Here is a 288,358-nt window from a genome sequence, read left to right on the forward strand (position 1 = left end):
TGAAATAACAAACACCTGAGGAACTGGAAGATGTGCAAACACTGCCCCTTTGAGGCCAGCAAGAGTACAGCATCGACCAAGTGACTATTCTGGGAAGGGACAAGATTGCAGTTGGAGTCCAAGCCACAGGCACTGAGAAATGAAATTACTGCAACAATACATGACCAAAGCAGAAACCCAATAGGACACTGTCAAGACCAAGACTCTATTGTTGAAAGGCAGCAAAGATTTGAAACGCAAGGCAGCAGAGTTCTCCAAGGTAAAAACAATGACTGCAGATGCTGAAAATCAAATACTGGATTAGTGGTGCTGGAAGAGCACAGCAGTTCAGGCAGCATCCAAGTAGCTTCGAAATCGACGTTTCGGGCACAAGCCCTTCATCAGGAATAAAGGCAGTGAGCCTGCAGCATGGAGAGATAAGCTAGAGGAGGGTGGGGGTGGGGAGAAAGTAGCATAGAGTACAATGGGTGAGTGGGGGAGGAGATGAAGGTGATAGGTCAAGGAGGAGAGGGTAGAGTGGAAGGTGGAAAAGAAGATAGGCAGGTCGGACAAGTCACGGAGACAGTAACTGAGCTGGAAGTTTGAAACTAGGATGAGGTGGGGGAAGGGGAAATGAGGAAGCTGTTGAAGTCCACATTGATGCCCTGGGGTTGAAGTGTTCTGAGGCGGAAGATGAGGTGTTCTTCCTCCAGGCGTCTGGTGGTGAGGGAGCAGCGGTGAAGGAGGCCCAGGACCTCCATGTCCTCGGCAGAGTGGGAGGGGGAGTTGAAATGTTGGGCCAAGGGGCGGTGTGGTTGATTGGTGCGGGTGTCTCGGAGATGTTCCCTAAAGCGCTCTGCTAGGAGGTGCCCAGTCTCCCCAATGTAGAGGAGACCACATCGGGAGCAACGGATACAATAAATGATATTGGTGGATATGCCGCTCCCTCACCACCAGACGCCTGGAGGAAGAACGCCTCATCTTCCGCCTCGGAACACTTCAACCCCAGGGCATCAATGTGGACTTCAACAGCTTCCTCATTTCCCCTTCCCCCACCTCATCCTAGTTTCAAACTTCCAGCTCAGTTACTGTCTCCTTGACTTGTCCGACCTGCCTATCTTCTTTTCCACCTATCCACTCCACCCTCTCCTCCTTGACCTATCACCTTCATCTCCTCCCCCACTCACCCATTGTACTCTATGCTACTCTCTCCCCACCCCCACCCTCCTCGAGCTTATCTCTCCATGCTTCAGGCTCACTGCCTTTATTCCTGATGAAGGGCTTTTGCCCGAAACGTCGATTTCGCTGCTCGTTGGATGCTGCCTGAACTGCTGTGCTCTTCCAGCACCACTAATCCAGCAGAGTTCTCCAATCTATTAATTACACACCCAGATGTGAAAGAGTTTCACAATCTGACCCTTTGGAAATGCTGGAAGGGATGCTCCAGCCTGAAGGACATAAAATGACTCGGAATTATTTCTCAGTGCTACACTTTTCCAGTTTGTCCATATTGGCTGAGTGGAAAGTTACATTCACTCTGTCAACATGAAGATGCTCAATCCATTCAGACTACATTCCAACAGCGGTCTGGCCTCCCAACCTCCACCCCCATTCCTGCCACCTGCTCACACAAGAGTTTAGATGAGTGTGGTGCTGGAAAAACACAGCAGGTCAGGCAGCATCCGAGGAGCAGGAAAACCAAAGTTTCGGGCAAAAGCCCTGATGAAACCCTGCATTCCTGATGCCTGAAACGTCGATTTTCCTGCTCCTCAGATGCTGCCTGACCTGCTGCGCTTTTCCAGCACCACTCTGATCTAAACTCTGGTTTCCAGCATCTGCAGTCCTCCCTTTTGCCTATCTGCTCACACGATCCAAATGCTCCCATCCAGCATCACACAATCCCCCCCTGACTGTGCTGAGCCTTCATGGTGGTTCTGGTATTTCAATCCTAACATCACTGTTACCGTGAGTGTGACCTGTCCAGCCCTATTAACCCATATCTCTTCCATTGCCCTGCTTCAGGCTGGACAGAAACTGGCAACACGCCCTATTGTATAATCACACAGTCAGTTATATAACTCAGAAACAGACCCTTCAGTCCAACCCGTCCATGCCAACCAGATATCCCAACCCAATCTTGTCCCATTTGCCAGCCCTTTGCCCATATCCCTCCAAACCCTTCCTCTTCATATACCCATCCAGATGCCTTTTAAATGTTGCAATTGTCCCAGCCTCCACCACTTCCTCTGGCAGCTCAATCCATACACACACCACCCTCTGTGTGAAAAAGGCTGGCCTTGAGGTCCCTTTCCAGAAGTGCTAGATATTTATTTTAATTAATTTTGTTTCTTTCATAATCAAAAACTCAAAGCACAACTTTTTTTTTTTAAAAATGGAGTTGTTTCGATGGTGATTTTGGAAAGACTGACATCTGGATGGCTTTGGAATGAGATTTGTTTGAACACCAGGGAATTGAGAGTAGTCTGCTGGATCACGGGAGCAGGAGTCATTTCGAATTCCAGTCTTCAGGCTGATCGTATTTAGCTTTTTGTTAAGGATTTCTCACATGCTTGATATTAATTCTTCAGGTCAGGAAAGGGGAGTTATTTCCACTATTAGGGGCCTTTAAAAGCTGCTTCTTAAAACGCAATGCCATTGAGAGTAAACAGGAGAGACGGAGTGAGATGGTCAGGAAATTTCAAACCGGAATACACTGCAGTATCAGTCAGATAGAGGGGAATGTCAGAAAAAGGGAAGGCAGAAGTTCAGAAGTCTCCATCAGTTGCTCCTTTCTACCACAGTCTCTCTCTCCCTTTTGGGTACTGTTGGAAAGCTGAGTCTGTCAGAGGAAAAACAAAAGACAGAAACATCTTGGGCACAAAGAATGATTCAGAGTCTAAAAGAAAACTGTTCCAGTGGACTGTCCTATCAGGGGCACAGGCAGGAGATTGTGCAGCTGAGAGTGGGTTGCTATCCTGGGGTCAGGATGAAGGAATATTTGAAGCAGATCATCAAAAGGGAGAGTAGAGTGAGAAGCAGAAAATTGTTGCACATGTTGGCAGGAATAACACAGTGAGGGAAAGGGTTAAGGCTTCGCAGAGTGAATGTAAGAGATTCAGTAAAAGGTTTAAAAAAAAACAGAACATCCAAAGTGGTTCACTTCCTGTTGTTGGAAAGGTTTTGGAAAGGATTAGAAGAGATAAGATTTATAATCATCTAGCAAGCAACAATTTGATTTCAGATAGTCAACATGGTTTTGTCAAGGGCAGGACGTGTCTCACAAACCTCATTGAGTTTTTTTGAGGTGACCAAGCATGTAGATGAGGGTACGGCAGTTGGCGTGGTGTACATGGACTTCAGTAAAGCCTTTGATAAGGTTCCACATGGTAGGCTGTTGGAGAAAATGCGGAGGCATAGGATTGAGGGTGATTTAGCAGTTTGGATTAGAAACTGGCTTTCTGAAAGAAGGCAGCGAGTGGTGGTTGATGGAAAATATTCAGCCTGGAGTCCGGTTATTAGTGGTGTGTCACAAGGATCTGTTTAGGGAGCACTGCTGTTGGTCATTTTTATAAATGACTTAGACACAGGCATAGGTAGATGGATTAGTAAATTTGCAGACGACACTAAAGTCAGTGAAGTAGTGGACTGTTTGGAAGAATGTTACAGGTTGCAGGGGGACTTGGATAAACTGCAGAATTGGGCTGAGAGGTAGCAAATGGAGTTCAAGGCAGCTAAATGTGAGGTGATGCACTTTGGGAAGATTAACAGGAAGGCAGAATACTGGGTCAATGGAAAGATTCTTGGTAGTGTGGATGTGCAGAGGGATCTTGGAGTCCATGTACATAAATCCCTGAAAGTTGCCCCCCAGGTGGATAGTGCTGTTAAGGCGGCATACGGTGTGTTAGGTTTCATTGGGAGAGGGATTGAGTTCCGGAGCTGCAATATCATGCTGCATCTATATAAAACGCTGGTGTGGCCACACTTGGAATATTGTGTACAGTTCTGGTCCCCATATTTCAGGAAGGATGTGGAAGCATTGGAAAAGGTGCAGAGGAGATTTACCAATATGTTGCCTGGTCTGGAGGGGAAAGTTTTATGAGGAAAGGCTGAGAGACTTGAGTCTGTTCTCATTGGAAAGAAGGCGGCTAAGAGGGACTTTGATAGAGACATACAAGATGATCAAAGGATTAAATAGGGGAGACAGTGAAAGTCTTTTTCCTAGGATGATGATGTCAGCGTGTACGAGGGGGCATAGCTACTAACTGAGGGATGATAGGTTTAAGACAGATGTCAGAGGCAGGTTCTTTACACAGAGAGTGGTAAGGGCGTGGAATGCCCTACCTGCTAATGTAGTCAACTCAGCCACATGAGGGAGATTTAAACAATCCTTAGATAAGGACATGGATGATTTTGGGATATTGTAGGACGAGCTGGGAAAAGTTCACAGATTGGCGCAACATCGAGGGCCGAAGGGCCTGTTCTGCACTGTACTGTTCTATGCCAACTGAAATCTGGAAAGAATAACGAGAAAAAGGAGATAGATCAATGAATAATGAAGTTGGTATCACGTTCAGGGATTCAGCTGCTCAAATCTCTGAGACGTTTTCCTGGGGCAGAAAAGATCTGTTCAGGCAAGGACTGATTAGGGATAGTCAACATGGCTTTGTGCGTGGGAAATCATGTCTCACAAACTTGATTGAGTTTTTTGAAGAAGTAACAAAGAAGATTGATGAGGGCAGAGCAGTAGATGTGATCTATATGGACTTCAGTAAGGCTTTTGACAAGGTTCCCCATGGGAGACTGGTTAACAAGGTTAGATCTCATGGAATACAGGGAGAACTAGCCATTTGGATACAGAACTGGCTCAAAGGTAGAAGACAGAGGGTGGTGGTGGAAGGTTGTTTTTCAGACTGGAGGCCTGTGACCAGTGGAGTGCCACAGGATTGTTGCTGGGCCCTCTACTTTTTGTCATTTACATAAATGATTTGGATGCGAGCATAAGAGGTACAGTTAGTAAGTTTGCAGATGTAGTGGACAGCGAAGAGGGTTACCTCAGATTATAACAGGATCTGGACCAGATGGGCCAATGGGCTGAGAAGTGGCAGATGGAGTTTAATTCAGATAAATGCGAGGTGCTGCATTTTGGGAAAGCAAATCTTAGCAGGACTTATACACTTAATGGTAATGTCCTCGGGAGTGTTGCTGAACAAAGAGACCTTGGAGTGCAGGTTCATAGCTCCTTGAAGGTGGAGTCACAGGTAGAAAGGATAGTGAAGAAGACGTTTGGTATGCTTTCCTTTATTGGTCAGAGTATTGAGTACAGGAGTTGGGAGGTTATGTTGTGGCTGTACAGGACATTAACCAGTTTAGAGAAGATTTGTAGGTCAGGTGTAGGCTCTAGATGTAAGTTTGCTCGCTGTTTTCAGATGTTTCATCACCCTACTCGGTCACATCAGTGAACCTCTGGTGAAGCACTGGTGGCATAGCCCATTTTTTATTCATGGGTTAAAGTTTCCTTGGGTTGGTGACATCATTTCCAGTTCTGTGTCAGGGGTGATAAATGGGATCCACATTGATGTGGTGAACGGGTACCCAATAAACAGGCTGCCAATGTCTCAGCAACCAATCCAAACAAGCAGATAAAACACGTCCAGAAACCCTAGCCACTCTCCCCTCCAAAGACATCTCAGAAATGACTGCCAGACTACTCAGACCCCTTGGCATCATGGTAGCCCACTAACCCACCAACACACTAAAAGAGCAGCCAATGAACATGAAAGACCTGATACAGACAACAAGCAAAATTAATCTTATTTACAAAATACCTTGCAAGGACTGTAACAAACACTACCTTGGACAAAACTAGCAACCAGGATACATCAACAAGCCACAAAAAGACATGACCCTCTCTCACTAATATCCTCACATACGGATGAGGAAGGACACCACCATGACCGAGACAACACAATCATCCGAGGACAAGCCAAACAGAAACACACGAGAATTCCTAGAAGCATGTCATTCCAACCAGAACTCTATCAACAAACACATGGACTTGGATCCCATTTACCCCCTGAGAAAAAGAACAGGAAATGACATCACCACACGAAACAGGATAACCAACCCAAGGAAAACCGAAACTAATAAGAAGCAGGCCATACCACCAGTGCCTCACTGAGGTGACTGAGTATGGTGATGTAACATCTGAAAACAAACCTTCCAGCTCAGCGAGCTAACTTGCATCCCATACAGCACTTGGTTAGGCCACTTTTAGAACATTGTGTGCAAATCTGGTCTGCCTCCTATAGTGCAACTCAAACTGGTTCAGAAAGCGATGTTGCCAGGGTTTGAGCTATAGCAAAGAGGTTGAATAGGCTGGGGCTGTTTGCCCCGGAGTGTTGGAGGCTGAGGGGTGACTTATCGAGGTTTGTAAAATCATGAGGAGCGTGGATAGGGTAAAGAGACAAGGTCTTTTCCCTGGGGTGGAGTCGTCCAGAACAAGAGGGCATGGGTTGAAGGTGAAAGGGGAAAGATTCAAAGAAAGGACCTAAGAGGCAACGTTTTGACACAGAGGGTGGTGCGTGTATGGAATGAGCTGCCAGAGGAAGTGGTGGAGGCTGGTACAATGACAACATTTAAGAGGCATTTGGATAGATATATGAATAGGAAGGGTTTGGTGGGATATGGGTCAATGGGAATAGCTATCTTCACCCCCCAGCCCCACCCCGTCCCAAAGATCGCTCCACCAGAGGCTCCCAGCCTCATTCCTGATGAAGGGTTCCAGCCTGAAATGTCTATTTTTCTGCTCATCAGCTGCTGCCTGACCTGCTGTGCCTTTCCAGTATCTCACACACCAATGGGAATAGATGTATTTCGGATTTCTGGTCAGCATGGACAAGTTAGACTGAAGGGTCTGTTTCCATCCTGTACATTAGAGTCTATTGATGAGGTCAGAGCAGTAGACACAGCTGATGTAGATTTCAGTAAAGCTTGAGATAAGGTTCTGCAAGGGTAGACTATCATTTGTGAAGTTAGGTCACATGGGATTCACAAAGAGCTTGCCAATTGGAAGACAAGATTGGCTTTATAACAGGAAACAATGATGGTGGAAGCTGGTTTTTTCCCCAGACTGGAGCCATATAACCAGCAGCATGTGACAGGGATCAGTGATGGGTCTACTTCTGTCATTTACACAGGAATATAAGAAGCACTGTTAGGAAGCTTGCAGCTAAGACCCAAATTGATGGGACCGTGGACAGTGAGGGTGGTTATTGAAAATTACTGAGAGATCTTGGTGAATTTGGGTCAGTGAATTGTGGAGTAGCAGATGGAGTTTAATTTATGATAAATAGAAGCATTGTATCTTGCTAATACAAACATAGGATTTACACAATTAACGTTAGGGCCCTGGGTAGCGCTAGGAAACAGAGACTGAGGGGGTCAGGTACACGATTCTTGGGAAGTCACACCACATCTGCCTTCACTGTTCAGACAGTGAGAACGGGAATTCGGATTGTAATGGTGACGTTTTCAGGATGTTGGAGAGAGTTTCTCTGGAGCACTGTGTGCAATGCTGGTCACTCTGATGGGAAGGATATTATTCCACTGATAACAGTACAGAGGAGATTTTGGGGGATGTTGTCAGGAATGGAAGGTTTGAGTGTGAGGAGGCAACTGTGTTATCAGGGACATTTTTATTGCAGTGTTGGAGGTTGAGGGGTAACCTTATGGGGGTTTATAAAACCATGAGGGATCTAGCTAAGGTGAATGGCTGGTGGCCTAGCCCTTGGGTGGGGGATTTCTAGACTGGAGGAAATTTAAGCAGAGAAGGAAGATTTGGCAAAGACATGAGGGGCAACTTGTTAAATTTTCCAGATAGTGTGTGTGTGTGTGTGTGTGTGTAATGAACTTGAAGAGGAAGCAGTGGATTCAGGTACAGTTAAAACATTTGAGTCAGTACATCGAGAGGAAAGGTTTGGAGGGATGTGGGCCAGAAGCAGGTAGGTGGGTCTAGTTTAGTTCAGGATTACAGCTGGGTGAGAATAAAGGCTGTCTAACTGTGACAGTCATTTTAAAAACCTTCCAAGAGGGCCAGTAGAATCGTATACAATATTCCAAAACTGGTTGAACTTCTGCTGTCCAGCCACAACTTGACCTCCCACATCCTGTACGCCATCCTCTGACCAACAACAGAGAGTATACCAAACCCCTTCTTCACTATCCTATCTACCTGTGACTCCACTTTCAAGGAGCTATGAACCTGCACTCCAAGGTCTCTTTGTTCAGCAACACTCCCTAGGACCTTACCATTAAGTGTAAAAGTCCCGCTAAGATTTGCTTTCCCAAAATGCAGCACCTCATTTACCTAAAGTAAATTCCATCTGCCACTTCAGCCCATTGGCCCATCTGGTCCAGATCCTGTTGTAATCAGAGGTGTCCCTCTTCACTGTCCACTACACCTCCAATTTTGGTGTCATCTACAAACTGATGTAACTATACCTCCTGTGTTCACATCTGTGATGGCCCTGTAGCTTTGAGAGGTTATTTGTCAGCAGCTTTGAGCTCTAGGCGGCAGGGTGAAATGGGAGGAGGATGTTAGGAGATTACAGGGTGACCTGGACAGGTTAGGGGAGCAGACAGATGCAGTTTAATGTGGATAAATGTATCGTTATCCACTTTGGTTGCAAGAACAGGAAGGCAGATTACTACCTCAATGGAATCAATTTAGGTAAAGGGGCAGTACAGAGAGATCTGGGTGTTCTTGTACACCAGTCAATGAAGGCAAGCATGCAGGTACAGCAGGTCGTGAAGAAGGCTAATAGCATGCTGGCCTTCATAACAAGAGGGATTGAGTATAGAAGCAAAGAGGTGCTTCTGCAGCTGTACAGGGCCCTGGTGAGACCACACCTGGAGTACTGTGTACAGTTCTGGTCTCCAAATTTGAGGAAAGACATTCTGGCTATTGAGGGAGTGCAGCGTAGGTTCACAAGGTCAATTCCTGGAATGGCGGGACTATCTTATGTTGAAAGATTGGAGTGACTGGGCTTGTATACCCTTGAGTTTAGAAGGCTGAGAGGGGATCTGATTGAGACATAAGATTATTAAAGGATTGGACACTATGGAGGCAGGAAACATGTTTCCGCTGATGGGTGAGTCCCAAACCAGAGGACACAGCTTAAAAATACGGGGTAGACCATTTAGGACAGAGATGAGGAGAAACTTCTTCACCCAGAGAGTGGTGGCTGTGTGGAATGCTCTGCCCCAGAGGGCAGTGGAGGCCCAGTCTCTGGATTCATTTAAGAAAGAGTTGGATAGAGCTCTCAAGGATAGTGGAATCAAGGGTTATGGAGATAAGGCAGGAACAGAATACTGATTAAGGATGATCAGCCATGATCATATTGAATGGTGGTGCAGGCTCAAAGGGCAGAATGGCCTACTCCTGCACTTATTGTCTAGGTGCTGAGCTGTCTCTTTCAAACTGAAGAGGAGAACAGCTTGAGGGGTACGGGGGGGGGGGGGGGTTTGTAACAAGTTAGCAGCAGCTGGAATAGGTTTTAGTGGAGCTTTCATTGTGTGGTAGGAGTTTGGAAGCTGGCTGTGGAAATGGTCTGTGAACCGAAAGCCTAGATTCTGTCTGCTGCAGTAATTGGATAGGAGACAAGGACACAGAACAGCACAGGAACAGGCTCTTGGGCCCACAACATTAAACTAACCCTTTCTGCCTGCCATTGGCCCACATCTCTACACTCCTTACCTATTCATGCACTTGGCTCCAAGTCCCTGAAATGCCCATTTTATCTGCTTTACTGACTTGGTGTTTGCCGAGTGTGTTAATAGTATGTTACGACAGTGGAACAATTGTTTAGACAACTCTTGGATAACAACAAATGAACTAAAGTTCAACCATATCAAGTTGATTTTAACGATTGGAAAAGCATACTGAATGACTTGCTTGAAGCAGAGTCATGTCAATAGTCAGGTGACATCTGGGGCACAGCACCTGCTTGAGATACTAGTTGAGGTGTAGGCCATCTCACTGGGATATTTGAAAAGGGTTTGGTCAGGTCCTAACACACCCCAAATGATAAATTCCACCCACATCCACTTCACCCTCTCCAACTGGTGATATTGTAAACGCAAACCTAATAATGCCATGGAAGTTTCTGTCTCCAACCATAATAAAGGTGCAGGTGCCCACCACAGAATCCTTGACAAATCCACCTCAGCCCCTTCAAAATCTCCACAGCTGAAGGTCAAACTCCAAGGAAATGAAGTGCTTCCCACCCACAGACTGGTCCCTTCCAATACAAGCCTGGGTGATCGATCCCCTAGCCCCATGGATGCTAACACCTTGATCTCAAGCTGTTTGTACACAGAGAGACAACACACCAATGTATTAAAGGGTCAACTTTATTCCAATTCATTGTATCGCAATATTCTACAAAAATAAGTTAAGTCCTTCCTCCGGGCTTTGTGGACTACCTAAAGGGAAAGACAAAAAAAGGTAAACAATTTGAGGGAAGGAAAGAATATGGAACCAAGAGACTAGCAAGTTACAATGGGAACAGCTATACTAGCAGGAGGAAACTTGGTCAAAAATGAGGGATGATGGATCCTTGGAATCTTTTTTGGAAGTTTTGGAATGCAGTTTCAGAACAGCAAAGCAACAACCGAAAGGACCCTCCATTGCTAATAGCTCTTCCAACCTCAGTGTTCAGTGATCTGCATTCCTTCAACTCTGGCCCCCATCAGAATCACTCCAGTCTCCCCCCTCACACCTCAATGTTCCTGCCGTCCAGTCAATCCTCATTGAAGCCTATTCTGGGACTTGGGTTTGATCATCTGACTAACACCTTCCAGGTGTGGTTCGGTCTCGGATCATTCAACACTACTCCTTGGAAGAGCCTTCCTTCAACAGCACTCTAGGATGACCATCCACTGTTTTGCACCTTTCAACCAGCCCACTCCATTTGGAGTTTGATAGAGGGAGGGAGGGAGGGGAAGAGTGGGGGGGGGGGGTGGGGGGGGGGGGGGGGGGTGGGGGGGGGTGGGGGGGGTGGGGGGGGGTGGGGGGGGGGGGGGGGGGGGGGGTGGGGGGGGGGTGGGGGGGGGGGGGGGGGGGGGAGGTGGGGGGGAGGGAAGAGGGAGAGGAGAAGGGAGAAGGAGAGAGAAAGGCAAACCTAACTGACCACCCCCCCACCCTCTGTCAGCTCTGTGGTGGTGAACTCCCTGTTCAATCTCACCACTCAACATAACCTCCACAGATTCAGTGGAACTCCAAAGGTTGGCCAGAGTAGCAGATAACTGCCGATGAGACACAACAAGCCAAAGCCAAGCCCAGTGCATCATTCCTGAGCATACCCAGAGTCACAGGAAATGCTTTGATCCAACCTACTGCACCACTGGGTACCATCAGTAGCTCGACATTTGACCCAGGTTCAGAGCACCCCAATAGCAAACAAACAGAGTGGAGATTTGGAAGTGGTTCCAACACAACACAAGCCTCCCCCCAACAGAAACATTACTGCATTCCCCAGTCAGACTCAGGTCATGACATCCAAACCCAACTGAGCTTCCATGAGATGATTAAATCTTGGGCTCTTACCTTTTAAATTCCTCAGTTCTTTACAAAAGCTATTTCTTGGCTGCTCCCTTTTTGACTTTGCTGGACTCTTTTCCCTAGGGTAGGCAAAGAGGTTTTCAGTTGACAGTGCACACATGTGCTCAGCAACAGTTCAGCTGATTTCCATGCAGACAAGATCAAAGTTGTTCACATTGGGCCAATCTCCTGCCATTGACACTGCTGACTGTAACAGAATGGGGCCAATCAGCAAGGAATCAGGGCTCCTTGATCAACCCTGAGTCAGTGGGGTGGTCTGTGCTCCTTGGGCCCCAGTGAGGAAGGCTGGTCTCAGGGCTGGCACCGGGGTCAGCGTGCACACAGATCAGGACAGTAACAGCTTGCTAATTGGTTGGTGGAGTTGTGATGACATGGATGACAAGTCCTCTACCCCCTGCAGAGTGGGACAGAACCTGGAGTGGGCAAAACCTGGCCAAGAACAAGGATCAGCAGGAGGCTGCCATTCTGCCCCTCTAGGCTAGCCTGCTGGTTAACTCAATCATGGCTGATCTTCACTCTGCCTCAATTCCATAACCCTTCACACAATCTGTCTCCTCCCTCAAACTCCACATCCCAGCATTCAGTCCTCTGGGCTCAGGAACAGATCAGTCATCCTTGGAGAGATGCCATTTGCCCCATTTTTAACCCCCTACCTGTTATTCTGGAAGGGTGATGGTCTTGTTCCAGATAGTCCCATGTGGGGAAGGATCCTTGCCACATCTCCATCAATCGCTTTTAGCAGCTCCAATCTCCAAGAGTGCTGGTCAATGTCAGAGTATAGGCTTTAGGCTCTAATGTTTCACTGAATCTTACTTTACAAGAGAAGTCCCTCATCTCTGGGATCCACCAAGTGAGTCTCCTTCAACTGCCTCCAAAGACAACCACTTCACTCCTCAATTCAGGGGCCAAAACCATACACAACCCTCCAGTTACAGTCTTCGTAATGCCTTCTATAACTATGATATTTCCCAACTTCAATACTCTATTCCTAAACCAGGGCCAAAATTCCACTCGTCTTCCTTATTAACTCTAGCCCCACACACCACTTACCTATCTATCGGCACAATGTTCCGATCCCTCGACCATGAACCAGAGCTTCCTTTACGTTTCAATCCCAAGTCACCTTGCTATTCCTGAGCAAAACAGAAGCTGACACTTAACCTTCAGCTGCCCATTGTGGCCCATTCATCAAATCTAGCCATAGGGCATCATGAAGGTGTTGTTGTGGAAAACATTAAGGTAGCCCAGTGCCCAGGACATTGAAGGGAGGAGCTGAGACCCTGGCAGATCTTGGACACAGGAGAGGTCTCAACACTGGAGATGAGCCAATGACATTACTTAGGTTAAAAGACAACAGGTATGACAGGAAATTAAAGGCCAATGAAGCTTAAATCAGCAGCAGGAAAACAATTAGAGACAATTCTGAGGGACAGCATTTCATGACATTTGAAGATACACAGACTTACTCATGATAGGAAGCATGGCTTTGTTCAAGGGAGGTGTCCATGAGTTTTCTTGGGAGGATGATGATTGATCAGGGTAGAACCATGGATATAGTCACCCATTTAACTCAAACATCTGACATGGTGCCCCACGGTATGTTGGTTCAGATTTAGTTACTTGGGATCCATAGTGAGTTGGTAATTTGGATATAAAATTGGTTTAGTCTGAGGAATTGGAAGGGAGCTGTCGAGGAGTGTCCTTCCAACTGAAGGTTTCTGGTCAATGGTTTTCCATGAGGATCAGTACAGCACTCCTTGGTTTGTTAGCAGTCAGTGATACAGATGAAAATAGAGGTGGTCTAATTCCAAGTTGAGATAAAAATTGGTGTGAATTGGGTATAGTAAGGAAGGCCATTTAAGGCAAAGCAAGTTATTTTTAGTCATTTATGGGACAAGTGTGTTGACTGGGCCAGGATTGATTATCCCATCCCGAGTTGCCCCTTGAGAAGGTGGGGGTGAGCTGCCTTCTTGAACCGCTGCAGGTTTACCCAGAATGCCCTTAGTGTGGGAATTCCAGGATTTGGACCCAGCAGCAGTGAAGGAACAGTGATACATTTCCAGGTCAGGATGTGGCTTAGAGGGGAATGAGTGGGGTTGGTGCTCCCATGTATCTCCTGCCCTTGTCCTTCTAGATGGAAGTGGTCAGGCATTTGGGAGGTGCTGTCTGACCATCTTTGAATTCCTGCAGTGCAACTTGTGTTTGGTACACTGTGGTGGATAGACTGGACACTGGTGGACACGGTGCCAAACAGGCTCTTTCATTCTAGATAGTGTCAAGCTTCCTGTGTTGTTGGAGCTGCACCCATCCAGGCAAGTTCGGAGTATTCCATCACACTCCTGACCTGGGCCTTGTAGATGGTGAACAGGTTGTTGGGAGACAGGTGGTGTGTTACTCACTGCAGGATTCCCAACATTTGACTTATACTAAAAGTAATCTGTTCACTTTCTGGTCAATGCTATCCCCCACGATGTTCGGGCTGGGGGGGGTTCAGTGATGGCAATACCATTAAAGGTCAAGGGGGAGTGGTTAGATTGTCTTTGTGATGATGGTCATTGTCTGGCATTTGTGTGATGCTAATGTTACTTGCCACTTGTCAGCCCAAGCCTGGATATTGTCCAGATCTTGTTGCATTTCCACATGGTTTGTTCATTAACTGAAGACCTGTAAATGGTGCTGAACATAATGCAATCAGTGAACATGCCACTTCTATGCTTATGGAGGGAAGGTCACTGATGAAGCAGGGTTGTGTGGGGGCTATTATCCTGAGGAGCTCCGACAGAGATGACTAACTAATGACTATAGCCATCTCCCCATGGGTTAGGTCTGCCCAATACCCATTGATTCCAGTTTTGTCAGGGCTCCTTGATGCCACACTTTGTTGAATACGGCCTTGATGTCAAGGGCTGTCCCTCTCCCCTCCTCTGGAATTCAACTCTTCTGTTGATGTTTGAACCAAGGCTGGAATGAGATCAGGAGCCCCAATGGAGTGTCACTGAACAGGTTTTGAGAGATAATTCTGTTCCATTAGTGGAAAAGTTAGACAGAGATAGTGGCAGATGGACAAATGAGGTGATGTATTTTTGGAGGTTAAATCCAAGGGAAAAGTAGGCAGGAAATGACAGGACCCTTTCAAGTATCAATAAACAGAGGGATCTTGGGAAGCAAGTCCATAACTCCCTGAAAGTGGCAACTCAAGTGGGGAAAAAGCTGGTGTAGTGAGTATATAACATGCTCCACCAGTCAGGGCAGTGTGTTCCCAAGTTGGCAAGTCATGTTTGAGTTGGAGAAAACTTGCCTGAGGCTAAAAATCACAACACCAGGTTAGAGGCCAACAGGTTTAATTGGAAGCACACCAGCTTCCTCGGCTGTATTTGCAGGTTTGAGTGTAGTCTGAACTACACTAAGGCAGGCTTGGAAATGGTGCCAAGTCAGACAACTCCAGTAGAGAGTCAACAGGTTTATTTGAAATTACAAGCTTCCGAGCGTTGCTCCTTCACCTAACGAAGGATGTATGCTCTGGAACCTTGCATTTTCTAATAAACCTGCTGGACTATAATCTCGGACGCTATGGTTTTTTACCTGGTGTTGGTAAGGCAGTCCTCTGACCCCTCCGATCCAGAAACTCTGACCTTGCCTTTGGGTGAACCTTCTGCTGGGCATCCAAAACACCTTCTGAAAATCCAGATATTCTGCATCTGCAGCTTTCCCATTGGCTTGTTACATCTTCAAAGCACTAAAATTGAATCTAACGGATTTACCCTTCCAAAAACCAAGCTTACCGATGGATTGTGTTGACTTCACAAATGTCCTATTACATGCTTCAAGGATTCTAACCATTTCCTATCGATAGGAAACTAACTGGTCTGTAGCTTCCTATTGACTGCGTCCCTTCCTTGTCAAATACTGAGCCTTCACTTTACTCAGGGACTTGGAAAATATTACCATCAGTGGATCCATTACCACATCTTCAAGGGCCTGAGGTCCTGTCTGCTCAGTAAATGTCCCTCAGCGTAGGGTTGCTGGAATAAAAATCACTACTGTGCTGAAAAAAGCTCATCAATCCATTGGGCCCACCACTAACCCCCTAGGGAGCATCCCATCCTCCTCCCCTATCCCCATAACCCTGCACTTTCCATGGCCAATTGACCTCACCTTCACCCCTTTGGACTGTGGGAGGAAACCCACGTTGACAAAGTATGCGCAAACTCCACACAGACAGTTGCTGGAGGCTGGAATCGAACCTGGGTCCCCAGTGCTGGAGGGAGCAGTGCTAATCACTCAGCCACAAACTCAGACACGTTGCTTCCTTTTACCACTGCATTAGCTGTTATCATTGCGACAGAATCAGACAACATGTAAACACACCCATTGCATTGACCAGGTTTCCTGAACTAGTCCCATTTGCCTGCATTTGGCAAAAATCCTTCGAAATCTCGGCTGCTCATTTACCATGTTCATGTCATGGAAATGTTGGAACATCAAGTACTTCCTTTGACAGCTCACTCCACAGGAACCACAAAGAATTACCCCTTCAGTCCTTTTACGAAGCTTTCCGGTCTCCCCTTAGCCCCACGCCTTGTTGTTTTGGAGTCTCCTACCCTGAGATGGTATCTGCGTCTTCCACAACCAAAATCTGAAGCTGTATGTTTAGTCTCTCCACCAACCAAGAACTCCAGAGTCTCATCTGACACCAGTGTTCACTTCAGTTATTCCAGGCCCTTACATATACTGAGACAACCTTTCACTGTCTGTTTAGATATTTCACATGAGATTTCTGAGAGAATTTCCCATGGTTGGATGCAGTCAGGAACGCTTTCCAAGTTGGCCAGTCTCCTCATCTCTGCACTAACACAAGCCTTGGAATTATGAGCTAGCATCTTGAGCTTGCTTTGTGCCCTCCATGGTCAGTATTGTTCCTGAAAAGTCAGTGAGACCAGTTGGTCACCTGCCATTATCAACACTGTCAGGCCAGAGTCTCTCTGCGAGGAAGTAAATGTTCTGCTGTGCCTTTTTGTCCCTGACAACACAAGGGCGGGAGCAGACAGCTCACGCAGAGATTGATCCAGCAGCCAGAGAACAGGAATACAGAGGCCTAGTGCTGGAGTGGACCAGCAGATTCCCAGAGGTCCATCTGAAAGCTGCACCAGAGGACATACCCAAGCTGAACGTGCTACATCACCACCTTCTGCTCTGTGTCTCAGTGAAACAGCCCTGTTCTGAGAAGATCATCATTTCCATTCACACAGGGGCATCATGGTAGCTCAGTGGTTAGCACTTCACTCAGCACCACTGACCTGGGTTCAATTCCACCCTCGGGCGACTGTGTGGAGTTGGCACATGCTCCCTGCTTCCATGGGGGGTTTCCTCTGGGTGCTCTGGTTTCCACCCCTAGTCCAAAGCTGGGCAGTTTAGGGCAAATTGGCTATGCTAATTGTCTGATGCACTCAAGGATGTCTATTAGGTGGGCTAGCCGTGGGAAATAACAGGATTACAGGTGGGTCTGCACAAGGTCAGTATGGACTTAATGGGCCAAATGGCCTACTTCCATATAGCAGGATGTGGGTGAGCATCGCAGCCTTCAAAACTAAAGCACAAGGACTCAGTGTAGGCCCAGCATGTGTGCTCAGTACAAGACTTACCATCAAATCAAGCTCTTGTAAAGGGAGACAATAAGTGACATTGTCTAACACTGCATCCCCTTTCGCAAGAGAACTCCAAATTGCAACTGGGAGCTCAGTCTTTCAGAGTTAGATCAAAGAGCAGTTTGGGGAACATGGTGGCTCAGTGGTTAGCACTGCTGCCTCAGTGCCAGGAAGCCAGGGTCAATTCCAGCCTCAGGTAGCCGTGAAGTTTGCACATTCTCCCCACGTCTGTGTGGATTTGCTTCAGTTTCCTCCCGGAGTCCAAAGATAAGCAGCTTCGTCAAGTGAACTGGCTGTGCTAAATTGCCCATAGTGTAGGTTATTAGTTAGGGGTAAATATAGGGTAGGAAATGGGTCCAGGTGGGTTTCTCTTTGGAAGGCCAGTGTGGACTTGTTGGGCCAAAGGGCCTGTTTCACACTATAGGGATTCTAATTCCAATTCACACCAAAGGGAGTCACAATCTGGAAATCTCAGCCTGAAAACAGGAGCCAGCTTGGTTCATGTACTGTTACTGTCCAACCAGGGGTACAGTGTGATACACCAACCTCAAGGTGAGGAACAGCCCAAACCAGTAACACTTCCTCAAGCAGACACACTCCGTCAAAGCTTGTTCCTTCAGCTGTGGCCACAGCTAACACTGATCCTCTACTTCAACATCTGGATGAACTTCTGGAAGGTTCCTTGCTCCTTCCTGGGCTGCGCCATATCCAGCTCCTGCAATTCTCTCTCCAGCTGCTCTCTCTCTCTCTCCTGCCTCTCAAATGCGTTCAGCCTTTAGACCAAATCGGCAGGTAAATTCAGGAGGTAGACAGAAACGGTTGTTAAATTAGATTGTTCTTGTTTAATTAAACAAGCTTCCGATTCACCACACTTTCTATCATGATCAACATCCTTGTGTAAACCCAGCTTCCTTTTATTCACTGCATCTGATGTTCAACTCAACATGTCTCAAGGCCAGTGAGAGAGCTCTCCATGTAACTAAGGCCAACAGTCAACAGACTGACTGAAGCAGGCTCAAGCCATACTCCTTTCCCAGTGTTGCCCACTGGACGTGAAAACTCTTGATTGTCCCAGTCAGTACAAAGCATGGGAAGAGGGACAGGCAGGCAGGTACAACCACCACCCCTGTAGCCTGCTGCCTGGACGTGTCAAAGGTCACTTGAGCCAAGCCTAGGAGCAGGGCCACAGGGTGGGTGGAGCTCAGGAGCCCCACCCCTTGCTGCCCTGTGAACCCACAGCTAGCACGCTCCAGGAGATGCACTGGGATCTCAGTGTGTACTCCCTCACCTCAAAGTGAGGCAATGCAGCTCATAACAGAGTTGTCCTTTGATTTTTCCTATCCACCCCCTCTGCAAAGAGGGGTTGTAAAAGACAGAGGTTGCGATTTGTCTGAGCTTACAGACTTTGCTTTGGGGAGTACCGGTCAGTCATTAGCAACAATCAAGAAAAGGCTTCAGTTGTTTTCACAATTGTACGACAGGAGAGTGGCCAGTTCTCCCAGTATGGATCTTTCTGTTTTTATAGTTTTGGGTTAAGCAACCAGTCAAGTGGGAGCTGTTGGGAAAGGTTCCCTGATGTAATAGATGTTTCTGGCTGACTGACAGCACTCCTGTAAGAACGTGGGTTTGATTTTACCTTTCTCATGAAGTGGCTGTTGATGGAGATGTTGCAAATATTTGGATCATCCAAAGTTGTGATAGAGTGCACTGGATTTTTAACAGATGGAGTTACTCTAAACTCCATTCTCTCTGGCTTGTCTTTCATTCAGTACTCTTAAATGTTTTTTTTAAAACAACTGCATCCCTCCTGGAATACGCACTTTACACGTGCCGAAAACAAGTAACAAAGGGAGGGTCTGGGCTACCTTGTTGAAATGTATAAGGGGGGAGTCTGGCCTGGTCCGGTCCACAACAGAAGCCACTGGGTTTCATTGGAGTTCTCTGCTGGTTTAGGCAGCTCCCTTAAGGGTATGTGCTGCAGAGGTTGCAGACAGAAATGGAGATGACCAAGGCTGGGATTTTGAACCCTGTCACTATGGAGTGCCTCACACAACAGAAACATCTCTCAATACTGTGGGGCAGAGCAGACAGGCTAACAGGTCACCTCCACATTAACACACCCCTATCCCACAAAGGCCACAGTCACGACCGGGAAAACCCACCACTTGGGATAACAAGCAAACACTTTCACAAACCACGCTTCCATGGCAACTTTAGACAGAGTTAAACAGAAGCCTACCTTTTTCACAGGCTGTTCCTCACCAGATTCCTCTCTGCAAATAAAGTCACCAATCAACATGGACTGACCGCTGCTCATAGTCAAGTGCCTGAGGATGTTAACTGAATAGGTACTTACTCTGACTTGTCAGTGCCAACCTTCTTCTTCTGAAAGGGACAAGGAGAGGGAAGCAGCTCAGTGACACAAGGACACACTGACCCCACCCAACACCGTGACACACAGGGACACAGCGCACCCCCCACCCCCACACTGCAACACAGCCACCTTGGAAATTCCTCCTTTTTTGGTGGACGCAGGCCTTTTCACTGGTTTTGGGGGTGTTTCCACTTCCTCCTCTTCCTGCTCCTCCTCCTCCTCCTCTTCCTCCTCCTCCTGTTCTTCCTCCTCACCCCATGGATAGTCCTCTACTAGAGAGAAAGAGAGGGAGAACAGACAGTTCAAATAGCCTTGTCCTGATTGAGCCTCTGTTCCTGTCATTGGATCATGTATCAGGGGCCAGTGTGTCAGCTCCGATAACCCACCTGGTAACAAGCTTACTCTGACTCAAAACAAAAGGAACAGGAGCTGTGAAGTGGCGACAACATGGAGGGATTTTCTCAGGTCCTATACTGGCAGCTTCATGCTGAACACTGTCCCCCAGTAGGTGCAGGGTCAGGTATGGCCAGGGCTGGTGATGCTCAGACTCTCCCCACACAGCCCACTGCCAACCTGAACTGACAATACCTGCCACATGACAAGGCTGTTTCCCCTCTCCTGTGGGATGTGGGGGTCACTGGCTGGGCCCAGTATTTATCACCCTGTCCCAAGTTGCCCCGCGAGCCACCTTCTCAAACCACTGCTGTAGGTCGACCCACAATGCCTTCGAGGGAATTCCAGGATTCTGACCCAGTGACAGTGAAGGAATGGCAATATATTGCCAAGTCAGGATGGGGAGTAGCTGGAGGGAAACTAGCATGGGGGGTGATGTTCCCATCTATCTGCTGCCCTTGTCCTTCCAGATAGAAGTGGTCATGGGTTTGCAATGGATTGTCTGAGGCTCTTTGGTGAATATCTGCAGTGCAGCTTGGAGAGAGTCCACATTGCTGCTATTGAGCACCAGTGGTGGAGGGAGTGAATGCCTGTGGATGTGGTACAAGTTCAAACAGGGACGGATTTGTCCTGAATGGTGTCAAGGCTCTTGAGCATTGTTGGAGCTGCAGCCATGCAGGCAAGTGGGGTATACTCTATCACCCTCCTGATGCATTAATCCCATCAACAAAGCAGCATATTGGAAATCTGAATTGGAAACCGGGAATAGTGAAAATATTCAGATCAGACAGCATTTCCTGAGGAAGCAACAGTTAACATGGAGTTCAGGGACCGTTCTTCAGAACAAAGCTCCAAACATGAACTCTGTGTTCTCTCCACAGATGCTGCCAGAGCCACACTTTGTCCAGCCATTTCAGTTTTTGCTTCCTAACCCGATCTTTGATCTTGGTTTTCTGTTAATGCCAACGTGAACTGTTGCTCACTCCACTGTTGCTGTCTGATTTCAGGAGGATTTGGTGCAAATCCAGCCTCATCCCTCCCTTGGTCAGCGACTTGGCTTTTGACTTGTGTAGCCTGTAGCCCTTGGCTGACTAGCTGCCCTTGGCTGCCATGTCTAGCCCAGCCATTTGAAGGTAGAGAAAAGCCACCATCACTGCTATGGGTCACAGATTCCCAGTTACTCCAGACCAGGCAACTAAGATGGCTTCCGCTGCAGCCAAAGGGCATGTGTGAAGATAATGGCTTCTTTGTGATAATTGACAGTCACTACATGGTCAGAATTCAACGAGGTTTCCCTTGCTAACTCCCCCAGACAGATGATGCTGGCTGGATATACTCAGTTGGTTCAACTATTGGATGGTCACCAACTCAGGGAGATGAAGAACTGAAGGAGAGAATGAACAGAGAAAGCAGAGTGCAGAAGAACCAGCTCTGAGACAGAGTGAGAACAGAGTGTCAGAGGCTGACTAGAGTACTTACAGACCATGTTCTGTCCTGTGACATAGACAGGCCCTGATCCATTCCTCAGTCTGAAGGTAACAGGGGGAGTCAGCTCAATACCACAGATGGTGGTCTAGGAAGGAATACAAATGCAACAAATGGCACAGTTACTCTGTGTAAAGAGACACTCGGGAAAACCCAGCCAGACAAACTTCAAGTAAACCGAAGTTAGGGAGCATAATAAGGCCAGACTACAGCATTATTCAAGGGGGGGACTGTGTGCACATGAAGCTCTCCAACACACACAGGCTCCAAGTGAGGATCTCCGTGACTAACCATTGGTAAGATGGACAGCTGCAAGGTCGCAATAGGAATGGGTGCGCTCTCATCCTCTGGTACTATCTCCACAATGTTCACTTCATCCTTTGCACCGACACCCAAACTTATCTACAAGTTAAACAGACACAGCCTTAAACAGGGATGCAGAACAATACTCAAGCTAACGCAGAAGGTAAGCCACATGGACATGGAGTGGGTGAAACTGAAGGCAAGTATATTGAAAGATGTGCCTGTGTGCTTATTTCACACAATAGCAACACCTGCTATAGTCAGTCCCAAATTCCTTCAGTTGTTAAGTTGAAGACTCAAAGGCAACTCCTTCAGTGGTGTTCCAAATGGAAGGTTAGCTCGTGCTAAACCCTGAAGGCTCCGGTCACACTGACTCTGGTTGAGAGAACACTGGACCAGGGCCTCGGATATCCTGACATTCCTGACAGAGCCATTTGACCACAAACATTTGTTCACTTGCGTGATAGTTGTGGTGATGTGGAGCTGTTGACTATTTCATTACCCTGCAGAACATCCCAATCAAGCACTGCCTCAAGCCTCACATACCCCATAACCATTCAGTAAACTGGGCCAGATCATGGCACTAACCCTTCAAATTCCAACACAGCAGACCCTCGATCAATGGGATCTGCCTGGTTTGTACAGCTCAACTCCTATCCAATCACAATGCCAGCAGGAGTCAGGATTCAACATAGCCAAACAAACCCAAACTAAGCTAACCCAACCTGCCTGAACTTGGCCCATATCCCTCCAAATGTTCCTTATCCATGCACTTGTCCAACGGTCTTCCAAACATGAACTGTCCAGACATCCACCACCACCTCTGCAAATGGGTCCCACACACAAAACACTTGACAAAAATTTGTCTCCATGTCTTCACAAACTTGTTCCTCACTTTAGAAAAATGCCACCAAATGTTGACCTTCAACCTCAACCCTCATCATTGGATCACCTTCCAAGGTCACCCCTCAACCTCCTAGACTAGAGAATGAAATCAGCCTCTCCCTACATCACAAACCCTCCACATTCTACAAGACTTGGGTAAAACTTGGCTGAACCCTCTCCCATGTAATAATATCCTTCCTGTAGCAGGACAACTGGAACTGCACAGTCATCCAGAAGAGGCCTCACCAATGTCCTGGACATCAACGTAACATCCCAACGATCCAAGTCTAAAGTCTAAGCAATGAAGGCAAGCATACTAAACACCACCTTCTCAGTGCATGATGCAGACCCAAAATAATGCTGTACTTGAACCTCTTTCCGTTCAAAACCACTACCCAAGGCTCTACTCTTAATTGTAGAAGTCTTTTTCTCTGAAACGCATTCATCCAATTAACTACATCGGACACTCCCCCTTCCAATGATCCCATGTAGCAAGACCTCTTGGTATTCAGAGATCACCTTCTTCATTGTCCACACTATCACCAATCCTGGTGTCATCCACAAACTTCATAACCACACCTGTTACATTCTCATCTAAATCATTTGTAGATGACCAACAAAACAAAACTGAGCACCAATCACTGTGGAACACTGCTGGTCACAGGCCTCCAACTGCCCACCATGACAGGCACCTGGCAAACCAGTTGGAAGCTCATGCACAATCCGATGTGATCTACCTCAATGAATGACTATGTGGAAGCTTATCAAAGGCTAGACCAAAGTCCAAGTGAACAATGCCTACTGCTCTGCCATACATTCAACCCCTAATGGGGAATGTGTTCTGAAACCTCTCCAACTTCATATCCTTCAGATAACAGGGTGACCAGAAATGGACACAGTATTCCAGGAGCTCTCAATGTCCTATATTAGCAGGACTGAATAATGGGGGGGCAAGCATACTAACGGTCTTAACCTCCCAAACTATGTGATGCTAACTTCCAATGATGGACCTGAACCCAGAGGTCTGTTCTAAAACACTCTCCAAGGCCCTACTATCAAATTGGGTCAGTCTGGCTCTTGTCTGTTTTACAGAAATACTGGAGTAGACCCCGCCCTCCGCTAAAAGCCAGGCTTCAATTCTCCAATAATCTTCACTGTTAAAATACAAACAGGAGGGAGAAATGACAGATTGGTGAAGTCTCACTCACTTGGCACTTGACCTGTCAGCCCCAGGGGACCATGGGAAGGCAGTAAGGTGGGCAAGCCAAGCTGTGCTTGGGACAGGGTGCTTGGACTGAAATACCCAGGGATAGAGGAGCTCAGCTCACTGTCCATACAACTCAGCAGCATTTGGAGAGCTGATGACTTCTTAGACCCCAGGCAAACAGCATAGACCGTAACTAGCCCCAAACAGCACAAGATGTGGAAGGGGGAGGAAAACAATCAGCACATTACCGTCTTCAAAACCAGCTGATGTTCACTGAGCTCATCATCTGCAACTTCAAACTTCTGTGTCAGTTGATTAGCATTCAGCTCACAACCTGCAATGATAGTAAAGGCATGATCACACAGACTTCTTTACATTTCTGTCACCTTTTCAGTTCAATCATGGACTATAGGCATTGCAGTGCAAAGACAGCATTTATTTCCCTGTCCCTAACTGTCCCGAGGTAACACTGCTGTGGGGCTGCAGTCACAGGACAGCACGTGACTTGCCAAAAGAAGAGATAAAGCAGGTGGTTTGAATGCAAACCTGAATTGGCAGCTGCTCAGTGGGATTCTTAGCAGGGAGAATTCTCCAAAACCATGCACAAGCTCAGAGCATGTCCCAAACAGTAATAATGTCAGTACAGAGGGCAGCTGGACAAGAGATCAGGGATGGTGTCAGGACAGGGAAGCACACATGGTGCCTGGACTGGTCTACTTCATTGCCAATTACTCCGGGTGAACTGGTCAAACGCCCAAGTCCTGTTGAAGCAAACACTTGGCATGGCCTTCCGTCAGTCCACATCTCAAACAGCGTGTCCCAAGCGACCCTTAGAGGGGGCAGCAGCAAATCCTTCAGCCCCAGTCACAGAAATGAATACTGTGTCCATTTCGGTGTCCAATCTTCCCATGAACTCAATCGCCTGCATTTCCACTCATTACAAAGCACATCTGTGTTAAAATGGGTCCCTGAGACAATGGCATCACTGGCTGGACCAGCACAATACCCATCCCTAGTTTCCCTGGGAAAGCTGGGGGGGGCAGGGGGAACTGCCTTCCTGAACCACTGCCATCCATGTGAGAAGTGACTGACTATAGCCAGGAGACTCAAAAGGAACTGAGTCATAACTACACCAGGATAGCCCACTATTCCCACCACACAGGTACAGGGACCCTTGCTATTCAGAAAGAGCTTCAGAACCATCTTAAGCATGAAAGGATGGCAACGGGAGATGCTGGGAGCACACAGCAACACCCTGAAATAAAGGCATTGGGACTTTAGGATAAGGTTGAGGAGGATATGGGTCCAGTGCAGGGACCTGGAGTTAGAGTAGATGGATATTTAAGTTCGGCATGGATGGTCCTGTCTCTGTCCTTAGGACTCAGACTCAAAACCAACCTCAACCAACTCAATAAGATGATCAATTGCTTCCGAATATCGTCCATGAACGAGGAATCTCAGGCCAATGAGTAGCATGAACCTGGTGTACTTTCAGGGGTTGGTAATAAATCATCCCAAAGACAAGAGAGATACCTGTTAGGAAGCTCCCAGAGGAAGGGCTGCATCTACTGAGAAGGAGGACATCAGTCAACAGTCCACAGAAGGAGAGCACCTAAGGTTTTCACCCTGTCCTCTTCAGCAAGGGAGCATGGGAAACCTAGGGAAAGGAACATGGCTGAAGCCAGGAAGACAGCAACACTGCTGTTGCCATGGAGATGCAGTTTAACATGGAGCTGTGTGTCGTTCTTCCTTGATCAGGCAGGCTGATGGAACACAGACAAGGGTTTGGTCAGGAAACAATGCACCAGAAAAGGGACTGTCTGGTGTTGTCATGGAGACTCTGGTGTGGTCCCATGAAGTCCCCCCTCATTCACAACGAACAGCAGAACATAGGGTTAACCACTGCAGGGAACACAGTCTCCAAGTGGATGTGGTATATAACCCTCAATGAGAGATCCCACAGGAGAGGTTATCCTGATATTGAGCAGCCCTCACCAAGGAAACCAGACTGGGTTTGAAATCACAGTGCAGACAGATTCAGCATGACCAGGTAAATCAGCAGGGCAATACCCTTGCACGCATTGGAGACTAGTTAATGCAGGATTCCATTATATTTCAGTAAAAAGGAATTCCTATTTTCACAACAGTACAGGGAAAGCAGTCACTGAAATGGCCAATTGCTGCAGCATTTTCCACAGGAACACCATCACCAATCAATCAGTCTCCCATTAGGGTACACAGCCCAGAACCACGAGTTGGACCAAAGGGTCTGTTTCTGTGGTGTGTGACTCTACAAAACAAGATGGCAGCCAAACAGGAGGCCCCACCCCTCCACACAACACCCACCCCCCCACATAACCCTGACCACCACCCACCCATACTGAGCAGACAGCATAGCCTCTTGCCCCTTGGGCTCAGAGACAGTTAAGATCAAAAAGCTGAGTGTGTTCCCAGGTCTCCACCGAAGCAGCACTCGAACAGAGAAACAGGAATGTGACAGGACTGGGAAATTAAACATCAGAATAGCCGTGACCAAACCAGGAGGACAAACCGTAAAGCAAACAAGTTTACAAAACAGAGTTGTATGAAGACCTGACCACCCTTACTCCATAAAACAGCAATGGGTCTATCTGACTTGCTGGTTACACTTTTGTTTGAAGTCATTCTTGGGTGCTCTAAAAAGGTAAAAAAAACAGAAAGTAAAACTGTCAGCACATTTGAACTGGAGAATGTAAAGGCCAGCTCAAAACAGAGTAAGTTCAATTACACACAAAACAACCCCCCCGCCCCCCTTTCACAAAGTGGGCAACAGGGACAATTCTACCATCCTCAACTCCCAGCAACAGTAAATGGAAGTCACATGAGAAAGTCTCCCATCGAATCCTGTCTCAGCCAGGGGACTTGGATTACAAACAAGTCAAATTGGGGGAAAAAAAATCAGACAGGGGACAGAGTCAAGGAGAGGGAGAGACTTGGGTGCACACAACATGAAACATTTGAATGGCACAAGTGAGATTAAGCAAATAATAAAAGAACAATGAAAAACCTGCTAGGGAACCTAGAAGTACTTAGCTCTCTATCCCTCACCACCTTCAACAGAAAGCCTTCTCCAAACCAATTAAAACAGTGAGCATCCATCAAGAAAAAAAGGCATAAAAGTCAGACACTTTCACTAACTGAAGAAACCATCCAGAAAAAACATATACTTACCTCCTTTAATCCAAAAATGGAACAAATTAAAAACAGGAACAACCCCCAACTCAGGTTTTTATAAAGGAATTGGCCGTGAGGCCAGCTGAACAGGACTGGGGATTAACATCAATTAAAGACTTCACCCATTAACCCTTTCAAGGCCACACTGTCCACAAAATCAAAAAGAACTTGCATTTACATAGCACCTCTCATAATCTCAACACATCCTTATGCAGTTCCCTGCCGTTGAGAGGTTGTGGAAATGTTGTTAATGTAATGTCAGGATCTTTTGCATACGCAATAATTGATCCTGTAAACAGGATGGACATCAGCGATTCGTTCGTTGTATTTTGCAATGTTAGTGGAGGGGCAAATATTGCAAATTAATATTGGGGAGACATGCCATCCACCGCTTCAGAGACTGGGACTGCCCAAGACCTGAGGGAGCAGTGATAGGGTCTGACTCTCATGTCTGAGGGAATACAGTTCGGATTGCTCTCCTCCTGTCCCTCACTCGTGGACCATTTCCCTCCAGTAGTTCTTATTTCCAACAAAGCAGCCCCAGCGTTTTCCAAAGTTCACTTTTCCAAACTGTCGGAATGACATCTTGCCCAGAATGAAGCATCTATTCCAGGCATGGGTCTGAAGGTTGTGACCAGGCTCCTGACTGGAACCTCCCTGGGGAAACGGCAACCCACCCCAACACCAGACTCTCACCATCTGAATGTGAGATCATCTCCAGCTCTGTCATACAGCTTCATTTCAGCTGGCTTTTGGAAGACCCAAAAATGCTTTTGTTCCCGCTCAGCTCACTTCCCTCAGTGTCTCCTGGCTCATTTCCCATTCCCCATTCTCCAAAAGCAACCTGTTCATGTATCACTCACACAAACTTCTGGAGAATCGTCACTGGCCCTGCTCTGACTCACTCATTTTCATCACTGTTTTCAAATCAGTCCAGGGAATGCTACAGAAATCCTGCATCCCGTACAGAGGTTCTCAACTCTGGAATTCTGGCTTGTCAGCAATCCCCCTTCTCTCCATTCTGCCTCGGGGATTGGCTCAAAGGTTGGGAATTCCCCAACCAAGTCTTAAAGTCACACAGAAATACAGCATGGAAACAGACCCTTTGGTCCAACCCATCCATCCGACCAGATATCCCAACCCAATCTAGTCCCACCTGCCAGCACCCGGCCCATATCCCTCCAAACCCTTCCTATTCATATACCCATCCAGATGCCTTTTAAATGTTGTCATTGTGCCAGCCTCCACCAATCTTCAACAAAATACCGTTTTTCCACAATACTGAAACAACAAACTGTCAAACAAATATAAACATTAAAGACTCAGTTCTTCAAAATACATTTTAAAGTGTTGAAGTAATTATAACTTATTCCATACACGTAACACCCTCTGCGTGAAAATGTTGCCCTTTAGGCAACTTTTATATCTTTCCCCTCTCACCCCAAACCTATGCCCTCCAGTTCTGGACTCCCCAATCCCAGGGAAAAGACTTTGTCTATTTACCTTGTCCATAACCCTCATGACTTTATAAACCTCTATAAGGTCACCCCTCAGCCTCCGACGCTCCTGGGAAAACAGCCCCAGCCTGTTCAGCCTCTCCCAAAAGCTTAAATCCTCCAACCCTGGCAATATCCTTATAAATCTTTTCTGAACCCTTTCAAGTTTCACAACATCTTTCTGATAGAAGGAGACCAGAATTGCATGCAATATTCCAACAGTGGCCTAACCAATGTCCTGTACAGCTGCAACATGACCTCCCAACTCCTGTACTCAATACTCTGACCAATAAAGGAAAGCATACCAAACGCCTTCTTCATTATCCTATCTACCAGTGACTTCACTTTCAAGGAGCTATGAACCTGCACTCCAATGTCTCTTTGTTCAGCAACACTCCCGAGGACCTTCCCATTAAGTGTATAAGTCCTGTCAAGATTTGCTTTCCCAAAATGCAGCACCTCACATTTATCTGAATTAAACTCCACCTGCTACTTCTCAGCCCATTGGCCCATCTGGTCCAGATCCTGTTGTAATCTGAGGTAACCCTCTTCGCTGTCCACTACACCTCCAATTTTGGTGTCATCTGCAAATTTACGAAGTGTACCTCTTATGCTCGCATCCAAATCATTTAGGTAAATGATGAAAAGTCATGGATCCAGAACTCAACCAGGTTTTGAGGAAAGGTCAACGTACCTGAAACATTAACTCTGATTTCTCTCCAAAGATGCTGCTGGACCCGCTGAGCTTTTCCAGTAATTTCTGTTTCTGTCTTTACCAAGAAGAGTGTTTTGTTGAGAGCCCCTCTGACTCAGCTGGTCTCCTCCTCTCAGCATGTCCATGACTCCAGGAACTTTTGTTACATGCCCTGATGTGTCACTCCTGAGGTCCATCCCAGATATGTTCCATCCTGCTTCTTGGAAGAGTGTTGTGTTGGTTTCTCTGTGAAAAGCACTTCCTGCTGGGAAAAGGAAGGAGAGTAAGCTCAGACTGAAGCTGCCTTGATGCAGCGTTGACATAAATTCATTGAGTAAGGGTTTGAGGACAGGCAAGTTCCGTCTCCAAAACCAGCTCTCCCTGTCGCCCTGAGCCCTGTGACAGTCTGCTGTCTGATCCACACACAGGAATCAGGAGGAATACAAGAGACTGTCGGACTCGTTCACACAGATTCGGTCAGAGTGGAGGTGCTGTATAAAGTGGTGACCCTGGCTGCCCATGCTTGTGGAACACGAGCCCCTCTAAATCATAATCGAGACCAGCGATGTGGCCAAATGGTAACTGGGTGAACACAGAGACCTGTCTGGCTCACTCATGTCCTAGAGGGATTACAATCTGCTTGTCCTCACCCAGTCTGCTTGACATGCCATTCCAATGACCGACACGAACTCCTTGGCAATTAGGGATGGGTAATAAATGCAACGCTCACATTCTGGGAACAAATTAGTAAATATTAATGAGCAGCAGATACAGAAGGTGAGATTGAAACAAATTAATCACTGTTTCCCACGGAAGGTAGGACCTGGGAACAGCAAATAGAACCGATAACATCTTCGATGTATGAGAGAGAGAGAGACCAAAAATGTTGCATAGACCCCACACGAGAGAGGGATAACTGGGATAACCCAGGTGGGTCCCCATGACCCCTCCATCTGAGGAAGGATCATGGAATGGCTTGAGGAAATGTATTTTGTTCTGGCTTCTTTTCATAGTCAGAGTGATCGAGAGGTGCTGAGCAGTCTTTGGGAACATAATCAGTCAGTGAGGTATGAGGGCTTGCTTTCAAACGTTGAAACAATAGAAGCAGCCTGGATGGGTGTGGTTCAACTCTCACAGATCCAGGATTTCCACATTTTCTTTAGCTTTAGGGTTGAGCAGAAGGTAGAAGCTGAGATGTGTCTTCCTATTGCAAGCATTGCATGTTAGAAAATCTGTGTTCTGAATTTGCCTTTTCGCCAAAGGTGTGTTTATCAGATGTTACTATATTGGAACATTATTCAGCAATAGTTACTGTGTCTACCGTGGGAACAGCATGGTGGCTCAGTAGATGGCACAACAGCACAAGAGACCCGGGTTCAATTCCACCCTCGGGTGACTGTCTGTGTGGAATTTGCACATTCTCCCTGTGTCTACATGGGTTTACTCCGGGTGCTCCGGTTTCCTCCCATCATCCAAAGATGTGCAGGTCAGGTGGATTGGCCGTGATGAATTGCCCATAGTATTCAGGGATGTGTAGGTTAGGTATATTAGTCAGGGATAAATATAGGATAACTGGGTAGGGGAATGGGTCTAGGTGGGTTCTCTTCGGAGGGTCAGTGTGGACTTGTTGGGCCGAAGGGCCTGTTTCCACACTGTAGGGATTCAAAATAAAACTTTAAAAATTCTAAATCTCTGTGAAGCTTTCCAGTAGAGTTGTTATTCTCAATTGCTCTTTCTTTTGTTTATATTTTAACAATAGTGTTTAAATAAATTGTGTTTTGCTTATTGTCAATTAGTCTGACCAGTTGTACCACATCTGGAAGACACTCTCCACAGCTACATTTAAAATAAGAAAAGGTGAGAGCAGAGACTATCTTCCTAAAATACGCTGAGGGGGCTCGGTGTGGTTCGTAACACACTGGGGGCACTTGGCAGGATTAAAGTCTCTCATTCCAGGTTGTGTTTTGGATTGTTGGACCCGCAGGCAGCGAATGGGAGATATTTGGATCTTTAGTTTCAGGTGTTGGATTTGGTTCGCCTAAACAGGGTGTGCCTTGTGTAGTAATGGCTCTTCTGCTCACTAAGAGTTTCCAGGGAGTGGAGGAAATGACTATGGGAGATTTACAGGAAGTGACCAATATCAAGATGTTGGAATTGGCCAACCAACTGGAGTTGGGCTTGCCTTGGTCCATGGAGAACATGGGAGGTCATTACATCAATAACTCGACATTTAACATTGCTGGAAACTCTATCAGAATCCTTGGAAATTAGAGACAAAAGAAACAAATATCCCGAAATGTATAAAAAGAAAGAGAAAAGGAAGAGAGAAAGTGTGAATGTTACAAGTTGGCACTTAGACAGGAAAGTCAGCTTAAAAGGATGGAGCTGAAAGGTGAAGGTAAACTTGATGAGGAAGAGAGTGAGGCTGAGCAAACCCAGGTTAGCCAAAACCCTGGTGAGAATCTGTGTCAATATATTCATGCATTGCCTAAATTTGATGAGAAAGATGTAGAAGCCTTTTTCATCTCAATTGAGAAGGTGGCTAAACAAATGAAGGGGCCAGTGACCATATCGGTTTTGTTGATCCAAACAAAATTTGTAGTTAGAGCCCAGTATTTTCATTACTTTCAGAGGAGATATTTTGGGCGTTTGAAGAAGTAAAGAAAGCCATCCTAAGTGCATTTTAGCTTGTGCCAGAAGCCTTTCGACAATGTTTCAGGAATCCAAGAGGGACCTTGGTCAAACCTACAGTAAGTTTGAAAGGAACAAACAAAGTAACTTTGATAGGTGGCTAAGGGCGTTAAAATAGAGCAAACCCTTGACACTCTGACAGAAATGATTATTTTGGAGGAGTTCAAAAATTCACTTCCTGAATTAGTGAGAACTCACGTGGAACAGCAGAGAGTTAAAACGGCAAGATGAACAGCTGAAAGGACTGATGACAATAAGTTGGTTCATAAATCAAAGTTTGGGGTCCAAAATCAATTTCAATCCGTGAGGGATAGAAATTGGGTAAAAGAGAAATCCTCACATGATAAGGGAAAGGTAGATCTTGGTGAAGATCACAAGGATAATTTGCCACAGGATAAAATGGAAACCCTTGAAGGGAAAAGAGAAGTTAAAAAGCTCTGGTGTTACCATTGCAGTAAAGTAGCCATATGAATACACAGTGTTGGTGGGTTAGGAAAAGGACTGGGAAGACAGATGTAGGAAAACAGGATAAGCTATTGAATTTTGTTGGAGTGAGAATGGAGAGCACAGTGGATGCTAAAAAGTTGCACCAGAATGTACAACCTGGTCAAAGGTTGGTTAAGGATGAAGTGCCAGATCTCCTTAAACCATACAAAGGTAAAGTTTACTCGCATTGGCCAGGAGGAGCAGGGAAAGAGGTTACAATCTGAAGAGACACAGATCCTCTCAACCTGTGATGCTGTAAGATGAGGAGATATGTAATTCAGAAGGAGTATTGTCAGAAAACGTGGGAATAGTGAGAAGGGCAATGTTCCATGATATAAACTGGGGTTGGAATATCCAGCAAAGAGTGGGGAAGGTGTGGTAGGAGTACTAGAGAAACTCTCAGCTCCGGGAATACAATTTGTCCTTGCTCATGACAAGCTGGTTCACCGGTAGGAGTGCTGCCTACTGTGGTTGAAAAGCCAGTGGAAAATCAGGCAACTGAGGTAGTACAGGAAGTGTATCCTGGGACAAGGTCACAAAGCCACAGATCAAAGAAATAGGAGGAGAAATGAAGGAGTAAAGACAAGGAAGTTGAAGTGTCATTATTCGAGAGCATATTTGATCGAACAGTTGAAGAATAAAACAGCAACAGGTGGAGGACAAAGTGGATAGTTTTAGTTCAGAGGATTGACCTGAACCATGACAGAAACATGAACAACAAAGCAATTATATCAAACACGTACTCAGAAGAAGAATCTGAGTGTATCCCAGAATGTCACTGTTTCAGAAACAAAGACTCCATGAAATGGAGACTGTCACATTTTCACACAGACGAGAAATGGGTAGAAGCTCATCATGTGGGTTATGGAGAGGAGCTGTTGTGGGTGGGGCATGACTTGCCAGGAGGTGTGCTCATTTGGAGGAAGGAAAACTCAAAGCTGAAATACAAAAACATTTTTACCGACCTGGACGGTATCAGGATGTGGTTAATCTTTGCTGGACATGTCGTGAGTGTTAGGGGATTGTAATAAAATCAACATCCTTAACACCCATTGAGGAACCTTTTACAAGTGTCTTCATTCACTGTGTTGGACCCCAATGTAAAACAAAGAGTGGGGCTCAATACTTGTTAACAATAATGGATGTTTCTCCAAGATTTCGGGAGGCCATTCTATTACGCAGTATGTCAGCTAAAAGGATTGTCAAAGAGTGACTCAAACTTTTCACCAGATACAAATACCCACAGACATACAATCAGATTGAGGGTCAAATTCTATATCAAAATTATTCAAGGATGTTCGAGATAGTTTCAGAATAAATCAATTCAAATCCACCAAGTAGTTTCCAGGATCGCAGAGCATTAGAATGATGGCATCAAACTTTAAAGACCATATTGAAGATTTACAGTCCAGACTATCCAGAGGATTGGGGTACAAGGATTCCATTGATTGTTTTTGCAATTAGGGCTGCACCAAGACAATCTGCCAAATTCAGCCCGTTTCAATTAGTTTTGGGGCAGAAGGGGAGAGGCCCACTAAAATTCATTAAGGAGAAATTGGTGAGTCAGAGACAACATATTTGAACAAAGTGTCAAATATTCGAGAAAGATTGATTAGAGCAGGTAAGTGGTTGGACAGCATTTAAAAGTAACTCAGCATGTGATGAAACAGGAAGCTGCCAAGAAATCAAAGTTAAAAACCACACAACACCAGGTTATAGTCCAACAGCTTTATTTGGAAGCACTAGCTTTCGGAGCACTGCTCCTTCATCAGGTGGTTGTGGAGAATAAGATCGTAAGACACAGAATTTAGAGCAAAAGTTTACAGTGTGATGTAACTGAAATCATATATTGAAAAAGACCTGGATTGTTTGTTAATTCTCTCATCTTTTAGAATGATTGTGTTGGTTTCAGTTCTTTCATGAAGACTGTCAGAAGGCATTGAGAGAGCTTGAAAGCTGTGTTAACCATGACCTCAGTGTGAACCACACCTTGTTACACAAAGCCATTCAAGATGGCTATCAGTGTGAGTGATGTGAATGTCAGTGTTGTATTCCTACAAGAAGACAATGAGAAGTTACAAAGACCTATTCTGGATTTTCTTCCAGAAAATATATTCCCCCTTACTTCAGGAAACTTGGTCTGCGACCAAGCACCCAATCCAGTTTGTCAATGTCCATTTGAAGTTCGACACTATCCATGTAACACTTTATAATTCTCCCAAGCTTTGTGTCATTCACAAACTTGGAAATTATCCCCTGATCACCAAGACCTCAGTCATTTCTATCGATCAGCAGCTGGCAGTGTTTCAGGACTGATCCCTGGGGAATCTCACTGCAGACTGAGAAACAGCAATCGAACATTCTCTTTGCTCCCTGTCTTTTAGACGAGTTGGTATCCACATTGCTATTGTCCCCCTTATTCCATGACCTCCAACGTTGCTCCCAACTCTGTTGTGTGGAACTGTTTGTTGGGTGTCTGTGTAAATCACATCAACCAAATTCCTGCCATAGAGCTTTTCTGTTCACTGTTCGATACACACCAACATGTTCCACATTATCTTTTCTGAACAGACTCTGGCTGAATCAACCGCATCTTTCATGTCACAAAAACAATCCCAAAGAACAGCAGATGCTGGAAATCAGAAACAGAAACCGTAATTGCTGGAAAAATGGTTTTAATGAAGGTTCACTGGAATTGAAACATTAACTCTGTTTGTCTCTCTCCCCAGATGCTATCAAACCTGCAGAGTTTGGCCAGCAATTTCTGCTTTTGTTTCACATTACTTTATAATTGTTGAACTCATAGCCCTTCTTGAAGAAGAAGGTAAACTTTACAATTCTCCAGCTGTCCAGCACCTCCCCAAATCCAGGCAGATTGGAAAAGCATTGCTAGTGCCTCGACAATTTCCACTTTCCCTCCCTCCAGTATCCCAGAATGCATTCCTTCCAACATCACTGCTTTATGCAGCCAGACCTCCTCCTTCTCAATAAGAGGTCTTGCTGGTGCTTAAGTTTGGTCACCAGCCGCGTTGAAGATCAGCACAGATGCAACATTTTCACTGAACATCGTAGTGATTGGAATGAAGTCGGCCGGGGGAGGGGGAGCTCATAAAATCCGAGTTCCCTGATTGGGGCTGTTAACCTGGTTCAATCAGGGAGCCCTGGCTGACAGTCAGAAACAGGAGTGTCATAGAGTGGATTCACACTGAGAGTGAGGTCCGAGGGAGCTAGATCAGTGTCAAGGTTTCTCCACGTGGAAATAATGAGAGAATATTGGCTATATTGGAGATGTTTCAAACATGACAGCTACTCCCCCTTGCTTAATTGCCCTTTCTGGTCCCGAGTTGGTGCTGTTTGCCTGGTGATGTACGTATAGGTGACTTGCAGATTTTATTTCACATTCGCTTTACTGATTATATTTCTTTCCCTCTTTGCCCCTGGCCTTGCGTTCTTCTGCCTGGTTCCCACTTGTCCTTCCTGTCTGTCAGAACCAGCCTTTATTTCTCTCCCCTGGGTCATTTAGGCAGTGCTTGCTTTGTTGTTCTGATCTTTGCTGTTTCAAGGAACATCCCTGGACTGGACTGAAATCCTCTCCCCTTTGACAGCACCAATGTTTCTCTCCCGGCCTCAGCAGTTTCTCCTTATTCACGCTGTATATTCAGCAGTGCCACTGGATATCTTCAGACCGTCACCTCACTGAGTTCCTCACCACATTCCCAGGAACCAGCTCTCCCAGTGACTCCTTTCACATTGGACTGATACTGATTGTCACATGACATTCTCCTTAGCACCACTGAGGAACCCTTCCCCTTCCCAACCCTTCCATGACCACGGTCTCCGCTAAGACCTGCTCAAATCTCTCTTGAGAACACCTCTTTCCTATTCTCATCCCTCTGTAATTTCTCTGCTCATTTGTTTGTCTCTCTAACTCTCTCTCTCTCCACCCCCCCCCCACCTGTGGTTGGTCTGCACCCTTCCCCTCCCTCAGCTCCAGCCCAAATATCCTGGCTTTGAGTTGACTAAAACACTTGCTTTTTCCAGGACTGACAATACTCTCACTAACCTCCCCTCCACTTTGCCCTTTGCTGTTTTTTTGAGAGGACAGGACAGCCCAGAGTATTTAATATCCCAGAGCTCCAAGTCAGGTATCTGTTCGCACTGTAACCCCAGTGTGTGTCTGGGTCCCCTCTGCTGTGTGAAGGTTATACTGCACAAACCAGACTCGGAATGCATTGTCTGTTCTGTAACGCCAACCCAACAGCTTCACCTGTTGCTCCCGATTTTCGGAAGGTTGCTTCTCTGAGTATTGGTGAACCTTTGTGCCAATTCCTCATGTTCTCTCCTGGTTGCCACATTCCTATTGGAGTCAAACTTCCCAAAGAACAGGAGGAAAATACAGTGACTGGAGTCCCAGCTCTGTACATGTGGTACCCCAGCTTATCCAGGGGCTTATCTCTTCCTGAGCCATTCCCAGGGATTCAACAATCAGCACCCGCCCCTCTCTCACCCTGATTCCAGACATGCCTCCTCTTCCGATTTTCTACTCACATGGCACTGGCCCTAATCCAGAGATTACTCACTTGCTCGTTGTCTAACCCCTGACCACATGCCCCTGCTTCCAACCTCAGAGAATATTTCTGGTGGACACCATTTGCTCGATAATTGTATACAGTCAATCACTTCCTCTCCTGCCACAGGAGTAAACATGAGAAACCCTTTTGTCTGAACCAAGCAGCTGACACTATCTCTTCAAAAGCATCTTGCAAACACTAGTGGCTGTGCAGGAGGATTTGGAAATCTTCAAAGACAGCCAGAGCGTCATAGCGATGTACAGACCCTTCTGTCCAACTGGTCCATGCCGACCAGATATCCCAACCCAATCTCATCCCACCTGCCAGCACCCAGCCCATATCCCTCCAAACCCTTCCTATTCATATACCCATCCAGATGCCTTTTAAATGTTGTAATTGTACCAGCCTCCACCACTTCCTCTGGCAGCTCATTCCATACATGTACCACCCTCTGCGTGAAAAGGTTGCCCCTTAGGTCTCTTTTATATCTTTCCCCCTCTCACCCTAAACCTATGCCCTCTAGTTCTGGACTCCCTCACTCCAGGGAAAAGACCATGTCTACTTCCCCTATCCATGCCCTTCATGATTTTATAAACCTCTATAAGGTCACCCCTTATCCTCCGACGCTCCAGGGAAAACAGCCCCAGCCTGTTCAGCCTCTCCCTGTAGCTCAAATCCTCCAACCCTGGCAACATCCTTGTAAATCTTTTCTGAACCCTTACAAGTTTCACACCATCTTTCTGACAGGAAGGAGAGCAGAATTGCACACAATATTCCAACAGTGGCCTATCCAATGTCCTGTACAGCTGCAACAAGACCTCCCAACTCCTGTACTCAATACTCTGACCAATAAAGGAAAGCATACCAAACGCCTTCTTCATTATCCTATCTACCAGTGACTCCACTTTCAAGGAGCTATGAACCTGCACTCCAAGGTCTCTTTGTTCAGTAACACTCCCTAGCACCAGAGGCACAGGTTCAATTCCCGCCTCAGGCGACTGACTGTGTGGAGTTTGCACGTTCTCCCTGTGTCTGTGTGGGTTTCCTCCGGGTGCTCTGGTTTCCTCCCACAGTCCAAAGATGGGCAGGTCAGGTGAATTGGCTATGCTAAATTGCCCATAGTGTTAGGTGATGGGGTAAATGTAAGGGAATGGGTCTGGATGGGTTGCTTGTTGGGCCAAAGGGCCTGTTTACACACTGTAGAGAAGCTAATCTAAAAAAAAATGCAGCGCCTCCCATTTATCTGAATTAAATGCCATCAGCCACTCCTCAGCCCATTGGCCCATCTCCTCAAGATCCTGTTGTAATCTGAGGTAACCCTCTTCGCTGTCCACTACACCTCCAATTTTGGTGTCAACTGCAAACTTACTAACTCTACCTCCTATGTTCACACCCAAATCATTTATATAAAGGACAGAAACATGCAGTATCTGGGTCCCCCTTTTCTGCAATTCATGTCGAGAGACACCCAGCTGCCTCTACAGTGACACACTACCAATCTGTTTCCCAATTAAATGGTAAGTTACCCTTATATTTTACTGTCCAAGCTGGACAATCTCCCACTTATCCACATTAAACTTGATCTGCCAGATTCCAGTACAATCCCCATGGTGCTGAGTGGATGACCACTTTCCCAAAGGTAGGAATTTCAGGAGGAAATGCTGGTCTCACCAGCACTACCCACAGCCTGTGAAGGGAAAACACCATGGCTTTCTGAGCCTGCGTTTGGAACATATCCAGTAGATACAAAGGAATAGTCAGTCACATGGAGATGACATCCAGCTATAACACAAGACAAGTCTTTTTCAATTCATTTATTTTCATTCATCATAATCACAGCATCCTGTGCATCTCTCTCGGTTTCACATTCAAGCTCCGGTTCAACTTTAAAAAAAAACCCGATGAAATGTCCTTGCAGTGGAAAGTAAGTGACCTCCAGGGGAAAGAAAGACCTGGTGTGGATTGTGGAGGAATTGAAAATGCCAGTTCCCCAGCGTTGAGGAAAGTGCTGCAGAGTTGGCACAGAGTAAAGGAGGAGGGAGCATGCTCACAGCCAGGAGGGTTGAGAGGGAATTCTGGAATTAGCACACTGGAATTAGGGGGGGGTTTCACTAACTGAGCCAGGCCAGCTGATCTCAGGGCCCACCAACCTGGCTGGCTGCAGGACACAGAGTGGGTCAGAACTTCCAAGGCAAATGGCAGTCTGCTTGAAAGGATGAAGATGCAAGTAGACCCAAGCTGAATTGCTGCTTTCACAGAGGCCAGCTGACACCATGGGAACTGCCGGTCACCCAAAGAAGCCCCAGATTGGGTGAAGGACAGCCAGCAGAACATACGACCCATTGCTCAACGCAATCCTGGGAGGATTTTTTTGGACACTTCCCATCACCCAAAGAAAAAAAAGCTGCCAGATGGCAACGTTTACTGGGATCCAGCAGGAACAGTGTCCAAGTTCGAACCTTTCCTGGGGCCTGCCCCAAGAAGGTAAATGGTTCCAGATGGGGACATCATCCCTCTGTCAGTGTGGGTCTGCTCCCAGTTCATGCACACAGCTCTCAGCCTCAGGCAGACAAGACTCAGGTCTCCCAAAATCAGAATGCTCACCCCCGCACACACACACACACACACACACAGACCATTCAGCAGAAACAAGGATGGGACCTGGTGTCTGTTCTGTGCACTGGCCGTAAACCACAAACTCATTACACATCACAGCAAAGAAATGCCACATGATCAACTTGATTATAGGCCCCAAGGTTGCAATTATCAATGCAACAGATTTTTGGAAGGATACAGAGGGGAGAGAGAGCAAACAAGGAATTCTCTCGGAATGGTTCCCGAGATGGGGGTGATCTGCGCGAGGGAGAGGTTTTGGAAGCCGGGATGATTTGCCTCAAACAGGGACGCTGGAGGGAGATTTTGTTCGAGAGTTCACAAGGATCACCACCTGAATACAGCAACAAAAAGCGAACAGAGAGGGCTTGCCAGTGCAGGGAGTGGATTCCTGGGAAGCACTCACTTCCAGGAGAATTGGCAGAAGAAGCAGAGAAAAGATGCATGGGATTGGATAAAAAGCACGCGTTGCCACGATGGAGAATTCCCTGGCAGAAGCAGCGGAAAAGAAACAGGATAAAAAATCCTTGTTATGGAAAATGTGTCAGCTCAAAGGAACAAGGGTGCAAGGAGAAAGAGACAGATAGACACCACCCCCCCCCACCCCACCCACGCACACACACACACACACAGACAGACAGACAGACAGACAGACAGACAGGATGAACTGACTGGCCCTTTTGTTGAGGTGAGTAATTTGATGTATTACAATGGGCGAAAACATATTTGCACTGATTTGAGATGAGATTGGGAGAAATGGATTTGTTCTCAGTTCCTGACTTGGTGGATGTGAAAGAAGAAAGTTACGATGGTCATGTCTGAAAAACTCTCAGCTCTCCTGCAACCAAAGAGGGACATGTGGCCATTCCAGTCACCCAGTGTCATCTCCAGCACCAAACACCCTCCATCAGTCAGCACCTCCTCTGCTTGACCCTAACACAGGCACTCAATCTCACACGCACACACACACGCACACACACACACACACTCACTCACTCACTCAGAAAACTCTTTCTAGCACCATTTGCAAAGCTATGGTAAAGTTTCCAAGTTGTGACACTCCCATAGACCAAGTGTTCAAGGCCCTGGAGTGAGAGAGGACAGGATAGGGGCAAGTCCCCTCACAGAGACAGAGCTCCCTTTCCCAGGGAAGGTGAGAAATCCCTGTTCCTTGGCTGTGGGACAGTGAAGGCAGAGTGGGCAGGAGTGAGGAGAGGGCCTGTTACTCCCTTGAAGAAAAACACCGGGGGCATGGTGCAAGTCATTGGTGGGGGGCAGTTCTCCAGGAAACAGAAACTTGTCAGGTGATCAAACCTGGCCTTATCGAGGGGTTCAGACAGGAGAAAGGGGGAGACAGCAAGGGGGGGGGGGGGGGTGTGTGAGAGTGAGAGAGAGTGAGAGAGAGTGAGAGTGAGAGAGAGAGAGAGAGAGAGAGAGAGAGAGAGAGAGAGAGTGAGAGAGAGTGAGAGAGAGTGAGAGAGAGTGAGAGAGAGTGAGAGAGAGAGAGAGAGCGCGATGGTATCGACAGCGCTCAGAGAGGCAGGGATAACCCAATGGGGAACTGACCCAGCTGAGGCTCTGCAGCCTGCTCCCCACGGGCTATTGAAGAGAAATCCTCCAGATGTTCTTAAAGGTTGCAAAAAAACACAAAGGGGAAAGACTCAAGAGGAGGGGGAAAAAGGTGAGAGGATGGATCGAACAGCCTGGTGCTCTGCTGAGGATCTGAAAACAACGGGAAAGCCAAGCCAGGACTGTTTGACAATGCAGTGACTGTTAGACACGTTACCTGATCAGCAAGCAGCTTCAAGGAGGGGGAAAACAACTCAACTCTGAAGCTGCCACAAACCTCAGCAAGCAGCAAGGGACCTGTCAGTCCCTCTACATGGAGCGTACTGAGGCACTGAGGCCCAGGGAGCTGGATGGTCACAGCTTCACGGGGTCTCTCAAAAAGGTGAGAGACAAACAAAGAAAATCACAAACCACATCCCTCAATGCATACTTTGCTTGGAGAAAGATGACATACAAAATCCACAGAACAAATCTCAAACAAGAAAATGTAGAAAAATAGCAAAGATTGTGGCCAAAACCCCAGTCAACAGGTCCAAGGAATGTCTGGAGGTTGGGAGGAGGGGGTTTGGGATGTGTTTGAGGTGGGGGTGGGGGGGGGGGGGGGGGGGGAAGCTGTGCTGTGGAGAAATGACATTGATGGGAGAGTTGGCATTGGCCAATCACTTGTGGTCAGGATGCTGTTGAGAAAACGGCTGACAGATTGGAATGAACAAAAAGCCTTCCCTAAAAGGTGCAAGTCCAGGGACCAGACCATAGCTGACCCACACACATCTCCCTGCGAGACCAGGTTAGCTTGGGATATTTGACCATGACAGGCATCACCCCTGAAACTATTTCCCCGAAGCAAAGGGGACCAGAAATAATTGCCTCCATCAGTGAGGTCAGGACAGATCCCTGGGTTGGACACAGACTCCATTTGCAGCTTCCTCTCCCATCAATAGCTGTTCCTGGGAACAGAGCCGCACCCGGAGGGTGAGACAGAGTGGGAGCGGTGGGTACATCTCACCAAAATGCTCCATCCTACAGCCCACACAACTTAACAATTCCCGATTGGCAGGAAGTTCAAAGCTGCACTGACAACAGCAACACGCCCCAATGTGGTGGGTGTTGAAGGCAGTCAGCAGCAGGAATGTGGTATAGTGTTGAACTAGGGGAGGGGAGCTGAGCAAACACACAGGAACACATTGGAATGAGCAGCCACCTCCACCCCTCCCCACCGTGCAGAAACATCTCCACAACACGGACCTGCACTGATGCTTGTTCACTCACAGCCCAACAATTTCATCAATGATTAAAAGCAAGCTTTTATAGAGGAAACCTTTAAAAATAAACTAAACACAAGATACTATACACAAACTGTACAAGAGGAACTTTCCATTGCACATTGGCTTCTCGCAGACACCACACATCACCTTTAGCTCAGTCACAAGGTGAGCACATACAACGATATAACATCAGCAGCGGTGAGGTCAGCCAGGCGAGATCCACATCTGCACTGTTGCCTTTTCTCTGAGCCCATCCTCCTATTGGCCACTTCCCCCCCTCTCTGTTACATGTGGGCCACAAGGAGTCAGTCACTTGCTCCCACTGGGTACAGCTGCCCGAGACTCCAGAGCACATGGCTCTGCTTCCTAAACAGGGGAGCAGTTCTGTGGCTGGATCCCAGCCCAGCCTGACTCTGTCCTGCATTTGGGAAGCAGGGACTGTTTGGGAGCAGGAGAAAGACCAAATCAAACCCCAATTCCCAAATGACCGAACAGGATCAACATGGGGCGATGCCTGACCATGCTGAACCAGGGCAGATGGGCTTCAGACTGGTCCCAATTTCAGGTGTGTGCCTCTCTCTCTCTCTCCCCCTCTCTCTCCCCACCCCCCCCACCGTGCGTGTGCGTGCTCCCTGATTGTGTTTCGGTCCCTACTTGGCCTGGGTTGATGAGATGTGGAGTTGGTGGCACCCAATGTCCTTGTGGCCATGCTGATGTACCCAGTGACTGGTCCCTCTCATGACCCATTCACAGAGCCCAGTATTTCTCTGTGAACACCCAGGAGATGGGAGACCATCAGCCTCTTAGTGACTTAGCACAGTGACTTGAGGAAGCACACGATGGTATTCTGGTGTGGAAGCCCCACTCTGGGGAGGTGCAGATATCCCCCTTATGTCCCAGTGACTGGGGGACCATGGCATCACAGGTCAGCCTGAGTAAAACTGCACTTCCCAACAGCAATGAAGGTGGGGCATGACTTGGAACAAACTTGTTTCAATCTCTCCCAGGGCAGCACTCCCCCCCCCTCTCGGATTCCCCGGGAAAAAAGGGCTCGCCTTCAAACAGCTTCCTCCTGAGACACTGGGAGCCATCCCACCTCAAACCCGGGCTGACGGTCAGGGAACTTTGACCGACTCTGATCGTAAGGAGGAGACAGAAACACAGTGACTGCAACAGTCCAGATTTGGTCACTTCAACACAAGCTCTCACCAACGTCACAATCGTTTCTGACTGTTGGCTTTTCACTTTCTTCTTCATCGTGAACATTCTTCAAGAAATCAGTCCGTACCTAGGTACGGAACTAACTGGGTTAAGATGGCTGTTACTTGGACAGGAGGTGGAGATCCAGTCAAACCTTCTTGGCGTGGATGTGATGATGGCTGGGGTTTGATTCCTTCTCGGTGCTCGGGTAGACGCTGAGTCTCCGATCAGTTAACACTCACCGCTTGCTGGCCCACATCACGAGAAACCAGTCCCCTTCACAATGACTGCTGCTTTTTATGAATATGTGGCTCAGGATCAATTTTGTTTCTTTTTTTTTAAGTGCCTAAAAGCTTTATGTTGGATATCCTGAAGAGAATGAGACAGAGAGAGAGAAAAAGAAAGAGAGAGGTGAAAACTAAAGGAGAATTGCATATTCTGTCTGTCACGGCACAGGGAGCAGCTGAACACATCGTGGTTTGAAAAGGGCAAAGCTTTAGGCTACTTGGCCTCCCCTCGGGACCCAGCTTCTGCCTCCCCCCCAAACCTGGGACCCAGCTTGTCCTTCCAGGGGCCTGACTGAGATTTCCTAATGACCACAGCCTTCAAACAGCGAGTAGGTGGGACATGGACTGTCAGGAGTCAGCAAATGAATAAAACATGAGCATCCTTTGATACTTTGAGGCAAAGTATCACTTTTAAAGTGTGAACGCTTTGAAACATTACCAATTGAAAGGGAAGGGGAATGGGGAGTAAGCAGGATGGAGGTTTAGCCACTTGGACACACACAATGGTGAAGCAGGGCTGAATGCCTGAATGTTGCTTTGTTTGAAGGTTTGTAATGATGACAGATTCTGGGAGCGATCACACACTGACACCGGGATGGAGTGGGATCTCAGATCTCTCAAAGTGGCTCCAGAACATTCTCAAGGGAGAGGATGAGCAGCCAGAGGTTATTGTGCATGTTGGCACAAATGTCAGGGGTAGAATTAGGGATGAGGTCCTGATTACTGACCTAGAGAGCAAGGAAACAAAAAGTTAAAACCAGGACTTTGACGGTGGTAATCTCCAGGTTACTCCGAGTGCCACATGCTCATCAGGAGAAGAACAAGACGATGTGGCAGATGAAGGTGTGGCTAAAGAAAAGGTGCAGGAGGCAGGGATTCAGGTTTTTAGATCATTGGGACCTTTTCTGGGACAGAGGTGACTTGTTCAAGAGGGACGGGTTGTACCTGAACTGGAGGAGGACTAATGCCTTGGTGGCCAGGTTTGCTCATGCTATAGGGGAGGGTTTAAACTCGGTTGGCAGAGGAGTGGGCCCTCAACAGCAGGGAGGCAAGTGTGAGGCTGGAAGGAGATACAGTCATCAAAAATAGTTGGAGAGACAGGTCAGGCTGGAACACGATCGGGAGCAAGGAATGTCTGTTGGATTAAATTGCATCTATTTCAGTGCAAGGTGGCTGATGTACTCAGGGCCATGGATAGGTACATAGGACTGCGATATTATAGCCATTACAGAAACATGGCTAAAGGAAGAACAGGATTGGCAGCTTCATGTACCAGGTTACAGGAGGGACAGAAGTGGTGGAAGGAAGGGAGGGGGAGTTGCACTTTTGATTAAAGCGAGTATTACTGCAGTAATCAGAGTTGAAGTCACTGAACAAACATCCAGTGAGGCTTTGTGGGTGGAGCTAAGAAATAAGAAGGGGATAGTGATGTGACTGGGGTTGTAAATAGGCCCCCAAATAGTCAACGGGAATTAGAGGAACAAATATACAGAGAGATTGGGGGAGACTTGCAGGAACAATAGGGCTGTCATAGTAGGGAATTTAAATTTTCCTAACATGGACTGGGAATGCCAGAGTGTTCAGGGCTTAGATGGGATGGAATTTGTTAGGTGCATTCAGGAAAGTTTCCTCAAGCAGTATATAGAGGGTCCAAGTCAGGAAGGGGCAAAACTTAACCTACTGTTGGGAAATAGGGCAGGACATGTGACAGAGGTGACAGGGAGGGAGCACTTTGGGACCAGTGACCAGAGTTGTATTCATTTAAAAAGAGTTATGGAGAGTGACAAAACTGGTCCAGAGGATCAAATTCTAAATTGGAGTAAGGCGAATTTTAATGGAATTAAAAAGGAGCTAGCAGAGGTCACTTGGAGTAGTTTGTTTACAGACAAAGGGAGCTCCGGCAAGTGGGAGGCCTTTACAAGTGAGATCGCTAGAGTTCAAAGTCTATATGTTCCTGTGAGGGTGATGGGCAAGGTTGGCAGGAATAGGGAACCCTGGATGACACATTTAGGCTTTGACCAGAAACAAAGGAGGCATGGTTCATGTACAGGCAGCTGGGATCAAGGGAATCCCTGGAGGTATACAGGAAATACAGGACTTTACTGAAGTCGGAAATCAGGAGGGTAAAAAGGAGGCATGAGATAGCCTTGGCTGAGAAGATGAGGGTGAATCCAAAGATGGTTTTTTAAGTATATTAAAGGAAAAAAGAAGAACTAGAGAAAGAATAGGACCCCTCAAGGACCCAACTGGTCATGTCTGTGTAGAATTGCAGGAAATGGGTGAGGTCCTCAAATGAATATTTTTCCTCTGTGTTTCCCGTGGAGAAAGACATGATGACTTGGGAACTTGGGGAAGTTAGTGGTGACATCTTGGGGACAATCTATTTTACACGAGAGGAGGAGTTAGACGTATATGAATGTATGAAGGTAGATAAATCTCCTTGTCCTGACCAGATATATCTAAGAACACTGCAAGAGGATAGAGATAAAATTACAGGGGTCCTGGCTGATATTTGTGCATCATTGTTAGCCACGGATGAGGTCCCAGAAGACTGGAGGGTGGCGAATATTGTGCCCTTATTCAAGAAAAACCTGGCAACTATAGACCAATAGGCCGAACATCTGTGGTGGATAAGTTGCTTGAGAAGATTTTCAGAAATAAGATATACATGAATTTGGAAAGACAGGGTTTGATTAGGAGCAGTCAGCATGGCTTTGTGAGTAGGAGATCACACCTCACAAAATTGTTAGAGTTCTTTGATGAAGTGACCAGGAAGGTTGATGAGGGCAGGGTGGTAGACAGAGTCTATATGGATTTCAGTAAGGCCTTTGATAAGGTTCCACATGGTAGGCTGCTCTGGAAGGTAAGATCACATGGAATCCAGAGGGGGCAGCAAATTGGATACAGAGTTGGCTTGGTGATAGGAAGCAGAGGGTAATAGTGGAAGGATGTTTGTCCGACCGGAGGCCTGTGACTAGTGGAGTGCTTCAGGGCTCCATGCTGGGCCCATTGCTGTTTGTTATCTATATCAATGTATTGGATAAGAAGGTACAAGGCATGATTAGTATGTTTGCAGATGACATCAAAATAGGCAGTAACGTGGACAGTGAGGTAAGTTGTCAGTAATTGCAGCAGGACTTGGATCAGCTAGGGAAGTGGGCCGAGAAATGGCAAATGGAGTTTAATACAGATAAGTGTGAGCTGTTGCATTTGGGGAAGTCAAATTAAAGTAGGAGTTTCATGGTGAATGGTGAAGAAGTGCAGTAGAACAGAGGGACCTTGGAGTTCAGGTGCATGGTTCTCTGAAAGTGGAGTCCCAGGTAGACAGGGCAGTGAAGAAGGCTTTTGGCACACTAGCCTTCATCAGTCCGGGCACTGCGTATAGATGTTGGGAAGTCATATTGCAGTTGTACAGGATGTTGGTGAGGCCGCACTTGGAGTATTGTGTTGAGTTTTGGTCACCTTGCTGTAGGAAGGATGTTATTAAACTGGAAAGAGTACAGAAGAAATTTACAAGGAGGTTGCCTGGACTCATGAGTCTGAGTTACAGGGAGGTTGGACAGGCCAGGACATCTTTCTTTAGAGTGTAGGAGACTGGGTGGTGGTGGAGGAGGACACCTTTTCGAGGTGTTCCAGATCATGAGAGGCATGGATGGGGTGAATGCACTCAGTCTTTCTCTCAGGGATGGGGAATCGAGGACCAGAGGGCATCATTTTAAGGTAAGAGGGGAAAGAAAAAAAGATAACCAGAGGGGCAACATTTTTACACAGGGGGCTGCCAGAAGGAGTGGTTGTGGGAGGTGCATTCACAATATTTAAAAAGGATTTGGACAAATACATGGACAGGAAAGGATTAGAGGGTTATGGGTTGAGTGCTGGGAAATGGGGTTAGCATATATGGACAGTTGGGCTGAAGGGCCTGTCTCCATGTTGTAACACTCTGACTTTCAGAGAGTTGGATTCAGTGAGTGCTCCTGTTCAATGACTGACCATTCGGGTCAACTCTTTGTCCCAGAAAGCACAGTTTATCCCCGATTGTCCATCTAACTGCCCAGGTCAGAGGTGACAGGACCGACCTTGTGTGAAAGAAACACTTCATGGCTGGATTCCACTTGATCTGTTGGGATCACTGATTCTGTGTTGGCCCTGGAATGAAGGGACTCGAACATCCCTTCCTGGAAAGGACAGTCAGTCCAGCGGAGTCAGGGCAAGGATTGCTTACCGTGATAGTTCTGACGATGGGTAGGCTGCACCTATCTGGAAACATAGGTGTATGTGCGGGGTGCTGACTGTGTTCCGTCACCTTGTTCCAAGGGCACATTGAGAAAATCCCAGATCAAAATGGTGTCGTCATGTGAACTACTCACAATCTGGAACTCGTCGAACTGCAGTCGGAAAACTCTCCCGGAATGCTCCTGTTGTGAGGGGGTGATACCAAGAGAAAGGTTCATGATTAAACAAGGATCACCTGACCAGACGTCACTGCTCCTGGAGAGGAGAATAGCCCCGAAGGTACACATTGGGAACTGGAGATGGAGGAAAGCCATGTCGAGCGCAGCCAACGTAACAGCCCTCAAACCTGCTTCCTCATTCGAGAAGGTCCGGACAAATATTCCATGGGAATATTCTGAATCCAGACACTTTCCCACACAGGGTGGAACACCCTCAACATGTCAGCACTCATCAACTGCACTTCACAAACACCTCAAAAGGTTCACAATTCTCCAAGTGAAGGAGGTTCTCTCTCCCTGTCAAAGGTCAATCGGTTGGCGACGAGATTGGAACCCACCCTCCAAATGATGGAGTCAGCTCTCGGGATCCATTCTGTCAAACCCTCCCAGAATGAGAGAGATCACGCACCATGATTCCAATCCGGGGTTTGCGCTCTCCCACTGGGGAAAGACTGCACTTGGTGCTTTGTGCTGGGTCCCCTGTATATGCCATCGAAAGGCAGGACAATTTGGAGACAGGAGAGTCTTCTGACGATGCAATTACTCCATTCCAAGCAATGCTCATGTGAACTGGGGTTTGTCAGAGGGACGAGCAAGTGCAGAGACAAAAGGATACACACGAGGATACATACGCAGTGCTCTGTTTCTAACAGAACCTGGGCAATCTCAGCTGACAGGCAATGAGCAAGGTTCTCTCCACATGAGAACAGCTTTCCCTTTCACTGTTATTAAACACATCCTGGAAATAAAGACAAGTTTTGGACAACAGACAGTGCAATTGTTATCTAGCCCAAGGGAGGAAGGGCAGGATATTGTCAACAGGACAAGGCTGTTTCAGGGCTGTCAGAGGCTCACAGACCAGTGGGTGGGTGGGGGTGGTGCGGAGTGTAGGTGTGTGTCTCTCTCTCGGCCTTATCAGGTCTGCTGTAATCCAAGTGAGAGACTCACAGACATGTGCTGTCCTTGAGATGGGAGAGGACTCCTACCCAATGCAGCTCAAACAGCTGAAAACCAACTGGCTGGGAAGTCAGAGATGACTAAACGCTGCTCAGTGTGAAAACAGTGCGCTCCAGTGAGCAGGAGGTAACAGGAGTGTCTGCTTGGAGGTGATGCACAGACTATTCACAGAGCAAAGGATCTGTTTAGCTGAAACCACCTTCAGCTTTTATTCTGAAATATGTTGTAATCTGAGTTTGTGTAAGTCTCTCTGTGGGCTGCTTTCTCAACTCGGTTCCTCTCCAGAGGAAGCGAAACAATTCGTAGGTCAGACCAGTCTTTATTCCTGAAAACATACTGAGGTCCTGGGTCACCGAGGGTTGGTACAACTGCAGCAAGTCTGCCATCCACACGATCATGTTCAACTTCACACTGACAAAGATCAGAGAACATTACAGCACAGTACAGGTCCTTTGGCCCTCGATGTTGTGCTGTCCTGTGGAATCAATCTGAAGCCCATCGAACCTACACTATTCCATTCTCTTCCACATGTTTATCATTCATATGGTTTATCCAATGACCATTTAAATGCCCTTAATGTCAGCGAGTCTACTACTGTTGCAGGCAGTGCCTTGACTACTCTCTGAGTATAGGAACTACCTCTGACATCTGTCCTATGTCTATCACCCCTCAATTTAAAGCTATACCCCCTCGTGCTCACTGTCCCCATACTTGGAAAAAGGCTCTCCATGTCCACCCTACCTAACCCTCTGATTATCTTGTATGTCTCTATTAAATCACCTCTCAACCTTCTTCTCTCCAATGAAAACAGCCTCAAGTCCCTCAGCCTTTCCTCCTAAGACCTTCCCTCCAGACCAGGCAAATCTGGAATAGTGTAGTTTAGTTGGGCTTCAGATTGGTATGATAGGTCGGCGCAACATCGAGGGCCGAAGGGCCTGGAATGCGCTGGAATGTTCTATGTTCTAAATCTCCTGGTAAATCTCTTCTGAACCCTTTCCAAAGCTTCCACATCCTTCCAAGATTGCAGTCACCAGAACTGTACGCAATACTCCAAGTGCAGCCACACCAGAGTTTTGTACAGCTGCAGTATAACCTCATGGCTCCAAAACTCAATCCCTCTCCCAATAAAAGCTAACACACCCCTTAATAACCCTATTAACCTTGGTGGCAACTTTCAAGAATCTGCGCACCTGGACACCGAGATCTCTCTGTTCATCTACACTACCAAGAATCTTACCATTAGCCCACTTTGCATTCTGGTTACTCCTTCCTAAGTGAGTCACCTCACACTTTTCCACATCCACCTCTCAGCCCAGCTCTGCAGCTTATCTATGTCCCTCTGTAACCTACAACATCCTTCATCACTATCCACTACTCTACCGATCTTAGAGATAGCCACGAATTTACTAACCCATCCTTCGACACTCTCATCTCGGTCATTTATAAAAATGACAAACAGCAGTGGACCCAACACAGATCCTTGCCACACACCACTCGTAACTGAACTCCAGAAAGAGCCATCACCTTCCTCTCAGGCAGGAAAGAGCAGATTTTTCAGATTAGATTCTCTTACAGTGTGGAAACAGGCCCTTCGGCCCAACCAGTCCACACCGACCCTCCAAAAAGTAACCCACCCAAACTCATGTCCTGACATATTCTCCTAACTGATGCATGTAACACTATGGACAATTTAGCATGGTCAATCCACCTGACCGGCACACTTTTTCTTAAGGCTGTGGGAGGAAACTGGAGCACGTGGAGGAAACTCACGCAGACACAGGGAGAATGTGCAAACTCCACACAGACAGTCACCCGAGGCTGGGATCGAACCCTGGCACGGTGAGGCAGCAGTGCTAATCATTGAGGTACGTGATGGAGGAAGGTCAGCTGAGAGGTCACAGACACACACTTACCACCAATGTTCGCAGACAGAGTGTGCCAGCTGGCGAGCGAGGGTCTAAAGCAGCAATTAGGTCCCAGACTTTTATCTTCCTGGAAAATCAAACAGACTCCATCAACACAAAGACACACATCATCACGCAGTTTGTCATTTTCACATCACTGAGACAGGAACAGCCTCAAAAATGTGTTGCTGGAAAAGCGCAGCAGGTCAGGCAGCATCCAAGGAGAAGGAGAATGGACGTTTCGGGCATAAGCCCTTCTTCAGTCACTCCCCACATAAACCTGCAGCCTGTTGGACTGTGGAACGTACTGGAGTCATGTTTGTGATCGGACAATTACAGAAGCAACAAAGGGACTGGGTATTGTCCCTCTCAGATGACACGACTGGAAAACACAAGTTGGAAGCTGGAGTATGGGGAGAAAAAGCAGCCAGTGATTTATTTTCCTCTGGATTGGAAGGCCACGTCTTCCTGGAGCAGGGAAATGGATACTTGCTCAGACAGGTCCAACCAGGAGATTGGATGTTAAACTGGGATTGGCTAAGCTGCTGTTTATCACAAATCGGAGATGTTCACACTCCTCCAGACACACAGCAGCTCACTGTTTTAAACGGGGAGTCAAAACTAAACAGGAGACATGAAAGAAAGATAGATTCCTCTCAAAAAAAATAAAGCCCCAACTCCATCCAAACAGCACACAAATCAATAAGCACTTAGCACACAATGTCACGGTCAATACACTTAGAAACCGAAATGAAACTGAAACCAGACCCTGCACCTGCTCTGGACTTGAACTACAGAATGGATTTGGCCCTCTGAGTTCTCCCATCTGTGTTAAATCGGCTTGTAGCCTGTCTTATGTTGGAATGAATATATGCATTTCAACTTTTCAATGGATTGAGCTCATTCCGCACACTAGGAAATTAAAAAGCCATTTGTTGGCAAGTTGTGAAAGAATATGATTGTTTACAACAAATGGAATGATTTGCTCAGAGTGATTAAACTCAGCCTGAATGATTTTTTTTGTTCTGCATAGCAGTCTGTCAGATAAGTGGAGAAATGTGGTGGTTTCACTGGCTATTCACGCATTTCAAACACTGGGTCTTCATTATCAACACTCGCTCCCCAATAATCACTCATCCACTTGGAACACTTCATCACATATTCAATCCACTCTGCTGTTAATGCTGCACTGTGGGAGGCTCAGTGCTGAGGGAGGGCTGCACTGTCGGAGGGTCAGTGCTGAGGGAGTGCTGCACTGCCAGAGGGTCAGTGCTGAGGGAGTGCTGCACTGTCAGAGGGTCCGTACTGAAGGAGTGCCGCACTGTCAGAGGGTCAGGACTGAGGGAGTGCCGCACTGTCAGAGGGTCAGTGCTGAGGGAGTGCCGCACTGTCAGAGGGTCCGTGCTGAAGGAGTGCCGCACTGTCAGAGGGTCAGGACTGAGGGAGTGCTGCACTGTCAGAGGGTCAGGACTGAGGGAGTGCCGCACTGTCAGAGGGTCAGGACTGAGGGAGTGCCGCACTGTCAGAGGGTCAGGACTGAGGGAGTGCCGCACTGTCAGAGGGTCAGGACTGAGGGAGTGCCGCACTGTCAGAGGGTCAGGACTGAGGGAGTGCCGCACTGTCAGAGGGTCAGGACTGAGGGAGTGCCGCACTGTCAGAGGGTCAGGACTGAGGGAGTGCCGCACTGTCAGAGGGTCAGGACTGAGGGAGTGCCGCACTGTCAGAGGGTCAGGACTGAGGGAGTGCCGCACTGTCAGAGGGTCAGGACTGAGGGAGTGCCGCACTGTCAGAGGGTCAGGACTGAGGGAGTGCCGCACTGTCAGAGGGTCAGGACTGAGGGAGTGCCGCACTGTCAGAGGGTCAGGACTGAGGGAGTGCTGCACTGTCAGAGGGTCAGGACTGAGGGAGTGCTGCACTGTCAGAGGGTCAGTACTGAGGGAGTGCTGCACTGTCACAGTGAACATCACTGAAAAGAACAACAGCTCCTCCTTGTCTGTTGGATCCATTTAACAATGTCCCGTTGACTCGAAGTGTGGCCTGAACCCACTTGTCTCTCTATGGGATGGCCTGACAGCACACCCACACCATGGGGGATAGCTGGTCATTCTCAGATAATTGTGACTGTACTTCCAAACCTCTCCCATTGGACTGCGGTCCATCCCTACTCCTCTGGATGTCGGAGAGAGAGAGTGAAGGAATGAAAGGAAAGGAGTCAACCTTGGTGCTTACCCGTCATAGGCTCCACTAACTATTCGCTTGTTGTCAAAACGAATACACCGAACGAGTTCCTCATGACCCTCAAGAACCCGCAGACATGCTCCACACTCAATGTCCCACAACCTGCAGACACCGGGCCAAGATTCCAAATGTTAGCAACTCTCGCAAGGAAGGGCAGCACTCTCTCTCTGTCCCCCCAACCCCTCCCTTCTTTAAACCTGTCCCTTCAAACACAGCTCAAAGTCTGAGCTGTTTCTTTAGACGTCTCAGTCAGTTTTGTTTGGAGCACCTTGAGACCTTTTCTGATGTTGAAGGTGCTATGTAAACACAAACTCTGAGTGTTGCAATGTGCAGCCATTGGTTTGGGGGGGGGTGGCAGAGGTGGTGAGGTGAAGTGCTTTCCCAGTCACACCGCAGTTCAGCAGCCTGCATGAACACCTCTATCTCAGAGGGATCCAAATCCCACCTCAGTACAGGGGAGCCCGGGGAGGGGTGGGATAACAGACATCACAAACAGGCTCAATGCTCAAATCAATTCAAAACCTAAGGAAAGGATACACATCCGATTGGTAGCAATCTGATTGTGAGAATGTGTATCGGGTATGATCAGGTAGGGAAAGAGTTATGGTCTGAGTTTGTTGAAACAAGAGGTTCAGCTGAGCATGACTCAGATCAGATAAGAACTTGCAGTTAACAATGGGATGCTGGAGGCAAGGGTAATGGGTTAACAAGGTGGACAAGCAGTTATTATGTAGAGCCATTTAACAATATTGGAAGCATTCAGTATACAAGGTGAGTTTAACAAGGTGAAAAGTATTCATTCTGCTGAGCTGGTTAAGGTTAAGAACATTCATTGGGTAACACCAGATGGCTTAACCTTTGATGTTGATACTTGCTGATGATAATAGTCACCCAATCAATATATACATTGCCTTATCTGGATGGTCCTCCCTGTAAAATGACTGTATATTTCATTAAGAAACTGCTGTTCCAGAGAAGACCGGGAATCCAGGTCTCTGTGCACACAGGTGATCGTTCTCTTCCCCCCTCCAGGGCCCGGGATAAAGACAGAGGGAAAACCATACTGTGTCTGAGAGTGTTTTGCTTTGACTGAGGGTGAAAGCAGGACGATATAGTGAACACGAGCGTATGAATGGGGAATGGTGCTTGGTCAACTTGTTAGAGCGTTTTTGAAGATGTTACAAACAATATTGATACAGGAGAGCTCTTGTATGTGGTATACGTAGATTTACAGGAAGTTTTTCTATAATCCTCCAGAGGAGGCTAGTTAGAGAATTGAAAGCTCATCAATTAAAGGTAATTACTGGTATAGATGAATAACTGGCTTCCAGGCAGAAAACAGAAAGGAGGAGTAAATGAGTAATTTTCACGTTGGCAGGCTGGGACCAGTCGGGTACCACAAGGATCAGTAGTTGGGGCCCCAGCTATTCACAGTGATTTGAGGAGGGGATCAAATGTCATATTTCTGAATTTGCAGATGATCCAAACCTCAGGAGGGTGGAGTGTTGGGCTAAGTGAAGGGCAAGAACACATCAGTGGGATATCACGGGGTAAACACGTGGATTGGGGACAGTCGTTTGCGATTGGTTCAGACGGCCCGTGGTGAGCTGTGAGAGACATACCGGATTGTGTTATCAGAGGATCCACTGACCACCAGCCTGTCCCTGTACTGCAGGCAGGCAATCCCTCGCTTATGGCCATTCAGTGTTCGGACAAACTCACAGGAGCCAGTGTTCCACACCTAGGGAGGGAGAGGCATGGTGGGAGATCGGCCAAACCAGTTTACAACAAGACAAACAGCAACTGCACACTGCTTCAAACAGCAGGAAGGAACCTACAGTCAGAAGGAATATTCATTCTGAGCTTGGGGCGATTCTGAGAAACGGGAGCATAATCAGATGGCAGCTGATGGGGAACGGGGTTGGGGGGAGGTTTGCCAGGGAGTCGTGTCGGAGGTTTGCTAACATTGCCTGGCGTTCTGAGGGACTGGAGAATGGATACAGAGACAGAGACAGTGAGAGAACATACTAGGCGTTCCTCAGGCAAGTCTCTGCCCAGAAACCTGAGCATCGAATCCAGGTCAACAATCCCAATGCTGCGGGACAGCACAGCTGGGTGCTGGGGTGCATTCGGCCCTGCCTGCAATGCTATCTCACACCAGCTATGGCACAGTAAAAGCCTGCGCAGGAACGGAGAGTTAGCCTGGTCTCCTGAGGCAACATTAGTTTGGGAATTAAAACCACACCAAGTGTCCCTCTGGTTTTGATCTCATGACCAGTTTGGCCAGGCTGGATGGCTGTGGTTTTCACTTGAACAGGACTGACAAATAGGAGAACTCGCTGCATTGTAACGATAGTCGTGTTCACCCATCATTCTCAGGCAATGGGCCATTGACTTCACCTGCTTTGATAGAGACAGAGATCAACACCAGCCTGTGGGCTTGGCAAATGGACCACTCAACAAGACAGAGTACCTTCCAAATTCCAAGGGTATATCCATGGAACTCTCCCCGATGGGGAAAGGCCGGAAAACCCGAGTGATCAGTCAACGCCTGGAGCAGAGGGCTGGACAAAGCAGATTTCTGAAGCTCCTGTACTCAGTGGCTGAGACACAGCCAAGTGTTGGTGAGTGTGCAGCGGTCAGATCATATCATAGTGTCGAGACGGAGTCATGAAACCAGGATGGGGAAATTGTCCAGCACAGACAGAGCACAACAAACAAGCTCTTATTGTTCACAGTAACAAAACGCAACGGGGTGGGGGGGGGGGGGGAACAAAGGAAAAGGACAGATGGACACTGAAAGGAAGGAACGATTGAACGCAACTTACTTTGATTGTGCGATCTCCTGAAGCAGATACAATGTACTTATCATCAAAATCGACAACGTTTACAGCTGCCCTGTGACCAACCAGGACTCGGCGTAAGGTAATGTCCGTGGATGTGCTCATATCCCACACGGCGATGGATCGATCCTTGGAGCAGGTGACCATCATCCCGTTGGTGAAACGGAGATGCAGCACTGCCTCACAGTGATGGATCAGTGTGTTTAACATCTCACCCGTACCAACATCCCACACTCTGCAAACACACAGCACCCATAGTCAACCAGAGACAACCTCAGAGGGCAACATTTCAGGGGGAGGGGGGGGGATGAGGGAGAGAGAGAGAGAGAGAGAGAGAGAGAGAGAGAGAGAGAGAGAAAGACAAAGAGAGAGAGGGAGAGAACATGAGCGTGAGAGGAGGAGGTGGAGAGGGAACAGGAGATGGAGAAATGCAGAGTGTTCCAGCGGTTAAAACACATGCCCTTTCAGCTCAGCAGCCTGGCAATGACAGGATGAGCCAGTGTGCTGAGTGCACCCTCAGTACTGGCAAGCAGCGAGAATTCGAGGAATAGGACCACTGGAAATAACTGCAGCACGCTGGGCCAAGATTTAGATTCCTTACAGCGTGGAAACAGGCCCTTCAGCCCAACAAGTCCACACCAACCCTCCGAAGAGCAACCCACCCAGACCCATTCCCCTACATTTACCCCTTCACCTAACACTACGGGCAATTTAGCTTGGCCAGTTCACCTGACCTGCACATCTTTGGACTGTGGGAGGAAACCGGAGCACCCGGAGGAAACCCACGCAGACACGGGGAGAATGTGCAAACTCCACACAGTCAGTCGCCTGAGTCAGGAATTGAACCCGGGTCTCTGGCGCTGTGAGGCAGCAGTGCTAACCACTGTGTCACCCCAACACCACCATCCACTGAGAACACTGACCCAGATTCAACTCAACTCGCCCAGTGATCAGAAACCTGACTACAAGGAAGTGACGAAGCGAGGGGGGTGGGAAAACAGGAGACGGGGGCTGGAGCGAGGGACTCTCTATCAACACCCAACACAGTCTGTGTGCAGCAGCAATGCGTAATGTGGGACTGTCCACATACCTGACTGTGGAGTCGGAGGAGCCAGTGATAATCACTTTGTCGTCATACTGCAGACACAGTACGGAGCCGGTATGCCCTGTCAGAACATTCTTACATTCCAGTGTGTTCTTCTCCCAAATCTGAGGGGGAAACAGACGAAGATAACGATGTGCTTTACCATGACAGTGTCCTCTCTGCTTTCCCATCTCACTGACTGTGCAGTGAGCCTGCTGACAGACTGCATTCAGGTGATCAGGAAAAGCTGCCCCCATCCCACCCCTTCCCTTCCCTTCCCTCACTGGTGCCCTTACCTTGATAGTGTTGTCTCGTAAACCGCTGATAATTTTCTGATCATCGTACTGTAAACAATAAACACCTTTGCTGGTTTCACTGTGGCAGTGGATGCGTTGTAAACCATGGTGACCACACCTCCAGTTGGATTCAATGGTCTGAAACGAGACACACAGTCTGGTTTGGGATATGCTGACATCACTCTGCACAATCACAGACCTGTCTCTCACCCCCAACTGTTCAATCTCTAACTCAGTGCACTGCTGACCATCCTATCAGTAACTCAGAACATGAGCACTCACTCTCAGTGTCTCTCTCTCTCTCTGTCCTTAACCCTTGCCCATCCTGGTGTGTGTTTTTTTTGGCAGGTTTTCAGCATCCCCAGCATTTCCCTTCTCTGACCCTTGCTGGCTGCCCCTGTCGAGTCTATTACCTTCAAACTAAACACCAGTTCCTTTCCCCCCCCCCCCCCCCATACAGGACTGTCACAAATGACTTTCTGTAAAAATCCTCCCCCCACCCCACTCCACACATACACAGGCCATTAGAGAATGAACAGAAGTGAGAGAGATGGAGATCTGGAGAAGGGACATGACCGGCCCTGCTATAGAACGATGCTCCTGACTCAAGCCCAGCAACACCCAGCCCTGAGTGGGTGTGTCTCTTTCTCAGTGCTGACTTGGCCCACTGGGGCTTCACACTCCATTCCAGAGGTATGGACAATGCCGGTACAGGATTGAGTGAATGCTGCCGTGTTGGAGGTGGGATCCTCTGCAGAAAGTCTCATCCTTGAGCCAACAGGACAGAAGGTTGGCCATGACTCTGTCAGCGACCTGTGGAGATCAGGCTGGGGTTGAGTGTACTGCAGCTGCTTTAACTAGACTAACACCCCCAGCATCGCGCTGTCTGTACACATGCAGGGACATGAAAACACCTCCCCACCTTTCAACAAAGCTTAGCCCTCTCAGCTCAGAGTGAGGACATTACAGCCTCTTACCTCAATGTCCTGTATAATCTGGGGATAGAGCGATCTGTAGAAGGAGTCTGGAGGGGAGATTCCATCAGAGGGCTTGTTTTTGAACAGATACTGGATCCTGCAAGATTCAACACAAATCCATCAGCATTAACACGTCCACATGAAAAGCTCTGCACCTTAGATGCGAAGGGGTGACAGGAAGCAGCTCTCCAGCGGGTTTGAACCACAGTGTAACAGGTCGGTTTTACTGAAGGCCCAGGTCAGAGCATATCTGGAACCGTGAAGCACAGAAATCCCAGCTCACAGCAGCTTCAGACTGAACTATTCTGGTGGACAGGACTTTGAAGGCTGACTTTATCAGGAGGGGTAACCGCATCCAGACGGTCTGTCCCTATAGCTGTGGCTTCTGGACTGGCAGCATCTGCTGCCTCACGGTGGAAACGAGCTCCCCCCAACCCAGCTCAACGGGATTTCAAAGAGACCTCTTGCTGGGGCTTCTGGGTAGCACTGGGAACCCTGACACTGGCTCAACTCTAACCCAGCCCCAACCCCGACCCTGACCCTAACACAGCCTCAACCCGACCCTGACCCAAACCCTATCCGTGACCCTGACCCTGAGCAGACTCCAAGGTGACTGCAGGGATCCCGATACAGTGAATCCTCACCCAAATTTAACTCCACACACTTGTGGACGACAGCCTCTGCTTGAAACCCCCTTTCTAGCCCTGGCCCCAGTGTCAGGACAGTGAGCTGACCCTCTGGAGGTGGTGTTGGAGGTCGACGAATCCCTGGGAACCTGATGAATTAAATCCCAGGACTTTGTGGGAAGCGAAGCAGGAAAAAGAGGGACCCATGGTCGAGATATTTCTATCATCGACAGCCATGGGTCAGGTGTGTAAAGACTGGAGGCTGGACAATGTTGGATCATTATTTAAGAAAGGCTGCAGGGAATTTCCTGGGAACTAGAGCCCGGTGAGCTCAAAGTCCGTGGTGTGGAGTTGACGAAAGGGATTCTCGGAGACAGGATCTACAGGCATTTGGAAAGGCAAGGACTCATTTGGGATAGTCAGTATGGCTTTGTACGGGGGAAATCGAGTCTCGCAAACTGGACTGAGTTTTTTGAGGGGGTGACTATGACAGGAGATGAGGGCAGTGTGGTAGATATTATCTACATGCACCTTAGCAAGGCCTTGACAAGGTACTGCATGTTTCGTTGTTGAGAAAGGTTATATCTCACGGGATCCAGGGAGAGCTGGCCAATCAGATACAAAACGGGCTTGCTGGTTACGAGACAGAGAGTGATGGTAGAGAGTTGTTTTTCAAACTGGAGGCCTGAGATCAGCAGTGTTCCATTGGGACCAGTGCTGGGTCCACTGGTATTCACCAGTGATAGAAATGGTTTAGATGGGAATGTAGGAGGTCCACTTAGTAAGTTTAAGGATGACATCAAGATTGGTGCCACAGTGGACAGTGAAGGTGGTTATCTGGAAATAGAGTGAGATCTCTACCAACAGTGCCAGCCAGCTGAGGAAAGGACAGATGGGGTTTCATTGTGATAAAGACAAGTTGTTGCATTTTGGAAAGGCGAACCAGGACAGGATTTAGGTACATTCAATGGTCGGGCCTTGGGCACTGTTATTCAACAAAGAGACCGAGGGGGACAGGTTCATAGCTCCTTGGAAGTGGAGTCGCAGGTAGACAGGGTGGTGAAGAAAGCTTTCAGCTTGCTCACTTTCATCAGACAGAACTATGACGAGAGGAGATGGGAAACCTTGTTGGAGCTGGATAGGACAGTGGTGAGACCACACTGCATGTACCCTACTGTAGAAAGGAAATGATTAACTGAGAAAGACTGGGATACGACCAGAACGAGGAGGATTGTGTTAAACGGAGAGGGTGCACAGCCTGGGACATTTTCCCTGGAACATAGGAAACTGAGTGGTGACCTTATAGTGGTATATAAAATCAGGAGAGGTGCAGATGAGGTAGATAGCTGACAGGTTCTCCCTGTGGTTGGGGGGGGGGGGGGGGGGGGTGTCTACGGGAGAGCACGGGGTTTAAAGTGAGAGGGGAGAGAAACAAAAGGGCCCACAGGGGCATTTGTTTCCAACACAGATGCTGGTGGTGGAACAGGCCGTCTGAGGGAGTGAGTTTGCTCATTTCAGAAACATAGAGACAGGAGCTCTGGAGGCATATGGGCCAAACACAGGCAAACAGGACCCACTTAGATTGAGAAAACTGGGTGGGTGAAGGGACTGTTTCCATGCTGGACAGCTGGATGATTCCAGCTCCATCGTCATCCTTTTCCCTTTCATGAACTAAGTCTTGTACAAAAAAAAACTCTTGTCCCCTTTCCACTCTGTCATCCATCTCTGCAAAGGGGAAGTTGTTTTTTTTTTGCCTGGAGCAGGTGTGTGTTTTTTGGCTTTGATTGACCTTCCAAACCGAGGCTGTTAACCAATTTTACCACATGATCAACCAGGACGCACCCTCCTGGGAAAAACTCCGCAGGTCTGGCTGCATCGCCCTGGAGAGAAAGCAGGGTTAACGTTTCAGGTTCCTGGTGTTCGAGAAAGGATTAATCCACCCGAAACGTTAACCTTGATTTCTCTCCAGGACGATGCAGCCAGACCTGCGGAGTTTTTCCCAGTACGATGCGTCCGGGATGATGATTTGCAGCATCCAGAGTGTTTGTGGATTTCACATGGTCTCGGTTTTGGCTAATTACAGACAGACTGTGGGACCGTGGTTGAGTTCAGGAGAAACAGTGAGACATAGCACCTCGAGCAACTGAAGCCAGACGGAGTAAGTTTGACCAGCATTCCACGATAAAAATACTCAGAGCAGTGAGAAATCTGCCCGTCACACGTCCAACCCTTTCACCTCTCTTCACAGCAGCTACTGTTTGTTTCATGTTGAAGGATATCCTCAGCCTGGCACAGTCCCTGCCTCTGGACCTGGATTCAAGTCCCAGCAACTCCACACGAGTGGGTTAGCACTGGCTGGATGCCAGGGAGGGACTGAATGAATTTTCTCACCATTAACTTTCAGAATGTCCACTCCATCTCCACGAGGCACCGGGTTTATTCAATGTCTGTCACAAACACAACAACCAGCCAGACATCGTACAGCAGGAGCAGACATCACAACATCTCCTCAATCAGGCACTGTCCCTGAGCACCGTCCCTACCATCCCCTCCCCTCCCTCCCGTCCCTGAGCACAGTCCTTACCATCCCCTTCCCTCCCTCCTGTCCCTGAGCACCGTCCTTACCATCCCAGCCCCACCATCCCCTCCCCTCCCTCCTGTCCCCGAGCACCGTCCCTACCATCCCCTCCCCTCCCTCCTGTCCCCGAGCACCATCCTTACCATCCCCTCCCCTCCTGTCCCCGAGCACCGTCCCTACCATCCCCTCCCCTCCACTCCCTCCTGTCCCCGAGCACCGTCCCTACCATCCCCTCCCCTCCCCTCCCTCCTGTCCCTGAGCACCGTCCTTACCATCCCCTCCCCTCCCCTCCCTCCTGTCCCTGAGCACCATCCCCTCCCCTCCCCTCCCTCCTGTCCCTGAGCACCGTCCTTACCATCCCCTCCCCTCCCCTCCCTCCTGTCCCTGAGCACCGTCCTTACCATCCCCTCCCCTCCCCTCCCTCCCGTCCCTGAGCACCGTCCTTACCATCCCCTCCCCCTCCCTCCTGTCCCCGAGCACCGTCCCTACCATCCCAGCCCCACCATCCCCTCCCCTCCCTCCTGTCCCCGAGCACCGTCCCTACCATCCCCTCCCCTCCCCTCCCTCCTGTCCCCGAGCACCGTCCCTACCATCCCCTCCCCTCCCTCCTGTCCCTGAGCACCGTCCTTACCATCCCCTCCTCTCTGACAGCCCCTTCCAGAGGGAATCCGTGCGCACCATCCGTTCCATCAGCTTCTTCCACAGCATACCATCCGAGATGACCCGGTACCATTCCTTACAGACCAGCTCGGCTGCACACAGGGAGCAGGCATCCAGGAATGACAGGATGTTCTCCGCAATGTGATCCAGGCCACGGGCTGCACGACAGAGAAACAAAACAAGCTGAAGCCCAGTCAGCTTCCCCAGCCAGTCCCAGAGCCTCCCGCTGGCACACACACTCTCACATCTCCCTCTGCGGTGGGGGGGACCAGAATGCACACAGAGCCCCTCACATCCCCCCATACCACTGACCAGGACAATATTCCATCATCTCTCCCAAACTCAGGAAAATCCAGCTGGATTGGTGCTCGAGGGAGTGCAGGCAAGGTTCCCCAGCGTGATTCCCGGGATCAGGCCGGACTGACATCTCAGCACAGGCTGCATCAACTGGGAAAAACTGGGGGGGGGGGGGGGGGATCTCAAAGAAACATTCAAAATCCTGATGGGACTGGACAGGCTTGATGCGGGGTACAATATTCCTGATGTGAGGAAAGTCCAGAACTCGGGGTCACAGTCTAAGTGATTCAGGACTGAGATGAGGAAGAATTTCTTCACTCTGAGAGTTGTGAACCTGTGGAATTCTCTCCCAAAGGAAGCTGTTGGGATCAGTTCATTAATCTGCTCTCTTGAATGTACCTGGAGTGGTGCTGGAAAAGCACAGCAGGTCAGGCAGCATCCGAGGAGCAGGAGAATTGACATTTCCAGCCAAGGCCCTTCATCAGGAATTGGATGCTGCCTGACCTGCTGAGCTTTTCCAGCACCACTCTAATCTTCAGCATCTGCAGTCCCCACTTCCACCATATTCAACAGGGAGTTGGATGTGGTCCACGCTGCTCAAGGAATCAAGGGGTATGGGGAGAAAGCAGGGGTGGGATACTCAGACTGCATGATCAGCCATGCAATCAAATTCAATGGTGGTGCAGGTTGGAAGGGCCGAATGGCCTACTCCTGCAGCTGATTTCAATGTTTCTGTCACCACCTGAAATCTCAACCATCTGAAACAGATGCACAGCACAGCCTGACACCATTGAGAACACTGTACTTGTGCTGCCAGTTCAAAGAATGGCTAAACACTACATTGCACTGCCCAGGATTGTGTTTCTTCTTGTCTAATCCCAGACTAATATCCACATGGACATGTAGACCAGGGCTGGGGGCGTTATTCCCTCCAGTCTCTGGGAGTGTATCTGGTGGGCAGGCTGGTCATTCTTTCTTGAACCAGAGTTACTTCATTGCCAGTCCCACCTTAAACCCACAACCATGGCTCTCTCTCTCTCTCTCTCTTTCTTTCCCCACCCAATTTTCAAAGTCTTTGTCCTTTTAATAAAACAAGACAGGACCATTTACAACATACAGTAATCAAGATCTGCAGCACGGAAACAGACCCTTCGGTCCAACCTGTCCATGCCGACCAGATATCCCAACCCAATCTAGTCCCACCTGCCAGCACCCGGCCCATATCCCTCCAAACCCTTCCTATTCATATACCCATCCAAATGCCTCTGAAATGTTGCAATTGTACCAGCTTCCACCACATCCTCAGGCAGCTCATTCCATACACGTACACCCTCTGTGTGAAAACGTTGCCCCTTAGGTCCCTTTTATATCTTTCCCCTCTCACCTAAACCTATGCCTTCTAGTTCTGGTCTCCCCCATCCCAGGGAAAAGTTTTGATCTCTTTACCCTTTCCATGCCCTTCATTAAAATCACACAACACCAGGTTATAGTCCAACAGGTTTCATTGGAAGCACTAGCTTTCGGAGTGATGCTCCTTCATCAGGTGGTTGTGGCCACTATCACCTGATGAAGGAGCGTTGCTCCGAAAGCTAGTGCTTCCAATTAAACCTGTTGGACTATAACCTGGTGTTGTGTGATTTTTAACTTTGTACACCCCAGTCCAACACCGGCATCTCCAAATCATGCCCCTCATGATTTTACAAACCTCTACAAGGTCACCCCTCAGCCTCCGACGCTCCAGGGAAAAACAGCCCCAGCCTATTCAACCCCCTCCCGACAAGTCAAATCCTCCAACCCTGGCAACATCCTTGTGAATCTTTTCTGAACCCTTCCACGTTTCCCAACATCCTCCCGATCAGAGCTTCTCCCATGCTGGTTACAACAGACAACACTTTGTAGACAGTTCTGACCCGTCTCAGGGTCCATCATGGAGGGAGCATTTCAAACAATATCTCACGGCGTGGTGACTGGGGAAGTACATGGAGCCAGGGGTGGGCGAGGGGGAGCTTGGAGGAGACAGTGCTGCCCATGGATGGGGTCAGGGAATGAGGAACAGTCACCATGCAGTTCCTGCAGAGTTCAGGGCTCACTCAATGACATGGAGCACATACTGTGTGTACCCCACTCCCCCCCCCACAGTGACCCCATACATCAGGTTCAAAGGCAGTGGAAAGGGAGACAGGTTCATTGGTTTTTACAAAGATCAGTTTCAAATTGGGGAAGGGGCAAGGTGGTGGTGGTGATGATGTGGATCTACCCTGAGTACGTGGTTAGATGTCAGATAGAGCACTGGGCCCCATTCCAGGTGGATCCTCTGAGAAAAGGACAGCAGCATGTTAAAGAGAGCCCAGAGGAGACATGGTGGTCTCCTGTACTGTGTGTGAAGGCTAGACAGAGTGACACTGTCGCTGGGAGAGTGGGGAAAGTGAACAGCAACTTGCAATGACACGGGGTTTCAGACAGGCACCAGGGTCAGGGATCACAGCAGTCGGGTTCCTGGGAATGTCACACAGAGCAGAGCAGAGCAGAGCAGAGCAGAATTCCCTTGTGGAACTCAGTGAGCGCGTCGCTGTGACGGGAATGCTCGACACAGAGGCTAGCAGCTCATTCAACACTAACTTTTCGAGGGATTGGGAAGCAATGTTCGTCAGGAAAGGACTTGCAAAACTGGGCACAGAGTGAAACCACCTGACAGCTTCTTCCAAGGGCCAGCACAGAGGACTGACAGGCGAGTCAGGGGGTAACGTCAATCTGTGCACTCTGGCCGGGTGTACCTGGCAGCACAGTGATGAAGTCCCTCTGCAGCATGGGTTTCAGGTAAGAATTGATGTGACCGTGCTGATAGTGACACATTCGGGAAATCAGGTTCTCCACAAATTCCACCTGATCAGTTTCTGTCCACTGGTCAAAGTATTTCACACACTGTTCCTTCTGTTTCTCATAGCTGCTTGAAGGTGTATGCTGCTTCACTGCGATCATACTCGGGGTCCCATTGCTGAGTTTTGTCTGCAAAGGAAGAAGATTTCATTCACAGAAACACAACTCCAGTTTCGGTGCAGCTGCTTTTACACGTATGAGCACAGGGAATGCAGCTATTAACCTGGGGAACTTTCACACACACACACACACACACACAGACCGACCCTCACAGTCACTCACACAGTGGGGAAACTCAATGGAGACAATTAGTAGGAATGCAGGGAGGAAGGCGTGGGAAGAGAATGAGGAGCTCAGTCAGAAAGGTTTGTTTTCCCCACGGTCTTGCAGGAGGGGAAGGATTGTTGCATCACAACATGAATGGGGCCATTGGTCTAAGAGAGTGAGGGGTGCACCGGATGGATTGGAGAGGTTGGAGCTGGTACAGCACAGTGCTCAAACATGAAGGCTGCTGGACAGGAGGACAGTTTCTTCAAATGGAGATTATCTCCTCTTCCTTCAGCGTGATTGGCATGGCAAAGCAGTGAAACCACAGCCTTCGCCAGCAAACTCAATCACTGCTCATCAGTCAACACTTGACAGAAAGCTCGTGTCAACTTCTCTGAGCTTGGGTTGTTCTGATGAGACAGTGTTTGCTCAGAACGTGCAGTCAGACTGGGTGAAATATTACCTCCGCACAACTGATGCAAACTATGGGCCAAGGTAGCTGGGTCAGAGAAATGACCCATTGACAGTCAGTCACAATGTCGCAAGGAATTGTCACCTGATGAAATGTGTTCTTTCCCAAAACAAGTTTCTTAGGGGGTTCAGCATCATTAAGGTCATCGCGTCCAGATGCGTTCTGAAGAGAGACAAGAGAAATAAGACACAGAGAGAGAGAAAACACAGCAGGTCAGAGTCTGAGCATCGCAAGGGTCCAAACCAACCTGAAGAGGCAGAGCAAGGAAACATAAAAGAGGTGATGAACCAGGACTGCTACAATCTGCTCAGTGTAAACTCCAAAGCCACTTCACCCTAACCAACCCGACGCACATAAACTGCTCTGAACTATTCAATTCTGATTTTCTCACCACAGTCCTGTTCACCCCCTGAACTAAAACAGTGATCCTTTCCTGACGAGGGGCGGGTGAATAATGTGACACATAATTAACAACATCATACAGACAGGCTGGGGTTCAGGCAATTTATGTTCGCAGCTAATCCTCCCGTGAGGTCAACACAAGTCTGAAGCAGGGTTCCTGCACCTGAAATGTCCACCATTGTTGCCTGTGCAGAGATACTGCTAGACCTGCTGAGATTCTGCAGTAATAGTGGGTTTTTGTTTCTGGTCTGGTTTACACACCTTGCTCTCATTGCCATGTGACTGTCAGCCCTGGGAGTGGGAGAAAACTGGCTATTTTCATTCCGTGCTCGCTGTCCAGTCTGTACCATTTCTCTGGGATGTTGAACTCCTTGATGAAATCACCTCTGGTCTTTGCTGTTCTCTCCCTCATGTTCACAGCTCCCTCTGCACAGACAGTATCGGAGTGAATGGGTGCTGTCCTTTCTCTGTCCCACAGGAACAGCAGGAGGAGAACACTGCACTCACAAACTTGCTCTGTCATTTCATGGGTGACCTGTTCCCAACTCAATACAACGGCACAGTCAGTTATTGGGAAACAATCAGCAGATCTGTGCAGCTTTTTAAAAGCATTAGCCTTTGATAAACACCCCTTCCTGCTCTTTGTCCATCCAGTGACCAATACCCCCTCATTCTGAGTGTGATACTTCTCGTTGGATGAAGTTTCAGTTGCTCTGTTCTCTGTTGCCCCCACTTCAGTGTAGTCTGCCCCACAGCCCCGTCTCCAGCTCCATCTATGCTAGCTCCTGTGTCAGAGCAGGTCTAGAGCATGGGCATTCTGCTCAGCACCGCTGCCTGGGATCTGGCATTGAGAGCTGTACACCTTCCCCCTGCTGCTGGGTCACCTCCGTTACATTCATCTGAGTGCTCGCCAAGTCTGAATCGACACCCATTCCTGCATCAGAAAGACTCAAGCTGCAATTCAAAAGAGTTTTCATTTGGATAGCACCTATGACTTGGGAGACCATGTGACCCATTCACAATCCACGATAAACATGAGCCACATGTCTCTTACTCTTCCTCAAACAACAGCAATGTCTAAAACCGAGGTGGTGTGGTGGGGGGGGGGGGGGGGGGGGGGGGGGAAGAGGCAGGCATTGCAGGAGAGAGGGGGCAAATGTTCAAAAGAGGTGTGAGGGGCAGGGTTTTTTAAAAGAGTGTGGTAGGAAACATTGTCAGATGTGGTGCTGAAAGCAGATCGAACAGGGGCTTTCAGACATGTGAGGAATAGAGGGATAATGGACCAAGGGCAGGCAGGAGGGAGGGGTTTTCATTTGGTGGGCCGAAGGGCCTGCGTTCCCGTGCTGTTCTACATTCCAATAGCATGGGATCGCACATCAGAGGTTCTCAGTAGAATCACAGCAGAATCACTACATCCCTGCTGTGGAGGAAGAGGCCATTCAGCCCACTGAGTCTGCACCGACCCTGTGAGAGCAGCTCACTACCTGACCCCATCCCTGTAACCCTGCCCAGAGCAGCAGTGGAGGGGTGTGTGACTGCAGAACCCCCATGTGGATTGGGGGTGGGGGAGAAACTCAGCTCCGGCAAAACTCAGACTCTGGACACAACAGGCACTAGAAGCAAAAAGGTCAGACTGGCCGGGTTAGAAAACTTCAGGGAGTTCCCGGGAACGCCCTCGACTGTGAGAATTGGTTACTTGGTTGCTGACTTGGCCTGAAATTCTGACTGTCCCAAACAAACAGTCAGGGTAACAAGATTCACAACTCTTACTGAAATCAGGAAATAACAACAGAGGGGCTGGACAGAGAAACACACACCTCATTCTCAGTCACTTGGTTCTGAAAACCTCCCAAACACAGTGTTTTCATAACGGAGGCACCGTGAACGATGGCTACAGATCCCTGAGAGAGTGAGAATGAAAGTGAGAATCCCTCTTTGTGAATTGAAGGCTGCAATGCTGTGGGTTCACCTGCTCAGGCAAGATGACAGACGAGGATTTTAACCTGGACTCCTCCATCCAACCACTGGTTAGTGAGTCACTGTCTCTCGGGATAACAAACTCCCAAACTGCAGAGCGACAGCAGCTCAGGGGATGGTGACAAGATGCTGGGTTTGTGAGAAACCAGTCTCACTTCTGGTCCAGTCCTTTCTGCGGATGGGACAGCCTGGAACAAGATGCCTTAACCAATCCAGTTCCGATGTGGGAATGTGACGATAGGGAGGAGCAATAGCTCGGCAGTGCTATTCTCAAGAGGTGGCAGAGGGATCTCCCTGGTACATGCTCATCACCTGATGCTCCTCACTCAGGAACAGCCCACACCAGGAACAATGGAGTCATTGAGGGAGAGAGACAGGTCGAACTGTGGCACTGACAGGGCTATCCCTGTGTGCTTCCTGCAAGATGCACAGACGCGTGGAAGTGATGGACAGGATCACCAGGAAAGAGTCCCCACGCTGTGGCCTGTATGTTTGCCGCCCCTGAGCTCGAGCCCATTCTTCGCTCCATCGCTGAGTCGTTGTGAGAAACCAGGCCTCTCTCTCAACACCCAGAAATAAAAAGGCCCCAAGCAGCTCCCAGAGTAAAACACTTCCTCACAGTGAGGGAGATCGTGAGAAACGTGGAGCATTTTTCACAACGTGGGAATGTCCTCTGAAAGAGGAACACAGACAGGACATTCAGCCCAAGTGCCACCTCAGCCTGAAGCTGACCCAGACCTAACCTGAGACTGAAGTGAAAAGTGGCCCGGCACCTTCAGAGAGCTGAACACATTCCAGCGAGCACCTGAAAGCAGTGTCTCGGTATTCCCACAGGGCCTGCGCAGGGATACTACAAACCTGGGGAGATCACCTGGGGCCTGTCCAGCTGCTCCTTAATGCAAACCAGCTCACCTCATTGGCGCATGACACCACATTCCTAACTCCATTCGGAAAACCGCCATGGCAGGAGATTCCCGAGATGAGAGAAAACACCTTAGGGACATCCTTAAAGCTTCCTGAACAGGTCAACATCTCCATTGCCTCACGTGGGAGTGTCTCGCGTCAGACTGACCAAAATGAAGGAAGCTCACTTGGGAAGGCAGAACACCTTCAGGGACTTGTTTGGGAATACTCAAGAGTAAAGGTGAGGCATGGGAGCAAACTCACCAAACTCCCCCGAACGTATCAAACAAACCACCCTGACCGGTGTCTGACAGAGCCAGCAGGTTACACACTGGAAGTCTTAGTCAGAACTGATTGATCTGGAATGGTTTCCCCAACCCTGAGAGACAGCCAAATGGAAGGAGAAGCCAGTGATGAGGGAGCAGACAGTTGCCTTGTTCCCTGGACAGAATTCCATCCCACACAAACTAAACCTTCCAAATGGTACAAGCCACTCAGTTTTCTGGATAAAACCAAACCTCAAATCCACCTCAGTGCACCCCCCCCCCCCCCCAAGCCAGAAGTCAGACCAAAGTACAAAGCACACAGCACATCTCAGAGGGTTGTAGCACCTCTTACAGGTGACATTAACAAACAGGAATTACATCCACACGGATTTCACACCAACCTTCCGTTGAAGCAATCAAAAATCACTTCCCAAGGATCTAACATCCCTCCCCACTGGAGCTCAGTCATCAGCATCATTGTACCATCTGACAGGCCATTTGAGCCATCAGGTCTGCTGTCTCTTTGAAAGAGCTATCCAATTAACTTCCTTCCTGCAGTTCGGACATTTTACAACATTCAACAGTACAGCACAGTACAGGCCCTCCAGCCCTTGATATTGTATCGACCTTTAATCCCACTCGAAGATCAGACTAACCGACATACCCTTAATTTTACTGTCTTCCATGTGCTTGTCCAGCAGTCACTGAAATGTCCCTAATATCTCTGACTCTACTCCCACCGCTGGCAGTGCATTCCACACACCCGCCACTCTCTGTGTAAAGAACCTACCTCTTGACATCTCCCCGAAACCTTCCTCCAATCATCTTAAAATTAGGAGGAGGAGAAGGTGAGGACTGCAGATGCTGGACATTAGAGTCTAAAAGTGTGGTGCTGGAAAAGCGCAGCAGGTCAGGCAGCATCTGAGGAGCAGGAGAATCGACGTTTTAGGCATAAGTCCTTCATCAGGAACGATGGGCTAATGCCCGAAATGTCAATTCTCCTACTCCTCAGACACTGCCTGATCTGCTGTGCTTTTCCAGCACCACACTTAGACAGCTTAAAAGTATCCCCCATCGTGATAGCCATTTCCACCCTGGGGAAAAGTCTCTGGTTATCCACTTATCTCTGCCTCTCATCGCCTTGCAGACCTCGATCAAGTCACCTCTCATCCTTCGTCATTCCAATGAGAAATGCCCTAGCTCCCTTAACTTTTCTTTATAAGGCATGCCTGCCTTCCAGTCCAGGCAGCATCCTGGTAAATCTCCGCTGGACCCTCTCTGAAGCTTCCACATCCTTCCTACGATGAGGCGACCAGAACTGGACACAATTCCAAGTGTGGTCTAACCAGGTTCTAAACAGCTGCAGCATAATCTCATAGCTCTTAAACTCAATCCCCTGCTAATGAAAGCCAACACATTGTACACCTTTGAAAGAACCCTATCAACTTGGGTGGCAATTTTGAGGGATCTATGGACATGGACCCAAAGATCCCTCTGTTCTTCCACAATGCCAAGAATCCAGCCTTTAACCTTGTATTTTGCATTCAAATTTGACCTTCCAAAGCGAATTACTTCACACTTTTCCAGGTTGAACTCCACTCAGTTGGTTCCCTGTTTCAAGTTGTTCTAGATCTCAACTTGCGATGTGAAAAAAAGTGCTTATTTCCTCGCTTTTTCCTGCTAGTGCTCCGATTGGGTACCTTCAGTTTCTGAACTTTAGTGAACAGTCAACAAACGTCTCCTCATCGAATCTATCTGTGCCTTCCAGCACTTCTGTTAATCTCACTTCAGCTTTCTCTGAACTAAGGGAAACAACTGCAGGCTCCACTATTTCTATAAGTCCCTGGACCCTGGGATCACCTGAGAAATCTCTCCAAAGGATTGAACCAGACCAATACTTCAACTGAGATCATATTCAAGTTTGTGAAGGTTTAGAATAACATCCTTGCTTTTGAACTGGATGTCCCACTTCACAAAAATCAATGATCCCTTCTGAGCAGTCAACTTGCTGTGGCATCTTTCAATAACCTCTCGATTATGCTGCTGTGTAAAATGGTCCTTTCCCAGTTCGTACGCTCCCTTCATCCCTCCTCCCAAAATATGACGTATCACAGTTTGTCTCTTGCATTTGCCCACTTCCCAAACAGCTTTATGTCCTTCCCAATTCTGTTCCTGTACTTCACAAAGCTGCATTTTCCCAGCTATGTGTCACCTCTGCACTTTGATGTCTTGCACCTCCTGGCTTTTACAGTCAATGTAAAATTAAAATGGTGTTCACACAGACTCCTCACAAATACCACTGGGTAGCATCTGGAAAACAGCAGCTCACCGCTAAATATTCTGCTCTTTGACTGATTTTATCCATGCTGCAACTGTTGCTCCATTCCCACACATGAATTTTTCCAAACGGGTTACGATGTAGGACATAAACACCTTTTGAAAATCCATAAACACACACAAAACCATCTTATCACTACCCTCTCTGAAGCTTCACCAAGCCCCGGACTGTTTAGAGTCAATGCAGAAATACAACAGAGGTTAAATCGTCAGCTTACCATGTATTCCACTATCTTGTCATGCAGTATGGAGTCAGAGTCCATCATTCACAATCTCAGAAAGAATAAGGATGAGAAGGGGAGGGGGAACTCTGTTTGGAGTGGAGCTCCTTCTGGGAAACAGCAAAAGGAGGGAGGAGGAGGGGGCACAGCCTCTCCCTCATGAACGAGAATTCCTTCTCAGCTTCTTCCAAGGTTCGAGACGAGGGGAATGGGCCTGGTGTGGTGTGGTTGGGGTGGGGGTACAGCCACCCCCCTTGCTCAGTCCTTCAGCCTCATCTGGGAAGCTGCAGAGTGAGGGGAGAGCAGGCTGTGGGGCTGGAAGGGCCTCCAGAAGGTTTGCCTGGCTGGGGGAGGTGTGTGTGTGTGTGGGAGTCGGTTTGCTGGGTCTCCCAGCCGCCTGTCGGTCCCTCTGCCCCTCAGTCTGTGGGTATATTCCAAGGACTCCTCTTCTTCTTGCTGGTGCTGCTGGGGAGGGTTTGGATTTCCTTCTCACTTTTTTTTCCTCCACACTCTCTTCCCCCCCCTCCTCCTCCTACCACCAGCAGCAGCTCTTCCTCTCTTTCACCCTCAGCTCAGAGACATCCGGGACCCGCCGGAGCACCACGGGAAATGAAAACCAGCCCGAAAATAAATTTATTTTTGTTTTTTTTTTGCCAAAAAAAAGGAATGGAAATGCAACAGAGAAGGAGAGTCAGCGGGGAGCAGGAGGAGGCTGGAGGCTGGAAATTGTTACATCCGCCGCGTGGAAACAAAAATGTAACAAAGGGAGAAAAAGGCAACATTTGACCTTTCACCCCCCAACACACACACACACACACACAGGGGGCTGCTTCCGGGATATACATGATCCACTTCAACACACAGCAGCACCTGGGAGCTTTCTCTGTGTGGGGGTTGTTTTTAACAAGTTGCTGATTTATTTTTATTTTTTTTGGGTGTGAATTGGGGTTGACCTTTGACCTGTCTGAGGAGAGCAGCAGCAGCCACAGCAGCAGCAGCATGGCAGGTCTAGGATCTCTGGTGAGTTGCACAGAGTCCTCTTGCCCCCTTTGTCTCCTCCTTTTCCCAAAGGGTGTTCTTCTTGCTCCTCTCTCACACACCCTCCCCTATCCCCTCTCTGTCTGGGTCTGTGCGGTTCAGCCCACACCCAGACTTCACGTGGAAGTGTCAGGGTTGGACTGCGACGTGGGGGGAAGAAGCATCAAGTTAAAAACGGCACAGCACCAGGGTAGGGTCCGATAGGTAACAAATAAACCTGTCGGGCTTCAACCTGACGTTGTGTGATTCCCCACCCCCCCAGCAACCTGTCTGTGGGTCTCCCCTCACTTAGACCCCAATTTTAAGCTGATGTGACACAGCCTCTCTGTGACAGCCTGCTCCGGCGGGGAGTCATAGGATCAGGTTCTTTCCTCGCGGTCACGATGTGGGATCTTGCTGTGCGCAGATTGACCCCCCCCCCCGCCCCCGACCTTGCCCATGAATGTTTTGCGACAGAATATTTCTCAAACCAAAGCTGCTTCTGGTAAACTGTCTCGTCATGCGGAATTTCTCAAGCACGGGTTGGGGCAGGAATGGAGGTGATCACTCCCCGGACCTGCCAGGTTGAATTATTATCATTGCAGAATCTTTTCCGCTGCATGTGTGGGTCGGGTAGGCGCCTATTTACCCGCCTCACCTTCCCCCGACCACTTCTCTGGCCGTCCTACAAGCCACATGCCTCTCCAGGAACCTCCATTCAACGAGTGTGGTATTGAACCGCATAGAGAACTTTTAGGACGAGTGACCGACGGTGGAGTCAGAGGCAAAATGTTTTTACAAGGTTCTTTAAAAGAGAGCTTCCTGGAAGGAATTTTAGATCTTGGGCTGTTTGCGTTTGAAGACAATGGCCACAGGGGAATACAGGTCAATACTGGAGGACTGTAGGAATCCGACAGAGTTGAAAGTCTTTTGCAATTTGGGATTCTTTGAGTAAAGGAATTAAGGGTTATGGTGAGAGGGTGGGTAATTGGAGCTGAGGTCCTGAACAGATCAGCCTTAATCTCATAGTACAATGGGCTCCTTGGGCTAGATGGCCTACCCCTGCTCCTATTTCCTATGTTCTCATGATTATGGTCAGCTTGAACTGATTGGGCCAAAGCGTGTGTTTCCATGCTGTGTGAAAATATATGAATGCTGATCTCACTGCATTGCTAGTCTTTTCATTCTTTGGTCTATCAAATTTGCCACATTATTGGTATTTCAACGAGAAACAAAGATCCAAGCCTTTGTCCGAGATCCTTGGGCAGTTTCCCACGAAGACCCAGGTAACTCTATTGTCTGACCAGTATTGACTCCGCAGCCAAAACTATATTCAACCAAATTAGTATTTATCTAATTCCTGTTTGGAAGTTGTACAAATTGGAGTTCTCGCATCAGTTGCTCTGACAGTTATTACTTAGCCAAAATATTAAACTGGTGTTCAACTGCTTGGGCTATCTTGAAGCAATGGAAGCTCACCCAGAGCTGCAAACACAAATTTATTCTATTTATGGTGTGACTAACCTGTGTGTGTCCAAGTGTTGAACTGAGCATTTTGTTATTTTCATTGCTGATGAATTGTCAGAATCCGGGCAATATTCGAGTCATATGCAGGGTATTTGCTTTTGTTCTGAAGAATGACGTTGGGAGTTGTTGTCTGGTAATGACTTAAGATCGGACCTGCTACCACAAACTGATCACTGACTCTTGTTTCTATTTCCTATCAGAATGCTGGTGAGTTGATGTCTGTGGCCCAAAGCCTTTCCCAGCCAGCAGATTCTTACATAAATGATGTGAGTATTTGATTCTGGTGCCTGTATTCTTGAATTGGAATGAATATTGCGAAACAATTCCCTCCTTGATACAGTCATCAATCCTGAAGAATTTTTATGTCCTGCATTATCCTTGTCTTCCCGTTTCTGGGAGGAATTCAGTTCCTGATTGTTGTCAGCTGTTATCCAGTTGACAAGCCCACTATATCAAAATCTGTTCTAGTTTTTCATTCCTGGCACTTGTGGTCACTGCCCATTTCATGGAGTCCTTGAGTCAGTCTCTCAAAGCTCAAAACACAAGACTTACTCCAGGACGTAGACCCAGCAACAATGAAGACACCGTGACATATTTCCCAAGCAGGTTGGTGAGTGAGGTGAAGGTGGGGGTGTTCCCATCTATCCACTGCCCTTGTCCTTCTAGGTGGTAAAGGTTGTGGGTTTGGAAAAGGCCGAAGGACTCTCAGCCAATTGCTGCAGTGCATCATGTAGATGGTACACACTGCTGCCAATGTGTGTCACTGCTAGAGGGATGAACCGAATATTGTGAGCTGGTGCGTACAACATCCCGATCTTGATCCAGGTGACTGTGAAAGCTCCTGGACAGCTGGCTTAGGATTCAAGGTTTTCACATCCCCGAGTCACACAACAAAATCATGAGAAGCAATTATTGGTCAATGTCACGAGTCATCGTTTTTCCACAAGCAACATATTATAACAGTACTTGGTGAAGCTGTTAGAGACTGAGGTGGAAGGATCAGTATGAAGTGGAAGTCTTTTATAACTAGTTGTTCGAGTGAGGTGGATCAAACTGTGCAAGTTTTTTATACATGTCCTGATGAACTTTGCTGTGTCAACAAACTCTTTACTTTTAGACAACTTATGTTTGGGCAAAGGATAAAAGCTTTTTTCTTTAAAGTGGACCTGTGTGACAGGTGTTGTTCGTCCTACTCCAATTTCTTTCTCAGTCTGACAGAGATCAAAGAGTTTGCAATACAACAGCAAAAGGTGGCTTTGTCATTCCAGAGTCTCATTGGTGGATTTTCCTTCCAAAAAGAATTTTTGTCTGAATAGATGCAGACAGGGAATTGAACTGATTTTCTCCGGATTAGAATTAAAAAACGCAGACAAGAAAGGGCAGGTCATGGAGCATCCAGTGTGGAGAGAAATCAAGTTAACTCTTCAGTTGGAAGACCTTTGCTTCAAACTGCAGGAAGGTCATTGAACTGAAAGTTAGTTTCTGTCCTATTTTTTTGGACAAAGGAGGTGGTTACTGAATGTATGTTGAACACGGAACGTTTTCTCCCAGAGTACAGACATCATGACATTGATCACTGTCGTGTTTGAAATCTTGTTAATCTTTGGTCTCTAAGGAAAGTTTTTCAACATCACAACAGACAGAACGAGAACTGAGAGAGAAGCATAAGTGAACACAATAGCTCAAAAAGTAAAGCTTCTACCTTGGACCATGTGAGGACATAGGTTCAAGGCAGACAGATATGCTTCAAAATGGGAACATCTTGTGTCCTTCATGTTAAAAAAAACTAGTCTTCTCAGGAAGCGAGCTGATGTTTGCTTATAGCTGTGGGATTACAGAATCATAGAAGGGTGAGCACAACTGGCTACCATTTCTGCAAGGGAGGAACTCAGCAAGGCCCACTGCCCCGTGCATTCCTTTACTGTTGTGCATATGTTTGCTGGTGCACTTGCCTTGTGAAATTGACCCTGGCTACACCAACCTCTCCAGGAAACAATCCAAATCCCTTTGAAATGTTCCAATCAAATCCATCACAACACTCTGGGTTTTGGAACAAAAACAGCAGACAGTAAGTTGACCTTACCTTTTGTGTGTTGCCAATTTTTATTAAACAATACCCCCCCCCCCACCCGAGTTTAGTGTTACATAATCCTGCCCATTGTTTTCCAGCCAAACCTTGAAATGATGTGGGCTATGAAAGCTTATCAACATGCTGAGATTTATTTCAACGTAAGTACAAATTTTTCTTTACTATATTCTTGATTCTACATGGATGAGGGATCAATGTAAAAGTAAGGACAGGGTCATGATGACACAGTAAAATGAGAATTTCCATCTTTCTGATACAGAAGAGCACTTCATCCATTAGATAAAGTATTCTTATGGCCATGAACACATGATGAAATGCAATTGGATGGTCACCCCACATTCATAGCCAAAGCTTTAAGATCAAACACAACATTCAAAAGTACTTACCATAAGGTAATGGATAATGAAATTGGCAAGAGCTTGTCAATTTACTCAGCCAAAAGGTTCCTGAACCCACAATAACCTTCCTGCAAGGTTGACAAATGCATTGATCCAATGTGTTGCCAATGCAGCTTCAGAAACGTACCTACCTTGTTAAAAGCAAGGTAGCAGTTGTTTGAAAGGTGGAACCAACATTAGTTGAAATAAACCTTGGATTACCAGCTGACACAATTCCCACATGGAGCAAAATGGCGCCACGTTCCACTGCCTGACCCAGATCTTTACCCAATGTCGGGGCAACCCAATCTGTTTGGGATTCGGACCGTTTGTACGGAATCACACTGAGTATGTTGTTAACAGTAGGAAGGCTCATTTATCACCAAAAACATGGAACTCAGAATGGGACAACATTACCGTGCCCTGAGAAATACTTCATTGATGTCAGTAACAGACCCAGGTCATGTACCTCTTTATAGCAGTGATGTTGGGAACGTGGAAGTGATGGCTGACAATGTATTTGTAGTAACAATGAGGCAGGAGGAGGGATGTAACCATTTTCTAGGCAGGGTGTGCATCCTTTGTAAATGTCAACATTGACAAGGGATCTCCACAAAGGTCAAATTTCCATTTGACTGTGAAAGTCAGGGTATTTTTGGCTTTTTAATCACCATTTTCAGCATTCTAACGGCAATATTAACAGGTTCTTGAGTTGGAATACACCCATCTCTGCTGTACATGCCAAGGAATTTCAGGATGCATCAGTTCTTCAGGGGGATCCTGGGATGTGATCACAGTTCAGAGGGTGTCTGTGCAAGTCTCAATCAGAACAGACCATGACTTGATTGTGGATACATGAGTCAGGGTGGCTTACATTTTGGAGGGTCGGTGTGGAGTTGTTGGGCCGAAGAGCCAGTTTCCACAGTGTAGGGATCCTATCTCTCAATGAATAAAGTAGCAAAAGGGTCCAAATCTGTGTCACAACTGCAAGTGCTCCCGGGGAGTGTCTCAGTGTGAGAAAGCCCAATCTGACAACAGTGGGAAGTTTATTTCTTTTATTTCATGTTATTGCCAGGAGTACAGAAACCACTCTTTGTGATTCGCGGTACCTCTGTTTCCTTTCAAAGCTCATTTGTTCAGTTGACCCAACATTTCTGAAACTGACCCGAGAAGACGATCAAATTTACACAGAGTTCAGGAAGCAGTTCAGGGACTTGAAAATCGACGTACTGGATCCAAGCAAGTTGAAGTCAGACGCGGCCAAACAAGTGAGTTCCTTTTAATTTGGTGTCCTTGTAGCCATGTTCCTGACTGCTTGTGGGATTTTGCCTTATTCACCTTGGTCAGCTGTCTTGAATCTCCGTTCTCTCCTCTTGCAGCAATGGCGCCCATTCTGCCTGAAGTTTGAGACACTGGTCGAAGACTTCAACTACGGCACGCTTCTGCGGCTGGACTGCTCAAAAGATTACGTGGAGGAAAACACGATATTCGGTTAGGGGTGACAGGGGGAAGCAAAATGGGGGGAGGGGAAGGGAAATGCAAAAAAAAAAATTACATGCAAATATGGTTTATTATGGATCTCTGATGTGCTTTTCTGATTCCATCTTTCCCCACTCAGCTACCAGGATCCAATTCTTTGCCATTGAAATAGCCCGGAATCGGGAGGGCTACAACACCATGGTCTATGAAAGATCAACAAAAGCCAAGACTGCTCATGCTGATGACAAGGTGACTGAAGTCTCCACTGAGCAAGAAGAACCACTGGCCCAGCCAGCAGGGTTAGCTGGGGAAGAAAACGCTGCACATTCATAGCAGATTAGAGGGACACACTTGTGTGGCTGCATCATATTCTACTGCTTGTCAAGAAGTGGGACTGCTCCAGCTCACAGAATTTAAGCCCGAGCTCCATATGTGAAAGCTTCAGTATAAAACCAGACACAAGTGCTCTTGGAGGCACCTGGACAAATATGGACAACTCCGTCTTAAGACTCTATCTCAGAATGGTTCTATGTTGCCGAGTTTAATCAAACATGGTCCGGTTACAGGTTTTGCAAAGACTATTTAATCAGCTTCAACCTCCTCTCTGATGCCACACATGGAAAAGGCATCCCATGGAATGCAAAGAGACAGATGAACACAGATTGAGACACCCCACACTATTATTAATATCGCTATACACACTAGAAAAACAAGGACAGAGAGAATTGAAAGCTGGGGGAAGACAAAGAGTATTAGGTAAAGAAGCAAAGAGAGGGGAGGATGTCTTGATGTATTTAATCAGTTGCTTTTGGGTAATACTATCCATGTAAACCAAACCCCTCTGAAAATTCAACGACATGAGGCAAAACAAGTGGGAGAAGCAGCAAATTGAGCGGTTTTGTTTGGGGTGGAGGGGTTTGATGACAGGGAAGGATAGGAGGGAGCAGTGTTGGGATATAAAGAGCAACTTGCCCACTCCTTGAGGCAGCTGCTTTCCTGCTGCTCACTTGAAGCACTGAAGACACCTTTCTGTACAAACCATTGACAGTTTATTCGCAGTCACAATGCTTACACTAGATGCAGCAAACATTCTTACATACCAACCTACCTGATCACGCAGTGATTCGGAAATGTTTAGTCAGAACATTCAGTGGAAAGGAACAATAAAAATATATAATCCATTGGTTTTCTGTTCCTTTGTGAATATAAATGAGCTGTGCTCAACACATAATTAGCAGCAACAGTATCTGTTACTTTTTCTACAGAAATTCCCTAATCACTAGTGGAACAATTGTTGGAAAAATATGGATGGACAGTTGGGAGTGAAATCCACATGAGCTGGTAAGTTTAGCTTCAGTCCTTATTTGTACAGTTTCAGACTTGATTTTGCAGAGCTCTGTATCTAACTAAACTCCCACACACATTCCACCCCATCTACCTGACACCAGCCAAGTCTCTCAGCATCATGCTCCCAACTCTAAAAATTTCAATCACAACTTTTTCGTTTCTCTCTCTCTCTTTTAATTGATTTCATATAAACATTGTTCAAAATGTCTTAAGAAAAAAATGTACAAGTTTATACAAGGCAGATGAGGGAGCGAGAGCACAAAGGCACTCGCTGTCAGGGTTCGGTTTTCTAAAGGGAGGGTTGGTGACAAGTCCTGCAGTCCAATGCTAGGGGAATCGAGGGAGGGGAGGGCAAGTGGGCACTGCCCATTCACCTTCAACCCCTGCGAGCTGTCCGACTTAACTCTGACCTCAATCCTCCACCCCCTCCCCACTTGTGTAACGTCAATGATGCACATCCCTCCCCCAGTGACCCCGTCCAACCAAGTGGGAAGTGCGAGACAGATAGATGTCAGCTCATCATGTCACTGCTGTTGACACCATATGTGGAATTCTTCATCGAGTCATTCACTTCCCTCCGAAACACTGACAGGTTCTGGGTGAATCTGAACAACAAAAGCAACAGCAAGTTAACATGGACTGACGCTTCCATATCCCTCTCAACACACATCACCGAACATAAACTGCAATACTCTCCCATGTTCACAGTCTGAGTTACTGTAAACTGCCAGCATCACAGCATATCTAAACGATAAAACATCTCACACAACGCAAGTAACACATTTACCCTACTTGAGTATTGCTGGAAAATATGCTTATCTTTACACAACACTCACAAAACAATCTGTGGGATTTTGGTATCACAGATGAAATGAGCATTTATGGCCCTTTGACAAGTTGGCGTGTTGAACAGCCTTCTGACAAACACAGCCAAGAAAAAGGCATTTGGCTCATTTTACCAGTGCTGGCTCCCTGAAAGAGGTAACCAGTACATTGACCAACCTGATCTTTCCTCACTGTTGTGACATGTCATTCCTTGTTTCTTTGGGATTCTATTCCCTTTCCCAAATTATTACTCAATGTACTTCTACAACCCTGTTAGGCATTCCAGATTCTTGAACCTTCCCAGTTGATGGTGAAGGTGTTGTTAACAATGCCAGAATGGCCAGCATTTTGACACTAGGATGAAGAAGAAGGAGAAGGAAGTCAGACTGTGGTCTGACAGAGTTGTCAGAGGTTTGCAAGAGGCTGTTATATTGCTGTAGTGCATGCTTTACATTGTGCACTCTGCTGCCCCCGTGTGCTGATATGCAGTATAGCCTCTTGTTCTGCATTCATCTCGGTGAGACAGACATTTTGGGAGGAGGGAAGCTAACCACAGGGTATCCATTCTTTTACCTGGACTGTGCAAGTGATGCCACACTCCTGTATTGGCTCCGAGGCAGATTAATGTTGTTACCATCAATTATATTGGAACCATTTCAAACATCTTAAACTGAGAACAAGTCACAGCTTTTGGCCTAATTCTCATAGTAGCAGCAGCATCTTTTTGAATATTGACCAAACACAGTCCCTGTGAACCTTGTCTGCAGCACTAGCTCTCTCAGTCTCTCCCGATTAACGAAACACCTCAGGCCGTTCTGGTAAAAGCTTTGCATTTTCCTGGTCCCTTGACCTGGCCAGGGGGCAACAGACTGACAGAAGCTGATTTTCTCTTTGTGAAGCACCAACATGGTAAACAGAAAAGGAGCCTACAATTTGAGGGAGCACAAACACCGTCCAGGATGACAGATTTATCAAAGGTTACCTGTCTCTGTTTTTGGTCAACAGGTTCCGCTCAATCCCTTCCATCAGATTCTCAAAGCAGAGGTGCATGGCTTGTTGCTTCTCTGGAGGCTGGCTGTTCACAATACTGTTCCTCAAGTCAGCAAAATACTGCAGGGGACAAGAAACAAAACCATTCCAAGAAAGGTTAGCTCCAGAGACCTAGCTTACAAGGAAAGATGATGATCTTCTGGGATACAGCTTTACACATTGCCCAGTGCGGAGAGAGATTTTAATGTCTTTGTTCTGAAACTCAAGCTTGGGAGTGCCAATGCCAACTCCACGACTTGAGCGTGGTAACGTAGGCTGGTGATAACAGTGCAATGCTCAAACAGCGCTGCCATAATCAAGTCACTCTTGATGGAGAGCTGTTCGTCTGCAGTAGGCATTGCTAATGAGCACAGACTGATCTGCCGTAAACCAATCAGTGGGGGAAGCCTTGGGATTGCACTGGTGATGGTGGGCTCAGCAAAGACCAGGAGATGGCAGTAGATGATACCCGTGTGAGGCAGGATGTGTGGGGAAATTTCAGCTATCAGACTGCAACTGGCCCTCACTCTCCCAGCACAGCTAACATTTGGTGACATGATCAGCTGAACCTTGCCAGGCTGTCTGCACCAAGTCATCCCTCCAACTTCAATCAGAGTGAAACTGGTCCAAATCGAGTCACTTCTCAGAGTCTCGTGTTTGAAAATAGTGAGCTCAATGGGTCATACTCTTGCCATAAGTCAAAAGTTTAAATTGTCAATCCAGGAATTGAAGTGATCATCTCAAGTGATATTCCCTGTTTAATACGGAGGAAATGCCGCACTGATGTGTATGACAATGACATTAGACTAAACCAAGACCCTGGCTGCCAGTTCAAATGAACATGAAAACGTGGGGCATCTTTCAATGTCATCATGAGCAATCCAGCCAGTTAAGTAAATTCCCAGCCCTGGGGAGTGCTGCTGAACAAACCGACCTTGAAGGATAACCAGGATAGTGAAGGAGGCATTTGGTATGCTTTACTTTATGGGTCAGAGCATTGATTTACAAGTTTGGGAGGTCCAGCTGGACAGGATATTTTGGTGAGTCCACTTTCAGAACAGTGTTCAATTCTGGTCACCCTACTGGAGAAAAGATTTTGTTCAACTTGAAAGGTACAGAAAAGATTTACAGAAAAGATTGCCAGAGCAGGAGGAATTAAGCTCCAGGGAGAGGCTGTATTGTCTGCGGCTGTTTGTGTCGGAGGCTGAGGGGTGACCTCCTAGAGGTTGATAAAATCATGAGAGGGGTGGATAGCATGAATAGCTAAGGTCTTTTTTCAAGGGAAGAGGAGTCCAAAATTGGAGGGCACAGGTTTCGGGTGAGAAGGGAAATATTCAAAGGGACCTGACAGGTAACCTTTTCACATGGTGTGTGTATGGAATGACCTGCCAGAGGAAGTGATGGAGGCTGGTATAATTGCAACATTTAAAAGGCACCTGGATAGGTATATGAATAGGAAGGGTTTAGACGGATATTGGGCGAGTGCTGGCAAACGGGAATAGATGAGGTTGGAATATCTGGTCGGCATCTCGCTGACTGTACTGTGGTTATGCATGTCAACAAGGTACCAATTCTCAAAGTCATTAGCTGGCTGTGAATTAATATGGATCAGAACAACAAAGTGAGTGACAACAGAAAAACAAAATTTATTCTTCCTCCCCTTGTCGAAACCTCCCAAGTGACCTGTGGCCAGGCACTGCACTGTCATCCATCCAATGTATGTCCACATCAAGGGGAAGTGTTGTGGGCCCCAGAGTACAGACAGAGATAGTCTGGCCTTAGACCTCACCTTTTCATTGAGGAGAATTAATCCAAGCAGAGGGCGTGACATGGACCATTGATTTCTGCAGTCTTCAAAAATGATGATGTTCAGAACTGTGGAGAGCATCTGGAGCAGAAAACCCAATGATGAACAAGTGGAAAAAGCTTTCTGAGACACTGACATTAATTTAGAAGTCAGCCAAAGAATTAATTAAGCTCTGGGAATTAACGAAATACTAAATCATCACGCACCCGACTCGAATCGAATCATCAAACGGCATTTTGATACTTCTGTTAACCTGCAGTGGCTCTCGGGAACATCTTAAAACATGGAAACAAAAGTCACACAGGAGGGCATTCAGCCCATTTGCTGTGACCATCACCCAACTCAAGTGCTTGTTGCTGCTTTTAATTATATTCTTCAATCCCTTTGGATCCCAAACGCTCCATCTAACTCTTGCTTTAAATCTGACGTTTGGCCCTGACTGCTTTCTGTGGTAGCAAATTCCACAGGCTCCCCACTTTGGGTCAAGACATTTCTTCCCATCTCAGTCCAAAATCTTTTACCCCTTAGCCGAGGATTGAGCACCTGCTTCTGAACTTCCCCACCATCAGCAATATCCTTCCTGCATCGACTCTATCTATTTCTGTTTGAAATTTATGGGTTCCTACAAGATGCCCCCCCCCTTCATTTTTTTGAACACCAGCAAATATTATCCCAACCCATTCAACCTCACCTCCCATGTCAGTCCTGCCATCCCAGCAATCAGCCTGTTAAACCTTCACCGCACTCCCGAGGGCAGTAACATCCTTCCTCAGATAAGGAGAGCCAGTGTTTGAAGTGTGGTCTCACAAATGCCGTCTAACTGCAGCAGAATATCCCAGCTCCTGTCCTTGAATGCTTGTGTGGGAAAGACCGCGATGCAGTTTGCCCTTTTTATTTTTCACAGACTAGTCAGTGAGGCCACCCAGGTTTCACTGTACATTCCTTCTCTCCATCACTTTATCCACATGATGCTGCCACTGCCATGTACTTGTCCCCTCACTCAGCCTGTCCAAAACACATTGCAACATTGAATCCCTACAGTGTAGAAGCAGGCCACTTGGCCCATTGAGTCCACACCAAACACCATCCCACCCAGACCCACCTCCCACCTGACCTCTGTAACCCTCTTATTTCCCATGGCTATTCCATTTAGCCTGCACACTCCTGAATACGATGGGAAATTTCTCATGGCCAATCTACCCAACCTGCACATCTTTGGACTGTGGGAGAAAAGCAGAGCACCTGGAGGAAACCCATGTCACCACGGGGAGACAGTGCAAACTCTACACAGACAGTCACCCAAGGTGGAATCAAACCTGGGTCCCTGGCGCTTTGAGGTAGCAGATGCTAACCACTGAACCACCATGCTACTCTTTCGTTTGTGATGCATCTCCTCCTCCTCCCTACTTTAGACTTCTCTTCATTACAAAGTTAATCTATTGGCCATTTTGTCTCAGTCCTCCTGAAGGTTGTTACTATTTGTTTGACTCTCAACTGCGCTGAGGTATTAGGGATGGGCAATAAATGCTGGCGAGCCAGTGATTCCCTTGTGAATGAACAACAACTATGACTATTCATGATATCTGTTTTATTTGCAGAGATGGAAAAGCCGCTCAGTATCCACGAATGTTGCTGCCTCCCTTCGGTTCACCCTTCCTACCCTTGAATTTTATGAGCTGTAGTTCTGCTCTCAGTTCTGTTTGGCAGTATTCTGTCAAACACATTCAAGTCCAAATGTATAAAGCAGACAGCATTTCCCTCACCAACCAGAAGAAAATCAGAACAGTATTTTGTCAGTATCTTTTCTGCATTCTCAAAGACTAATTTCTCAGCTTCTGTCCGTGTGTCGACTGATACGGGTTTTGGATTCTCACAGGAGAAGTTGCAGATTGCATTCACAACAGCCTCAATCAGCTTCATTGCTCCATTCAAACTCAAGCCAAAACTGACAAGGCAGATACAAGTGAATTTCAAACCACAGTATTTATATTGGCTCAAGACTAAGAAATAAATTAGAAACAAGCTTTTTTCCCTCAAATAACTGACGTGCACAACACACGACAAACCATCACCTTCAAACACATCTTGCACAAACCCACGAGGTGATAACTACATGGCATACGGATCAGACAGTTCCCAAGCTATCTTCTGCATCTCAGATCGCAATCTAAATTGAGTTTTTTGATAAAGTGTGAAGATAATTGATGAAGATAAGACAGTGGATGTTGCCAACATGGACTTCAGTAAAACATTTAACAAGGCCCCTCAGGGCAGGCTGGTCCAGATCTCGAGCTATATTTAATAGCTGTAATAGCATTTGTGAAAACAGCATTCACAACATTTCTCCCTCATAATCTGAAAAAATAATATTGCTTTGAACCAGAGATTTCACATTGATTTAACAGGATTTCATAACATTTTCCTGGTTCCCAGTTTGCTGAGTATTCAATTGCTGATTTGTGTAAAACTGCTCTCTCTCTCCTGTGCAGCCTCCTCCTTATCCTTCAGTACTCCCTCTTCATCACACCACACCCCCACCTTCGAGACCACCTCCCAGTACCATTCCTCATGTTCCCATTGTTCCCAGCGTTTCTCTTTAGCCCCAGAATCCCTTGCAGTCTCCTTCTCCAGCAGCTGCTGAGCAGATGCCCTGACCCTGGAGCTGGCACACGGACCTCCTAATAGGTGATTCATTGGCCTCACCTTCCTGGTAAAATGTTTTTTTCCCCCTTGTTCAATGATGTACTGCTCCTTCAATCAGACAGTTGTGTCCCATGTAATCTCCTGACTGGGAGTGCAGCAGCGACACCTCTCTGTCCTACCACATAAGGCTCCATCATCACAGTCAAATACCATTCACCTTTCACAAAGCCATGCTGACTTGCACTTACAGCTCAAAGCTTCATGTTTTGTTCTCAGTGTATTATCCATTACATTTTGTTGCAAATGCCAGGCAAGCATGTTTTTGACGAATAAAGACAATTAATTGCAATTGTCATTTTCAGACAGTGCCACTTTCCTGGGATTGACCATAAGCAGTGAGGATTTGGTGTTGCCTTTGCTGAGCATTACACAAAGTGACTTCAGTCACTCAACGCCATGCACTCTGTACCCATGCTACCTGCAAAGCACGACATTTCTTCAGAGCCAGAGCAAGAATCATTAACAATTCACAACAACTTACATTTACATGGCTCCTTCAACTTGGGTAAGCATCCCAAGCCATTTCACAGGAACTTCATAACATAAGATGGCTAAAAAGGGCCATCAAATGTCCTTAACAAGCAGGACGAAGGAGAATCACAAGGAATTATAAACCTATGGAAGCAAATGGCAAACAGGGAAAAGGGTAGGTCCACTCAAGGACAAAGGAGGGAATTTTGGTGTGGAGCTAGAGGAAGTGGGTGCAGTTCTCCATGAGTACTTCACAGCGGTATTCACCAAGGAGGAAGACATGGATGATGTTAAAATTAGGGAGGGGTTTGTTGATATTCAGAAGGTGGTGGTGTTTGGTTGTCTTGAAAAACATTAAAATAGTTAAGTCCTGAGGGCTTCATGGGATCTATCCCAGGGAACTGAAGGAGGCAATGGAGGAGATGACTGCAGCCTTTACAGAGAGGTCACAGAAGACTGGAGAACAGCTAATGTTGTTCCTTTGTTCAAGGGCAATTATTGGAGAAGATTCTTAGGGACAGGATTTACTCACCTTTGGAAAAGAAGGAACTTATTAGGGATTGTCAGCATGGCTTTATGTGGGGAAGTCTTGTCTTAAAAAGTAGATTGAGATGTTTGAGGTGGTGATAAGGGTAAGAAGGTGGAAATTGCCAACATGGACATCACTGAGGCATTTGACAGTTCCTCATGGAAGGGTGGTCCAGAAGATGAGATCACATGGGATCACAGTGGGTTGGTACATAGGATATAAAATTGGCTTGGTCAGAGAAGACAGGGTAGTTGTGGAATGCTGTTCTCACTGGAGGTTCATGATCAATGGTGTTCCACAAGGATCAGTGCTGGGTTCTCTGCTCTTCGTTATAGAGATTATTTGGATGAAAACAGAGGTGGGTCTGATTGTTAAGTTTGCAGATGATAAAAACCAGTGGAGTCATGGACAGTGAGGAAGGTTATCAACGGATACCTCAGGATGACAGATCAGATAGAAAGTTGGGTGAAGAAATGGCAGATGGAGTTTAATCTAGACAAGTGCAACAGAAAATATTTTGGGAAGTCAAATGCAAGAGGCAAGTACACAGTAAGTGGCAAGACCCTTGGCAGCATTAATATACAGAGGGATGGTGGAGTTCAAGTCCATAGCTCCCTGAAAGTGGCAACACAAGTGGAAGAGGCAACAGAGAAGACATCTTTGCCTTCATCGGTCCGAGCACTCAGTTTAACAAGTCGGCAAGTCAGGTTACAGTTGTATAAAATGTTAGACAGACCATAGTGAGAGCACTGTGTGCAGTCTGGCTATCAAACTGCAAGAACAAAGTGGTGGCTTTGGACAGGGTGGAAAAGAATCTCACCAGGATGCTGCCTGGATTGGAATTAGTTAGTTAGAACGAGAGGTTGGATAAACTTGGGTTAATTTCACCAGAGTGCTACAGGCTTAAGGGAGGATCTGATAGAAGGTGGTGATTGGGTAGATAGTTGAAATGTTTTTCTCAGGATGAAAATGATAAATACTGGAGGGCAAAGGTTGAAGGTGAGATTAATGAGGTAAGGGGTTTTATACACCCAGAACGGGAGATGCTTGGAACGTGCTGCCAGGGGAGTTGGTCCAAGCAGATCCAATAGCAATGTCAGGCAGGACATATGAACAGCCAGACTATAGTGTGATTCCGACCATGTGGGGGCAGAACAAAAATAGAAATTGCTGGAAAAGCTCAGGCAGCATCTATGGAGAAATTCAGAGTGAATATTTCAGGTTGAGTGACCCTTCTTCAGTGATCCGTTCAACCTGAAATATTAACTTTGGTTTCTCTCTCCAGAGGCTGCCAGACCTGCTGAGCTTTTCCAGCAATTTCTGTTTTTGGGTCTGGTTTACAGCATCTACAGTTCTTTGAGTTTTTATTGAGCTCAGAATGGCAGCATGGTTGATGCAGACACGGTGGGTGAAGGGTCTGTTCCTGATCTGTACTGTTCTAAGTGACAGTGAAGCACTCAGCAGAAAATATTTCACAAAACCTTGGCCCAAAGGACAGCTTTTAAGGAGTGTCTTGAAGGGGAATAAAAAACACACAAAGGTTTAAGGAGGGGATTCCAGAGTTTAGGGCGTTGGGAGCTGAAAGCAAGGCTGTCATTGATGGAACAATTCACAACAGAGAAGACCAAGAGTGGAGAAAGGCAGGAGCACAGATATCTCAGGTGGTTTTTGGGCTGGAAGAGATGACAGAAATATGGCAACTATGAGGCGATGGGAGGTAGCTCAGTTCTGACAGGATCACAGCGTGTGAGATTTCGGAATTCCTGTCAGGGTTTACCTGTTGAATCATTTCAGGATGTTGCTGCATGATGTGTAGGAAGCGATCACTCTCCTGGGATAATGGTGTTGTTCGTTTCTTTGTACTACGGGACAGCTGCTTGAAGAGGTACGTTACAATGTGGTCCAGACTTGAGCAGCAACCGGTACACACCATGGTGTCTGAAAACAAACCAACCGTGAACATTATCAACACTCCTCCTTTGGCCTCAGGTCTTCTGTGCTAGCCTTTCATTTTACAAGATCATGGTTGACACTGCATGATGGGCTTGTTCCCTGTCTTGTGTGAACATTGTGCAGTGAAATGGTCATAGGGAAAGACTTGGAAACCCTGCGCCAACCAAATGTCAGGGAACAAGTCCCAGAAAAAGCAGAGCACCATGTCTGGCACTGGGAGTTGATTGAAAGGTGACATACTGACACATCAGGCTGCCCTAGGGCTGCATTTCCGATATTCTGACAGGGTTATCTGCCTTACCCTTTAACTTCCCCAAGCCACCCACAAGGTAGTGGAGCTGTGGGCCCAGAGCTGGGAGTTTGGTTTGAGTGTGTCAGCGATGGCCTGAACACTGCCTACTGAACAGTAAACCTTCTCCAAGATGCCCTGAAGCTTTGGCCCAGGAGTAGTGAGTGAGGAACCAAGTGCCCATGTCATTTCGAAATGAAACAAGGGACGACTTGCCAAAGGATAGATTTGATTAACAGTGGGAAACATGTCCATTTGGTTCTCGGTCGGACAATGCTGCTGGCCAATGGCCACTGGAAAACGAGAAGCAAACTAACATACAAAAGGAGAAAGTGAGGACTGCAGATGCTGGAGATCAGAGCTTAAAAATGTGTTGCTGGAAAAGCGCAGGAGGTCAGGCAGCATCAAAGGAACAGGAGGATCAACGTTTCGGGCATGCCTGACCTGCTGCGCTTTTCCAGCAACACATTTTTAAGCGCTAACATACAACAGGGCTAATTTTCCTCACTCTCACACACAGTACTCTGAATTGACTTAGTGGCCACACGACTCATTCTTCAGGTCCTACACCCAATATGGTGAGCTGTGACTCAGTGGCATGAGCTTTTGCATTCCTGAATCAGGGAGGGTTGTAATTCAGAGACTGCAGCACACAGTTCAAGTCAACACGCCCCCTCGGACTGAGCCTCTGACTTTCAGATGTGCTATGACGCATGTGCCGTACCACAAGTGAAAGGGCAACAGAACTCTTCCTGGTAAATTGGCTAACATTTCTCAGAGTAACAACATAACCACAAACAGTTTGTCTATCAGGTCATTAGCACATGGTTGATCAAGTCCACGTTCTCATGAATTCATGCCTATCTGAACGTGTCAGCAATATACTTAACTGATGTGATTCAGCAAATTATGACAGAAAAGTGCTGAAAGCCCTTCCCAACTTCCAGGCCCACAATACTCCGAGGCAAATGAGCAGGTTTGCAACGTGAGCACAGGCTGGATTATGTTGCCAGGGCTTCTACAGCGTTTACCAAGTATCAGGAGCTGGAAAGGGGACAAGTTCCAATGTAGCAACAGTCAAACTTTCTGAACAGAGGTATCCACACTGAGAGGTGGGGCAACAGTGTCTGTACAACCATGAACCTAACGACATCCAGATCACACCCATTTGGCTGATAGACCTCAATATAAATTCCTGAGAGAGAGTTCGTAAAGTTTGATTAATGCTTAATTTTTTTGCCATCTGCATGACAAGTGACTTACCCAGTGCGGTAAGACCTTCTGAAATGGAGGACAGAATGTACATGATAACATGAGGTTCCAGGCTGGCAATAAAATTCATGTGGTCCTGGGTAAGAACTTCTAACAAGGAGTAATAGGACTGACTGAGCTTGGGGTAATCCTGGGGGGAGGAAAATGAGAAAACAATGGAATATTAAATTGCAGAAAGCAAAGAGGAAGAGTTTGGAGAAAGCTTCAAACAAGGACAATTGTTGGAACACAGAAAACTGGTTAAGGATGTGAAGCTCAGGACAAACCAGCAGGTTAGAAACCTTAACCGTCATGAGAAGGGAAACAGCAGATACCAGCACCCATGTGTCATTCATTAAACCAATTCATCACAAAACAAAGTGCAAGCTTCCATGACAGTTTTAACTTTGTGCCATCTCGTCTTTGCAAACAAAAAGAGATAATGGTAATTCTAAGTTTTGGTCCATGGATTCTCACAAAATGTTCTGGCTCAGTGACTGGATGTCAGATTCTGAGGCACCCAGCTGTGGGCTGGGAGATGCGGGGTATTTGTCCATGGGTGGAAAGTAACATCAGTCAAGGGGGTGGCACAATGTTACAACAGGAACAGGGAACACGAAGAACAAAGAAGATGGTAAAAGAGGGGGAGGCGTGGCATTGTTAGTCAAGGACAGTATTACAGTGGTAGAAAGGACATTTGAGGACTCATTACTGAGGTAGTATGGGCTGAGGTTAGGGAGAGGTCACCCTGTTGGGAGCTTTCTATAGGCCTCTGAATAGTTCCAGAGATGCAGAGGATAGCAAAGCTAACTGTGGTTAGGAGCAAGTGACAGGGTAGTTGTCATGGGGGTCTTTAACTTTCCAAATATTGAGTGGGAATACTATAGTTCAAGTACTTAACAGGGGTCAGTTTTTGTCCAGTGTGTGGAGGAGGGTTTCCTGACACAGTGTGTAACAGGTCAACAAGAGGCAGAGCCTTTGGCTTTGACCTTTGTCATCAATGTCTACAGGAACAGTGCCAGAAGATTGGAAGATAGCAAATGTCCCCTTGTTCAAGAAGGGGAGTAGGGACAACCCTGGTAATTATAGACCAATGAGCTTACTTCGGTTGTGGGTCAAATGTTGGAAAAAGTTATGAGAGAGCGGATCTATAATCATCGAGAAAGGAATCAGTTGATTCGAGATAGTCAACACAGTTTTGTGAAAGGTAGGTCGTGCCTCACAAACCTTATTGAGTGCTTCGAGAAGGTGATCAAACAGGTGGATGAGGGTAAAGCAGTTGACGTGGTGTACTTGGATTTCAGTAAGGTTCCCCACTGTAGGCTATTGCAGGAAATGGGATTGGGAGTGATGTAGCGGTTTGGATCAGAAATTTGCGAGCTGAAAGACGACAGAGGGTGGTGGTTGGTGAGAAATGTTCACACTGGAGTTCAGTTACTAGTGATGTACCACAAGGATCTGTTTTGGGACCACTACTGTTCGTCATTTTTATAAATGACCTGGATGAGGGCAGAGAAGGATGGGTTAATAAATTTGCGGACGAAACTAAGGTTGGTGGAGTTGTGGGTAGTGCTGAAGGATATTGTAGGCTACAGAGGGACATAGATAAGCTGCAGAGCTGGGCTGAGAGGCGGCAAATGGAGTTTAATGTGGAAAAGTGTGAGGTGATTCACTTTGGTCGGAGTAACCGGAATGTAGAGTACTGGGCTAATGGTAAGATTCTTGGTAGTGTAAGTGGGCAGAGAGATCTTGGTGTCCATGTACATAGATCCCTGAAGGTGCCACCCAGGTTGATAGGGTTGTTAAGAAGGCAAATGGTGCTAAAGTAGAGGAATTGAGTTTCGGAACAATGGGATCATGCTGTAGCTGTACAAAACTGGTGCGGCCACACTTGGGAGTATTGTGTACAGTTCTGGTCACCGCATTCTAGGAAGGATGTGGAAGCTTTGGAAAGGGTGCAGAGGAGATTTACTAGGATGTTGCCTGGTATGGAGGGAAGGTCTTATGAGGAAAGGCTGAGGGATTTGAGGCTGCTTTCATTGGGCAGAAGGAGGTTGAGAGGTGACCTAATTGAGACATATAAGATAATCAGATGGTTAGATGGGGTGTCCAGTGAGAGCCTTTTCCCTCAGATGGTAATGGCTAGCACGAGGGGACACAGCTTTAAATTGAGGGGTGATAGAGATAGGATGGATGTCAGAGGTAGTTTCTTTACTCAGAGTAGTCGGGGTGCGGAACGCACTGCCTGCAACAATAGACTCGCCAACTTTAAGAGCATTTAAATGGTCATTGGATAGGCATATGGACGAGAATGAAATAATGTAGGTTAAATGGGTTTCAGATTGGTTTCACTGGTCAGCGCAATATCAAGGGCCAAAGGGTCTGTACTGCGTTGTCATGTTCCATTTTCGAGGACACAGGAAGAGACCTAAAGATGATCGTACAAAAGAATTGGACCGATAACAGACCGATAATGGACAATCTAATCGATTAGGTTGCAGGGATTAGTCAAGCCAGCACACAAAAAAAAAAGAGGCTGCGCAATAACTTGCACATACAACTAAGAGTCACGCAGTTACCAGTCACTCTCAGTGGGATCCACCGAGTAATCTGCATGGGCTGCACACAGGAAACAAGTCGGACCAATGTACACCGAATGCCCTGATTTCAACTGTATTCTTTCAACAGAATCAATCCCCAAAACACAGGCGCTCTAACTGAGGGCAAGGATACTTACCAGAAGGTCACTGTGAGGGATCGATAGGAGGAGTTTAATAAATGTTTGCAAAGCATTGTCAAGGGCATCGTCTCCATAAAGACGGAAGACTCCAAAGTTGACGTAGTTGCCACTGAGAGCTGCTTTCAACATGGAGAAGCAAATGGAAATTCCTTTCAATTTGAGTCCGTAAACCTGGTCCTTTGGCACCTCTCCCAAGGTGAGGATACGATTACCTGTGTGAGTAACACAAAAAGACTGCAGCTGTTGATAAGTCTACATTACATCTTCAAATGGATCAAAAACATCATGACAGATAGGAAAAGACAACACAGCATTTCCTCATAAAAACCAATAGAGTCTTTCACAGCAATGAACATTTATCTGAGTGAATACATGTGTTAGTACTATCACCCTCCATGCAAAATGGCCATAATTAATCACGTGCAAAATGGCTCAATTCAAACCTACAGCAATTCGTACCACTGTTGCACAGATGAAAACTTTCGAGCTATGAAAGACAAAACCCACACAAAATCAAAATGATCAACACTCCCATCCCCATGTTACTGCATTTCATTGATGGGTCTACTTTTCAACTTTTCATGATGTTGCTCCTGACCGTCAAAGCTATAAATGCTTTGGAATTGGGAATTTGAACCAGTACCACGTGGGTTTGGTCTGTGTGCATGAAGAGATTCAATTATCAACGTGTCTGTCCGACTTGAAACCAGTCAGTGTCAGGGAGCAGCTGACTGGGGGCCCTCCTGGAATAATGATGAGAATTTATTCATGTGGTGGGAGTTTTACAATCAGAGGGAATAAACATTCAAAGGCCATTTGCTTGTTTTGGTTTCGGAGGATCAAGAATGAATCCTTTCTGTTTCAAGTGTGGAAAATCTTGCAGGCAGTGTGCACAAGACCTGGTTGGAGTTATATTTAAGAATGGTTTCGACCAGAGAAAGAAATTAGCTCAAACTGAGTATAACTAGTTTCCTAACTGTTTTAAGTGTTTTAGTTTAACAATTCCTGACAAAACGTATGCAATTAGAACTGTGAAATGGTTATTGGATAGTTTAACACCACTTGTACGAATAATCAAGGAAAAGACTATCAAGGTCAGGGATCAAAAGATAGTTACCTCAAACTGATCAATGTGATTGAGAATGAAACACTCTGATATCCGAGAACTGGAAAGTGAGAGCATTGGCAGAAGGTGGAACTGCATCTTGCTGTGTTTCGAAATCTTTCAAATTAGAATCTATGTAAATAGTTTGGTGTGTTCTATTTGATCTTCATTTCTGTGGTGTGCTAACTTTCTTTTCATGTTAAAACCCCATCTGCAGCATTGTGTGGTCATGATTCACCAGAGGCCCACCAGATTGAATAAAACAGAACTCCATGAAGTCAGACTTCAGTCTGGAATATGACTTGCCCAGCAGTAGCATCAGCTGGGATCATCATACCAGTAATAAGCCATGCCCCTGCAAGTCAGGCATGGAGCATCCAAAAAAGTTGTAAAGGATGAATTCATTTGTTATCATCCAGTTGAATTTGATGCTCAGGTTCCAGAGGCAAGGCAGGAGAAAGTGGGCACAAAAGGGTGAGCCATGAGAAGGAAACAGATCTTCAACAGCAAGGGGAGGAGAGACTGAGCAGAAGCTTATCCCATCTGCCACATGGGGAGACAATGCACTGTGGCAATGTCACATGATTTGTAACCCAGAGGGCTAAGCTCATGATCTGAGGAAGGTGACGAGATGTCACCTTAGCACAGAAAACAAATGCTATTGACTACCAAATTACATTGAAAGCTAGTCTCAGTTACAGTGGCTGTCACTCTTTGACTCAAATGACCATCACTGATCATTGCCAGTCTGGCCGTGATGGGACTCCGGATCAACAATGCAGTTGTCTCCTCAGTGCACTCTGAAACAGTCTGGCAAGCTACTCTGTTGTGATTGAAGAAGGACAACAAATGCTGACCCATGTCCCCGGAAAGGCCAAAAAAAGATGGGGCTATCAAAGTTGTGTTGAGCAGTTCACACTGAGGTTCTCTTGGAGCTGAGCAGGGTACAGAGGTGAGGGTAGGGGACCAGGAAAGCTGCTCGAACACCATCACGTTGTTCGGAAATGCAGCGACACTGAATCACACTGACCGTAGGTTGTAATCATTTTACTGGTCTCTCGAAACAGAAGGATCCCATTCGGAGAAGACACATCAAACTGCAGCCGCTGTGACCTGCAAATAGGATCAAACAGTGACAGGGTTGTAACATTACAATGTCTGGAAACAAACCTGATCATGGGGTCAGAAAGCAAACATTTCAAGCACAGCATTCTGCTAGACATGCAGTCAGATCTCATTCCAAACAATCCCAGCAACTTTACATTCCCTCTCTGACACCATGATACCACAGGCACACACCACTGCAATGCCAGGGTGAAAGAGTTACTCGCCATACATTGCTGATAGAGAGAGATCTCACAGACGGCTACTACAGGGACAGTAGGTATTTTACCTGTTATGAACGAGTTCAGCCATCAGTTTGAGGATGGGCGTGGTGCATGCTGGGTCGTGATACCAAAGTTCCACAACACGCTGGAGGATAGGCATGTACGTGGGATAGCTGGGCACAGAAAGCTAAGGAAATTTGGTCAACTATTCAAATAACTTGCCGATATTAAAAGATATCTCAAACGTCAAGGGAAATGGAGTGCTGACTTAATTGGCTTCATTATTAGTGAATACCTCCCTATTTCAATAAAAGCCTGCTGAAGCACCTACTAATTCTCTGATCATCCTTTCAAAGTGCTTCACATATTGTTGAAGGACTGCCAGCGATACATTGGCAAACAGGCAAGCCATTGTTACACAGCAAGATCCCGCATTCAGGAACAAACAGCTGTTGGGGAGCAGTGAACTTCATTCACACTCAAACATGAAGATGGGACCAGAATGATCAGCAATGTTGTTTGAGGAAACAATCTTGCCCACGACACCAAAAACCTTCCGAATGGTACAGCAGCTCGATCAGGCAAACAAAGCCTTTACATCTTAGCCACAACTCGTTCTCTCTCAGGACAGAACTCCACCACAGAGCTGTCCCTCAGGAACTATCTCTGACAGTGCACTGCTTTCTGAGATGGACCAAAACTGTCTGCTTTGATGATGGCCTCAAATCCCAGGACTGTTAGATTCAGGAGGTTAATCCCAATTTCAATAAGTTTCACACATCTGTAACAATTCACAAAGAGGAATGAGAGATTTCCTTGTGATGATCTGCTTGTAAGAACGTTCTCAGAAAGCTTTTGTGCTTTTTCACCACAGACTCAACATGAAACTGAAGTGCCCTTTTTTCTAGTGAAATGATGTCACACACTTCTCTGTTTTTGATTCCAGACAAACACCAAAAAGGATACATCCAGTCAAAGAGCATCATAAAGCTGGTCTTAGCATTAAAGGCAAAGGCAATTCCTCTCAGATCTCTCACCAGGCCAACCAGAGTTCGCTGCAAATAAACAAACATCACTTAGTATCATTATACAAACATATCGGCAGCTCCAACACCCTCAATTCCCTGATAGGTGTGCCATTCTGGCTGAGAGACACAGAAAGGGTTACAGCAAACTGGAGGCAAGGCCATGATCTTGGTGAAAGATGGAGCAGGCTTGAGGCACTGAATAGCCAACTCCTTTTCTCATCTCTTTCACTCATACCATCATCGGACAGGTTGCCATATGCGGAGTGCTATCCATGGCCATATCTACAGCCCTTGAGTGTGACTGCTAAATCAGAACATCATTTTTCCTTCAAGAGCCAAGTATTTGATTCAATTCAAATGCAGCAGAGAAAATGACTCTGCAGCCGCATGGCCTTTGCACACGTGGGCATTTGGAAACAGCTGTAACACTGTGCACTGCAATGGCACAAAGCATATCATCTATTCAAATCTGCACACCAGAAATTATTCCGCCCAGCTTGGAATTTAACTCACAGCAAGTTCCTCTATGAGAACTACAGGCAATCCAACTACATATACAGCTCACACTGTTGATTCAAGCCACTGTGCCAATGAAACATAAAACAATCAGAAAAATGGGAATACAGAAGACGAAAGGGGTTACCAACAGATTTTTAGGGGATGCCCTGTGCTGTGAGAGAAGTCATGGACAGACTATGTTCCAGCGTAACACAGGTTGTTCTACTATAATGAGAAAGTTGTGTTCCTCTACAATGTCGCGCTACGGAAACCTGCTGTAGAAAATCGCTGTACCTGTTCAGTACAAAGTTTGCTTTATCCAAACAAGGTCCACAATTTGTCAATCACATGAGAGCCAATTTGTGCTGATCAAATGTGCATTCTAACAGAACAACCTGAACATATATACAGGAGTATCAGCTACTGCCCAAGCCTGAACAGCAGCTGGACACCCTGTTGTGCATCCAACAGGTACAGGACGAATGATAAAGATGGTCACCTTGCTGATGATGGAGTGGCCAAGGAGAGAGTGATGGCCAAGCAGGCAGGTCACACAGTCAGCCCGTGGTTACCATGCCTGCTGATTAGAACTTCATTGTGGAAACTTCCGAGAATGATAATTCGTTCGGTGAGTGCAGCCAGAGACAAGTCCATAGCATGAAGAACATCTCTGCTGTCCATCAGAAATCGTGTGCAAGTTGAGGGGACTGAGAACCAGCCAAGGCTAGCACATATCGGTACGAGTTATTTACAGGCCATGCAACACAAGTTGGATGTGGGACACAGGATGAGATAGAGAAGCTTGTGGCATGGACCACAGCTACCATAGTGACTTCAATCTGTCTATGACACTGGGGAAAGCAACAGAGCATGAAAGCTGTGGAGGATGAGTTTCTGCAGTATCACAGGAATGGCTCTCTGTTGAGAAGCCAACGAGAGGACCTGCTATTTCAGATCTGTTATTATGGAACAGAAAAGGGCATACTCATAATTTTTAAGGCTAAGTTTCCCAAAGCAGAGTCAGGAGAACTCATCATGGGAAATCCAGAAATTGGCAGACAGGCTAAATGATTACCTGGTGTCTGTTTTCACTGGTGAGGATATATAACATCTCCCAGAATTAGCAATCTAAGTCACTGAGGAGTTGAAGAGAATTATTAACAGTAAGAAGGTTGCATTAGGAAAAGTAAATGGAGCTGAAAGGTGATAAATCCCCAGGAACTAATTGTGGTATAGGCAGTGATGTACTAACAAGATAGAAAATAGTTCGAACAAATGAGTCTTTCTGACAATGGCAGGCTGTGACGGCTGGGATACTACAAGGATTAATACCTAGCCCCCAGCTCTTTATAAGATGAAACAATGATTTGAGGTGAGGATTAAATGTAATATTTCCAAACTTGCAGATGACGCAAAGTCAAGTGGGAATATGTGTTGTGAGCAAGATGGAAAGTGGACTGCAGAGAGTTTGGACAGGTCTAGTGAATGGGCAAGAACAGGCACTTTGAAAATAATGTGCAAACATGTGACATCACCCACTTGGTAGGAGAAACAGACGTGCAGATTACTCTTTGATCAAGAGATGTTGGGCTTAAGTGTCCTCTTTGATAAATCACTGAAGGCTAACAAACAGGAATAGCAAGTTATTAAGAAGCCTATTGGAATGTTGTCTTCTATTCTAAGAGGATTTGAGGACGGGAGTAGTGACGTTTTGCTTCATAAGAGCTTGGTTAACCCATCAGGATACTGTGTCCAGTTTTGGTTTCCTTATCTCAGGTAAGATATTATTGTCACCGAGGGAGTGAACAAAGGTTCACCCAGACTTATTCCTGGGATGGTGGAACTATCCTGTGAAGACAGACTGGTGAAACTGGGTCTGTATTGTCACAGGTTTTCAACAAAGAAAGGTGATCTCATTGTAACTCACAAAATACTTCAAGGGACAGACAAGGGTAGATGCAGCTAAGATGTTTCCTCTGGTGGGGAGTCTAGAACCAGGGGCATAATTCTAACAAGAGGGATGCCACTTCGGGGTGACGTGGAGCTGCTGGTGTTGAACTGGGATGGACAAGGTCTGCAGTTAGAGGACGCCAGGTTATAGTCCAACAGGTTTATTTGAAATTGCAAGCCTATGGAGTGCAGCTCCTCCCTTTGTCAGGTGAAGCAGTGCTCTGAAAGCTTGTGATTTCAAATAAACCAGTCAGACAGCAACTTGGTGTCCTTCGACTTCGGACTGAGACAAGGAAAAGTAGTTCCATGAGGGGAGTGCATATTTGGAATTCTCTGTCACAAAGGGATGTGCGATGTTCAGTGTTTGAGTCAGTTCAATGTAGATCCTGTTAGATTTCTGACTACCATGGTGTTCAGGCTTACAGGGATAATGCAGGCACTGAACTGTTCAATCTCTCACAATCGTGTCAATAGGCTGAGAGGGGTTGGCAGCTTGAATGATCTGCTCCCATTCCAGAGTTAAGAATGTTTCTGTAAAGATGTCCATTGGAGATCAAATCCACAGAACCAGTTTGCTCCAAGTGCATAGTTTTGTAAATGAACTACAGTTTGCTTGAAATTCAGCAGCTGCAATTTAGGGAATGAGAAAATGTTGTACCTTAGCGTCTTGCTCATTGAACGTGTTTGAATTAAACATCTGTGCCACTGTTTCAAATGCTGCTGTTAAAGGGAGCATGAACTGCTCAAACTGGTCTTCATCCTCACCTGTAGGAATCGACAGAGCATCTGATGAGTTACTCGCAAGACTCTTTCTCAAACACCAACATTCTCATCTTCTTCCTGAATTATCCATTCCCTGACAATTGCTCATTGGTATCTGTCTCAAGTGGCTGATGTTGGCAAGCCCATAAAAATGCATCTTCAACTGCAAATGAGCTAGATCCTGCATGCACCCAGAACATAACCACATTACCAGCAGCACCCCTTGGGGAATGTGACTGATCTAAAGGTGAACTATTCTCCTTACTGCACCTCAGCTGATCCTTCTTGTCAAGTAATCCAATTGTAAAAACTGATGCGACAATATTCTGTAGCATTTCCTGGCTCTCAGCAACTTTCCCCCCTCACTTTCCAACTTTGCCCCTTTGTGGATCTTCCAATCCTAACAGCCATTTGTTTGGAAACTTACTCTTTATCCTCAAATTCTCCACCCTCTGAGGAGCGAATGACTTCACATCTCCCCTGCTCGATTTGTTCAGATATGGCAGCTCCTATCAAGTCCCCTTGGCCTTTCTCTCTGCATTCAATAATCTCCTTCAAATCCTTCTCATTCAATTGCGGCTCTCTGCCTCTCTGAAACCAAGTGGCAAATTCTATCATCCCAGCTGAGACATCATATTCCGAAGGTGTGTGTAATCAGAAACAGGGCAGTATCGTCCTGACTCTGACAAACACTCCCAGGTAACCGCTGAGAGCCCTAGAATTTACCTGGTGAGGTGCTCTGATGTCTTCTCCATGTGTGGAGCTGTAGAACTGCCAGCTGCAGTAGATATCAGAAAGTGTTACAGAATATCACCGCCAGTTTTATGGCACTAGTTGGTTTTCAGAACATAGAACTTTTATCTTCGGTCAACTAGAACATTATCTACTCTGGATGTTCAGCCATGTTCCGTTACTATTTACAATGATAACCGTGTAGATTGACAGTCAAGGATAATTCATCCCTCTGACGTTTGCAGCTCTTGCATACCTAGATCAACCATAAGCAAGCGTCCAAGGGCTGTGTAGAAGGTGGTGCGGCAACGCATGTCACTCAGGTTAGATTGGTTATTGATGCCCAGGAATGAGAAGTGTTCACTCTGTCAATTCAAGGTGCAACACAAGGTTACTCACTCATTCTCCAATTAGCATAAAAAATACACAACATACAGCATCAAGATCACTGTCGGAGTCCATTTTTGAACATTTAAAACGTTCATTCCAACATGAAATCCAGAGGTTTCTCATTGTTTTACTGATTTTTAACAGGAGTTAACCTGAAACAACGATTATTTCGAATGGGAACCAAATTGGACAAAGTGACTCCACCATGAGTTCGAAATAGAACTCGTACCCATTTGGATTGAGAGCATTCTGAACTTCATCAAGGGAGAAAGGGTGGAGTGAAAGGCCCGAAACAAAACAAGAGGCATATGGGGTACTTACTGTGTGATTGTTCAGCATGAACTGAACAGCAGTGAGTTTCACCAGCTTCCTCACACTGCTGTATGTACATCCAATCAGTTAAGGAGAATCAACCAGCATTGACAGTAGAATTGCACTCACTCCTTCAGGTGCTTGGCTCTCTTCCATTCAATTTCAAAAGCTATGTTGTAAACATCTTTTCACTGACAGCTATTTCAGGCAGCATCAGGATGAATTGCACTCACCAGTTCCTTTCCTGTTGGGGGGTAGAGATGCCTCCCAGTTTCTGTACCCCAGCTGCTTAACTCACTTGGAACAAGCAGTTTTTCATTGGCTTTCAAACATAACCCAACATAACACAATCATTCTGGGGGTATTTCAAACTGGTGAGAGCAAGGATTATGGTGCTCTGGATCATTTTGTCACAAACAGTAACAAAGATCTCGACTGAACCCAGGCTAATGTACAGGCACTATGCCAGACACCAACAATTGACACTGCGGGCATTCAATGCGAAGGCTAATAATTCAACTGGCGATACAACATTCCAACCTATCTTCCAAACACTGTTTGCAATGAACATTTGGGTGATTCTGGTCTTGGAACTTGGTGTTAAACACTGACTGTATGCACCATCTCCCAGCTTCATTGTTGCCCTCCATGTGCCTTTCCATAATGACTGATCTGAATGGGGCGCTTCAACTGGAGATAACATACCCCTAACTCGCAATGCCTGCTGCCTGACAGTGCGAAAATCAAGACTTATTCAACTGTATTTGCCTCAACGTTGACGGTCTCGGAGGACCTTCTTTCCAGACTTTGCTCTACCAGATTTTGTCCCAAAACGTGGTGTCACATTCAGCCCGACCTCCTGACTCATCCCTTGAGAGACCTCAAGACAGTACAGTTGGCCTTGACCCTTCACCTTGGGATCCCAGAAGCCAGTCAACCTGTTTAAGTGATCCATTTTGTTTTTTAAATGAAAGGATATCCGATGGAAAGATCATTCAGCAGCTGAAGTGTCTTTGAAGTAATTGGTTCACATCTTCCCCAGAACTTCAGGTTGGTAATTCTGGTTGGAGATCAGAGTCATTGTTAACAGTCAAATACAAAAACAAACATGCGACATTTCCTTCTCTCTTTTCAAACAGAGGCTTTGGATTAATTAGTGTATTCACTCCAATAATTTTTAACTCAATAAAATAACACAGCTGAAATTCTGACCACAGTATACACAGATGTTAACCACTTGATTTTCCAGACCGACTTTATGTTGCACTGACGAGATGCAAGGAGCTTTGGCAACTGGAAGGCACTGCTTCACACTTACAAAGCGTGTTCAATCCGAGTTCAGGATTGAGTGTGGCTACCTCAGTTACGTTCAACACTTCTCAAACAAACCAACTCTGAACATCTCCTACAAACTCTCAACCAATTTTCGGATACAGTCACTGCTCTTTCCTCAAGATGGGAGTGAGACGTGTTTTTTTTCCTCATTCGTTGCACATGACATGTAACTTATGAATTAGGCCGGTACGATGGAACCTGGGGCTTGTGCCAAGTCAGGGCAATTATGAACCGAAGTTGCTGACAAGCAGGAGTTTTCACTCTGACATCTATAACATTCCCTTGACTTTAGTACTGGATACCACGAGAAGTGGCCAGCTATGACCATCATCCCTTTAACTTACTAAGTGACATTTCAGTAATGCTGACAGCTCTCGTCCTGGGATATGGGAGTTTGCCATGAATTAAGCCACAGCACTCAGATCAGCTACTCGGCTAACTTACAGAAACCAAACCCACAGCTACCTAGACTACACCTCCTCCCACTCTGCCCCCTGTAAAAACGCCATCCCATATTCCCAATTCCTTCGTCTCCGCCGCATCTGCTCCCAGGAGGACCAGTTCCAATACCGTACAACCCAGATGGTCTCCTTCTTCAAAGACCGCAACATCCCCCCAGACGTGGTCGACGATGCCCTCCACCGCATCTCCTCCACTTCCCGCTCGTCCACCCTTGAACCCCACCCCTCCAACCGCCACCAGGACAGAACCCCACTGGTCCTCACCGACCATCCCACCAACCTCCATATACATCGTATCATCCGCCGTCATTTCTGCCACCTCCAAACAGACCCCACCACCAGGGATATATTTCGCTCCCCTCCCCTATCAGCGTTCCCTAAAAGATCACTCCCTCCGTGACTCCGTCGTCAGGTCCACACCCCCAACCAACCCAACCTCCACTCCCGGCACCTTCCCCTGCAACCGCAAGAAATGCAAAACTTGCGCCCACACCTCCCCCCTTACTTCCCTCCAAGGCCCCAAGGGATCCTTCCATATCCGCCACAAATTCACCTGCACCTCCACACACATCATTCATTGCATCCGCTGCACCCGATGTAGCCTCCTCTATATTGGGGAGACAGGCCGCCTACTTGCGGAACGCTTCAGAGAACACCTCTGGGACACCCGGACCAACCAACCCGTGGCTCAACACTTCAACTCCCCCTCCCACTCCACCAAGGACATGCAAGTCCTTGGACTCCTCCATCGTCAGACCATAGCAACACGATGGCTGGAGGAAGAGCGCCTCACCTTCCGCCTAGGAACCCTTCAACCACAAGGGATGAACTCAGATTTCTCCAGTTTCCTCAATTCCCCTCCTCCCACCTTGTCTCAGTCAAATCCCTCGAACTGAGCACTGCCTTCCTAACCTGCAATCTTCTTCCTGACCTCTCCGCCCCCAGCCCCACTCCGGTCTATCACCCTCACCTTGACCTCCTACCACCTATTGCATTTCCAACGCCCCACCCCCAAGTCCCTCCCTCCCTACCTTTTATCTTAGCCTGCTGGACACACTTTCCTCATTCCCGAAGACGGGCTCATGCCCGAAATGTCGATTCTCCTGCTCCTTGGATGCTGCCTGACCTGCTGCGCTTTTCCAGCAACACATTTTCAGCTCTGATCTCCAGCATCTGCAGTCCTTACTTTCTCCCCTAACTTACAGAAACTTCAGTCAGGTCTAAAAGAGGAAATGAAAAATCCAAGGGCTAACAAACTTGAGCTGCCTGAGCTTGCATGTTGAAGCCAGAAGCCCTTGAAGCACAGAATCGATCAAGTTTAAGTTGGCCACTAGAGGTCAGCAGAATTCAGGTCCCACCAGCAAGCTGATGGGTGTGTGACAGACCATGACAGAGAGCAGGTTCTGTGAGGACATTGGCCCAAGGTCAAATCCCTGGAACACTGTTTAAATACAGGACAGGGACAGCAGCAGCAGCAGCAGCTCAGTGAAGCCTGAAAACCTCACACTCCAAAATGGAAACTAGTACACACGTTTTCAGAGATACACAATTTATGAATGATGCTTCCAACAAATAGTCAGATAATTGCCAGCCAACAACACAATAGAATCAGGAAGTTTTGTGAATGAGAGCGTCTGTGCTGAAACGTGAAATTTGCATGGGTCTAACTGAAGCCAGTTGAGGATCACTTCCACTTCATTCTCTTTCAGTTGACAGTACCATTCTACCCTTGATCGAGGTAGATAAGAATGAGGTGGTCCGTATTCTGTTCAGTTTTGGATTAATTGTGAAGGGCAGTCTTCCTTTCTCTGCCCAAACTGAAGGACAAAAGGCAGGCTCATGTTTCAGGTGAACCGAGTGTCTGTCCAAGAGGCATCGCCCAGAACATCAACCCTTCTTTGAGATTCTCTGGGACTTGTTCCTATTTCTCTTCACTGCCTTTTCAGCAAACACCTTCGAATGTCTCAACATTCGTCCAAGTAAATGGAAGCTTTGTGATTCCCACAGCACACACATAACCTTCCTTATATCAGAGGTCAACAAAAGCTCACTTATACCTCCTACCTCAGGGTTAATGAGGTGCAGAAACAGGGAGAATCAAACTGATTTACCTATTTTCCCACAGTGAATCCACTAACACGACACACTCAATTCATAGGAAAATCAGGGACTGAAACCCCAAATTATGACCACTGCCTGCTGTTCAATCAACAGGTCATCGAAATGTCAGAGGCACCTGTGTGCATATACTCACATTTTTCCGATGAAAACACTCAGAACCATTGTCTCATCGTTCAGCCCCAGGACCTCAGACAGCCTGCGGTATAACTGCACAGAGGGAAACAAAGCACAAACCATCATTAGAAAACAGACAGAAACCACTGGGACAGGCAAATGACTTCACACGACAGAGATAAACATGGCTTTCAGTTTGTGCACTGACAAATCTCCCAAACAGGAATGAGCTAAGTGATCAGGTTTAATGATTTCGACTGAGGGACACATGCTGTTTGGATCAGAGTGGTGCTGGAAAAGCACAGATCAGGCTGCATCTGAGGAGCAGGAAAATCGACGTTTCGGGCAAAAGCCCTTCACCAGGAATTCCTGATGAAGGGCTTTTGCCCGAAACGTCGATTTTCCTGCTCCTCGGATGCTGTCTGACCTGCTGTGCTTTTCCAGCACCACTCTGATCCAACCTCTGGTTTCCAGCATCTACAGTCCTCACTTTTGCCCTGAGGGATACATGTTGGCCAAGACATAGAGAGAATCCTTTACTTTTGCATCTTACTTTCAGTTCAGCAGTCAGACAAGACCTCCCTGGCATATCTCAATGTGAGATGGGAGTCTTTACAGGAAAGCACTGCTTCTGTACTGCACTCCAGCTACAAGTGCTCAAATTTCTGAACTAAGCCAGGAACCTGGAACATCCTCAGCACAGGTGGGAATACCACCAACTGAGCAAAGGTAACAGTGAAAATGAAGCCAAATACAAAGACTAACCTCACATTGTCAGTATTTTCCAGCTGACACACCGAACAGGCGACATTGCTCAGAAAGATGAACCCTCTTAAAATTACAGTCATTAAGATTTACAAGGATGTTGCCAGGGTTGGAGAATTTGAGCTATAGGGAGATGCTGAACAGGCTGGGGCTGTTTTTCCTGGAGTGTCAGAGACTGAGGTTCACAAAATTATGAAGTGCATGGACAGGGTAAATAGACAAAGTCTTTTCCCTGGGGTCAGGGAGTCCAGAACTAGAGGGCATAGGTTTAGGCTGAGAGGGGAATGATATAAAAGAGACCTAAGGGGCAACTTCTTCTCACAGAGGGTGGTGTGTCTATGGAATGAGCTGCCAGAGGAAGTGGTGGAGGCTGGTACAATTGCAACATTTAAGAGGCATTTGGATGGGTATATGAATAGGAAGGGTTTGGAGGGATATGGGCCGGGTGCTGGCAGGTGGGACTAGATTGGGTTGGGATATCTGGTTGGCATGGACGGGTTGGACCGAAGGGTCTGTTTCCGTGTTGTCCATCTCTATGACTATGACCCACTGATGAGTGGCAACAGCCGAACAAAGTTAACGTCAACAGTATCAGCATTCTCAACAATGTACCTTAATAACTGACAAACATCCTGAACCACAAACTAAATTCTTCACCCTAGTCTGGTCTGCAATTACAGCGGTTTCATTCATGAAAGATTGAACACAACGGTGTTGGTATTAAGGAAAACTTGACATTTTTTGTTGGCATTAAACAGTCTTGCAAATACTCAACAGCACTGAATGCTGTCTGAAAGTACATTGCCATTAAATTAGCAAATGAGGCACATGATCCCACAGACAATGCCAAAAGGAACTGACATGTCCATCTGTTCCCACTCTTTCTGTCCTGTCTCATACTCCTTGGGTAAACAGCCTAGTCCCCAGCACCAACTCCCCACTATCAGTCCTCAGCCTACGTAGTCCTGGCTAATATTTAACTAGGTTGGCAGACAGGGTACAGAGCAAATTGTGTGTCCTGGGCTAACTAAAGGGTGGAACAGGGAGGTGGGAGATCTAAGTGGGACGAGTTCCTGCTCCATATCAACACTTGGAGATCTCCTGCTCCCTGCTGGGACAGTACATCTGCTGTTAGCAGCTGAGAAAACAACCCAATTCAGCAGTGAGATTGCTCTCGCCCCCTGCCAGGCTACCCCACTTCCCAAGAGCTCATATCAAAATGAACAGCATGAGCTGTTGTCACATCTTCAAGTGAAACCTCTGAAAGTTACTCATTCCACTGTGGGGTTCAGGCTTCACATTAAAGATTCAGCAAGCATTTATTGAGAGGAACTTCAAACCAAGTCCCAGTGCATTTGGATTTACATCAGAATGCTGCTCATACCTAAGTATTGAAGAACACTGATTGGTCAGAACCTGAAAAATACATGAACTCACTGTCTGCCTACTTGGTAGTACAAACATAATTTGTACCTTCTGTAGCAAACTTCTGTCACGGCATTATCTCACCCATACAACCAAGCTTCACAATCTTACTGTTGATTACAGACAAAGTGCTAGGTTGACCAGAGGAAGCACCATTTGAATTATATGAGAAACCAGAATCCATCTACCTACACAGAATGGCACTCAAGATCTCGGTGCATCCTGATTCAGGAACAAGAAGCTTTCCTGAGTAATGGACTGTTGATGAAAGTAATATATATGCATTATTTACGAGACTTGCCATTTCTGGAAGGTTGCTCACCACAGAACAGCTGTTCAATTAGCTTTCTATAACAACGTGCTGCATTTAACAAGTTATTTAATAAATTCATTTTCCTAAGTTCATAAGATACAGGAGTGGAATTAGGCCATTCAGCCCATCAAGTTTGCTCCACCATTTGGTCATGGCTGATATGCTCCTCACCCCCATTATCCTGCCTTCTCTCCATGTCCCTTCAACCTATTACCAATGAAAAATCTGTATAACTCCTCCTTAAATTTACCCACTGCACTATGGGGTAGCAAATTCCACAGATTCACCACCCTTTGGGAGAAAGGGGTTTCTCCTCAACTCGGTTTTAAATTTGCTCCCCCTTATCCTAAGACTATGACCTGTGGGCCTAGAATGGCCCACAACAGGAAGCATCCGCTCCACGTCTATTTCATCCAGTGTATATTTATGAGAGATGACCAGGACACAGTCAAGTTTTCTTTCTTGATGGTCAATATGCGAACACAAATAATGGTTTTTATTTCAGTTCAGTGTCACACCAACAGAGTCAGCATAAGTTACCATGCTGTTAGTCTGCAGCAAAAGGTCATGAAAACCAATTCTGTTTCCAAACCTCCAGGCAAAAAGCAAAGCAAGAGCAGATAAAGGAGGAAGGGTCTCAGTAGCTCTGACTCCGTTCCTTGTTACCTTGGAAGACTTCTGAACCTGATCCCCGATATAAATCTTGCGGAACTGCTCAAAGAAACTCAACATGGCCAGTTCCAGCTTCTCATTGCCTGCTTGAGCCAATCGAGAATCAGTTAGGTTCATCAGCTGTAAAACCCTGAAAAGGAACAGACAAACATCCAGTCAAATCTCCCCACAACACACTGCAATCACCAATACATAGGGAGATGAGCTGAAGAATTCATTCAGCACTGTCAAGATCATCATATTGCCAGCTTTCAACTCTACTGTACAGCTCCTCACCTGACACATCATATAAAGTACTGTGGTGCAGATAGAAGTGTCACCAGGCGACAGGGTAAGAAGTGACACAGCAGGTGAGACATAAAATAAGCTCCACCTCCACACTGTTACACTGCCATGTTCAAATTCAGTCAGAAACTGGACTGGAGGAGTACGAGATTAGCCAATCAACAAGTGGAACACCTGGACTCAAGGCAGTGATTCAGAGACTACATGGCAAAAAGTAGAACAAGTTCCTGACTTCTCTGCTTGGGGAAAAAAAATGTTAGCAGCTTCTTTAGGCAGGACCTTGACAACATTCATTGTGAACCTGGTTGAAGAACTGGATAATGTAAAATCAAATGTCACTTGGAAGCAGAACGCATTTCAAGCTGCAATTTTTCACACTGAGTTACATGTCTCACAGTCATTACCCAGCTGGAGGATGTATAAGTGCAATCTCCACAACCAGGTAGAGAGTGTGGAAGGAGAAAACGGCAATTCGAGACTCACCGGCAAACGAGTTCTCCATCCATGGAATCCTGTTCATCTGTACTCGCAAAGGAAACTCGGCCCCCAATCACTGCCCCGATGATGTACACTTGCCATGTCAATCGACCTAAAGGACAAATTGTGAGTTAATGACCTCGTTAGTCATCAGGCAGTGGATGTGCACACTGAGCCAATGAAAAGTAACCCTTTCACTAAGACTCGCAACTCTCTTGAGAATCAAACAGTGAACAAGTTTTCTGAATGTACAAGGTGATGGTGGAATGAGCAAGCACTTCACAAACAGATGCCACACAGCGTCCGAGTGGCCAGCCCTTACTAGTTCACTGTTATGGCTGATACAGAATGAAGTCTGTTGATAGTTCAGGTAAATGTTGGCAGCGAGGAAGAAGCAAAACAAAACAAATCAAGGTTTGCACAAGCTTGATACAAGATAATGTATAAAGATGTATTAGATAGAACAGCCAACAAAAATCCCATAGGTCTTTTAATCATCAGAAACCGCAAACTGAGAGGCCAAGCCTTTAGATAATTGGGCAGCTGTCTCACTCCTTTCTATTCTGCACTTACCTTCCTGCACAGCGATGTCGATGGCGCTGGCATTAGCACTCTGCAGTAACTCCTGGTACGTCTGGGCTGACTGATCAAAGAGTTGCACCAAGAGAGCACACGTCTTCTCATACTCACAGCGACCAATGGTGGACAGTTGATCCAGCTGCTGCTGAACTAGACCTGTGTCATCAAGAGGGTCTTCCAAACCATCCCTAGAGATAACAAACATCTGCTTCAAGTCTAGCTCCACGCATTCCACGTTCTTGCTATGAAATGTTATCAAAGCACATCATTCCCGAAGCAGGCTCACATTTAAACGCTGCTGGTTGTTTCTTTACACAGTGTTATACTTGTTTCATGATCCCAGTCTGAGCTTTGTCTCTAAAGGATCAGATTAAGTCACCATACCTCAGAATGATGTGAATCGATTCGAGCCTGGAGGTGATGTAAGCTTTCGTGACTTCTGGCGTATATGTTTCCAACATGTGTGGTTCTGTGGCTTTGACATAAGGTACAGATGCAGCCAAACGCTGCCACAGACTCAGCAGGTAGTGTACACTGTTTGGGGCAAACTCCCAGTGCTGCAGGCAAAATGGAACAAACAACACATCAACTTCATTGTTACTGAAAGATGACATTAACTGCTGCTTACACACCTATTTGGGAGGGTGAACTATACTTCCAAAAACCAAGGATAAGCATGTTGGAAAATCAGTCTGATAACCAGGCCAAAAAAAAAGCTTCATAAAGAGCAAACAAAAGACAGATTTAGCCAAATGCTGCATCTCAAACAAAGTTTCCCAGACGGTTAATGTGAATTCTATTCACTTCAGCTTTTCCAGCAGCTTCTTCATTTGTCACTGTTCCATTCTGAATGCTGCATCTTTTGTCTAGCGTCGCTGTACACTGGAGCTGTAAAATCTGACATCATGCCTGCACCATATCACAGATCCAAAAACGGTGCCAATAGCAGACACATCTGGGCCGTGTAGCCGGGAGCAGACCTGTTTCCAGCCAAAAGTGCTCCAGACTGCAAGATAAAAGGTTCTGCAAGTCCTGGTCAGCAGCACCCCCATTCTCCCCAACCCCACCCCACCCACCAAATAAGAACAGGCCAAGATCCCACTCTCGTCAAGCCTATTTCTAGTGTCAATCACCTGCTCTTAGACGAAAGAACAGAAGATTCTTTGATTCCTACCTGAAGACTGGTTACTGTGAAATTCGCGACCAGCCGGATGACTTCAGGATAGTTTTCCACTTTCACCAGTTCTCCGAGCTGATAGTTACTCTTTAACCGAGCTAATAATCGACAGAACTCATGGTAGTTGTTCGGATCAGACAGGCCCTGCAAAAGGAATGTTTGTTAATCGTGTTTCTGACAGAACAAGCTGAAAACATCAGGAAGACATGACGTTTGAATGGGTTGGTAAAAGCTCACCCACATGTATTAAGGTTGAAAAGAGTTAAGCCAGAATTGGCATTGGTATGGCAGAATGGAGTAAAACTACCCAGGAGCACGTGTGTTGAAATCACGAGATGCTGACTATGTGTACACTCCAGCAGCAGATCCTATCCCCTGACGGTTCTGGTCATGTCTTGTTTGTCTTTGGTCCTGCCCTGGGACCTGCTGTCATACTTGGTCCTGTTCGTCCCCACCCTGTCACATTGGCTGCTGCTCCTTCACAACCTCTCAGTGACACCCATCCCTCCAACTCCACTTACATCCACCCAGTTACTGCTGCCTGCACTTCACCCTCGCCAGCCTGCAGCAAATGGCCAACATATTGACACGGTCTTTCTCGCACGTCACGGCCACAAGTCCTGTTTGCTTTGGCAATATTGAGGACCTTTTCATTGATCTTGTGCTTTGTCTATGGAATTTTAAACAGGTGCCTGACATCTACTTTTCAACAGCTTCCACTTGTATTAGGACCATTGTTTTTGGACTGCAGGCTTAAAAATGAAAAAAAAAAGGGTTTAAATCAAGGGACTATAGCAGATGCTGGTGCAGTTTTAAATGAAAAAAAAATTCCATCTACAACATTGCTTCATTCAAACCGTGGGAGATGAGAGAGGGAGTATGACAGAGCACAAGACAGAGCGAGAGAATGTCTGCATGTTCGTTCCTAAGTACTCAGCAGAGTGACGAACCGTTCAGTGGTTCCTGGGTGAACAGCTACAGTTGTGACTGGACAATGCATCCACCTATGAAGGAGCAAATGCTTCTTTCTCTCGTCTTTATAAGGGAGATAGTAAAAGGAACTCTCTCTGTCCCTGCAAATTCCCTCATGAAAGGAAAACAAGACAAGCCATGTTTTCAGACACCGAACCAAAGAACCTGTGAATGAAAGGATCAGAATCAGAGTGACCACAACCTTCTGTCCTCTGAAAAGGACCAAAAAGGATCAGAAAGGAACTAAGGAAACTTGACACCGATCATCCACACTGGTGCTCGAACTGTGCTTCAGTGACTTGTCTTTCCTATTCTTTCCCACCTCTCATATTTATGTCTTCCTTGTCTCTGTGTCGATGTGTATGCACGGCATTATGTTTTAAATAAAAAGGGTACGGTTGAAGAAGTTGAGAATTGTAATCATTTATGTGTCTTCTTTGCTATCGGTTGTTTTCTTATTGAGTACAAAAAACTGTTGAGTGTTTTCTATTATTCTGGGTTTCCTGAGTCAGCTAAATTGAAGAACCTGGAACAACAGTAAGCCATTCAGCCCTCTGACCCTGTCCCACCATTCAATGAGATCATGGCTGTAGTCTTGCTTTCAAATCCCTTAATACATTTGCTTAACCAACATTTTTCCATCTCAGATATAAAATTAGCAACTGATCCACTATCTGCTGCTGTTTGTGGAAGAGAGTTCGAAATATCCCCCATTCCTTGTGTGGAGAAGTGCTTCCTAACATCTCTGCTGAACTGGCTGGCCCTCGTTCTCAGGCTCATCCCCCTAGCTCGAGAATCACATTAGTTAATCTTTATCTACTCTGTCTTTATTACTAATATCTTCAACACTTTGATCAGATCACCCCTTAGTTTTCGAAATTCTAGAAAAAAAACGGATGTAATTTATTTAGTCTCTCCTCAGAACTTAATCCCTCAAGTCCAGATATCAGTCTGGACTTTGGATCGTTGGATAAGTCTTTAGTGGGGTTTGATGGACAGCACATTACCCCATGTCCAACAGGTTTTCTGAGGCATACAGCAAATCAGGCATCTACTCCAGCGATAAACTACAAAGACCGAGACCAGACAAGTTAACCAAGTCTGGACTCCAACGACAAGCCTTAGGTTAGGAACCCTTGAAGGAGGGTGCCTGTAAACAGGAAGGTGGCTTGAAGTGTGTGTACTTCAATGCCAGAAGTATAAGAAATAAGGTAGGTGAGCTTGCAGCATGGGTTGGTACCTGGGACTTCGATGTTGTGGCCATTACAGAGACATGGGTAGAACAGGGACAGGAATGGCTGTTGCAGGTTCCAGGGTTTAAATGTGTTAGTAGGGTCAGAGATGGGGGTAAAACAGGGGGAGGTGTGGCATTGCTTGTCAAGGATAGTATTACAGCAGTAGAAAGGGTGATGGAGGAAGATTTGCCATCTGAGGTAGTTTGGGCGGAGGTTAGAAATAGGAAAGGTGAGGTCACCCTGTTAGGAGTTTTTTACAGGCCTCCTAATAGTCCGAGAGAAGTAGAGGAAAGTATTGCGAGGATGATTCAGGAGAAGAGTGAAAGTAGCAGGGTGGTTGTTATGGGGGACTTTAACTTCCCAGATATTGACTGGGAAAGCTATAGCTCGAGTTCGTTAGATGGGTCGGTGTTTGTCCAATGTGTGCAGGAGGGTTTCCTGACACAATATGTAGACAGGCCAACAAGAGGTGAGGCCACACTGGATTTGGTTCTGGGTAATGAATCAGGCCAGGTGTTAGACTTGGAGGTAGGTGAGCACTTCGGGGGCAGTGACCACAACTCAGTGACTTTTACTCTAGTGATGGAGAGGGATAAGTGTGCACTGCAGGGCAACAGTTATAGCTGGGGGCAGGGAAATTATGATGCGGTGAGGCATGACTTAGGATGCGTGGATTGGAAAAATAGGCTTCAAGGGAAGAACACAAATGATATGTGGAGATTGTTCAAGGAACAGCTAATGGGTGTCCTTGATAAGTATGTACCAGTCAGGCAGGGAGTAAAGGGTCTTGTGAAGGAGCCGTGGTTTAACAAGGAATTGGAATCCCTTGTGAAAGGGAAGAGGGCGGCCTATGTAAAGATGAGGCGTGAAGGTTCAGTTAGGGCGATTGAGAGTTATAAGGTAGCCAGGAAGGATCTAAAGAGAGAGCTAAGAGCAGCAAGAAGGGGACATGAAAAGTCCTTAGTTGGTAGGATTAGGGAAAACCCAAAGGCTTTCTAGAGGTATGTCAGGAAGAAAAGGATGACTAGGGTAGGTATCGGTCCAGTCAAGGATAGTAGTGGGAAGTTGTGTGTGGAGGCGGAGGAGATCGGTGAGACACTAAATCAGTACTTTTTGTCAGTATTCACTCAGGAACAGGACATTGTTGCCGATGTGAATACTGAGTCACAATTAATTAGAATGGACGGCTTTGAGGTATGTAGGGAAGAGGTGTTGGAAATTCTGGAAAGGATGAAAATAGATAAGTCCCCTGGGCCTGGTGGCATTTATCCTAGGATCCTCTGGGAAGCTAGGGAGGAGAAAGCGGAGCCATTGGCCTTGATTTTTATGTCGTCGTTGTCTACGGGAATAGCGCCAGAAGACTGGAGGATAGCGAATGTGGTCCCCTTGTTCAAGAAGGGGAGTAGGGATAGTAACTATAGGCCAGTGAGTCTCACTTCTGTTGTGGGCAAAGTCTTAGAGAGAATTGTAAGGGATAGGATTTATGAACATCTGGATAGGAATAATGTGATCAAGGATAGTCAGCATGGTTTTGTGAAGGGCAGGTCGTGCCTCACAAACCTTATTGAATTCTTCGAGAAGGTGACCAAGGAAGTGGACGAGGGTAAAGCAATGGATGTGGTGTATATGGATTTTAGCAAGGCGTTCGATAAGGTACCCCATGGCAGGCTAATGCAAAAACTACGGAGGTATGGCATTGAGGGTGCATTAGAGGTTTGGATTAGGAATTGGCTGGCTGGAAGGACACAGAGTGTAGTAGTTGATGGCAAAGACCAAAAGAGTATTGAAGAAAAGAAAACCTGAGAATAAACAGGAAATGAGATGTGCGCATACCCAACATCCTCACATAGAATGGAAGAATATTAAACGTATTCAGATTTGTCTTCAAATATGATTAAAAATTTCCCATCAGAGAGGAGGACAGTTTGGCTAACTGAGAGTGGTTGGGGACTTTAAGCGAAGATAAGTTGGTGAGATCAGGATACAGTTCAGCTGCTGTTTCATTCAATGAAACAGAATAGACTTGAGATGCAGAACGGGCAACGCAAGGTCCTGTTCTTTATTTGAAAAAGCAGATACTTGATGGCCAAGAAACACAACAAACAGAATCGGGGTGAATATTACCAGTACTGGGGCATTTGCAGTGCTTGTGGTAACAGAATGGAGTTTGAGCTGCAATGAGTAAGAACACAGGTCTACCCAGAGACCAGCTCAGGCACTGTATGGCTCATTCAGGCCCGGCCCACCCCTCCCCCACCCCGCCCCACTACTTTAGGGATTTCATCAGTGCCAGCTATCATTCTGCACTTTGGACACTTGGATAGTGGGAAGGAGGCGGCAATCTTGGCTCTTTGAAAGATGGGAAGCCCATTGCCAAATGAAGAAGCTGCCGGAGCCCACAGATCTAAGCAGGGCTCCCATGGAATGCCCTCAGCTTCCCAGCCTGTCTTTACGGGCACTATTGCCACAACAAAATGCAGCCATGGAAAAAAGCCACTCAAGACCAACATGATTCATGACTGAACAACACCAAGGAGAAAAGGCTCCGTACATTAAGGCCTGTGTTCCTTTTCCAGCAAGAATGGGGTGAGCTAGATGACGACCTGGAGCTACCTACAGCTGTATAGGTATGCAACACTGCTCTCGAAACAGCATCCAAATGTTTCCAACCTTTTCACAAAGACGCTAGCCTGATCACACCCAAAAGGGGGAAGATTCCATCAAGAGTCCTCCTGATAACTTGGCTCCATCAACTGTTTTACAAAGTGTCACATGACCATCTCTTACCTGTGGATTTTCTAATATCCTCTTCACTCCATCCACTAAGTGCGAAAGAAACTTGGCTCTTTCTGCATTGTTAAATAGCGATCTCCGGACGGAAGCAATTTGTACTAAACAAGACAACACCTGGAGGGAGGAACAAACAATGGTCAGGAATGAAGCCAGACACAATGTGAAGACAATGCCAGCAGAAGTGACAATACTCCTGGTCACCAAAGGCTCATTTGATAACATGGGTACAGACTGACAAACAGCGACCTGAAAATTGCCCTCCAAGCAACTCACCATACTGACTTGGAAATACATGATTGTTTCCTCAATGTTGTTGGGTCAAACTCTGGGAACAACTTCCTAATTTGTGGATCTACCTGCAGCACATTGGATGCAGTGGTTCAATAAGGCAATTCACCACCACGTTCTCCAGACTAACTAGGGATAGGGAATTAATGCCAGCCCAGTCTGTGACACCAGCATCCGATGAATGAACAGAGGGAAAAAAAACAAGTTAGAGACGTTATTAACATTATGAGCAGAAGGAAGATATTCAAATTGAAAGGTCAACAACTGGAAGACACTGGTTTTTAATAACTGGCAGAAAATCCAGGGCATAATTTGGAAAACTTACTCCCACAGACGGAGTTGTCTTAATGTGGACCGTGCTCATGAAAGGAGCAGATTAAGAGGAATAAGAATGAGTGAGAAATCCATCAATGCTGGATGGAAAGGATATAAGAACCAATACAGAGTGGAACGAACTGGTAAACACTTTCAAACAACAAACCTTGGCGCAGTGGGCTGGATGCTCTCCCTCGGAGCTGTGAGACTGCATGTGATTTTAACTTTACAAGTATGCTCCATGCCCAGGGCAGGGATGAGGACTCTCTCACATGCAGCAATCCTCTGGCAGCATCACCTCCAAGAGGCCAGTCATCAAAGTCATTTCACTGCAGGATCACAGACTCTGAAAGACCATGATCACCACAGTCCACCTGCTGTGGCTTGACCCACAGTGTCCTCAAGCAGGCAATTCCAGAATTCTGACCCAGCAACAGTGAAGGAACAGCGAGAAAGTTCCAAGTCAGGATGGGTGAGGGGCTTGGAGAGGAACCTGCAGGGGGTGGTGCTCCCATGTATCCGCTGCCCTTGTTCCTTAAGATGGAAGTGCTCGTAGATTTGGAAGACGCTGTCTTAGGAGTTTTGGTGAATTCCTGCAGTACATCTTGTTGATGCCAAGTCATACAACGCTATAGGTGAAGCACTGGTCACAGAGTGAGAATAGTTTGGCAGTTGTTTTTCACTGGCCAGACTTGATGGGCTTCAGGGCATTTTCCCCTGTGCTGTGACCTAGAGAACGGCCTGACCATGAAGGGATAGAACTGATTTATTAGTTAGTCCTTGAATGAGTGGTGACCAGCATTTATCAAAACACCACACTGTCCATGTATTGTCTTGAGAAGGAAGCAGCTATCTGATTGTGGAACAGTTTTACCAAACTGTGCTGGGGAAAGCGTGGCAGGACATCAACCTAACACAAAACAAAAAAGGAAGATTCTTCCTGGTTTTGAAGGACATCGTTCATGGTCTGCTTGGACAGAGATGGTCAAGGTGCTCTGTTTAAGAAATGGGCTAATGTCAGCAGTGAAGACAGCACTATCTCAGAAGTGGGAATGATGCAGGACAGTCAGAAAGACAAGTCAGGCAGTCAGTTGGGGAGGAAAAATAACACGAGATAAGGATTTGGGTCTCAAAAGCAAGGTGAACCCTGCAAAGGCCAAGAGAAGAGATCAAAACTCAGGTAAAATGGGGGTTCAGGTTCAGCTTGACTAAGAGAGGTTGGGGAAGTAACAGAGACAGGTGAACAAATGATCTTGGTCTCGAGTCTCAATCTTGGTAAAGAATTCGGTAAGGCACTTCTTGCTGGTGATGAGGATACACGTAGGAAAGGGTTCAAGGTTATTCAAGGTTATTCGGGAAGAAAATACCACAGGATGCTCGGAAATCGGAACATCAAGACTGTACCATTGTTCCATGAGATCATGCTGATCTAATCTTAATTCTATTTTCTTTCTGTCCCCATAATCCTCAATCATTTGGTGGATCAAGTATCTATCTGACTTAGCCTCTGCTGTATTCTCGAAAAGACAATATCAAAGATGTATGGTCTTTTGAGAGAACAGATCATTTCCATTTTAACCGTTTGCTCTTCAGAATAGCAAGTATGCATCATAATCTTTGTAAGCCACGTGGGAGCAAAGCAGCAGCTAAAACAAAAGCAGTGCAGATGCTAAGACAGAGATAACCAGCTCTGCTGGTAATTAGATCAAACAGATCGAACCAGCTTGACTTGTTGTAATGTAAGGAAATAGAGGAAGCCTCTATCAATCTTGCCCTGCATGTTTTTTCCCTCAATTCACATAGATAAAATGGCTAATCTGGCTTTTATTCACTGCATTTATTGTCACCCCCACCACTGAGTGAGAAAGTTCTGGGTTTGAGATGACTCTCGGTCTTGCTAGACACAGAAAAACCCAGCCAGTGATATGGGCACACACGCTGTCTCTGAATATTAGTCCCGAGCTGATAAAGAGAGAGAATTAGTCGCAGGAAGGGCATCCAGCTGGAAATTTACTAATCAAAGGTGACAATGTTGGACATGAAAGATGATCAACCAGCATTGTCATGAGCCCACATAGCACAGAACAAGAGGCAGGAGAGAGACACAGTGGTGACAGATAGGACAGTGGTGACTGGGTAGGTATGAAATGTGAAAATGTGGATGAAATGGGAATTTCATCCGGCGCAGGCATCAGCAGGGTAGATTTAAAAGAAATATTTGTTTAGCTGGGCAGCTCCACAACAAGAGTGTTTCACCTTAAAATTAGGGTGAGGTCATTGCGTTGGAAATTCACAAAGCACTTCTTCAGGTTAAAAAAAATGGAAATCTGAAACAGTGCCCTCCAAGTAAGTGTTGATGGGACAGTCAACTGTAGATTCCAAAACCAAAATGGATCCTTCCAATGAAGGGATCTTGAACCAAGGCATGCCGAGGGAGTTAAGAGATACATCAGTAATTGAATCATGGAAAAGGTTTCAGAGCTGACTGACCCTTTGTGTTGCTGTGCTAACAACAAGAGCCTCAGCTGAGGGCATCCCAGCCCCAAACCTCCAACAATGGAGTCCTGTTTTGGACGCGATGGACTGAGTTACAAGGCTGGGGATTTGGGAAGGGGCTTCTTAATGCCAAAACAACACTGGTGGACAAAGACCAACATAGAACATCATGATCCATCAGGAACCCCGTAATGGGACAAGAACCTGAACTTGGCTCATGACACTCCTTGATGTAACTCAGAGTTCAGAAGGGAGTCATCACCAATGATAGGGTGAGGAACATCAGGATTACAAATTAAACATTTCACCAGCTCACTCTCAGCTATGTCACACTTGGCAAACTCCTTCACATCTCTGGACAGTGGTAAACAGAAGTACAACTCACCAGAGGAGACAGTGATGGAGGGATGGAATGGTACAAGTCGAAAAACAACTGGAGAGTTGATGAATCCAGGAAAGCTGTTGAAACAAAAGAGTGGAGAGTTTAAGTTGGCAGACATAAAACAGTGGAAGAAGAGCAGGAAATCTATACCACAATGAGGCAGAGTGGAACAAACTTGTTCAATATCAGAGCTTACAAGAGCCACCAATTGGCAAGCTCAAGGACAGCAACAGACAATTCATACCCACTTTATCAATGAACCATCCCATGCACAAAGGAGGATTCTATAAAGAAGGCTTTACAGTGCTACAGTGAAACACATGACTTCACCTTTACTAACAGCAGCAGACAAGGTGATCTCATTTCTGACATGGACAGATGACGCGTTTTCAAACAAATCTTTCTCTTTAATCTCCGAACCTGCCTGGAAGCAGATTGTTATTTAATGCTTCCATCTTTATTTTGAAACAGGGTAATACCACTGTAAAATTCAACCAGGAATAGAGTTTATTTCACACCCTCAGGTGCATGGGAAATCTCACAGAACAAGCAGTTTGATGAGGAAAAATAGAATTGGAAGAGACAATGGGATAGTAACAACTTGAAAACAAAACAAATGACGGATGGAAGCTGAGCAATGCCTTGGCTTTTTCAAGTGAGGTTTGAAAGCCAAAGCTGGTATTCGCAGTCTGGAAGCTTTTGTTAGGGTTCTGGGTCACTGCCAAGCCAGCAGCTCAGGAGTTGGACAGAGTTTCCTTTCTTTAAATCAACTGTTGCCTCACCATTTGGAGTGCACCAAGACAGGTTACTATTTTCTTGTGCGAGCCAGAGGCTTTTCCCTTTTCAAGCCCAGACTCCGGACTGTTGATCTTGTCAATTAACACGGTATGGAAACAACATTGTCCATTCATCTGTCTGCTACTATCAAACTGTCTGGCTCAAAATGTAAATAATAATAACAGACGAACTGGTGGAAATCGGACAGAAAAATGGAAAAATATGTCATTTCTTACAGAATCAAAGGTGTTGTGTTCAAGACTCAATCTGGACAGAAGCATCTCAGCAAAGCTTCTTCAACATCTCCAAATTCCCCTCACTACATCACTCACCATGCTCCCTCACAACTCTATTCCTGTATCTTCAATGCCTTCCTGTCCACATGTTCTAACTCTCTACTAGGTCAGTCGACACCTTCACACTCCCTCACATTGGGCTGCACTTGCAGCACATGAACGGCAGTGGTTCACAAAGGTCCTGGTCAGGGTGGGAAATAAATGGCAGCACGGCCGGCAATCACCAAGTGCTGATAAAATATACAACTCAACTGCTTTTTGTGTGAGCTTTGTTTCTTCAAAGGATCACTTGTACTCAAGGAGTGGATTCACATCTCTGAAACCAAAGCAGAAACTCCAAGCTGAGAGTCCCATTGCAGTACTAGGGAGTGTGACACAGCCTGGGATACTGTTTCCTGGATGAGAAATGTAAGTCAGTCTTCACCTAGCCTCCCAGATGAATATAAAAGATCCCATGGCCCGATTTGAATTAGCGGGGAGCCATTATTTCTGGTCATTATGGCACCCTCAGTCAACACTTCCACAGTCAGGTGAACTGAGGGGGATTTACTTTGTTTCATGCACTTACTGTGCGCGCAATGGCTACTGGGTTTGCCTACATGATAATGCTCATAGTGGTTTAAAATAATTCACTGACTGTGAATTATAGGAGATATTTTTTGACTGTGGTAAGACGCTGAGTTGTTCAAGTCCCATTTTAATTCTTTTCATTTGGATTTTCTGGTAGCTAAGTTTGAAACAAAGACAGAGAAGGGGAGAGTGTGGTTAACCAAGTACAGGTTTTATTAACTGGAGCACAGATGACAGCAGCAGAAAGTGATGCTGAATTTGTATAATCAATTCGGTACACCTCAGCTGGATGACTGCTTACAGTTCCGGGTGTCACACCTTTCAGAAGGGAGTGAACACCATCTAAAGACAGGAGAAGAGGTTTGTATAAGTGGTTCCAGGGATGAAAAAGTTCAGTTAAGAAAATCAGTTGGTGAAGTTAGTTGCATTTTCCTTGGAGAATTCCCTGCTCATAAACAGAAGAATGAGAGGGGACAGACTGAACTGATTTGCCAAAGATGACGGTGAGAAGTGAATGGCTTGGACCTGGAACACACTGGCTGGAGTTGCGGTGCAGGTAAGTTCAATCAAGTCACACAAGACGACATTAGATGATTAGTTCAATAGAAATAATATGCAGGTTTAAGGGGAAAGGGCAACAGAATGGCACTAAGTCATGAAGCTGATTTGGAAAATGCAGATATGGCTGCTTTCTCTGCCATCAGAATTCTTGTGAAACAAAATGAACCAAATATTTGACTGAAGGGTATAAGATTTTACAAAGTACCAAGTATCATAAGCAAGACAAAATAAACTGACTGGAAACCAAAAGGAGAAAATGGGATAGCTGTGGGTGGCACAGTGGTTAGCACTGCTGCCTCACAGTGCCAGAGACCTGGGTTCAATTCCCGCCTCAGGCGACTGTCTGTGTGGAGTTTGCACATTCTCCCAGTGTCTGTGTGGGTTTCCTCCGGGTGCTCTGGTTTCGTCCCACAGTCCAAAAATGTGCAGGTCAGGTGAATTGGACATACTAAATTGCCAGTGGTGTTAGGTGAAGGGGTAAAATGTAGGGGAATGGGTCTGGGTGGGTTGTGCTTCAGCGTGGACTTGCTGGGCCGACGGGCCTGTTTCCACACTAAGTAATCTAATCTAAATAATCTGAAAAACAAACAGAGCAACCTCAACAGAAGTTTCTTGCTCCAACATTACAAATTAGGGCAAGGTGCTCAGAGAACAGATTTGTTTCAATGCTGAACTATTAGCTAGGGTGAACAGAAACAGCTCAGAAATTAGAAACAAAACTGTCTGTTGGGGTTAAATGGAGGGAAATCTTCTTAAGTGCTGTCTGAGCACCAACACGCAATTCCATTCCAGAACAGAAATTTGATGAATTACCTTCTGAAGATGATCCATGCCCCATGACCAGCACAGAAAATACAGGGAATGAGAGGGGGAAAGCCAAGAGACAGGGAGGATGTGAGAGCGAGTTAGTGAGAGAAAGGAGGAAGTTTGGGTGGCGGCACAAGCAAGAGAGAGTGCATGAGTCAGGGAGAGACAGACAAACAGACTGTTTCTTGCTGAATTTTAAGAGGATCATGGGGAATCTTTGCCACTGCTTTTACTAAAGTAGATGAACAGTTACAGTGACCACAAGCGGTGTGGAAGCACAGGATAAAGAGTCAGTTAAAAGCAAAGGCCATCGTGATCTGACCTAAGTTGAGCCTGATGGGTGGCATGGTGGCTCAATTGTTAGTACTGCTGGATTTGATTCCACCCTCAGACGACTGTCTGTGTGGAGTTTGCACATTCTCCCTGTGCCTGCGTGGATTTCCTCCCACAGTCCAAAGATGTACTGGTTAGGTGAATTGGCTATGCTAAATTACCCATAGTGTTCAAGGATGTGTAGGTTAGGTTGGTTATCCATGGGAAATACAGGGGGAACTAGGATAGGGTGGTGACGGGTGGAGGGAGTGGGTCTGGATGGGTTGCTCTGCACAAGGTTGGTGTGGACTCAATGGGTCAAATGGCCTGTTGCCATACTGTCGAGATTCTATATCTCTTGGTTATAAGGAAACAAATGGGGGCCATCCTAACTGGAAAATGAGTTGATCCCAGGAAGACATTGGTAGCAATTCAGGGGTGCACAGAAGGAACCTAAAGTAAAGTTAGAGATTCTGAATGGTGAAAACAAACAGCTTTTAGCGTTCAGGTGGGTCAATTCTGACAAGATGCACCACCCCATTGAGGGGCTACGAGGGTTGCAGGAAGTTTTTGAAAATTCCCTTCTTCCCCAACCTTTGGGAAGGAGTGAGCTCCCAGCTGGAGAACTTGGCAAGAGGCTTATGGGCAAGGTCAGATTGAACCACCCAGGGTGACCCTTTCACAATGAGCCGCAAATTTAGCAGGATAGTAGGAGGGGCACAGAGGAAGGGGACTGTAACAATGATGTGTCAATTCCACCTCTAGTGTTTAAGGAGGACACCTGGGTTGCAACCCAGCCCCACTGCAATAAAGTAGGTCACCATCGGCCTGAATGTTCGAGTGATAAAGGAAACCAACAGGAACAGTGAGTATCCACCAGACCAGACTTGGGAGAAATACTCCAGAATGTGCACACCAGTACTTACAGGGTTCCTTGCCACCGGGGAGATTTGAGTTGAAAAATGTGGTGCTGGAAAAACACAGCAGGCCAGGCAGCATCCAAGGAGCAGGAGAATCGACATTTCGGGCATAAGCCCTTTATGCCTGAAACATCGATTCTCCTGCTCCTCGGATGCTGCCTGGCCTGCTGTGTTTTTCCAGCACATTTTTCAACTCTGGTCTCCAGCATCTGCAGTCCTCACTTTCTCCACTGGGGAGATTTGCCCTACATGTGGCCAGGAAATGCTGGTAAAGCTGCAGGATTCTGTCTTCAGTATCCCCAAGGGCAAGCAAGTCTATTATGCTAACTCAGGGGCACCAGGGCTAACCATTCCAAAATGGATCAAACCGTATCCAATCCTGAACCTGCTCTGAACAACTCTCAGACCAAAGGTGTGGGAGGAATATCGAATTGTCCTCCACCTCCAGTATTGTTCTGCTTCAGGCCTCGTCAGTGAGGGTACTGTCCTTGAGCTAACACTAACAGGGAAAGACTTGCTTGACTCGGGAGCAGCCTGAACAGTTATCCTGTCAGAATATTTACTAAAGGCCAAGGCCAGTGAGGCACTATATGGGACAGTGAGCAGCTGCAGTCCTGCCAGCTCGGGCCTGCTATAGACAGAACCCAGAGGAAATGAATGCAGCACAAAGGGACCCACTGAACAAAAGGAGTTCTGTATGGCTCTTATGGAAAGAATGACATGCCTGAGAACAGCACACTTTCAGCAAAGGTACAAAGAGCTGGCTGTGGTTCTGTGGCTCTGGATAGAGAAGCAGAATACAAGTGTTTGGGATAACCCAGTTAAATCCTCAAAACTGTAAGGGTTGAGCTTAGACCAACAAGAGCCAAAAGACACCAAGGTTAATGGCAAAGCAGGGTCTTTTGCTGCAGACTTAAACAGAAATTGAGAAAGGAAATGGGGCAATGTGGATGAGAAGCAGCCTGAGTGAAGCCAGTTCACCTGACTCCTCTAACATCCAAATGATGATCAGGAGGGAGCTGCCTCACAGTACAGTATAGCAGGAGCTGGGACTACCACCCCGATGGCACTGGATCCCCCAAACAGAGATGGCAGCAGTTTCAATACCCAAAGCCTCGACTCAGGAAAAATAAACTCTCCTGTGGTTTGAATATCCCTGCATCTGCTGCATGACAGCTGAAGTGTAACCACTCCTGGGTTAAGCTTACTAATAGTCTTTAGGGAAAGGAATCTGCCACCTTCACCTGATCTGGCCTACATGTGACCCCAGAACCACAGCAGTATGGTTACCTCTCAACTGCCCTTTGAAACGGCCCAGCAAGTGACTCGTGTATACCAATCACTACAAAGTCTCAAGAAAGCAATGGAAGCAGACAGACCTCCTTGCATTGACCGAGGCACTGGAATAGACAACAGCAAAGCCCTGCAAAGTCCTTCACTAACTAGTTTGGGCCTAACGCCAAATCAAACACCAGCCTGACATAGTCATAATCAGGGAGTCATACCAGATAGACACCAACCCAGACTCCAGTATTTGTGCATGTGTCCCGTGGCAATTACAGACAGGCAATAAATGTTGGTCCAGCCAGGAACACTCACATCCCATGAACAAATAACAAAAATATATGCTTGTTTTGACACAAATTTTCCAAAATAGAAAATTCTACCATGATTGGATACAGATCCTAACACTGTTGATATACAATTGTAGTCTTATTTTCAGCAAGGCATTGTAATACTTAATGATCAGGAAACTGACATGATAAAGTGTATAGACATAATACAAAAGTCAATGTGTGCCATACTAAGATGCTTTTGAGGCAGTTTTGCTTGTTTGTTCCAACAAATGCTGTTCTTCAAAGCAAGCCACTGCAGGTTGGCAAAAGCCATCTGCTAAACCCTGGCTTCATGACCATGGATTGTTATTCCAGAGAGAGAAAAAGCACCTTTATTAAGAATTCAAAATTCTTCCACCGAGATGACATCAAACACATTGCGGTGAGACATATCGCCAACAGTAGTTACTAAATGACCTCAGAACTCTAAATTCAGGCAGATTGCTTTGATAAACCTACTGCCTTTTGCAAAAGCTCAAAAACCAGGATTTGTTCATGCACACCAGACACAATTTCTCCCAGTGCAGAGTAAAAGTGAAGACTCAGCTTTACATACTCACAACAGTAACTGATGACAACCTTTGAACAGCATAAGCAGTTAGCAAATAAAACTCTTTTAAAATGAAGTTCTGTTATCTATAAATAATCTACACTTGTACTTTCCAACTTGGATTGAAATGTAATTGCGTGCATATAAAGGGCCATACAGCAGAGCAGCATAAACACCTCAAAATACTCCTTGTCTGCAGTTGATTGGAGGGCAGCACGCTATTTAAGAACCTTATATTGGACACAGTGCATATGACCTGAAAAGTCATGTTCAAATGCTCTTCCATGTTACATGCCACTTTGAGAATTGATTATTCCTTGAAATTATTGGCCCTGTTGTTCATGAAAATTATTGCAACAGAACACTAAATTTACAGAAACAGAACTTTGAAATTTGTCTTTGCAATTTCTAACTAAGATTGTTCTCTATTTCCTTCAACTTCCCAATTCAAGGTTGCAGCTTTTTTTCAAACCAAGAAAACATTCACTAGTCCGATATATGCTTGTACAGGCCATTCTGCCATTACATGCTGCAATGTGATTGACAAATTGGGGACGCTGTTAGCAAAGCGCAAACTTTTAAAACGTGTGTTGGCTGTAATGCAATTTCATTGCCAACACTTTAAGCGCTGTTTTGAAAGCGAGGTTCCACTAGAACACAATTGTCACATTATAGAAGAACTACCTAGACCTTGAAGATGGATGTGAGGAGTTGAGATAGAGTGTGTCAGGATCAGAAAACTTAGGACAGGCATTTCTGCTGCTTCCAAAACGTTAGCCGACCTCCAAACCGCATTTCCACCTGACTTTTATCTCAGAAACATAGGAGGGGAAGGGTTGGCTTTTGTGAGCTGTGGTGCAGAGAAGAGCTGGTTATTGGACCCATCTTGGTTTTGGGGATAGCATTCCAATATTATTCTAATACCATAAAATTTCATTCCCCTCCACTGCCCCCTCACACCCCTTTTCTGCAACATGTACCATTCCACCCTACCAGCAGATTTAAAAATCTAAAAAAAAACTATTTGGTGACATTGGTAATTTACAACACAACAGTAATAGAAAGAGCTGGGGGACACCAGCAAAGAACAGAACTTTCTGTTCATTGGTCAGATGTATTGGCAGGCTATACGTATTACTGGCTCAATTACCCATCTCTAATTGCTCAAGACAATATTGGCAAGCTGTTTTCTGAAACTGCGAGACTCCACAAGGTCAAAGACAATTGTTAAGCCAATTGAACTGGATGTAATTCAGTACCTGTGCATCACAAAAACTTATCAATCAATTTTTAAACATGCAACTGATCTACCAGCAACTCTAATTTATGCAAGAATTCTCTATTTCCAAATTCTTTGGATTTATAAAGGTGAAGTAATCTCAATCCTGAAAAAGGACATTGCTATAGCTTTTAAACTGTATTCCAAGATTCCCTATCCCAACCAACAAAATTAGCTTTGACCTCCAAAATCAATTCCCTTCATTAGATTGCCAACTTAAGTCAAATTACCCTTAACTTTCTAAATTCTGGGCAATACAGCCAGCGTTTGTGAACTCTTGACTTGTATCATCCCAAAATTTGCAGTACACCCACCCCCGGTACCTTTCCCTGAAGCGTGGTGTTCAGAACTGCTCAGTGCTCCTGGTGTTTCATGGAACTCCCCTTGGTATAAGTCCCATGATTGTAGCTTTCAGACCACATCATGATGCAGGTGCATTCTTGTCTTGAAATGGCTGAGTCCTCAACTGGAGAAAAAGAAACTTGCACAAAACACGTGCAACCTGTCACACAGCCACTCTCAGACCTTCCAAGAATTACTGTCCGGAGTCTCCCCCCACAGCTGCTTCATCAATGACATTCCCTCAGTCATAAAGTCAGAATTCGGATAAGTGCACAATGTTCAGCACCACTTGTGACTCGTCAGACACAGACACAATCCATGTTCAAATACACCAAGATCTGGACAATATCCAGACTTGGACTGACAAGTGGCAAGTAACATTTGTGCCATACAAGTACAAGACAAAGACCATCACCAATAAGAGACAATCTAACCACCATCCTTTGACATGTAATGGTGTCACCATCACTAAATCCCACACTATCAACATTTTTGGGGGGTGGGGGGTGGCTACCATTGACCAGAAACTCAACTGGACTTACACATAAACACGGGGGCAACAAGTGCAGGTGAGAGGCTAGAAACACTGCAGCAAATAGCTCACCTCCTGACTCCCCAAAGCCAGTCTCCCATTGACAAGGCACCAGTCAGGAGTGTGCTGGAATACTCACTTGCCTGGATAGGTGCAGCTCCAATAACAGCTGAGAAGCTTGATACCATCCAGGACAAAGCAGCCCACTTGACTGGTACCACATCTGCAACTATCCATTCCCTTTACCACTGACACTCAGTAGCACCAGCAGTGCATAAGGAGAATGTATATCGGGTATAAGCAGGCAGGGAAAGAGTTAAGTTCTGAGTTTTGTGAAGCTCGAGGTTCAGCTGAGCAGGACTCAGATCAGATAAGAACTTATAGTTAACAATGGGATGCTGGTGGCAAGGGTAATGGGTTAACAAGATGGAAAAGCAGTCATTATGTAGAACCATTTAACGAGGTGAGGGAGCATTCAGTATCTACTGTCAGTTAACAAGGTGGAAAGTATTCATTATGTGAAACCCGTTATTCATTGTGTAACAGCAGATGGCTTAATCTTTCCAATTGACACTCGCTGATTGTAATGGTCACCCAATCAATATATATGTTGCCTTATCTGGATGCTCCTCTCTGTAACATGATTTTAAACTTCATTGACAAACTGCTGTTCCAAAGACGACTGAGAACACATGTCTATGTGCACATGGGCGATTGTTCTCACTCCCTCCAGGGCCTGGAATAAAGATGAAGGAGGTAAAATTATACTGAGTCTTTGAGTGTTTTGGTTCGACTGAGGGGTGGGGGTGGGAATGGAAATCAGTACTATCTACACATTACACCCGAGAAATTCATCACAAGTCCTCAGACAGCACCTTTCAAACCCACAACCACTTCTTTCAAAATGAACAAGGACACCAAATATATGGGAACATCACCAGATGCAAGTTCCCCTCGCCATCCTGACTTGGAAACAGATAGCTGTTTTTAGTGTCTCTGTGTCAAAATCTGGAATTTACCCCCAAAGGGCATTATGGGTTAAGGTACAACATGTGGACTGTAGGGCTGGCAGCTCACCACCACCTTCAGAAGGGCAACTAGGCATGAGCAACAAATTCAGGCCCAGCCAGTGACGCCAACATCTCACATATAAATTGTAACAAAACTCCAAACCACATCAGGCTTGCAACTCCATTTCCCAAGCCAACCACAGACTCCTGAAAACATCATCCTTCCTGTTGGACAACCTCCCTCGAAACAAACCTGCTCAGGTATGCTGACATTACTTTGCCTCAGATAAATGAAGCTCTGCGGGCTTAATATTGCAATGAGAGTGTGAGAGAACGAAGAGATATCCGTCTGCCTTCCTCTCCTTTCACCAGAACACAGGTGAAAAATAGAGTTTGTCTGTATCCCCAAACGTGAAAGGTGTCACAAAGAGAATACAAATCAATTGTGAAGTCCTATCTCTCTACTTAAGAGTCACTGTTTCAAAAGTTCAAACAGACTGACAAACTTAGTTCGTTACAAGCAAAATGCTATGGATGCTGGAAACCTGAAATTAAAACCAAGTGGTGCAGAAATACAGGAAATCAGGCAGCTTCTGGGGAGGGTGAGAGTTCAAGCATTTGGTATGGCACTCAGCAGCCACTTCCATGTCATTTTCTGTTACATCTGTTGCTTTTTAGAAGCAAAGAGGAGGCAAGTGGAGACTGCATGGTAACTAATAAATCTTTTATGTTCAGGAAATTCTCTCCAGCTTAGTTGCTGAGGGTTATGAAGCTCCAAGTGCAAGAGCAACAGAGAATGAAAATAGCCAGCCACAGACACCATCATCTCACCAACTGTATGGGGCAAAAAAAACAGAACACCCCAAGCGGCTTCAATAAAGGAATTCCCAAAAGATTCAAGTTCCCCTGTTCAAACATTAAAGCAAAGCACAGCCTTCACTGTACAGACAAGAGTGTCTTGATCACTGGGAAAATCAGGACGGAGAGAGAAAATAAAAGACCTTTCACCATGTCATCTTCAGAAGTTTGGTTAACTTGTCCATATATACTTTGCAACCATTGTATAGTTGTGAACCCACCTGCCGTCAATGTGTGTATTTGGGTGGGTTTTGAAGGGTTATAATTAAAGTCCTTGCTTTTACTACTCTTGCTGAAGTTCAGTGTGTCAGTATAAATAGTTAGCTTTACTCTCATCGAGAGTAAACCTGGTATGGCATGCTTTTGTCCTGGCTAGCAGCCAGTTAGGCAAACAGTGATTTTTACACATTTATAGTTTATACCATGATCTGTGGAGCAGTGAGGCACTGCTATTGACGGACTGTTCCTAACTGGGTTTTTCAAGTTGTACGTTGGGAACAAAGGCAGTGAAATTCAAAGATGGTAGATGGATTTATTCAACAAGACTGCTCCGTCCTCAATGGTGTCAATCTTGCTGAATGTGTTGTTGTTGGAGAGGCCCTCGTTCAGGAAAACGGACTTTGTTCCATTCCCTTCGTGATTTGTTCTTTGTAAATGATGGACAGGCAATGGAGAGTCAGGCAGACCCCCAGCACAGGGTGTTGACAGTGGGCATTCTACACCTCTCAATGTCGAGAGGAGACCAATGGGCATTTCTGGGAAATATGGCCAGTACCTTGCATTTCTATCATACAATCAGAGGTCAACAGCACAAATAAAGGCCCATCCACCGACTGAGTTTACACGAGTAAAAAATATCACTGAACAATTGTAATCCCATTTCTCGCACTTGGCCCATCACCTTGTATGTCTTGGCATTGTTAGTGTAATGTGAAGATTATCAATGTTATAAGAATTCTGCCTATGCCATCTTTATAGGCAGTGAGTTCCAGAATTCCACCAGCGTCTGGATGAAAACATTTTGTCTCACATCCCCTCTGAACCTCCTATCCCTCAGTTTAAACCTACACCCCCAATCACTGATCCCTCCAGCGAGGGGAAAGTTTCTGCCAGACTTAGTCTGTCTATGCCCCTCAATTTTATCCATCTCAATCCTGTCCCCTCTCAATCTCCTTTGCTGCAAATAAAACAATCCCAATCTCTCTTTGTAAGTGAAACACTCCAGCCCAGGGAACATCCTGGCATAACTCCTCTGCACCCTCTTCACAAACACATTGTTCCGACAATGAGGATTCTGGAAATGCACCCTTCAGTTGTGGCTCAGCAACACTTTATATAGTCCCAATATCACCTCCCTGCTCTTCAATTCTGTGCCTCTGATAATAAAGGCAAACATCCCATGTGCCTTCTTAAGCACTGAGACAACTTCCCATTAGCACGTTACTTATCAGCCCAAGCCTGAATAACGTCCTAATCCTCCTGCATGAAGACACAAACTATTTGACTCTCTGAGGTGCTGCACATTGTGCAATTATCAGTGAATGCCGTGAGTTCAGACTTCAGAGGCAGGAAGATCATTCATGAGGCAGCCAAAGATGGATGGGCTGAGATGTCTAAGGCACTCCTGCAGTGGTATCCTGTGCAGCCGGAAATTAACTCTCCATGAGGAGAAAGTGAGATCTATTGTTTGCTACAAGTGAAAGGTAAACAAACCTTTATTAAGATAGGGGTATGGAGGATGCAGGAAGACATGATCAAGAAACAAAAAGCACATAGTTCATTTGTTATCAAAATCCACTTGTTCTTCAGTTGTCTCATTTGCATCCCACTGTCCGACCATATCTTCAGTTCTCAAGAAGCCACAGTGAAAACATGAGGGCACCAGTCTGTGTCATGACTGCTGTTGTTGAAGTTTTCCTCTTTCACCTCTCCACAGAAAAAGGCACTTTATTGAGTTATTAAAAGGCTGAGAGATCATCCATCAGAAGATGCCTTCTGATTTTGACAAAAATATCAGACCACGTCCTTCACTGCAGGGCTGAATCTCATTTCAATCATGGCACTTCTCCTGGCAAGCTACCCTTGAACAAAATGCTCTTTCTGACACATCTCTTCACAGCTCAGCTCATCTGACACATGGAAACAATGTTTACAACCAATTACACTTTGTTTCCAGCACTCAATGAACATGACACTGAGATATTTGCTCCACAAGCCTGACATATGTAAGTATCCTGCAGTGTGGACATGTGGACGAAAACAAACCCATTTTTTACGACACGTTGCAGAGCTGTGGGTGGTTCTTTGGCAAAGGAGATCCAATCTTGGTCAAAATTGATGAAATAATTCTCGATTGCACAATGTGAGGAACAGCCCTGCAGATGTCAAATGGAGCATCCCAACCAAGAGAAGTTAACTGAATGAAGAACAGGACCCCAAGTTAAACAGCAGAATGAGGCCATTTGGCCCATCAAGGCTGCTCCACCATTCAATCCTTTTCCTGCTTTCTCCCGGTAATCCTTTAGATCCCCTGATGAATCGAGAACCTACCAATCTGTCTTAAACACTCTCAATGATTTGGCGTCCACAGCCGTCCGCAGTCATGAGTTCCACAGATTAACAACCCTTGGGCTGAAGAAATTCCTTTTCATGTCAGTTATCAAGGCTGTGCACTCAGGTCCAAGTCTCTCCTAAACATGGAAACATCTTCTCCACATTCACTCTATCGAAGTCTCTCAGTACTCTCTAAGTTTCAATTAGATTCCCCCCCATCCTTCTAAACTCCATCCAGTACAGACACAGACACCTCAACCTCTCCTCAGACCAGAAGCCCTTTCATCCCCAGGACCATTTTTGTTAATCTATTCTGGACTTTCTCCAACACTTAGACGAAGGTCCCAAAACTCATCACAAAATTTCCATGTGACCTGGTCAGAGCCTTAGACAGCATCAGGGATGCATCCCTGCTCTTTAATTGTAGCCCTCTTGAAATGGAGGTTAACATTGCATTTGCCTTTCTATCTGCCAACTGAACCTGCATGTTACCCTGAACAGAATCCTGAACAAGAACTCCCAAGTCGCTTTGTACTTCAGATTTCTGAAGCCTTTGCCTGTTTAGAAATTAGTCTGTGTCTCTATTCTTCCCAGCTAAGTACATAACCTCACATTTTCCCATGCTGTATTCCACCTGTCAGTTTTTTGCCCACTGTCCATGACTGTCCAAGTCTTTCTGCAAACTCCCCGGGTCCTCAACACGACCTGTCCATCCACCTATCTTTGCCTCAGCTGCAAACTTAGCAACAATGTCCTCAGTTCCCTCATCCAGATCATTAAGACATAACACAAACAGTTGGGGGCCCCACACAGATCCCTGCGGAACTTCAGTAGTCATGGCTGCCATCCTGAAGATGTCTCCCCACTCTGCCTTCTGCCAGTCAGCATCTTCCCCCTAATACCATGGGCTCTTATCTTACTTAGCAGCCTCCTGTGTGGCAGCTTGTCAAAACCCTTCTGGTATCCAAATCAATCACATCCACTGGCTCTTAGTCTAACTTACTCAATACCTCCTCAAAAGAATTCTGACAGATTTGTCAGGCATGGCGAAGCTGTGCTGACTCAACTTTGTTTTACCATGCACTTCCAAGTACTGTAATGTACAATCTCATCCTTAATAATGGACTCTAAACTCATACCAACAAGAGGTCAGGTTAACTGAACAAACGCTTCCTACCTTCTGCCCCCCGCCCTTATAAAACAGAGGTGTTACATTGGCCACTTTCCAGATCTTTGGGGCCCTCCCGGACTCCAATGATTCTGAAAGGTCATCACCAATGCCTCCACAATCTCCTCAGCTATTTCCTTCAGAACCCTGGGATGCAGCCCATCTTGTCTGGGTGACTTATTCACTTTCAGACCTTACAGCTTCCCCAATACCTTCCCTTTAGTGTTGGCCACTGCACTCCTGACTCTCAAAGTTCTGGTCCACAACTGGGGTCTTCCAGTATAAAAACCGATGCAAAGTTCCTCCACCATTTCTTTGTTTCCCATTACGACTTCTCCAGCCTCATCTTTCAGTGGACCAATATCCGTCCTTGCCTCTTATATTTTAGCTATCTAAAAAGGCTCTTGTAATTTTAAAGAAATATTTCCAGCGAGCTTACCCTGACGTTTCATATTGCTGTTGTAGTTATCCCCTGCTGGTTTTGAAAGGGTTCCCAATCCTCTGGCTTCCCATGAATCTTCACCACATTGTATGGCTGCTCTTTTGCTTTTACACTGTCCCTGACTCCCCTTGTCAGCAATGGTTGCCATATCCTCCCCTTGCTATGAAACTTGGGATGGATTTCTGCTGGTCCTCCCCAATTACCGCAAGAAACCTCTGACATTGCTGTTCCACCATCTTCCCTGCTAGGTTCTCCTTTCAATCAACTCGAGCCAGCTCCTCCCTTATGTTTTTATAGTTATCTTCACTCAAATGAATTACCATAAGATCTGATTGCAGCTTTGCCCTCTCAAACTACAGGGTGAATTTGCTCATTTTGTGGTCATTCACCCTCAGGATTTCTTCACCTTCAGCTGAGAATCAAGCCTGCCGAATCGAACATCATCAATTCACCAATGGATAAATCACCAAGACTGGATGGACTACAACAAGCTGCTCCAAAAAAAACCCCAATTCCTTAAAGATCACGATTTTCCCAGTCTACCTGCATATTGCAGACATGATTATTCTAACAGTGCTTTTCTTTCATGCCTTCTCTATCTCCTGATTTATTTTCTTCCCCCAATCCTGACGACTGCTAAGAAGCCTGCACCCAACTCCCATAAGGTTATTTTTTCCTTGGCATTTCCTCGACTTCACCCACACAGATTCCACATCTTCTGACTCGACATCAGTTCTTGCTAACAATTTAATTTCATTCCCTTCATGAGAAGGTAATGCCAACCCCTCTGCCTATTTGCCTGTCCTTTCGATTAGGACATGTGTCCTTGGATATTCAGTTCCCAGCCCTGATCCCCTTGCAGCTACATCTCTGTGATTCCCAAAACATTGTACCTACCAATTTCAATCTGCATGACAAGCTCATTTACCTTGTTTCATATACTACATGCATTTGAGTACATATTAAATCCAACTTACAGTAATGGAAGCAGCAGGCGAACTCATGTTCCCTTCACAGTGAAAGAGCATCAAGAATGTGAATTCACTTTTCTCCTGCAAGATGAAACCGCTGGCTTACCCACAAGTTAACATACAACCCGACACTGCAGTAAAATGGAATGAGGCCATTAGTGGGCAGAAAGATCTCACTCTCCTTCAAAAGTAGTTTGAGCTTCAACAATCAATTTGCACACCATGAGGGGTATATGGTGCCGAGCCAAAGCAAATTCTTCCTGATGCTGCACATGCAGCTGTATTGTTTTAAACTCAAAGATAATGAGCAATCAATGTCCTCAATATGCAGCAATTACAAAACAAGGCCAGGTTAATCCAATCCTTCAATCCTCTGTACAAGAAACATATCCCAACCGAGACACACTGTGCCAAGATGAAGAAATACCAAAAATGACAATTCGCTGTTGTCAGAGACAGACATATAATTGTGTTCTAATCAGAGACAGACATATAATTTTGTAACTGGAATGTACAACATAGTTCAGTGAATTGAATTAAACTTATCAACCTTGCTTCATCAATGAAGTTCATTTTTTTATGCCGCACATTTCTACTTTCTGAGCACAACCAGTCAATGACACTATTACTTTTTTAACAGAATAAACAGCCTTCATTACGAAATATCCAAATAGCCATAATGTCTCAGAACCTAAAAACGAACAAAAAGCATGAGAATTTATTGTAGAATTAATTATTAGCTCTGTTAATATTGTTAGGGATTAAACCAAACCGCCCTTCAAACGCATCAAGGAGAGAGCCTCGACCTGAACTTTCATCTTTTTTAAAGGCATGTGTGAGGTGCTGTGTTCCAAAAGTCATTTGATTGGTTCAGCTTGAAGCAAAACACTTAATTCTTAGCCTCTAGTTAAAATACAAAAGAAATTGGTATAACATTAACTCTAGTGGGAAACTTAATGGAACAGTAGATTATTTAACTGTGAAACAGTAACTGCTCCAGTATATGAATATCCCATAAACACAGCCTTAGCAAAGGCAAATTCAGTAAAGTAGTTTGTTTCAAAGGAGGTGAATCTCCAGAAGGAAAAAAAAACAGGAGAAAATTCAAGGTGAGAGAAAGATATTGCAGCTTCCATAAACAACTTCAAAACCCCAACAACTGGAAGTTAAACGAAAACCCTGGTTCTCAGGGAGCCTGATTCCACCCATTCATGATGCTTCTATTGTTCCAACTTTTTCAAAATCCCAAAGGCATAACAAGCTATGTTTACACTTTAGTGGCTTAGAAGAGGCAACTTGGCACTGATAGCTCAAAACCTCGCCTCAAAAACAAAACCAGTCAGACATCAAATTGAAGTTGAACAGGTTTATTTGAAATCACAAGCTTTGTGAGCACTGCCTCTTGGTCAGGGTTTACCCGATGAAGGAGCAGTGCCCCATAGCCTTGCGATTTCAAACAAACCTGTTGGACTCCAACCTGATGTTGTGTGATTTCTGACTTTGTCCACTCCCAGTCTAACAACTGCATTTACACGTCAAAAGAAAACCAGGACAAAATACACCTCTCAAAGCCCTATTATTGTCCCACTATTCAATCATGCCCTCAAAGCAACAGCTCTGCTACTGCCGATATCACTCCCACTGAGTCACAATAACCTTAGTTCCAGTGTCACTCAAGACTTCAGCTCGAAGGCTGACACTTCAAGACAGCAGTGTCTTGGGTGCTGCATCAGCTTTTGAATAGGTATTAAAATCCAGGCAGGAGAGTTCATTGGGTGCCTTGAAACATAATTTGCTCATCAGCAAACTAACGGAAACACTACCTGGTCCAGGATCCTCTCCAGGTAAACTTTCAAGTTGAGTCAGTGGTTCGGAAGGCGAATGCAATGATGACATTTATTTGGAGAGGACTTGAATATAAAAGCAGGGATGTTCTTATGAGGCTCTATAAGGCTCTGGTCAGACCACATTTGGAGGATTGTGTGTAGTTTTGGGCTCCATATCTCAGGAAGGCTGTACTGGCCCTGGAGTGTGCTCAGAGGAGGTTCATGAGAATGGTCCCAGGAATGAAAAAATTTAACATACGAAGAATGTTTGTGGACTCTGGGACTATACTCGATGGAGTTTAGAAGGATGAGGGAGGATCTAACTGAAACTTACAGACAACTGAATGGCCTGAGTTTCAGATCTCCAGCATCCGTAATTCTTGGTTTTATCATAGGATCCTGTCAGAACTTGGAGCACTCACAAGCAGAATGTATGATTGACAACAGGGTTCCCAGACTGTAAATAATATTTGAAAGATCAATGCAAGGAACAGTATTTGCTAATAACACCTCCAGAGAAATGCTTGAAAAGCCCTGGTGATCCCCTAAGTACACAGTGGATTATGATTATAGCTCCCATTCAGTGCCATTATTTGTGAAGAAATAAGAATTAAACTGGAATTATCCTCGAGAGTACAAGTTGAGGAACAAATATACTTATTAACAGCTAACTGGTTTCACAAAATGCTGAATATATGAGAGAGACAACTAAATGTACATTCCTCTCGTCCCCTGTAAATCCTTCCTCCCAATCTACACACTGCTCCGTGCTTGACAGAGGAAGCAAGGTCAACTGGTGGCGCAAAGACAAGTGGAGGGACAGATAGTGTTGACAAAATGGGAAGGTTGCACAAGGACCTGGACAGGCTCGGAGAATAGGCAGATGGAATACAACTGTGAGGTTTTGCATTTGGCTGGAGGAATAGAGGCGCAGACCATTTTCTAAATGTGGCAAGACTTCCGAAATCTGAAGCACAAAAGGACTTGGGAGCCCTAGATCAGGATTCTCTTAAGGTTAACATGCTCGTTCAGTTGGCAGGTAGGAAGGAAACTGCAACGTTTACTTTGAGAGAGGAGATGTACTGCTCAGGCTATAGAAGGCTCTGGTCAGACCACATTTGGAAATGGTGAGAAGTTTTGGACCCTGTATCTAAGGAAGGATGTGTTGGCCTTGAGGGGAATCCATAAGAGTTATAGAAGTATGATCTTGGGGATGAAGGGCTTGTCATTTAGGGAACAGTTCATGACTCTGCGTCTGTACTCAATGGAGTTTAGAAGGATGACAGGGGAACTGACTGAAGCTTAGAAAATCCCGAGAGGCCTGTTGATTGAGGATGTAGAGAAGATGCTTTCACCATGAGAAGAGACAAGTACTCAAGGACACAACCTCAGAGCAAAGAAATGACCCTTTAGCATTGAGATGAGGAGACATTTCTTCTGCCAGAGAATGTGAAGAATCTGTGGATCTCACTGTCATAGAGGGCTGTGGAAGCCAAGTCACAAAGTGTTTGTGAGCCAGAGATAGAAAGGTTCTTGATTGGCAAGTCGATCAAAAGCGTGATGGGGAGGAGGCAAGGGAATGGGGTTGACAAACATATCAGCTATGATCGAATGGCAGAGCAGACTCGATGGGCCGAATGGCCTCATTCTGCTCCTGTATTGGGCAGGAAGGCTAAAAGGTAAGTCAACAGATGAGCAATGGCAGATGTCTAAGGAGCTATTGAATTCCTCACGATTAAACTATATCCCAGAGAGAAACAAAGATGGGAAGGCAGAGGGCGGTGGAAAAAAGCCACCCATGGCTGAACAAGCAAGTCAAGGACAACATGAAGTCAAAATTAAGCTATATCATATTGCAAAGGCCTGTGACAGAACGGAAGACTGGGAAACTTCCAAATATAAACAAAGGGATACTAAAAAATTAATAAAAAGAATTATGAAACAAAACTAGCACACAACATCAAAAAGGATAGCAAAAGCTTCTCTAGGTATATAGAAGGAAAGAGAGTCACTAATGTGAATATTGATCCTTGGAAGGTGAAACTGGAGAGTTAATAATGGGGACACTGAGATGGCAGAGATGTTGAATCAATACTTTGCCCCAGTTTTCATGGTGAAGGACAATGGTACCATGCCTGTTGAAACAGGCAAGTCAGAGGCAACAGATAAGGTGGAACTTAGAACAATCAACATGAACAGGGAAAAGGTATGAAGTAAACTATTAGGATTGAGGACAGACAAGTGCTCCTGTGCCTGATGACCTATATCATTGGGTATCAAAGAAAGGGCCAACAGAGATAGGAAATCTATTGGTTACAATATTCCAAACTTCCCTGAATACAAGAAAGGTTCTAGTGGATTGGAAAATGGCTAATAGAGCACCTTTCTTCAAAAAGGAGGGAGGCAAAATGTGGGAAACTACAGACCAGTTGGTTTAACATCTGTTGTTGGGCAAGTGTTGACATCAATTATCAAGGAAGCACTATCAGGACATTTGGAAAGTCAAAACGCTATCCATCAGAGTTAGTACGGTTTTCTGAAGGGCAAATCACGTTTGATGAATTTGCTAGAGTTCTTTGAAGAAATAACAAGCCAAGTGGATCATGGGGATGCTGTCGATGGAATTTATCTGGACTTCTGGAAGGCGTTTGATAAGGTGTTGCACAAAAGATTAATTCACATGTTTGGATCATATGGGATTAAGGGTAATTTATTGGCCTGGATAGATGACAGGCTGATGGACAGGAGACAGAGAGTCGGGATAAATGGTTTTTTTTTCTGGATGGCAAAATGTAAGGAGAGGGGTGCCGCAGGGTTCAGTTCTTGGACCCCAACTATTTACAATCTATATTAACAACTTAGATACAGGGATAGAAGGCTCAAGAGCACAGATGACACAAAGGTAGGCATTCAAAGTTTGTGCGAAGATTTGTAACTCGGGTGCTCATTGTTGTGGTTGTGTTCGCCGAGCTGGGAATTTGTGTTGTAGACGTTTCGTCCCCTGTCTAGGTGACATCTTCAGTGCTCGGAAGCCTCCTGTGAAGCGCTTCTGTGATGTTTCCTCCGGCATTTATAGTGGCTTGTCTCTGCCGCTTCCGGTTGTCAGTTCCAGCTGTCCGCTGCAGTGGCCGGTATATTGGGTCCAGGTCGATGTGCTTATTGATTGAATCTGTGGATGAGTGCCATGCCTCTAGGTCAAATAGAAACCTGTTGCAGACTCTCAAATTGTGCTCTCCACCCTCTCTCTCTCTCAAAAACAGTAATGTGGATTCAGAGTGCCTTCACCATCGTACAGCCCAAGATGGTTCACTGGGGTGTAATACAGCAACATAACAAAATAAGCCAGAATTACTCAAAGAAAACCAGGCAATGGAGTGTCACTGATGTAAAAGACCAAGACGAACAGCTCAGCAGCTCCAGACACAAATTACAGAATGCATCAAAAGAGACAACTTCAGTTTTGTTTGCAGACCTTCAGAAACTAAGTACTGTTAAATTTAAATGACTGTCGTTGAAATAATGGAGAATGCAAGATGAGAAGGGTAGCTTTCTGGAAAGCACTTCAGTAAAGGATTCTGATTGTATTGTGACAGATCTAACATGAACACTTTGTCAATGACAATGAATGAACAGCTTTGCCAAAAGTGAGCAAACAAATGCTGGGGGGGAAAAGAAATAGGCCAAGCCCCAATTCCACTATCCAACTTACTATACTGCATCAAGGAGACCAAACATCATTGTCAGTTTCTCCTTCAAACAAATTCCATGAAGCCCAGATCACCAGGACTTCAGAGAGTTTGCACAGCCATTTAAAAAGGTATTTACCAGTTTAAATTACCGGAAAACTAAGAATGTTACTATCCACTCACTGGATGAAGGAAGATGGCAAGGGAACAAACAGGATGGCCGAGAGATCCTCAACCCCTTATCACCTCAAATGTGCGTTCGTCACAAAGACCCAATGGGGATCTTTGACACGCCACCAATTAAACATTGCAAGTGATGGATAATTAATGGCCTCAACTTCGTGACAGTGGAGAACTGAGAACCCAGATGACCGACACATTGGATTGGAGCAGCAGTCTCCATTTGTCTCAGTCCAGCACCAGTTGGGGAGGGGGATTTGGGTGGGGTGAGTAGGGAGAGTACCAAAGGAGTGGCAACAGAAGGCCAGCTCCCTGACCTTCCCTCCAACTCACTACGCAGCTGAGACTCCAATCTCACAATACCCAAAGAGAAAAGCACTTGGCACCAGCTAAGACCTTGACCAGATAGGGCTGTCAGCAATGACCTGCAGGACCCAGAGCTGCTGGTTTCTGATTGGTCAGCAGCTTCTGGCAAGGTGGAACTTCAGCCTTGGGGCTGGTGACTGTTCGAGGAGCTTGCTTATCAGCCAGGAAGTGTATGGCATCATTGAGTGTTCCCCCAGAGATGGCGGGGAGTGAGTAAAGTCACCTGACCACACACGCAATGCGCACGGCACCACCTACCAGCCAAAACAGCAAATCTCACAAACTACAGAGACTCCATTGTAGCCCAGCCAAAACAGATAGGCAGAATGACCAGATGATGAATGGAAACAAGATTTATGATGCACCATGAGCAGTTGAAAATAAAGTATTCAGGAGAGAGACATGGAAGAGTAGAAAAGAGAACAGGGAGAAGTAGAGATGAATGGAAAGCAAGTGGGAGAGAGAGGAAAGAGATCTGGGAGAAAAGTGACACAGTGGGTAGAGGAGAGATATGGAGACAAAGTAGTGAGCAAGGCAACACGGAAGCACAGAACATGGAAATGGAAAGTGTGGGGGGAGGAATGGACTGTGCAGAGGGAGGGAGAGAAACTATGTGCATGGGGACTGAGCAAGAATGGGTCTGAGTGAACGCCGTGGCCAGGGGCAAATCGTGTGTGCAAGGGACAGATTTGAGGGCTGAGAGAAAATCAGTCAGGATAGACAGGACGATTGAGATTTTCAAACAAAACGTGAACCAAACTCAAGGCAGAGCTGCTGAATATGACCATACCTGACCTCCAGCTGGTTGGAATCTGGACAGTACAGAGGTCGTCCGAGGACTCATCCGTTGATGTGCCAATGAAGTCAAAGTTGAGACAGTTGTGAGCCAGTTTTAGAAGCTGCATAAGGAGACCATGCTGGCTTTCATCATTCAGATTGAAGCTTTTTCCAGATGCCTGCAAGAATGTGCACGCCATTAGCTATTGATCCAAGCAACACGTATTCAAACTAAGTGCAGGGCTTTGACATTTTCAACACAATCAATGGCAATTCACTACAAAGGGTCACATTTTCAGCTGAGCCTCCTGAACTGGGAAACCAGTGTCATCTCAAACAACAAAGTTACTCTAATGTTATCCAGTCAGCGTGTTGATCTCACATTTCCTAGTATCATACACTGGTCCAAAACAGACATGTTTTACTTCCAGAGCAGCGACACATTAAGGAATGCTTCAAGCGGGTCAGCTTTTCTCTGATGTTTGGACAAATGTTAAGGCATCATAGTGACAGTCCATTTGTAACCTACTATTTCTGGCTGACAGGCACTCCAGACTTGGGGAAAAGGCCCAGCAGAATGAGGTAGCAAATAATACTTAGCACTGGGCCCATGCTCACTGACCAAATAACTGGACACAAGATGCACAGGGGTAAACAGCACATTTATCCCAAAGTGCCAGGAGAAATTTACTCAAAGGGGTGTTGAACAGGACAAAAATCACTCCTGCATAGAGAACTGTCAGAATCTCAAAGGTGAGGCTCCTCCAATCATCAGAGGCTTCCCTGTCATGGTTGCTGCTGACAAACTTACTTGCTAACCTCCTAACGGAGTGGAGCAAGACACACACATGAGAAAAGGAGGCGGTAAACGGAACAATTTTAAATAGGAGATGTAGGAACACTCGGCTGAGGAGGGGCCAAGCTAACTGAGGTCATGCGCCCCTTGCAAATAAACGCAGAATCTCTTGCTGAAGGCCGCCTATGTTCAGGAATTATTTTGCAGAGTGAAAATGTAGTGGCTGAGCTTGCATTAAACATTGTGACAATTATTAATTTAAAAATAAGACTGAATCTGACAGTAAAAAAAAACATGAGTTGTCACCTGACCAATCCGGAATGTATATTTCGGCTGACGGTTTTGTGTACGTGGAAGGATGTGCCAGTTATTTGGGAAAGTCATTTGTATTGTTGATTTAAACCTCTGATAGTGGTCCACATTAAGAAGGATAATGTTTGCTGTCTGTACTGTGGTGGCCAAGTTTTATAGAGGACATGGATGAATTCTTTTAATTCTGCTTCCAACCCCCCTCTTGGTCAACACCAATACAAATGGTATTGTTAGTGCATTAATCTATCATCTCATGGAGTACAATGTCAAAATCAAAACAGACAAGTAGCGATCCAGAAACCTCATTCTGACTGCTATTCATAATTCTAAGAATGGTGGGGGGATAGGGGATAAAGGCTAGGAGAAAGGAGATGTACCAAGGCCTGTGATTGCTCATCTCCTGTGCCAGGATGTACTGAAGGGGAAAAAGGCAATGGAAAGGATAACAGCACAAGCAAGAATTGTAGTCTTTTCTCCATATCCCATATTTTTGCTTTTGAGATGGTTTACAAACATCACCCAGTTGTCTTTGGACAGAAGGCTGCCTACAGGCGCATCAGTGTCATCAACAGGATCACTGGATCATTGCAAGGTTCCATTAACAATCTATGATGCAGCCTGATTGCCAGGCAAACATACAACATTTACCTGCTTTAGTAAATTGCATGAGAGTGTGAAGATATCAAATAGTGATGTGTCTCGAAATGACGATGCAATTTTCCTATGTTTTGTCAGCGGATGTGTAGTGTCAGCCTATCAAAAAAAGACAAAATTATTAACCTATACATCACCTGCACTTCCAAGTAGAGAGATGATATAACACTTCATGAATCATTAAAAGTAACGATGCACGTTAACAAGGCTATATGAAATGCAAAACAGAGCACTGAGGCTCACTGATAAAGCCCAATAATAAGCAGAGAGGTTATCATCAACTTTGAGGGAAATCTGGTTGCAGCACACTGTCAAAGTGCTTTCAATGTTTATCTCATGCTAGAAAACAATACACTGAGGTATTGAAGGACGTGCAAAACATGAACAAGGATGTCATCACCACTGAGAGCTTATGATGGAGAGTGCCTTTTTAGATTCGAGATTAGATTCCCTCCAGTGTAGAAACAGACCCTTCGGCTCAACCATCCACACCGACCCTCCGAAGAGTAACCCACCCAGACCCATTCCCCTCTGACTAATCCAGCTAACACCATGGGCAATTTAGTACGTCCAATTCACCTGGCCAGCACATCTTTGGACTGTGGGAGGAAACCGGAGCATCCGGAGGAAACCCACGCAGACACAGGGAGAATGTGCAAACTCCACACAGACAGTCGCCTGAGGCTGGAATTGAACCTGGGGCCCTGGTGCTGTGAGACAGCAGTGCTAACCACTGAGCCACCGTGCCGCCAGCTTGTACGAGAGACAGTGATTTCTGTGATTGAGCTAATGCTCCATTTCCAGGACTAGCTGGACATACGCACTGAGGAGCCAGCTAACAACAGATCCATAAAGTTTATGATTTCATCTTTTTATCATTGACAGTGGATGTGATAACTCCAAAAGGGACTGACAATTGCAAAGAAATTTGAGGGAGTAAACACAGTAGGAAGGGGGACGACAAAGTGGTTGGATAACTTGCATGGTGATAAGCACTGATGCACTTTTGAATTAGCAAAGAGTTTGTTGCTGAGCAGCAATGCCTTGGTATTAGTACTGACAGCAAACTCAAGACTATTCAAGACAAGTGAATCATAGCATTGTTCAGCGACCAAGAATCCACCACAAATCGAGCAAAAAGACTGAGGGAAAACAACAATAGACAAATCAAGTTCTGGACAAAACGGATCAAATAGTTCATTCCTAAAGATAACAACAGTAATTTGGATCAACTAACAATTGCATTGTTTGCACAATCCCAGTGCTTCCTTGATCAAGATCAATGTATTCTTTTTTAAACCTGTTTGATTCAAATGTGGAACCAATGCAGAACATTGTGCTCCTCTGTCCTCTGTTCAATTTGTTGCATATGATCATACAACAGAAACCTTCATTCCACCAGACCTGGATCAAATGCTGCATCCAAACTCATCTTGGACAACAACCATGATCAGCAAGGAAGGAATAAAGAAGCTGAGAGCAGAATATAATGGGCACTCAATACCAAACTTACAAGTGAAGAAGTGGAAATAAATGAGAAAATCAGACACTTACTTCCATGAAGAAAGCTGGGACACTTACTTGGTTTATTTCATTGGTTAACTGAGAAAGAATCATTACTCCTATAATACAGTGCTCAACACTGTCCTGGGGAGAGAAAACACAGAAACAATGTGCTTGTTTACTTCCTCTTCATAGAGTTTCCCAAATCAAATTTACTGTAATTAAGATCTGATCTGTTATTCATCAGGGATCTCAGGCTCACTAATATAATGGCATCTCTGCCTGGGCACAAACTGAAGTTAGATTGAAGTGTTCATCAAGTTGGTGTGGGAGGACCTGTGATAAAGAGTTTAGATCAACCCAATATTAGAATGGGGTTCCTGACCATTAGAGAGAAGAAACGGCCTCACGGTATTGCTGCTGAACAAGTAAAGTTGAGACGAAGGTAATATTCTGGGAAATGGGTTCAAATCCCACCACAGCAAACTGAATTTGCATTCAATAGGAAAAAACCTTCCAAAGTGTAATGGCCACCATTAACAATTGTCATAAAAAACCCACCGGTTCACCAATGTCCCTTAGAGAAGGGAACTGCCATCTGTATCTGTTCTGGCCTACACTTGATCCCTGACCCACAGGAAAATGGCTGACATTAAACTGCCCTGTAAAATGGCCAAGTGGAGAATGCAAGGATGCAATGTTTAGTTGGCTGGCCCAGCCATAATGCCCACAAGGACATGACATTAAAAAAATCAGTTCTACCTGTAAGCTCTATTACAACAGCAAAGATAAACAGGTCAAGAGAATGCAAGCAGCAAAGGTAGTGACAAAAACAGATATTTTCTGAGCTACTATCAACTCTGAGGAAGGGTCACTGGACCCAAAATGTTAACTTTGATATCTCTTCACAGATGCTGCAGACCTGCTGAGCTTTCCAGCAACTGCTGTTTTTGATTCTGATTTCCAGCATCTGCAGTTCTTTTGGTTTTTATTCAGTGAAAGTCATGAACCTGTTTGACCATAACTTCACACAAACTCCTTCAGCCCAGCCCATGTGCCTAGGCTTCACACCAGATCAAAAAGGGAGAAACTGAGATAAGAACTTCAACTGACAAAGGGGCTGCACTCTGAAAGCTTGTGATTTCAAATCAACCTGGTGGACAATAAACTAGGGTCATGTGATTTGTGACGTTATCCACCTCCCCTATCCATCTCATTGATTAGAAGGAGCATTCCAGTGCTAAAGCACTGACATTGGAACATTCTAAGGAATTCAGTACAGAAACAAACTAACTTCATTCAGTCCCGAGTCCGAATTAGAACGTGGTTAATCAACATGATTTACCATCCTTGTTTCCATATTTCTCATGTTCAATCATAGCACAGCAATGAAACCTGGGATCCATTCAGTGAGATTATGGCCAGTGTAAAAATCCTCAACTCTACTTTCCTGCCTTTTCTCGCATAACCCTGGATTCCCTTCGCTGATTAAAAATCGGTCTCAACCTGGGATATACTTAATGACGCAGCTCTCTGCTATAAAAATTCCAAAAGACACAGTGCCCTCAGAGAAGAAATTTCTCATCTCCCTTTCAAACGTATGATCCTAATTCTGAGGTCATGCTCTCCGGGTCTTAGACATGCCCACAAGAACAGACAACAGTTCTGCATCTAACATGTTAAGCTCTCCCCCGTCCTCCTACCCCCGCACCCCCCCCCCAACTCAAGAATCCTGTATGTTTCAATGAGATCACCTCTCATTTTGCTGAAATCCAAAAAAGTACAGGCTCAATTGACTTATCCTCTCCTCCTAAGACAGTGTCTCCATATCATGGATCAGCCCAAGTAAACCTTGTCTGGACTGCCTCTAATGCCAGTAAACCTTTCCTTCGTGAAGGGCCTTCAAACTGATCACAGTATTCTAGCTGTGGGCTGAAACATATGCCTTGGATAGTTTTAGCAAAACTTTTGACTGTTTCTACACTCTATTTCCTTGGAAATAACAAGTAAAGTTGAGACGTTGACACCAACTCCCAGAAGGCCCCCGTACTGTAGCTTTCTGCAGTCTCTGTCCACTTCAATAATAGTCAGCTCCTCTATGCTTCATGCCAGTAGATAACACATAAGGTGTTAAAGTGTAAGGTATGTGTGAACTTACTGTCCACTCACTTGACTTTTCTATATCCCTATGCAGACTCTTTGGGCTGACAGAGGTCACTCGAGTGCCTTCACCAATGAGCTGTGCAAGAGCATCGGAAGATTATTAACTTTTTTCTGGAATGCTTGCTGCTCCAGAGAAATGCATGCATTCCAGATAATTACCACAGAAAACATCAAAATAAATTTCAGCTGTAGCTTTGTGGCTTTGGAAGCTAGAATAAACATTTCCCCAAATAAAACTCCATTAGGAACATGGAAACATTTCCGTACCTGCAAGAAGCGTGTGACATCTGCAATGACATTCCTGAAGACGTACTCATCTTTCTGGCAGTCAAACCAGCCCAGTTTGGTGATTCGAGCAAACAACTGGATGAGAGCCTGCGTTACAAAGTTGGCCAACTTTGGCCTTGTCGCCAAGTAATTCAAGACATAGTTTCCTTTTACCAAGGGAAGAAAGGGAAACAAAAAATTAAATGGTGCAACATCCTTGAAAAGGTATAGCGAAAGCACCCAATTTTAAAAACAAATCTGTATCGATCAAAATCCTTTCACAGTTTCAGGCTGTCTCCTACTTGTCTTTAAAATCAGGAACGGTCATTTTTGTAGGAAAGACAACAGCCAGTTTGTGCAATGGGAGCTCATATAAACAGCAATAAATGAAATGAAGAGATCATCTGCTGACCAATGTTGACTGAGGGATAAATATTGGCTCAGCCAACAGAATGGATGCCTCACTCTTCTTTCAAATCGTGTTCAAGGTAAATTTAATATATCCGAGCCAAAAGGCAGCACCATCTCCTGCGCGGTATACCCCATCAGTCCATCACTGGAAATGTAGCCTCGGTTTGGGAGTTCAGGTGTCTGCATTCAAGTGAAGATGGCCAGTGCTCCAAAGCTAACATGATCTTTTCAAGCAAGGTCACTGGTAGTTAGCCCACAAAAGTAATGGCAAAGCTCACAGCAAGATAAGACAGATAAATAACTAGCTAGTCTGCCATGTTTACCAAGTGAAGGTTAAATGCAAGTCAGGAATCTTAGAACTCTTTCTCTCTGATTCCAATTCCATCATGAAACCTCGTACATGGAGCCACTGATTAATATCTTGTGAGATTTGGAAACTGGTGAAGTCAATGTCAAGGCTATGTGGTTCTAGGGTCCTGAGGTAGAAGAGGAGGTGTTTCTCCTCCAGTTTGTGGGTGGCCTTGTTGAGGTGATGGAGGAGCCTCAGAATGGATATGATGTCAGAATGCAGATAGGGATGGGGAGGGAAATTTGTTTTGGTCATTGGGTCTGACTGTCGGTGGTGAAAGTGGCGGAGGATGATTTGCTAGATTTGGAGAGGAGTGGAGTGGAATGTGAGGACCAGGGGGATCCTCACCTTGTTGTGGTTGAAGGGGAGGTGTGGGAAATGGAGGAGATGCAATTAAGGGCATTCTTGATTATACTGAAAGACATATGAACTGGTTCAGGATTTGGTTTCATTATTTAAATAAAATACCAATATATTTGATCAGAACTCTGAGAAATCGAAACAGCGTGCTGGCATTTGCAAAGAGCTCTCACGAGTGTATTATTACTTATAAAGATTTCCCAGAACTGTCTCAGTCTTTGCAGGCTCCCAGGACTGATAGAAGCAGACAGTACCCATGGGTAACCCCAAGCACATCTCAGTATTTGTCAAGTCTGCACTATGTTTCTTACCTCCACATAACTGTCTCAGTATTTGAATAAAGTCCCCAGACGTTTGCAGAGTGCCCAACAGTATATTACTATTTATGCAAGAACCCCTGAACATCAGTGTTAGCAAGGAGACACACATTCAGCCTTCAAACATGTGTCACATAAATGAGTCATACACCACAGGTCACCATAGTATTCCAAGCAGAAAAGAGTGAAATCTGAAACAACATTATTGGGCTACTGTGTTGCCCTTATGAAAATTCAGGGAGAAAATAACAACTCATACTTACGAATGTCAGTGCGTTGTTCTAAAGGCAAGGGGTTATTCGTTCGTGACACAAGCTTTGTAAGGCAGGTTGCCGCCAGCAACTGTGAATATGACGACTAGGGAATAATAATGACAACATTAAGACAGACAACAGTTGCTCAGAACTTCACATCTGCAGCAATAAACAAATACTCTGTTGCCCATTACTGACAAGTACTCAACTGAGAAGAAGTGAGATTTGTGAGATCCAGATTTGAAGTCGAGAAAGTATGGCACTGGAAAATGCATAGCAGGTCAGGCAGCATCGGAGCAGCAGAAGAGGCCTAGGGAGAGGGAAGGGCACTGAGAAACAATTAGGGGAATAGGGGTGGGGGCTGGGGAAAGGTTAGGTGGGATGGCGATAGGTGGGCAGAGGTAGAAAATGATTGTGATAGGTCGGTGGGGAGGGTGGAGTGGATAGATGGGAAAGAAGATGGGCAGTTAGGTCATGTCAAGAAGGTGGAGCTCAGTCAGCAGGTTGCATGTGGCAGGGGGTGGGGCGTTCTCCTGCCTCCAGAACTGTAATTTCCCCTCCTCTGTTATCAACAATGCCCTCAATCGCATCTCCTCCATTTCCCACACCTCCACCGCAACCACAACAAGGCTAGAATACCCCGGTCCTCACATTCCACCCCACTCATCTTCAAATCCACCGTATCATCCTCCGCCATTTTCACCACCTTCACTCAGATCCAAATGACCAAAACAAATTTCCCTCCCAATCCCGTAGGGACCATTCTATAACCACACAGCCTCAACATTGATTTGACCAGTTTCCAAGTCTCCCCAACGCCACGTCATCCCAGACACAACTCTGAGACTCATCACCATCTTCTTGGCCTGACCTTCCTTCCCACCTTACCCTCTCCACTAACTAATCACAATCACCTCCGACCTGACCTACCTCTCGCCATCCCAGCTACCTTGCCCCTAGCCCTACCCCACTATTTAAGTCTGAGCCCACTTCCCTCTCCACATTCCTGATGAAGGACTTATGTCTGAAAGATTGACTCTTGCTCCTCGGATGCTGCCTGACCTGCTGTGCTTTTTCCAGTGCCACACTTTATTGACTCTGACTTCTCCAGCACCTGCAGCCGTCACTATTTTCGGGATCGAGATTTATCACCCACCCACCCAACAGCAGGAATTAAAAGATTTCTCCAACATCCAGAGCTCAGGGCATAAACACTTACGTATAGCTTAAAGTTTAATCTCATCTCAATAATCACATGACCTCCAAACCATAAGACCGGAAGTGATAGGAACAGAAATGAGGCCATTCAGCCCATCGAGTCTGCTCTGCTATTCAATTGTGGCTGGTAAGTTTCTCAACCCCATTCTCCAGCTTTCTCCCTGTAACCCTTCGCACTCAGGAACCTATCTATCTCAGTCTTAACTATACTCAATGACCTGACCTCCACAGCCTTATGTGGCAGTGAATTCCATAGATTCACCACTCTCTGGCTGAAGAAGTTTCTCTGCATCTCCATCCTAAAAAGTTTTTCCTTTACTCTATGTCTCTCTTACCAATGGAAACATCTTCCCAACATCTACTCCATCCAGGCCAATGTTTCAATTAGACGTCCCCTTATGCTTCTGAATTCTATCAAGTATAAACCCTGAAATGTTCCTCATGTTGAGCATGAGCAGATATTTGTGCGCACAGAAGAAAGCACAAAATGCACATGAGGCTTCTAGCTTTCCACCTGATTCCAAGTTCCATGACAGTCTGCAGCAGAAAATCTTATGAGATGCTTGATTTAATTGTTAAGTACAATGGCTTATTACACACTGGGGTAAACACCACAATGCAACATGCTACTGTCTGAACATCACAGAAACAGAGTATTCAGCCCAACAAGTACATAATGCTCTATATTCTCCAAAAGCTCCTCCAAGTCCTCTTGGTGTAACCTCACCAACATTTTCTTCTTCAGAGTATATCAGTTTCATCTTCTATGCATTTGCACAACGTGCCTCAACTCTCACCAATCAAAGGAGTTTTTCCTGTGTTCGGTATTGTCTTATAGTTACATTCCTGTCTTTTGTAGTCCTATTCCAGGTCTTACCCTTCAGGTGAAACAAAACAAATCTTTGGCAGGATTGTCTCAGGAGGAGAGGTTGAAGAAATTGGCCTGCATTCTTCAGAGTTTCACCAAAATGAGAAGTGGCCATAAGATGCAAAAGCAATAGTTGTGCATTCATTCCATCAGCTCAGCAGTTCAATGAGATCACAATTCATCGAACAATCCTCAAATGGACTTAGCTGCTTTCTCGGCGCAACCTTCAGCTCTGTTACTGATGAAAAATTGGTCTACTTCCACCTTGCAAACACTTAGTGACCCAGCCTCAGTGGTTCCCCAGGGATCTCACTGAGAAATACCAAATTCTTGCAGACTGTGACAAGGTGGATCCAGTTAACATGCTTCTTTCATGTAGCAAGTTCAGAACTAAGGAGCACAGTTTCTGAGTAACAGGCAGGCCATTTAAGACCAAGATAAAGAGGAATTTCTTCGTTCCAAGAATGGTGCATCTTGGATTCTCAATCCCAGAGCGCTGTGGAAACTCAATCACTGACCTGTTGAAGATAGAAATGGAGATGTTTCTGGAGACGAGTGACATCAAGGGAGAAAGCCCAGCCACATGGCACTGACATAAATGATCAGCCATGAGGCTAAGTGAAGAGTAGAACAAGCTCGGTGACTGAATGGCCTACTGCTACTCTGACACGCTTTTTGCTTTTATACTCTTAAAGGCATGTACCAGATCACACCTGTTTTCTCTTGGCCCAAGGATTCACGCCAGCCTGATGAAGCTTGGCTTTCCAGGACTTGTTAGTCCAATTGTTGTTCTCCCTCCTCTTGTCACGACTTTTTATATCATTAAAATCAATCGAAGTGACCTGGATATGATGCTGCCATAGAAGCAAAACAAAGAATCCATCTCAACTATTTCTGTCTATCCTTTTAGCTCTGAACAAACAATGCATCTACAGGAAGGAAAGGTGGAAAAAAAACCAGCTATCGCTGACAAAGATGAGAAGTTTACAAGCTCACAGACTTTCCATATGGTACAAAACAAGTTTTTAGTTCAACAATCTACTGTCTTGCTCAAATATCAAATTCCAATACTGCAAACTACATTGGTCTTTTGAGTGCAGGTAGAAGTAATATGCATCAGTTAAACAAACAACATCCTGCAATTACTTCAATCTGATTGACTCAGACCAGTAAGTATTCCAATCACCCTTCTTCCATCAGATGGCACAATGAGTTTCAATGTTGAATGGATAGGAGCCACTTCATGACTGAGGTGCTAACATCCCAAGACAGTTTAAAACACGTACATGCATTCACAGCACATAGAACCCCTCAGGCTAGCATAACAAGCCTTCAGAATCAATGATGACTTTTTCCCAAAGTAAGTTCATTATTAATGGCTCTGCAGAATATGCTGAAAAGCAACACGTGCCAAAAGTGTGCAGAGAGTATGATTAGCATCAGTTTAGGAAAGAATACAGAGATCTACAGGATAATAGCTGAGGATAGCAAGATGTCACAACAACTGAAAACATCAGAGGATGGGTTCTCAAGCCTGCACCTTCATTCAGTGTGACTGGAGTTGACCTTGGGCTTGGATTCCACGAACCTGCTCAATCCCAAGAGAAACAAAACTCAGTCACTAGCTCAGTAATGCAAATATCCAGCAATCGACAACTCTATGGTAGAAAAAATAGAAAATTCACAACCCTTTGAGTGAGGACATTTCTCCTCATGTCACTGCTGAATGGTCAACAACTAATCCAAAGATTGGGCTCCCATCTTGGAGACTTTCTGTTGAGCAGACAAAATCTCTCTGTGACCAACCGATCAAGCCTCTTCCAAACGTAGTGTACTTCAGTGTGTTCACAACTCATTCTTCTAAATTCCAAAGCATACAGCCTTTTCTGGTTGGACAATCCTCTCATCCTAGGGACCAAGATAGTACAACCTTCAATGCAAGTATACCATCCTTAAAGACAGAGATCAAAGTTGCACGCAGTATTTCAGGTGGGTTCTCAGCAAACCCTATATGGTTGTCGCAACATTGCTTTATTCCTGCACTCTAATACCCTTAGCTTCCTGAATGCTTGTTGTACCTGCATGCTCTCTTTCTGTGCTCCTGCGTTTATGATACCAATTGATGGTAACACTGGAAAAGTCAGATCCTCAAGTGAGATTGATAGATGAAGGTTTATTTGTATTTTTGTTGACCTTGGTGGTCAGTCACGGAACACTTTCACAAAAGGTTGCCAACGTACAGCAAACTTCGTTTTAACTGGCACTCTTGATAAACCGGGCAAATTGATCCGTTTGAAATACCAGAAGTTGACTGCTTTATCAAACACTCTGTTATGTTTGAAATGTCAGTTGAGGTTGAGAGTGAGAAGGCTGTCTGCCAGGAAGCTTTATTTGAGGCCAAGTTGCTTTAAGTGATTTACGCTGCTAATACCGTAATACAGTGACATTACATCCCAATTACTTGTCTGTGTATTTTTACAATGATTATATGGCCCTCTTGGTCACTTGGAATATTTGACCAACTAACCCAGTGACCACTTCTGGTCCAGCAGGGCTGGTTCATCAGAAGTGCGCTGTACCTATAAATGTTTAAAAAAATTTGCTTGCACAAATAGGGTAAACAAAACCTCCACGACACGAACAATAATGACTGGAATTAACAAAATGCAAATATCAGCAAGAAAGATTCATCTCACTGAAACAACAAGCTGACAAACCTCTCAGTTCAGTTAAGGGTCACCAAAGGTCCTCATTAGGCTGAATGACTGGAACTGGTTTCATTTTCTTCACAGGGTTCGCGCGTTCACTCCAAGTTGTTCTTATGAATTGATGACTCTCACAGAGATCTTTCAACAAGGGGCCACCTCGGCTTGTTATCAGTACCAGATGTTGATGTCTCTGATACTGGTACACTGTCAGCACCGTTCGGGACATTTTTAATTCTTGAATGAAGCTGTTTCTGGGTGTGGGCATGTGTATGTTTAACAGCTGGTGTATCCAGAATGGGGACGGTTGTTGGACTGGGGACCAGGTGAAGGCGGTCAGAGGCTTGCAAGCCCCGTCAGACCACACATGGAAGCCCCTTGCACTGTTCTACAGCACGCCCTTTACAGAAAGACAGTCATGTTCATCTTTCTAACAGCAGTTCTTATCTTTATAACTTATACTATGAAGGTAATAGAACTATTTCCCTTGATTTCTCCATTTTGTATCAAAGATTTGCAGCCAGATGCTTTGTACCTAAGCTGGCTTCATGTGTGGTGACACTGTACACTTTTCACTGAACTCCAGCACTTGAGTACACATGATGATAAAGCAAATTCTAATTCTAATAAAGCAAGACAAACCATTATCAAGCTGAAAATCAAATTCCATTTTTGTCCATTTTAAAACCCATGTTTCGAAATAAGAACACATTTTGAGACCTCCTAACAGTGAAAATTAGCGTACCTGTGTCCCTCTCAAGATCAACATTTGAATTGTTCACAAAATGGTACTTACACTTCCTCTTTCCAACAGCAGTTGGCATCTGCTCAGACAGTCTGGGCTGTTGGTGAATTCAACCAGGGCCTTTTCTGCCTGCAGGCGAGTCGATGTGTCAGTGGTTTCATAGAGCTGTTTGCACAGTATCTCGAGCTGGGCTAAGCTCTGTAACGAGAAATTAAGTATTGGCTATTGGAACATCCATTGAACATCAGGACATACAGCTTTCAGGATTGTATCCGCGCAAAAAAAGGAAAGACTAGCAGTTAAGTAGCAGCTCCCACAACCTCAGGATGTCTCAAAGCACTGCACAGCCAATCAAGGAAGAAAGTGCATCACATGTGGCTCAGTGGGCAGCACAATTGCCTCTGAATCATAACGTTTGAGGTTCAACTCTACTCCAGCACCTGAGTAGGAAAATCAAGGTTGACACTCCCCACTGAATTGAGGAACGACAAGATGCTGTCTTTGACCTCAACACTTGGCCTTATTTGCTCAGTTGCAGGAAGTTTCATGAGGCTGTTCCAGTGCACTGTCTGATACTTTTCCCTCATAGGCAAAACAGACTGAATGAGCTTCATCCATATGTTTGTGGGAGATTGCTAAGCACCTACTGGCCAAGTGTTTCTGACAACCGGAACAAGGTTTCAACAATTATCTCACTGGTTGCCAAGTCCTTCTAAAAGCCAGGAGAAACATAATCACTGGTTTGTTTTTGTATTCACTATTGGAGATAACAGCTAACTTCTGCGCAAGCTCCCACAAACAGCTATGTGAGAAAGATCACATGAGATCATTTGCTTTGGCCTGGATGTTGTAGACAGGAAATTTGCATTGAGGTCACACTCAAGCACATGATCTCGGTTCACAGACCAGTGCAGTGCTAAGCACTGGGTGCTGCAGTTCTGGGAACACTGTTTTTCAGTTTCAATATTAAATGAAGGCTCCAAATGACTTCTCAGGTGGACATACAGATCATGTTATTAGAACTGAAGAGCAAAAGGCAAGTGTCCTGATCAACAGTACTCTATCAAAGACCGCCTTACCTATGCTTCCACTTCACAGATCTTGTTGTGTTAACTGCCTTGAGTACTCAGTCATGGAGCCATCTCTCTTAGAAGTTTAAGTCTTTGGAAGAGACTGAAGTTTGGAAAACTCAACAGATGTTTCCATGCACCACATGGGGATATTGGTGCTCCTGAGATTTGGTTCAGAGCTGCCTGGAGAACTGACTTTTAAACGTGTGTCCTTACAGAACTGATATTAACAATGAGGCCACACGCTCCAAGTACTCAGGGAGGGTCACAATTTGATCAAGTAACTTGTGCCACGGTCTGCTTGCTGCAAGCAACACCCAGTAGGGCGAACAGAACGGACCCATTTACAATTCTCATGGAGTCCAGCTGCAACCCAACAAAGGACATGGAGGTGAGAGCAAAGGACAGTCCCTGTGTAGGTAACATGGAAGGAAAACTCCAATCCCACACTCAGTGTGAATGAAAACTTTCAACTTGGAAAGATCCACCTCCTCCTTCTGAATGGCAAAAGACAAAGTGTTTGACTCTGGTTGATCTTGCAATTCGACAAACAACAGAAGTACAGCACAAGAACAGGCCTGTGGTCATCATCATACCCGAACAAAACTAAGGAACAAACCTTCTGCCTTTTTCACTCCATATCCCACAATTCCTTCCCTATTCATGGAACCATCCAGAGGCCTCTTAAATGTCACCAACATAGCCGCTTCCACCATCTCTTCGAGCAATGTGTTCCATGCTCCGACCACTCTCTGCATGAAAACCTTCCCTCACACATCTCACAGACAGTTTCCCCCTCTGACCTTAAACCTGTGCACCTTTGGAATTGAAACTTCAATCCTGGGGAAAAGTCTCTGATGATTCACCCGATCTATGCCTCTCAGAGTTTTGCAGACCTCTAACAGGTCAAGGAGTCACAGAGATGTACAGCACGGAAACAGACCCTTCAGTCCAACCCGTCCATGCTGACCAGATATCCCAACCCCAATCTAGTCCCATTTGCCAGCACTTGCCCCATATCCCTCTGAGCCCTTCCTATTCATGTACCCATCTAGATGCCTTTTAAATGTTGCAATTGTACCAGCCTCCACCACTTCCTCTGGCAGCTCATTCCATACACGTACCACCCTCTGTGTGAAAACGTTGTCCCTAAGGTCCCTTTATATCTTTCCCCTCTCACCCTAAACCTATGCTCTCTAGTTCTGGACTCTCCCCACCCCAGGGAAAAGACTTTGCCTATTTATCCTATCCATGGCGCTCAATTTTGTAAACCTCTATAAGGTCACCCCTCAGCCTCCAACGCTCCAGGGAAAACAGCCCCAGCCTGTTCAGCATCTCCCTGTAGCTCAGATCCTCCAACCCTGGCAACATCCTTGTAAATCTTTGCTGAACCCTTTCAAGTTTCACACCATCTTTCTGATAGGAAGGAGACCAGAATTGCACACAATATTCCAATAGTGGCCTAACCAATGTCCTGTACAGCCACAACATGACCTCCCAACTCCTGTACTCAATACTCTGACCAATAAAGGAAAGCATACCAAATGGCTTCTTCACTATCCTATCTACCTGCGACTCCACTTGCAAGGAGCTATGAACCTGCACTCCAAGGTCTCCTTGTTTAGCAACACTCCCTAGGACCTTACCATTAAGTGTATAAGTCCTGCTAAGATTTGCTTTCTCAAAATGCAGCACCTCGCATTTATCTGAATTAAACGCCATCAGCCACTTCTTAGCCTATTGGCCCATTTGGTCCAGATCCTGTTGTAATCTGAGGTAACCCTCTTCACTGTCCACTACACCTCCAATTTTGGTGTCATCTGCAAACTTACTAACTTTGCCACCTATGTTTACATCCAAATCATTTATATAAATGCCACAAAGAAGAGGACCCAGCACCGATCCTTGTGGCACTCCACTGGTCACAGGCCTCCAGTCTGAAAAACAACCCTCCACCACCACCCTCTGTCTTCTACCTTTGAGCCAGTTCTGTTTGCAAGTGGCTAGTTCTCCCTGTATTCCATGAGATCTAAACTTGCTCACCAGTAACCCATGGGGAACCCTGTCGAAAGCCTTACTGAAGTCCATATAGATCACATCTACCACTCTGCCCATCAATCCTCTTTGTTACTTTTTCAAAAAAACTCAATCAAGTTAGTGAGACAGGATTCCATCCAACAACTTGCCCACCACCGATGTCGGGCTCACCAGCCGACAGTTCCCTGGCTTGTCCTTCACACCTTCATTAAATAGTTCTACCATGTTAGCCACCCTCCAGTCTTCCAGCACCTCATCTGTGACTATCGATGATACAAATATCTCAGTGAGGGGCCTAGTCATCACTTCCCTAGCATCCCAGAGTTCCAAGGTACCCTTGATCGTGTCCTGGGGATTTATCCACCTTTATGCATTTCAAGACCTCCAGCACTTCCTTCTCTGTAATATGGACATTTTTCAACATGTTATCATCTGTTACCCCACATACTACATCTTCCATGTCCTTCTCTACTGTAAACATTGATGCAAACTACTCATTTAGTATCGCCCCCACCTCCTGCGGCTCCACACATAGGAGGCCTTTAAGGGGCCCTATTCTCTCCCTAGTTACCCTTTTGTCCTTAATATATTTGTAAAAACCCTTTGGATTTTCCTTAATTCTATTTGCCAAAGCTATCTCATGTCCCCGTTTTGCCCTCCTGATTTCCCTCTTAAGTGTACTCCTACTTCCTTTATACTCTTCTAAGGATTCACTCTTCAGGTTCCTGAAGAAGGGCTCATGCCCGAAACGTCGATCCTCCTGCTCCTTGGATGCTGCCTGATCTGCTGAGCTTTTCCAGCAACACATGTTCAGCTTCACTCGATCTATCCTGTCTATATCTGACATATGCTTCCTTCTTTTTCTTAACCAAACTCACAATTTCTTTAGTCATCCAGCATTCCCTATACCTAACAGCCTTGTGCCTTGTACTGTCGCAGAAACACAGTGTCTCTGGATTCTCGTTATCTCATTCCTGAAGGCTTGCCATTTTCCAGTCGTCCCTTTACCTGCGAACATCTTCCCCCAAATCAGCTTTCGAAAGTTCTTGCCTAAAACCGTCAAAATTAGCCATCCTTCAATTTAGAAATTCAACTGTTAGATCCAACTGTCTATCCTTTTCCATCACTATTTTAAAACTCCGAGAATTATGGTCGCTGGCCCCAAAGTGCTCCCCCACTGACACCTCAGTCATATACCCTGCCATATTTCCCAAGAATAGGTCAGGTTTTGCACCTTCTCCAGTCAGTGCATCCACATACTGACTCAGAAAAATTTCTCATGCACTCTGAACAAATTCCTCTCAAGCGGAATAAACCCTTCAAGACTATAGCAGTCCCGGTCTATCTTTGAACAAGTTAAAATCCCCTACCATAACCACCCTATTATTCTTACAGGTAACTGAAATCTCCTGACAAATTTGTTTCTCAATTTCTCACTGACTATTAGGGGGTGTATAATACAATCCCAATAAGGTGATCATCCCTTCCTTATTTCTCAGTTCCACTCAAATTTCCAGGAATATACTCCCTCAGTACAGCTGTAATGCTGTCAATTATCAAAAACACCACTTCCCCTCCTCTCTTGCCTCCTTTTCAATTCTTCCAATATGTATGGGACATTAAGCTGCCAGTCCTGTCCATCCCTGAGCCATGTTTCTGTAATTGCTATGATGTCCCAGTCCCATATTCCTAACCATGCCCTGAGTTCACTTGCCTTCCCTGTTAGGCCTCTTGCATTGAAATAAATGCTATTTAATTTATCTTGCTCTCTGCTTTGTTCCTGCCTGCCCTGACTGTTTGACTCGCTTCTGTTCTAAACTGTACCAGTCTCAGATTGATCTCTTTCCTCACTATCTCCCTGGGTGGTGGTGGTGGAGGCAATTATGATAGGGGCATTTCAGGGACTTTTAGATAAGCACATGGACATGCGAGGAATTCAGGGATATGGACGAAGGGCAGGCAGAAAGGATGACTGTCATTTGGTGCCATGTTCAGCACAAAATCATGGGCCACAGGAACCGTTCCTTTGCTGTACTGTTCTATATTCATTTCAAATGGGAATTGAATAAAAACTTGAAGGAAAGACCAACAACAGATCCAATGGGAAGAAGCAGAGAAGTGCAGGTGACACAAGAAACTGATCATCTTCTTCCAGTGCTAAGTCACTCCCTAAACTTGGCATTGTGGAAGGAAGTTGAGATCCTCACGACTGAATGTCAGTGAAACACACACGTTGGTATTTGCAGCAAATCTGAACATCAGCACTGTGACGGAAAGCCCAAACTCGGTGCATTCCAAAAGCATCTTCAGTGCAATAAATTATCCAAACCAATTCACAAGTACATTCAACCAAACTGGTTTCTGAACCCAGAAGGTAATGGTTGAACAGTGACCACAGTTTTGGGTCAAAGATTGAGGCTTCTGGAAAGAGAGTGCAACAGCAAGCGATGCAGAAGGAAACTTCAGCGTGACAGCCAAGGAAGCTGATGAAGAGCCACAATAATGGAGCAAGTTAAACCTGCGAGACACTAGAGGCCAAAAGCACAAAAACTGAAGAAACAGGACAGGCTGAAAGTTGAAAACAAGGATGAGAATTTAAACACTCATAAAAGGAACTACTTAACTGCACAGAACCGTTTCACTTGTTGTTTTGTGCAATGGGCCTAAGAAGGTGGAGTGATGATGGTGTAACAGGGGTTAAAGAATATCCATTCCACCAGTTAAATAATATCACATGGTTCATCTTTCACTGATGAAAGAGATGCTGACAGAGATTACGAGGAAATGTATTGCACTGTCGGAAACAACATAGCAATATAATCAAAGTTGCATCAAGATGGACTGTATTGGTTCAATAGGATCCTCACATGCACCTTCTCAATAAATGCTGGCCCTGTCAGCCAAGCCAATATTACCCACGAAAATAAGTAAACATAGTGACATTACTTCACAAAAGCTTCAGGTCAGAGTAGATTTCATATCAAAGTCTGAAAAAGTTTTGGCAGTTAGTAAACCTTTTTATGTTTGATACTTTCCACAGGTTTGATTGTTTAATACCAATCACCTCTGTCAGCCTCGGTCATAAAAGTTCAGAACACATGTCTATTAGCACTGGCTGCTGAGGATCAAGTTGAAAAAAGCACAAAATCTCTGACAATTAATTACTCACGAATTAATTCAACAAGGAAGGGACATCTTTGCACTGAGGAAGGGTCGCTGGACCCAAAACATGAACTCTGATTTCTCTTCACAGATGCTGCCAGACCTGCTGAGCTTTTCCAGAAACTTATTTTTGTTTCTGATTTACTGTATCCAGAGTTCTTTTGGTTTTTATGTCTTCACACTGTCGCTTGGAGGATTCTTATTTTTTATTTTCCTATAAAAAAAATAGACAATGGCCCAGTTTCAGCTGCAGAGAATTCTATACACACACACAAGCCCAGATTTTGTTTCATAAACAAAAGCAATCTCCACTGTGAGTCAACTGTCTCTGTAGTCTGATGAAACTTGCTGTCATGTCACAGGACACAATAGCAGGTTGTGGGACGTATATGTTTACAATGGGGAGATAATCTCATTATGTTTTATTGAACAAATAAATACCTCAATGCAGTTTTGTTTAAGTCAACAGAAAGGAAAGCCAGAAAGCTCCGTAAAATTTCAGTAGTGCCTTGGGCAGTCCAAAAGCTGAGATTGAACAACTGCTTTTAAAGTGCAATCATTGCTGTTTGAAGAGTTTGGCAAACAACCAGACAGTCTCGCTTTAGTGGTGGGGAGTGATGGAGCAACAGACAAGGTGAGCCCACTCCCCTTGTGAACAGTATCAGGTAGGGAAAGAATTAAGCTTAGTGTTGCTTAACAATGGCTTAGCTGGCATGACTTGGCCCAGATGAAAACTTGCATAAACAATGAGGTGCTGGAGGCAAGGATAGTGATTTAACAAGGTGAAGAACATCTATTGTGTAATACCAGATCGCGTATTCTTTACTGTTGATGCTTGCTCGGAGGGTCACCCAATCAATACAGATGTTGCCTTATTTGGATTCTGCTCTCTGTAAGTGTCCCTATATTTCCTTCAGAATCGGTTGTTCAAGAGGAGATAGAACTCATGTCCTTGTGTACATGGGGGACCACTCTCTCAGGGCTCGGAATAAAAATGAAGAAGGTGGAACCATAGTGTGTTGCTGAGCGTTTGCTTCGACTGACACGGAAACAGGACGACAGCCTTCAAGCAGGAAAGGTTGAATGCTGAAACCAAAAGATGTTTTTTGCTGATAGGACACCACTTCCCTGGTGCTGCAGTGGGGAGGTGATATCATACAGTAACAAGAAATGCCCTGAACTCAGGCTTCAACACCATTGGGTTTTAATTCTGAAGAAATTGTTCACTCAATCAGCCAGGATGACACTATTTAGTAAACTTTACACAATTGTTCAGACACACTGAGACATGACAAGGGCAGGTGGGACTTGAACCTGGGCCTCGTGGCTCCGAAGTAGGGAGACCACCAGTGCAGCAGATGATCCATTTTACATAAGGCCAAAGTGTAGCCAGATGATATTACAGGGATTGGAAGGTTTGAGTTAGAAAGAAAGGCTGGATAAGCTGGGACTTCTTTCACTGGACAATAGGAGTAGAGAAGTGGCTCACTAGAAGTTTATAAAATCATGAGGGGTACAGATAGGGTAAATGAATGTTGCCTTTACTCCAGGATGGGAGATTTCTAGAGTAATGGGCACACTTTTAAGGCGAGAGGACAGAGATTTTTAAAAAATGAAGAGCCATTTTTTTCCACAGAGGGTGACTCCTGTGTGGAAAGAACTTCCTGTGGAAGTGGTGCATGTTGGTACAATGTTTAAAAAACATTTGGGCAAGTACATGAATGAGAAATGTTTGCAGGGATACGGGCCAAATGCAGGCAGGCGGGACTAGTTCAGTTCAGGATTAAGGTCAGCACAGACTGGTTGGACTGAAAAGTCTGCTTCGCTGCTGTATGACTGTGTAATGTTGCGCAAACAACTTCTTCTCAACATCATTTTCTAAGTGACCTCTGGGAAAGTGTGAATAAGCTCAATTTATACTTGTCACAGGAGGGTCGGGGCGGGGGGGGGGGGGGGGGGGAAGAAGAGTCTCATCATGGAAGCCCCAACTGCTCCACAGCTTCGTGATATTCCCCGATTATTTCTATTCATTCTAATCAATGGGATTCACCCTCCCCTTTACTGATTGACAGCTATCAAATCAACAAGGCTAACAAGCAACCACTTCATTTAATTGAACATATTAATACAACCATAACAAACCGATGAAAAAGACTTTCTTGTGGTGCACTATGACAACAGCACACAAAAGCTTGGAATGTTTTCTGCCTGGCTGGGCTGCAGCATATTCTGACTGAGCCCAAGCGCCCAATGCCATTTCTATGGATCCTGTGCCAAAAGAAACACATTGCAGGCAATCCCTAACACTGATACACCCCTCTTCAACTTATTGTCACAGATTGAACGGTTGGTGCCCATGCATCAGCCATACTTGGAAATGCTCCTCAACTGGAGATGTTCTTCAAATGGAATGACAATAACAAGACGCAGTGAGTGATCAAACACCAAGGGGCAGCTCAGTGGTTAGCACTGCTGTCCCACAGAGCCAGAGACCAGGTGCGATTCCACCTCGGGTGACTGTCTGAGTGGAGTTTGCGCATCGTCCCAACGTCTGCGTGGGTTTCCTCAGGGTGCTCCAGTTTCCTCCCACATTCCAAAGATGTGCAGGTTATGTGAACTGGCCATGCTAAATTGCCCATAGGGATGTGTAGGTTTGGTGTATTAGTCAGGGGTAAATATAGAGTAGGTGAATGGGTCTGGGTGAGTTACTCTTTGGAGGGCGGGTGTGGACTGATTGGGCTGGAGGGCCTGTTTCTACACTGCAGGGATTCTAATTCCTGCTGACGATGCAAGCCTTATGACAACAACAGAACTTGGGGATCATTCTGCTATTTGGGCTTATACCCGAAACGTCGATTCTCCTGTTCCTTGGATGCTGCCTGACCTGCTGCGCTTTTCCAGCAACACATTTTCAGCTCTGATCTCCAGCATCTGCAATCCTCACTTTCTCCTTGAAGATCATTCTGCTATTGCCAATCAAAAGTCCTCAACTCATCTTGTTCCTTTACTTGCCCCAGTTGCATCTCCACTTGCCATGCCTCACCATTCCTTACGTTGGAAAACCCCTCAGATGGTCCATTCTAGCACAGAGCTCACTTTTTGACATCATCCATTTCGCTTGCAAGTGCACTTAGCAAGTGCAGACCAAAATTTTTCCCAATTCTCAAGGTCTCATTTTCTCTCCACAGGTGCTTTATTGTGCATCTGTTCATATCTCGGCAAATTCACAAAACTGAACTCAGTTCTCCAAAGCTGTGACAAGACGACACAGAAATAAATTCTATAGCAAGAATAGAAAGGGGGGGGGGGGGGGCAAGAGAGGAGGAGGGGTGGCAATTTTGATAAGGGATAGTATTACTGCTGTACTTAGGGAGGATATTCCTGGGAATACATCCAGGCAAGTTATTTGGATGGAACTGAGAAATAAGAAAGGGAAGATCACCTGATTGGGATTGTATCATAGACTCCCCTAACAATCAGTAAGAAATTTAGAAACAAATTTCTAAGGATATTTCCGTTATCTCTAAGAATGCTTGGGTGGTAATGGCAGGGGATTTTAACTTTCCAAACAGAGACTGGGACTGCCATAGTGTTAAGAGCTTGGATGGAGAGGAAGTTGTAAATTGTGTACAAGAAAATTTTCTGAGTGAGTAAGTGAATGTATCCACAAGAGAAACTTGACCTACTCTTGGGGAATAAGGCAGGGCAGGTGATTGAGGTGTCAGTGGGGGAGCACTTTGGGGCCAGAGACAATAATTCTATTTGTTTTAAAATAGTGATGGAAAAGGATAGACCAGATTGAAAAGTTGAAGTTCTAAATGGGAGAAAGTCTAATTTTGATGGTATTAGGCAAGAACTGTCAAAAGGTGATTGAGGGCAGATGTTCACAGGTAAAGGGATGGCTGGAAAATGGGAAACCTTCAGAAATGAGATAACAAGAATCCAGAGACAGTGTGTTTCTGTGACAGTGACAGGCGCAAGGCTGGTAGGTATAGGGAATACTGGATCACTGGAGAAATTGAGGGTTACCTCAACAAAAAGAAGGAAGCATATGTCAGGTATATACATGATAGATCAAGTGAATCCTTAGAAGAGTATAAAGGAAGTAGGAGTAGACTTAAGAGGGAAATCAGGAGGGCAAAATGGGGACATGAGATAGCTTTGGCAAATAGAGTTAAGGAGAAGCCAAAGGGATTTTATCAATACATTAAGGACAAAAGGGTAACTAGGGAGAGAACAGAGCCCCTCAAAGATCAGCAAGGTGGCCTTTGTGTGGAGCCGCAAGAGATGGGGGAAGAGATTAAACAAGTACTAAGCATCAATATTTACTGTGGAGAAGGACATGGAAGATATAGAATGTAGGAAAGCAGATGGTGACATCTTGAAAAATGTCCATCTTCCAGAGGAGGAAGTGCTGATTGTCTTGATTTTTAAGTGATTGCCTTGAAATGCATAAAAGTGGATAAATCCCCAGGACCTGATCAGGTGTATTCGAGAGCCCTGTGGGAAGCGATTGCTGGGGCCCTTGCTGAGATATTTGTATCATCGATAGTCACAGATGAGGTGGCGGAATACTGACTAATGTGGTGATACTATTTAAGAAAACTGATAAAGACAAGCCAGGGAACAACAGACCAGTGAGCCTGACATAGGATTTGGGCAGGTTGTTGAAGGGAATCCTGAGTGACATGTATTTGTAAAGGCAAGGACTGATTAGGGATAGTCAACATGACTTTGTGCATGGGAAATCATGTCTCACAAACTTGGTTGAGTTTTTTGAAGTAACAAAAGAGGATTGATGAGTGCAGAGTGGTAGATATGATCTACATGGACTTCAGTAAGTGTTCAACAAGGTTCCCAATGGGAGACTGGTTAGCAAGGTTAGATCTCACGGAATACAGGGAGAACTAGCCATTTGGATACAGAACTGGCTTGAAGATAGAAGACAGAGGGTGGTGATGGAGGGTTGTTTTTCAGACTGGAGGCCTGTGACCAGTTGCTGGGTCCACTGCCTTTTGTCATTAATATAAATGATTCGGATGTAACCATAGAAGGTATAGTTAGTAAGTTTGCAGATGACATCAAGATTGGAGGTCTAGTGGACAGCGAAGGTCATCTCAGTACAGCGGGATCTAGATCAGATGGGCCAGTGGGCTGAGGAGTGGCAGATGGAGTTTCATTTCGGTCAAAGTGAGGTGCTGCACTTTGGAAAGACAAATCAACGCAGGACTTGGACACCGAATGGAAATGTCCGAGGGAGTGTTGCTGAACAGAAAGATCTTGGAGTGCAGACTGATAGTTGCTTGAAAGTGGAGTCGCAGGTAGATTGGAAAGGGAAGATGACATTTGGTATGTTCGTCTTCATGGTCAGTGCATTGTGCACAGGAACTGGAAAGTCATGTTCCGGCTGTACAGGACAGTGGTATGCCACTTTTGGAATACTGTGTGCAATTCTGGTCTCCCTCCTACATGAAGGAAGTTGTAAAACTTGAAAGGGTTCAGACAGGGTAAACAGACAAGATCCAGAACTAGAGGGCAGAGGTTTGGGGGGGGGGGGGGGGGGAGAGAAGGGGAAAGATTTAAAACAGACCTTAGGTGCAACTTTTTCACACAGAGGGTGGTACGTGTATGGAATGAGCTGCCAGAGGAAGTGGTGGAGGCTGGTACAATGACAACATTTAAAAGGCATTTGGATGGGTATATGAATAGGAAGAGTTTAGAGGGATATGGGCCAGGTGCTGGCAAATGGGATGTCAGATTTTAGGACAGCCATCCTCAACAGGTATCATATGGCCCCATTCGGGGACCTGGCACATTTGAAGGGGGCACAGACTGAAAACTATGAGATGGGGAGCCCCAAAAGTTTACGGAAACACTGGTAACTGAACCGATGCAATATCCAAGCCGAATTTCATTTGCAGCCCGGTATCACAAAACTTGTAGAAACGCAGCAAGCTCAAGGATTGCATTAGGCCTGACAGATGTTTAATGTCATACGGTCTTTTTTTCAAGTTTTATCCAGTATGTCAGAATGTTCAAGTTATCTTGGTATTCAATAAGAAATTATTTTCTGCCTACCTTTTTCATTTTGCATCCCTGTTTGAAAGGGGTCCCTGGAAGCTGAGAAGAGCTCTAAGGTGGGCTGTGGCCAAAAGACGGTGAAGAATCACACTGTGAATCTCTATGACTCTTAATATCCAACAGAAGTGCAATGTGGAAAATTCCAACACCATCAGTTTCTGAAAATAATGGCTGGGGTAAAAAAGTTGGAGCAAACTTGATAAGTGATGCAGCTGTAATGATGCAAGTGTAAAACTGAAGAAATGGCGAGAATCTCATGTTCACTGTAAACAGTCTTGTTCAGTGGTGGAAGTGCACTCGGTTTCTGCCCTTCAAATAGGTCAAATCAGACTTTTGAACTGGGATCTGTGGATCTTTGGGGTTTGGCAAGGATATTCTGGAGCAACTGCAAAGCAGCTAAGCAGGATGTGAATGAGCAGCTGTTACACCATGGCGTGGTGTAGAGTAGGCTGACTGTCTCAGCTCAGAGGGGAGCATCTAGGTAGGAGTCCGAAACACAACACACAAATTTCTCCAGGTTGACCCACCATTACAAAGTCTATGCAGAGCACCTGGCAACTTTACATTTGTTTAAGACAAGACAAGACAGATTTTTACAAACCGTTTCCAACTTCAACAAAAAGATGGGGTGCCAAAAGGCAAATTCACCCAGGTGTTAAAAAACACAAAGATTATCAATGAACTGTGGATGGTGACAAATGAAACAAAAACATTGGAGTGTTGGAGAAGCTCAGCAGATCTGGCAGCAAATGCAGAATAGAAATGAGGGACAAGGTTTCAAATTTTCGGCTTCTTCAGAACAAGAGGGCCACTCGATTCAAAAGACTAAGTCTGCTTCTCTCTCGAGACAGAGGCTGCCAAACCTGCTGAGAATCTCTGCTTTTACATCATACAGAGAATCCATGATTTCTTGCCTATTTCAAAAACAGGCTCTTCAAACAAAACAATTGTGAATCATTGGCAGAAATGACAGCCAGTGTCTTTGCATCCCTGACACCATTCTTCCAAATTTCATACTGCAACATAATTTGGGTGTAAACTGCATTGAAGCTGGTACCCTGATCTTGATAGCCTTTTGGTTTCAGATCAAAGTCACTGGAAATCAGATGTACTGCTTCAGATGTCAAAGGTTTACAATTACCACATACTATTCACAACCGCAAGTCCCAAAGTGGTTTCAAGGCAACAACTTGCGTGTACTGGCATCATGCAGATCGAAGAAACTCAACACACGTACGTGGTCAATGCAAGGCTGGTCTCAGCAAAAGCAGAGAGCCACTATGTGCATGACAAGAGTTCAGAACAAACAGTGAGATGAATAATGCAATACCTCTTCTGCTCTGCATCCAACAATGAACTGGATATCTGCAAAATCCACTTGAACTGCATCTCAGTTTAACATTCCTTGCAAAGACTCTGGTGAAGATCTAATCGAGTGCAGCATTAAATCAACATCCTTTCCTCTCACGAACAAGCAAAATTTAACCGAACTCACAACAATCTGATCACAATTGCTGCCTGGCTCAGTCACTCACTTATTCACGTTTGAATCACAAGCTCCCAGGTTCAAGGTCAAACCCAATGCTCCAGCATACAGGTGAAGGTTTGCCACTCCACAGTCATATTTCAAGGCAGGTTGCATCTTTGAAGGTGCCATCTTTTGGATCTCACATCCAGAATCCACAGGAGAAGGTGTGCTTCTTGGTGTTCTGCCAATATTTCATCCTCAAACCACACCACAGATAGTAAAGATAAGCCAGTTGATATCACATTGCTGTTGGGAGGAATTTGCTCTGCAGGAATTAACTTTTTTGCTACCTCTCTCAACTGTGATGGTCAGAGGGCATAAAGAAAAACTGGCAAGCCAAATGCTTCTGAGGTCACTTCACTGATCAGACATTCCAGCTAAAACTGCAAAAAGGAGTTGGAAACAGTCTGTTTCCAGCCAGAAAGTTAGAACTGTTCAGTACAGAAACAGACCCTTCGGTCTCACTCACCCATGCTGCCCAGATATCCTAACCTAATCTAGTCCCATTTGCCAGCACTTGGCCCATTTCCCTCTAAACCCTTCCTCTTCATATCTCCACCCAGATGCCTTTTAACTGTTGCAATTGTACCACCACTTCCTCTGACAGCTCATTTCATCCATGCACCACCCTCTGTGAGAAACAGTTGCCCCTTCGGTCCCTCTTCTCTTTCCCTTCTCATCTATACCTCCGCCCTCTAGTTCTGGACTCCCCCATCCCAGTGAAAAGACCTTGTCTATTGACCTTATCCATGCCCCAGATGATTCTATAAGCCTCCATAAGATCACCCCTCAGTCTCAGATGCTCCAGAGAGAAGAGCCCCAGCCTATTCAACCTCTCCCTTGAGCTCAAATCCTCCAACCCTGGCAACATCCTTGTAAATCTTTTCTGAACCCTTTCAGGTTTCACAACATCCTTCCTATAGCAGGGAGACCAAAACTGAACACGATTCCATAGGTGACCTCAATGATGCCCAACGGCTTTACTCAATGCACTGACAGGTGTGCCAAATGCTGCATTCCTGCATCTCTCAGTCTCATGGTTCAACAACACTCCCTTTGATCCTACTAATGAGTGTGTAAGTTGTGCCCTGATTAGCCTTATCAAAACACAACACCTCACATTCACTGAAACTCCAGCTGCCACTCCTCACCTCACTGACCCACCTGATCAAGACCCTGTTGTACTCGGAGCTCACCTTCTTCACTGTTGACGACACCACCAATTTGGTGTCATGTGCAAACTTACTCACCATTCCTCCTATGTTCACATCCAAATCATTCATGTAAATAAATGACAAAAAGCAGTGGACCCAGCACCGATCCTTAACGCACGCTGCTGGTCATAGGCTTTCAGTCTGAAAAACAACCCGTTCCCACCATCTTCTGTCTCCTGTCTTAAAGCCCTGAGCAAAGCAAGACCCATGACGCGAAGGTGGACAATAATGCTTTCAAAGGCACTTAGCAACCAAGGAATCCTCACTGCCAGCTTAACAACTTGCCAATTCCCTGAATGAGATGGGTCACCTGCACCACAAAAGAGCCATTTCTTTCTCACTGTTGAACTGCGCAGTGCTGTGGTGGCAGTGTCTCTTCTCTGGGCCTGAAGGCCCACATTCAATGTCCAACTGCTCCAGATATGTGTCATAACCTCTCTCAATGTGCTGTCAGAAAATATCAACAACACTGCGATTTTAAGACAATTATTGCTTCACCTGCAGTGGCCAGGCAGATCCCAGGCTGAAAAGGCACCTTGCTCAAACCTTCCAATTGTGCTTCACTCTTGGAAAAAATTGTGCCTCAGCTTTTCCGTCAACAAGGAAAACTAATGGGTCCAGCTCATTCAGGAAAGTGTTAGTGAACACTGACCTCTGCGGTTGGAACTCACAAGAACCAAATTTTAAAGCCCCTGTATTGACCAAACCAAATTGAGGACCTAGCTCAACTCCTGCCTTCTTTAACTCCTGCAGTGTTTCTATGTAGGCAGATGGAGCAGCAAAGCAAGTCCTTCTGCTTTTCAACCTTTTAAACTACTCAATTTGTGATTTGCAGTGGGTTTACTGAAAGACCTGGAATTGAAAATGAAGGACTGAAGAGCTTGCCTTATTCAAAGAAATTAGGAAAAGAGACAAACAATGCTAAGCTTTTTCAGGCTAAGGAGGGAGACAGCAATCCTGATTTAAATTCACCCCAACACGTCTTTTGCCTGTGACACAGCAGTAACTGTATGTGACTGGTATATGATGGCCTGGAGAAACCTTTGCGACATCCACATGCTGCTAAAAGCACTAGAAACATGCATGTCTTCCTCTTCAGTGACAAAGGATTTTGCTACTGCAGACATAAGCCAGTTGGGGGTTTGGGCTGACCAATAGCTCATAACACTGGCACCACATTGTGCCAGGCAATGACAGTCTCCAACATAAGAGTCTAACCACCAACTCTTCATAGTATTGCCATCTTTGAATTGTCAACAGTCAATAACCTGGGGGTTACTATCAACATCGAAATTGAAATGGATCAGCCATATTGAGTCATAGAGCACTGTAACAGACCCTAAGGTTCATCCAGTCTATAATCCCAAACGAAACAAGACCCATCTGTTTGTGCTTGGCCCACAGCTCTCCAAACCTTTCCTGTTCATAAATTTCCCGAAATGTCTTTTAAGTGTTCTAACTATACCTGCATGTACTACTTCCGTTGCAAGTTCATTCCATACACTAACATCCGAGGAAAAACGTTGCCCTTCATGTTGTTTTTAAATCTCTCTCCTCTCACCCGAGGGAAAAGCTACCTGCCATTCACCTTATCCAAGCCCCTCAACATTTTATAAAACTCTCTAAGGTGCACTCTCAACCTCCAACACTGGAGTGAATAAAGTTCCACCCTATCCAACCTGTCCTCATTATGCAAGTCTTCCATACCCAGCAACATCCCAGTAAATGCTTTCTGAACCCTTTCCAGCTTAATAATACCCTTGCCATAACAGGGTGACCAAAACTGGACACAATACTCCAGAAGAGGCCTCACCAATGTACTGTAGATCCTCAACATAATGTCCCAAATCCTTTACTTAAAGGACTGAGCAATAAAGGGAAGTGTACCAGACCCCTCCTGAACCACCCCATTTCTACAATGCCAACTTCAAAGCATTTTGCACCTGAACCCACTGGTCTCTGTTCCACGACATGACCGAATGCCTCAGATTTAATTGTACCTTCACCAAAATGCAATACCTTGTTTGCATTTATCCAAATTAAACTCCATTTGCCAGCCCTTGGGCATTGACCCAATTGATCAACACCTCTTTGGAATCACAGATAACCGTCTTCATGTCCTGTGCAATGCTAATCTTGGTGTCATCAGCAAACTTAGGAAGACAATTCCAATGAAAGCAAATCAGAGATGAGGAATGTCTCAATTAAGTCACCCCCTGACTTTCCAAATCCTGGCCAGTATTCCCATGTGACAGGTAAGCAGTGTGATGGAATACTCCTGACTTGTTTGGATCAGTACAGCTCCAACAACACTCAAACTTGACACCAGCCAGGAAAACATAGCTGTGTGACTGACACTCCAATGCTCTCCACCTCCCAACACCCAGTAGCAGCAGTGTGTACCATCAACAAGCTGTACGACAGAAACACACCAAGCCTCCTTCAACAGTACCTTCCAAACCCACAACCATCTAGAAGGACAAGGACAGTAGATACATGGGAACACCAACCCCTACATATTGCCCTTTCAGTCACTCACCATCCCGATTTGGAAACACATCACTGTTCCTTCAGGGTTGCTTGTAACTCCCTTATGGGAATTTTAAATGTAGCTACCCCAAACAGACTACAGCTCCTCAAGACAACAGCTCACCACAACCTTCAAGAGCAACAAATATCCGCCAAGACATACTGCCATAGCCAGTGACACAATTTCCCATGAACCATTTAAAAGGTATCCTGATGTTTTTCCCCATGGAACTCTCAATGTCTGGGCATGACCATCAGAGAAGCATTCTGCCCACTTAACCCAAGTCTCTTGACACACAAAGTTCTGGGCTCAGTCCCACTTGAATGGCATAATCTGACAATTCAGCCAATTACTGAGTGAGCTTTGAGGTGCAGTTCAAAGTTTATTTATGAGACAAAGACATTGGAATGAGACAGGATCTGCCTGCTGAGATGAATACTGAGAAGTTCTGTGACATGATTTAAAGAGAAGAAAGGGAATTCCCATGGATCCATTGAACAGTTGATTCATAACAAAGAGCATCATGAACAAATTCAACAATCTATGACTTGACTCTCACTTGTGGGTCACAGCGTGTTGTAATGGTACAGCTTTTCAAGGGCCAAAACAATATCTCTGGTCCAGTCTTGTTTCATTGCGAGAGAACTCCATTCTTAGTGCAAGATGGAGCTCATAATCAATACCACACTGCAGAATATCTGCAATGAACGACACAAGGTGGTTATGGATTTGGGATGAATTGATATCTTCGAAAGGAGCTGACTCAGCATCTATCAACATCAGTCATTCTCATTCTCAGGCTCTTGCATGGGAGACAGAAGAAGGAACAAAGAGATTATCAAGTAATGGCACAGGGAAGACAGGAAAGGCCCATCTTTGAAAAGTGTGAAGGCATGGACATCTAAGGAAAAACAATGCTCAGTTAAAAGAAGCAGGGATGCACAGAAAGACCAGGTCAGGGGAACAGGAGTTCAGTACAATTTGCAAAGCTTGAAGAGAGTGAAAATAGATGAAGGGATATTGCCACCAGTGAATCAAAGGAGGAAGATGAGAACTGTTGTTGTTTGAAAAGTAGTTATCAAAAAGGAAACACCTTAGATTCAGATATAAAAATCAAGAAGGGGAAATTTGACACTATCACAAAACCATCGATAACAGTCCTTAGACATAAAAGTCAATAGCAATACAACTGACACCACAGAGTGAGCACAGCAAGAATAACCAAACCAGCTGCCAGCCTGTCACTGATCTGACATGCTACAGTGACACAGATCATTTTTGAATATAAATCACATTCAAAGAAATGACTGGAACAGTCGATGAAGGTTTTGAACTCTTAAATTCTTCTACTTTTTCTTAAGAAAACTGTGAACATTTCTCACAATAACTCAGATGAGGTGCTGACAGGAGAATATCACTTCTTACTCAGTTGCATGATGAAGTTTTGTTTCAAACATCAAGTCCCTTGCACAACTTGCATTTTAATTATAACTTCAATGTGAACACCACAGATCGAGCAGTTTCATAAAAATGATGAAATGTCAGGATACAGCAGACAGATGTGTTTAGAGAGGAAAGATTTCAGAGCATTTCAAAAGACAGGGGAGAGCGTTTAGGCAACTGGGCTGTGAGGGACTTTAAAAATATGAGCATGTGCCTCAGCAAATATCCCCACTTCTGACCTTCTGATGGAGGGACGATCATTTATGAAGCAGCTGAAGATGGTTGTGCCTCGGACACTACCCTGAGGAACTCCTGCAGAGATGTCCCAGAGCTGAGAGGACTGACCTCCAACAACCACAACCAGCTTCCTATGTACCAAGTGTGACTCTAAACAGTGGAGGGATTGCCCCTGATCCCTACATAATCAGTCAAATGCTGCTCGGGTGATGTCAAAGGCAGTCACTCTCACCTCTGGAACTGAGCTCGCTGTCTATACTTGAATCAAACCTGTAATGAGGTCAGTAGCAGAGGTGCAAGCTATTGCTAAGCAAATACTGTTTAATTAACGGTTGATTAGCCCTTCCATCACTGATAATCATAGAGATATACAATACGGAAACAGACCCTTCAGTTCAACCCATCCATGCTGATCAGATATCCTAAAAACTGATCTCGTCCCATTTGCCAGAATTTGGCCCACATCCCTCTATACCCTTCCTGTTCATACACCCATCCAGATGCCTTTAAATGTTGTATTTCTACCAGCCTCCAACACCTCCTTTGGCAGCTTATCATACATGCACCACCCTCAGAGAAAAAGTGGTCAGAAGATCCCCTCTAAATCTTTCCCCCTCACTTTAAAACTATGCCCTCTAGCTCTGGACTCACCAACCCTGGGAAAACACACAGTGCCTCTGTCACCCCCATGATTTTCTAAACCTCGATAAGGTCACCCCTGAGCCTCTGATGTTCCAGCCTATTTAGCCTCTATCGCTCAAACCCTCCAAACCCTAACATCCTTGCTAATATTTTCTGAACCCTTTCAAGTTTTACAATATCCCTTCTATGTCAGGGAGACCAGAATTTCATGCAATATTCCAAAAGTGGCCGAACCAATGTCTCGTACAGCCGCAACATGACCTCCCGACTCCTATAGACGGTGCTCTGACCAATTAAAACAAGTATACCAAGTGTCTTCTTCACTATCCTATCTACCCATGACTCCACTTTCAAGGAACTATGAACCTGTACTCCAAGCCTATTAGTTCAGCAACACTCTCCAGGACCTTACCATTAAGTGTATAAGTCCTGCTCTGATTTGCCTGGCTGTGTGTAAATCCTGCTTTGATTTACCTTTCCAAAATGCAGCACCTCACAGTGATCTAAATTAAACTCCATCTGCCACTCCTCAGCCCTTGGCAGTTGAATAATTCCATGATATCACCGGGAGTGAATCAAATTATCAGAAGATTAGTATCTGTGATGCTGGGGACCTCTGGAGAAAGCCAAGATGGAGAATTTACTGGCGAATGCGGAGCCTGAACTTGTGTATTCATGTGCGACTCTCTGATCAGTGTGGACAGGGATATTTATCGATCTTTCCTTGCAAATGAACGGTTTAATTGGTCCCATCATTCATGAGTTGATACAGTGTGGCTGCAAGAGTTCCCATTTGGTGTGTTGGTCACAGATTAGCTTTACCTTGTCAGATGCCTGTTTGCTACTTGGCACACTAGTCCTGCACGGTAGCTTCACCAGGTATACCTGCTGGTTTCCTGGCAAGCCCGCCTGCAGTTTTCATTTAACCATGGATAGTCTCTTGGCTAGACAATAATGGTTAAGTGGGAGATATGCTGGGCCTTGAGGGTGCAGATTGTACTGGAGAATGATTCTGCTGTTAATGGCCCAAAGCAGCTCAAGGATGCAGAGTCCTTAGTTACTGACTATGTGTGACGTCTCTCCCACAGTGATAGTGTCACACGTGATGGAGGATATACTTAATGTGAAGACAGGACTTGGTCTCCAAAGGACTGTGCAGTAGTCATTATTACTAAAATTATTCACCCAGACGCACCCGAAACAGGCAGATTGGTGAGCACGAGGTCAGGTTATTTATTTTCCCCTCTTGTTGGTTTCCTCATTAGCTGCCACAAACCCAGTCTCACAGCTCTGTTTTTTCAGATTGAACCAGCTCAATCCGAGGTGGTGCTGGATACTGAAGTCAACTACACAGAGCACAATCTCTGCCCTTGCCAGCTGCAGTGCTTCCTCCAAGTGGTGGTCAAGATGGAAGAGGACAGATTCATTAGCTGAGGGAAAATAGTATTTGATAGGTAGTGGGAGGTTTCCATCTTTACCCTGACACCATGAGATTTCATTGGGACCAAAGTCGGTAATTGAGGATGTCCAGAGTATCTCTCGTCCACGTATATATCATTTTAGTGCCATCTGTGTAGGATCGGTTCTTCTGGTGGGACAGCACATACCCAAGGGTGTGTGCATCAGGTATGAGCAGGTAGGGAAAGAGTTAAGTTCTGAGTTTGGTGAAATGAAAGGTTCAGCTAAGCATGACTCAGATCAGATAAAAACTTGCAGTTAACAATGGGGTGCTGGAGGCAAGGGTAATGGGTTAACAAGGTGGAAAAGCAGTCATTTTGTCAAGCGATTTAACCATATTGGTATATAAGGTCAGTTTTCCACCAACACGCTGGAGTTGTTCAGGAAGAGGTGGGCGCTGCAGGCAGTGGAGTGCATTATTTCCCTCTCCAACTCTATTTTGATTTGATCCCTGGCCTCCTCTTCACTGTTTGATCACACTGCAATGTCCTTTGATGTGAAGGGCACTGCTTGTCGCTGGCCACGCGGGTGTTTTCCTTTCTTCCTGGTGGTGGGAATTTGAATAAAGATTCGTGCACCTTGTGTCTTTCACTGTGTCTCACACCTGCACACACACACCATGGGTGCTGGGGAAAAATAAGCACTACCGCAGTTAGGCAGTAGTGTGGGGGTAATTTTAAGAAAAGGAAAAAAAAAACAGGAGTGTGATCATGCAGCATTGCACAAAAAAAAGTGTCAGACACCTTAACACTCAGAGCTGGCTCTTGAGGGAGCTGGACCAGGGTGTGCGCATGCGTGCAAGGACTCTCCTTCTTAAAAAAAAAGTCAGTTTAACAAGGTGAAAAGTATTCATTCTGCTGAGCTGGTTAAAGTTAAGAACATTCATTGGGTAACACCAGATGGCTTAACCTTTGATGTTGATACTTGCTGATGATAATAGTCACCCAATCAATATATACATTGCCTTTTCTGGATGGTCCTCCCTGTAAAATGACTGTATATTTCATTAAGAAACTGCTGTTCCAGAGAAGACCGGGAATCCAGGTCTCTGTGCACACAGGTGATCGTTCTCTTCCCCCCTCCAGGGCCCGGGATAAAGACAGAGGGAAAACCATACTGTGTCTGAGAGTGTTTTGCTTTGACTGAGGGGAAAAATTGGACAATGGTCGCTCGAGACATTGTAAAATAGGATTCCAAAAGTATCACTAGGTCAGGCTGTGGCTGAGGGGGGGGGGGAACAGCTCTCTCAATTTTTGCTCTGGACCCGTGACAGCAGCAGAGAAAACTCCACAGAGTTGACAGGACTGTCTGCTATTTTTCTTTTCAAAGATTAGGTTGGTGCCCACTTTTTAACGATGTCAGCCACGGTCCTGCTGAATGGGAAAGCTATGAGATTGCACATCGCACTGTCAAACAAATCATCCTCATTGCTGCAGAGCTTTTCTTTCTGTGACAACGGGAATTGCATGGAAAGGAGAATGATGTCCTTTTTCTTGAACTTTGATCATTGAACTCACCTATGGAATCAACTACTCACATTACAAGGGCATAAAAGTCTTGATTGATTTATTCCACCAGCCACCCCCGCCCTACTCCACAATCTCTCTGATAAATCGATGGTCCTGAACAGTAACTTACAATCATGCTACACCCTGTCAGTGGCACTCCTTCCCTGGACCTCTCTGTACTTGTAAAAGTCTCCTTAATTTCCACTTCTTGTTGATATCTCCGGTCACCTTCCTCTAGCCTCCTACCGACCTACCCCTCAGCCAGAATCCGATAATTTGCGAAGTTAAAAGCACAGAGTAAATGCCTGCATATGTCAAAATAAAACTCTTCAGGTCACACACTTTATAAAAGTGTTATGGGCGGCACGGTGGCACAGTGGTTAGCACTGCTGCCTCACAGCGTCAGAGACCCAGGTTCAGTTCCCGCCTCAGGCGACTGACTGTGTGGAGTTTGCACGTTGTCCCCGTGTCTGCGTGGGTTTCCTCCGGGTGCTCCGGTTTCCTCCCACACTCCAAAGATGTGCAGGGTCAGGTGAATTGGACATGCTAAATTGCCCATAGTGTTAGGTGCAGGGTAAATGTAGGGGAATGCGTGGGCTGCGCTTCGGCGGGTCGGTGTGGACTTGTTGGGCCGAAGGACCTGTTTCCACACTGTAAGTCTAGTCTAGTCTAGTCTAATCTAAAAAGTTGATTGTTCTTTGGAAGATCCACCAAAATGCTGCCAAGCTCCTGAGTGTTTGATTGTAATGCTATGTAACCTGACGGTAGTATTCCGTGGAATACAGAAGGCGATGGCAAGATTTATACACGTTAGCAGATTTCTGAACCAAAACAAACACATTTCTGATGGAAATTTCTTATTGGTTGACCAATTTCGAAGCCAACAGGAAAAGCTTGCATTGTGAAGCAAGTCACTTTGGAGAGAAGCAAAAACTGATTGCCAATTGTGGCAGAAGCTGGGAAATGTTACAAGATGCAGCATGTGTCAGTCTGGTTCTAAATATTCAACCGCAGATCAATACTGTTGGAGATCTGTGGGCAGCATGAAAGACCAGGATATCCAAAATGACTGTTTCTATGCTGTAAGTTTGGGCCTGCTATTTCATTGGTCTCAGCTCCAGCTTGTGCAACCTGGATTACAGTGAGAAACTTCACCCTGTTGACTTTTTAAATCACTTCTCAGAAGCAACATATGGTCATTGGTCAGCCTCCCATCAAAGCAACCAATCTGAGGAGCTGAGGCTTCAGCCTCCAATCATGTATCATTACTGTTTCCTCTCCAGTTGCAAGCTTTTATTCTCTCTTCCACTCCAGCTCCACACCCACCCTCCTCCCCCCCCAAAAAACAATTATACTTGGCTGCGAATCATGTCCTGAGTGAGATATCAGGACATGTCAGCACTTGGAGAGAATTATTTACTCTGCACACATACAACTTAGGCAGGTCACAAGAAGCAATGCCCCATTGGCCCACACCAACCCACCAATAAATCTGAACAGTGCTGAACCAGGTCTCCAGAAGGGGCGCAAACCTGACTAACATGGACACATATCAAACTGGGCAGTCATTACCATACCATATCCTGCACTGCATTTTGCTGGAAAAGTCAACATTTACACCCTCATGAAAACCCAGCAATTGCACATGACACAAAAGGGTCACTGGGCTTATCCAGTCATGGAAAACACACATGTTAACACTCAAAAGAACTTGAATCTCAAGATCAATACACATCCTGAACATGATTCTATCCATTAAGTATGCTGCAAGGTAGCCTCAAATTGAAGATGTTCATAATATGTTAATTCCAGGGTGAAGATGAAAGGTACAGGTTGAATTAATTATTTCCAGCACTTAGAGACAATGTGCTGATTTTGCATGCCATGTTGGTATTGGGAATCTGAGAATATTATGCTTCACTTTGGCCCAACCATCTTCAGCTCCCGCTATCAGAAGACTGGAAGTGATAGTTGCACAACAATCAGCACCATTCGATACTGAAGCAGTGCACATCGAGCAACACTTCGATAATCCCAAAGCTTGAGAAAATAAGTGGCAAGTAATGAGCGGCATGGTGGCTCAATGGTTAGCACTGCTGCCTCACAACATGAGGGTCCCATGTTCAATTCCAGCCTCAGGCGACTGTCTGTGTGGAGTTTGCACATTCTCCCTGTGTCTGCGTGATTTTCCGCCAGGTGCTCTGGTTTCCCCCCACTGCGCAAAGATGCGCAAGTTCGGTGAATTGCCCATAGTGTTAGGTGCATTAGTCAGAGGGAAATGGGTCTGGGTGGGTTACTCTTTGGAGGGTCGGTGTGGACTGGTTGGGCCGAAGGGCCAAACTATAGGGAATCGAATTTAATCTAATCTAATCCAATCCAATGCTGGTGTCACCCAAGTGCCAGGGAACAACCATCTCCAAAGAGAGAAAATCTAACCACCACCCCGAGATATTCAATGTCATGACGATCTCTGATTACCCCACTATCAGCATCTTGGGGGTTGCCACTTAACTACAGCTGTATTCCTGATGAAGGGCTTTTGCCCGAAACGTCGATTTTACTGCTCCTCGGATGCTGCCTGAACTGCTGTGCTCTTCCAGCACCACTAATCCAGAATCTGGTTTTCAGCATCTGCAGTCATTGTTTTTACCTAGTGAACTGAAATGGCCATGTAACTACTGTGGCAGCAATAGCACAAAGGCTCATAATTCTTCATTGTGTAAGTCACCTCCAGTTTCCCCAGTGCTATCATCAGCAAGACACAAGTCTAGAGTATGATCGAGTACTTCTCATTTGCCTGGACGATTGTTTCTCCAAAAACACAAGAAGCACAACACTAATCAGGCAAAGCCCACTTGATTCGTACACGATCCACAACTTTAAGCATTGACTCTGCTCACTAAGATAGACACTAGCAAGTGTACACCATCTACAAGATGCACTGCAAATAATTACAAAGGCTCATCCAACAAACCGTTCTAAACCTGCAACCTCTAACACCGAGAAGGGACACGACAGATGTATGAGAACTGCATTCTCCTCGAGTTCCTCTCCAAGCCACAGACCAAACTGTTCCTTTGTAGTGACGAGGTCAAAATGCTGCAAGTTCCTTCCACACAGCATTGCCGGTGTTGTTGCACTGTGGTTATAAGGTGGTAGCTCACAGCCACCTTTTCCAAGGTAATTACATCCAATGAACAAGTTAAACAAATGAAATATAGGACATACAACACACCTCATCCATGTTCAAAATGTGAACACTCATTTTTCAAACCAAAGATTTGGTTTGCACTTTGACAATGTTTTGCATCATCAATTCTGATAGAGACTTTTCCAATGAGCTCATATGCCCCAAATCTGCAACCAAACATCTTCCAATCGCAGCATCCAACTGGGCCACTAATTCATCAAGGACTCCAGTGAGTTGTCCAGCACCTTGTTGTAATCAGATATCTCCCTCTACCAGTGTGAGAAATGAACTTCACTTCAAACTCCTGTTCAACATGCACTTCCAGCCATTTCATCCAGAATGCTGGGCATCTGCAGAGGTGCTTTTGACAGTTCTTTTTTCACACTTGCTCAGTTCCTTTGGAGATGAAGGAATGTTAGTCTTGTTGGCTGTCAGCATCGCTCGGTGACCGAATAATCTCTCTTGCCTTCAAATCAGATGAAATGAGGGCTCATCTGTGCAACCGTTTCAGGCAGAAGGGTGCAGTGCTGCACTATGCAATCTTGACACATAGTGCATGAGCTCTGTATACAATCTGAAGAAGGGCAGCCAAATTCTACCTCAGTATTGACCTACACTCATTTCCCCGCAAACACCATGAAAACTCAAGCAAGCAGAATACTGCAGACACTGGAAATCTGAAATAAATAAAAGTGGTGGAGAAACTCTGCAAGTCTCGCACCATCTGTGAAGAGAGAAACACAGTTAACATTCCAAGTCTGCTATGACTCTTCTTCAAACCAGTAAAACTGGTGGTCTGACTATTGACCTCACTGCTGTTCCTGGGGACCATGTTGTATACCTGTTGACTATCACATTTCTCTTCATCATACCAATGGTCTGCCCCTTAATCCCCTTGCCTCTCGACTTGGCAAATCAAATTCCACAGTCTGTTCTTCTTACTGTGATTATATTTTGTTATTTATCACGTTGCAGTTAACGGACTCAGGGACATCCTGAAGTTGAAAATACAACTTACTCCGAGTCACTGCCTGTTAGTTATTTTACTCACTCCCTTGAGATATGATGGAAATGCCTTTACAGAAAGAAAACAATTATCATGTCAAGTTGTCCCTCATTTGCAGCTACTACGTGTATGTTCCAGCTCCTCCTCTTCCCACGTTTGGTCTTGCACATGTCCAGCTGCTGCAATGGTGTACTTTCAGCAGGGGTTGAGGGATTAACCTAACAAGATAACAATACCTTACAAACTGCACTGCTGTCTTGGAGAATCAAGAGCAGCTCTTTCAATCACATTCCAAAAATCTAAAACACGCCTCTACTTTTCCATCAAGCAATCACTGGGGGCCCAGATCCTCACTGTGATGAGTGAAGCGTTGTGAACTGACAATCCTCCTCAAGGTTAATGATGTGAAGTAATCTATGTACCGAACTGTTTGACACACTTTACCTCCAAGGAATCAGTACAACATTCATGAGCCTGAACTCAATGAGCACCTTGGCTCCTGGACAATTTCTTACATTTCGGGGCAGCAAATGCAACACTCCAATCACTCTCCATATCAGGAACTCATTTCTGGTGAGTGATCAATTCCTAAGTGATTCATGTGCTTGGTTCATCAAAGAAAAATGAAGTTACAGAAGAAAAGCTTGCAAGATTCTGAGGTGGTGTTGGGACAAAATTACAACCACAACCAATAACACTGAACTCAGTGATGACCAGCAGCTAGCAGCCCAGCAACAAGAGTAACAGCAGTAACACAGATCAATGGGACCCAACGTGGAATTGGCAATTCATTCACTGGACATGGCAACATATTCGGGAGCTCCTGGCTGAAAGCACCATCAGGGCTCTAATGAGCCAAGGAGAAGTTCTTGTCTTTCATGGATGGGTAATAGATCACAGCCATATCAGAAACACACCTACCATGAGAAAAGAAATGCGTTTTCTAAAAAAAAAGACAAGTTTCAGGACAAATCAGCAAATCTCTTTGGTTTCAGGTGACAAAGCAAATCAAAACATACAGATCACCACAACTACTGTAACACAGTGATCTAATAAACAAGCCAAACTAGATTTTACTGCACAAACTTTCCGAACAGACTTCCACATAAGCAAAACACAAGCTCAATCAATGCAAATTGATTACAATTTTAGTAACTTCGGAAACAGCAAATATAAGTAAACAAAAAAGCAAAAAGGTATAATTCATTCAACTTATCAGTGCACAAACTAAGTTGAACAGGTAAAGTTTACTGCAAAACTACAAACTAGTTTTTATACTCACAGGGAACATGCCAATTGCTCTCATCTGTTGAGGGATCATTACAGGCAAATAAGGCTGTTCATCAACAGTTGCCAAATCAAAATAACAGCAAAAAAATCTTTAAGACAGCCAGCATCTTCCAAGCAACAGGTATAAACACGAATACTTCAGCTCCTCTGGTACAAATGTTCATTGTAGATCTTATAGAACTTCAGTAGAAGTGAAAGATGGAACAGAAGATCAAGTTATCAGTGAAAAGACACTGGCGACAAAAGACGAGACACAAAATCGGCTCATCATTGAGAAGTGGATTTTTTTTAAACACAAGACCAAACATGGGAAGAGGAGGAGCTGGAACATACTCATAGTAGCTGCAAATGAGGGACAACTTGATATGATAATTGTTTTCTTTCTGTAAAGGCATTTTCATCATATCTCAAGGGAGTGAGTAAAATAACTAACAGACAGGAGAAAGGTGGAAATGAACGAGAACTGTAGCTTGGATATGTACAGCAGAGATGGAAAATAAAAGCAAAAGGAAAGTCAGAGCTGGAATGCCAAGGTGGAAGCAAAGGAAGTTGCACATGCCATAAGGAAGTGATAAAATCGTGAATATCCTTGAAATATTAATGAAACATCATATTGATGGCCGACGGTTTTTTCCTGTATAGAGATTCAAGCCAATTCAGAACCGTCCAATAACAAATCAACAATCTGCATTCAGAAGAGAAAGAACTTGCCTTCAAACAAAACAAGTGACAACGTCAAAACGAGCTCAGGTGACAATGCAACACTGGCGGCTCTGCGCGATGCATTAAACCTCCCAGTTCTGCACCGTTTATGCAGCAACGGGAATCAAGTTAGTTTGCAAGGACCCCGAAAACATTAGTCACCACGTTGCATTTCAAACGCGTTCAACCTTGTGGCAAACGAACCTTTCTGGTTTAATGCAAAAAAAAGAAAATGAGAGAGGGAAGTGTATGCAAAAACAAAAATAAAAACCCAAGCACTGTCTGGCAATGCAGCAGCAGGATGAGATTTTATTCTGGAATATAAACTATGAGAAAGCTGGGGTGTTTTTTTTTGCCCCCCTCTGTGTGTGTGTGTGTGTGTGTGTGTGTTGCTGCAGTTGAAGAATGGAGGCTGGCTGTAAGAAGAGCTGACCAGCTCCAAGGCCCAGCGCCTGCACCACCAGCACCAGCACCAGCAGCAGCAGCAGCAGTCCCTGTTACTTGTTGACATCAGCTTCGGCGCGGTTTCGAGGAGCCCATATCCGGGGCCCGGTTACCCCTAGCAACCCGCTCCCCGGGCCCGCTGCTCAGAACAAGCCTCAGGCGGCGGCGGCGGCGGCACCAACCGCGGGTTCTCCTCCCCCTCCGACACGTGCCCGCCTCCCACCCCCCACAGGACACACAGCTCATCCCCCTCTCTCCACCACCAGCGGTAACAACAACAACAACAACAACCCCATCCCGGGGCTCTCTCCCTCTCTCTCTCCCCGCCACACACGGCCAGCGGCTCCATCCCTGGTACCTGCACATGATCCGCCATTTTCCTCCATTCATGCTCGGCCGCGGCCACGCGCCTGCGCACTGACTCTTCCCCGCCGCGCTCGCCCACCCCAACCGCGAGTGACCCGACCCCGCCGGCCGTGCGCCTGCGCCGGACGACGGCCGCCGGCTCACCCCCGACGCGCCTGCGTGAGATCTCTCCACTCCTCCCCCCCCACTCAGATCTGATCACGTGATCCAGCACGTTGTTGCAACTTTCAACATCACACAACACCAGGTTAGAGTCCAACAGGTTTATGTGGAAGCACTAGCTTTCCAGGCACTGCTCCTTCATCAGTTGGTTGTGGAGAATAAGATCGTAAGACACAGAATTTATAGCAAAAGTTTACAGTGTGATGTAACTGAAATCATATATTGAAAAAGACCTGGATTGTTTGTTCATTCTCTCATCTTTTAGAATGATTTGTGCTGGTTTCAGTTCTTTCAAGATGGTCATTCTAAAAAACGAGAGACTTAACAAACAATCCAGGTCTTTTTCAAGATATAATTTCAGTTACATCACACTGTAAACTTTTGCTATAAATTCTGTGTATTACGATCTTATTCTCCACAACCATCTGATGAAGGAGCGGCGCTCCGAAAGCTAGTGCTTCCAAATAAAGCTGTTGGGTATAACCTGGTGTTGTGTGATTTTTAATGTTGTACACCCCAGTCCAACACCAGCACCTCCAAATCATTGTTACAAGTTGTGCAGCAGCAATATATTCACCCAGTTCAGGGTGTGTGCATTGAACAGGCACCTTGTGCATCTAATCGGAACACACACAAAAAGGCATTCAGCATATAAACAGGGGAAAAAAATCCAACACATGGGTAGTATCAAAACATAAAGTATGAGAGAAACTCAGCTGGTCTGGCAGTATGTTTGGAAAGAGAGAAACAGAACGTTTCAGATCCATTGCCCCTTCTCCAAAACTGTTTGTGGCAGGGAAAGGTTGGGATGATATCATTGAGGTGCAGGGTGAGTCAGGAGGGGTAAACAATAGGCAGAGGTGGGTACTGCAGATGCTGGAGATTAGAGCCAAGATTAGAATGGTGCTGGAAAAGCTCAGCATGTCAGGCAGCATCCAAGGAGCAGGAGAATCGGCATTTCGGGCAAAAGCCCTTCATCAGGAAGCCCTCGTGAGGCAGAAGTCTGAGTGAGTTTCTCCAGTGCAGACTGCAATTATATCTCAGCAGTAACAGAAGGAGCTTCATCCTCAGAACAAAGGAGCGGGAGGAGGCCATTCAGCCCCTCAAGCCTGTTCCACCATTCAATGGGATCATGTCTGGTCTGTGGCTGAACACCATATCTGCGTTTGGCACACATTCTTTAATACCTTTGCTAAACAAAAATAAATCTACCTTGGATTTAATATGAACAGATCCAGCATCAACTGCAGTTTGTGGAAAATAGTTCTCAATCTTTCTGACCCTTTCTGTGCAGAAATACTTCTGAACATCCCTCCTGAATGAAAACTGAAAGAACTGTGGTTGCTGGAGTTAATGTTTCGGGTCCACTGACCTTTCCTCAGAACTTCTTCTGTTCTGAGGAAGGCTCCCCGGGCTGGAAAGTTAACTCTGAGATCTCTTCACCGATGCTGCCAGACCTGCTGAGCTTTTCCAGCAACGTCTGTTTTTGTGTCTCCTGAATGGTCTGACCCAGGTTCTCAGACTATGCCCTAAGTTCAAGAATCACCAACCTTTGGAAAAGTTTATCTTTGTTTACCCTGTCTTTTTCTGTTAAAGTGAAGACTTTGGTCAGATCAACCCCAACCTTCCACATTCGAGAGAAAAAGACCTAATTTATACAATCTTGCCTCACAAAGTCTCCCCCAAAAGTCCAGGTTTCAATCTTGTAAACCTTTGTGTCATCAGGAAATTTGGTGAAATTACTTTCTAGACCATTACACAAATCATGAATAAATACAAGCCATGCCTGGGTTGTGAACAAGTCTGTTTCCAAGTCCATTTGTACATGAGTCAGAACACAATGCAGGTGAGTATAAAGTAACCATTCAAAAATGTTCATATCTCATATCTTTAAAATTACACCCCTGCATGGGATCATGTTTGTAAGCATATGTGTTTGTCAGTGGGACATTCTAAATCAGGGCTCCCCTGTTATGTGAATAATTGAGGCCCTCATGCAGATCTCTGTGGGACACCACTTGTTACATACTGCCAATTTAAGTACCTCCCCATTATCCCTGCCACTCAACTTATTTCTCAGCTATTTCAGCAATACACTGCAATTCCATGGGCTTTAATTAACATTACCTTATGTGAGATTTTTCTGGAAGTCATATAGTCATACAGCACAGAAATGGACCCTTCGGTCCAACTCGTCCACGCTGACCAGGTTTCCCAACTAAACTCATCCCATTTCCCTGTTTTTGGCCTGAATCCCTCTAAACATTTCCTTTTCAAATACCTGTCCAAATGTCTTATAAATGTTTGAACTGTACCTGCATCTACCACTGTCATCCTGAACAAGGGTTACACCCAAAATGTTGACTTCTCCACCTTCTGATGGTGCCTGGCTGGCTGTGTTCTTCCAGCCTCCTGCTGGTCGACCTTGGATTCCAGCATCTGCAGGTTTTTTGTCTCTACCACTTCCTCTGGCAGTCCATTTCACACATGAAGCACCCTCTGTGTGAAAAAAAGGTCCCTTTTAAATCTTTCTGCTCTCACCTTAAAAGTATGCCCCTGAGTTTTGAACTCCCCCACCCTGCATGGATGAGAGAAGATTGTGGAATTGTGCGGCTGTGTACGTCCTGAATGCTGAGGGGGAACATTTGCGGTTGTGGAAAAAAATGATCTTCGTTTTACTGAAAGTGAAATTTATCTTCTTATTTGGAGGATCATTAGCCTCTTCATTCATGTATAATCTGCACTGATTTTCACTTGTGTCAAAATGAAGGCTGCAAGTTTGTTGGTAATTTCTGAATTTGAATATCATTGAACATATTTTGTTATCTTGGTTTATGGCTACCCCGCAAAGTGTGTAACAATATTAGGACTGGGGATTGAATTCTTGACTAGATTTCATTTTAATGGAGCATCTTCGAGGAAGAGAGAGTGGAGAGAGATGGAGATCTGTACAAAGAGATTTCCAAAGTTTGCCACAGGGGAATGTGTTAATTTCATGTAGTGTTGCATGACGCAAGGTTAACTGGAAATAATGTCGTCACCAAGTGGTTGATTTTTTACCTGATCCGGTCAAACAATAGTGAACACCCAATCAGGTGTTGTGAAGTTACCTCTCTTGAGATTATCAGTAATAGTAATGAATAGTGTGGCTTCTGAAAAGCTCTGAAGTGCTCAAGCACACGACAACAGCACTGTTTAAAGTGAGGATAGATCTTTGCAATTAGAGTGATAAACGGACAATTGTCACAGATTCACTCTGAAAGTAGTCAGTGCATGCCTGCAGGTTAGAGAAAAATAAATTTTGGTAAATTGGAAAGAGGCTCACTTGAAATAAGAATGGGGGGGAGCACTCCAGTTGTAATTCAGTGTCATACTGATGTCCTGTGCATTTTAAACATTATGTTTTAATTTTGGAGTCCATCTAAACAACATCCACAAACATTCTCCTGCCCATGATCTTTGTCACATCTTCTACAAATTCCCTGAGGTTTGTCTAGGATCACCTAGCTGTCATGAGTCTACACTGACTCTTCCTGATAAACTGAACGTTTTTGTAGTTCTCCTTCGTTGATGAAAGACTCCAACTATTTCCTCACCACACATGTTAGACTAACTGGTCTGTGATTCCCTGGTTTTCCAATATTTCATTCTTTTAAAAAGGCGAGTGACGTGCAATTTTCCCATCCATAGAGATGACTACTGTATCTGGGGAACTCTGAGAGATGATAGTTGGGCATCTGCAGTGTGCCCCCCGACTTCCTTTAACACACTGGGATGGAAACAGTCATGTCCTGGGGATTTGTCACTCTGAAGTTCCATTATTACCTCATGACTGCTGTTTTACTGAGATTATTTTTATTCAGTCACTGTTCGTAATCTGCTGCTAATTTCCTTGGGTTGTCCAGCAAGTTCTCCTCCTTTTCAATTGCAAATTCAGGAACAGACAACAGGAACTTTCTGTTTTGATGAGAGAGAATAGATGTCCAGCTGTGGGTGCATGAAAAGGGAGGTAAGGAGATGCCGAAGTGAAGGATAGCAAAGCAGAACAGACACCAGCATTGCGGATGCTGAAGATCCAAAATAACATGCTGTCGACTTGTTGCTTTCTTCTTGTAGATTCAAAGCAGGCTGGTGTCTGAAATAAAAACAGAAATTGCTGGAAAAAGTCAGCAGGTCTGACAGCATTTTTGTGAGAGAAAGGCAGTGACTGTTTCAAGTCTGATATGACTCTACTTCAACCTTGAATATGGATGAAGAAAGCAACAGGTCAAAAGCCCAGTGTCGGTCTAGTGTTCTGGTGGAGGGCGCATACCACACGGCCATGTGGAAACTTGTGACCCCTGATGCTGCTGACACAACCTTTGTGTCCAGCAATGTGAGAGAGTGTTCTATTCTTTATTCTGATTCACAGCATCAAACAGCTGGGGGCCTCACGTTGTCTGATATCAGTGAATGATATCCACTGGCTACAGCTGAATGAAGGGTTATATTAATTTCCTGAGATCCCAATTACATTCTGTATCACAAAGAAGAGATGCCAACATACAGCAGCTATGTATTCCAGGTTTTTCACTAGAGACACATATTTTCCTGAAATTTCTCCAAGTTGTTACGAAGGTGCATCACTCACTATAAAGCACATTCTTAAAGTTGATTTTCTTCTTACTGGAACTCAAGTCATTGAGATTCATTCAGTTTTTTTTATTGATCTGTTTTGCTTTCATCAAGTCACAGGAACGTACAGGATAGAAACAAGCCATTCAGCCCATGCCATATACTTTAAGATGAGTTTTCAGAGGTTCAAACTGATGCAGATTTGGAAAGGATGAGGAAAAAGATGATGTCGAAAACATTGGGAAAACCTGGTAAGAATCGGTGAAATCCCCTCCAAACCACACACCACCCTGACTTGGAAAAGTCTCATTGTTCCTTCAATGTCATTGCCATTGGAGTTTCATCCCTAACAGAATTGTTTGTGTATCTACACACTGACACTGCAACAGTTCAAGAAGGTAACTTACCATCACTTTGCCCAGGCCAGCCAGGGATGTGTGATCAATGCTGGCCTGACCAGTGATGATAATGTCCCATGAAAGAATACAACAGACCTGGGCAGCATGCCAGGAAGACAACTGGAGCAGGTGAACAGCTTGGCCAGAGAGGGAGCCAGAGCCTTCTTTCACCTTGCAGACATCATTGTGTACAGAGCCCAGAAACATCACAGACAGAGGTGAGCACTCTCCAATGTCCCAAAGCCCTTCAGGTGAGTCTTCTCAATCAAAAACTGAGACACCAAACAAATTATCAACAAACCGAAAGCTTCTCAAAGAGGGAGGTCGGAAGCACGAGAGGCAGGTGGTTGAGGTTTGTGCCTATTCCATGGGCATAGAAGGAAGCTCTGAGACCTTGGCAGCAGCGTTTTGAAATATCTGACTTCTATCATGCCAAGGGAAGTGTGAATCAGCCTCCTGCTTGAGCCTGCACCTTCATATCACCATCCTTCACCTCCCTTTGTCAAATAAACAGTGGAAGAACAGTGGCATCCAATTGGGGAAGATGTGGCAAATCAGAGAGGAGAACCAACACCAGACAAAAAGATAACAATGTGGCAATTGATTAATGGACCATGATAGGAAGGGAGAGAGACAGTGGAAATCTACAAGGAAACCAATAGATGCAAAGTTAGAAGAAGAATAAAAGAATTAAAGACACTAAATCTGAATTCAACAGTTTTTGAACACAACAGATGAACTGAGAGAACAACAGTATGATCTGGTATCTGATACAGAGCCATGGCTACAGGGTGGCATGGATTGGGACATGAACCATGAAGGGTAGAGGATAGTTAGGAATGACAGGCAACTGATTCATTGTGAAGGGATGGTTCAATTAGTTAATGGTATCAGCACAGGGAAATGGTTTAGGGAGAGATGGGAAATGATACAGGCAAAAGGTTACTTGGGAGAATGGTGCACATGCACTACACCCCTCGTAATCTGTTACATTGTCCAGCCCTGAAACCCTCCCTATGACTTTCCCCTCCTCCAGCCCCAACACCTCTCCCTATCCCAGGCCCAAACCTCCAACTCAGCACTGCCCTCCTGACCTGTCAATCACCTTTCCCATCTATCCGCTCCACCCTCCTCTCCAACCTACAACCTCTCCCTCACCTCATCAGTGGCGACCTCCAAGTGAAGCGAAGCTGTTGTCTCCTGCTTTCTATTTATATCTTTCTCCTGGATGGGGTTCCTGGGGTTTGTGGTGATGTCAGAAAACAAACAGGAAATGACATCACCACAAACCCCAGGAACCCCATCCAGGAGAAAGATATAAATAGAAAGCAGGAGACAACAGCTTCGCTTCACTTGGAGGTTGCCACTGATGATGTTACCTAGCCAGGTAATGAAACGTCTGGATATCAAACCTACAGCTCAGCGAGCAAACCTACACCCTAAACCTCAACCTGAGCTACAAACCTTCACAAACCTTGCTCTCCCTCACCTTCATCTACCAATTGCATTTTCAGCTATCTTCCCCCAACCCTACCCCACTCCCCCCACCATTTATCTCTCAGCCCCCCAGCCGACAAGCCTCATTCCTGATGAAGGGTCTATGCCCGAAACATCGATTGTCCTGCTCCTCAATGCTGCCTGACCAGCTGTGCTTTTCCAGTACCATACTCTCAACTCCAAATACTTTGTCTCAAGCAACTCAGGAAGCACCATGAGGGAGGTAGTGCCAGGGACTTGATGGGGAATTGCGTGTTGGCCAACAAGATCCCAGGCTACATCTGGAGGGACTGTGGGAGATATAGCAGCGAGTGGAAAAGCCAGCATCCCTGACCAGACCCCAGCACCTGAGTATTGTCACAGCCTGAGGGGAAATGAGCAAGTCAAGCCCAACTATACCACAAGCTGTCACCAACACCAAAATAACCAACTGAACCACAAAGATGGCAAATCTGTCTCAGATAAAGACAACTTCAGCAGTGGGTGAGTTGTTGGAGAGGATTCTGAGGGACAGGTTTTACATACATTTTGAAACGTAAGGACTGATTCAGAATAGTCAGCATGGGTTTGGGTGTGGGGAACCATGTTCCACAACAAAGTGGCCAAGAACATCGGTGAGGGTAGAGCAGTCCACATGGACGTTAGCAAGGCGTTCGACAAAGTTTTACATGGTAGACTGGTTTGTAAGGTTAGATCATGACTTGGTACACTAACTGCTTCACCTAAGACCGGAAGAAAGGGCAGAGAGTTTTGAACACAGCCTAGACCATCAGGCAAGCCAACCTTCCATCCTCGGAAAGGCAGCCAATGTCATCAAGGACCCCTCTTATCCCAGTTATCATCTCTTCCAACCTCTTCCAACAGACAGAAGATACAACAGCTTAAACACACATACCGAAAGATTCAAGAGCAGGTTCTTCCCCACTGTTATTAGAATGGACCTCTCAAACTCTCAATTTAATGTTGACCTTGTTGTTTGCACACCTTCTCCCCAGCCATCACATTGTATTCTTGGCTCTGTTCTATTACTCTCATACACTTTGAATGGTATAATAAGGTGTGCCTGTACTGCACATAAAAGAAAACTTTTCACTGAATCAAGGTGCATATGAGAACAATAAATCAAATCAAGTCATGCCTAGGTGCTCCTCACTGCAAACCAGCTCCACAGACTGGGATGTGTTCCTCCTGAAGCAACTGCTCCATCTGGAAAACCGCCATGGCAAGAGATTCCCAAGATGACAGAGAAAACACCTCAGGAATGTCGTAAAGCCTTCCTGAACTGGCTATCATCTCCTCTGCCTCGTGTGGGAGTCTCTGGCTTCTGCCCATTGAAGGGTTGGCAGAAGATTCATTCTATGGCACATCAGGAAACCATGTCAGGAGCACGGAAAGCTGAAGCCAAACCATCAGATCGAGTGCCTAAACCCTACAACAATTCACATCCCAGACACTCAGAGCACCAACAGACTCACAAAGTGTCAAAATCTGCAGGTCCTTCAGAACACACTGATCATCTGCTTCCTCAGAACTTAGTGCACAGAGTGGAAGTGGGTGATCCTGAATCCCACGAGGCTGCCTGAAAAGAAGATTCCTTTCCAATGGAATTTTAACAGTTGAAGCAGGCGGGTTAATGATGTAAGATGTCAGCCTGAGCTGAATGCAGTGCTGTCTGAGCTCTGAGGAAAGAGACCTTGGAGTGTAGGTTCAGAGCTCCTTGAAAGTGGAGTTGCAGGTAGATAGGATAGTGAAGGCGGCGTTTGGTATGCTTTCCTTTATTGGTCAGAGTATTGAGTACAGGAGTTGGGAGGTCATGTTGTGGCTGTACAGGACATTGGTCAAGCCACTGTTGGAATATTGCGTGCAATTCTGCTCTCCTTCCTATCGGAAAGATGTTGTGAAACTTGAAAGGGTTCAGAAAAGATTTACAAGGATATTGCCAGGGTTGGAGGATTTGAGCTACAGGGAGAGGTTGAATAGACTGGGGCTTTTTTCCCTGGAGGACGGAGGCTGAGGGGTGACCTTACAGAGGTTTACAAAATCATGAGGGGCATGTATAGAGTAAATAGATAAAGTCTTTTCCCTGGGGTGGGGGAGTCCAGAATGAGAGGGCGAAGGTTTGAGGTGAGAGAGGAAAGATATAAAAAAGACCTAAGGGGCAATTTTTTTTCACACAGAGGGTGGTTCGTGTATGGAATGAGCTGCCAGAGGAAGTGGTGGAGGCTGGTACAATGACAACATTTAAGAGGCATTTGGATAGGTATATGAATAGGAAGGGTTTGGAGGGATATGGGCTGGATGCTGGCAAGTGGGACGAGATTGGGTTGGGATATCTGGTCGGCATGGACGGGTTGGACCAAGAAGTCTGTTTCCACACTGTACACCTCTATGATTCTCGGGAGATCACCATTCAATGGGAACACTCACAATGCTACCCAAAGGGAGGACTGCACTGTCACAGCTGCTGTCTTTCAGAACGGGAAGTTAACAAAAGGCACTGTGTGCAAACTCATGTCAATGGTAAGGATATGTTTTGCTGCTATATTGAAAAAATATTTATCAGTCAACTAATATGACTAAAGCAGGCAATCTGGTCAGAGAGTCATAGAGATGTACAGCACAGAAACAGACCCTTCGGTCCAACCCGTCCATGCCGACCAGATATCCCAACCCAATCTCATCTCACCTGGCAGCACCCGGCCCATATCCCTCCAAACCCTTCCTATTCATATACCCATCCAGATGCCTTTTAAATGTTGCAATTGTACCAGCCTCCACCACTTCCTCTGGCAGCTCATTCCATACACGTACCACCCTCTGTGTGAAAAAGTTGCCCCTTAGGTCTCTTTTACATCTTTCCCCTCTCACCCTAAACCTAGTTCTGGATTCCCCCACCCCAGGGAAAAGACCTATCCATGTCCCACATGATTTTGTAAACCTCTATAAGGTCACCCCTCAGCCTCTGACGCTCCAGGGAAAACAGCCCCAGCCTGTTCAGCCTCTCCCTGCAGCACAAATCTTCCAACCCTGCCTACATCCTTGTCAATCTTTTCTGAACCCTTTCAAGTTTCACAACATCTTTCCGATAGGAAGGAGACCAGAATTGCACACAGTATTTCCAAAGTGGCCTAACCAACGTCCTGCACAGCCACAAGAACACCTTCAAGCTCCTGTACTCAGGTTGCTGTTTGTTTGTGGGAGCTTGCTGTGTACAAGTTGTCTACCAGGTTTCCTGTGGTCCACCTTGAACAGCGATGACACTGCAAACCAGGACCGGCCAATCTTCAAAAAGCCACCCTGTGGTCCTGATTGGTGTTATTACAGAAGCTGCCCTCTGGGTGGCAGTGTAAGGCAGGTTGTGAAACACCAGCTGAGGAGCTCAGATGGGCAGGAGATTTCATGGAGTTGTCTTGAGGATTCGCTGTCCTCCTGAGTGCCTTGCTTGGTCAAGGGAAAATACGTTTCTTGAATAAATAGTCTAAACTGCAATTCCAGTGCTTCTGTCTGAAAACACTGCGTAGTGGATCTCCTGTGGTGTTGCTCGCAGAGGTACAGGAAAGCCCTGAAGCTGATATTCTAATGTCAGTTTGCTCAATGATTGAACAAAGATGAAGAAGAAACATTGCTTCGCCCAGAGTCCCCAGTTTTATAAATAAATTAATCTCTGCACTTACTGTGTTTCAGGCAGACGTCATCCATTCAGCCCCTCGAGACTGCTTTCCTATTGGCTGAAACCATGGTTGATTTTCTGTCTGACCACCTCCCTACTAAATCCCCATATTTGCAATTCCATTACAGACTAAAAGTATTATCTTCATGAAACAGAATGAGTGAGCATCCAACGGTCTCCACCGGAGAATGCCAGAGACTCAGAGCCCCCTGTTTCTCCTCATCTCTGTTCAAAATGATCAGGCACTAATCTGGAGTCCGTATCCCTATGTACTGGCCCCTGCAGCCAGTGAGAAGCAATATCTCAGTGGTGACCCCGTCAAACCCTCTGAGGCTAGTCAATATTTCTAAGGGATCGCCTGTCATGAATCTAAACCCCAGGGTGTATTGCCCTGTTGTGGTTTGTTCAGCCTCACAGCAAGTGCTCACAAGATCATCGGTGTCTCACGGCAGGGGACCTGAGGTTGGACAGGTCTCAGTCTCCAACTTGCAGCATGATACACCGAGAGAAGCATGCCACATTGCTCAGTATGAGCCCAGAAATGGCAGCGCCAGTGATTGGAGCAATGGTAGCCAGGTGCACCTCATAGAATCTGAGTTCCCCATTTGGGGCTGTTAACCTGTTTCAATCAGGGACTCCTGGCTGACAGATAAAAACAGGGGGTTCTGCTCGATCTGAGCGAGCTGAGTCCGTGTCTTGTACGATACACGCGTAAATAAAGGGTGACTTAGCGACAGGTTACCAGCCTTCATGGAGTAATTTCACCCATGACTGGAATATATGTAGATTCCAGGGAATGGAATAAACATTGATTGAATCCTTTCGTATAACCTTACCCACATCTGTTTGTCATGTTACAGGAACTAAGGGAAGCATTGCCTTATCAGATACAAACCCCCCGTGTGAAGGCAAAATGCCTATCGTTGTATCTGTGACAATCTTGATGGCATTTCACATCAAGTTTGATTCAGCCTCTTCTCACCAGCCAACTTTATCATCCCAAGAGTCAATCTTGGGCCTCTGGCTGGAGTTGTTATACAGCACGAACAATAATGTTGGTGTTTCAATCAGATATTTGTGTCAGGACTGGCAGAGTATTGCATCCTTTGTATTTGTCAGTGTGGAGTTTGCACATTCTCCTGGTGCCTGCATGGGGATCCTCCGGTGCTCCGCAGGAGTCAAAGTCCAAAGATGCGCAGGTTAGGTGGATTGGCCATGGCAAATGCAGAATTACAGTGATAGAGTAGTGGGGGGGGGGGGGGGGGGGGGGTGGCTCTGGGTGGGACGGTCTTCAGTTGGTTATTGTGGACTTGATGGACCGAATGGCCTGCTTCCACACTGTAGGGTATATATGATCAATGATAATACTGGTTATTGATGCCAACATGTTCCATGGTCCATTCTGGATTATCACAGTCACAAGCAGATGGGTTCCCATTTCCCATCAACATCTAGCCATTCTTCTCCCAGTATCTCAGGAATTAAAGAGTGACTCGAGTAAGATTAGGGCCAATCAAAGACAGTCGTGGGAAGTTATGTGTGGAATCTGAGGACATAGGGGAAGTGCGTAATGAATACTTTTTGTCAGTATTCACATTGGAAAAGGGCAGTGTTAGTGAGAATACAGAGATACAGGCTACAAGATTAGCTGGGATTGAGGTTGGCAAAGAGGAGGGTTTAGCAATTTTGGAAGATCTGAAAGTAGATAAGACGTCTGGGCAGGATGGGATTTATCCTTAGATTCTCTAGGAAGCCAGTGCAGAGATTACAGAGCCTTTGGTTTTGACCTTTATGTCATCATTGTCGACAGGAGTAGTGCCAGAAGATTGGAGGATAGCAAATATTGTTCCCTTGTTTGAGAAGGGGAGTCGGAATAATCCTGGTAATTATAGGCCAGGGAGCCTTATTTCGGTTATGGTAAGGTATTGGAAAAGGTCAGAAGAGATTGGATTTAGAATCATCTGGAAAGGAATAAGTTGATTCGGGATAGTCAACATGGCTTCGTGAAGGGTAGGTTATGCCTCACTAACCTTATTGAGTTCTTCGAGAAAGTGACAAAACAGGTAGATGAAGGTAAAGGGGTTGATGTGGTGTATATGGACGTCAGTAAGGCTTTTGATAAGGTTCCACACGGTAGGCTATTGCACAAAATACGGAGTTTTGGGATTGAGGGTGTTTTAGTGGTTTGGATCAGAAATTGGCTGGCTGAAAGAAGATAGAGAGTGGTGGTTGATGGGAAATGTTCATCCTGGAGCTGTTACCGGTGGGGTACCACAAGGATCTGTTTTGGGGTCACTGCTGTTTGCCATTTTTATAAATGATCTGGATGTGGGTGGAGAAGGATGGGTGAGTAAATTTGCAGATGACACTGAGGTAGGCAGAATTGTGGATAGTGCTTAAGGATGTTGTGGGTTTCAGAGGGATATAGATAAGATGCAGGGCTGGGCTGAGAAGTGGCAAGTGGAGTTTAATGCGGAAAAGTGTGACGTAGTTCACTTTGTAAGAAGGAATAGTACTGGGCTAATGGTAAAATTCTTGGCAGTGTAGATGAACAGAGATCTCAGTGTCCAGGTGCATAAATCCCTGAACGTTGCCACCCAGGTTGATCGGGTTGTTAAGAAGGCATATGGTGTGTTGGCATTTATTGGTAGGGGGATTGAGGTTTGGAGCCACGAGGTCATGCTTCAGCTGTACAAGACACTGTTAAGGCCACACCTGGAGTATTGTGTATAGCTCTGGTCACCGCATTATAGAAAGGATGTGGAAGCTTTGGAAAAGGTTCAGAGGAGATTTACCAGGATGTTACCTGGTATGGAAGGAAGGTTTTATGATGAAAGGCTGAGGGAACTGATGCTGTTTTTGTTCGAGAGAAAAAGGTTGAGAGGTGACCAAATTGAGATGTATAAGATAATGGGAGAGTTAGATAGGGTGGACAGTGAGAGCCTTTTTCCTCGGATGACGAAGGCTAACATGAGGGGATATAGCTTTAAATTGACGGGCAATAGATATAGGACAGATAGCGGGGTAGTTTCTTCACTCAGAGAGTTTAAGGGGCGTGGAATGGCTTGACTACAACAGTAGTAGACTCGTCGATGTTAAGGGCATTTAAATGGGCATTGGACATACATATGGATAACAATGGCACGGTGTAGTTAGATCAGATTAATTTCTCAGTTCGAGGTGCAACACCGAGGACCGAACGGCCTGTACTGCGCTGTAACGTTCTATGTTCTGTGTTCGAACATGTTACCTCAACAAAAGCAGAAATTGTTGGGAAAACTCAGCAGGTCCGGGCACCATCTGCAGAGAGAAAACAGAATGAACATCTCAAGTCCAGTTTCCCTTCTTCAGAACCGATGGTAGCCAGGAAACAGTGAGTATATATAGAGGGAGAGGGGAGAAGTAAATGATAGGTGGAGATGGAGCCCAGAGACAGAGACAGAGAGAGAGAGAACAGCAGTTCGGCAGACAAACGAATGGGTACAGGTTAACCTGTGGGAATCAGTGGCTGCCAATACTGCTCTTCAGTCAACATTGAGTTGGATCATTTTCGGGCCTGAATGCTTTCTTCCATATTGCACAGACCAAGCCTTATCAACAGTTGTGTTGCTGCCACAGACAACCCATTGTTAGCCTGTCATAGTCCCCATCAGGAGCAAATGATGTCCCCAGCCTGACCTTTACCCAATTCTTTGTCTGCCCACTTGTTGTTCTCTTCCCTCGGCTCCTTCTCCACTTCTCTCTCTCTCTCTCTCACACCCACACACACACACTCTCCCTTTCCCTCAGTTCTGAAGCAGGGTCACTAAATCCGAATCGTTAACTCTGCTTTCTCTCCACAGATGCTACTGGATCTGCTGAGGGTTCCTAACGGTTGCTCGTTTTGTTTCTGATTTCCAGCATCTGCAGTCCTTTGGTTTATCCTGTTGATCCTGGTTTGTGTGGACGGGGTTTCAAGTTGCTGACATGTTTGCTGAAGGTAGGATCTTGGGCAGCAGATCTTTCATGTCTTGTCAGCCCCACCTGACTTTCAAATCTTCACCTGGGTCGAAGTCATATTGTTAAACGTTCATCAACTGCTCCAAAGAATGCTTGTGTTTCTGTAAGTCACATCAGGGGTATGTTTAGAGAGCCTGTTACCTGAAAGATTCTCACTGGACTTCCCAAAGTGTTGCAGCATAACTGTATCTACTTGGGGAGGAGTGTGTGGTCAATATGTTAAGGTTGACTTGAGACTTCCTGTGAAACACCCCATTGCAATGTTCAGGCAGACTTCAATGGGACTACTTCTGGTCCATAATGGTGCCCAGAGTGGACACTGATGTCTGAAGCTCTGCTAATGCTATCCACTTTGTAAGCATACGCAGTTCCGCCATTCAGTGCCTTCTCAAGCTTGGTCTGACTGCGGGCACTGAATGTTTTGGGCCCTGACAACAGATCACAGAAAACAAGCTTTGTTTTGTTTCACCCATCACTGACTCCCGAAAACTAACAACTGGGCACCTCAAAGACATGGAGCTTCTCTTTCAAAATCACTTGCACTTAGATCACATCTTCCATGCCACAGGGGATGGCTGAAACAAATAGCTGAGACACAGTCCAAAGATGTGTACATTTGGCTGAATTGGTCATGCTAAATTGCCCATTGTGTTCAGGGATGGGTAGGCTAGGTGCATTAGTCCAGGCAAATGTAGAGTAATAGGATAGAGGAATGGGTCTGGGTGGGTTACTCTTCGGAGGGCTGGGTGGACTTACTTGGCTGAAGAGCCTGTTTCCACACTGGAGGGAATCTATGATTCTACAATTTGCAAAGGAAATGAGATAAGTATGTGAGAGTGAGAAGGAGGATAAAGATCAAGTGGCAGGACTGAGCTAAGGAAAGGATGCTGCCTGAACTGCTGTGCTCTTCCAGCACCACTCATCCAGAATCTGGTTTCCAGCAACTGCAGTCATTGTTTTTACCCGAGCTAAGGAATGGTTGAGCAAGCAAGTACAACACCTTCACAGATGAGATGGACTGAATGGCAAGCAATTTCCATGTCCCACAGACATTTGCAACTTGTGCAATAATTTCAAACTGTTGTCACTTTTCCATTCAGTTTGAGGTAATGTCGAAAGGAGAGATGTGAAGGATATTAAATTGAAAGGATCTGACTGGTAACAAGTAGAAGTTGCACATTACTGTGTGCTGCCAGATGGAGGCAGATCTTAACCTAGCTTGAAAAATCCCATTTAAAACCCAGCAATGTCCGGAGCACACATCTTGATCAGTAGATATTGCTCCCAGCAACATCAACCCAACCGTCAAAGGAATGACAGAGACCATTCAGCCCAGCAGGTCAGTGTTAGTGTTCCAGCTGGAGGAGAAGCGAGTATGCTGAACGAGGACTCCTGAGTGCCTTTGTGTTGGAGATTTCCAAATCTTTTCTCATTTAGGAAAGAGTCGAAGCCTTTGTCCTTCCTGTAAGAGTGTGTAACCTCATCCTTTTCCACATTGTTTGACATCTGCCACTTCTTTTCCCACACCCCTGACCTGTCCAGATCCTTCTGTAACCTCCCTGCTTCCTCACCATGACCTGTCCCTCCACCTGTCCTGGATGTTTCAGTTCCTTTCTCCCTCACCTGTTTATTCAGCTTTCACTTCAACACACAAAAGCAAAAGACCACACATTCTGGGAGGTGGGAGTGAAAGCACCAAGTGCTGGAAAAATTCAGCTGCTCAGGCAGTTTGTTTGGAGAGAGAAACCTGATGAAGCTGAGCAAAGTCAGAACTGTAATAAATTCAAGGCAATTAAGAGAGGAACGAGAGGAAGCAAGAAATGGGGAGGTTGGAGGGCAGGAGAGAGAACGTGACAAAGGTTAATTGTCATGCAAATTGTTCTCAATCCACCAACAGTCTTCGTGTCAACCAGTCCCTGTGATAGTGAGTTCCACATTCTCCCCACCGTCTGGGTATGACAGTGCACAAGTTTCTCTTTGACTGTGTCGGAGAGTGTACTCCACCTGCACTCATTGTGTCTCAGAGGTGCTACGAGTTTGGTTTTGGGACGTGTGTGAACTGGGAGCGAGGGGAGGGTGCTTTCTATAACTCCCGCCTCCTGCGAGAGGCAGGCAGCTGACAGTGCTCAGCACAGTGAAACCACAATCCCTGAGCTCAGACTCTCTGACATCTCTGAACTGATCACAGTCTGGTACAGAACAATGAACTTTACAAAATGGAAGAGGCCATAAAACAGGGAGTCCTTCACGTGCAACTGCAGCAGAAATTTGGCAAGGTAAAAGACACCTTTGAAAATGCCTTCTTGTATTTTTTTTGGGGGGTGGGGGGGCAAGCCTGTATTTGGGGTGTTGGGTGAAGTGGGGGGGGGGGGGTGGCGGGGGAGTCTGGTTTTATTTGGCACTTGGAGAGAGCTGCCCTGAGTTATTAAACCCAGCTTCCTCGTTTAGCACCTGCAAGCTGCAACTCTCTCTGTCTAAACCTCTGTGGCTTCGGTTCATTGAAATGAGGCATATCAATATGATTCAAGGACAGCAGTGCACAGCTCCTGACTTAAAGAAACAGGGAACTTGTCCTGCACAAGAATCTGTCGAGTCCCAACCTGTGACATAGTCACAAAAGGACTTCAACAATATTACACCAGAGGGAAAAACCGGTGCTCATTTACAAAGAGCAATCTTCCAAAGATTCCAACTTATTTGCTTACTCTTACTAATGTGGATTTTAACATCCATCATACAAGGCAGATAAGGCCTCAGTTTCATTTCTAATCTCAAAGAAACCACTTCACCAGTGACCCTCTGACACTGCTGCACTCCCTCAGTCTTGCAGTGAGTGTTATGCCTGGTTCTGGTCTGAAGTCTCTGAAGAGGCATTTGTACCCTCAAGATGTTTTTCAAAAATGCCACGTTCATTGGTTACTACTTTCTCATCTTGACGTCAAAATACCTTGGCCTTGATGTGAAGAGCAGTGTGGAAGTGCATGTGAGACTGAATTTTCCTGAGGATCTGTAACATGCCACTCAAAGATCATTGTATTCAATCTGTCTCTCGTGCCTGGTGAATGGAATGCTGTGCTGCCTTCTGCTGATTTTTGCGTTGGGATTCACAAAAACCAAAGACTTTTAAGTTAGTGCAGAACACCCACTCTGTCCAAATCTCCCGAATGGACAGGATGGTATGAAAAACACAGCACAGTGAAGACGGATTTGTGTCATGGCTAATGTTGGAAATGTCAATGGAACTCATATCTAGTGAAACAAAATGGTGGGATTTGCCACCTCCCAGCCTGTTTGCCACCTCCCAGCCTGTTTGCCATCTCCCAGCCTGTTTGCCACCTCCCAGCCTGTTTGCCATCTCCCAGCCTGTTTGCCATCTCCCAGCCTGTTTGCCACCTCCCAGCCTGTTTGCCATCTCCCAGCCTGTTTGCCACCTCCCAGCCTGTTTGCCACCCCCCAGCCTGTTTGCCACCTCCCAACCTGTTTGCCACCCCCCAGCCTGAAAAGCAAGGTTCCAACTTTTCCACAAGTTGTGAAGCAGTAAGTTCAAAATCAGGCTTTTCCCCATTGCTTCACCCAAGGTGTCAAAGCTTCTCTCCAACCACATCTGTCTTCAGCATTATTTTTTGGCTTTAATACACACACACGCGCGCGCGCGCACACACACACACACACACACTCTCTCTCTGTGGATGTACCTATTAGAGAAGGTGCAAAACTTGACCTATTCTTGGGAAATAAGGCAGGGCAGGTGACTGAGGTATCAATGGGGGAGCACTTTGGGGCCAGTGACCATAATTCCATTAGATTTAAAATTATGATGGAAAAGGATAGACCAGACTTAAAAGTTGCAGTTCTAAATTGGAGAAAGGCCAATTTTGACGGTATTAGGCAAGAGCCTGTTTCCACACTGTAAGTAATCTAATCTAATCTAAAAACTTTCGAAAGCTCATTGAAGGCAGATGTTCGCAGGTAAAGGGACGGCTGGAAAATGGGAAGCCTTCAGAAATGAGATAACGAGAATCCAGAGAAAGTATATTCCTGTCAGGGTGAAAGGAAAGCCTGGTAGGTATAGGGAATGCTGGATGACTAAAGAAATTGAGTGTTTGGTTAAGAAAAAGAAGGAAGCATATGTAAGGGATGGACAGGATAGATCGAGTGAATCCTTAGAAGAGTATAAAGGCAGTAGGAGTATACTTAAGAGGGAAATCAGGAGGGCAAAAAGGGGACATGAGATAGCTTTGGCAAATAGAATTAAGGAGAATCCAAAGGGTTTTTACAAATACATTAAGGACAAAACGATAACGGGAGAGAATAGGGCCCCTCAAAGATCAGCAAGGCGGCCTTTGTGTGGAGCCACAGAAAATGGGGGAGATACTAAATGAATATTTTGCATCAGTATTTACTGTGGAAAAGGATATGGAAGATATAGAGTGTCGGGAAATAGATTGTGACATCTTGCAAAATGTCCAGATCACAGCGGAGGAAGTGCTGGATGTCTTGAAATGGATAAAAGTGGATAAATCCCCAGGACCTGATCAGGTGTACCTGAGAACTCTGTGGGAAGCTAGACAAGTGATTGCTGGGCCCCTTGCTGAGATATTTGTATCATCGATAGTCACAGGTGAGGTGCCGGAAGACTGGAAGTTGGCAAACGTGGTACCACTGTTTAAGAAGGGCGGTAAGGACAAGCCAGGGAACTATAGACTGGTGAGCCTGACCTCGGTGGTGGGCAAGTTGTTGGAGGGAATCCTGAGGGACAGGATGTACATGTATTTGGAAAGGCAAGCACTGATTAGGGATAGTCAGTATGGTTTTGTGTGTTGGAAATCATGTCTCACAAACTTGATTGAGTTTTTTGAGGAAGTAACAAAGAGGATTGATGAGGGCAGAGCAGTAGATGTGATCTATATGGACTTCAGTAAGGTGTTCGACAAGGTTCCCCATGGGAGACTGGTTAGCAAGGTTAGATCTCACGGAATACAGGGAGAACTAGCCATTTGGATACAGAACTGGCTCAAAGGTAGAAGACAGAGGTTGGTGGTGGAGGGTTATTTTTCAGACTGGGGGCCTGTGACCAGTGGAGTGCCACAAGGATCGGTGCTGGGTCCTCTACTTTATGTCATTTACATAAATGATTTGGATGTAAACATAGGAGGTATAGTTAGTAAGTTTGCAGATGACACCAAAATTGGAGGTGTAGTGGACAGCGAAGAGGGTTACCTCAGATTACAATGGGATCTTGACCAGATGGGCCAATGGGCTGAGAAGTGGCAGATCGAGTTTAATTCAGATAAATGCGAGGTGCTGCATTTTGGAAAGGCAAATCAGAACAGGACTTATACACTTAATGGTAATGTCCTAGGGAGTGTTGCTGAACAAAGAGACCTTGGAGTGCAGATTCATAGCCCCTTGAAACTGGAGTCACAGGTAGATAAGATAGTGAAGGCGGCGTTTGGTATGCTTTCCTTTATTGGTCAGAGTATTGAGTACAGGAGTTGGGAGGTCAGGTTGTGGCTGTACAGGGCATTGGTTAGGCCACTGTTGGAATATTGCGTGCAATTCTGCTCTCCTTCCTATCGGAAAGATGTTGTGAAACTTGAAAGGGTTCAGAAAAGATTTACAAAGATGTTGCCAGGGTTGGAGGATTTGAGCTATAGGGAGAGGCTGAACAGGCTGGGGCTGTTTTCCCTGGAGCGTCGGAGGCTGAGGGGTGACCTTATAGAGGTTTACAAAATTATGAGGGGCATGGATAGGGTAAATAGGCAAAGTCTTTTCCCTGGGGTGGGGGAGTCCAGAACTAGAGGGCATAGGTTTAGGGTGAGAGGGGAAAGATATAAAAGAGACCTAAGGGGCAACTTTTTCACACAGAGGGTGGTACGTGTATGGAATGAGCTGCCAGAGGAAGTGGTGGAGGCTGGGACAATTACAACATTTAAAAGCCATTTGGATGGGTATATGAATAGGAAGGGTTTGGAGGGATATGGGCCGGGTGCTGGCAGGTGGGACTAGATTGGGTTGGGACGGGTTGGACCGAAGGGTCTGTTTCCATGCTGTACATCTCTATCACACACACACACACACACACACACACAGTTTCTGTTTATAAATGTCAATTGAAATCTTAAATTCCAAGTGCGTAATTCTCTTGCTCCGAAGAAGTTACCAGATCCAGATATCATCAGAGGGTGAAAATCTCTTGAAAAGGATCAGCTTTGACCCGGTTCATTGCATTCTTCCCTCTTGGTCAGAAAGCTGTTGGTTAAACACTCCTCTCGACTTTATGTGCACAATGTGGCTGACAGTCCACTGCAGTACTGAGGGAGTGCGACACTGCCTCCTCTGAAACATGAAAGGGAGGGCTGAACTGCCTGATCAAACCCTTCACATTCAGGTTACTATTAACTGGGGCGTGTGGAAAGTTGCTGTGCACAAATCGGTCACTCCATTTCTTGCATTATAGCCAAGATTACACTTGAGAAATATTTCCTTGATTGGAAGGCATTTTGAGATGTCAGAGTTATGACTTGTTTTTCTTTCAAACAATTACTGCCAGAAACAGAGGATCTGTATTTTATGAAAGAAAAACTAAAGATTTGCATATGCTGGAGACCAGAAACAAAAACAGAAGTTGATGGAAAGACTCAACAGGTCTGGTAGCATCTGAAGAACTGTGCTGATGTAGGGACCTGAAAACATTCACTCTGATTTCTTTCCACACACGCTGCCAGACCTGCTGAGTTTTTCCATCAACTTCTGTTTTGTACGGCAGTTTATTGCTGTTACAACGGCTCCAGAGGATTTTGTGAAATAATCAATGCATTTTTTGAGTAATGCAGTGTGTGAGCTATTTGAAGTGACAGGTGCTACATGAGCAGGTTTATTATGGTCCCAGCAAACTTATTATCTGATGGCTGATTTTTCATCAAAGTAAACAAGATTTGAAAATGTATTTTTCATCATGGTGTGAAGAGGTTCAAATTGGCAAGAGGCACAGAACTGAATAGAATTAAATTTGGTTTTCAAATGATGGAGCAGTGAGAGGGATGTGCTTCTGGATGAATATTCCACAACTTTGCATCCTTGATAAGCAGAACAAAGGCTTGCATTGACATGGCAATGCAGTCACATCACTCAAATGTCTCTCCAAGTATTTGCCAGGAAGGAAAGTTGGATGAAAACTGGCAGGAGAAAGGAATGGAAGGATCTGTTGCATGGATGAGGTGAAGTGAGATGGGAGGAGGTTTGTGTGGAGTATAAATTCCAGTGTGGACGTGTGGTGTATTTCTGCACCATAGATTCGATGTAAGGTATAACTCAGTATTCCTTGAACAGATGCATTGCCACAGTAAACAGACACCAAGCAGGTGCAATGGATACACATTGCAACAGAAAATATCCGCTTCTAACATGCAGAATACATTTACTAAGCGCGTTCAGCGGAATCAGACTTGCCGAGGCACTTTTAAAAACATAAGATACAACAATTAGGCCCTTCGGCCCATCGAATGTGCTCCACCATTCCTTCATGGCTGATATGCTCCTCATCCCCATTTTCCCACCTTCTCTCCATGTCCCTTCAGCCAATTACCAATTTAAAAATCTGTCAAACACCTCCTTAAATTTACTCCCTGTCCCAGCATCCACTGCGCTTTGGGATAGCAAATTACATAGATTCACAACACTTTCGGAGAAGCAGTTTCTCAACTCAGTTTTAGTTTGCTACCCCTTTTGCTAAAACTATAACCTCTCATCCAAGAATGCCCCACAAGAAGAAGCACCCGCTCCACGTCTATTTTATCCACATCTTTTATCACCTTTAATCCCTCAATCTCCCCTCACTCTCCTTCATTCCAGAGAGTATAGGCCTAAACTGTTTGATCTCTCTTCAGACACCAAACCTCTCATGACTGGGATCAATCTCGTGAACCTCCTCTGAGCTGCCTCCATCACCACTCCATCTTTCCTCAAATAACGGGACCAAAACTGTGCACAATACTCCAGGTGGGCGGCACGGTGGCACAGTGGTTAGCACTGCTGCCTCACAGCGCCAGAGACCCGGGTTCAATTCCCGCCTCAGGTGACTGACTGTGTGGAGTTTGAACATTCTCCCCGTGTCTGCGTGGGTTTCCTCCTACAGTCCAAAGATGTGAAGGTTAGGTGAATTGGCTATGCTAAATTGCCCATAGTGTTAGGTAAATGGTATGGGTGGGCGGCGGGGCGGTGTGGACTTGTTGGGCCGAAGGGCCTGTTTCCACACTGTAAGTAATCTAATCTAATCTACAAGGTGCGGGCTCACCAATACTGTGTATAGTTGCGATAATACTTCCTTACCACTATCTTCTATCTCCTAAGCTATAAAAGCCAACTTTCCATTCACGTTCTTTATTATCTGCTCTACCTGCACGCTAGTTTTCTGTGATTATTGAATGAGTACACTTGGATCCCTCTGCACTGGAGCACCCCAAAGTCTCTCCCCATTAAGACAATAGGTCACATTCCCATTTTTTTCAACCAAAATGCATGACCTTTCACTTATCCACTTTAAACTCCATCTGCCACATTTTGGTCCACACTCCTAACCTATTCAAATCCATTTGTAAGGATTTTATTTTCTCATTGCAATTTAGCATCCTGCCTATTTTTGTGTCATCCGCAAATTTGGCTCTTGAGTCTTCTATCCCTGTATCCAAGTCGTTCATTTCAATTGTAAATAGCTGGGGTCCATTACAATCAGATCCTGACCCAAGGAATGAAATATTCTGACAGGTGGTCAAAATGTTGTTGAACGAGCTGTGGTGTTTTTGGAAGGACCATGTTAATGGAAAACAGGGAGATGGAGAGGAATTCCAGAGGCCAGGACAAGGAAGGTGAAGGTGAATCCACCGACAATAGAGGGATTGAATTCAGGGATATTCAAGGAGGGATACAGAGATCATTGAGTCTTGTAGAGCTGGAGGAGGTAGGGAGGGGAGATTTGATAATAAGGATGAGAATTTTGCATGAGTGTTTGGTGCTGGAAAAGCCCAGCAGGTCAGGCAGCATCCACGGAGCAGGAGAATCAATATTTCAGGCATGAGCCCTTCATCAGGAATGCCTGAAAAGTCAATTCTCCTGCTCCTTGGATGCTGCCTGACCTGCTGTCTTTTTCGGCACCACACTATCGACTCTGACTCTCCAGCATCGGCGGTCCTCACTTTCTCCTCCCTGAGAATGTTGCACTTCAATCACAAGTCCAGTGGGAATAGAAAAGGTGCTCAACACGATATGTGTAATCGTGACATTAAAATCTGGTTCCAATGTCTGTTGCGCAAAACAGAAGTGGGAATGAATTGGTTTTGAAAGTACCTCTCCCGCTGACTCGGAGTAACAAATGAAATACGTCAGACACACTTTCTTTGTTCCTGTTAGTACGTTCATGAAACAAAAAAACAAGATATGACCTTCAGCAGCTTGCACCTCTCAGGGGAACTGGCCTTCGTGTCACTCCTGGTTCAGTCGTTGAGTTCCATCAGTGACTTCCTGTACTCACACCTTATTCCAGAGCCTTAAGCAGAGAGCCAGACCCACACTCTGGGAGTGCCCATTGATAGGGAGGTGTCCTTGGCTTTCAGACAGCTGATTTGGTGGATGTGAGATTGAACCCTATTGAAAGCTGATCTCCGCTGGAGTCCCAGCCATGGAAACCAGCAACACCCAAAAAGAAACCGTCAGAAGCTGATCTGTCATTTCCTGGTTGTGTGTGGAACTTTGGAAATTGGCTGGCCAATGAGTGTTTCCCGAAGAGTTGTAACAGCACTTGGAAATATTGACAGTGACAGTACATTTGACGTGTGTTTTAGATCGAAAGCTGGTAGATCAAGAACATGATCAAATGTTTGAGAACTTTCTTTTAGGAAGACACGGAGGTCAAAGTTAAGAGTTACAGCCAGGAGCTGTCAGGTGGCAATTGATGTGGAAAAGGTTCTATATTTTACAGGGAGGCTTAAGTCCCCTTGAACAGGGAAGCTTAGAAATATAGTTCCACATGCAACTCATTCATATATATTTTGTAGCTGGGATCAAAGCACTGATCTCTCTGGTAGCCCTAGTCATTGCCTGTTGCTTAGAAAAAAGCTCTGTGTTTCCTGACCACCAACCAGTTCTCTGTCTGTGTCAGTACACTTGGCCTATTATTTTCTTCTCCTGAGCCTGGCCTTGCTCATGGTGAACTGCAGAGATGGCCCTGCCCATTGACTGATGCACACAACTACCCTCACCAACTGCAGTCTCACATCTCAGGTAGCTTGACTCTGTAAACCATTTACAAACCAAATGATCAGAACAGGAAACTAATACAAATTGATTTCTTCAAACCTCACTCAAATAACAGACTGCAGAATGTAACACGCTAATTGTCTCGCAGTGGGCTGCCCTCTCGGGACTGTGCCAAAAGCTTATAGCTTCAGGCCTCAATCCAGAAGCCTAGGCCCAAGTAAACACACTGGGTGCAGATCTCAGGGAAGGTGTCAATCTGAGAGGTGCCACCTTTCCTAACTCTGAGAAAGCTCCATGGTCAGTATCAGTGGAACCACTGCTTGTCCTGGGAAGCCAATTTATAGCACAGCATGTTCACACAAACCTTACAGAATGAAATGAAACTGGAGTGGATTCAGCCATCACCCCACAGCCAGCTCTTTCAAAGAGATTTCAAATTAATCCCAAACCCCGGCTCTTTCAGAAGACATTTTTTCCACCCATCTTTCCAGTTCCCTTCATGAACGTTAAATATTGAATCTGCTTCCATTGTCATTGTAGACTTCACGTTTCAGGTCATGACAGCTTGAAAACAGTCTCCTCGTATTGCCCCTGGTTCTTCTGACAAACTCCTTTCACCTGTGTATGTCATCTGTGAACCAACCCTTTTGCTTGTGGAAGCACATTGTCCTGAGCGATTCTCTCTGAAATATTCATGATTTTGCTCCTAAAGCTGAAGTTAACCTTTTCTGCTCAAAGGGAACGCTCTGAACTTCTCCAGTCTCTCCAAATGACTAAAGGCCCTCATCCTGGGAACCTACTGATAAATCACTTTCTGTACACTCTCTTTTTTGTCTTTTTATTTGTGGAACATGCGTGTCACTGGCTAGACCAGCATTTGACGCCCATCCCTAGTTGCCCCTTGAGAAGGTGAGGGTGAGCTGTCATTAGATTATTACAGTGTGGAAACAGGCCCTCTTGAACCGCTGTAGCCATGTGCCATACGTAGATGCACAATGCCCTGGAACTCTGAAAGTTTGACCCAGCAACACTGAAGAATTGACGATATATGTCCAAGTCAGGATGATGAGTGTTTTGGAGGGGAATTTGTGGTGTTCCCATATACCTGTTGCCTAGCACTCAATGTCATATGTTTGGAAGGTGCTGTCGAAGGAACCATGGTGAGTTCTTGCAGGTGGTACACAGTGTTGTCACTCCGTACTAGTAATTGAAAATATGAATGTTAGGGATGTTGTGCCAATCACTGTCCTGTTTTGTCCTCGATGGTGTTGAGTTCTTGAGTTTTGTTGGACATGTGCTTATCCAGGAAACTGGAGAGTGTTATGCTGTAAGACCTGTGCTTTAAATTAAATTCCCTACAGTGTGGAAACAGGCCCTTCAGCCCAACCATCCACACTGACCCTCTGAAGATTAACCCACCCAGACTCATTTCCCTCTGACTAACACACCTAACACTATGGGCAATTTAGCATGGCCAATTCACCCTAACCTGCACATCTTTGGACAGTGGGCGGAAACCCACGCAGACACAGGGAGAATGTGCAAACTCCACACAGACAGTTGCCCGAGACTGGAATCGAACCTGGGACCCTGGTGCTGTGAGGCAGCAGTGCTAACAACTGAGCCACTGTGCTGCTTTGTAGATAGTTGACACATAACCCAGTCTCTGTCCTGCTCTTTTCTTAGCTGGTCAAGTTCAGTTTCTCATCAAAGCTAAGATATTGAGAGGACGGACCTTTGAGATATAAAAATAATGCCATGGGACAATGGTTAGATTTGCTATTGTTGGAGAGAATCACTGCCTGTCTCTGTGTGGCACCAGTTTGACTTGCCACATGTCAGCCCGAGCCTGGATATTATCCAGGTCTTCCTGTGTTTGGACATAACTGCATCAGAATCTGCAGAGGTGGCCTGTGCAAAGTACACAGGATCAAAAAATGGCCTGCACAGTGAGGAAGCAGGCCATTTGGTCCACTGAGCCCTCCACAGAGCATTGCACTCAGACCTGATCCCCTACTTTATCCCTGTTACCCAGCATTTCCCATGGCTCACCCACTGAATCTACACATCCTTGGCCACTATGGGCAATTTAGCATGGCCAATTCACCTAACTTGCACAGCTTTGGACTGTGGGAGGAAACCGGAGTAAACCCACGCAGACACGGGGAGAATGTACAAACTCCACACAGACAGTCACCCGAGGGTCGAATCGAACCCAGGTCCCTGGTGCTGTGAGGCAGCAGTGCTAACCACTGAGCCACTGTGCCTCAGAGATGAGTGAGGTCTGTCTCTGTATACTGCCTCGTGCCTGGAGCTGTCACTCACACCGTGTGACTTGTTCAGGATCAGGTACATGTCACAGTTGGTGATGGTGCTTGTGGGAGATCTTTCCCACCTGGGTTGCAGATGGTAACTGTCTGCTTCAGGATGACATCAAAGATGAGGCTGTTAGTACTGCACTACATTGTCAGTGTTCAGGGTTAAAAATGTTCAAGGTTTGACTGACAGAGAACAGCAAGAGACCATCCTGTCAATTTCCCCTGTACTTGGTCTTTGGAAGACCAATCCTGTGAGTGCAGGGCAACCCAAATATTTTCATCAGAAATGGTACATTGCATGGGATGTCCCTAGTAGCCCTCGAAAAGCTGATCGGCAGCTGCCTTCTTGGAACGTAGGCAGACCCACAATGCCATTTGGGAAGGAATTCCAGGATTTTCACCCAGTGACACTGAAGGGGAGGTGATATATTTCCAAGTCAGGATGGTGTGTGGCCACCCTGGTGGTGTTCCCATGGATCCTTCTTGGTTGGAGAGGTCACAGGTTTGGACGGCAGGACCAGAGGAGTCTTAGTGAGTTCCTTCAATGCACCTTGGCAAGGCTAAGTGTTCAAATTATGGAGAGCAGTAATCCCTATGTCAGGAGAAAGTTACATGTTCAAATATCACAAAGCCGTGGTCAAACTTTGTCGTCAATATCAGCTCCAGTCCTCAGAGAATCCCTACACTGTGAAAGCAGGCCATTCAGAGAGGGTATCCCACTCAGATCCACCCTCGACCCTAACCGATCCCTGTATCTTCCCTGGCTATTCCACTGAACCTGCAATTCTTTGGGAGGAAACCAGACTAAACCCACGCAGACACGGGAGAATGTACAAACTCCATGCAGACAGTCACCCGAGGCTGGAATTGAACCTGGGTCTGTCGTGCTGTGAGGCAGCAGTGCTAACCACTGAGCCACCATGTCAACTCAGAACATCACTTTTACTATGGAATTCAGTGGTAGTCAGTCTGCAAGTTGTACCCAGTTCCGGTCAGTCTACATCTTGAACACTGGATCCAGTTCCAATTGCTGAGACAAAGGGGAGATATGTCCATTCAGGAGCCTGCCCTGACAGACTGCCCTATGTGACTCCAAGCTGTCTGAGTGACAAGGAACGATTGGAGAAACTCAGCTTTGAAAGGAGCGAGCTGATTTGTGATCCTCCACAGCACCTATAACACGTTCAATCCGTATGAAATAAACTCTGAGCTGAGGCCAAAGTGACACTGGATCAAAACAGTAGAGTTGGTTGTTTGGACTGCTCTCAAGTCAGTGATCATCATAGAGTTCACGCGGTGGTATCAATAAACCCAGCTTCTGAAATCATTCTGAATCTGAGGGTAAAAGTGTGGTGTATTTGGAAGATTTGACATTGCCTTTTCTAATTTCTCATCTTGTGCAAACATTTGGAATTCTCTGAATAGAAGATTTTATCAGGTCCCAAGCAATAGCTGTCATGGGTACAGTCCTGAAAGCATTATTGAGATTGATTACACTACTGTGGGAGCTTTACTCCTAACCAGGGTTAGTCCGTGGCCTTGTTAATGGTGAGATCCTATCACTGGTTAAAGAAGTTCCTCTCTTCACTTGCTCATGCCAGCTTCCTAATGAGCCGAGCTATTGGGAAATGTACTGTCAGTAAAGTGGATGGAATTCAAGCTGATTAATTGTTCGGGGAAATTACACTGTCCCATTTATCAACTAATGCCTGTTCAGAAAAAAATCTAGGATTGGAGGGAGAGAGACAACACTGAGAATTGGTGAGAACTGTACAGGAGGGGCTCTGGTTAATAAGCACTCACTCAGACCAGGACACCGATGATAGCGTGATCATTCTGCAATGCAGAATCTTTACTGTAGCAGTAGAATTCCAGTGGCATTGATTGAGTATGGACAGGAATTGTGTTGCTTTGCTGCTAACCCAATGCTCAGCTATTCCCTTTTGCAATCAAGTGACTGTCAGCAGCTTGCAAAGTATTCAGCTCAGGAAATCACTTGTCTGCTTCAGGCTTCATAACAGTTCAGTTTCTTCAGGGGCATGACAGAGTAAAGGCTGAGAGGAATTTTCCCCTCGAGAGAGTCGAGGACCGGACGGCACACTCTCAGAATAAAGGAGCACCAATTTCAGACTGAGATGAGGAGGTATTTCTTCTCTCAGTGGCTTGTGAGTCTTTGGTACTCCTTGTCACAGAGAGAGCTGGGGGGGGGGGGGGGGGGGGGGGTGGAAAGTAACCATAAGTACATTTAAGGCTGAGATAGATCAATTCTTGACCAGTTGGAGATTCATGGATTCCAAGGAAAGGGCAGGAAAGTAGATGTGAGGAGTGTTCGATCAGCCATGATCCTATTGAGTGGCAGAGCAGGCTGGGGGGAGAACCAAAAGGGCCTCCTCCTGTTCTGATCTTTCATGGTCTTATGGTCAAAAAACCCAGGATTGCTTCCCTTCTCTGTTCATTATTCGGAGAGATCATTCTGAATTTAAAACAAAGGTTGAGTGTATCGGTGAAGTGTGCTGGCAAACACATCTCCTGTTCAGAAAGATAACTATCAGGTGCTGAATCAAACATCTATTATCCAGCCACAGCCTGATGTTGTTTTCTGCTTCAGCAGCTCAGTTCGGGTTAATTTCTGTTCCTTGCATTGGTGGGATGGAAGGAGTTGATAAACCTGCAAAAATTGGACTTTGGTGTCAGCTGCTCATGCAAAATCGCTGCCTTCATTTCTCAGTACCTTCTTTTAATTCCATACAGCACAGCATTGGACATCAGGATGTGATATTCCAAATGTGAGGGACAGGCAGAGAGGGAGGGAGGGAGGGAGGGAGGGAGGGAGAATGATGGAGAGGGAGGGACAGTGAAGGACAGCAACTGTAAGGGATAGGGAACTTGATTTGTGGGAATTTGGTCAAATTGCTAGTCATGCAGATAGAGGCAGCCCTGGATAAATATAGAGATGGACAGAGAGAGAGAAAGAGAGAAGCTGGCAGACTGACCAGGATAATTGATAGCCAAATGAGACGTTGTGCAGAAATACCAAATTCCATGATGTGAATTTGATGGACCCCAATTAGATCATCTGAGAGCATTCTGGCTAAACTTGCAGAGAACACAAAGATAGGTCGAGGGACAAGAGGCGGGGAGGCTGCAGAAGGATGTGGATAGGTTAGGAGAGTGGGCAAACAAGTGGTAGATGGAATATAATGTGGGAAAGTGTGAGGTCATACACTTTGGTCGGAAGGATAGAGGCATGGAGTATTTTCTAAATGGGGAGAAAATTCAGAAATCTGAACTGCAAAGAGACTTGGGAGTTCCAGTCCAGGATTCTGTCAAGGTAAACTTGCAGGTTGAGTCAGTAGTTAGGAAGGCAAATGTAATGATGGCATTTAGTTTGAGAGGACTTGAATATAAAAGCAGGAATGTACTTCTGAGGCTCTATCAGGTTCTGGCCAGACCACATTTGGAATATCGCACACAGTTTTAGGCCCCATATCTCAGGAAGGATGTACTGGCCCTGGAGTGTGTTCAGGGAAGGTTCACGAGATTGGTCCCAGGAATGAAAAGTTTAACGTGTGAGGAATGTTTGAAGACTCGATGGAGTTTAGAAGGATGAGAGGGGATCTGATTGAAACTTACAGAATCCTGAATGGCCTGGACAGAGTAGATGTAGGGAAGATGTTTCCGTTAGTAGGAGAGACTAGGCCCCGAGGGCACAGCCTTCGACTAAAGGAAAGACCTTTAGAATGTAACATTTTAGAAATTCCTACTTTGGAAATAAAACCACTCTGGCTCAAGGTTGGGATACAGACAGACTCTAACGCCATGCCTTTAACATATTGCCTGAGCTGAGATGTCACTTTTATAAAACCTTAAGTTAGCTTGAGAATGTGACTGGAAAGAAGCTCTGGGATTTACATCTTACTGAACCAAAACCTGCACCCCATTCTAAAAAATGAAAGACTGAACAGAAATCTAGGTTTGTTCAATTTATCATTTCCGTTGCATGACAATGAGGTCACTTGCTATAAATTCTGTGTCTTATGATCCCGCTCCACAATCACCTGATGAAGGAGCAGTGCTCCGAAAGCTAGAGCTTCCAACTAAACCTGTTGGACTATAACCTGGTGTGTGATTTTTAATTTTTAGAATGGAGGTAAGGAGAAACTTCTTCAACAAGAGAGTGGGGAATCTGTGGAATTCACTGCCATGGAAGGCTGTGGAGGTCAGGGCGTTGAGTATATTTGAGATGGAGATAGATAGGTTCTTGAGTATCAAGGTGATCACGGGTTATGGGGACAAAGCAGGACAAATGGGATGAGACATTCATCAGCCATGCTTGAATAGCCGAGAGGACTTGATGGGCTGAATGGCCTACTTCTGTTCCAACATCTTACGGTCTTATAAAGGATCTCCTTCGACACTGTCATGATCTTCACAACAAAACAGATATATTTCGAAGCAATGTGTTTCCATCCTTTTTGTGTATTGTCACGTGAAGTAACTGACGTGAAACAAGCTTTCTGGTGGGTTTCAATCAAAAAAGACATCAAACACTGATGAACAATCCAGCCTGCAACGTAAACACTCCCTCAAACACATGGACACACATACACAGACAAGTAAAGATAAATTCTGGAGATGAAGCAAGTACTTAACAAAATAGCAAAAAGGAAATTGTGTGTTTTAATTAGTCCTTGGAGATACAAGCCTGATGGGGTTCTGTTTTAGTTCTTTTGCTTGTAAAATGTCGAATCTTTATCGGTGAAAACAATTTCGCTCCTCCCTGTCACACAGGCTGGGTTGACGAGGTGTATCAGCAAGGGTACTTTCCCTCTTACTGAACAACAATAGCCCTTGTGCCCTGTCACTTTGTACTTTTTAAACAGAAAATAAGGCTCCCGCGACTCTGTACCCATCAAACATTCATGCCACTTTCAGGATTGACTATCGCCTAGCAGCCTCTTGGAATAAAAGTTGATGTTAACTGAAGTCAGTTTTGATTCTGCAACCACATGGATTAACACCCTCTACGATCTACACCTATGATTTACGATAACAATCGATGCTGCACAATGGCGGGCTGGGGGGGGGCGGAATGAATGATTACCACTCATACCTGCTTGAGATAAACTGGTTTGCCCCCAACCCACTTTGTTAACTTTTAAATTCACCAAGAATGAGTTTGGAATTACTGGTGAATTTAAATTTTGATAAACACTTTGACAGCAGGAGCTGTAAATTCTACAAGTGGCCTGGCATTTGGAATTTTGTCCCCCCCAAGGGGTAGCCTTGCAATCACTCACCTTCGTTCACATTTCAACTACTTTGCAGAGACCCGGATTTATTATTTTTCTCACAGACATCATAAAAGGTCACCTGACCTTTAGCTACCATCTTGGCAGCAGCATATGGTTCACTTTGAAAAGCCAGAGTTAATTCCAAAGTCTCCACATTGTACAAAGCCTGCCACTTCACAGTTAGCAAGTTGGCACGTCTTCACTGGGCATGCCAAGTAATTTTATGTTTTTCAGGAATTAGCTTGGTGTGAATGAACATGTCTCTCTCTTCCTTGGCAGAAATGGAAAAAGGTTTGGGTTTTGCTGTTTGGCGAGAGTACATGTTCTGTTGCCCGCCTGGAATATTACGAGTTCAAGGAGGCCATGAGCATGACAGAACGGCAAGGAACCAGGAAAATGGAGAACAAAAAGATCATCAAGCTGAGCGACTGCATTCGCATTGTTGAGGCCCCGACTGAGAGCTGCCCGAGTGAATGCCGCTCATTTTGTTTGGAAACTATTGACAAACAGTTTGTCTTCGCCGTTGAGTCGTCAGAATATGAGGACTGGAGCCAGGGTCTGTGTGAACTCGCTTTTCCGGTAAGATTCGCAGATGCTCAGACCTGCAAAGTTTGAAAAACAAGAAGCGCTTGTGAGATGGTTTGGCCGCAGCTTGGCTGGGTTCTGTAGCTTGGTTTTGATGTTTTACTGCTCGCCTGTCCCATCAGATCACTGAAGTTGGCTGTCAACTGAAGTGGTCATTCAGAAAGCAATTCTAACAGGTTAAAAAGTTCACACTGCAGTTCACGGACTTGCATTCTAACTAGTTACTACATTAAAAATACAGTCGTGAGTATGCACCACATGGAACGTGCCAGAACATATAGCTTGATTGACAACACATCGGGACATTTGAGCATAGCAAAGGTTCCATGTAATTGAAGTTGTTATTAATGGAATTATTGGATGGATCTTTATTTGTTTTCCATTCAAGTGAGGATATAATATGGCGTGGGCCAAGGATATCTCTGGTAAAATAAGAACCTTCTGGTGGCCTGTGAGTGTTCCTATCTCTGAGGCAGGAGGCCCTGGTTCCCATTGCTCCAGTTGGTATCTCACAATAGATCCAAAAAGGTTGATGAGAAAGTAGCTATTACTGGCAGAATAACCCTGAGTGTGTGATTGGAACAAATGTCTGAGTTGCTGCTTATTATTACCCTCATTGTTAGCCTGCTGAGTGCCATGACACAACATGCTCAAGCCAGTGAGCTAAATTGCTGTCAGGTTTGGACAGTTTCCACATGTGTGCTAAGTTGGCTCTGGAACCTGCACTGTCAATGGAAGCCCTTCAGCTCCCTGAAAGCCGTTTCTTTCAACTGCCAACTTCAGCTCTTCCAAGTTAAAAATGCTTTCTCCTTCACACCTCGACCCATTCACATTCTGCATTCAGCACACAACACATTCCAACTGCTCCAAGCCTTGGTACACAAAAACCTTTTGCTGGTCTGATTTACTTTGCTCAAACTTTGGCCTGTAAAATTGCAGTCAGCAGCAAGAGTCAAGAACAAACTTGCCAATTCTCATTCTGTTAAGCACTATGGTCAGTTCAATCATACTGCTCCATCTCCAAAGACACACCTCAATAGTCTGCCAGGTTCCTTGGTCAGTGATGGAGGTTTTACAGAACACCGTTACGGTGAGAAGCAGAGAGGTTTAGAGAGGGGATTCCTGAGTTTAGGATCCAGGCAGTTACAGGTATAGACATCAATGACAGAGCGATGAAAACTGGGGCACACACCCACCTGACAGGCCAGAATTAGAGACTGCAGAGATCTGCGAGGGTTATGGGGTGAAAGGAGGTCACAGAAACAAGCACGGGTACAGGCTTTGGAAACAAGCAAGAGAATATTCAGGCCGAGGTATTCTTGCTTGTTGGATTCTCTCACAGGAGGCAGTCAGTAGCACAATGAGGCGACAGTATTCTGTTTCTGCCACCTTTCAGTCAAAAGTGTCAAAAAACAATGACTCTTTCTAGGTAAGAAAAATGCAGTGTTTGAAATTCTTTCCAATTTTGTTTTTCTGAGGTACCCCAGGCCTCTGCTGAATTTTCCACTGTTGAATCTGTGGCTGAAAATAACCAGTTGTGCTGTAGATTCAGTTGATGTGTGAACTTTTACAGTAACAAGAGCACGGGTCTGACAAGATGGCAGAAAAATGCAAACCTTTGCACATTCCCTTGCAAAAGATATGCAAAGATAGTTCATGGAAGTTTTCACATGGAGCATTTGTCTGTGCCATGTAAATGTCAAACCTCCACATGTCCCACTTTGTTGAAGCAACTGTTTACACAATAAACAACAAGAGCGAAGAAAGCCAGTCAGTTCATATTGGGCTCTTTTGATCTGGTGCTCAAGCTGGACAGAGAGTTATAACTGGCTTCTGACCTCAGCTCTTCACAAGTTTATCATGATCTAGTTTTTGCAGATTTTGATCGGCTGTGAATTGTGAATGTGTGTCCTTAAAGGGACAGGCCAGCAGCTGCAGCTGTCACAACCTCGAGTTAGCAGTGTCATGGGATGTCAGGGAATTACACCTGTAAAGAGTACAGCACTTGAATTCCAACTAAAAGGAGAAATGTTACCACAAGGAAAGAAGAGAAGAACCAAGAGAGAAAGTGAGGATTGCAGATGCTGGAGATCAGAGTCGAGAGTGTGGTGCTGGAAAAGCACAGCAGGCCAGGCAGCATCTGAGGAGCAGGAGAATTGACTGCTCGGGCAAAAGCCCTTCATCAGGAAGAAAAGAACCAAGTCAAGTTATAAAGCAGTGAGATCAGGCTGTTGTAATCAGGCTGACACACCTATTGAGCGGTGGTTTTCAGATTGTGCCAACTTAGCAGTTCACTGCATAAAAGGAACCTGCTTTCCTGTGCCAGAGAACAGGCTGAAAGAGACAGAGGGCCAGGAGAGCTGGGGACAGAGTGGAACAGAACAGACAGTCAGACAGTGAACAGGAAAGATGTGATTCAGTGCTTTCCTCGGTGCAAGAGTTTCACCAATATTCATTCTTTTCCCAGATGAATTGGAGTGACTGGCCTACAATGAACAAAAACAATGGGAGGCAGGCCTCAAAGAAGGGGAAAGGCAATCTGATGACAATGGAGGAGAACACACTGTACGGCACCCGACCAGCAGGTAAATCCCACAATGCAGCTGTCAAAGCCGAAAGAGGCATGGCCCTTTTGTCAGAATGCTGCTGGTGGGTGGAAAATGTGGACAGTGGGATTTCTGCCCTTCAATAGGAGGAGCTTCCTGTGCAGACAGATGAAACAGGGGCAGTGGGAGACCATTCAGCCCTTTGAGCTTGCTCCTCTGCTCACTGTGATCCTGCCTGATCATCCAAGCGAACAGCCTATTCCTGCCACTCACCCATGTCCTTTGATTCTTTTAGCCTCAAATACTGTATCCAACTCCTTGAAATCAGACAGTGTTTTGGCCTGAAATACTTTCTGTGGAAGCGAATTCCACTCTCACCGATCTCTGGGTGAAGACATTTCTCCTCACCTCAATACTAAAAGGTTGACCTTGTATCCTGAGACTATGTCCCCAGATTCTGGGTAGAGGGAACAGCTTTCCTGCATCTGCCCTGTGTCCTCCTGTTAAAGAGTTTTATTGGTTTCTGTGAGATCCCCTCTCTCCCCCATTCCTATGAACTCCAGTAAATAGAATGCCAACCAATTCAACCTCTCCTCATACATCAGTCCTGGCATTCCAGGAGCCAATCTGATAAACCCTGACTGCACTCCCTCAACAGTCAGATCAACCTGCCTCAGATAAGGAGAACAAACCTGCACACAATAATTAGGTGTGCCCTCACTGAGGTAAGACAGCCCTGCTCTTGTACTTGAATTCTCTCGCTCTTCTTCACCATCCTCGGTGATTGGTGTATAAGGACACCAGATCTCATTGCACATGCCCTTCTCTCATTTATAGCCACCCTCTAGCAATGCATGGACTTCACAGGGGCCAGTGCTGAGGCCATGTTCCTGCTAAAAGAAGAGTAGATAGGCATCAGCAGAGTCCTGCTGTGAGATTAGAGTGTCCAACTTCAAATGGAATTATGTGAGAATTCCTTCTCTCAGAGCGTCTTGATCTTTTGAAATTCTCCATCCCAAACAGCATTGAGGCTGGGATCATTGAATCACTAAATATAGTCAAGGCTGAGGTGGAGTGATATTTGATGGACAAGGGAGCGAAGGGTTCTTGGCAGGGGGGTGATCTGACAGGAAGGTAGCTTTATTGCAGAGTGAAGTACATTCAATGGGCTGAATGGCCTCCTCCTGCTCCGATTTCACATATTCAAATGGGACCAGAGCTGATGCAAATGGGAAGGGCACAACGTGAAAACAGGGCAGGAGCTGAGAACCTTAAAGGAAATGGAGGCAGCAAAAATCAATGGTTGAGTAATACAAGAAGCGAAACAACGTATTTGCTTGTGGAAGGTCTTGGTGCTAGCTGCCATGGATTGATAGATTTTTAAAATTGGTTTGTGGTGAATCTTTACATCGAACCACAACAAGGAGAGGAGCAACAGCTCTGAACTGTCAGAATATAGTGTTCAAATGAGAGTCAGGCCATTCTGGGGTGATGTCAGGAAACTGAAGGCTAGTGTCTCTCCTCGAACTCTCTGCTTGCACAAAGCGACTGATGGTAAAATGGAAATGCCCAGGATCAGATGGATAGATTTTAACAAGGCAAGGGAATTAAAGGTTGGAGTTCCAACATGGCTGAATGGACAAATAGAACATAGAAAATACAGCGCAGTACAGGCCCTTTGGCCCTCGATGTTGCACCGATCCAAGCCCACCTAACCTATACTCGCCCACTATCCTCCATATGCCTATCCAATGCCCGTTTAAATGCCCATAAAGAGGGAGAGTCCACCACTGCTACTGGCAGGGAATTCCATGAACTCATGACTCGCTGAGTAAAGAATCTACCCCTAACATCTGTCCTATACCTACCACCCCTTAATTTAAAGCTATGCCCCCTCGTAATAGCTGACTCCATACGTGGAAAAAGGTTCTCATGGTCAACCCTATCTAAACCCCTAATCATCTTGTCCACCTCTATCAATTCACCCCTAAACCTTCTTTTCTCCAATGAAAACAGCCCCAAGTGCCTCAGCCTTTCCTCATAGGATCTTCCTACCATACCAGGCAACATCCTGGTAAACCTCTTCTGCACCCGTTCCAGTGCCTCCACATCCTTCCTACAGTATGGTGACCAAAACTGCACACAATATTCCAGATGCGGCCGCACCAGAGTCTTATACAACTGCAACATGACCTCAGGACTCCGGAACTCAATTCCTCTACCAATAAAAGCCAGTACGCCATATGCCTTCTTCACCGCACTATTTACCTGGGTGGCAACCTTCAGAGATCTGTGTACGTGGACACCAAGATCCCTCTGCTCATCCACACTGTGAACTGTGCTGTGAACATTTGATGTACTGTGAACATGCCCTTTTATCCAGTTTCTATCTTTTGTCCCTTTATTCTGTCACCAAGATATTAAGTAAAGTTTATGAGTTTCTTTCTCCTACTGTGAGCAATGTGACCTCAGTCTGGCTGAAAGCAGGAGCGTTTGCATTTATTTTGTCTCCCTCTCTCTCTCTCTCTCTCTCTCTCTGGGAGAGGCAGAGTAAAGAATTATGGGATTGAGTGGATAGTCACAAGGTAGGATTCTTACCTCGTGATCCAAAGGACAGGGACTCAAACCGTCCTTCAGAGGGTGAGGCACTTAGCCCAGTCTAGTTCCCTGAGTAAAGAACAGAAGGAGTGCTGCACTCTTGGAGGGACGACCTTTTGGATGAGAGGATTGTCACTGTCTCAGGTGGAAGGATCCGAAGGCCATAATAGAAAGATGAAAGGGAAACTCTCTGTCCAATGTTCTTTCCTTTACTGACTGCAACAAAAGGAAGGATCTGGCCTATTATACCCATGGTGAACTGGTGTGTGTAACTGGGTTGCACAATCTCCTCCATTTAACATTTCAAACGGACATCACTGGCTGGAAAACATGTCGTGATGTCCTGAGGTTGTAGAAAGGGAGCTCTTTCAAGCTGCTCTTTTTTTTGAATCCACTTTCTACAAAGTGGATTCTTGAAGTGGTAGTGAAAAAGATGCTCCCACGAAGATCACGTGATTGTCTGACTGGCCCCCACGGTTTCATGAGTTAACAGAGGAACTGACTCATTGTTGGGTGGAAACTCTTTCTCACCGCACACTCTGCTTTGTTCAGTGTTGCTGGAACACAGGGAGCAGTTGAACTGAATGGGAGGAAGTTACAGCACACAAGACCATGTAACCTGCTGAGCTGCTCTCAGCTTTCTGCAAGGACAGTTTGGCCCATTGTACTTCCCCACCCTACCTGTACCTTGGAAATTGTTCCTTGTGAAATCTGCTGACTGGACCTGTCTCCACTGAAGTGTTGCTGTAAAAACAACAGCAGAATGACAAAGCTGCAGGTCTCATAGTCAGTGTCTCTGACCCAGTTGAACAATGCTCTGTCATTGTAGCTGCAGTGGAGAGCTCATTCTTTCTTGATCAGCCTCCAGAAATGATTGATCCTTTGCACGTGAACTGCAACCATTGTAACACTGGGAGCTCTACTCTGTGAGATCTTTGTTGTGCCCTGGGTTGTCTTCTCCCCTCAGACACCTGATGGTGCACTGTCAATTTCACCCTGTGCACCATTGAGCAGGGGACACTGGTGGGCTGTGTTTTACAAAGGCACTAGGAATGTGGCCTGTTGGCTGTACAACCAGTGAGAGACCTGTGTTGCTTCCTGCAGGAAGCACGGCTGCTATTATGTGTCACCCAGGCATCAAAATGACCACCAGGAGGTCTTTTCCAGGATCAATGGGAGCAGAATTCCGACTGGAGAGTCCATGGAAACCTACTAAGCATGCTTGGTTTTGGCTGAGGTGTGACTCCAGACTGACAGCACTGTGCTTGGTTTAACCACTGTGTCATGTGGCCGGTGAAGGCACTCTGCAGTATTGATGCTGGGATTTGGTTGGAAGTCCACCACACTGTGGGTGAAAGGTCTCTTTCTGTGGTGTCAACAGTGGGGAGAGTGTGGAGTTGTGCCAATGTCACTGGCCTTGTTAACCACAAGCTAATTCACATCCCACTCTTCCAGAAGGAGAGGCCAGTAAAACTGGCAAATGGCACATTCCTGAAGAAGGGCTCATGCCCGAAATGTTAATTCTCCTGTTCCTTTGATGCTGCCTGACCTGCTGCGCTTTTCCAGCAACACATTTTTCAGCTCAGATCTCCAGCATCTGCAGTCCTCACTTTCTCCTCAATGGCACACATTGGTCTGACTTGTCTTGTCGACTTCACAATGTATGATTATTTTCCAGTTCCACTGTCCTTTCCACTGTCTGGGTTTGCTTCTGGAGGAATTTAAATTCCACTCATACCATTTGGAACAGAAATCAATTCTTAGCAATTGTGAAATTGAAACGACCATTGTTGGTCTTAAGAACCTCTGCACTTCATGATAAGTTGTCATGACCCCAGAGGACCACAGGGCTGCTTTCCTGTTACACAGAGATGACCCATTGATCGTTTAGTTTGAGGGTCACCATACCTTTGAGTTTGGGAAGACATGATGTTTGTCATGACCACTGCCAGTCTAGGATGTTAAGCTGTGCTGTTGCTGTTACCCTGCATTGTAAACTAACCATAGCCAACTGAGGTCAACGACCATAGCTTCATTGATATCCACTATTTAAGTCTGCTGTCCTGACCTGGTTTGGTCGACACTTGACTCCAGACCCACAGAAATATGGTTAACTTGTTTACTACCCTCTGAAAGATCTGAACAAGCCACTCGAGTTGAGGAAATGACTGATGATGGTCCTACCAGTTACACCCATGCTCCACAAAAGGGGAAAAGGAAAGGAATGACCCACTGGCCCAGGATGGGTCATAAATTATGGTCTTGCTCATTATGCCACAATCCTGAGTATGATTCAAACAACATGCCTCATCGGCAGCTTTCCCTTCCTCTCATTCACAGAAAGCTGAGAGTTGAAGCAAACCCCAGCACTGACCACAAAGAACAAGTCAGAGGCAAATCCTTGCTGAGAGGTGTCTCTCCTGCCTGCTGCTCCCACTTGGGATCTGCAGCTACCCCAAAAAAAACACATCATTTCACTCCAACTGGAAAGACAGCATATTCAGAGATGGATAGGAGAGAGAGAGAGATAGAGAGATAGAGACACACAGGCGGAGAGAGAGAGAGAGAGATACAGGCAGAGAGAGAGAGATTAGATTAGATTAGATTACTTACAGTGTGGAAACAGGCCCTTCGGCCCAACAAGTCCACACCGCCCCGCCGAAGCGCAACCCACCCATACCCCTACATTTACCCCTTACCTAACACCTACGGGCAATTTAGCATGGCCAAATCACCTGACCTGCACATCTTTGGACTGTGGGAGGAAACCGGAGCACCCGGAGGAAACCCACACAGACACAGGGAGAACGTGCAAACTCCACACAGTCAGTCGCCTGAGGCGGGAATTGAACCCGGGTCTCTGGCGCTGTGAGGCAGCAGTGCTAACCACTGTGCCACTGTGCCGCCCACAGAGAGAGAGGTAGAGGGAGAGAGAGAGAGAGACAGAGGCAGAGAGAAGGGCATAGAGAGAGAGGGAGAGAAGCAGAGAGAGAGAGAGACAGAGAGAGGGTGGGGAGAGAGAGAGGTGGAGAAAGAGAGAGAGAGAGTGGGAGAGATAAGCATCTGTTTTGTTTTCTGTCTGACAATTTTGGCATCTCTTGTGCTTTTCTGTGCAGTTTTTTCTGACATGGTGAGAGTGATTGTGCTGAGTGATCGAGCAAGAATGTGTAGGACATGGAAACTGTGCAAGGGCGTATTGTGCCCCATGTTCAATATCCACTGACCAATATTCAGTGAGGGAGACGTGTGAAGAGCATGATGCACATGAATGAGGGGGTGGTAACTCAAGGGGATAGTGCTGCCACTGAGATCTACTGGTCCCCTGTTTAACAGCTCTTCATCCTCATTGTTGGCGCATGGCTGTGGCAAAGGGCCAGGGTGCAAATGGCAAGCCACTTGCTTCATCTCTGCCCACCCTGTCAGTTCCACAAAGTGATGTGCTTCCTGCAAAGACAATGGGCTGAATTTTACTGGGTACCGTTGTCCTCAATCCCTGGGGAAGAGGTTGGTGGTGACACACTCACTCACCTTGCCAGCTACCCTGGAGCCTCATGATGACTTTCCCAAGGCTACAATGTATGATTGTTGGACTGAATATCTGCCTGTTATAGACAGATTCCAAGACACGTAGAAAACAGGAGTAAGACTAGGCCATTCAGTCCATCAATCCTGCTGAGCCATCCATGATGATCACAGCTGATCATCCAATTACAGCTTGTAGCCATCCTCCCCCATATACTTAGCCCCAAGTGATACATCCAACTCCTTCTTAAAAACACACAATGTTTCATCCTCAACTACTTTGTAGGAGCAGTTTCCACAGGTTCACCACTCTCTGGGTGAAGACATCTCCCTTCATCTCTGTCTTAAATAATTTACCCTGTCTGCTTAGACTGTGACTCCCGGTTCTGGACTTCTCCAAGATTGGGAACATCCTTCCTACTGTCACATCCTGTTAAAACATTACGCACCTCCCTTGTGTGAATGCCAGTGAATATAATCTGAACGGACTCAATCTCTCCTCATATACCAGGAATCAATCTGGTAAACCTTCACTGCAGTCCCTTGGTAACACAAATTTCTCAGATAAGGAGACCAAAGCCTGCAGACAATATTCCAGCCGTGATCTCACCAGGGCACTGTATAATTGTAGCATGACATCCTTGTTCCTGAACTTGAATCCTCTCAACATACCATTTACCTTCTTAACTCCCTGCAGTACCTACATGCTTACCTTCAGGAACTGGTGCACAGGCCACTCAAGTCTTCTTGCACATTTCTCACTCTCAAATTTTCACCATTCAGATCACAATCTCCCTTCCTGTTCCTGCTCCCCAAGTGGGTAACTCCACATTTGTCCATATACCACTGCACCTCCCATGTATTTGCCCACTCCTTCAGCGAGCCCATATCACACTGCAGCATCTCTGCATCGTCCTTGCTCACAGCTCACCCAGATTTGTGTGGGCCGCAAATCTGAAGATTTTACATTTCGTCCCCTCATTGAAACCATTCGTACATATTGTGAATAGCTGGGGTCCGAGTACAGAGCCCTTCGCTACCCCCAATATTCGCTGCCCGCCATTCAGAAAAAGACTCATTTATTCCGACATGTTGTTTCCTGTCTGTTGACCAGTTTCCTGTTCAGCTCAATCAACTACCCCCAATTCCATGGCTTTAATTTTACACATTCATCTCTTCTGTGGGACTTTGTCAAATGTATTCTGAAAGTCCAAACAAACCACATCCACTGCTGTCCCACATCAACTCTACAAGTCACACCCTCAAACATTTCCAGATTATCAATCATTATTTTTAGCTGTCTCATTTCCTTATATCCATTTCAAAATTCTCTTGATTTTGTTTGACATGACTGTTACTTGTTTTTCTTAATCTTCTCCTTCTTCTGGACCTGTAAAAGGTTTTGCAATCTGTTTTTATTTCTTCTGAATTTAGACTCCCATTCTGTTCTCTCTTTATTTATGTGATTCTTGATCCTCCTTTGCTGAATGTTAAAATACTTCTAGTCCTCAGGCTAACTACATTCTATAAGCTTCCTCCTTTGATCAATCACAGTCTTGAATTTGTTTCCTTTGCCACAGTTTACATAGTTTTTTTCTGTTCTGTTTTAATGTGGAATTAAGTGTGACTGTTCAAAAGGATGCTTTTGGGAATGTGATTAATGTACGTTTGTGTGAGTGATGGAATTACAAGAGCAAATATACACAGATTTTGAGGGAAGCAAATAATTTGTCTGAGTCGAGGGATTCCTGATCACTGCTGTGCCCGATGGCACACACTGGCTCACAATCAAGCAACATCTGGATTTTGAATTTCTCACCCTCTTTCTGAATCCATCCAAGGCCTTGCCCTTCCCTATCTCTGTGATCCATTCCAGGCTCACAACTCCACAAGGTAGATGCTGTGCTCCTGGCATCGGCTCATCATTGACACATTTCAACTACTGGACCAGATTTTAGTTGTGTAGAGATCATGTCCCTTCACCTCTCTTTATCTCTTTTCCTCACTTCCAACCTTCAAGACACTCCTTCATCCCAAAGCCAGTAGCATCTGACTGAATATCTTCTTCTGTGGTTTGGTCTTGTCCATTTTCTCCGAAAGCTTCCAGGAACATCTCATTCCGTTCAAAGTGCCATACAAATGAAATGTGTTGTTGAATCAAAGGTCGGAATTTAGCCCTTTGAGACTGTTTAACTCACTTCCATTTACCTGCATTCGTGACTGAGAAGATCTTTCGCCAAAACAGAAGTGTGGGAAAACAGTTCCAAGTCTGCTGATTGATTTAGATTAGATTCCTTGCTGTGTAGGGACAGGCCCTTTGGCCCAACATGTCCACACCAACCCTCCAAAGAATAACCTAACCAGACCCATTGCCCTCTGACTAATGGGCAATTTACCATGGCCAATTCACCTGACTTGCACATCTTTGGACTGTGGGAGGAAACTGGAGCAAACCTGCACAGACACGGGGAGAATGTGCAAACTCCATGCAGACAGTCACCCGAGGCTGGAATCGAACCCGGGACCTTAATGCTGGGAGGAAACAGTGCTAACCACTGAATCACCATGCCGCCTGTTTCAGGAGCAAGGATCTGATTGGATGGTTCAGCATTAGTTTGGGGAAAGATGGAGACTCAGGTAGCATCCATCAATAGGACAGCTGGTGACCATCACTTCAGGTCAGCTCAGGTCACACTTTATATGGTGAAGCACTGTCTCCATGGTAGTGTTGGAGGAGTCTCTCCCTGCTCTGTATTGACTAGACACACTTCAGTGAACAGTTCTGCTTCCCAAGACCTGCTTCACATCAGTCTCTGAGCACAACAAAGGGAAGCTGCCCTTCAAGCCTGACTGTGACCATCCGCACTCCCAGAAGAGCACGGCAGCTTTCCCAGGTCTCCGGGTCACATTGCAGAGACCATACAATCTGGTCCTTGTCACATTGATATTTGTGTGAGTTTGTTGTGAACTGATTGGCTGCTGTGCACAGGAAGCTGACTTTAGGAGGAAAGAACCCAGCTCCATTCAATCCTTTCATTTTCCAACTGAGGAGAAGTGATTGTCAGATTGACAGGGTGATTAAGAAAGCCTTTAGCACACTTGCCTTCATTGCTCCAACTTTTGACAACAGGAGTTGGGGTGCTATGTTGAGGTTAGAGTCAAGATTAGAGTAGTGCTGAAAAAGCACAGCAGGTCAGGCAGCATCCAAGGAGCAGAAGGGCTTTCGCCCAAAACGTCGATTTTCCTGCTTCTCGGATGCTGCCTGACTTGCAGTGCTTTTCCAGCACCACGTTAATATTGACTCGAACCTCAGAATCTGCAGTATGCACTTTGGCCATGTTATATTGAGGATCTACAGGCTGTTGGTGAGGCCCCTTCTGGAGTACTGTGTGCAGTTCTGGTCACCCTGTTCTCAGAAGGATATTATTAAACTGGAGCGGGGTCAGTAAGGATTGACCAGGATGTTGCTGGGAATGGAGGGTTTGAGATATGAAAATAGAAAATATGGAAAGACTGGAACTTGTTTCACTGGAGTGTCGGAGCTTGAGGTTTATACAATCATGACCGAATTCAAATTTTAAAAATCATGAGGGCCATAGATAATGACAATGAGGTCAAGAGCAGGGGGCGTACTTTTAAGATAAAAGAAGAGAGATTTTAAAAGGACATGAGGCACAATTTTATATTTTTGCACTGAGTATGGTTTGTGTGTGGAATGAACTTCCAGAGGAAGTGATGGATACAGGTATAGTTAGAATGCTTAAAAGACATTTGGAACAGTACATGCATAAGAAATATTTGGAGGGATATTGCCAAGCGCAGTCAGGTGGGACCGGTTTAGTTTGGGATTATGTTCGTCATGGAGTGGATGAACTGAAGGGTCTGTTTCTGTGCTGTCCGACTGTGTGACCCCAGGTGAAAGGGGTGTTACTGTATTTGGAGGCACAGACAGTTTCAGGGGGGGGGGGCTGTGAGGAATTTGAGCAAGCAGTGCTGCATTAAGTTGCAGTCAGAGTTGGAGACAAGTGAATTTGTGCAAACGTTTGAGACACACATGCATACGTCATGGAAAGGCTTTTGGTGAAGTGGCTTTCTTGGTTTCCTGCTTGGTGCCTCATTTGTATGCTCAGGAGTTTCAAATCATGCAGGGCACAGCCGGACTGCAGATGAACCTTGGCTGACCAGCCAATGTCGAAACTGACCGCACTTCAAAGGGGAAAATCTACACTTGTGTTTCAGATCGATGCTAAGTACAGCAGAACCAAAATTTTCCTTTCAGAGGTTGAAAAGTTTCTCTTCTACATGTTTCTCTCTAGACTGAGGACAAAGAGAGAGTGAGAAGAACTTTGCAGTCAGTCAAAGGAAATCTGAAAAAAATATCCCCTGCTATTTGCATTTATTTTGAGAGCTGGTCACAAGTTAATGGGAGTTACAGGTTTACCATAGAGAGTCACAGAGTGTACAGCATGGAAACAGAACCTTCGGTCCAACCCGTCCATGCCGAACAGATATCCCAACCCAATCTAGTCCCACCTGCCAGCACCCGGCCCATATCCCTCCAAACCCTTCAAATCATATACCCATCCAAATTCCATTTAAATGTTGCAGTTGTACTAGCCTCCAGTAACTCCTCTGGCAGCTCATTCCATACACGCACCACCCTCTGTGTGAAAAAGTTGCTCCTTCGGTCTCTTTTATATTTTTCCTCTCTCACTCTAAACCTTTCTCTCTAGTTCTGGACTCCCCCACCCCAGGGAAAAGACTTTGTCTATTTATCCTATCCATGTCCCTCATGATTTTATAAACGTCTGTAATGTCACCCCTCAGCCTCCAGGGAAAACAGCCCCAGCCTATTCAGCCTCTCCCTGTAGCTCAAATCCTCCAAACCTGGCAACATCTTTGCAAATCTTTTCTGAACCCTTTCAAGTTTCACAACATCTTTCCGATAAGAAGGAGACCAGAGTTGTACGCAATATTCCAACAGTGGCCTAACCAATGTCCTGTACAGCCACAATATGACCTCCCAACTCCTGTACTCAATGCTCTGACCAATCAAGGAAAGCATACCAAACGCCTTCTTCACTATCCTATCTACATGTGACTCCACTTTCAAGGAGCTATGAACCTGCACTCCAAGGTCTCTTTGTTCAGCAACACTCCCTCGGACCTTACCATTAAGTGTATACGTCCTGCTAAGGGGGGAGGATCATAAGTGTCCACGATTCTTCACTGACACTCATCATTGCTTCAGAGTCAGCATGCTGAAGGTTCAAGGTCTGATCTTTGCTGAAACTCCACGTAAAGGAATGAGGGTTGGAGAATCAGTACTGAAGGAGTTCTGTACAGTCAGTCTACCATTTGTAGATGACATATTAAACTCATGCATTGTCTTCCCTCACAGTGGAAGACAGACCAGCCATTATTTTGAAGAGAAGTGGGGGAGCTTTCCTGGGTGTCATGATAAATACTTAAAGACAATGGATGTAGTGATTGTAATGAGGTCAGCCAAGTTGACCTTACAGAATTGGAAATCCCTGTTTGGGGCTGTTAACCTGGTTCAATCAGGGAGCCCTGGCTGACAGGTAGAAGCAGGAGTGGCAGGGATCCTGTTCACTCTGGGAGTTGGCTCTGAGGGAGCTGCTTCAGTGTCAAGGACTCTCCATGTGGAAATAAACATGACTACTTCCTGCCCAACGGCATAAGCAGCAAGTAAAAGAGAGAACTAAGTGATCCCACAACCAAGGTTCGGATCTAAGCTCCAGTCGTGAATAGTGGTGAACAATTGAACAACTCACTGGAGGACGAGTCTCCACAAATATCCCCTTTCTCAAAGATGGATGAACCTTGTACATCAATGCAAAAGATAAGGTGGAAGCAGTCACAGCAGTCTTCAGTGAGAAGTGCTGTGTGCATGATTCATCTCAATCATCTCCAGTGGTCCCCAGCATCACAGATCCAAGTCTTCAGGCAATTTGATTTATATTGTGTGATATCAAGAAACAGTTTGAGGCATGGATACTTCAAAGGTTAATGTCAATATTCCAGCAATAGTCCTGAAAACTTATACTTCAGAACTTGCCACTACCCTAGGCAAACTCTTCCAATACAGTAGCAATACAGTGTGGAAACAGGCCCTTCGGCCCAACAAGTCCACACCGACCCGCCGAAGCGCAACCCACCCAGACCCATTCCCCTACATTTACGCCTTACCTAACACTATGGGCAATTTAGCATGGCCAATTCACCTAACCCGCACATCTTTGGACTGTGTGAGGAAACCCATGCAGACACGGGGAGAATGTGCAAACTCCACACAGACAGTCACCTGAGGCTGGAATTGAACGCGTGTCTCTGGCGCTGTGAGGCAGCAGTGCTAACCACTGTGCCACCGTGACGCCCACTAACGTTGTCTTGCTGACAACATGGAAATTTGTCCTGTCTACAAAAAGCAGGACAAATCGACTCTGGCCAATTACTGCCCCATCAGCAAAGTGATAGATGGTGTATTAAGCAGCACCTGACCAATAATAACTTGCTCACTAATGTCCTGTTTGGATTCTGCTGGGGCCACTGTCTGTGACTTTTCGGACACTGAAGCAATCCATGTTTAAATGCTACAAGCTCTGGACCATATCCAGACTTTGGATAACAACTGGCAAGTAACATACATGTTACACAAATGCTAAGCTATGACCATCTTCAATCAAAGACAATCTAACCACTGCACCTCACAATCAATTGTGTTACTATCACTGAGTCCCCCACTCTCAACATCCTTGGGGTTACCATTGACCAGAAAGTCAAACGGACTAACCACATAAATTCCGTGGCTACAACAGCAGGTCAGAAGCTTGGTCGGTACAGTGACTCAGTGGTTAGCGTCAGTGACCTGGGTTCGATTCCAGCCTCGGGCGACTGTCTGTGTGGAGTTTGCACATTCTCCCCATGTCTGCATGGGTTTCCTCACACAGTCCAAGGATGTGCGGGTTAGGTGGATTGACTTTGGGAAATTGGCCATAGTATCCAGGGATGTGCAGGTTAGATGGATTAGTGATGGGAAATGCAGGGTTACAGGGATAGGGTGGGGTGGTGTATCTGGGTGGGTTGCTCTTCAGAGGGTTAGAGTGGACTCAATGGGCCTAACAGCCTGCTTCCACACTGTAGGGAATCTCTGAAACTGCAATAAGTAACTCAGCCCCTACTCCCCAGAGCCTGTCCCACCATCTACAAGGCACAAGGCAGGACTGTAATGGAATACTCCCGACTTGCCTGGGTGGGGGCAGCTGCAACAACACTCAGGAAGCTTGACACCATCCAGGACAAAGCTGTCCCTTGATTGGCACCACATCCACAAATATCCACTCCCTCCAGCACTGACGCTCAGTGTGTACCACCTACAAGACACACTGCAGCAATTCATCAACAATCCTTGAGTAGCACCTTCCAAATTCACGATCACTTCCATCCAGAAGGATACATGGGGACACCACCACCTGCAAGTTCCCCTCCCATCCATATTTGGAAATATATTGCCAATCCTTTGCTGTCACTGGGCCAAAATCCTGGAATTCCCTCCTTGAGGGCATTGTGGGTCTACCTACAGCACATGGACTGCAGTGGTTCAAGAAGGCAGCTCAACCCACCTTCACTTGGGGCAAGTCAGCGATGCCCATGTCCTTTGAGTGATTAAATAAAACAAAAATCACAAGGACGTGTTACTTATCCATTTTTTTTCAGTGCTGTTGCTGCTGATGCTTGCTGTGATTCTTGGAGGACAATGGAGCCTGTACTTCAACAAGCCCCGAGACTGTCAAAGCGATCTTTGAAGTCTGTCTGAGCTCAGATGGGGCTTCAATTTAATGTCCCATCTGAAGGATGGTCCTCCCAGCGTGTCCTCAGCAATATGGTGGGCATGCCAGCCCAGATTCTCTGCTCATTTCTGCAACATGAAACTTGGACGCACAGCCTCCTGACACAAGCGTCAGCAGGATGTTGATCACCGTCAGTTGTGACAAGGAGTAAAAACGAGGCAGTGGTATGTTGTGCAAGGCAGGGACTGAAGCTGCTTGCTTTCTTGCCATAAGGCACTGAAGTACTGCTGTAAATGCAAACCTCATAAGGAAGTTCTTTTTCTACTTCTTTACGTTTGATATGCCTGGTGCTGAAAACACAGGAAGGACATTGTGTCTTTTTTTTCAAAAAAGGAAACACCTAAGATCTTATCAACACCGTAATAAGGCACTGCAGCATCAGGCAATGATAAGATCAGGCAGCTTGGAACATTGTGCCTTCAAAAAAGTACAAATACAGTTAGAACGTTTGAAGCATGAATCCTGAGCAAAAACATTATTTGTTTTTCATTGAAGGAGGAAGCCAGATCAGCTATTCACAGCAGGGGGATTCTGTCCCAGTGTCCTGGGTAACATTTGTTCCTTAACCAACCTCACATAAGCAGATGATGCAGTCATTATTGTGGTGTGATCAACAAACTGCCAGCTATGTTTCTGCTACCGCAGCAGAGTCTCAAAACCCAACGTGGGCGAGAAAGGGTTTTGGAACATTGGAAAAGGCACTGGAGGAGCACAAATCTTCAATAGGACACCAATCCCCTTCCTGGTGGAGTGTTTCCCAAAGGTCTCTACTTGCTCGGCATTAAAAAACCAGTCAGTCATGAAAGCGCACAGGGTCTAAGTTCCTCTCTCTCTCTCTCTCTCTCTCGTTTTGTGTCTCTCTCCCCTGCCACACTTGCCACTTGACAATGTACTTCAGCACGGACCCTGTGACACAGCTGCATCTCCAAGACACCTTCAAGAAAGCAATGTTTGTTATGAAGTTGATGTTTGTGGGATCCTGCTGTTTGTGAAATGAGAGAAGGAATGAGCCAATCAGCCCGTCTAGCCTGCTCCATCATCCGTGAATGCATGTGCAAGTTCATTCATTACTGTCGTGGTTACAATTGCCTCACCAACAGCTCAGCTGCCCCTTCCACTCCATCCCATACCCACATCCATCTCCTTTCTTCTCAGCCAGCAAAATGGGTGGCATAGGCAAGTTAGGGAAGGAGGTATGAACTGTGTCTGACACAATACATGTCGCTCAAATAGCCAGTCCTAACCCAGGTCTTGTGGAATAGTGCCAGGTCCACATCTTGCAGATTCATTTTCCAGTCTGACTTTCAATGCTGCAATGTAGCTGCTTCCAAGCTTTCTGAGGTGATGCTTTCCAGGGCTACTCACACGAACCCACCATGAATTTACTGACTGTCCGTGTTGCTCTTAACAACAGATTTTGGCTTCTCATAGAGGACTTACAGATCCACCATTGCACGGAACTGGCCTTTCAAGCCTCCATTTGAGGGAGACAGGATAAAATAGTCAAGATGGAATATAAGGGCGATAGAGTGGGGTACAGTTGTAACAGTGTTTTCTGATCTCCTGCTAGGTGAATTCATCTTCAGAAGGAGGGTCCAGGATGACAAGCAGCCAGCAATAAAACCAGACCCTTGGCAGTTATTTTCACTCACCCTGTGATTATAGCATTGTCAGAAACAGACAAGAGAAGCAACCAGATTCACACTACCCTTCAGGAAAGAGAATCTGTTGCCCCAGTCCAAATGGATCCACATGTGACTCCAGTCTAACTTTGTGTGACTCACTCTGAAGTACACCCTGAATCCACTTTGTTTGAAAAGCAATCCCTTTGAATTTCCTCTGCAGACCATTTTAACCCCGCTCCAGGTGAGAGTGATTCTGAACGACTGCTGTGTTAGTGCGTTCCAGGGATCACCAGAATATTTAACTTTCAGACAACTACACAATCCTAACAAAAATCCAGTGACAGAACTCTCCAGAAATTGGTGTCATGTCAAAGGCTGAGTAAAACAAGGCAAATTTGAGTTTAGTGAGGAGTGTATGACAGACACAGCCCTTGATAATTGGAGTTATATCCAGAGAATAGAGAAAACATTCCAGATCCCTAACCCACCATGAAAGACCTCATTTATATTGACTCTCAGTGTATGTAACCATGTATCTGACTTGCACTCTGTCTCAGTCAATGTTTTTACTGCACAGGCCAAATTTTACAGTGAGACCAGAATTGATAAACTATAAATTTAACTTATCTTTTTGTATAGTTTTAACAAAACAACACATTTATGATCCAAAATGAAAAATACAAACTATCCAACATTATATGAAGACTGAAACAAAAACAGACAAATAAATATCAGAAATGAAGACTCATCCCTTTTATCATCAGTAACAACCCCCTGACAACAACTTGCATTTCAGTGAAGTCTCCATTTAAAAGTTCCTCATTCAGTGACATGCCTGTTATTGGGGTTTTTTTTCCACTGAGTTGCTACAGTCACTTGATGCTTTTTTCTTCAGTTCATGTCTCCTCCAGCAACCCTCAAATAAACTCTTAATACTATTCAACTTATTATTTAACATGGACTTTTTACCATTCTGCCTTGACTGCTTTGGAGAATGTTGAGCTAACAGCACTTCTGCTATTTCAACCTTGTTCCCTCCGAATGAACCTGTCCACTGTCTGACTGCTTCACAATGATTCTTACTTTGTATTCTGGATCCTTTGACTTCACAACAATATTTTCTTTCTTATTTACCCTATTTACTGGTGCACTGTTCACCTCAAATGCTTTAAATAAACGTTGAACAAAGTCTACAGAAACTCTGGTACGACTCAGAGCAAATCAGAAATAAAACTAAGTACCATGAGCTCTCACTTCTTAACACATTTAATAAAGACAAATGACTGGAAAGACAGACACCACCTCAGAACCCAAACTCTCAAACAATAATAGTTTATTGCGAACCTTCATCACACATGCATTGACAGAAATCATGAACAATAAGGTTGGATAACTTGGGAATCACAGACCACTGTGTGTCCAAAGTACCACTGCTGTGTGCAATGTTGGGAAAGTATGTTTCAGAAATGGTTGGCAGACTCAGCCATACTTGACATTCCAGTGACTAAAGAAATCACGAAAAGATCACAGCACAGAAAAGAGGCCTTTTGTACCTGTTCTAACTCTCTGATTGTGTAAGGACATTGCCCTGCCTTCTCCCCAGAGCCCAGCACATTCTCTATTGTCAGGTAATAATCCAAAACCTTTTTAGATGCCTGAACTGCACCTGCCTCTTGCACACTCTTAGGTAATGTCTTTCTGATCTTCATCACTTGCTGCATGAAAAGAGGTTTTCCTCAGGTCAGCCTGGCTTCTTTCAGTAATTATCTTAAATTTGTGACCTCATGTTCTGGATGCTCCACCACTGGTAACAGTTTCTACTTATCTACTCTGTCCAACTGCTCATGATTGTGAATTTGATGTCGCCTAATGTCAACAGCATGCACGGTCAGGTCATGTTCAGCACAGCTTACCCCCCCTACTGCCACGTATGAGCCCCACTATCCCATATCGTTCTCTGAATGGGCTGCAATTCCTGCTCACAGGAAGCCTACAATTCTATTGTGTTCCAATCCCATGATATCGGAATGGCGCACTCCCTGTCCCTCTCTTCCTTCACTCTCTGTAATCCAGTTCAAGCTTGTAACAGTTTAATCAGATGTCTTGGAGCAGCAGTGTATTTTTTGCCCGTTCTGAAGTCGAGTGCGACCATATACACAGTGTGTCAGATGCAGTTTAGCCAATTCTCTGTGTTACTGAAGAATAATTTTGTTCCTTTTGTTTTATCATAAACAATTAAAGTTGAGGCTGTACAGATCATTGGTGAGGCCACTTCTGCAATACTGTGTGCTGTTCTATTATCGGAAAGATATTATTAAACTGGAGAAGTTTCAGAAAAGATAAACCAGGATTTTGCTGGGAATGGCGAGTTTGAGCCATTAAAATGGGTAGAACAGGGTGGAACTTTTTTCACCAGAGCGGTAGGGGTGATCTTCGAGAGTTTTATAAAGTCATGAGGGGCAGAGAGAAGGTAAATCACAAAGGTCTTTTCCTTAAGGTGGTGGGGGGGGTGGCGGGTTCAAAACTTGGAGGCAATTTTTTAAGATGCAAGAAGAAAGATTCAAAAAGAACATGAGGGCAACCTTTTTACACAGAGAGTGGTTCGTGTGTGGAATGAACTGACAGAGGAAGTGGTGTATGTTTAAAAGACATATGGATCAGTACATGAACAGAAAAGGTTTGAAGGGATATGGGCCAAATGCAGACATGTGGAACTAGATTGGGTTGGGAACATGGTTGGTGCGGACATGTTGGACTGAAGGATCTGTTTCCATGCTCTATGACTCCATCTCTATTCCATTAACTTGTTTTAATTGCTTGCTGTACCTGCATACAAAGCTTTTGCAGTTCATGCACTAGGACACCCATCAGGGCTTTGCAATCTCTCACCATTTGATAATATGCCTCTTTTTCTTCAGACAAAAATGGACAATTTCGCATCTTCTGACATGAAACTCCATTTTCCATAGCTTTGGCCAATCACTTAATGTATCCATCACCCTTTGTGGTTTCCTTTTGATCTCTCCATAGAAAGGGTGGGCGACAGGAGGAGCACTACCTAACTTTCACTTGTCTTGTATCTGCAACAAAGTTAGCAAACATACATTGGGTCCCTTCATCCAGGAAATGTGTATAAAAATGGAGGTTTTAGCAGTGATCCCTGTGGCTCTTTGCCATCCTGGAGATGACTCGTTTCTCTTGTTGTTAATCTTCTATCGATAGCAATGTTACCCACGACACTGTGATCTTCTATTTTCCACAATAACTTTTGATGTGGCACCCCATTAGCTGCTTTCTGGACATGTAAGTGAAGTACGTGCACCAGTTTCCCTTCCTCCACAGAGCTGTATACACTCTCAACACCATTCATTTTCACAACCAAAATAAGTTGAGGTTAAAGCAAGTTATAATTGATGTTCGTGAATGGAAAATGGGCAATTGTAAGAAAACCACTTTGTTGCAGTTTTCTGGTCGAACACAGTCACACCTCGAGAAAAATGTGTTGTATTTCTATCTTAGAAGTGTCGGAAAATGATTCGCCTTCTTTTTGTCTTTTTTTTGCTGTCTGAATTGTAATTACCTTGTTCTGCATTGTTAAAAGTCAGACAGGAGACAGCAGTCACCCACAAGCCAACTGCCAGGCAGCAAAAGAAAGTGTTGGCATGATAAGTCACAGTACATTACTGACTGGGAACGAAAAGACAGTCAACTCATTTCCAATTGGAAATCTGCTCACCCCAGCTGGTCTGGCCTTACTGTAACTCCGGACCACAGTCATGTGGTTGAATCTTCACTCGTCTGTGAAATACTTTCAGAAGCCCTTCAGTTCAAGGGCAGGTAGGGTTCGGCGACAAATGCTGACATGAAGTCATCGCATTGCTATTTCATTTGAGATTCAGTAACTCCACACTCTCAACGACAGCTGTAACCACAAGGAACAGAGTTTCTAACAGCGAGAGAGGATTTTATTTTCTCTTTTCATTTTAATACATTCCCCTGCAGCCTGGGACCAACATTTTCCCATTTCCGTTTGGTTTTCATTGTCAAGATTGTCTTCGGTTTTCCCATGATCAATTCCAGCCCACTCCCTCAATGGGCTGCCCAAGAAACTTAACTTGAAACATGCATTTCACTCACTGAATCTCCATACAGACTGTGAGCCTGGGTCAAAGGTTTATTGTAAAAGCTGACTACAGTACACTGTGGAGACTGGGATCTCCATTAAAAAGTAGAAAATACTGGAAATGCTTGATCTTTCTGGTAGCACTTCTGGAGAAGGAAACCGAATTTGTGTTTCACATCCATGACCTTGGATATGCAGAACTCGAACCAAACATGGAATGAGAAGACGATGACGGTGAATCAGATACTGTACAAGGGACCAACAGAGATCCTGTTGGAGCAGAGCAGAACCTCGTCCAGGTAAACATTCCTGGAGAAGTAGCAATAAATTATACACTGAAAGAAGAAGTTCAACAGTTGAGATGAAGGGTCACTGATCTAAAACGTTAACTCACTTGCATACTCTACATTAATTGCCAAAACTGCCGAGCATTTCTTATATTTTCCATTTCTATTTTGAAAGTCTATTCCTTTGGTTATTTCAGGTTCTTTCCAACTGATGTTTTTTCATCGAAACTGATTTCATTTTCGGGATTTTCTATCTGGTAAAAGAACCTGTGAAATCTCCTCCATGACAGTCACCTTGCTGTGAAAGATTTAGTTTTTACTGACTTCACTGCAAGTGGTTTCTCATGAAAGAAAAACAGACATTGATATTTCTGCATTACTCAAGATACATCCATGTACTTTGAATTAAAAAAGAAAAGTTGCATTTCTATAGCACCTTTCACAACCTCTGGACTGGGCAGATTCTTTCCAGAAGCTGAAGTAATTTTAAACTGTAGCTACTGTTATAAGATGGCAAACACAGCACATCAAATTGCCACAAAACAAGTCACTTGTTTCACTGCTGTTTAAGTGTTGCTTGAGGGATAATATTCACCAGGGCACGGGGATAGTCCCCAGTTCTTTATTAAAATGCCTAATTGACTGGGTTTGACTGGGCCATCTCACTGTCACCTCTCAACTGCGACACAGACAGTATTGATAATTGACATAACAGCATTTCCTCTGCACTGCACTGAGAATTCCAACCTGGATGAGGTGCAACAAGATTTGAACAATAATCCAGAAGTGACGGACCAATTTGATTTTAGACCTGTTACGTGATGGAAGACTTGATAACCACAGTCACACTTCAGAATAGCGACACAAGGTGTTACATCAGCAGAACAGTGAAACAGAGCTTTGGTTTCGACATCTTTTCCAAAGGACAGCAGCTTGAATGGCATGGTATAGCCCTCCCTTCATACTAAACAGGAGATAAATCACAATGTGTTCTGCCCACCAACCTGGTGAACAAAGTAGCAACATGTTTTTCCCGGTCTCCAGCTTAAATGATTTACATTTCTTTATGTTACAGTGAAAGACTTCAGGGTCACAGTGAGGAAAACAGAAGCTGCAGACAGATGTAACCTTCAAGGAACATTCCTTCTCACAGTGGAGAAAGATGGATTAGAACTCAAGGATTTTAAAAGCGGAGATGTTCACTACACCTGGCCATACAAATTTTTGAGGCGCTTTGGACGAGATAAGGTAAACACTTGAACTTGTTTTCATTTGCTGTGGTGTAGTCACAGATCTGGAATTCATCATATAGCAGTGTTGTCACAATCCCAGATCTTAATCAGCTGATCTCTAGAATAACAAATTTCATGACTTGAATTACGAGGGTGTAATTCAATTGAATGGTTTTAATTATGTTGGAAGATTGAGGGTTTTATAAATGCCAGCTGAGCCCCTGGTTGAATTACAGGTTCTAACTCACTCTTCGATGCTCATTTGACATTGTGCAAACAAAACAATTATCTTAAAATATTCATACATTTGCTCGACATTAAATCATTGTCCCCTGTTGGGTAAAGCCTCCTGATACAGACACTGTGGCTGCTGCTGCTGCTTACTGTGATATTTGAAAGTAGTTTTAAGTTATTTTTCCCTGGGATATGAATGTTGTTGGTAACCTATCCCTGCTCATGTTGGCCCTCTCGAATTCCCCTTGAGATGGTGGTACTGAGCTGCATTCTTAAACAACTGCAGTCCATGTGGGAGAATCGTTCTCCAGCAGCTTGCTACAACTGAGTGCATTGTTGGTTTCCTGCATAAGGTAGTGTGTTACTGTGGCTCTGGAGTCATACACAGACTAGATCAGGTGAGGGCAACAGATGTCCTTAACTGAAGGACATCTCTGAGGAGCAGCTACAACCTGGTGCTTTTGTATCCCTCATCAGAGAGACAAATTTTTATTTCACTTCCCAGCTGTCAGGGGGAATCTGCATTTGTGTCACTGGTCATTTATCCAATAACATTACCATTGTTGTCCGTTAATCCCCTGGAAACATTTCTACATCTGTCCTCAGTGAGAGTTCAGTTGAGTTCCACATTTCGAGAGGCTCTTTTATTAACTTCCGTCACGACCTTGATCATCTGTCAGCCCTACATAACCTTTTCTCATTTTTATCCTATTTCTTCATGAAGAGGATGTGGGTAGATTTGCACAAACTGGGCTAGGAGAAGGCGATGGTGAGTTGTCTTGGTGAAATCCTGCAGTCCACGTGGTGAAGGTTCACTCACGTTGGAGTTCCAGGATTGTTGGCCTCTTACCTGTGTATCTTAACAATATAAATAACAGACAGTAACAGTGTAGGATTTTACAACTAGGAATGAGCATCCCACCGCTTGTATTCCCTTTTAACAACAACTGACAAACTTTGGTATCCCAGAACAACATCAGCTGGCCAACTCTAATATAATTACTTCCATCAACCTGTTCCAACAGATTAGGGCATACCTTGTGGAAAGGTACGACTGGAAGCTGGCCCGACTGGATTTGAGAGAGGGACACTACTGGTGTGTCATACTCAGTTCTCTTCACCTATTTGTCCTCTTTGTGTGGAATTGCAATGTGATCGATGTGTGAATGGAACATGTATCATAAAACAGTTTTCAGCTGTGAGTCGGCAGTGAGTGAGCCAAGCTCAGGCTCGTACATAGGAAAACTCAGGATCCAGGAATGGATTATTCATTTATCAAAGACCATCGGTGTGGAGTTTGAATGAAAAAGCTTTCATTTCCATTATACCTTACACAGCCTCAGGATATATGAAGTGTTTCACAGCTAATGAAAGGCAGTTGTAATGTAAAACAGATTCCACAATGGTTCCATTTACAGACAGCAAGCTCTCACAAACAATTAGAAATGTCCAGGTGACTTACTTTCACTGGATTTGGTTTTGGGAAATTGTAGATCGGACTTTGGGGGATTATTTCTCTGGTTTTATTCAAAATAGTACTGTGGGATTTTGTTTTTATCTCCACCTGGTTGGGCAGGTCTGTCCACAGTTTCATGTATCATCCAAAAAAATCCTGCTGAATCTGATGATTTTTTTGGCTACATGTGAGATTGCATTGACGTTTTAGAGAGATTTTTTGAAGCATGGTAAAGGTGCTGTATAAATGCGAGGTTAACCTGCTTTTTCCATTTTATTGAGGAAAGAGTTAGATTAAAAAATACAGTAAGTCCAAGATCCCTTACACCAGCCTGAAATTGCAACGACACTGTTATTTCAAGTTAAAATCCTTTTCAATACATGATGAACAGTCAGAACCTGGGAAGCACTGAGGATCAGAGTGACCTTGGTGTGCATGTCCATCAGTCCCTAACAGTAGTAAGAAGGGTGCATAAAGTTGTGAAGAAGGCATTTGGGAGATTTACCTTTATTAGTTAAGATATCGGGTTTAAGAGTAGGGAGGTGATCCTGAAACTGTATATAAAAACACAGTCAGAGAATTGTGTGCCATTCTGGAATCTACATTATCTGATAGCACAAGAAAGGGGGTAAAGGAGATTTTCCAGGATATTGCCTGGCCTGGAGAATTTTAGTTATGAAGAGAGATTGGACAAATTGAAGTTGTTTTCCTCAGAGCTGAAGAAGTGAGGACATGATTGAGATATATAAAATAAAGAGAGGAGTAGACAATGGACACAAGAAGATAGCTTTCTCTTCAGTACAGGGATCAGTGACAGTGGGGGGGGGGGGGGAAGCAGAGACTTAAGGAAAGGGGCAGGAGGTTTGGAGAAAAAGCCTTTTCACCCAAGGGCGGTGGGAATTTGGAAGGGAGGGACAGGCAGAAGCCCTCATTTACAGTGAAGTACTTAGACCTTTACCTGCAATGCCAAGGCACACAAGGCGATGGGCTCAGTGCTGGAAAATGGAATTAAAATAGTTAGGTGGTTGTTTTTCACCAGTGCAGACTCGAAGGGCCAAAGGGCTGTACACCTGGATGATTATGTAACTTTAACTCCCTTCCAAACACAACTGAGAGTGTGTATCTACTCCACATGGAGTGCAGCAGTTCAACAGCGTCATTAACCCCAACCCACTCATGGGAAATTCTGGATAGGCAACAAAACCTGAGCTTTACCATTCACACGGTTTGTATGAAGAAAATAAACCTATCAAAGTAGGAATCAAATAGAGACATGACAATGGTAAAATAATCATTGATTCATTCCAGAAATTGTTGATCCTCCTGTAATTTAATGGCAACCACTGTGTATGGATTCATTCACAGGATGTGAGTGTTGCTGGTGAACCCACCATTTCTTGTCCATGAGGTAGTGGTGAGCTGCCCTTCATAAATACAACAAAGAGTCTGGTTTGGCCATTTCAGCGGCCGATGAGAGATCGACCACAATGTGGTAAGCCTGGTGTAATACAATGGACAAACAAAGTGAGGATGACAGAGTGCCCTTCCAAAAAGGAACTTGTGCACAATTCGCTTATTTTGAGGACCACTTGATCATTGTCTTGTCATCCTGGCTGAAGCCACATTTTTAATTCCAGATTTTTTAACGAATTGAGATTGAATTTCCAGTTGCTATAGCAGTGTTTGAAGTCGTTTCCATTGACGATTAGTTCATGACCTCAGGATTACTGAGTCAGTGAGTGAGCTACTTTGCTTCTGTATGCCATTAAATTTCATTAAAAATGTTGTTTGCCTGTTGTTTTTCTAGGTCACGTTTTCCTTTGAAGCTGGAAGGCGATGCATGTCTGGGGAAGGCAATTTTGAGTTTGATACCAGACAGGGGAATGACATTTTCCACATCATTACATCTGCCATCCAAGAACAGAAACAAAGGAATGAGTCAGATAATCAGCTGTCTCGCAGTTTGGAGAATGAAACTGCTCTAAATTCCAGGCCCCTCCCAATCCCCGCCCATGGGCTGGAAGAGGAGGCACGGCAACGAGATTTTGGTGAAGAACAAGGACAGAGTTCAACCAGTGTCAAAGCTGAGTTTTCGAATGCCACTCTTCCATCTCTGAGGTCTCTGTCTCTGGAGTCAGTCTGCGATACCAAGTCTTCCTCCACAATGCCATTCAGACAGGCAGTAAAGGGTCACCACAGTTATCCAGCAGCTGGAGCCACAGGGAATATGGCTCAACTCCCAGATGTCCAGTCGACTTATTCAGAGGTCAGGGATGTGGTTGCAAAGTCCAGTTCACGAGGAAATGCAAAAGCAACCAAAACTCACACTGGGAAGAAATCAGAGAATCAGTCTGCACCAGAATCTGATTATGCTATTCCCTTTGATGCTATAGCAAAGACATTGCGCTTCCCACCTTTGAGTGGACTGCCTACCATCCAACAGGACAATAATGCTCCTGAGAAGACATTCTCAACATTTTTCCCTCAAGGTCTGGAAGAATGTGCAGACCCTCTTTATGATACCATAGATGAGTCTAACATCCGAGGAAAAGCAAACCCAGCTTCATCCAGGAATCTGCCCAAGGACCACATCTACGATGAACCCGAAGGGGTGGCCACTCCTTCCATCTATGATAACCCAGAAGAGGTTAAAGGCCATGCATGGAAGCTTCAGGGCTTGGACTGTGACACACGGGGGCATGAGTACCCATACAACCCAAACATGGATGATTATGCAGTGCCAAAAACAGCAACACAAGCCTTCGCCAAAAAGAAATCGAGGGAGAGGCTGTATCAAAAGGACAAAACTGGAGCATTGGAAAGTGAATATGACAATGTACTGGTAAAAATCTCAGAGAAAAAGGGAACCAAGTAATAAAGCAAAAGGCCAAGTGGGGCCCAGCCATCTGGTTTGAAAGTGAGCTGATTGGAAGTGAACTGGGAAGGCTTATAGCTGGAGGAGACACTCAGAGACGCTGCAACTGCCTGAATCAAACCTGTTGGTTTGGTGCTGTGAATGAAAATAGGAGACAATTCTCAGAACATGAGCCTTTCCAGAATCACAGTGTTTCAGAACAGAACAGAAAGAGGCCTTTCAGTCCACCATGGCTGAACTGGTCTCTCCCAAATCAGCATCTGAACTTTGTGCCTTTCTCCAGCCTTTTCCCCAGCATCTTGCACATTGTTTCCACTGAAATAATCAGCTAATACCCTCTTGAATGCCTGAATTGAAACCTGCCTTCACCAAATTTCAAGGCAGCATATTCCAGACCCAAACCACTCATTATTTTTTTTCTCTCATCACATTTGCCTCTTTTGCAAATCACTTAACATCTGTGCCCTCTCATTCTTGCTCTTTTTCTGACTGAGAACTGTTTCTCCTGATCCAACTATCCAGCCTGCTTATGATTTTGGAAAGTTACCAGATCTCCTCTTGGCCCTCTTCTGCCCACAGAGAACAGTCCCAATATCTCAAATTTCGCCTCATAACTGAATGTTCTCAACCTTGGAAGCATCCCAGTAAATCTCTTCTGCACCTTCTCCAGTATGTTCACATCCTTCCTATAAGGTGACTCCCACAGGTGTACCCAGCTGAGGTCTAACAAGTGGCTTGTACATGGTCAACATTGTCTCGCTGTGGACCTCCATGCCCTGATTAATAAGGCCGAAAACTTTATTAATTGTTCTTTCCATCTTCAATGATCTATGTACATTTCCACTCAGGTCCCTTTGTTCAATGCAGCCCTTTTAGAATTGTATCCCGTATTTTCTTCACAAGCCTGTTGTGTAGTACCGAACATTGTCTGAAAATCTATTTCCAGCACATGACCAGTATTCCCATCACTGACCCTTCATGTTAACCTCCTCATAAATCTGAAGACTTCAATAAAGTTAGTTTCACATGACGTCCCCTTTGGAAGGCTGGCTCTTCCAAACAACCGTCCTTTTTCATGTGACTCCTCATTCTACACCAATTCTTGTTTGGTGAGGTTTCCTGACCATTAAAGTTAAACTGACTGGCCCTGTAACTGCTCAGCTTATCCTTACAACCTTTTTTTACCAACCAGACCATGATACTTGTGGTTCTCCGGTTCAGGAAAAACTGTGAGATTGCAGCCAGTGGCCCAACAATTTCCACACTCATTCCCTTCAATAGCCTTGGATTCAATCACAGAGCCTTGTTACATTAGGGACCAACAGTCTATCCAGCCTCATCAATTTGGTACCATTTCAATAACGGAGTTTCTTCCTTTGTCACCATGGCCTAGGTAACTTCGACATCCTTGGTAAATACAGATGCAAAATATTCATTTCCTATCTCAGCTATGCCCCTGACCCCCATTTGTCTGTTACGAGGTTAGCCAAATGGACCTCACAGAATCTGAGTTCCCCGGTTGGGGCTGGTAATCTGGTCCAATTTGGAAACCCTGGCTGACAGATAAAAGCAGGGATCCTGCTCACTCTGGGAGCTGGCTGTGAGGGAGCTGCGGGATCAGCTTCAAGGACTGCCCATATGTAAATGAAGGGGGACTTGGTGCAGAATTATTTCAAACCCCTTTTTAGAGTCATAGAGATGGACAGCACGGAAACAGACCCTTCGGTCCAACCCGTCCATGCCGATCAGATTTCCCAACCCAATCGAGTCCCACCTGCCAGCACCCGGCCCATATCCCTCCAAACCTTTCCGATTTGGTTCCTAATGAGCCCTACTCCTTTTTCTACCACACTTTCATTATTTATTTACATTGAGGGGTCCTCAATATTCATTGGGTTTACACCTATTGAGGATTCTTTGCCCATAAGAATAATATGAATACAGGGCAATAGAGACTGTAAAAGTGTTAAAGTCACCTTCCCCCACACAAAGCAACAGATTAAAGTAGGGATAGAGACTTAAAGCGATGTTGTGTTTCATATTGAGCAACCAAAATATGGGCTCTACATGTACTGTACAGTACAACACAATGTTAACACTGGGATGACATAATATGATTCGAAGCATCAGACAGGATTCTGGGAGTTGTGCTAAGATGGTGGCACAGACATGCGTTACAAGTTGTATGTTTTCTATCCGAAGCTAAAGTGAGTCAAAAACGATGCAATGACATGGGAAATGTTAAGATTCATTCCTCACAACCTCAGCAATATGAATGTGAAGCAACATGTTTCACGGCAACAGATATTCCAGACCCCCTGTCGAAGACTTTGGGATTCCCCTTTCTGTTGGTTGTCAGATGTTTCCCATCATTCCTCTTTGCTTCTTCAATATGCTGTCTCTTCTCCCTCTGAAACTTGTGCATTCCTGTTGGCTCCTGGTTGTATTTTCTACCAGTTGCCTTCTGCAAGCACTCTCTTTTTGTCTTTGTCTTAACTTGAATCTCTTGTATTGTCATGGGAGCTCTGGATTTGTTTGCCCTTGCTTTCCCATTCCGAGGGAATGTAACTTGACCACACCAGCACCATCTCCACTTTGAAGGTAACCCATTGCTCATTTACAAGTTTCTCCATCATTCCTTCACTCCAGTCCAGCCGGTCCAGTTCAGGTCTTGCCAATTCTGTGTGGACAGCAGTGAGAAGGCTGCCAGCGTGAACCTGTCCAAGGATGAGTACAGCAAGGGGAGGTTCAGGGGAAAGGGTCCCAGCAGCTAAAGCCTCCTGTCTCAGATTACTCGAAAGAAACTATGATTGCAGTGATAACCTTCCTTGTGAACCAGCTCAGATCATTAACTGCCAATAAACTTGTTATTTCCACTTGACCATGTATTTTACTTCTGGGCAAAAGCTATGAATCTGTACAGAAAGTTGACATTTCAGGCCTGTCACCTTTCAGTCGGACTACCTTTGCTCTGAAATATTAACTCTGTCTTTTCAGATGCTGCCTGACCTGCTGAGTATTTCCAACATTTTCTGTTCGCCTTTCGAATCTGTAACCAATTGCAGTTCCATAACCTGATGGTCAGACAGGCTGTCTCTGGGACATTGCGGTTAAACGCTGGGTACTTCGGAGCAGCAAACCTCACAGCAGCTTACACAGGCTCAAAGGAATTCTCAGATGGAAACACAAACTGCAAAAGCTCAGCAGGTCTGGCAGAAGCTGTGAAGAGAAATCAGAGTTAACGTTTCGGGTCTGGTGACCCTTCCTCAGAATGGACCCAAAACGTTCACTCTGATTTCTCTTCACAGCTGCTGCCAGACCTGCTGAGCTTTTGCAGCAATTTCTGTTTATGTTTCTGATTTACAGCATCCACTGTTCTATCGGTTTTTAAGTCCCAGGTATAGTTCTGCTAACTGTTCAACCTCTTGTTAAACAGCTGTGGCCAACTTTGTAGAATGTAAAGGATTACGTTGTTGTAGCACCTTTCTCAGCCTCAGAACACCACCAACTGCTTTTCACAGCCAAGGAATTACTTTGGCATGAGAACCAATGTTTGCAAAGTGAGTATCCATGTGATTATGACCAGATTTTTATGTTGTTTCTTGACGTTAGGGAATAAATGCCAGCAAAGACACAGGGGAAAGGTCCACAGTCATGCATATCTTTCATGTCGACATGGGGAGGCAGACCAGTCTTTATTAACATGACAGCAAAAAAACTGCACCTTTGACAGTCCAGCTCCCCCTCGGTAACTGCCCTGCAATAGCCCTCACATGATCTTTGTGTATTGGGTTTGGAATTACAGGATGGTATAACACAGACGGAGGTTTAGCTCTCCTGATGCTGCCTGTCATTGAATGAATTTCTGTCATTCTATAGGGCATTGCTGTGGATTTCCACACGTGGAATACTGTATGCCGTTTTGGTCTCCTTACTTCAAGGAAGGACATTCATGCTACAGAGAAAGTGCAGAATAGATTCCTGGGATGGCAGGACTGACATATGATGAGTCGGTTCGGATTGTATTCAGTGGTGTTTAGAAGAGTGAAGATTGGACAGGTTAGATGGAGGAAGGATGGTGGGAGAAGCCAGAACAAGGAGTCAGAGTTGAAGGACCAGAGGTAAACCATTTATGACAGAGATGTGGAGAAATATCTTCACCCAGAGAGTGGTGAGCCTGTGGGATTCACAACCAAAGAAAGTGGTTAAGGTTGAAACAGGATCTGTTTTCAAGAAGGAGATAGGTATCATTCTGTGGCTGAAGGGATGAAGGAACCCTGCGGGAGAGGGTGGCTGGATTAGGGTCGTGAGTTTGATGATCAGCCATGATCATTATGACTAGGGGAGCAGGCAGGTTTGAGGGGCCAAATGGTCTCCTTCTGCTCCAATCTTCCATGTTTCCAAATTAATCAAAAAAACAATTTGCATTGAGACAGTACCCCTTCATGAAAAGAAACATCTTAATCAGCTCCCCATTGTTTACCTCCAGTGATCCAATTCCCTTCAGAAAGTTACTATGGAACAGCTTCCTCTAGCCATTCAGACAGTACATTCCAGATCATCGTAACTCACTGGGTGTACACGTTCTCCTTCTCTTCCTCTCTGAGGTTACTGGCCCACGTGACAGTGAAAACACTTTCTGCCCATTTCTTGGATGAAACCCCTCATGATTTTGGAGTTATAAATGTCCTCCTAATCTTCTCTGTTGTCAATGAGAACCTGAAAATCAGACCCTCCAGCATAATAACAGCAAAGTACTGCAGATGTTGAAAATTTGAAATAAAATGTGAAAATGTTTAAAATGTACAACAAGTCTGGCAGCATCTGTGGAAAGAGGAATAGAATTCATGTTTCAAGTCCCAATTGGACTTGTCCTCAGAACTGTTTTTGCAATTTTCTCCTAACTCAAGTCTCTCACTTCTGAAATTGTTGTCATAAATCTCTGCACCTGCCACAAGATTTCGACATTCTTTCAAAAGTGTGCTCTACCATGTTCAGCTGAAACCCAACAAGGACTTCATAAACATTGAGCCAAGTTCCTCCTGGAATGTGAGCTGTCAATTACTGAGTACCAGAAATACTCAGGGTACAATCGCAAGCCAACTTCTGGAAGGTACATTTTCTGACAGGGATGCCTGGGGAATGGGAGAAATAACATCACATGGGATCTGGCACATGGTTTGGTCTCTGTCTGAATCAGCACATTGAGGGTCAACACCACTGGATACTGGACCCTGCCCAAGGAAGGGGACTGAGGCCCACAGAGAGTCGCTCATTCATCCAATCACAAGGCATGGGATGTTCAATCAGCGTGTGCTGGATCTGAAGCTTTTAGAAAATGCGTTGTGATGGGGGAGGCCACAATTTATGGTCTAAATCACCGACCGACATCACCCATCGTGCTGTGAGGGAGGCAATTCAGGATTAACCCTGGCAAGATAAACCACTCAGGTTATAATGACTTGGAGGGGAATCTGCAAGTTGTGGTCTTCGCATTCACCTCCTCCCTTATTTCCCAGATGGAAGGACCTGTCGAAGGAGGCTTGGTGAGCTGCAGCTGTGCATCTTGGAGACCGTGCTCACTGCTGCCACAGTGTGGCAGGAGTGGAGGATCGGATGGGTGGGGTCACTCTACTGGTGAGGAGCTGACTCAGCAGGCTCCAGTACTGTTGTAAGTTACCCAGCAGAAAGGTGTTGCTGGGTGAAATGTCAGCAAGGTTTGCTGCATTAGAACGCAAAACACAAACCAGCAAGACAAGAGATGAGGCAGAGGAAGATGAAAACGAAAACAGAAAAACCAAGCAGCTGATCCGGATTTGAGCTTCCTTTCTGCTCTAATTTTAGATCCCTGGTTAACCCCAACCTGTACACTCAAATTTTCACACGGAGGGATTGAACAGTGCAGTTAAATTAAAGAAACAAAGATACTTAAAACACTGTTTGTGGCCTTTGATGGTGCATGTTATCTCATCAACATTTCACTCTTGTCTCATAAACCAATCTAGATTGAGGTAAGGTGCTATGTTCAGGTCACAGGTCCCCAGATAATTACCGATCAGAAAGGCTATTTCTGGCCATGTTCATTCATCAGTCCAGAACAACTGCTCTTCTTATTGGAACAGAGGTGGGCCATTCAGCCCCTCACATCTGTTCTCCCACTCAATGTGGCCATGCCAGCCCAAGAACCTCTCATGCGTTCATACCCCTTCATTGCCCTAGCTGAGTAAAAATCTATGGACATCAGCTTTTAGTTGGACTCGTATCCACAGCTTAGGGTCCAGGCAGCTGAAGGTGTAACCAACAATGATGGGCTGAAGAAAGGTGAGGATGGAGCAACAAGGTCCCCAGGACCTTACCATTAAGGTCCATTTCTCAGTGGAGTCAGACTCAATTCATGGACAGTTTGACCACCGTTCACCGAGACTGGTGTACGAGTGTTAGGGCCAATATTTACTGGCTGGTGGGAATGGAATGAGATGGTATCGACAATCAATGCAATCAAACTAAAGATTAGAGGAAACAAGATTTGCATTGTGCTTCATAAGAACTCGAGACAGGAAAGGAACACAATGTAAAAGTAGATGAATTTCATTCCCCTGCAATGTTTTAGACAAAGAAGTTTGATTTTGATAGTTGGAGATGGGTTAAACTGGTCTGACACATTCACAATTCTTATCATTTTAACGTGACTTCTGACAGCTCATATATGCAGTGCAAATTGTGCAGCACATTGACTTGATCGTAAATAAAAGGGCACAAGATAATAAAGGAGGTAATATAAATGTGATATCTCTGTTTGCTTGATCTATCCGCTGTAAATTCTACCTGCTAACAAAGTCTGCCATCTTGGTGGTTGCATTTTAAGTCTCTGTGAAATATTGTGTGTCACCAGGTGTTTGTAATGAATTTGATTAAATAAAAATTATCCTGCATTTACACAGCATCCTTTGCAACTTCAGAATGTCCCAATGGACCAGTGGAAAAAAAGTGAAGTGTAGATACTGCTGGAAAGAAGGAAACATGGCAGCCAATATCTGCAAAGTAAGATCCAACAAACTACAATGTGGTAATGTGCAAATAATCTGTCAAAATTACTAACTATTCCAACAGTGGCCTAACCTGTACAGCCGCAACATGACCTCCCAACTCCTGTTCTCAATATTCTGACCAATAAAGGAAAGCACAAACACCTTCTTCACTATCCTATCTACCTGCAACTCAACTTTAAAGGAGCTATGAACCTGCACTCCAAGGTCTCTTTGTTCAGCAACACTCCCTAGGACCTTTCCATTAAGTGTATACGTCCTGCTAAGATTTGCTTTCCCAAAATGCAGCACCTCGCATTTACCTGAATTAAACTCCATCAGCCACTTCTCAGCCCATTGGCCCATCTGGTCCAGATCCTGTTGTAATCTGAGGTAACCTTCTTTGCTGTCCTATTCACAATCATAAAGATCAATCGGATTTTTTGGACTGTGGCCTTAAAAGTGGAAAGCTATATTCTTCTTTAAACCATAGGGTCTGCCAGAGAAAATGAAGCTATTTAATAAAAAAACTACTGTATCTGTAAGGTTCCCTTATTCAAGCAGTGGGGGAGGAGGGGAGACATTTCAATTCCTTGGGGTTAGGATAAAGGTTAAGAACTGCACCGTTTTGCCGAGTGATGACTTCTGATTGATTTTTCAACCAGAACCAGTTCTGTGTTCAGGAGTATGCAGCACAGTGACAGCTTCCTGATTGGTTGCTGGGTGAGTGTTACCAGCTCGAAACATCGAGTTCATACTGTGACCTCACAGGGCCAGGGACTTGGGTTTGATTCCGGCCTTGGCTGACCGTACAGAGTTTGCACGTTCTCCATGTGTCTTTGTGGGTTTCACGCTGGACACTGCATGGCCACTCCACCCAAACTGCACAGGGTCAGAGAGTCATACAGCATGGAAACAGATGCCAAGGTCCAACCAGTCCATGCCAAACACAATTCCAAACTAAACTAGTCCCACCTGCCTGCTTCTGGCCCATATCCTTGCAAACCTTTACTATTCATGCATTTATCTAAAGTCGCTTTTAAATGTTGTAACCGTACCCGCATCCATCACTTCCTCAGGAAGTTCATTTCACATACAAACCGCCTTCTGTATAAAAAAATTGCCCCTCATGTCTTTTTTAAATCTCTCTCCTTTCACTTTAAAAATATGCCTCCGAGTCTTGTTTCTGGACTGTGAGAGGAAACTGGAACACCCAAAGGAAACCCACACAGATACGGGGAGAATTTCACACAGACAGTCACCTGATGGGGGAATTGAATTTGGATCCCTGGTGCTGTGAAGCAACAGGGTTAACCATTGAGCCACCATGCCACCTGAGAGTGTAAGAAAATGTTATTAGGAAGAACAAAAGACAAGCAGATGAGCAAAATGATGAAAGAGTGATGAAAGAGATCTCGGAGTTGGAGAGGTCTGGGTGAGCTTAGTGCATGGATCACTGAAGGCTAGCATGTAGGTACACCAAGTAACGAGGAAGGCTAATGGAATATAATCATTTATTGTGAGGGGAACTGACAACAAAAGTGGAGAGGCAGTGTTTTAGTTATTCTGGGCACTAATGAGTTGACATCTGGAGTCCTGCATCCAGTATTGGTTACCTGATTTCAGGAAGCATTGGGAGCAGTCGAGAGAAGGTTTACCAGTTGCATATCTGGAATGGGCAGGTTCTTATATGAGGAAGGCATGAGTCTGAAGACATGACACCAAGTTAAAGTACATCAGGTGAAGGAGCAGCGCACTGAAAGCTTGTGATTTCAAATGAACTTCTTGGGCTGTAATCTGGTGTCGTGTGACTTCTGACTTTGTCCACCCAGACCAACACTGGCACCTTCACAGCAGAGTTGAGAAGAGTCAGAGGTGACTTGAGTGAAACATGTCACATCCTGAGCATACAGGGTGGACGTGAAAATGAGGTTTCCTTTCATGGGAGAATCCAGAACTGGGGATCATTATTTAAAATATTTTCTCACAAGGGTTGAGATTCTTTGGTAACTTTGTCCAGAAAAGGTGGTGGGGAGTTGGAATGCTTTTTAAGAATGTGATGGATAGTTTATGAGCAAGTAATGCGATAAGAAGTTACGTCAGTCGAAGATCAGCCAGGATTTCACTGAATGGCAGAGGTGAGCTTCTGTTTCTTCAGCTGGAGTACTGTAGAACGTTCTCAGGGCCCATACTGTGGGATGGTTAATAACGCAATGTGGAGTGCAGACGAGATTTACAAGAACAGTTCAAGGGTAAGAGACATCAGTGATGAGGATCGAGAGGGAAGGATGTTCCCTTTGGGTAGAGAAGGTTGAGGGATTCTCATACAAACTTTCAGAGTCAAGGGTGGGCTGGATGGAGTACTTAGAGAGAAACTATTTTTGTTTATAAAAGGATCAAAAAAGAGATTTAAAGAGATTTGCCAAAGAAGATGGAAGAAAAATACTTTTCACACAGTGAGTGACTGGGGTCTGAAATGTATTATCTTGTAGTGGAAACAGGTTTCAAATTCACACATTCAAGGGGGCATTGGATGATTATTTAAATCCAAATGATATGTGAGGACTTCTGGTGGCTTACAGCATTGAAAATGATCTTTCAGCCCAGTCTGTGCTGGTCAGAAACAACCACCTTACAAGTCTATTCCCCTTCTCCAGCACTTGACCCAGAGCCTTGGATGTATTGGTATTGCAAATGTAACTCAAAATACCTCTTCAATGTGATGAGGATTTCTGCCACCACAACCCTTACAGACAGCAAGTTCCAGATTCCCACCGCCCTCTGGGTGAAAAAGATTTCCTCACAGACCTGCCCCTTCGCTTAAAACCCCTTGGTCACTGATCCCTCTGCCAAAGAGAAAGCTATCTTCCTGTCTCACTTGTCTATCCTCCTTTCAGCTTTAAACATCTCAAACATGTCCCCCCTTAGTCTCCTCTGTTCTCAGGAAAACAACTTCAGTCTGTCCAGTCTCTCATCACAACTAAAACTCTCCAGGCCAGGCAACATGCTGGGAAATCTCCTCTGCACCCTCTTCAGTGTGATCACATACCTCTTACAATGTGGATTCCAGAAAGGCACAGAATACTCTAGCTGTGGTCTAATCAGTATAGTTCGAGCATCACCTCCCTGCTGTTAAATTCTCTGCCTCAGCTAACAAAGGCAAGTGTCCCGTGCACCTTCTTAACCAGCTTATCGACCTGCCCTGATATCTTAAGGGGCCGCTGGACATGCACACCAAGGTCCCACTGATCCTCGGTGCTTCTCAGGGTCTGATTGCTAATCATTATTCCCTCGGACTATGGGGCAAAGGCAAAAGAATCGCACTCAGTCACGAGTTCCCTTGAGGAGGTGATTGGCATCCTTACGTTCTGTAATACTTCAGTGATTCCATTTCTGATGCCCATAAACACACAGTCACAAACACACTCACTGACACTCACCCAGCTGGAAGGCTTATTTGTGAAATATTTACAATGAAGTGTTTAACCAAAATGTCAGCTGCTCTCTCAGGTGGCAGTAAAGGATCTCATGACACCTTTGGAACAGGAAACACAGATTCTTCACCAATGGTGCTCGTCAATATTATCTCTGAATCAATAACACTAAGAGGATGATCTGATTATCGTCACATTCTTGCTTCTGGGAGCTTGTGCGGTATCCAAATTCACTGACATGTTTTCTACATGATAAAACTGACCACACTTCAAAAGCATTTCATTGGCTGGGAATTGTTGGGAGGCAGGTTTGGTGGCAGCTCGGAGGAACTGAGGTATTGAGGGTGTGTTGGAGCTGAGGCATGGATTGGTCAGGGGTTGGAATTTGGAAATGGAGCAAGGTGAGACAGGAAGGAACAAAAACACTTACAAAACTCAGCTGAAGTTAAGGTAAGGAATTTTTCCCTGAGAGAATTGATTCCTGGTGCTAGGAAATCAGAGGAATCTCACTTGGGTTGAGATCAGAATCAGTGTTATCTGTGATGAGGGTCAAAGGGTGAACTTATACAATTGTCGAATGACAAGTGAGCAATCACAGGGAGGCTAAGGGTTAATGAGCATTTTCACACAAGTATGGCAAGGGTCTGAAAGAACATACCACAAGCTGAGGTAGCAACTCTTAATGAATTTTCTATGTGACCCTCAAAAATTAATATATCATTGTCAGTTACTCTCAAAGCTGCCAGTGAGTTTGAAATCACTTTCATATCAGCCTTGTTTAATTTATTTCCAGAAAGCAATTACGAAACAAGCAAGGAAGATCCAGCCACTGAAGATTAATGACGTGACTATGAGGCTGTTGCAAACTATCTCATAGGCATTAATTCCCTTCACATCACAAATTGCTCTGGTTTCCTTTGATTTTGTAACACTAAAAATGTCACAGCATGTCAGTTCACAATTACGCATGTGGAGATTTGGATTTTGTGACCTGATCATCGTTTCTTTCAACAAAAACATAAATTGCTAGAGAAACTCAGCAGATCTGGCAGCACCTGTAGAGACAGGAACAGAGTTCATGTTTTGACTCCACACAAGACTCGAAACACTAACTCTGCTACCTCTTCAGTGTGGACTCAAAACATTAATTCTGCTTCTGTCTCCACAAATGCTGCTAGACCTGCTGAATTCCTCCAGCAATTTCCAGATTTCCTTTCAGAACTTCAACATCCACAGTTCTTTCTTTGATATTGCTACCCTTTCTTTCAAGTCTAACTGCATCTTCTTTTCAGTGACTGTTAGTTAATTGCCAGTTGTATTGCACTCTGGTAATCTCCTTCAGTTAACTTGAAAGACAGAGTCACAGAGTCATACAGATGTACAACATGGAAACAGACCCTTCGGTCCAACCTGTCCATGCCGACCAGATATCCCAACCCAATCTAGTCCCATTTGCCAGCACTTGCCCCATATCCCTCTGAGCCCTTCCTATTCATATACCCATCTAGATGCCTTTCAAATGTTGAAATTGTCCCAGCCTCCACCACATCCTCTGGTAGCTCATTCCATACATGTACCACCCTCTGTGTGAAAAAGTTGCCTCTTAGGTCTCTTTTATATCTTTCCCCTCTCACCCTAAACCTACGGCCTCTCGTTCTGGGTGCCCCACCCCAGGGAAAAGGCTGTGTCTATTTACCCTGTCCATGCCCCTCATGATTTTGTAAACCTCACCCCTCAGCCTCCGACGCTCCAGGGAAAACAGCCCCAGCCTGTTCAGCCTCTCCCTACAGCTCAAATCCTCCAAACCTGGCAACATCCTTGTAAATCTTTTCTGAACCCTTTCAACTTTCACAACATCTTTCCGATAGGAAGGAGACCAGAATTGCATGCAATATTCCAACAGTGGCCTAACCAATGTCCTGTACAGCCGCAACATAACCTCCTAACTCCTGTACTCAATACTCTGACCAATAAAGGAAAGTATACCAAACACCTTCTTCACTATCTTATCTACCTGCAACTCCACTTTCAAGGAGCTATGAACCTGCACTCCAAGGTCTCTTTGTTTAGCAACACTCCCTAGGACCTTACCATTAAGTGTATAAGTCCTGCTGAGATTTGCTTTCCCAAAATGCAGCACCTCACATTTATCTGAATTAAACTCCATCTGCCACTTCTCAGCCCATTGGCCCATCTGATCAAGATCCTGTTGTAATCTGAGGTAACCTTCTTTGCTATCCATGACACCTCCAATTTTGGTGTCATCAGCAAATGTACGAACTGTACCTCTTATGTTCACATCCAAATCATTTATATAAATGAGGAAAAGCAGTGGACCCAGCACCGATCCTTGTGGCACTCCACTGGTCACAGGCCTCCAGTCTGAAAAACAGCCCTCTACCACCACCCTCTGTCTTTTGCCTTTGAGCCAGTTCTGTAGCCAAATGGCTAGTTCTCCCTTTATTCCATGAGATCTAACCTTGCTCACCAGTCTCCCATAGGGAACCTTTTCGAACGCCTTATTGAAGTCCATATATATCACATCTACTGCTCTGCCCTCATCAATCCTCTTTGTTACCTCTTCAAAATACTCAATCAAGTTTGTGTGACGTGATTTCCCACGCACAAAGAGATCAGGAAGAACATCTTGAAAGCTCCCAAGAAGTAGACACAAACAGAAAGCCATACCTTTCACAGATATCAAACATTTGCAGGTCCATGCTTCCTATGAGTTTCCTCCTGCTCCTCTTCACCTCACAGATCAGTACAACCTTCCATCCCTCTTTTACTTCGGCCTGCTCCTTAAATGATGATAGGAGTCAACTTACCCACTCATGTTTGGGAGCAAATTCCTTCTTCATAGCTCTCTGTATATAAAGGTTACTCCTGAATTCTTCATTAGAACCATAGAGCCACAAAGTCACAGAGTTGTACAGCACAGAAACAGATCCCTCAGTCCAACTTGTCCGTGCTGACCAGATATACCAACCCAATCTCATCCCAGTTGCCATAACCTGGCCCATATCCCTCTAAACCTTTCCTATTCATATACCCATCCAGATGCCTTTTAAATGTTGTCATTGTACCAGTTTCCACCACTTCCTCTGGTAGCTCATTCAATACACGCACCACCCTCTGTGTGAAAAACATTTCCCCCTTAGGTCTCTTTTATATCTTTCTCCTCTCACCCTAAACCTATGCCCTCGAGTTCTGGACTCTCCCTCCCCAGAGAAAAGACCTTGCCTATTGACTATATCCATGCCCCTCATGATTTCATAAACCTCTATAAGGTCACCCCTCAGCCTCTGACACTCCAGGGAAAACAGCCTCAACCTGTTCAGCCTCTCCCTATAGCTCAAATCCTCCAAACCTGGCAACATCCTTGTAATACTTTTCTGAAACCTTTTAGGTTTCACAATATCTTAGCCCCACTCTTGTTCTCCCTACAAAAGTGGATATAGCTTTTGTTTATCTGACCTTTCAAATTTTTTTTCAAAATCTTTATCAAGCCAACCCTTAAGCTTCCTCATTCTTCAGAAGACACCCCCAGCCAAAACAGTCTTTTGGCTCCGGTATTAACTGTACAAATTATTTCCCCATTTGTTCTTTATCCTTTTAACAAATAGCCACAATGAAAGGAGTGGTTTGACCATTTCCCTTGACTAGATTAGCCTGAACTATGCAGCAAATCTGCCACTTCAAATTGTGGAGAGAATTTTGCCGATGAATGACTGACATTTCACTTTTAGTCATTGTCTTTCTCTTGTGAATATATTTACTGTTGGTCAATATCAGAGTGGTGCTGGAAAAGCACAGCAGGTCAGGCAGCATCCGAGGAGCAAGAAAATCAACACTTCGGGCAAAAGCCCTCCATCAGGAATGGCCCCAATCCTAATGAAGGGTTTTGCCCGAAACATCGATTTTCCTGCTCCTTGAATGCTGCCTGACCTGCTGTGCTTTTCCAGCACCACTCTAATTTCGACTCTAATCTCCAGCATCTGCAGTACCCACTTTTGCCTGGTTACTGTTGGTGCCATGAATAAACAACCACCTCATGCTGGGATGCCAAATGTGGTTGGAAGTATTCCTGGGGGATTCAGCACAGAATTTTCCATCTCCAAGTGCTCATGTCCATTCACCCATTCTTTGTTGTCTCCCCACATCCAATTGGGACTGAGGAACCTCTCCTTCACCTGACTGGATAACTCTCATCAGAACAGCCTCCTCTTCAACATTTCCAGTTAGGTATCAACCAATCAGTGGTCAGCACTGCTGCCTCACAGAGCCAGGGACCCAAGTTCAATTCCAGCGTTGGGCGACAGTCTGTGTGAAGTTTGTATGGAGCTGTGTCTGTGTGGGTTTCCTCCCACAGCTCAAAGAGGTGTGGATTAGTCATGGGCAAGGGAGTCTGGGTGGGATGGTCTTTGGAAGGTTGGTGTGAATTTGTTGGGTTTGTTTCCACACTGTAGGGATTCTACGATAAAAATATTGAAAGGAAACTCCAGCCCTCTCAACAAAGGCTTCCTCTGAGGGATTTTTGCAGTCAGAAAGAATGAGCAAATCAAACTCCCTTGGAGATGACAAAATAGTTTGAGGGGTTTAACAAATGACCCTGTCACGAGTACACAGTTTTTGAGGGTTCCTCAAAGGTAGATAATCTCACGGCAAATGAGAGCACTTTAGGAAGGTTTGTATAGATGATAAGAAACATCTTTTGGCTCCAGGTCCACTGACTGAGAAGCTGTCTCCAGGGCCCAGACACGTCAGGCATGAACATGAAGCCTCCTTATGCTCTGATGGGAGAGATTGTTCCAGGTCTTTCCTCCAGAGGGCAGCAGGTCTCTTTGAAAAAGCAATGAACTTGGATCAATATTCGGAAGCATCTCAAAGCGCTTCACTATCAATTAAAGAAGGCTGTGAAGTCACTGTTTTACTGTGGGAATTGCAGCTGTCAATTTGAACACAGGACGATCCCACAAACATAGTCACGTGATAATGATTCGATCTGATTTTGCAATCTTGTGAAGGGTGAAATGTGCAGAGAAAATAATCGAATCCCAACAGTGTGAAAGCAGACCATTCGGCCCATGCAGTCCACACCGACCCTCCAAACAGCATTCCACCCAGACCCACCCTGCTATCCTATCTCTGTAAACCTGCATTTCCCGTGGCCAATCCACCTAACCTGCAAATCTTTGGACTGTGGGAGGAAACTGGAGCACCCTGAGGAAACCCATGCAGACACGGGGAGAATGTGTGAACTCCACACAGACAGTCATCTGAGGGAGGAATCGGACCTAAGTCCCTGGCAGGGGGTCAGGGAGAATTCTGCAGCTGTATTTCAAAACATATCTGAGCTGCGAGTAGACGAGATCTTTTGCAAAAGCCAACTGCTGACAGTGCAGCATTTCCTCAGCAGTGCATGTATCACCCTGGATTATGAGCTGAAATCACTTGAATGAGACTTGAAATCACAGCCTTCTGACTCAGGAGAGGAAAGGCTAACCATTGATCTACAGTTCATGTCTGTGATTGCTGTGACTGATGGAGGATCCAAAGGGGCGAGTGCACAACCTTGACCTCAACCCAATTTGCACAGAATTTTCATGAGGAAATTGCTTCATGACAGGCACTTTTTGGATTTAGCAAAATCAAAACACCCAACATAATGCAAACTTTGCAGAAGGTTTGAATGAGGCAGACTAGGCGAAAGTGAGGATTGCGGATGCTGGAGATTAGAGTTGCGAGTGTGGTGCTGGAAAAGCACAGCAGGTCTGGCAGCATCCGAGGAGCAGAAAAATTGACGTTTCAGGCAAAAGCCCTTCATTCCTGATGAAGGGCTCATGCCTGAAACATCGATTCTCCTGCTCCTTGAATGCTGCCTGACCTGCTGTGCTTTTCCAGCACCACTCTCAACTTGAATGATCTAGAGTCAAGATAGAATGAACAATGGGGTGAGGTGAAGTGGAGAAAATAGGGAAATTGGGGGAAAGAAATGAGGTGAAGTTGAAATTTATGGACATGTAGGTGGCAGAAGGTAGTGAAGAAATGGGAATTATTTAGGAAAAATGGATGAGGAACATGACTGTTAAGTTAGAGACAGAGGAGAAAGAGGAAGAAAACATGTGGGAAAAATCATCTCAGCCCTCTGGAGTATTCTGACCAAGAGATTTTGCTGCCAGCTCTTCATTCTCAGAAATATTTTTCTTAGCCATAGCACAAAAGGTTCAAGAGTACCAGGTCTCAAAATACCTAGGATTTGGATCCCAGAAATAGTCAGCAGATTATACATCGGCTCCTGTGATGTGGTCGTCAGTCTGAGTTGACCTGAAGCAGATGATCATTTCCACTATTATTTAGTGCTCCTGTGACACCTATACAAGGTACATCATTTTGCAATAAAAATCACTACAAATATGTCAGTCACATTTCACAAGGGCTATAACACCAGAAGTTCAATAAGATTGCCTATTAAGGGGAATCTACAGATATTGTTGTGACAGGAGCTGAGATAAACAAACTCAACTTGAGCTCAAGCATTTATTGTGATGTAATATCCTCCCTAAACAAGGAGGATAGGGGCATGATCAGACTCAGCTCAAGAAGAAAACTGAACGTAATACTGTGAGATTTCAAGAGACAGTCTGAACCGACAAAGACTACATGGAGCTATTGTGTGTTCACTGTTACAAATAATGTTAACCTATCAAAAGGTCAAACAGTACATCGTGATCCTCAACAGAATCAGTACAGCACAGTACAGGCCCTTCGGCCCACGATGTTGTACCAAGCATTTATCTTAATCTAAGACCAACCTAACCTACACATCCCTCAATTTACTGCTGTCCATGTCCTTGTCCAGCAGTTGCTTAACTGTCCCTAATGTTTCTGACTCTACAACCACCGCTGGCAGTGCATTCTACACACCCACGACTCTCTACCTCTGACATCTCCCCTATACCTTCCTCCAATCACCTTAAAATTTTGACCTCTCCTGACAGCCATTTCTGCCCTGGGGAAAAATCTCTGGCGATCTACTCTATCTCTGCCTCTCATTACCTTGTACACCTCTATCAAGTCACCTCTCTTCCTTCCTCTCTCCAGTATGAAAAGTCCGAGCTCATTCAACCTCTCTTCATAAGACAGGCCTTCCAATCCAGGCAGCATCCTGGTAAATCTACTCTTCAACCTCTCTAAAGCACCTATATAATGAGGCGACCATATCTGGACACAATACTCCAAGTGTGGTCTAACCAGGGTTTTACAGAGCTGCAGCGAAACCTCGTGGCTCATAAACACAATCCCCCTGCTAATGAAAGCCAAAACACCATACACCTTAACAACCATATCAACTTGGGTGGCAACTTTGAGGGATCTATGTAGATGGACCCCAAGATCCCGCTGTTCCTCCACACTGCCAAGAATCCTGCCTTTAACCCTGTATTCAGTATTCAAATTTGACCTTCCAAAATGAATCACTTTGCAGTTATCCCGGTTGAACTCCATCTGTCACTTCTCAGCTCAGATCTGCATCCTGTCAATGTTTTGTTGTAGCCTGCAACAGCCCTCGACACTATCTCCAACACCACCGACCTTTGTGTCATCGATAAACTTACTAAGCCACCCTTCCACTTCGTCATCCAAGTCATTTATAAAAACTACAAAGAGCAGAGGCCCAAGAACAGATCCATGAGGGACACCACTGGTCACTGACCTCCAGGCAGAATACTTTCCATCCACTATCACTCACTGTCTTCTTTCATCCAGCCAAGGCTGTATCCAGACAGCCACATTTCCCTGTATCCCATACCTCCTAACTTTCTGATTGAGCCTACCGTGGAGAACCTTATAAAATGCCTTACTGAAATCCACATACACCACACCCACTGCTCGACCTTCATTAACTTGTCTCATCACATCCTCAAAGAACTCAATGAGGCTTGTGAGGGATTACCTGCCCCTCACAAAGCCATGTTGACTATCTTTAATCAAACTACATTTTTCCAAATCTCTCAGAATCTTTTCCAGTACCTTGTTCACCACAGATGTAAGACTGTCTGGTCTGTAATTCCCAGGGATTTCCCTATTCCCTTTCGTGAACAGAGGAATAACATTCGCCTCCCTCCAATCATCCGGTACTACTCCCATGGAGAGTGAGGATGCAAAGGTCATCGCCAGATGGCAACTGCCCAAATATATTACCTCACTTCCTCAGCAGTCCCATATCCACTCCTGCTCAGCGTGCGCTCTGCCTATTAAATTATTACAGGATTAATTTACCATCCCGGCAGCCCCCTGGTCTCACCTCTCCCTCTGCTGCTGCAAAAATGGAGCATTTGCAGTTAAAGAGTGATGATCAATCAGTTTCACAGCATCGTCCACCTCGGCACCTTCCAACTCGCTTACTGAGGATACCTCACACTTCTCAAACAGATAAATAACAACATACAGTTCCTGCATTTACCTCCACCATACTCAAACCCTCCAGCTGTCTGACTGGAGGGAAAACTGGTCTGCCCTCTGGAATGATGTCTCAACTGCATCCTGAATAAACTAATTTGAAATTGAGGATTGTTGATGTGTGACCTGTAGACTGACTGTGGCCAGCTCCCTATACAGTTATAGGACATGTCCCTGAACTGACTACAATCCCCTTCATCCCACAAAGGCATCTTCTCTGTTGGTTCTTTCATTAACACATATAGTTTGCTGCATAAGGTGCCAGCATCTGCTATAGCTCTGACAATGATGAACTCTGTGCAGTGACGCGCCCACCCCTTATGAAGACAAATGTTTTTGAACAAAGTTCAAGTCCATACTTTAACTGAGAGCTTCATTTCAATTGGATACACTGAATAAATCTCATTCCCCATTGATTACTGACTCCCCACATTTATACAACCAACTCAAACCAATTACCCTTCCTTAATATGTCCATCACTGACATCTGGTTCTGTTTGGTCTCAAGCATTCCTTCAGGCCTGTTCGATACCATCTAAGTGATAGATTGATTACTCAGAGCTGGCCACCATTACAAGCTGTCTTCTTCTTCCTATGCTGTAAAAGTAACTTAAAACTGCAGGGACTGGCAGCCTGGAACTAAGTGCTCAAAACCTCCTGTACAAAGAAAGCAATATTATTTTCAAATGAGCACAAAAGTCAATGAACACCAAGAAATCAGCCAAGAACCATCAAGTGTGTGCACCTAAGTCAGGGTGAGAGCTGTGTCGATGTATGAGATGCCTCTGCGTGTGAAACAATCTGCCAGAAGTATGGAAGTCCTTGGTGTCTGTCAGCTCCAAAGAGGATTTGAATGTTGGCTGAGGTGATCCAAGAGCAGGCATGATGATGGGATGAAGCTGCTGAGTCTCTGGTTGGGAGTGGATGGAGAGTTGGTGGTGGGATGGGAATGGAGGTCAAGAGTCATGCAGGGATGCTGTCCAGAAGAAGCACGATGGCTAGGACAGGTCTTCAGCAAGCTGCCAGCTTTGCCTCACACATTGGGTTTCTCGGTGCAGGAGAGGTGAATTGGAAGTGGGGTGAAGAAAAGTGCCTTGAGGTTTCAGTAAGGTGCAATTGCATAGAAATGAGGTCATTGCCACTGAAGAGCAAGATTCGGGTCAGCATGTAAGGCTTCAGGAAAATACCTGATGAGTTTTCCCTCAAATTGAGAAAATTATTTTATTGTTCTTGTCTGATTTTGTGATCTTCCTTGCCTTACCAGAGAGGTGGAAATTCGGCTTAATATATTTAATGAAGGTGCTTCATAGCAACACAGGGCCTTAGAGACAGGAGTATGTCATTCATGCCCACGAGCCTATCCCATCATGCACTGAGATCGTGCCTGTTCTGGGGCATAACTCCATAGTCCTGCCTTTGGCCCATGTCCCTTAATACCTTGTCTTAACAAAAAAAAACTTTCTCTCTCAGATTTAAAATAAAACAAGAAAGCAGCTACAGAGCTGTCAGATCCAAAACCAGCATAGTCGAATATTCTGCAGTATCCCGAATCAAAGAAGGAAAAACTCCTGAATTTAGAACCTTACTTGATGACCATGAAACCTTTGCTGCTTATTACAAAAAAAAACAACTGGTTGACTCATGTCCTTCAGGGAAGAATATGGGCTATCCTCACTGGGCTGGTCAGAGCCACAGAAATGTGATTGACTCTCAACTGCCCTCTGAAATGGCTCAGTAAATCACTCAAGGGCAGCTCAAGCAAGTTCAATGACAGCGAGGGACAGGCAATGAATGCTGGCCACTCAGCGACGTCCACATCCCACGAGTGGATGAGAAAAGATTGTGAATGGGATATAATCTAACTCAGTGAACACAGTCACCAAGCAAAAGGGTAAAACAATAGGAAATAGATTGGTCAAACAACCTCCAGATGAGGGAGGATGGTGGAGAGGCAGGCGATATATTCTTCATTATCTTGGACAAAGATGGCCCAATCATGCACAAGGATTGATGAAAGCAGAATGTAGCTTCTCTATTTGAAAAGAAGATAATATGTCAGTAACATTCAGAGGGAGCCAAGTATAGTACATCTGCCAGATGGTGAACAATTCATGGAACAAACATATCACATCCTGTTGAAATCTAAACTGATTGACAGTGGCTTCAGGCACAACCTGGCACAAAGCAGGGAGGGACTTCCAGAGCTTAGGAGGCTCACAGTGGAACAATGGTGGGGGGAAGCGAGTGAAAGTTGGCAGAGTGTGGAGAACCTGGAAGGAAGAAATTGGTGGATGGAAATTTGACTGTGTTGTCAGTGAAGGATTCCAAAAATATGAGGCATATTTTAAAATCACTGCTTCAGAGGCCTGTAGGCCAGCAGGAAGGTCAGGTACAACGGATGAATGGTGCAAGTTAGGATTTTGACAGCTGCATTTTGGACAGGAGTGTTCATGGTGGGTGTTAGACAAAGTGACAAAGGAAGCTTTTGATTAAATAGCAGAAATAAAACTCACCGAGTCAGCTCATTGCTGAATGATTCAATGCAACAGCTTTGGTGTTTCTCTTTATGTCCTTACAGTACAAAGACTTATCCAATTGTCCTTTTAAATCACAGCCGCTGCCCGAAAAGTCACTTTTGTTGGAGTAATCTGTGCTTGAGAAGTATTCCTGCTACATTTGTCCTTCAAACTTTCTGTGATGACATGAGAGACTTTCTTTCACAAAACACTGTCTCGAAACTTTTCCTATGATTTCATTGTTCTGAAATGAGGAATTGGATTTCATTCTGCAGGCTTGAAATTTCTCTTTCTGATGCCGCACAAACTAGATGACTATCAGTTGAGTTGAAGCAGTCTCCGAGACTTCATCCAGACTGTCATTTAACGACAATACAGCGGGAATGCTGTTCTTCTAAAGGATCAGATTTTAAATTGGGGGCTAGTCCCCTTCAGCTGGTCAAAGAAGATTCCACAAATGGAAGCACAGCTTGAGAGCCCGGTCACACACATCTTGTTCAGCCAACATGAGAAAAGACAATATCCAATTGTACGCAACTTGTGCCCTTTATGGGATCTTGTTGCACATAAAATTACTGCCATATTTGGCAAGTTGATGACAACAACTGCATCTAAAAAGTTATTCATTGACCATGAAGCACTTTGGGCACCCAGATAGTTTGAAAGTTGCTTGAGGAATGCAAATTTGTTTCCTTCACTTTTGTTTAAGATTTCTCATGCCATGACTTTAACAGCAGCATTGATGGGTGAATATTCTTAAATTCACAAGTTCAAACCTCAACAGAACAGTTTATTCCTCTCACTGCAAACTGGAATTTGTGTTGGGTGACTATTTTTAAAAACATTCCCACAAGGGTAATCTGGGTGATGGCTAAGTACTCCTTCAATGACTTCAGTTGTGGTATTTGTAATACAATGCTGCTAACTTCAGAGGCAGAAAGCTGAATGGGAGACCCAGATATTACTCATGAACTCCTCGCTAACCACTCGGTTTTGAAAATCCCTGTTGAACTCAGAGGAGCAGTAACTCTTTATTAGTCGCTGGGTAGCTAACACCCTGCCAACATTTGGGATTGGTCAAACCTCTTTACGCATCAGGACTGATAAATCCTGTTTAATTTGGCAGTGGTAACTCCCCTTTCCAAGTTGCCCCATTGTTGTCTCTGGCTCTCCATTTAACCAATACCATGAGAACCGAGATGAATTCCTCGTGCATTTCACCTTCACTGTCTCTGTTTGAATTGGGTTTACCATCACATGTGCTCACATGAGTACAGTCAGAAGTTTACATGCAGCCACTTCCTGCACCATCTTTGGCACAAAGGTACAGAATTTTGGTATGAAGCAGGGAAATAAAGGAATAAAGTTAAATATTACAGTCCTTCTGAGCAAGAAGTTGAGAAACAAACAGACACAGATATACAGTCAGGAAGTGCCTGGTCATGCTGGGCTCACATTTCCCCACTCCAGGCTTGAGCTCGCCCCCTACTGGCTGTTCTGGGCTGCCTGATCTTGCCCTTGCCACCGGTCACCCCAGGATGGGTGCCATTGACACCGGGGCACTCCCTCACTGTCACATTGGGCTCGATCTCCTCCACGCTGCACACCCACGTACCTTACCTAAGGTCAGTAGATTAAACTGAGAAAAATAGTTGTGAAAGAAGTGAAAGAAAAAGATAAGTAAAAGTGGATGGAGCAGGAGCCTACATGCTGCACTGGGACTCTGCCACAGCCTTGAAATTTTATTCATTGATGGTCCTATTTATTTCTGATTCACATTGAAAGCAGTCTAGGGAAGATGCATGCCTTGGGTATCTGAGTGGTTTGATAAATATCGCCAAAACTGAAACCAAGCAGATATCTAAGAGAGTGACAGAAGTGAGAATGTAGCTACTGTGAGATTCAGAGTGGAGATGTTTATCATTTTGCCTGAACTGTCAGTATTGTGTTCTACTCATTAGACTTCTGAAGGGCTTTGAACTGAATACCTTGAATTGTAGCAGCTATTTATTACATTTGGAGCTTGAGGAAAATCACTCAGAATGTTGCTTTGTCACTGTGACCTCCAAATGATGAAGATATTTGTTATGCTATTGTACTTGCCTTGTATCAACATTTCAAACCATCCCCTCTTTTATTCACATTTATTCCAAGGATGTTTCCCATCTGTCCTGAGTTCTGGCACAAAGCTGCTGGTTTCTCTCCATCATTCCAAACTTCCTATAATATCATTTATCTTTGACGTGATAATATCCTGAAATGATATTCTCTGTCTCCAGATACTCTCTGACAGCTGTGGCAGGATGACTGATGAAACTGGCAATCAAATGTGACACTGCCTCAGTGATTGCACAGAAGCACTGCCTTGGAAATAGACTGATGTGTCATTGTTATCCTGTTATGATTAAATTAAACCTGCACACACTTACACAAGATGATGTTCTATGGAAGCTGCATGCATGCTTGACTTCAAAATTCTTTAAACTTTCATGTATGTGCTGTTAAAAAAAAAGAGGTGAGATCTTCAAAGAGAATTAAACAGATGGCTGCTTGCATAGAGGACACAGCCTCGGAATTCATGAAGATGGGGTCATTATTCCAGGATAAGGGGTGAGTAACTTTAGTCTGAGATGAGGAGACATTTCTTTACAGAGAAGATGATGAAGCTTTGGAAGTCTCTCCTCCAGGTATTGAACACATTCAAGGGGGAGAATCAGAGATTTTTGCAAGCTGGAATCAGAAAACATGGAGTTGGAGCAGAAATTGGATTTGAGGTGGAAGGTAGAGGTTTTTGTGCGGTAAGAAGATGGTGGGATATTAAAAGATACAGGGAGTGAGTGGGATTAAACTGGGTGGGATATAAAAGGGTACAGAGAGTTAACAGAAGAGTAGGACTAGATGAGGCCATCCATGGAGAAAGACTGTGACAGGCAACATGTTGAACTACCTGAATCATTGCTGTAGTCTTCTAGACATGATGAATTTGAGGAAATAGCTGTGAATTTAGAATTCCTACAGTGTGAAAACAGGCCCTTCAGCCCAACAAGTCCACACTGACCCTCCAAAGAGTAACCCACCCAAACCCATTCACCTATCCTATATTTGCCCCTGACTAATGTACCTAACCTACACATCCCTATGGGCAATTTAGCATGGCCAATTGACCTAACCTATGCATCTTTGGACTGTGGGAGGAAACCAGAGCACCCAAAGGAAACCCACGCAGACACGGGGAGAATGTACAAACTCCACACAGACAGTCGCCCGAGACTGGAATTGAACTCGGGACCCTTGCTAACCACTGAGCCACCCAAACGAAAGGAATTCTCTGTTACTGAGTGTGGCCAGGAATCGGAAACTGCGATCTACACTTGAATGAGTGGCTGCTGCTGGGAGCTATCCCTGAGTGAAACAGCTGCAGTGTTTGCTTTCAGTCCGTTAGCAGAAGCATTGGTTGTGGACTGGGTTGGAAAATTGGGACCTCATCCAAATGTGGTATCACTGGCTGAATCCACCCATGACCAACTGTGAACTGCACATAGTGGTGACCAACTCATCTGGGTAAATACAAATTGTAGATTAAAAAAAGTCTCCTTTTTGAAGCAATCTCTGTGCCATGTTATCTGGAATGATAAAGATGAAGAGTTTTATTGGATAAGTGAATTGCCAAAAGGAGCATGCATGATGGTCTGTGTGGAAGACTTTGTTGAGCCAAACAGTAATTATCTACTTAGTCATATATTTAACAAGGGCTGCTCTGGTTTACTGTGGTTATGTACTAATCCTGGAGTCGACCACTTAACACAATCCAAGATTTGATGCTGACCACAATAAATTAGGATGAATAAATGTAACATGTCTACATCTGGAATTAATTTTGTCTTTTCAAGGAGACTGGCAGCTGTAAAGTGAACTTCAGTCTGGAGGTCAATTAAATTTGCAAATCAGTTGGTGCTTCTGCAATGTCTTCCTGATTTGGATCAGCTTTCGGAAGTGAGAGAAATGGAAAAGAAGAGATTCTTCCGGGTCAGGCAAGGTGGGGCACATATTAAATCCCAAACTTGGATCTGAGCAGACTCTCATGAATGTGTGTGCAGTGGGTGACAGTGAGTTGCCTCTTTAAACCACAGCAGTCCATCTACGATTCTGTTCCAGCATTTTGATCTTGGAACATTAAAGGAACGGTGATATATTTCCCAAGTCAGGATGATGTGTGATTTGGATGGGAACTTACACATAGCTGTGTTCGGTGGATGTTTGGAGAAAGGGGCAGAAATGAAAAGTTAGCAGGAGAGATTCTATCCTGTGTTCACCTGATAGTAATGTTTACAAAAACGTCATCCGATCATTTCACAAGAGTGCTATTTTCCAATTTTTTTTCTCACTCATGTGGCTGAGAAGCAAATTTCAAATGGTTGTAGGTGTCAGTCTTTTTCTGTCATTTTCTCACTCACACTCTTTCACCCACCACCTTGGCTGAAATCTTTCAGGGTGAGTGTAAGGGTGAAGGAGAGTTTTTTCTCTCTTCTGCAAACTCAGCAACATGGAGTTTCTCTTCAACACCTTTCTGTCCTGATTCAGCCTCGTTCATCCATCCCTTGCCCGAGCAGATTCACCACCGATGTTCATGCTCCTCCAAGTATAGAATGTTTCTCTCACACACTTGTTGTTCATGAGCTCAGTGAACTGGATTGGCAGTGTTTGGAGGACATGGCAGATTATTGCATATCTCTCACCTTCACTTACTGGATCTTCAAGATGGACTCCACAGGCTGGCTAAAATGACAAGGGTGGATTCTGACCTGGTTCCAATTTTTAGATAAACTAGATTTGCAAGCTGCATTGCAGCAGGTGGCCAAGGCTTCTTTGATCCCTTGGTCAACTCCCATGTCCTTTCCCCAATCCCTACGCACCAGGCCTTGTTATCACTTGGTCTGCTATTACACACAGCCCATTGATAGCCACTAACAGTCTCCATTCGTCGTTATTCTTGCTCCCATCCTGATTATTATCCACTCCTTTGTTTGTCGAACTGTTTTTCTCTCTTTTTGAGCTCTATCTCCATCTACTGTTTACACCTTACCCCCCTCCAGGCAGCCTAAATTCTGCATAAAAGCCAACTTTTTCCGAGATACCATCAGTTCTGAGAAAGGGTCACTGGTCTTGAAACGTTAACTCTGATTTCTCTCCACAGATGCTGTCAGACCTGCTGAGCTTTTCCAGCAATTTCTGTTCTTGCTTCTCTGATAGAAGCTCTGTAAAGACCATGCCTTTTTATTTCTGTGTTGTTAAAAAAGTATTGACTGAAATCAGAAGGAAATAGTTTGAAACCCAGGGACTGATGAGTTTGCCTGCTTATTTTGAAGAATTGGAGTTTGATAGGTTTGTCTCGCTGTGGTTTCGAGCCGAATGCAGACAAACCCAAACCTAACGATGCTTTTTTAAAGATTTATTCAGGTGTGTCATCACACAGAACTGAATGATTTTTGTCTTGTTCCTATGTCTTGGTCTGCTTTTTTGTTTTACTTATTTGCTTCCCCATTATCTACAATATTTTTATTCACTGAACAGTGACATCATTATCCGATTTAACTTTACTTCCTTTTGGAGATGCTAACAGTCTCCACAGAGTCTATCAAAACTTGCCATCACTGACTTCATTTCAACTCCCCACAATTTGCTGGATTGGGTGAAGGTTTCAATCAGCAATAATTGTGCCTTGTTAAACCTCAAACCATGATACTGCGCAGAGCTGATCTGCTCTCTTTGCTTGTTTAATTAATTTGAATATTTTCTAATCAACCCCCATTCAGAGGTGTTAATACGCAGCTCTGGAACAGGTGGGATGAGAACCAAGGCGTCCTGGCTCAGATATAGGGATACTACCATTTGGCCACAAGAGACAGGGATACTTCCCCTGGCCTGCTTTTTCTCTTCATTTTCCTTTTTTTTCAACCCACAAGAGTTATCACAGACAACTAAGTAACCATCCCAGCACCAAAGACACCGTGACTTGTTGTTTTGGAAATTACCAACCACCAGCAGTCATCACCCATGCAGCCAATGAGATATTGACACTCAAAGGCCGTTGCTAAGGGGCTAAATCAGAATGGTGTTGGAGGGGGAGAACAACACCCTATCCCCCGCGGTGCCAATCTCTTTCTGAATGCACCGAGAGCATTGGTGGACACTCGGGTTCAAACACAAGCATGGAAGAGGGGCAGGCATTTGGCAGAGATGAGCCCTTCCATGGCCTGCTTCTTGGGCCTGTTTATAGTCAGCCTGGCCAGGCCCAGGCCTAGGGGCAGACCCACGAGGAGATCCTCCAATCTGCCCACACCACTCTGCACGAGGTGCCCAAAAAGCAGGAGACTGGGGCTGAAGTGCAACCAAAAGCACAACAAAAGGTATCTCAAATAACCAAAAAGGGAATGTAAATACCCACAAACAATATATACATCACCCACAGACTCCACAGCACTGCAAGTTAGACGGTTGAGCCAAGACTGTATTTGGTATATTGATATGAGGTGATATGTCCTTACTGGGCAGGCTGTCTGAGCTCCATGAGAAGATTACTTTGTGATTTCCCATGACCCTTGTAGGGGTTAGCACACAGACCAACATCCACACATCACTGATTTAAATTCCAAACTCCAAAAAATGTGAATTATTTATGTATATATTTGCTCCTGTTCCTAATTTCTGACAATGAGGTTATAATTTACTTTTGTGCATTGAGCAAGCCCAGAGCCCTTTGGTTACTGAGGCACTGAGTTCATGTTAGAATTTAAATAGCAGGAAGAGAATGCTTTATAAATATGTTTCATATCTGTGCTAACGCCACCATCAGTGACAGCTGTCCTTCAGCAATAAAACAGCACAAGGCTGCAACATCAACTCTGGTCATGGAGTTATGGGCCTGACAGTCAGCACTCTGACTTATACTTATGCTGAATGTTCACTGAATTCCCTCCCTCTTCCTTCTCCCAAAAAAGAAATAAAATACAGGGATTGAAATCTGACAAATACAGATGTTGGACACTCTGGGGATTAACAATTGTCTCAAATCCATTCCTCTTTGTTAACTCAACACCCATTTCTCTAAACGTCTGCCTGTAGATTTGCTCAGACACTGATTGCTGAGCATTAAGAAAATGACATGAGAACGTTTTCCCATCTGCTGGATCAGGATATTAACCTCAATAAACCAGTCATTGATTTAATTGTTGTCAGTTCCCATTATGCAGGGCTAGCATTACCAACATGCTTGGCTGAGGCTGGAATCCATTGCTTCTTCAGATTTATTACCATTGGACAGAGTCACATAATACAGTAATTAGGTAGCTGTTAGCTACTCTTTGTTACAAATTATAGTGCGAAAAGGTTATGATATAAAGATGGATCCAATGTTAATCAACAGAACCATGTAATAGAAAGTTAACTGTTCCAAATTGGTTAATGCCAAATCGTGTAGTAGTTGTTTCCCTCAGTCATTTTTCAACAGAAATTCCTGTGAAATACTTACATAACTTACTATTTCTTTGGCAACATATGGACTTCAATTGTACAAATTATCATCAATTTCTAATGTTGGTTGTGGTCTGCAGGGGAACATGTCTGTTGGTTTGTGAGTCAGTTCAGCTTGCCGAAAAACATTTACAAGAAGTTGCAAATATTTGCTTCCAAACTCACTGCCTTCTGAAGTGATCTGGAACAGAATGGGACAATTTGTAAGTTTATTCATTTTAATCCTGATTTTGGGTAGCCAGTCAGTAAAAGCAGTCATTTTGTTACAACCAATAAATTAAGCTTGCAAAAGCGAACATGGAGCTCAACACAAACGTGAAGAATTGGACCACATCTTTTGACTTGATTCTTCCAAGACTTCTGGATGAACTACTGAGTTTAAGAATTTTAGTAACGTCTTCCCCTGTTTTGCACTGTGCTCTTTTGCTGGTTCAGTTCATTTCTGCCTTAACTTCTTGATTTGACCTTTACATGATGACCATCCTGCCATTAACACAACTATGCCCTCCCGGATTTCTTATGTTTCGTAGATGCATCTTTTTCAGATGAGACAAAGCATTAAGTATTTGGAACTTGCAGCAGAAGGTCTATTTGATTCTTTTTGCCCTTTTTCTTCCCTGGACACAGCTCTTGATGCACTAGCATTGAAGGAGATTTTGCCAATAAAGATTCAATTAATTGGCCTTTTAACCTTTGCATTTCTTAATTGTCTTCCACAAAGGGATCTTGGTGCTCTGAATTAGGATCAGTTGAACAAAGATAGAACACTGGGACAATAAAAAGCAGAAATGGGTCAGAACCACCAAGCTGTGCCCATGAAGCAATGCATTCTTAAGGGTACAATGTAGTAACCCCATGTCACTGCCAATTCTCTGATACTTTGCCAGACCACAAAGAGTCTTTGAAAGTACCAGAGAATCCAAAATCTATGCAGGGTGATCCAGGAAACATCGAGCTGCTAACTGCTGCTAAACTGATGTAAGGAGCAATGCTTTACAATCAGTACATGCAAGATTTCTGTTCTTTGAGCAACGTTTTGGAAATGGATTAACTATCACTTAATCTAATCAAGCAGAGTCAGCACGACTTCATGAAAAGGAAATTGTGTCTGACTAATGTTTGAGTTTTTCAAGTAAACCTCAACCAAAGTGGAGGAAGGAAACAAATATATTATCGCCAAACTTGCAGACAACATCAAAGTAGGTGGTAAAGAAGGTTGCAAGAGGGATACAAACAGTTTTCAGGGAGGTATTGATAGGTTAAGTAAGTGGGCAAAAATTTGGCAAATAGAGTTCAAGATGTGAAACGTGAAGTTGTTCAATCTGGAAGGGAGAACAAAAGAAGAAAATATTAGTTAAATGGAGAAAAACTGCAAAAGAAAAAGTACTTGGGGGGATTTATGCATCAATCACAGAAAACAATGGTGCAGCAGGTAATCAGGAAAGTTAATTTAATGTTGGCTTTTATTTCAAGGACATTGAAGAATAAGAGTATGGGGGTCTGACCAAAAGTGTACAAGTTGCCCATGAGAGACCATATGTAGAGTAGTGAGAGCAGCTTGGACCCCTTCCAAAAGGAAAGGTGTCATTTCATGGGAGACAGTCAGAGAAGGTTCACTAGAATAATTCCTGGTACGGAAGGATTGTCTGATGATCAAAGGCTAAACAGTTTGGGACTTCCTGGAGTTTTGATGAATGAGAGGTGATCTCATTGAAACAAGTAGGATTGTTAAGACGCTGAACAGGGGAAATACTGAGAGGATGTTTCTCCTCATGGGAGTGTTTAGGACCAGACAGCATAGTCTTAGAATAAAGAGACACCAATTTAAGGCAGAGATGAGGAGGAATTTCTTCTCTTGCAGCATTGTTTCTCTTTGGAACTCCTTACCACAGAGAGCTGTCAAAATAGAGTCCTTGAGCATACTTAAGGCTGAGATAGATTCTTGATCAGTCGTGGAATCAAGGTTTGTAGGAAAAAGCAAGAAAATGGATGCGAAGAATATCAGATCAGCCATGATCCTATTAAGTGGTGGAGTAGGCTTCAGGGGCCCCCATGGCCTCTTCCTGTTCTTACTTTTACAGTCTTATACAGTCACTCACCACAGGTATTAGAGAAAAAAATAAACCTTCTGTCTCATATCCTCAGTGATAAGATAGCAAATTGTGTATTCCTTGTATAATTCATCAAGGTTCTTTCATCTGAGGGGTGAGATTACAGTTGTAAACCTGCTTCAATTAGATGCACAGGAAACAGGAGGGAAAGATACACAGACAGATGCATATATATTCCAAGAGGGACTCTGAATTAATGAGTCCTTTCAAAAGTTATCATACAAAGAAGAATATAATTTTAATTTATTCTGCCCTTCTTTAAGGGAGCGTAATCCATTGTTAAAGGTTGGGCAGTTGGGTAATTAACCAGGCAGAGCACAAACAGATCAGTGCAGATAGATAGCTGCAAACTGAATGTATTCATTTCCAGTTCATCCCTTCAGTGGCCTAGGATTACATTTAAGAAAGGATGTTCTTATTCAGCACATGAACTAATAAATTCCAATGAAACATTTATGCACTGGATCAGCAGAATGATTCAACTGCATAACCAGATTTTCTGAATTGAATTTCATAGCCAGTCAACTTCAAACATGGAAAATAATGGCATGGATATATTTCTTAAACCTTTTCGTACTGAATGAATCTTCAACGACCTGTATACAAATATCATGTGAAGATAAATTTAACGTTTATTTTTTCTGGAATGAGACACCAAAGTTATCTGGTTGGAGTAAGATAATGAGGGAAATTATTGTGCCATGAGTTGAATATTCCCCATGAAGATAAGAAAGAAATGAAGCCAGCATGGAGCGTTTGGGTTGGTTGGCCTGATTTTCTGCTGTAGATATAGTTTAAAGAAAGAAAAGGAGTGCATTTAGATCCCACCTTTCATGATCCAAGGTTGTCTTTGCCTCTCTGATTGACATAAAGGAAAAGGAATTCTTCATATTCCTCTCTGAAGGAACATGGTGAGTTTAACTGCTTGTTTACCTCCTTGTTGTTTGCAGGACTCTGCTACCTGCAAACTGACTGTTCCATTTACCCACATGACAGCAGTGGAATCAAGTATTTTGGGTCTCTTTTTGTCCATCCATCAATGGACCATCATAGGGAAGATAATAATTCATGGGATCTCAGTTTTGCTTATCCCTATCTGCCTCCTGAGGCCATTTCAGATTGCAGATCAGAACCAACAATATTGCTCGAGGTCTGGAGTCACATGTATGTAAGGATGGCAGATTTATTTCCCTGAAGTGAACCATGAGTTGGGGCTTTTTGACAATAATGTTCACTATTTGATCAGCTTAAAGTCTGAATGTGGTCGTACTTGAAAACATGGCTCCTGAACTTAACTTGGAACTCTAGATGACATTACCACTGCCTCCTCTTGTAGCTCCTCACTAATGACCCCAGAGAAGGTGGTGGCTCGCTGCCTTCTTGAGCTGCTTTTCGCAGCAGAGAGCGGCGGGAGCTGGGCAGAAGTGAAGGCAGAGCGCAAAGCCGGTCGGGAAGGTAAGTGATTGTTATTTGAGTGGGTGCGTTCTAGACCCCAGGTCCTACAAAGTAGGGCCTCCCTCCCTCCCTCCTCCACTAACCTAAATTAAAAGTCCACAGACTTGCCACAAAAAGAGGGTCCAAGGAAGTTCCTGTGGATTGAAGAGTGAGGCTTTTGCTCAGGAGTCTTTGACAATGAGGTTGAGTGAAGTGATTACACCACAGTTGAAGAGGGTGAAGACATGACTGCCTAGTTGGTTCAGTGCGCTACGTGCTTGATGTGGGAGGTCAACGACTCTGGTGTGTCTGGCTCGTATATGTGTGGAAAGTGTGTGCACGTTCAGCTACTGACTGAACATATTGCAGTGCTGATGAAAGAACTCGAGGACCTTAGGCTCATCCGAGAGAACGAGATCTTTCTGGACAAGACCTTCAGCGAGGTTATTACACCAATCATGCCAGAAGAGAACAGAAGAGAGCAGACGATGAGGAAGGCAGAGAGGAGACAGGTGCAAGAGACCCCGGGGGAAGTACCTGTCAGGAACAAGTTGAAGCTTTTGGAAAGTGTAGAGACAGATGACACTGCCAGTCTGTGAGACGGCCAGGTCTGTCAATCAAAAGTTGGCGTGGAGGCAGAGCGGAAGAGTCGGACATCGCACAGAGCCGTGGTAATAGGGGACTCCATAGTGAGAGGAACTGACTGGGCTCTTTGTGGCAGCAGACGGGACTTAAGGATGGTGTGTTGCCTTCCTAGTGCCAGGGTTAAAGACATCACAGACAGAGTGCAGGGAATCCTCAAGGACGAAGGTGAAGAGCCAGAGGTGGTGGTACATGTCGGCACAAATGATGTCGGGAAGAAGAGGAGGAACACACTACAGCGGGACTTCAGAGAACTAGGAAGAAGGCTGAAAAGCAGGACGTCCAAGGTGGTTATCTCCGGTTTGCTTCCAGTTCCTCGGGCTGGAGAGGCCTGGAACAGGGAGATAATGGACTTGAACGTGTGGCTGGGGAACTGGTGCAGGAAGCAAGGATTTAAATTCTTGGATCACTGGGGTTGGCTGATAGGAAGGAGAAAGTCAGGACTGCAGATGCTGGGGATCAGAGCTTAAAAATGTGTTGCTGGAAAAGCACAGCAGGTCAGGCAGCATCAAAGGAGAAGGAGAATCGACGTTTTGGCTATAAGCCCTTCTTCAGGAAGATAGGATACAAAGAGTAGTGATAAACGGCTCCATTTCGGAATGGCAGGCAGTGACCAGTGGGGTACCGCAGGGATCAGTACTGGGACCGCAGCTTTTTACAATATATGTTAATGGTATAGAAGATGGTCTTAGCAATAACATTAGCAAATTTGCTGATGATACTAAGCTGGGTGGCAGGATGAAATGTGAGGAGGATGTTAGGAGATTACAGGGTGACCTGGACAAGTTAGGTGAGTGGTCAGATGCATGGCAGATGCAGTTTAATGTGGATAAATGCATGGTTATCCACTTTGGTGGCAAGAACAGGAAGGCAGATTACTACCTAAATGGAATCAATTTAGGTAAAGGGGCAGTACAGAGAGATCTGGGTGTTCTTGTACACCAGTCAGTGAAGGTAAGCATGCAGGTACAGCAGGTAGTGAAGAAGGCTAATAGCATGCTGGCCTTCATAACAAGAGGGATTGAGTATAGAAGCAAAGAGGTTCTTCTGCAGCTGTACAGGGCCCTGATGAGACCACACCTGGAATATTGTGTGCAGTTCTGGTCTCCAAATTTGAGTGAAGACATTCTGGCTATTGAGGGAGTGCAGCGTAGGTTCACGAGGCCAATTCCTGGAATGACAGGCTTACCTTACACTGAAAGACTGGAGCAACTGGGCTTGTATCCCCTTGAGTTTAGAAGACTGAGAGGGGATCTGATTGAGACATATAAGATTATTAAAGGATTGGACACTCTGGAGGCAGGAAACATGTTTCCGCTGATGGGTGAGTGCCGAACTAGGGGACACAGCTTAAAAATACGGGGTAGACCATTTAGGACAGAGATGAGGAGAAACTTCTTCACCCAGAGAGTGGTGGCTGTGTGGAATACTCTGCCCCAGAGGGCAGTGGAGGCCCAGTTTCTGGATTCATTTAAGAAAGAATTGAATAGAGCTCTCAACGATTGTGGAATCAAGGGTTATGGAGATAAAAACAATGACTGCAGATGCTGGAAACCAGATTCTGGATTAGTGATGCTGGAAGAGCACAGCAGTTCAGGCAGCATCCAAGGAGCTTCGAAATCGACGTTTCGGGCAAAAGCCCTTCATCAGGAACAAAGGCAGTGAGCCTGAAGCGTGGAGAGATAAGCTAGAGGAGGGTGGGGGTGGGGAGAAAGCAGCATAGAGTACAATAGGTGAGTGGGGGAGGGGATGAAGGTGATAGGTCAGGGAGGAGAGGGTGGAGTGGATAGGTGGAAAAGGGGATAGGCAGGTCGGACAAGTCCGGACAAGTCATGGGGACAGTGCTGAGCTGGAAGTTTGTAACTAGGGTGAGGTGGGGGAAGGGGAAATGAGGAAACTGTTGAAGTGCACATTGATGCCCTGGGGTTGAAGTGTTCTGAGGCGGAAGATGAGGCGTTCTTCCTCCAGGCGTCTGGTGGTGAGGGAGCGGCGGTGAAGGAGGCCCAGGACCTCCATGTCCTCGGCAGAGTGGGAGGGGGAATTGAAATGTTGGGCCACGGGGCGGTGTGGTTGATTGGTGTGGGTGTCCCAGAGATGTTCCCTAAAGTGCTCTGCTAGGAGGCATCCAGTCTCCCCAATGTAGAGGAGACCGCATCGGGAGCAACGGATACAATAAATGATATTAGTGGATGTGCAAGTAAAACTTTAATGGATGTGGAAGGCTCCATTAGGGCCTTGGTCAGAGGTGAGGGAGGAGGTGTGGGCGCAGGTTTTACAGTTCCTGCGGTGGCAGGGGAAAATGCCAGGATGGGAGGGTGGGTTGTAGGGAGGCGTGGACCTGACCAGGTAGTCACGGAGGGAACAGTCTTTGCGGAAGGCGGAAAGGAGTGGGGAGGGAAATATATTCCTGGTGGTGGGGCAGGAACAGGATACTGATTAAGGATGATCAGCCATGATCATATTGAATGGTGGTGCAGGCTCGAAGGGCAGAATGGCCTACTCCTGCACCTATTGTCTATTGTCTATTGCCGCTGCTGGTGTGGTATAGGTATTGTCTAGTATCTCAGGAGATGCTCAGGTCAGGGATTGCATCAAGAACTTCGGGGGAATCACTGTCATTTGACATCAGAAGAGTTAAAATATTTTGCAGAGTCAAGATCCATGCTTTCATTAATCTTGTAATTTTCTGTTTAAAGCAGACTGGTACTGCGCACAACCTTCAATTATTTAGAAGGATTGAGGCTGGTTTTTTTTCTCCTACTGTACGTTCAGCAGGCCACTGACATAAACACCAGTCAGTCCCTTCGCCACTGATCTTCGAACAGGAGATCACAGAAATCATACAGAATCTCTGTTCTTTAATCTCAAAATGAAAACACACGATTAGAGGAGCATCAATTTTCAAGGTTCAAAGATCACCTTCGATCCCAAATCCCTTGGGTAAGTTAAAATAGGTGCAAAGCTTCAACACATTTCTTTTATTTGAGAGAGCAGGTTCCAGTGTCCAAATTCAATTTAATGAACAAACACCCCAAGGTGCTCCTTGACAAATAAGAAAATTCACAGAAAACACAGGTGGAAAGCAAGTGGAAGAGGGATGCAGCTGAAATGCTATTGAAGAAAATTCTGTGGGCAATTTATAAGGGGAAAAGATAATTCCAGAGAGTAAGGCTGAAGTTGCTGGTGGTGTTCTGGGAATGCCTCAATGACCTCCACAAACAAAATCAAATTCTTCAGCTTTGCCCCATGTTAAAAGTGTTGTCATAGTCACACCTTCAATTTTGACCATTTTGTTTCTGAAAACTGTTCCCATTACTTGTGGATATCTTGATTGTCCCCAATTCCTTTTTGATTTCATCCATGTTGTAACTTATCGATTGTAATGAGGCAGTTGACTTTGTGTGAATGAGTGCTGATGTGGGATCACTAAACAGAGACTCATATCTGTAAAGTGATCAGAACCTCACATAGAAATATTTCTGTGTTGCTTTCAAATGTATCTTCCAAATGATGCGATGGATTGTGACTTATTGAATGAGGTTATTATTCCTGGAGTGGACCAGTGGTGCTGCAAGAGCACAGCAGTTCAGGCAGCATCCAACGAGTAGCGAAATTGATGTTTCGGGCAAAAGCCCTTCATCAGGAATAAAGGCAGTGAGCCTGAAGCATGGAGAGGAAGGGCTTTTGCCCGAAACGTCGATTTTGATTAGATTAGATTACTTACAGTGTGGAAACAGGCCCTTCGGCCCAACAAGTCCACACCGCCCCGCCGAAGCGTAACCCACCCATACCCCTACACCCATACCCCTTACCTAACACTATGGGCAATTTAGCATGGCCAATTCACCCTGACCTGCACATCTTTGGACTGTGGGAGGCAACCGGAGCACCCGGAGGAAACCCACGCAGACACGGGGAGAATGTGCAAACTCCACACAGTCAGTCGCCTGAGGCGGGAATTGAACCCAGGTCTCAGGCGCTGTGAGGCAGCAGTGCTAACCACTGTACCACCGTGCCGCCCACATTTTGCTGCTCGTTGGATGCTGCCTGAACTGCTGTGCTCTTCCAGCACCACTGGTCCAGTGTTTGGTTTTCAGCATCTGCAGTCATTGTTTTTACCTTATGATTCCTGGAGGTTGGGTCAAAGGATTTGTCATGGGAAAAGATTCTTTGTGTGGGTGGAACTGGTTTAAGATCCCCTGTTTAATGATTTCCATAGGAGGTACTGAGGGAGTTGAAAGGAAGAGACGAGATAGTTCAACCTCAGAGATATTCAGCACCTCAAAAGGCTGATTGTCCATAGTTGAGACAATTTCAGGGCACTGTCAACCATTATTGGATCTGAATGTAGGTTTGCTTGCTGAGCTGGAAGGTTTGTTTTGAGACATTTCATCACCATACTAAGTAATATTATTGGTGAGCCTCCGGGTGAAGCACTGGTATTATAGCCCGCTTTTTATTTATGTGTTTAGGTTTCCTTGGGTTGGCGACATCATTTCCTGTGATGATGTCATTTCCTGTTCTTTTTCTCGGGGGTGGTAAATGGGATCCAAGTCAATATGTGTGTCGATAGAGTTCCTGTTGGAATGCCACGCTTCTAGGAATTTTCACGCATGTTTTTGTTTGGCTTGTCCCAGGCTTGTCTTCTCAAAACTCGCGAACCATTATTGGATGTCAACCAATTATTCTCCTCATACATAAGTAGTAACGGGCTGCAGCAGACTACTTGTCTTCGAAGTGATTGGTATTTCAGTAAGAACTGTTTCAACTACAGACAGAGTGAATTCGTTGTACAGCTTCTTCAAATGCAGTCAGAGGAGTCTCCAGTTCATTTGCATGTTCTGTGCTTTCATAATGACAAACGTCATATTTATCATACTAATTCTACAAACTCAGAGACCAAATGTGTTTAGTTTCCATGAGGAAATAAACAAACAATGACAGAGTGAAATGAAAGAAAGAGAAACGAAAGCTTGTCTTTATAAAGAGTCATACATGACCCTGAGTAGTCCCGAAATGCCTTTCAGCCAAGGAACTACTTTGTAAGTGCAGTCACTTTGGTGGAAGCAGAGTAACTAATTTGTATACAGCAAGATCTCCCAAGCAGCATGTGATATTGATCAGATCATCCATTTTCAGTGATGTTGGTTGAGGAATGAATGTTGGCTAGTACACGAAGAGAACTCACCTACTCTTCCTCAAAATGCCATCAGTAACATCCCTCTGTGGAGGCAGAGAAGGGCCTTGAAAGAACATCTCAAGGGAAGGACAGATGCCAGTGGAGTACTCCCTTGTGCAGTCCTCGAGGTGCCAGTTTAGATCCACGTTTACCAATACAAATTGCTGAAAAGCTACAGATGTGATAACATTGAAGTCAAATGCTACTTCTCGGAGCAAAAAAAACACGTCACAAAAGCTTTCAGATTTTGTCCTGATTGGACACGTTACCTGATACATCTGGAGCAGATAGGGTTAAACCCAAGCCTCCTGGCTCTGAGATAGGGACACTACCATTGTTCCACAAGAGCCCTCACAAAACCTTTTACTATATATCACCAATCTATTTCACATATCAGTGATTATGAGCAAATGTGTGTCCTGTTTCAGCAGACAAGGAGCCATCAAATAACAATCCCAAACTATGCCTCTTGTCTTATACAATAGAAATGCTACAGTTCACCAACGATCCTCAGACAACACCTTCCAAACCCACAACCACTTCCATCCAGAAGGACAAGGCCAGCAGATATATGGAAACACTTCCAGATGACTGACCATCTTGACTTGAAAATATATCACTGTTTCTTCAGTGTTGCTGGGTCAAAATGCTGGAATTCCCTCCCTAAGGGCATTGTAGGTCAACCCACAGCAAGTGGACTGCAGTGATTCAAGAAGACAGCTCAGCCCCGCATTCTCAAAGGGCAAGTAGGGACTGGCATTAAGTACTGGCCAGGCAGCGATGTCCACATCCCACAAATGAATAAAAAAGATTAAAGTATCCGAACATTATGACTGCATGTCCAAAGGCAGCAGATATTTCTCATATCTTCATTACATATCAAAAGTACAATTCAGCACATTTAGAGTTCAAATTTGCCACATGTAGTGACTGAACTGGACACCACTGGGCAAGTTGAAATGATGAAATCTCAGGAATGGGGGTTTGTGTGTGACTACAGACCCACACTAACATCATTATCGATGGTGCTGCACACCTCAGAGATAAAGAAGGGGTGCCTAACTTCGGTTGGAAAAGTAACCATGAACACACTTTCAACGTAATACTGTGGAAGAGCGAAGAAAAAGAGTGCAAATTGAAGGACCAGTTTGAGAAAGACGCAGTACAAGCCAGACTGTTGTTCTGCAAACCCTTTAGGTATTGCCAGAATAGAGATTGAGTGCTGAAGAGCTGCAAGGAAACACAGTTCCCAGAAGAGAAACACAATAAGCCGAAATGATTCCTGATGAAGGGCTTATGCCTGAAATGTCGATTCTCCTGCTCCTTGGATGCTGTTTGACCTGCTGTGCTTTCTCAGCACCACATACTCGACCCTTAATATTTTATCTCAGCTACCAGGATACTGATCCAGCAGGGTTCAAGTGAAGCCGATGCCACCCTGAAAAGCTCTCTTTTACCCTAGTACTGGTGCCAGTGTCTCCTGATATGAAATCCTTTTCCCTAACACCAACCTTTGAGCTGGCATTTAGTATTTTGGAGATTCTGCTTTTTAATTTACCTCCTAACTGTTCAAAGCCTTTCAGCAGAACTTCCTTTCTAGTCCTGTCAATGTTGCTGATACCAACATGGCTATCCCCACATCATCTCCACACTATTCCCAGTCAATTGGGAAGGCTGATGCTGTGATGAAAACCATCAAAGGCGCCAGAAAGAAATTGAGGAAATTCAGCTCACATTAGTTTAAGGCAGTCCTTTCAGTCTTGTTCAGGAAACCAAGAATTCATGTCACAAAACGTGTGAATGACGACGATGAATCTGAGGACATTACTCTGAGATCAGTGGAGCAGAATGGAGCAGAAGAGACACAATAGAGGACTATGTGAAAAGAAGGACTGAAACCCAACACGAAAGAGGCGCACTTACATTTGCAAGGGCAAATCTAAAGCGTTACAGCACTGAAGAGTGGGAGCGAGCATGGTTCTTGGATAAGATTAAACAAGGGACCTAGAGAAATGCTGCCGAATGAAGACGTCGCACAGAGGCACCCAGTTTCCAGATATACATCGAGCCTCTTTCAAACCATAGCAGCGGTATATTAAGCAATACTGAAAATGTATTCACGGTCAAAGCATTGCAAAGGAAATAAGTCAGGAAGACAGTAGTCATTGTCAGAGAGAAATGAGGGTTTGCACAGGATTGGGCAATGGTGTCATAAACTCTCCAGACATTTGTGACAGTATCTGCACAGAGGGGTCCCATGGGATGTGCCAGTATTTAGAGTTATCGAGTAAGAGAGATGTACAGCACAGAAACAGACCCTTTGGTCCAACTCGTCCATGCTGACCAGATATCCCAAACTAATCGAATCCCATTTGCCAGCATTTGGCCCATATCCCTCTGAACCCTTCCTGTTCATATACCCATCCAGATGCCTTTTAAATATTGTAATTGTACCAGCCTCTACCATTTCCTCTGGCAGCTCATTCCATACATGTACCTCCATCTGCATGAAAAAGCTGTCCCTCAGGTCCCTTTTAAATATTTCCCCCTCTCACCCTAAATCCCTCTAGTTCTGGACTCCCTCACCCCAGGGAAAAAAACCTTGTCTATTTACCTTATCAAAGCCCCTCATGACTTTATAATCTTTTATAAGGTCACCCCTCAGCCTCTGATGCTGCATGGAAAACTGATTCAGCCTCTCCCTATAGCTCAAACCCTCTAATCCTGGAAACATCTTTGGAAATATTTTCTAAACCCTTTCAAGTTTCACAACATCCTTCCAATAGGAAGGAGACCAAAACTGCATGCAATATTCCACGAGTGGCCTAACCAACACTCTATACAGCTGCAACATGACCTCGCAACTCCTATACTTGATGCACTGTCCAAAAAAGAAAAGCACACCAAACACCACCTTCACGATTCTCTCAACCTGCGACTCCACTTTCAAGCTACTATGAAACTGCACTCCAAGGTCTCTTTGTTCAGCAACGCTCCCTTTCTCAGTAAATTATTTGTAACTCCTAATGACCGGAGCTTGTCTCAGCTCATTCATGTACAGAGAGGTTAGTATTGTTTCGCCTTCAATATTTCCTATTCCAGAAATATGCATCATATATGGGAAGGGACTGATTTAATTAGGTTTGCTTATCATAGATTTTGCATTGGTTCCTGTCTGAGACAGAAGTGATGCTCCCTGAAGTGACATCCATCGTTCTGGCTTTCAAGTGGCCATTAATATTTGCAACTTTGGTCTGGTGTCTGTAGTATTGACTGTAAAAAAATG

The 288,358-nt window shown here is 45.2% G+C and overlaps 5 protein-coding genes across 9 annotated transcripts; 2 read left to right on the plus strand and 3 right to left on the minus strand.

Moving 5' to 3' along the window:
- Positions 1-10,408: 10,408 nt before the first annotated feature.
- LOC140459826 (nucleoplasmin-like) lies at positions 10,409-29,376 on the minus strand. The gene is made up of 10 exons (XM_072554363.1): positions 29,295-29,376; positions 26,498-26,566; positions 24,140-24,225; positions 21,788-21,898; positions 21,491-21,584; positions 19,748-19,890; positions 19,601-19,629; positions 19,484-19,517; positions 11,585-11,658; positions 10,409-10,461 (listed from the first exon to the last, which is right to left on the minus strand). Exons 2-9 carry the CDS (start codon positions 26,553-26,555, stop codon positions 11,614-11,616), a joined length of 600 nt encoding a protein of 199 aa, XP_072410464.1. The 5' UTR covers positions 26,556-26,566; positions 29,295-29,376; the 3' UTR covers positions 10,409-10,461; positions 11,585-11,613.
- A 9,465-nt stretch (positions 29,377-38,841) lies between these two features.
- LOC140459604 (F-box/WD repeat-containing protein 1A-like) lies at positions 38,842-73,344 on the minus strand. Of its 2 annotated transcripts, XM_072553883.1 has the most exons (13): positions 72,607-73,343; positions 66,588-66,665; positions 65,662-65,893; positions 62,562-62,748; positions 58,727-58,823; positions 57,750-57,887; positions 57,460-57,578; positions 56,355-56,604; positions 55,149-55,267; positions 53,518-53,628; positions 51,298-51,376; positions 48,199-48,391; positions 38,842-44,058 (listed from the first exon to the last, which is right to left on the minus strand). In XM_072553883.1, the coding sequence occupies exons 1-12, from the start codon at positions 72,652-72,654 to the stop codon at positions 48,230-48,232; spliced, it is 1,620 nt and encodes a 539-aa protein (XP_072409984.1). In that variant the 5' UTR covers positions 72,655-73,343; the 3' UTR covers positions 38,842-44,058; positions 48,199-48,229. The 2 variants fall into 2 exon arrangements, with proteins under 2 accessions (XP_072409984.1, XP_072409985.1); XM_072553884.1 differs by lacking the exon at positions 66,588-66,665 and having other exon boundaries at positions 72,607-73,344.
- Positions 73,253-80,279, plus strand: pbdc1 (polysaccharide biosynthesis domain containing 1). Of its 3 annotated transcripts, none has more exons than XM_072553885.1 (6): positions 73,253-73,365; positions 75,354-75,419; positions 77,323-77,382; positions 78,747-78,887; positions 78,999-79,110; positions 79,238-80,279. In XM_072553885.1, exons 1-6 carry the CDS (start codon positions 73,276-73,278, stop codon positions 79,429-79,431), a joined length of 663 nt encoding a protein of 220 aa, XP_072409986.1. In that variant the 5' UTR covers positions 73,253-73,275; the 3' UTR covers positions 79,432-80,279. The 3 variants fall into 3 exon arrangements, with proteins under 3 accessions (XP_072409986.1, XP_072409988.1, XP_072409987.1); XM_072553887.1 differs by lacking the exon at positions 73,253-73,365 and adding an exon at positions 73,420-73,629; XM_072553886.1 differs by lacking the exon at positions 73,253-73,365 and adding an exon at positions 74,760-74,912.
- Positions 80,280-80,595: 316 nt separating this feature from the next.
- On the minus strand, positions 80,596-185,664 carry xpo7 (exportin 7). 2 transcript variants are annotated; one of them, XM_072553882.1, is made up of 28 exons: positions 185,574-185,664; positions 155,725-155,871; positions 150,147-150,240; positions 148,447-148,613; positions 146,095-146,160; positions 144,508-144,612; positions 142,765-142,930; positions 120,356-120,429; positions 116,866-116,985; positions 111,869-112,015; positions 111,079-111,251; positions 110,689-110,882; positions 110,122-110,227; positions 109,348-109,483; positions 106,198-106,271; positions 103,124-103,207; positions 102,157-102,217; positions 101,702-101,810; positions 100,610-100,716; positions 97,442-97,530; positions 96,541-96,648; positions 96,178-96,260; positions 94,040-94,254; positions 91,315-91,453; positions 89,587-89,747; positions 84,089-84,187; positions 82,253-82,380; positions 80,596-81,050 (listed from the first exon to the last, which is right to left on the minus strand). In XM_072553882.1, the coding sequence occupies exons 1-28, from the start codon at positions 185,589-185,591 to the stop codon at positions 80,957-80,959; spliced, it is 3,264 nt and encodes a 1,087-aa protein (XP_072409983.1). In that variant the 5' UTR covers positions 185,592-185,664; the 3' UTR covers positions 80,596-80,956. The 2 variants fall into 2 exon arrangements, with proteins under 2 accessions (XP_072409983.1, XP_072409982.1); XM_072553881.1 differs by lacking the exon at positions 185,574-185,664 and adding an exon at positions 184,062-184,115.
- A 16,425-nt stretch (positions 185,665-202,089) lies between these two features.
- LOC140459607 (docking protein 2-like) lies at positions 202,090-249,906 on the plus strand. Its single transcript, XM_072553888.1, has 5 exons — positions 202,090-202,197; positions 218,067-218,366; positions 220,840-220,957; positions 242,020-242,192; positions 245,674-249,906. Exons 1-5 carry the CDS (start codon positions 202,138-202,140, stop codon positions 246,739-246,741), a joined length of 1,719 nt encoding a protein of 572 aa, XP_072409989.1. The 5' UTR covers positions 202,090-202,137; the 3' UTR covers positions 246,742-249,906.
- Positions 249,907-288,358: the final 38,452 nt, after the last annotated feature.

The sequence above is a fragment of the Chiloscyllium punctatum genome, chromosome 35 (genome assembly GCF_047496795.1).
Source record: "Chiloscyllium punctatum isolate Juve2018m chromosome 35, sChiPun1.3, whole genome shotgun sequence".
NCBI classification, from domain to species: Eukaryota; Metazoa; Chordata; class Chondrichthyes; order Orectolobiformes; family Hemiscylliidae; genus Chiloscyllium; species Chiloscyllium punctatum.

Excerpts from the sequence above, each read along its gene's own strand:
- xpo7 (XM_072553881.1), bottom strand. The coding sequence starts at position 184,100 with ATGATCCCTCAACAGATGAGAGCAATTGGCATGTTCCCT. Across the intron at positions 111,252-111,868 it reads TCACAGTAACCAGTCTTCAG|CACTGGGAGTTTGCCCCAAA; the intron begins GTAGGAATCAAA and ends TTTTGCCTGCAG. Across the intron at positions 96,261-96,540 it reads GCTGAACTCGTTCATAACAG|GTCACAGCGGCTGCAGTTTG; the intron begins GTAAAATACCTA and ends TCCTATTTGCAG.
- LOC140459607 (XM_072553888.1), top strand. The coding sequence starts at position 202,138 with ATGGAAGAGGCCATAAAACAGGGAGTCCTTCACGTGCAACTGCAGCAG. Across the intron at positions 202,198-218,066 it reads TGCAGCAGAAATTTGGCAAG|AAATGGAAAAAGGTTTGGGT; the intron begins GTAAAAGACACC and ends CTTCCTTGGCAG. Across the intron at positions 242,193-245,673 it reads GGCGCTTTGGACGAGATAAG|GTCACGTTTTCCTTTGAAGC; the intron begins GTAAACACTTGA and ends TTGTTTTTCTAG.
- LOC140459604 (XM_072553883.1), bottom strand. The coding sequence starts at position 72,654 with ATGATGGACTCTGACTCCATACTGCATGACAAGATAGTGGAATACATG. Across the intron at positions 58,824-62,561 it reads CTGTCAGAGAGGAGGGGATG|GATCCAGTATCTGTTCAAAA; the intron begins GTAAGGACGGTG and ends TGAATCTTGCAG. Across the intron at positions 56,605-57,459 it reads TCCTCCGACTCCACAGTCAG|AGTGTGGGATGTTGGTACGG; the intron begins GTATGTGGACAG and ends GTGTGTTTGCAG.
- LOC140459826 (XM_072554363.1), bottom strand. The coding sequence starts at position 26,555 with ATGACTTCAAACAAAAGTGTAACCAGCAAGTCAGATAGACCCATTGCT. Across the intron at positions 19,891-21,490 it reads CACAGGACAGAACATGGTCT|TAGAGGACTATCCATGGGGT; the intron begins GTAAGTACTCTA and ends CTTTCTCTCTAG. Across the intron at positions 19,630-19,747 it reads AAAAAGGAGGAATTTCCAAG|AAGAAGAAGGTTGGCACTGA; the intron begins GTGGCTGTGTTG and ends TGTCCCTTTCAG.
- pbdc1 (XM_072553886.1), top strand. The coding sequence starts at position 74,775 with ATGAATGCTGATCTCACTGCATTGCTAGTCTTTTCATTCTTTGGTCTA. Across the intron at positions 78,888-78,998 it reads AGTCAGACGCGGCCAAACAA|CAATGGCGCCCATTCTGCCT; the intron begins GTGAGTTCCTTT and ends CTCCTCTTGCAG. Across the intron at positions 79,111-79,237 it reads GGAGGAAAACACGATATTCG|CTACCAGGATCCAATTCTTT; the intron begins GTTAGGGGTGAC and ends TTCCCCACTCAG.